We start from the raw sequence: 288,358 nt of genomic DNA, 5'->3' as shown, positions 1-288,358 counted from the left end.
CTTCTGACCCTAGGTTCAGTGAGAGAAAGCTTCCTGCTGGGCAGGACAGCAGAAGCAGATGGTGCTCTGATTTGTGACTGTCACCTACCCCGTACCTTCTCTTACCCCTAACAACAGAAACCTGAGTCACATCAACCCCGTACCAAGGCCTTAGAGACCCTTCCATTACAAGTTATAAAAGTCAGGAATTTCTGTTGTTTTGGAAACTTCTTTTATTAAACTGATAATCTCCCACCTCAGAAAGGACAGTTTTAATAAAAGAATTCCGCCTAAGTCACCTCTTTGGTGAAAGGAAGGGAGATAGGTTTGGAGAGATGGAAGGAGGGACAAAAGGAGAAAAAAGGAAAAAAATACAACAAAGAAAACATTAAAAAGAGAGGGGAGGGAAAGAAAGTGGAAACAGGCAGGAGCTCTGCTGAGCACAGGATGATCTCATCACACTGTCCTACCAAGGCTACGCATCACTAAAATACTGCCCAACTGATCTTAGCCTGAGTGCCAGTAAGGACTGAGACCTTACTTCTTGGACCTGCAGAGAGGCAGTCTGCTCCATCACCGAGTTTCTGGCTCTTTTACTCCAATAGTCGTCCACAAGAAAGACTCAGCTGTGGCCAAGATGGCAAAAGGCCTGTTCCAGAGTATATGCTCCTAAACATGTGGGAGGGCTCTGATTTTGTTTGTTTCTTTTTTGTGGCAGGATCGCATGTAGCCCAGATTAGCCTGGATGTCACTATATAGCCAAGGATGACCTTCAACTTCTGATGCTCCTGCCTCCACCTCCTTAGTACTGGGGTGTATGTGTGCACAACCTCTGAGTTATGAGGTGCTAAGGATCCAACTCCTGGCTCCTAGCATGCTAGGCAAGCGCTGTACAACCTGAGCTGTGTCACCAACCCCTTAGTGGGTCTGATCTTGCTACTGAAGAATCAAGGGCTGAGAAGGAAGGCGTGGTGGGGACTGTGGCATGATCCTGTTTCTAGTCTCATGGTGGTGGTAGAAGGGGATGCAGGGTTTGCTGCCCAAGCTCAGGCAGTCCCGGGGCTCTGGATCCAATAGGGCTGCTGTACCATCAGCTGTGCAGGGGCTTTCTCAGGAGGAGAGGCCTCCGCAGCCTTGCCTTGTTCAGGCTCCACACTGTCTTCAAGGCTCACCTCTCGAAGATCTGTGGGGACAGGGCAGGGACAGTGCTGTATGGGTCATGCCAACCCTGCGCTGTGTATGTCCAGCCCCATGCCAGCACTCCTGTGGGCATGTCTATCCCCTGCTGACTCCTACCCAAGGTTGTACTTACTACCATGTTGGTCAGGAGTGCTGCCATCCTGGGGGCCTGGGGGCCCTGGAGTGGGCTGATTAGCAGGATTCAGGAGGGACCCAAAGAACTTCCTCCAACCCTTCTTTCCCTGTCTTAGTCCGAGCTCCTGCCGCTCCGACAACTTGATCTGGAGAGAGAGGTGCTCAGTGCCAGCCCTGACGTGCCCAGCCCACACACGTGCCAGGGTCCTACCTCCATCTCCTGCTTCTCCTGCCTCAGTTCACTAATGCAGTTCTCTTTTTCTAGGAGCTGTACCTTCATCGATGCCCTCTGGTGCTGATAGATGGCAATGTAATCGCCTGTGTGGATGGCACGCAGATGCACAGGCTCAGACCCTGTGACGCCTGTGGCCCATCCCATGTGCAGCCCCCTGACATGGGCCTGGCTCTGCTCACCAATGCTGTCGGACTCTGCAGAGAGCAGCACACACTTATGGTGGACTTCCTCCATGAGCTCCTTGAGCTCCAGGACGCATGCTTCGAGCATCATGATTTGAGTCTGGGGCCAAAATAGGAATTCCAAGTGTCAGTGGGATCCTGTTCTGGTCCTACTTTCGCAGACCCTTGCAGGGACCAGGAAGGAGTGAGAAGGAACAGGAGTGGCACATCCTCCCACTCGGGCCTAGCCTCACCAAAGTCTCACCTGCGCCTCCTGCAGTTCCTGGTGGGCTTTCTGGGCCTCCATCTTGGCCTGGGCCTTGCTGTGCTGCAGCAGGACCACGTGCTGGCTCTGCAGCACCAACTGCCTGTGCAGCGCCTCCTGCTCACCTCTGAGGTGCTCGTAGGCAGCCTGGAGCTGCGGGTGGCACCCTTCATAGCGCTGCAGGTGGGTCAGGCACTGGTGCAGCTGCTCCTCCAGATCACGAGCCTCGTGGCTCTTCTGCTCCACCTGCAGGAAGGGCATGAGGTCAGGGGGGACACAGGGGGACACAGGGAGGAGAGGAGGGGTAGGGGAGAGCCAGCTCACCCTGGTGTCTCCACTATGTAGGGTGTCTGTGACAATCAGATCAGTCTTAGTAACATCCTCAGCATGACTCTCCTTGGCCAGGTCTTGTCCTCCTGGGCACAGATAGCAGGTTATCTCTATCCTCTGACAATCCCACCAGGCAGGTTGAATTACTCTGAGGAAAAGAGTTCAGGGCCCCTAGATGGTGCCTACCCTTATACTATAGTTGTGGTAGCCAACGCATGGAGAATAACCAGCCATTCTCAAAGCCTCTTCACACTTGTCTCTCCTACCAGGGTCCCTCGGGCTGTCCCTCTCCTCTCCTCTCCTCTCCTCTCCTCTCCTCTCCTCTCCTCTCCTCTCCTCTCCTCTCCTCTCCTCTCCTCTGCTCTCCTCTGTGTGTTCTCACTCACCTTCCCCAGGTTCATCCTGGAGGCTCAGCTGTGCCCACAGCTGTGGGTTCTCATGCACACTAGATGTTACCATGTGCTCCTAAAGTACCAAGAAAGAGTGAGAAGGACAGGGCTGGCCAGGTCCTCCCCCTTGAGTCTAGCCTCAAAAGCTCCCTCACCCGGGGCATCACCTGGGTGGCCATCTCAGCTGCCACCCTGGTTTGGGCCTCCATATGCTGCAGCTGGTCCCCAATCAGGCCCTGAGGTGCAAACTGCTCATGCAGGGTGTAGTTTTCACACTTGAGCTGGTGACAGGCCACCCGGAACTGCTGAAAGGCCGCTGCATATCTGTGCTTGAGGGCCAGGCACTGCTCCCTCTGCTGCTGCAGATCCTGAACCTCTTGGCTCTTCTGACGGACCTGCAGGAAGACCTGGGCGTGAGGGCTGATGGTGGCCAGCTCCACACTCTCCGTGGATAAATGGGAGCTCACAGAGCCATGTCTCCCACACATGGCCTCACACCTCATCATCTTCCGTGACATTTAGACCCCACCTGGGGACGAGCACAGGCAGGCAATCCATGCTTCCGTGCAGTTCGCTAATGTCCAACAGTTTCCACAACTTTTCTCATTGAATCCCCAGCAGGTCTATGAGGAAGCTGCTAATCTTGACGTTCAGGGAACTGCCGTAGTCACGTGAAGCATTTCAACAGTGACTAGAGCAGCTCAGTTCTGAATCCAACCCGAACCTTGTGTCACTACTGTTCACCCCTAAAGTGGAGACTCCAGGCTTCTGCAGGGTCAAGGAGGAGCCAGGGATCCCACCTCTAACAGTCAGAGAAATACTCACAGGCTGGTATTCAGGACTCTGGGGTCGCTCATTTCCTAGGGTACAGCTGACCTGTGGTGGGCTCTACACTGTCTATCCAGAGCCTCCAACTGTCTCCTGGCCCATTTCTTAGCCAGAAAAGACTGGTGAGGCAATTGCATGAGGAAAATAAACAGTTGCAATTTGGGGAGCCCAGACTATTATTCAGAATCCCCTAAAAGGGTGTAAACTATCATCAGTTACAACTCAAGGCCATGGCCATGTAAGAAAAGTATATGGAGAGAATAATTATATGGCCTGGGCTGGACAATAAATGAAATGTATAAAAGGTGGCCTTTCCACCAGACTTAGTGGATCTGTAATCTCAACACTTGGAAAAATGAGGCAAGAGGATTTCCACAAATTCAAGGCCAGCCTCAGCTATATATGTGTTCCAAATCCCCCTGGGCTAGATTGACACCTTGTCTCAAAAAATACAAACTAGGGCTGGAGAGATGGCTTAGCAGTTAAGGTACTTGCCTGAAAAGCCTAAGGACCCAAGTTCAACTCCCCAGAACCCATGTAAGACAGTTGCATCTGGAGTTCATTTGCAGTGATGCACCCATTCTTCCTCCCTCCCTCTCTCTGTCTCTCAGATAAAAATAAAATTCTTTAAAAACAAGTCCTGGGGCTGGAGAGATGGCTTAGCGGTTAAGCGTTCGCCTATGGACCCTGGTTCGAGGCTCGGTTCCCCAGGTCCCACGTTAGCCAGATGCACAAGGGGGCGCACGCGTCTGGAGTTCGTTTGCAGAGGCTGGAAGCCCTGGCGCGCCCATTCTCTCTCTCTCTCCCTCTATCTATCTTTCTTTCTGTGTCTGTCACTCTCAAATAAATAAATAAATAAATAAATAATTAAAAAAAAAAAAAAAAAACAAGTCCTGTTAAGCTGGTGTGGTGGCACATGCCTTTAATCCAAACACTTGGGAGGCAGAGGTAGGAGGAATGCCATGAGTTCGAGGCCACTCTGAGACTGCATAGTTAATTCCAGGTCAGCCTGGACCAGAGTGAGACCCTACCCAATGGCCCCCTGCTCCTCATTCGATTAAAAAAAAAATACAGACTACACAATGATAGCTTTCAGTGAGTATACTTTAAAAACAAAAAGTGTGGGGCTGGAGAAATGGCTTAGCAGGAAAGGCACATGCCTGTGAAGCCTAAGGACCCAGGTTTGATTACCAAGGTCACACATAAGCCATATGCACAAGGAGGCACATGTGTCTGGAGTTTGTTTACAGTGGCTAGAGCCTTGGTGTGCTCTCTCTCTCTCATCTCTCTTTCTCTCCCTCTCTCTGTTGCAAAAAAAAAGAAAAAAGAATATTTAAAAAATTGTGGGCTAGAGAGATAACTTAGCAGTTAAAGTGCTTGCCTGCATAGACTAAGGACTCATGTTTGACTCTCCAGTTCCCATGGAAGCCAGACACACAAGGTGATGCAAGCATGCAAGATCACACATGTGCACAAGTTGACATATACACATCTGGAGTTTGATTGCAGTGGCTCAAGGCCCAGGCACACCAATTATCTGTATCTCTCATTCATAAGAAAAAGTACAAAAATAAATAAATAATATGTCATTGATATTTTGTGGTCAGGGTTCCATTGTTTCAAAAAAATCCTTTCTGGAGAATTCTATGCCAGGACCAGAATGAGGATCCAATTCACCCAGCTCTTGGCACGAGGCTACCCTCAACGATGCTGCAGACGGTGTGGACATGCTGGGGCTCAGAGGCAAGGACCCCCTCCTCACCTGCTGCCGCAGCTCCTCCACCTCAAATACCACAGCAGCTTTCTCCGCTGTCAGATCTTCACATTTCCTCTCCAGATCACATTTGGCCTGGTTCAGCTTGTTGTTAATTTTTCTGTGGCCAGAGACAAAGCAGAAAGGAAGGAACGGAGAACACTCAGAACCACTCTTGGGACTGAAGCGTGAGCCTTGCCACACACCCCACAGGACAGTGGCATCAGGAGATCCAAAGGTGACTGGGCGCTGTGGCACACACCTTAAATCCCAGCACCCAGGAGGCAGAGAGGCCACCATGAGACTACATAGTAATTTCCAGGTCAGCCTGGGGTACAGTGAAACTCTACCTTGAGAACCAAAAACAGAAAGAAAAAAAGTAAAAAGTAAAAGAAAAAAGATCCTTGGGCTGGAGAGATGGCTTAGCGGTTAAGCGCTTGCCTGTGAAGCCTAAGGACCCCGGTTCGAGGCTCGGTTCCCCAGGTCCCACGTTAGCCAGATGCACAAGGGGGTGCACGCGTCTGGAGTTTGTTTGCAGAGGTTGGAAGCCCTGGCACGCCCATTCTCTCTCTCTCGCCCTCTATCTGTCTTTCTCTCTGTGTCTGTCGCTCTCAAATAAATAAATAAAAATTAAAAAAAAAAAAAAAGATCCAAAGGTACACCAGCGCTGCTGATTGACCAGGGACAGTTCCAGAGAGGACACTCGGGACCGTAGACCACCCGTGAGTCAGGAGCACGGCTGGGACCACAACTCGGCTCTACACAGGGCCAAGCCTGTCCCCCTGGGCTTCCCGCCATCCCCTCCTAGAAACCCCCAGGCCCCCTCCCATCCCTCCTTACTTCATCTCGTCCAGCTCCAGCTTGAGGGCGTCTCTCTCTCTACTGCCCTCGGGACACTGCAAGTACAGAAAGGTCACTCAGGAGCGGGCAAGCGCGGGAGCGAGCTGACGCACCACTGGCCGTCCAGTAAGTGTCCAGTGACGCGCCCGCAGCTGCGGTCATGCTGGACATTTCCCACGGCATCTGGAGCCCATGGCCTCATTTCTCGTGGGCTTTGTTTTCAGATGAGGGTCTCCCTATCTTGCCCAGGCTGTTCTCAAACTCCTGGCCTCAAAGAATCCTCTTGTCTCAGCCTTCCCAGTAACTGGGAGTGTCGATCTGAACCGCCTTGCCCAGCCTGCAGGGTGATTTTCTATAGACTTGGCATCAAACTGAAGTCCTTGCACACGCCAGGCCACTGGTCAACAGTCCCAGTGCTCTGCTGTTGATTGTTACGTTTTGTTGAGACGGTGTCTCACTTTTAAATCCAGGCATAGAATTTATTATGTACCGGAGTCTGGCCTTGAACTTACAACCATCCTGCCTCAGTCTCCCCAATACTGGTCTTTCAGGCACATCCAGCTCTCCTTATTGGTTCTGGTGTTATGAGGCAGGGTCCACGTAGATGGGGTGTCCATGACTCCAGCTGTCACGGTGAGGTTTATCCCATGATGCCTAGAGTCAGGGTGCCAAAGCTATGAAGCTCTGTGTGAAAAGTCAACAAGGCTGAGAGAAAGGGAAGAAATTCACCATAGGGGACATGGGGACACCACACCATCCACTTACTCACAATTGTTCTCTTTGTTTAAGTGGATTTCTTTTAATTTTTAATTATTATTATTATTTTTATTAACAACTTCCATGATTATAAACAATTTCCCATGGTAATGCCCTCCCTCTCCCCCACACACACTTTCCCCTTTGAAACTCCATTCTCCATCATATCCCCTCCCCCTCTCAATCAGTCTCTTTTTTATTTTGATGTCATCATCTTTTCCTCCTATTATGATGATCATGTGTAGGTAGTGTCAGGCACTGTGAGGTCATGGATATCCAGGCCATTTTGTGTCTGGAGGAGCACAGTAAGGAGTCCTACCCTTCCTTTGGCTCTTACATTCTTTCTGCCACCTCTTGTACAACAGACCCTGAGCCTTGGAAGGTGTGATAGAGATATTGCAGTGCTGAGCACTCCTGTCACTTCTTCTTAGGACCATGATGCCTTCTGAGTCATCCCAAGGTAACTGCCCTCTGAAAAGAGAAGGCTCTTAACCAAAAGTGAGAGTAGCATTAATCAATTGATGAGAGGGGGGTGTTGAAGTCACCCACTACTAGTGTGTTTGGTGTTATCTGTGACCTTAGTTCTAATAGCGTTTGTTTGATGAAGTTGGGAGCCCCCATGTTAGGTGCATATATGTTTAGGATCGTAGCGTCCTCCTGTTGGAATGTGCCTTTAATCAATATAAAATGACCTTCCTTATCTTTCCTAACTAATGTTGGACTGACGTCTACCTTGTCAGATATTAGGATAGCAACCCCTGCTTGTTTTCTAGGCCCATTTGCTTGAAACACCGTTTTCCAACCTTTCACCCTGAGATAGTGTCCATCCTTTGTAGAAAGGTGAGTTTCTTGGAGGCAACAAATTGAAGGATCCTGCCATTTAACCAAAGTCTGCAAACCTATGTCTTTTGGTTGGGGGCATTGAGGCCATTGATATTAAGAGATATTATTGAAAGGTATGTATTTATTTTTGCCATTTTTTTTTGTAGTTCTTTTGGTTTTACCTTTGCTTTTTTGTATTAACTAGTATTTGAGTATGGTTTGATTTTCCAGGTTCCTTATATTTGTGCTTTTCTTTTTCTTCAGCATGGAGGATTCTTTCAAGTATTTTCTGTAGAGCTGGTTTTATCTTCAAATATTCCTTTAGCCTGCTTTTGTTTCTTATTTCTTCATCTATTTGAATGAATAACTTTGCAGGTTAAAATAACCTTGGTTGACAGTTGATATCTTTCAGAACTTGAAATACATCACTCCAAGCCCTTCTAGCTTTTAAAGTTTGTGTTGAGTAATCTTCTGTGATCCTGATGGGCTTGCCTTTGTAGGTAACTTGATTTTTTAAAATATTGTTAATTTTTTTGTTTATTATTTATTTATTTATTTGACAGCAACAGAGAGAGAGAGAGAGAGAGAGAGAGAGAGAGAGAGAGAGAGAGAGAGAGAGAGAAAGGAAGGGAGGGAGAGAATGGGTGCATCAGAGCTTCCAGCCACTGCAAACGAACTCCGGACATGTGTGCCCCTTTATACATCTGGCTAACGTGGGTCCTTGGGAATCAAGCCTCAAACCGGGGTCCGTAGGCTTTACAGGCAAGCGCTTAACCACTAAGCCATCTCTCCAGCCCTTGATTTTTCTCCCTAACTGCTTTCAATATTTTTTCTTTGGTTTGTATGTTTGATAGCTTAATTATAATATGGTGAGGAGAAGTGCTTTCCAGGTTTTTTATGGTTATTGTTCTAAAGGATTCCTGTATCTGCATTGGCATCTTTTTCCCAACTTGAGGGAAGTTTTCTTCTATGATTTTGTTGAAAATGCCTACTATGCCTTTGGAGTGAAGTTCTTCTCTTTCTACTATACCCTGAATTGTTATGTTTGAGCTTTTCATAGTGTCCCAAATATCTCAAAATTCCCATTCATACTTTCCTATTAGTTTGTCTTTCTGTTTGTTGGACTGTATTCGATCTGCTACCTTGTCTTCTACTTTAGATATTCTGTCCTCTCCTTCATCCATTCTACTGGTGAGATTTTCTGCAGAGTTGTTTTTGTTTTAAATTTCATTGACTGTATTCTTCATTGCTAGTAATTCTGACTGGTTTTTCTTTATTATTTCTATTTCCTTACTTATGTCTTGTATTGACCTCTTGATTTCATTAAATTGATTTCCTGTGTCTTCTTTGATTCCTTTGATCTCCTCTTTGATTCCTTTGATTTCCTATTTGACTTCTTTGAGCATATTTATAATCATTCTTTTGAAATCTTTCTCAGGCATTTCCTCTAACTCATTCTCACTGGAGGTCATTTCTGATGCATTAATACTTTTAGTGAATTTATATTGTCTTGATTTTTAATGTTTCTTGTGTTATAATGTACATATTTTTGCATCTTGGATTAACTTAATGCTTGGAGTTTCTAGTTAGCTGCAGCATTATTAGATGTATCAATCAATCTGATATTATATGTCTTCAGGGTAGGAGCTTAATGTGCTAGGTGTGGCTCTCAAGACTCTCAGAGTATCTACAAAAATGACCCTAGGTGTTGGGTTTGCCTGCTATGAGAATATTCAAGTAGGCTGAGTGGAACAAAATACAGGCAGACTCTAAAATTTAACTAAACAATGTATGCATTTAATGAAAACAGCACAGACTATTTATGCAAGAGTAGGTATTATGACAACCAGATCTTCTGACAAAGTTTCAGTCCCTGAGGGTGTGTGTTGCCCCACACCCTTAATCCTGTCACCTAGGAGGTTAAGATTTCTGGTCTGTTGAGGGTTCCAAGTCAGCTTGTGACCAAGTGAGACCCTTTCTTAATGAACAACAGAAGAGGAAACAAAGCCGCTATAAATCAGGAAGCAACAAATAACAAGCCCGAAATACAGTTTATTTAAGAATGGCAAATCTGACCATCCATCAGATTTAACAGATAATTTATCCTGATATGGAAGGTGCAATTAGCACTTCCAGTTCAATACTTATTTGGTGGATACTGACCTGGTGTGATCCCAGTTACCTTTTGGGATGATTTTGGTCTCAGTTATGCTGTGCTCCTGCTTGGATCCCTCTTTGGTGCACTGTGGGTTCAAGTAGGCTGGCTGGGTCGCTGGATTGCTGCTCTGGTCGCTGGTGCTTGTGCTGGTGGTGGGGGAGGGGAGGCTGTGGATGGTGGTTCTAGTTCTCCTGCTGGTCCACGTGATCCTCTACCTTGTGATCTGGTCCTCTATTGGTCACTGCGGTCCTACCCTCACATTTCTTGAGTTTGTGAGGAGCTCCAGTGTGAGTGGAAAATCCCCCCACCTGGCTTTTCTTGTGCCTCAAGCTGAGCCTTGCAGCTGTGGCCCCATGGACCTGGTGTGCCTCTGCTGGAGCTGCTTCTGCCTGCCTATGTGGTCTGTAGATGCTCTGGATCTCTCCTACTTCTCTGCTGCTGTTGGTAATTTCTTATACCCCTCACTTTTTAGTAGAAGAGTGTATTTTGCTATTTTTTTTTTTCTTTTTCTCCCCAAGGCTGCTTTGGTGTGGTTCCTACACCACCATCTTAACCGGAAGTCACAACTGTTCTCTTAAAGCTCCCTGTTCCCTTGCTAACTTCTTTGTGTTTGAGTGTGTGTGAACACTCACCAGTCAAGTATGTGTGGGGAAAGAGTGCACATGGGTGTGTGGAGGTCTGAGAAACAGCCTTGGGTTTGCTCCTCTGGACCATTGTTCATTTTTTTCCCCCAAATTTTTATTAACAACTTCTATGACTATAAAATATATCCGATAGTAATACCCTCCCTCCTCCCACTTTCCCCTTTGAAACTCCACTCTCCATCATATCCCCTCCCCTCTCAATCAGTCTCTCTTTTATTTTGATGTCATCATCTTTTCCTCCTCTTATGATGGTCTTGTGTAGGTAGTATCATGCACTGTGAGGTCATGGATATCCAGGCCATTTTGTGTCTGGGGGGAGCACATTATAAGGAGTCCTACCCTTCCTTTGGCTCTTACATTCTTTCTCACCTCTTCCACATTAGACCCTGAGCCTTGGAAGGCATGATCGAAATATTGCAGTGCTAAGCACTCCTGTCACTTCTTTCCAGCCCCACACTTTTTTTTTCTTTTACTGAGAGTCTATCCTGGCCTAGAGCTCACTAAGTAGGCTAGGCTAGACTGACCAGTGAGCTCCAGGGACCCTCCTGTCTCCAGCTGCCCAGCTCTGGAATGACAAATGGGCATCACCATGCCGAAATTTTGACATGGGTGTTAGGGAGTGACCTCAGGTCCTCATTCTTGAGGTAAGTGCTTTACTCACTGAGCATCTCCCCGCCCTCCTTTGCCAATTCTGACCCTCCATGGTCTCCTGTGTGCACAAGGCAGGAACAGCTCCTACTGGGGAGGCAGAGATGGTACACCAAAGGACATGTCACCAGAAAGCCACAGGTGGCACAGGACAGTCCCACCAAGGAGACACAATTATCAAGGCCCTGCAGGGGACAGGGCTAGAATGTGTGGTGTGAGCCTTCTTCAGACCAGAAGCTGGGCACAAGGCCAGGCTCTCCACCTCTGATGTCTCCCCAGCACCACCAGCCTTGAAAGAAACAGAGATGTCATGTCACTTTTCCCAGTTGATCAGAAAAGCCTTTGTTCTGTTGTATACTTACAGAAAGTCAAAGGAAGGTGTCTGGGGCTGTCCCCTTATGTGCCAACCCCAGAACCACACAGACAGGATGCAAGGCCAGGGATGGGTGTGAAGGAAGGACTCTATCCCATGGGGACATGAACCATAGAGTCCTTGAGCTCCCAAGAAAGACATTCGGGGTCTTGGCTGCTTTTCCCTCACCACTCTGCAATGGTAGGTCTGAATCTGCTCCTCTTTAAAGGACAATGACAGGGACCTCTAGGAAAAGAGATGGAGAGCTGCGAGCTGTCTACAGCTTGGGACATAGAAGGGCCATTCAGTCAACACTGAGAACACCCAGCGGACACAGCAAGGACACAGGAATGACAGAGAAGCTCCCTTCCCTGATGTGGACAGTCCAGTGAGTCTTGAAACCCTTGCCTCCTAGAATGGAAAGATATCTGACCCCTGTAATTCTGCTTCCACAGGAACCCAAGCCCAGGGAAGGTGCCTTGACTGAAGGCAAAGAGAACCAAGTAGGACCTGTGAGCTGACACTGGGCTCCCGACAACCAGCAGGCATGAGTTCGGTCCTACGGGAGGCACCCACACTGGGCACACACGTGAGGACCCGGGAGGTGCCTGCGGACAGAGCAGAGGCGGAGCGCAGGGAGAGGAGGAGCCATGCTGCGAACTCTGGGTCCGTGCAGCAGAGACGAAGCTCCTCTCCTCCCTCACCCCCAGTGCAGGGTCCCAGCCCCTTTCTCCACAGCCCCAAGGGGAAACTGAGACCCAGGACTGGCAGAGGGGATCTGGGGAACTGACTAAATTCTTAGCAATTCCTTTACATTGCTACTTGAGGCCTTGACATTGTGTGACTCTGAGGACAAAGCCAGCAGAAGAGAGAATGCAGAGAGGACCCAGCCAGGCATGGTGCTGAATGTCTTTAATCCCAGCACCCAAAGCTACAGAGTAAGTCCCAGGTCAGCGTGGGCTATGGTGAGACCCTGCCTTGAAAATAATCCAAGAGAGATAAAGAGAGTAGCGGTGGTGGGGGGGAGGGAGATTCTGTCCTTAGTGATGGAGGATGGGGTGAGCAGACAGGGGCTGCGGGAAAGAGGAAAAGGCACAAACCTGAGCCGAGGCCACATTACAGAGATCACCCTGGGGACCAGGAACACCACCAGGACACGCAGGATCATCAGTGGCTGCTGCAGGAGCAGTGTGGTCTCTGGGCGGCTGTCAGAGAACAGAGCACAGGGTTAGAGGACTATGTGACAGAGAGGCGCCTCACTGCCATAGACAGCAGAGGAGGGACAAGCAGGATAGAGCTGTTCTTGTGCAGGGACGATCCCACCACTGGGAGCTGCTGTGAGAGTGGACACAGCTCGCTCAGCCTCAGGTCCACATGGCTTCTTGGAGTTTAGATCTCTCATCACGAGCTGTTCTAAGAGTTAGGCCTGAGCCCAGAGAGTGACTCCACTCAGCCGGTCAACAAATAGGTCCTTTGGCAAGAGGGAAAGACATGCCCGTGGCTGCATGTCCTTAATCCTGGCATGGTCCTGGTGGACTGCAAAGCCTCACAGCAGGACTGCAGAGCCTCTTTCCTGGCCACCCAGGAACCGTGCTCCTCCTGCTCTGACCTGTGGCCACAACAGGTGCAAGGAACTGCCCAGGTCAGGAGGGCAGCCAGCCAGCCTGTGTGCCCAAGCAACCTCCTCTATTGTCATGCTGATGGGATGGAGTATGTCCATGCTCCACATCACTACGTGTCCTCTCCTTCACCTTCCTGCCCCATTGACCCCAAGCACTGGCTGTTTTTTGATTCAGAATCAGCCTGGGAAGGCAAAGAGCAATGCCTGCCCTTGGGTCTGGACTATCTGGAGTTCCAGTGGCCACGTACCTAGGAACACCACCTAAGGACCATGCCAGGATTAAGGACGTGCAGCTATGTGCGTGTCTTTCCCTCTTGCCAAAGGACCTATTTGTTGACCGGCTGAGTGAAGTCACTCTCTGGGCTCAGGTCTAACTCTTAGAACAGCTTGTGAAGAGAAATCTAAACTCCAAGAAGCCATGTGGACCGAGATCAATAGGAGCCCAAGATGTCACAAGACACCCAGGTCCTGGGAAGGGCTCCTATTGATCTCTTGTGATTTCAATGTAAAATGTCCCCTGTACCTCATGTATTTTAAATACTTGATCCTCAGCTGGTGGCAGTTTGGGAAGGGCGTGGAGCCTTTGGGGGCTGGACCCTTGCTGCAGGAGTGAGGTCAGTGGGGAAGAACACTCAGGTTTATTAGTCCAGACCTACTGGGGTTCGTAGCTCAGCCTTCTTACTCGGCTATCTCCGTGTTGGTAAGTGGCAGTGTGAGTCCGTGTCCTGCTTGTGCTGTGCTTTTCCCACCATGAGGAAGCTTCCACTGCGGTCTCTGAGCTGACATGAACCCTGTCCTCTCACAAGCCGCTTTTGCTCAGGTGTTTTGTCCCAGCAACAAGAAGTAATTTCAACACAGAAGATGCCAGAATCCCAGACTGCCCAGGGAGACAGGTCTGGGGAGGAAGTGCTCTTCAGGAAGAGGGCTTCCTGCTTTCTGGACTCCCCACCCCCAGCTTCAGAACACCTCACAGACTTCCCTCCATTGAACAGGTGCCTTGAACCTGCCTTAGCCAACTAACGATGAGCTGGACATTGCAGGTTACTCTACCCATGGCCCGCAACTTGGCGGGGAGATTAGCCTTGAGTTGACCATAGGTGTTGCCTTGATAACATCCCCAGTGGAACCACTGGGTAAGACCAGGGACAGTAGGTGGTCAGGCATGAGGAACCAAAGGGAGTGTGACACACTTAGCCAAAGACCTTCCCAGGATCTGGGTGTCTTGTGACATCTTGGGCTCCTATTGATCTCTAGGACTGAACATGGTTCAGAGGGTAAAAACGTACTTTTTTGAGCACCTTATTGTTTTGTGTTTAGTTTGAGGTAGGTTTTCTCTTTCTTTCTCTCTTGCTTATCCAGGCCTTTGTCTTGCTATGTAGCCCAGGCAGGCCTCAAACTCAAGATCTCCTGCCTCCATTTCATAGTTGAGGGACTCTGGGAAGAGGCCTCCAAGTGCAGTCACAGTAGTTTACAGTTTACAGAACTATTTTGTGAGTGACTAAGTTACTCCGTAATGTTGTCTGGCAATGACGTACAGAGTTTGAAATAGTGCTCACTCCCTCCTAATGTCCCATCCTATCCCATCAGAAATTGTTTTCATCTCTCCATTACTCTACATTTCTGGGAATATCTTCAGATCAGCTCCACTCAGGAGATGGCAATCATAGTCCTATGTTCCTGGAGTAATGAGCATGCATGGGGAACAGTCACTGATGGACAGAATTTTAAACACAAAGTCTCACTTCCATAATAGAGGGACTGGGCTGCACACAGATCTTAGGGCATTAAAGCACACTCGTGTTTTTCCAGTGAGGAAACTGAGGCCCATGACCCCCTGCATGGCTGCCGCGTCAGCACAGCAAAGCTAAATGTATGTCTGTGAGATTCCTCCAGTCCTGCCTGCCCCTCCCCCACGTGACACCTGAGGCCCGACAAGTCACAGCACCTGAGAAGTCCAGTTCTCCTGGCCAGGTTCAGCCTTCACGTCAGTGAAAGAATGGGATTTCAGCTGGAAATCCATGGTCTGTTGCTTTCTCTGTTGGTTTCTCCACAACCAACTCCAGTGGCATTCAGGCCACATGGAAGACTGTTCCTTTCCATTGGCAAATGTCTCTTCAGGAATATGAACTATAAAATGAGTGCCAACATCACCTCCAAAGGAGGCCATCTCAGAGCCCTGTCGCCACAGGTCCTGTCCTATGTGGACTCCCTGTAGCTATGAAAGGTGCCAGCCTGTGAGCTCAGCTGTGAGGTCATAATGCTGCCGGTGACCTCACTGCTCCCATGGTCCCCTGCTATTCCTGTGGGGACCAGTGACTGCTGCTCGGTTCTGCTGCCTCCTCTTATCTTAGTAGCTTTGTTTGCTCAAAAGTGTTTACTATGGAGCCCAGAAGCCTTGAACTCGCCATCCTCCTGCCTCAGGAGTGCTGGAATTACAGCATGTGCCACCTCGCCAGATTGTTCCTTTATTTTGCCTCTGTTTCACTAAGTCCCTTGGCTACTAGGAGCCCAGTGAACATGAAGCAGTGCCCTCTGTTTTGTTAAGAGATGAAGCGCAGAGTAATTTTCACCCTTCTGTTTATCTCCACACTGTTTAGTAGTTCCTCAGGGGGAAAATAATAGCCTTAATTCCTAAATACAGAATCACTTTCTATTAACCTCAATTCCAACCAAAATAAATGGAAGTTTTCTTCAAATCACAAACTTCTATGGTCTAGTGATGTTTGTAGGACAGATATTTCAAAGTGAAAGACCTGAAAATTTTTTACTGTTTCATTTCCCCCTGTGTAATTATACTACAGAAGGCATCCAAAAACTCAAGTACCACCTTCCTGCTCTGACAGTCGTTCCCAAATTACCTTTTACCTTTGAAGTGTGTTTCAACATCTCTGATGTGATAAACAATGTGGAGAAGCTGACAGAAAGCTGGAAGAAGCCATTCTGCATGCAGTTCAATGGCAGAAAGAGAAATCACCAGTGAAGATACTCAATAGTGGACACTGCAAGACTTATATTTTGCCAGCCAGGCCAAATGAGCCAACTGGTGCAATAGTGGCACATCTCTCCCAGTGGAACCCAGCTGCCCTCTAATTGGACTGGAGGTCGGCTCCATGGGAGGGAATACGTCCCTGATACTGAAAACTTAACAGGGGTAGTCATGAGCCCTAGGGTTGTAACGTCTGTTGCTGTCTGGCTAAATGTGTATACTATGCTCATCAAACTACCCAGTAAGCACTTCTCTTAATGTTCATACCTACATATTAATATTACTCTCACTTTTGGTTGAGAAGCTTCTCTTTTCAGATGGCAGTGACCTTGGCATGTCTCAGAAGGCACCATAGTGCTAGGAAGAAGTGACAGGAATGCTCAGCACTGCAATATCTCTATCACACCTTCCAAGGCTCAGGGTCCATTGTGGAAGAGGTGGCAGAAAGAATGTAAGAGCCAAAGGAAGGGTAGGACTCCTTGCAACGTGGACCCCCCAGACACAAAATGGCCTGGATATCCATGACCTCACAGTGCCTGACACTACCTACACAAGACCATTATAATAGGAGGAAAAGATGATGACATCAAAACAAAAGAGAGACTGATTGAGAGGGGGAGGGGATATGATGGAGAATGGCGTTTCAAAGGGAAAGTGGGGGGGGGAGGGAGGGCATTACCATGGGATATTGTTTATAATCATTGAAGTTATTAATAAAAAAATTTTAAATAAATTTTTTTTAAAAAATGTGGAGAGCAAAAAGCCCATTCAAGGGGCTGGAGCGATGGCTCAGAGGTTAAAGGTACTTGTTTGCAAAGCTTGCCAGCCTAAGTTCAGTTCCCCAAAACTGCTGTAAAGATAGATGCACAAAGTGGCATATCATCTGATGTTCATTTGCAGCAGCAAAAGGTCTTGGCATACCCACAAGCCCATTCTCTCTTATAAACAAACAAACAAACAAACAAACAAACAAACAAATAAATAAATAAATAAGCTTTTTTAAAAAGCAGAAGCAGACACATATGGGCCAAGGGTTCGTGGCAGCAGCATAAACAAGGCAGCCCCAGAAGATCTGAGAGTGTAGTCATCTCGGAGAGCTGTGCAGCTGGGACAGAGCAAGCCAGGGAGGTCATGACCCTGCCTCACTTCCTCTTGTCCTTATTACTGAAGGAGGCACTGGAGAAGATAGCTTTTCATAGGCAGTCATCCATGGACAGAGGCCTCAAGAGAACACGATGTCCCCTTGGCTGTCCGGGCAGGACTAGAACCTGGTTCTGACCCAGTCTCATTCAAGATGGCTGCAAGCACCACTCCCCAGGAACTTCCAGCTTCTTCCTCAGCTTAGCACACCTGGGTGGGCTGGACTCAAGCCACCGCTTGAGTCTACCAACCAACCACTGTATCTGGTGATAAGGCTCATCCTAACTGGATGTTTATCCACACAGAGACACATAGCCACAGGTGCAGATCTCTCCTTGGTCCCCTCCATCTCTGGATCTTTCTGAATGCAAGTGTCTAAGTCTCTCTCCAGCTCCCAGCCTGGCCCGCAATGGGGAGATTTCCTCCATCAGGCCCTGTCCTGCCTTGTTCTGGTGCTGTCCTGCTTTGCTCCATGTGAGATCTCTTGAAGTCCTGAGTCCTTTACCATATACTAACCTTCTCCGATCTCCACCTCATACCTCACGCAAATCAGTTACAGCTGAAAAGACCTAACAGTGCGAAACACATCTTTCAAATGTTTGAAGGTTAGATGGCTAAGGCCTTAACTACACCAAACGTATAGTGGGAAAAGGCAAAAGAAAAGAGATAGGAGGAGAACACTTAGAAATCTAAGAATTAGAGTTTCATTGAAGCTAAGAAGTCAGGAAAAGCTGAAACTAATAAAAATAGTTTCTGAAGAGTAGAGGTACTAAATACATATTCCTTAAAAAAAAAAAAAAACCTTGAACAACTCGCTTACATGTAGATAATACACCATGATCATAATTCCCTCCCACCACCCTCCCTCTCTCCCCAGATGCCCTCTCCATTGAATACCTTCTTCTTTTTGATTTCTTTCCTTTTTTTAAAATTATTTATTTATTTATTTGAGAGCGACAGACACAGAGAGAAAGACAGATAGAGGGAGAGAGAGAGAATGGGCGCACCAGGGCTTCCAGCCTCTGCAAACAAACTCCAGACGCATGCGCCCCCTTGTGCATCTGGCTAACGTGGGACCTGGGGAACCGAGCCTCGAACTGGGTCCTTAGGCTTCGCAGGCAAGCACTTAACCACTAAGCCATCTCTCCAGCCCTGATTTCTTTTATTGACAACTTCCATGATTGTAAACAATAACCCATGGTAAATCCCTCTCTCCCCCCACTTTCCCCTTTGAAACTCCACTCTCCATCATATCCCCTCCCCCCTCAATCAGTCTCTCTTTTATTTTGATGTCATGATCTTTTCCTCCTATTATGATGGCCTTGTGTAGGTAGTGTCAGGCACTGTGAGGTCATGGATATCCAGGCCATTCTGTGTCTGGAGGAGCACGTTGTAAGGAGTCCTGCCCTTCCTTTGGCTCTTACATTCTTTCTGCCACCTCTTCCACAACAGACCCAGAGCCTTGGAAGGTGTGATAGAGATGTTTCAGTGCTGAACACTCTTCTGTCACTTCTCAGTACCATGGTGCCTTCTGAGTCATCCCAAGGTCACTGCCATCTGAAAAGAGAAGGTTCTCAACCAAAAATGATAGTAGCATTAATACATTGGTATGAACATTAGAAGTGCTTACTGGGCACTTTGGCTGCTTCTTCTTTCCAGCTAGTCTCTCTTCTATTTTTTTTTAATAGAAGCTCCCCCCTTTTTTTTCAGGGAGGTTCATCATTCTATGCCAGGCTGACCTAGAGTTCACTGTGCAGTCTCAGGGTAGTCTTGAACTCAGTCCTGAACAGCAGTCCTCCTAACTCTGCCTCCCAAGTGCTGGGATTAAAGGTGAGCGCCACCACACCAGCCCTCTTTTCAAAACTTTTATTTATTTATCTTGAGAGAGAGGGAGAAGATGGGAAGCTGGGAGAGAATGAAAGAATGGGTGTGTCTTGGCTTCTAGTCACTAAAAAGTTGAGGGACCCCAGGCAGAGCTTAAGCACTCTGCATACCTTTAGGCTGGAATTCAGATCTGCTGCTAGTAACACTTTAGAGCTGGACCCCAGGATCCTCCCACAGCGAGACCTCCTCCAGCCAGACAGCTGGAAATCTAATAAGTTATAAACTTGAATGAAACTCCTGAATCTATCTACCAAATCAATCTACCAAAATCAATCTACCAAAGAAAGGAAAGTAAGGAAGAAGGTAGTAAAAAAAAAAATGGTATTTTTTAAAAAGAAAACATATGGTTTAAAAAAAAAAGTATATTTGGGGCTGGAGAGATGGCTTAGTGGTTGAGCGCTTGATTGTGAAGCCTAAGGTGTTGTTTTGTTTGTTTGTTTGTTTGGTTTGGTTTTTTGAGATAGGGTCTCACTCTAGCCCAGGCTGACCTGGAATTCACTATGGAGTCTCAGGGTGGCCTCGAACTCATGGCGATCCTCCTACCTCTGCCTCCCGAGGGCTGGGATTAAAGGCGTGCACCACCACGCCCGGCTAGGTTTTTGTTTTTTGATAAAGGTCTGGCTGTGTAATGCTGACTAGCCTGATACTATTTAGCCCAGGCTGGCCTCAAATTTGGAGGCCTCTCAAGTGCTGGGATTATAGGCATGTGCTACCACACCTGGGTTTAATATTCCTGGATGTTGTGAGAGTTAAACAAGGTCATGGATGTAAGAATCTTGGATTCAAAAACTTCTAGCTATAATAATCTGCCATTAAAACACACCAATAGCTTATTTTTAAAAGTAATTTATACCCAGGAATAGTGGCTCTGCCTTTAATCCCAACACTCAGAAGGCAGAGGTGGGAGGATCACTGTTAGTGCAAGGCCAGCCTGGGACTACACAGTGAGTTCCAGGTCCGCCTGGGCTAGAGTGAAAGTGTGAACACAAGAACAAAAAAGAAAGAAAAGAAAAGAAAAAAGGAAGGAAGGAAGGGCTGGAGGGAGGGAGGGAGAGAGGGAGGGAAAGAAAGGAGCAGGCTGGTGATGTGGGCTCAGTGAGGAGAGTGCTTGCCTCTAGCATGCAGGCAGTACTGAGAATCAAAGTCAGCATGACAAACTGGCTGCGATGGCACACACCAGTGATCCCCCCAGCACTAGAGAAGCTGGAGGCGGGAGGATCAGAAGTTCAAAGTCATCTTCAGCTAGAGCAGAGCAAGTGTGAGAGATCAGCCTGGGCTTACTTGATACCTCCACTGAGAGAGAGAGTGGGGGGGAGGGAGAGAAAGTAGTGCCTTGGGCGGGGAGTATAGCCCAGTGGTAGGAGGCTAGCCTAGCATACAGAAGGCTCTGTGTTCCACCCCAGCGCCTCAACCACAACAATTGTAGTAACTTATTGTAGGACGAGTCCTATGTCATGTGGTTACAGCATGCTACCACTTGGTGGCAGCAGATCCCAACTACGGATTGCTTTGCTTGGCATGACACTCTTGAAACAATAACCCACAGAAAGACAACTACTATTATGTAATTCCCGATGGATGTGCACTACAGAACACCATACGTGAAGGAGCTCTTCCAGGAAAAAAAAAAAAAAAATCAAATCCAAGGGTTTGAGGATATGGCTCAGTGGCAAAGCACTCCCCCATTACGCACGAGACCCTGGGTTGAACACCCCCATCACCAACCACTACCACGAAAACAAAACAAAGCAACAACAACAACAAAAACCACTTGAATTTGATTAAGACACTGGATTCACCTTCTGCCCTTCTCATCTAGTTGCCTTCTCCCCTTGTCTAATCTTTTCTTCCCTTCCCGCCAACCCCCCCCCCAAAGCATCTGAGAGAGATTCTTCTCCCTGTCTCCTCTTTTCTGACTACAGCACTTTCCTGCTTTGCTTTCCCTCTTACTTAAACCCTCCCTAAAATAAAGCTCATAAATTATCCTTTAAAAAAGACTCTGGACTCAAATATCAACTTAAAAGAACTAGAGAAAGGGACATGCTAAATAACAACATTAGGAATGAGCTACAAAACCCAGAGTATGGAAAATGGAAAATGGAAAAAAAAGGGGCGGAAGGCTGAGGGAATAGTGCAGTTGGAAAATTGTTTACCTGGCATAAAGGGCTGGGTTTAGTCCCCAGCACAGAAATAAACCTGGTATGGTATCCATACCTGCGTTCCCAGCACTTGGAAAGTGGAGGCGTCATCATTGGTTAGGTAACAAGTTCGAGGCTGGCCTGGGCTGCATGAGACCTTCCCAGTCTCAAAAGAAAAATAAATATATACACAGAGGCTGAGGAGACGACTTAGCACTTAAGAGCCCTTGCTGCTTAAGCATAAAGGCTTGAGGGGTCCTGAGACTGCTCCAGTTATATTTTCCAGAACCCACATGAAACACTGGCTGCATCTATCTGTACCAGTCCACAAGTGGAGGTGGGGGCAGAGAAAGGAGAATCACTGGTGTTCCATGTTCAAAAACAGCAGTTCTGGGATGATAGAAAGACCCTGTTTTGGGGAAATACATGATGAACAAAAGAGAAGGGCCCCTGAAGTTCTATTCTGACCTCTGAATGCATGCATACAGACGTGCATACACCGTACATCATATACCACATCACACATAGACTATATGTGCACATAGCACAAAAAGAAAAAAATCAGGGCTGCAGAGATGGCTAAGTGGTTAAGGCGCTTGCCTGAAAATCCTAATGACCCAGGTTTAATTCCCCAGTTCCCATGTAAAAGCCAGATGTACAATGTGGTGCACGTATCTGGAGTTTGTTTGCAGTGGCTGGAGGCCCTGGTGCGCCCATTCTCTCTGTCTCTCTTCTTCTTCTTTTTTTTTTTTTTTCTTCTTCTTTTTTTTAAAAAATTATTTATTTATTTATTTGAGAGCGACAGACACAGAGAGAAAGACAGATAGAGGGAGAGAGAGAGAATGGGCGCGCCAGGGCTTCCAGCCTCTGCAAACAAACTCCAGACGTGTGCGCCCCTTTGTGCATCTGGCTAACGTGGGACCTGGGGAACCGAGCCTCGAACCGGGGTCCTTAGGCTTCACAGGCAAGCGCTTAACCACTAAGCCATCTCTCCAACTCTCTCTGTCTCTCTTCTATCTCTCTCTGCTTGCAAATAAGATTTAAAAAACATAGCTTTAGGGCTGGAGACATGGCTTAGCGGTTAAGGCATTTGTCTGCAAAACCAAAAGATCCCGGTTTGATTCTCCAGGACCCATGTAAGCCAGTTGCACAAGGGGGCACATGCATCTGGAATTCATTTGCAGTGGCTGGAGGCCCTGGTGTGCTCATTCTCTCTCTCCCTTTCACTCTCCCTCTTTCTCTCTCTCAAGTAAATTAATTAATTAATTAAATATACATATAATTTTTAAAAAATCAGGACTTCAAGCCGGGCATGGTGGCACACACCTCTAATCCCAGCACTTGGAGGTAGAGATAGGAGGATTGCCGTGAGTTTGAGGCCACCCTGAGACTACATAGTGAATTCCAGGTCAGCCTGGGCCAGAGTAAGACCCTACCTTGAAAAACAAACAAACAAACAAACAAACAAAAAAATCCGAACTTCCAACTCTAAAACCCATTCTTTTTCTGTCAGTGCACCAGATTTCTAGAAATTGAAGTATGTCCCAGGCATCTGTGGCTTGCTTTTATAGAATTTGGTTTTCTTTTTAGTTTTTTCCATGTCTATAATAGTTAATTCTTCTCCTTTCTTTTTGTAAGACAGAATCTCTCTACATACCCCTAGCTGCCCTAAGGCTCGCTTTGTAGATCACGCTGGCCTCAAACTTGCAGCCGCCTTCCTGCCTCTGCCTCCCCAGCGCGCACCCCCACCCCGCAGAGCGCAGTGTTACAGCCCTTCATGTTGATCGTGATCACTCTTCCTCCCACTTTGTAGTCTACTGACATTTGGCCAGGAAAGAAACACAGCTCTGGCTTTTAAGCATTACCTTTCAGGAGGTGATAATATCAGTGCTGGAATTCTGTTCACTTACATTGGGAGAGAGAATGAGTACACCAGGGCTTTTAGCCACTGCAAACAAACTCCATAGGCATGTGCCACTTTGTGCTTCTGGCTTTACATGGGTACTGAGCAATCGAGCCTGAGTCGTTAGGCTTTGCAGGCAAGCACTTTAACTGCTAAGCTATCTCTCCAGCCTCTGCTCTCTGGATCTGAGGCCTGCTCCAAGGGAGAAATTCATGCCAACTGAGAACCCACTTAAAAAGAAATGGCTAAACCCAGTGTGGTTGTTCACACCTTTAATCCCAGGACTTGGGAGGCTGAGATAGAAGGATAGCTGTGAGTTTGAGGCTAGCCTGAGACTACAGAGTGAATTCCAGGTGAGCCTGGGCCAAAGCGAGACCTTACTTTGAAAAAACAAACAAAAGCTATGGCTGGGGAACTCACAAGCCCTAGGGAAGGACACCACTTCTGTTATCTGGCTAAATGGATATACACCCACCAAACTGTCCTCTACTCATATTTATGCCCAAATATCAATGCTATTCTCACTTTTGCTTAGAGAAGCTTCTCTTTTCAGATGGCAGTGACCACTGGGGAGACTCAAACTCATCAAAGGGCTAAGAAGAAGTGACAGTGGAGTGTTCAGCACTGAGACATCTCTGTAACACGTCCAAGACTCAAAGACCATTGCAGAAAGAATGTAGGAACCAAAGGAAGGGGAAGAGTGCTCACAATACTGTCTTCCAGACGCAAGGTGATCACGGCATTAATGACCTCACAGTGGTTAACTACTATCTACACAAGACCTGCATAATATGAGGGGAAAAACAAGGGCAGCAAAATAGAGAGGGTAGGTGAAGGAATAAGAGACTCAGGTGGTGAGGGGTAGGGGCAGTAAACAGAAGGCCAGTAGGAGGGGGATTATGACTATGGTATATTATCTACATGTGTGGATGCTGTCAATATAAAGTTAAAGAAGAATGTCTGTGTTACTTTACAGCACTTTAAGCTTGAAACAAACCCCATAGGGGAGTAGATAAGCATACTGTGTTATATTCACACACAATCCAATACCACTGAGCAGTAAGAAGCAACTATGATTGTACACACCAGCACATATCAATCTCAAAACCATGTTGAGTAAAACAGCATGACACAGAATATATACTGTATCAAGTTGAAAGAGGCAAAATGGGTCAGAATTCAGAGCAATAGATGTTCTGGGAGGTGGGGAGGATAGATGCACAACTATTAACTAAAAAGGGCCCAGGGCAATGAGGGAACTGTTTTGGAGTGACGGAACTATTCCAGAGCTACGCTGGACTGGTAGGTCCAGGTGAATGTAATTATCAAAAACTTTTCTGTGAACGTTTCTCAATCAATAGAGCATGAGGACTTGAGTTAAATCTCCGGAACCCACACAAAAATTATAAACCTGGATCCGGGCATGGTGGCGCACGCCTTTAATCCCAGCACTTGGGAGGCAGAGGTAGGAGGGTCGCCATGAGTTTGAGGCCACCCTGAGACTACATAGTAAATTCCAGGTCAGCCTGGGCTAGAGTGAAACCCTACCTGGAAAAACAAAGCAAAACAAAAAAAATTATAAACCTGGTTGAAGAGATGGCTCAGTGGTTAAAGGCAGTTGCTTACAAAGTCTGCTTGGGATGGGTTCAATTCCCCAGTGCCTACCTAAGGCCACGTGCAAAAGGAGGCATGCATCTGGAGTCCCTGTGCAGTGACAAGAGGCTCTGGCACACCCATACTCTCCCTCCTTCTCTAACTCTCTCAAATAAATAAATAAATTTTTTAAAATATTTTATTTATTTGAGAGAGAGAGAGAGAGAGAGAGAGAGAGAGAGAAGAGGCAAATAGAAAAAGAGAGAATGGGTGTGCCAGGGTCTCTAGCCACTGCAAAAGAACAAACACATGCAGTGCCTAGTACACCCCGTGTTACATGGGTACTGGGGAATCAAACTCAGGTTCTCAGGCTTTTCAGGTAAGCACCTTAACCAATGAGCCAGTTCTCCAAACCAATAAATAATATATATATATTTTTATTTTTTCGAGGTAAGGGCTCATTCTAGCTCAGGCAGACCTGAAATTCATTATGTAGTCTCAGGGTGGCCTTGAACTCATGGTGATCCACCTACTTCTGCCTCCCAAGTGCTGGGATTAAAAGCATGTGCCATCACGCCAAGCTAAATAAAATATTATTTTAAAAAGTTAGCCTTGGGGCTGGAGAGATGGCTTAGCAGTTAAGCGCTTGCCTGTGAAGCCTAAGGACACCGGTTCGAGGCTCGATTCCCCAGGTCCCACGTTAGCCAGATGCACAAGGGGGCGCATGCGTCTGGAGTTCGTTTGCAGAGGCTGGAAGCCCTGGCGCACCCATTCTCTCTCTCTCCCTCTATCTGTCTTTCTCTCTGTGTCTGTCACTCTCAAATAAATAAATAATTAATTTAAAAAAATTAAAAAAAAAAAGTTAGCCTTGAAGGCTAGAGAGATGGCTTAGTGGTTAAGCACTTGCCTGTGAAGCCTAAGGACCCCGGTTCAAGGCTCGATTCCCCCAAACCCACATAAGCTAGATGCAAAAGGTGGCACATGCATCTGGAGTTTGTTTGCAGTGGCTGGAGGCCCCGGCACACCCATTTTCTCTCTCTCTCTCTGTCTGCCTCTTCCTCTCTCTGTCTGTCGCACTCAAATAAATAAATAAATAAAAATAAGCAAAAAAAATTTTTTTTTAATTAGCCTTGAGCCAGGTGTGGTGCCTTTAACCCCAGCACGCGGGAGGCAGAGGTAGGAGATCGCCATGAGTTCAAGGCCACCCTGAGACTACATAGTTAATTCCAGGTCAGCCTGAGCCAGAGTGAGACCCTACCTCCAAAAACAAAAACAAACAAAAATTATCCTTAAAAATAGATTGGAGAGGTGGTTTTGTGGTTAAAGGCTTGTGAGGGTGTGGGAGGTGGGTTAATCAAAATTTAGGAGGTCATTAATAAGGCATATGGAAACATTTCTTCACTACTGCTGTAGTCAGCTACTCACTGCTGAGGCAAACATCAAATCAGACACAGTCTATGAGAGGAAGGGGGTTTATCTCAGGCTTACAGAGTCCAGAGGAATGCCATCAATGCTGGAAGAAGCTGGCTCCCTTTCATAGAGCCAAGCAGAGAAACTACAGCAATCAAACACCAACATCAGCAAGCATGAACAGCCAGAACTCAACTTGTTCTCTCTACACCTTTGGGAGGAATTCAGGTCCACCCCCAAATACACCTTAGGACTGAACTCCACGATCTACCCCCCAGTGACATCTCTTTGGCAGTAGGGCTCCATCCATGGAGACTCAAACTTCAGGCCTGAGTCTATGGGATCATATATATTCAAAGCAAGCACCAATAGCTGGAGCTCAAACTGCTCTGAATACACCTAATAGGGCTGGATTCAGACCTGCCCCCAGTGACACACCTCCCGTAGCAGAGATCTTCCTGCTAGGAGCTCATGCAGGAACTTTAATAAAAACCTACTGAGTTGGGCTGGAGAGATGGTTTGGCAGTTAAGGCACTTGCCTGCAAAGCTGAAGGACCCAAGTTCAACTCCCCAGGACACACATAAGCCAGATGCACAAGGCAGTGCATGTGTCTGGAGTAGTTTGCAGTGGCTATAGGCTCTGGCATGCCAATTCTCTCCCTCTTAAATAAAATAAAAGCCAAAGGACCTGGTTCAATTCCCCAGGACCCATGTAAACCAGATGTACAAAGTGGCGCATGCATCTGGAGTACAATTGCAGTGGCTGGAGGCGCCCCCCCCCCCAAGAAAAACCAAAGGCTGGAGAGATGTCTTAGTAGTTAAGGTGTTTGCCTACAAAGCCTAAGGACCCATGTTAAACTCTCCAGATTCCACGTGAGCCAGACACACAAAAGGTGAAGCAAGAACAAGGTTACACAAACCCATTAGGTGGCCCAAGTGTCTGGAGTTTGACTTCAATGGCTGAGGCCCTGGCACAAAGTAAATATTTTTGCTGCAGAAAGGAATAACAAGATCCAGGCATGGTGGCACATGCCTTTAATCCCAATACTAGGGAGGCAGAGGTAGGAGGATTGCCATGAGCTCAAGGCCACCCTGAGATTACATAGTGAATTCCAGGACAGCCTGAGCTAAGAGAGACTTGACCAATACAAAATCAACCATCAGATACACATCAGACATCTGCAGTTCAAGCTAGGCATGGTGGTGAAAACCTTCCAGAACTTGGGAAGCAGAGATAGGAGGATTGTTAATTTGAAGCCAGCATAGACTACATAGTGAAGTCCAGGACAGCCTGGGGGTACAGTAAGAGCCTACCTCACCACCCCCCCAAAATTTTGTAGTTCAAGTTCAGCTTCCATAACCAATGACAACAGTCACTGGATTTTCTAATTCCACCTCTCCAACTGGGCTGAGTAGCCTGGGGAAAACTTTCATCCAGGGCCAACAGTGATCCATGATAGCCTTTAGCCTTTGCACAGTGATGATATATCCAAAGACAACTTCACAAATCCATACAACAACTGGTTTTTGGTCTTCAATGCAGGGATTTGATCCTGTTTCACTTGCCACAGCTCAGAAGCTGCTCCTGATAAGACTTCAGACAATGGTCTCTGCACAAGCACATCACTCTGCTTTCCATTGTCACATCTCAGCAGTGACTTTTGGAACCCTGTGCACTTAATGAACTGCTTCCCTGCATTTTTTATGCTTCTAAAATCATCACCAGGTGTCAGGCACAGCCAATTATTTTCTTTTTTTCAAGGTAGGGTTTTACTTAGCCCAGGCTGACCTGGAATTCACTATGTAGTCTCAGGGTGGCCTTGAACTCACAGTGATCCTCCTACCTCTGCCTCCCATGTGTTGGGATTAAAGGCAGGTACCACCATACCTGGCTTTGATTCTATGAATTTTTTTGATTTCTTTCTTGAAGAGCAACATACTTTATCAGAATTCTTCCTTCAAGTCACCTCCTTGTAAAAGAGTTTACATTCCTACTCATTCAGTCTTTCCTGGATGGATTCCATTCCTTGGCATCTTTTTATTGTTTCAATGGAAAAACAATTGGCCCACCTTTAATGGTGGTGTTCTGTTTAGCAATTCTAGCCTCACCAACCTAAAACCAGTCTCTGTTTCAGTAACTTTAAACTAGCTTAAATTTTTCTATTGTACACTGTACATCTTTCATATCTATACCTTTTACCAAGCACACCAGCACATTACTTGTAAATTCAACCTTGAATAAATTCCTAGGGCTTGGGCAGAAGTATGCAACCAGCCTTTATGCCAGTAGCTCAGTCCGAACTGCTGTCTCTTGTTCCCCTTTGAAAGTTCATAAGAAAACATTCACAGTCTATAATTCTATCTACATTTACCATTTTCAAAATCTCACCAGAATAGCCCATAAAATTTGGCTTACCACTTGGTAAGGCTTCTGCAGTCCCAAGTAACAATTATATCCACATTCCTCTAGTACACAAGTTCCAAGAGATCAAAATCCACATGGTTAGATTCATTGCAGAAACCACCCCACTCCAGGTACCAAATTACTGTTGCAGTCAGCTCCTCATTGCTGGGATAAACATTCAACCAGTCACAGCTTATGGGAGGACTGGGTTTATTTCAGGCATACAAATTCTAGGGGAATACCATCCATGGCAGAAGAAGCTCATTCACTGTCATAGATCCAAGCAGAGAAACAACACCAGCAAGCACCAACAGCCATAGCTCAAACTGCTCTAAACATACCTACTAGAGCTGGACTCAAATCCATCCCCAGTGACACTCCCCCTGTAGCAGAGATATGCTATTATAGGCTTATATAGGAAGCTTAATAAAAAATGACTGAGTCTATGTGGCCACATATTCAAACTACCACAACTAGCTAATAACATTTAGGCTAAAAGAGAGATTTTGGGGGGGTGGGGAGGGAGGGAATTACCATGGGATATATATATATTATATTTTTTTAAATTTTTATTAACATTTTCCATGATTATAAAATATAACATGGGATATATTTTATAATCATGGAAAATGTTAATAAAAATTAAAAAAAAAAAAAGAGAGAGATTCTGGGCAGAAGTATCCTGTGGAGGTGGATAATGTGCCCAGAAGCCATATATTGTTATTATAAAAAATTCCATGCAAGAGGTGAGATACCATCCAGCAAGTTGTTGGCCAGAGAGGCTCCTGATACCCCCAAAACATCCCAGGCTATTGCCAAGGCTCATGGTTGCCCACAAGAACTAAATAATAAAACACTATTGCTGAAGATTCCACATGCTTGGGTTGCAGGTCATTGAGAAATTACTTGGAGCTGAGCTGGAAGCCTCTGTCCTGTTGATTAGCTGTCAGAATGTTGTAAAGAGATATACAATCTGTTGGGGGAGTTAAGTCATCAGTGACCTTAATTAGCAGTGGACCCTGAAAGCTTATTTCTGGGCCTGTCTGTTATGAGTATGTAGATGAAGATATAAGTAAAGTATAAGTAAAGTATGTAGATGAAGATATGAGTAAGCTTAAACAGAAGGTTAAAGACAAAGTACTTAATCTGATTACAGACTTTTAGAAATATAAAATGACTATTAGCCTAGGGCTTACATCAGACTAACAAAGTATGGCCTTGGATGGTAGCAGGTTGCTATGGTATTCAGGTTGTAAACTTAACTTTAACTCATTGATGTTAATCTGGTCATAATAATGGTCATGAAAGACTGGATTTAGAGCACCCAACCAAATTAACTAGATTCCTCTATTTGTCAACCTTTTAACTAAACCTTCAGATTAAAATTGACTCATTAATATTTAATTCTCTCCTAAGGTTATTATACCTAAAATCCTGCCTCAAAAATAAAATCTCACAGAGGAACTACTTACTCTTTTGGTTCCCCTATTTTATAAGGTAAATAGACCACATTTGAAACATTAAACAGTATTTATCTGTCACACATTTGAAAACTACTTATGGTGAACAGTAGAAGAAGAAAATTCTAAACAAAATTATGTTGTAAATTAAGATGTAATTCCTCAATTCCTCCAACAATCAGTCTTAATACTTTAATTTTAACTTACATCATTACTGAACAAGTTTACCAAAGTATCACAGGCAGAATTAAAGAGTTGGTTAAGGTTCAAATACTTATAGATTGTGTCATAAAATTTTGTGTATGTTTGGAATTCAATGTAGTTCTATAAAATTGATTTGGAAGATATTAGAAACATTTCTTTTTGGCTTAGGGGTTAAAGGTGCTTATTTGCAAAGCTAGATGCAAATAGTGGAGCATACATCTGGAAACTGTTTGCAGTGACAAGTGCCCCTGGCATGCCCATTCCCTCTCGATTCCATGAGACTTGTCTCCTTTTTAATTAGATTATGGCACTTTAATCCAATTTAATTTAATTTAAAAGTGCTAAATCTCTCAATCTCTCTGTCTCTCTGTCTCTGTCTCTGTCTGTCTGTCTCCCTCTCTCTCTCTCTCTCTCTCTCTCTCTCTCTATATATATATATATATATATATATATATATATATATACACATAATTTAAAGGTATCTCACTTCTGATGAACTATAAAAATTATAAAATTATTCATGTCTTCATAATTGAGCCAAAAATATTACTATATAATATAGATTTCTTGTTTATTTTGAATTCTGTCAGCAGATCTTTTGTTCATAGTTTACTCTCTGTAGCCTCATGTGCCTTAAATATGTAAACTCTACTTGTGTTAATATCAGAATTTTCCAGATATCAGAACATTGTAATTTGGTTTATACAAAGTCCATGAAGTTTGGCTATCAATAATCATTCATCATCACGCCTGGCTAAAACTCTGTAATTTTAAGATGGTTCTTGTCTTGTTTATGCTGGTATTGCTGGGTGACTATCACTGAGGTTATAATCTAAGTCTTATAAAAACTAACTTATTGTGATTTTGTTCTTAGAGAAACTGAGGAAGCTCCCCATGACTTAGAGAAATCCACTGTATAGAAACAATGTTAGTATAGTTTGTCTAAGCTTCATGTAACAGCCATAAATATTTCTTTAGTTAAGGCTCAAAGTTGTTCCATAGTAATAGGTACTTATTTAAGAAATTACTTTATGTCTGTCATATTGTCTTTAATTAATGTTAAAATAGGGCTTGCTTAACTCATCAACAATGACCAGGTTTTATTTTATTCTTAAGCTATGTATAATCAGCCTCAGTCAAGGTTTCACTTAATTAATTGTCTCATTTCTGATATCTTAAGTTCATTGATACTTAAGACATGTTTCCTGCCCTAGAAAAAATAATCTTAAATTGCTCTTCTATATCCAGTTTGGGGGTAATTGGTCTTTGCATTGGTATACAGACTAGCCAAAGTTGTTTTCAAACACAGATGCTAAGTTTTTATACTGTCTTGTCTTTTCCTGGCATACAATTTCTAGATTAAACAATTGACTTAAAGTTATTGATAAAATAATTGACAAAATATTGTTTTCAGGGCTACTAAAATGTTCTGCCTATACTTGTAACTGACAGATACTTAAAAAATAGAATATGTAAGCTGGGCATGGTGGCACATGCCTTAAATCCCATCACTTGGGAGGCAGAGGTAGGAGGATTACCATGTGTTTGAGGCCACCCTGAGAGTACATAGTTAATTCCAGGTCAACCTGGACCAGAGTGAGACCCTACCTCGAAAAACAACAAAAAAATAGAATATATATGCTATGTCCCAGATATAGCTTACATTGTCACCTTACAACTAAACTTAATTTTTTTTTTTTTTTTTGATGTTTTGTGCTAGGGTCTCACTATGGCTCAGGCTGACCTGTAATTAACTATGTTGTCTCAGGGTGGCCTCAAGCTCTTGGCAATCCTTCTACCTCTGCCTCCCATGTGCTGGGATTAAAGGTATGTGCCACCACACCCAGCTTTGAAATTTAAATATTAACCAGAATGATTTTACACTATTGTGTCATTCTCTAACCAGATCTGCTTTGCTAACCAGATATGTTCTTCATCTCTTTTAAACTAATCTGTTTTCTTTTTTTTAAATTTTTTTGTTTATTTTTACTTATTTCTTTGAAAGTGACAGAGAGAAGGAGGGAGGGAGGGAGAGAGAGAGAGAGAGAGAGAGAGAGAGAGAGAATGGGCACACCAGGGCTTCCAGCCACTGTAAACGAACTCCAGACGTGTGCGCCCCCTTGTGCATCTGGCTAACATGGGACCTGGGGAATCGAGCCTCGAACCGGGGTCCTTAGGCTTCGTAGGCAAGCACTTAACCGCTAAGCCATCTCTCCAGCCCACGAATCTGTTTTCTTATTCAGATATGTACAGTCTCTCTGAGTGATTAATAACCATATGTAGAAGCCAAAATCAATTGGAAACATTGGACTTAAAAGGATAACCAATATTTTGGTTCCTGCTCCTGGGTCACAAGGCCACAGGAAATGATGGGACAGTACTAACTTCTAGCTTCTGGTAAGTTACCTGTCTTCTTCTTTTATTATTTATTTATTTATTTATTTGAGAGAAAGAAAGAGACAGAGAGGGGGGTGGGAAATGGGCATGTCAGGGCATCCAGTCACTGCAAACAAACTCCAGGTGCATGTGCCCCCTTGTGCATCTGATTTACATGGGTCCTGGATAATCAAACCAGGGAACTTTGGCTTTGCAGGCAAACACCTTAACCACCAAGTTACCTGTCTTTTTGATCCAAGAGGATATGGAGACCCAGAGATGTGTATCTGCAACAGGAGAGTCACATCTGAGGAAAATCGGTTCTCCAGGCTTCCCAAAAGAGGGAGGGCCACTTGGTCAGCACAGTCTTGGGCCTTGACTTATCCTAGTAGATGACAATGCTGAGAACCATAGAACTCCTCACAGGTTCCTAAAAGTCTCTCATATGCACCATTACTGACCTCCAAAATAAACGGTTCTGGCAGCCTAAATGGTCTTAATCACCCAATGAAAAAATATAACTACAAAATATAAGCTGGGTGTGGTGGTGCCTGCCTTCAATCCCAGCACTCACCTTCTGTCTTCTCATGGAGTGAACAGCCCATCTTCCTCACCTTCTGTATAACAGGTGTCTGCCAGCGACTGCCCTGAAGCCAGCTCGATACAGGGATGGTATGAGAGAAGTCTCTGCTTTGCTCAGGACCAAGTCATAACAATGTCCTACACTGGCGCTATTGATCTCAACACTCTGCCACCTCTAGCCACCAGGAAACTGCCTCCTCATCACCTGCCCTGAAGAGAAAGCCATTACTGCATTATCCAGCCTCTCCCATAAGAACTCATCACCCTTATGTGATGAAAAAAATAACCTTCATTTCATGATTAACAAAAGGCTGAATGGAATGTTAGGTCAGGACAGGCTCCCAAAAATGGAGTCACTGAGGACAGCAGGATGATGACAGAGACTTATCCACATTCCTCAAGAAACTGCCCAGCCATTATCTCTTCCTTGTCTAACAATGCCCACCCCCCCACGCCATGTCATGAAGTCACCTGGTCACTGCTCTGGTCTCACACCCTGGCTATTTGAAATGACTAATGTAAAGAACAAAGGAGTTCCTTTCCCTTCCTCACCTTCCCCCAACTGAAGAGCCCTGTAAAGCCCAGTATCTGGAATCTCAGGTTGCTGTGCTCCACTGTTGAGAGTCAGTCCTGGAAGCTTGTGTTTTTCCTGAATAAAAGCTTTCATCTTTGCCTCAGAATGGTTTGTGCGGTCTAGGTCACTCCCAAAGTTTACAATGAGGAAAACAACTGCTTTCTGACTGGACTTGAGGCCTGTTCCATGGGAAAAAAATCCCTGTCTAATACTGAAAACTTAGTCAAAAGCATATGGTTGGGGAAGTCATAAGACCTAAAGAGGAAGCTGCTATTGTTGTCTGGCTCAATGTATATATTATGGCTATCAAATTGGCCTCTAAACACTAATTTTTAAAAATATTTTTAAATTATTTCTTTAAATATTTATTTATCTTGCAAGCAAAGCAAAATAGAGAGGTTACAGAGAGACAGAGAATGGGCATGCCAGGGCCTCCAGCCACTATAAATGAACTCCAGATGCATGTGCCATTTTGTGTATCTGGCTTTACATGAGTACTGAGGAATCAAACCTGGGTCATTATGCTTTGCAGGTAAGTGTCTTAAACACCGAGCCAGCCCTCTAAACACTTATTTTAATGCCCATATATTAATGTACTCTCCTTTTTGATTAGTTAAGGTTCTCTCTCTTTTTAAAAATATTTTATTTCTTTATTTTTTATTGGAGAGGGAGAGACAGATAAAGAGAGAGAATCAGCATGCAAGGACATCCAGACATTGCAAATGAACTCCAGATGCATGTGCCACCTTGTATATCTGGATTATGAGGGAATTGAGGAATCAAACCTGGGTTCTTAGGCTTTGCAGGCAACTACCTTAACCACTAAGCAATCTCTCCAGCTCACTTCTCTCTCTTTTAAAGACTTATTTTATTTTATTTATTTGAAAGAGAGAAAAAGAGGGAGGGGGAGAGAGTGGGCATGCCAGGACCTCCAGCCACTGCAAACAAATTCCAGACACATGTGCCACCTTATGCATCTGGCTTATGTGGGTGCTGGAGAATTGAACCCGGATCCTTAGGCTTCACAGGCAAATGACTTAACCGCTAAACCATCCCTCCTTTCTCTTTCTCTTTGTAGATGGTGGCGATCACTAGGGTGACTCAAAACTCACCAAAGGGCTGGAGAGATGGCTTGGTTTAGTGGTTAGCTTGCAATCAATGAGTTAATGGCAATTAATGATTTCTGGGGCAGGGGAGACATTTTCTTCACTTGTAAGTAGTCAGTGCTCTGGTTAAAATAAACAAACAGAAGCCAGGCATAGTGGCACATGTCTTTAATCCCAGAACCCAGGAGGCAGCGGTATGGAACACACAGGAGCCATAGATTGTTGCTAGAAAATTTTTGGTGCCAGGGATGGGATATCTTCCAGTGAGCTGTTGGCTAGGGAGGTCCCTGATGCCCCCAAACATGACAGGCCATTGCTGAGGCCCTTGGTTTCTCACCAGGAATAAACAGTAAGACCCTATTTCTGAAGACTCCACATACTTGGGCTGCAAGGTCACTGAGAAATCCTGCTGGAGCTGAGCTGAAAACCTCCTCCATGTAGACCAGCTGACAGAAATCTGGAAAAAGCCAAATTGCATGCAGTTCAACATGAGAGAGAGAAATCACCAGTGAAGATACTCAACAGTGGACACTGCAAGCCTTATATTTGGCCAGCCAGGCCAAATGAGCCAATGGGTGCAACAGTGGTATGTCTGTTATGGGGGAAACCAACCACCCTCTAATTTGACTAGAGGCCTGTTCCATGGGAGGGAATACATCCCTGATACTGAAAACCTACAACAGGGGTAGTCATGAGCCCTAGGGGTATAATGTCTGCTGGTGTCTGGGTAAAAGTATATACTATGCTCACCAAACTGTCCAGTAAGTACTTCTCTTAATGTTCATACCCATATATTAATGCTACTCTCACTTTTGGTAGAGAACCCTCTCTTTTCAGATGGCAGTGGCCTTGGGGTGACTCAGAAGGCACCATGGTGCTGGGAAGAAGTGACCGAGCAATGCTCAGCACTGGAACATCTCTATCACACCTTCCAGGGCTCGGGGTCCATTGTGAAAGAGGTGATGGAAAGAATGTGAGAGTCAAAGGAAGGGTAGAACTCCTTACAATGTGCTCCTCCAGACACAAAATGGCCTGGATATCCATGACCTCATGGTGCCTGACACTACCTACACAAGACCATCATCATAAGAGGAGGAAAAGATGATGACATCAAAATAAAAGAAACTGATTGAGAGGGAGAGGGGTATGATGGATAATGGAGTTTCAAATGGGAAAGTGGGGGGAAGGAGGGCATTACCATGGGATATTGTTTACACTCATGGAAGTTGTCAATAAATAAATAAACAAACAAACAAACAAAATCCAGACATGGTGACACATATCTTTAATCCAAGCACCCTGGAAGCAGAGGTAGGAGGAACACTGTGAGTTTGAGGCCACCTTGAGACTACATAGTGAATTCTAGGTCAGCCTGGCCTAGAGTGAGACCCTACCTCCCAAAACAAAACAAAACAAAAAAACCAACAGGGATGGAGAGATGGCTTAGCAGTTAATGCGCTTGCCTGAAAAACCTAAGGACCCAGGTTTGATTCCCCAGTACCCATGTAAGCCAGCTGCACAAAGTGGCACATATGTATTTAGTTCATTTGCAGTGGCTAGAAGTCTTGGCATGTCCATTCTCTCTGTCCCTTTCTATCTCCCTCTCTCTCTCTCAAATAAATAAATATATAAAAATAAACAACCAAACACATGCTTATGCCAGAAACCCTAATTAAACTCAGTGGGTCACTAAAAAAAGAGATATCAGGGCTGGAGAGATTGTAATTGGAGACAAGGACAAGAAAAGGTATCGGGAGGTGAATATGAATAAAATACATCATATACGCATGTAGAAATTGTCAATAAATAAAGTAAATTAGACAATAACAAAATATATATATGCTTGAGCTGCCAAAGGAAGAATTTATACCAACTCCTAATTGACTCTTACTATATTGGCAATCAGCAAAACATATATCCAAGAGATGCTAAGATACACCTTTCCTGAGAATATCTGTAAAATGATGGCAGACATTACATTGCTAGCAGTTTTCCAAATCACAAGGCCTTCTGAATATTCTATTTAGCATAGGAAATTTGCATTACTGTACTCACTTTTCCATTATAACCCTTAGCCTTTCCTAAATTATCCTTTTTCCAAAGTTATTTTGAGATACTGAATTACTTTACTCAGCCTAATTATACATACATATATAAATATATATATATGTTGGTTTTTCAAAGTAAGGTCTTACTCTAGTCCATGCTGACCTGAAATTCACTATGTAGTCTCAGGGTGGCTTTGAACTGGTGATGATCCTCCTACCTCTGCCTCACGAGTGCTTGGATTAAAGGTGTGCGCCACCACACCTGGCTTGAAGATTGTTTGTTTTGCATTTTCTTTCTTTCTTTTTGAAATTTTCTTTTTATTAGAGACAGAGAGAGATTGAAAGAGAAAGAATGGATGCACCAGGGCCTCTAGCCACTGTAAACGAACCCCAGAAGCATTTGCCACCTTGTGCATCTGGCTTATGAGCTGTGGTGTGTGCACATGTGTATGCAGATGTGTGAGACCCCATGCACACATGCGGCAGCCAGAGGAGAGCGTCAGGTGTCCTCCATCACTTATCTGCACTTTTCCTTGAGACGATCTCTGACCCAGAGCTGCAGTTTTCAGTCAGACTGGGTGACCAGGGAGCCCCAGCAATTTTTTTGGTATTCACCCCACCCATGCCCCATTTATTTTTCTTTTCAAATTTTTATTAACAACTTCCACGATTATAAAAAATATCCCATAGTAATACTCTCCCTTCCCCCACTTTCCCCTTTGAAACTCCATTCCCCATCATATCCCCTCCCCATCTCAATCAGTCTCTCTTTTATTTTATGTCATGGTCTTTTCCTCCTCTTATGATGGTCTTGTGTAGGTAGTGTCAGGTACTGTGAGGTCATGGATATCCAGGCCATTTTGTGTCTGGGGGAGCACGTTGCAAGGAGCCCTACCCTTCCTTTGACTCTTAAATTCTTTCTGCCACCTCTTCCACCTTTGCCTCAGAGTGGTCTCCGTGGTATTGATCACTCCTGAACCTTACACTCATTTGTCTGTCTGCCTCTTTCTCTCTTAAATAAATAAATAAAATATTTCTTAAAAAATATTGAGTGTGGTGGCACATCCCAGCACTGAGGAGGTAGAGACAGGAAAATAAATCCCTTGGGTGCACTGGCCAGTCAGTCTAGCCATACATCACAAGCCTTCTAGAATAGAGATTCATTCAACCACAAGGAAACAATTTATGTCAGGACTTGGCATAGCAGGGTTATTTTTCTCACATCATACACGGTCTAGTGTTGCATGGCTCCTGGTGTTAGTCCAGAAGCTCAAGGATTCAAGGCTGATACAGCGGTTTGTACTGCATACAACATTACCCCTGCTTACTCTCAGGTGCCTGGGAAAGCAAGTATGGGTGGGGCAGGTGATAGGAAAGGAGGTTGGGATTGGGAATTGGACATCCAGTCCACCTTTGTTCCTGGACATGGAAACGTATCAGCTCCACCCGAGCCACAAGGCTGAAAGTAAGAAGAGATGTCTCTTCCATATCAAAGCTGGAGAACACCTACCTTAGGTTAGTGAGATAGTGAATAACAAGCATAAGAAACCCCACCCCAAAGTCTGTCCCTTTTAATTCTGCAGTAACAATTTCTTTCTGCAAGAAGCCAGGATTGAAACCCCGATATCTTCTCTTTTTTTCCTTTTTTAAAAATTTATTTTTTGGGGGGAGCTGGAGAGATGGCTTAGTGGTTAAGCACTCGCCTGTGAAGCCTATGGACCCCGGTTCGAGGCTCGGTTCCCCAGGTCCCACGTTAGCCAGATGCACAAGGGGGCGCACGTGTCTGGAGTTCGTTTGCAGAGGCTAGAAGCCCTGGCGCGCCCATTCTCTCTCTCTCCCTCTATCTGTCTTTCTCTCTGTGTCTGTCGCTCTCAAATAAAAAAAATTATTTTTTTATTGACAGCTTCCATAATTGTAGACAATAACTCATGATAAGTCCCTCCCTCCCCCCCAACTTTCCCCTTCACAACTCCACTCTCCATCATACCCCTTCCCCCTCTCAATCAGTCTCTCTCTTATTCTAATGTCATCATCTTTTCCTTCTATTATGAAAAAAAATGTATTTATTTATATCCAGCTGTGGTGGTGCACCCCTTTAGTACCAGCAGTCCGGAAGCAAAGGGAGGAGGAGCTTTAGGAGTTCAAGGCCACTCTGAGACTGCATAGTGAAGTTAAGGTCAACCTGGGCTATGGTGAGACTCTACCTCAAAAAGCCAAAAATAATTATTTATGAGAGAGAGAATGAGCACTCCGGGTCCTCCTGTAGCTACAATGAACTCTAGATGCATGTGCCACTTTGTGCATCTGGCTTTATGTGGGTACTGGGGAACTGAACCCCAGTCAGCCAGTTTTGCAAGCAAGCACCTTTAACCACTATACCCCTTACCCAGTATCTTCTCATGGGTCATTGCCAAGTTTTGTAGAAATTAAAATATTTTCTTTCCCTTTCCTTACTTTTCTCCCTTCCTTCCATCCTCCCAACTTCCTTCCCTCCCAGCCCCTCCTTCTCTCCTTCCCTCCTTCTCTCTCCCACTCCCTCCTCTTTCTCTCTCTCTGTGTTTCTTTCTTTTTGGACAAGCTCTTAGGTATCCAAGGCTGGCCTTGAGCTTCACCTCGAACTTCTGATCCTGCTACCTCCTCTAGCAAAGTGCTGGAATTAGAGGCGTGCACCACCATGCCTGGTCTATGTGGTGCTGAAGGTCAAAGTCAGAGCGGTGTGCATGTTAGGTAAGCACTCTTACCAACTGAGCTACTCCCTAGCACAGTGTACCACTCCTTTTTGGTGCATATCTAAATAAAGTTTGCTTTCATTGAATTTTCTTTGTAGTATGAACAATACATATTCTGCTTTCCGTTTGTTTGCACTTGCCTGTTGTTTTTCCTAAAGGTTATATTTAATGTTTCTGATCACTCATATGTTCCACACATTCTTGACAAAAACACACGCTTGACTTCCATGTACTGCACATATGGACCCTCTGGATTTGGTAAGTTTATCAGTTTAAATGCCAGTGACTACACACCCAGCAATTTATGAACTTGGGGCCCATTGCAGTCAGCAACTCATTGCTGGGACAAACATCCAACCAGACACACTTATGGGAGAAAGGGGGTTTATTTCAGGCTTCCAGAGTCCAGAGGAACACCCTCAATGGTGGAAGAAGCTGGCTCCCTTTCATTGAGCCAAGCAGAGACACTGCAGCAAACAAACACCAACACCAGCAAGCATGAACAGCCAGAGCTCAACGTGCTCTCTCCACACCTTTTGGATGAAATTCCCATCCACCCCCAAACACACCTTAGGGCTGAACTCCAAGATGCACCCCCAGTGACACCTCTTCCCCAGTACTGCTCTGCCCACTAGAGACTATAAATTCAAGCCTGGGGCTACGGAGCCATATATTCAAACTACCACATGGCCCATGACTGAAAGTACTTTAGATGCGCTTGATAGGCTTTATGGAAGAGATATTGAGAGACTGAACTATGACAACGGAGTCAGGCTGAAGTTCTGTTTTCAGGGACATGATGCCCTTGCAGGCCCATTCTCTCTCTCTTTCTCCCCTCTCAAATAAATAATAAATAAAATATTTTTAAAAGCAGCTAATGAAAGGAAAGTATTAATTTTAGCTTACCCAAATAAATCCGGAGGAAAACCTTCAAGACAGCAGAGGAAAGCATGATGAGGCTGGACATCACTTCTTTGCCACAGCAGGTGGCAAAATGTAGCAGGTCAGTGAGCCAGCTAACACTGGCAAGCTTAATAAACCTCAAGGTTCAAGAACTCCACTTCCCAAATTGCCATCAGGTGGGAACCAAGCATTCAAAACCCATGAGTTTATATGGAGGATACCTAATTCAAACCACCACATAGCTGAAGATGACTTTGAACATCAGACCCTACTGCCTCCAGCTCCCCTGGGCCGGGATTACAGGTGTCTACAAGTACCTCTGGTTTATAAGGTACCAGGGATCTAACTCAGGGATTTGTACATAATAGGCAAACATTCTGCCAACTGAGCTACATGCCTAACCCTTGCATTTTTTTTTAACTTGTGAAAATAGTGATAGACCACAGATCAAAGGATAGATTTAATGCTAGGTAGAGGCAAAGCACCAGGGCTGAGAGAGTTTTCATAAAAGGATAAATGTGGATACATGTATTTAGATACCTAACAATGTCTCCAGGGTTACTGTGGTCCTAGTGATTCTCCTCTTCTGCTGTTCATGAACTCTCCCTTTCACATGAATAGAGATGACCTGTAAAACCTATAGAAAACTATAATATTAGCTGGGCATGGTGGTGCATGTTTTAATCCCAGCACTCACGAAGCAGGGGTAGCAGGATTGCCATAAGTGTGAGGCCAGCCTGAAAACTACATAGTGAATTCCAGGTGAGCCTGGAATAGAGCAAGACCCTACAACAACAAAAAAAAGAAAATTAAAATATTGATGGGACATGTTAGTTTTTTTTGTTTTTTTTTGGTTTTTCGAGGTTAGGGTCTCACTCTAGCCCAGGCTGACCTGGAATTCACTATGGAGTCTCAGGGTGGCCTTGAACTCATGGCAATCCTCCTACATCTGCCTCCCGAGTGCTGGGATTAAAGGCGTGCGCCACCACGCCCGGCTTGTTAGTTAGTTTTTTGGTTGCTGTAACAAAATAACTTACAAAAACAATTTAAGAAAGGAAAGGTCTTCCAGTTAAGATGGCAGCATAGGAACCACGCCAAAGCAGCCAAAGGGAGAAAAAGCAAAAAAAAAAAAAAAAAAAAAAAAAAATCAAAATACACTCTTCTACTAAAAAGTAAGGGGTAGAAGAAATTACCAAGAGCAGCAGAGAAGCAGGAGAGATCCAGAGCGTCCAGAGCCCACACAGGCAGGCCAAAGCGGCTCCAGCAGCCGCGGCACCAGGTCTGCGAGGCCACAGCTGCAAGGCTTGGCTTGAGCCACAGGAAAAGCCAGGTGGGGGGATTTTCCACTCACACCAGAGCTCCTCACAAACTCAAGAAACGTGAAAGTAGGACCACAGTGATCAATAGAGGGCCAGATCACAAGGTAGAGGAACATGCGGACCAGCAGAGGACTAGAGCCACCATCCACAGCCTCCCCTCCCCCACCACCAGCACAAGCACCAGCAAGCACCACAGACCTGGGGAAGGGAGCTCACAGCACCCAACACTGGCAACCAGAACAGCAATCCAGCAACAGCCAGCCTACTTGGACCCACAGTGCACCAAAGAGGGACCCAAGCAGGAGCGCAGCATAACTGAGACCAAAGACATCCCAAAAGGTAACTGGGATTACACCAGGTCAGTACCCACCAAATAAGTATTGAATTGGAAGTGCTAATTGCACCTTCCATATCAGGATAAATTATATGTTATGATGGATGGTCAGATTTGCCATTCTTAAATAAACTGTATTTTGGGCTTGTTATTTGTTGCTTCCTAATTTATAGTGGCTTTGTTTCCTCTTCTGTTGTTCATTAAGAAAGGGTCTCAGTTGGTCACAAGCTGACTTGGAACCCTCAACAGACCAGAAATCTTAACCTCCTAGTTGACAGGATTAAGGGTGTGGGGCAACACACACCCTCAGGGACTGAAACTTTGTCAGAAGATCTGGTTGTCATAATACCTACTCTTGCATAAGTAATCTGTGCTGTTTTCATTGAATGTATACATTGTTTAGTTAAATTTTAGAGTCTGCCTATATTTTGTTCCACTCAGCCTACTTAAATACTCTCATAGCAGGCAAACCCAAAGGGTCACTTTTATAGATACTCTGGGGGTCTTGAGAGCCACACCTAGCACCTTAAGCTCCTACCCTGAAGATATATAACAACATATTGATTGATACATCTAATGATGCTGCAGCTAACTAGAAACTCCAAGCATTAAGTTAATCCAAGATGCAAAAATATGTACATTATAACACAAGAAACACTAAAAATCAAGACAATATAAATTCACCAAAAAGTATTAATGTATCAGAAATGACCTCCAGTGGGAATGAGTTAGAGAAAATGCCTGAGAAAGATTTCAAAAGAATGATTATAAATATGCTCAAAGAAGTCATCCCAAGTTCACTGCCATCTGAAAAGAAAAGGTTCTCAAACAAAAGTGAGGATAGCATTAATATATAGGTATGAACATTAAAAGAAGTGTTTACTGGGCAGTTTGATGACCATAGTATATATATTTAGCCAAACAGCAGCAGACATTACACCCCTAGGACACATGACTACCCCTGTTTTAAGTTTTCAGTATCAAGGATGTATTCCCTCCCATGGAGCGGGCCTCCAGTCAAATCAGAGAGTGGTTGGTTTCCCCCATGACAGATGCACCACTATTGCACTAGTTGGCTCATTTGGCCTGGCTGGAAAAATGTAGAGCTTACAGTGTCTTCACTGGTGATTTCTATCTCTCCCATTGAACTGCATGCAGAATGGCTTCTTCCAGCTTTCTGTCAGCTGGTCTACATGGAGGAGGTTATCAGCTCAGTTCCACCAGGATTTCTCAGTGGCCTTGCAGCCCAAGTATGTGAAGTCTTCAGCAATAGTGTCTTACCATCTACTCCTGGTGGGAAACCAAGGTCCATAGCCCATTTATTAATGGGGTTGTTTGATTTCTTATTATTTAATTTTTCCAGTTTTTTGTATATCCTGGATATTAATTGTCTATCAAATGTATAGCTGGCCAAAAAATTTTCCCATCCTGTAGGTTGACTCTGTGTTATTCATAATGCCCTTTGCCGTAAAAAATCTTTGTAATTTCATGATGTCCCAGCAGTTAATCTGTGGTTTTATTGCCTTTGATTTCCTCTTTGACTTCTTTGAGCATATTTATAATCATTCTTTGGAAATCTTTCTCAGGCATTTCCTCTAACTCATTCTCACTGGAGGTCATTTCTGATGCATTAATACTTTTTGGTGCATTTATATTGTCTTTATTTTTGGTGTTTCTTGTGTTATAATGTACATATTTTTGCATCTTGGATTAATTTAATGCTTGGAGTTGTGGTGTTTGCCTTTAATCCCAGCACTCGGGAGGCAGAGGTAGGAGGATCACTGTGAATTTGAGGCCACCCTGAGACTACATAGTGAATTCCAGGTCATCCTGGACTAGAGAGAAACCCTACCTCAAAAAAGAAAAAAATATTTTGAGATAGAGAGAAAGAGGCACAGAGAGAGAGAGAGAGAGAGAGAATGAGAGACAGAGAGAATGAGAGACAGAGAGAAAGAGAGTGTGTGTGCCAGGGATTTAGCTGCTGTGAACAAACTCCAGATGTGTGTGCCCCTTTGTGCGCATGTGTGACATTGCATGCTTGCATCATTGCAGCTGGTTATGTGGGACCTGGAGGTTCAAACGTGATTTCTTAGGCTTTGCAACAGGTGCCTTAACTGCGAAGCCATCTCTCCAGTCCTATTTTCTCTTTTTAATTGAGTCTATGACTGCAGCCTGTGAGGATGGCACGGACACATTCAGGGTAGGTCTCTCATCCTCAGTTGAACCTTTCTGGGAACACCTTCATTCTAAGTCTAGTCAACTTAACATGAATATTAACTGTCAGAGAAGGTGACTTCTGAGGTTAAGTCAATACAAATAATATGGCTTCCACCTTGCTCTTTCTTGGAGCACTCACTCTAGATGGAGCCAATTGCCATGTTGTGGAGATACTGAAGTAGCCCTAAGGAGTTGTCCACATGGTGAGAAACTAAAACCTGATAGAAAACTAAATAAATAGGAATAAGAAAAAGGTAGATTGATTGGCTAGGGAAATGGCTCAGTGGATAAAGCACTGGTGTGAGTACTTGAGCTCAGATCCCCAGAACCTACCTAAAGTCAGCTTACCTTAGAAGAAGGATCTCGAATCCCAGCATGCCTATAGCTAGAAGGTAGATGGAGAGAACTCCCTGGAAGCTCAAGTTGCCAGCTAGCCTGGTGTATCCAGAGGTGCGCAACAACAGACCTGCCTCAGACAAGGTGGAAGGTGAGGACTGACTCCTGAGGTTGTCCTCTGACCACCACACATGCTCTATTGCACATGCACACACACACACAAAACATGTACACGCCCATACACACCAATAAAAGATAGAGCCGGGTGTGGTGGTGCACACCTTTAATCCCAGCACTCGGGAGGCGGAGGTAGGAGGATTGCCGTGAGTTTGAGGCCACCCTAAGAATACAGAGTGAATTCCAGGTCAGCCTGGACTAGAGTGAGACCCTACCTCAAAAAACAAACCAAAACAACATAAAACAAAAAGATAGACTAGAAGAAAAGAGAGAGAAAAAGCTTGGGAGAGGGCTCAGTGGTTAATGGTTCTTGCTTACAAAACAAGTACCCACAGAAAAGCTGGAAGAGCTGGGCGTGGTGGTGCACACCTTTAATCCCAGCACTCGGGAGGCAGAGGGAGGAGGATCGTCACAAGTTCCACAATAGAGTGAGTTCCAGGTCAGCCTGGGCTACAGCAAGACCTACCTCAAAAAACCAAAATGGAAAAAAATTAAAAAAAAAAAGACATATGCTATCATGCCTTGAAAAAAAAAAAAGTTGGAAGAAACATGGTGCATGCATCTGTGATCTCAACAGTGCCTATGAATCCACATGCACATCATGGCATGGGTACACACACATGTAAATAAATAAATTTTAAAAAGATATATAGTTAGATACATACATAGATAAAATTTCCTGATCACAGCCCATCTTGGGAGTGGATCCCCCCCCCCAGAACAAAAGCGCAATAACTTCATGACCTTACTTCATTTGCAAGCTGATTTGATTACTCAGCTGCCTGTCTGCCTGGACTCTGAGCTCTAGCTTTGGGTTTGCTTATCTAATTCTGTCCCCAACACAGTAGGCAGAGTAGACTCAAAGGAAGCACATCAAATGGACCATAACTAGACTCTAAAAGTGAATAACTAAATGAGTACATGAATGAGTAAAGGCGTGAGGAAGATACTTCTAAAGTCCTTTGTAGGAAAAAGCACAGACTTCACTTATGAGGTTCTTTGAGGTTCTGGTAAGCTTCCCTCCTCTCTGCCTGTCTGGGCCTAGATGAGGGGAGCCCCTCCTTGACTCCCACAAAGCTTTCTACCCGCTCCTTGCCCTCCACATGGCAGGAGCTCTCGGTACTTTCTCTTCTTTTCTTTCTAAATCTCTTTTTACATTTCTTTTTTTTAAATTTAATTTTTATTAACATTTTCCATGATTATAAAAAAATATCCCATGGTAATATCCTCCCTCCCCCCCCCACACTTTCCCCTTTGAAATTCCATTCTCCATCATATTACCTCCCCATCTCAATCATTGTACTTACATATTACAATACCAACCTATTAAGTACCCTCCTCCCTTCCTTTTTCTTCCCTTTATGTCTCCTTTTTAACTTACTGGCCTCTGCTACTAAGTATTTTCCTTCACACGCAGAAGCCCAATCATCTATAGCTAGGATCCACATATGAGGGAGAACATGTGGCGCTTGGCTTTCTGGGCCATTTAGTGTAATCCTTTCCAGATCCATCTATCTTTCTGCAAATTTTGTACTTCATTTTTCTTTACCGCTGAGTAGAACTCCATTGTATAAATGTACCATATCTTCATTATCCACTCATCAGTTGAGGGACATCTAGGCTGGTTCCATTTCTCAGCTATTATAAATTGAGCAGCAATAAACATGGTTGAGCACGTACTTCTAAGGAAATTCTTTTTACATTTCTTAAAGGCCCACACAGGCTCTCAGACCACATGGGTGTATTCATTTTCCTTACCTTGGTTTTGTACTTTCTGAAATAAGTATAATAATAATAATAAAACTTGAAATTCCCACTTCAAACCTGGAAGTCACTACAATCACTGTAAAAATTGGGAAATGGTTTGGTGCAGGGGTGGGGAGAGTAAGTCAGAAGAAATGGGCATTGCTTAGATTTCACAACAATTTGCATCCATTTTGCCCCATCTCTACACCCCTGTATTCCTTTTAAACCTTTTTTTTTGAGGGGAATTGTACCTAGGGCCTCACATACTCCAGGTAAGCACTTTTCTACTGAGGTCTAAACCCAGCCCTCACCCTTTTTATTCATGTTGAGGCCTGGAGAGATGGCTAAGTAGTTAAAGACACTTGCTTGCAAAGCCTGACAGCCTGGATTCAATTCCCTAGCACACACATAAAGCCAGATGCACAAAGTGGTGCATGTATCTGGAGTTGGTTTGCAGTGGCAAGAGGTCTTGACACACCCATTCCTTCTCTCATTCTTTCTCTGTGCTTGCAAATAAATAAATAAAAATATTTTTAGAAGTAAATTTGAGTTGGGCGTGGTGGTGCATGCCTTTAATCCCAGCACTCAGGATGCAGGGGTAGAAGGATCGCCATGAGTTCGAGGCCAGCCTGAGACTACATAGTGAATTCCAGGTCAGCCTGGGCCAGAGTGAGACCCTACCTCGAAAAACCAAAATAAAAAAAAAATAAAAGATTGTTTTGAGACAGGCTCATTAATCTGTCCAGGCTGGCCCTGACCTGCTTCTGTCTCAGCTGGAACTATATGATACTATACCACCAGCCCTGCTTGCTTTGTTCCTCCATCTCTTCCTTCCTTCCTTTTTTTTTTTTTTTTTTTTTTTGATCAGGAACTCACTCTATAGTCCAGTCTGGCCTTGAACCTACCTTAGCCTCCTGAGTGCTTAGATTGCAGGTATGAGTCACCATGCTTGGCTCAGCCCAACTTTCTAGTCTCCTTAACCTCTTTCCTCCCTTCCTGCCTTCCTTTCTTTCCCCATTCCTTTTTTAAAATTTTTTATTTATTTATTAGAGACAGAGAGGAGAGGGAGAGAGAAAGAATGGACACTCCAGGGCCTCTAGCCACTGCAAACCATCTTCAGATGCATGTGCCACCTTGTGCATCTGGCTTACGTGGGACCTGGGGAATAAAATCTGGGTCCTTAGGCTTTGCAGGCATGTGCCTTAAACTGCTAAGCCATCTCTCCAGCCCCTCTCACTCCTTTTTTCCTTTTTCCTTTCCTTCCTTTCATCCTTCTTTTCTTTCTCTTGATCTCTTATTTAAAGTTTTATTTAGGGCTGGAGAGAGAGATTAGTGGTTAAGGCGCTTGCTTGCCTGCAAAGCCAAAAGATCCAGGCTCAACTCCCCAGGACCCACAGTAAACCAGATGCACAAGGTAATGCATGCATCTAGAGTTTGTTTGCAGTGGCTGAAGGCCCTGGCGTGTGCCCATTCTTCCCCTCTCCCTCTCTCTCTCTCTCTCTCTCTCTCTCTCTCTCTCTCTCTTCCTCTTTCTCTATCTCAAATAAATAAAAATTTAGAAAAAAAAAACCTGTAGTTGAGGAAGACCTAGAACTCCTGATCCTCCTGCTTGAGCCACTGAAGTAATGAGATTACAGATATGAGCTACCATACTTGACTGTCTGGCTTAATGTACTTTGCATAGAATTCTACCATGACCTTTATCAACCCACCCCAAATTATATGAACTCTCTTTTGGAGTATCTGACAATGAGTAAAGGATACCTGTATTTCTCAGAAACTATTCTGTGAATATTCATGATTGAGACAAGGATAAAAGAAGAGAACATTACCAGGTACGGTGACACACGCCTTTAGTTCCAGCACTCATGAGGCAGAGGTAGGAGGATTGCTGTGAGTTCAAGGCCAGCCTGAGACTACATAGTAAATTCCAGGTCAGCCTGGGCTAGAGTGAGACTGTACCTCAAAAATACAATAAAATAGGCTAAAGAATTGAAGATAAAATTAACCAAGCATGGAGGCACATGCCTATAGTTCTAGAACTGGAGAGGTAAGGGGCAGGATCAGGAGTTCAAGGCCAGCCTCTTCTACATACTGAGTTTAAGGCTCACCTGAGCTTAATGAGACCCTTTCTCAAAAAAAAAAAAAGGACAAAATTATAACATGAATATATTTGGTCAGAAAAATTTCACTTACTTTGCCTGTGAGAAATAAAGGAGACCAGAATCCAGAATGAGAACGTGGTTGGTGGCATAACTTTTATAGAAACTCGATTTCTACATTATTCAGTTTGCACACATTAAGTGTACATATCAAACTTGACTAATGGATTTTCCTTTTTAAGAAATTGGGTTTTGAAGCCAGGCATGGTGGCACATGTCTTTAATCCCAGCACTTGGGAGGCAGAGGTGGGGTATCACCATGAGTTTGAGGTCACCCTGAGACTCCATAGTGAATTACAGGTCAGCCTAGGCTAGAGTGAGACCCTACCTTAAAAAAACAAAACAAAAAAGTTGGGTTTGGGGCTAAAGAGATGGCTTAATGGTTAAGGCGCTTGCCTGCAAAGCCAACGGACACAGGTTCAACTCCCCAGGACCCATGTAAGCCAGGTGCACAAGGTGACACACGTGTATGGAGTTTATTTTTTGTGCCTGAAGGCCTTGGTGTGCCTATTCTCTCTGCCTCTCTCTCTCTCTATCAAATAAATAAATAATTTTTAAAAATTTAATTGGGTTTTGAAAGAGTACTTGCTTAGCATGCAAAAAGCCCTGAGTTTGATCCCCAACTCCTCATAAATTGGGTGTGGTGACATAAGCCTATAATCCCAGCACTTGGGGTGTAGAGGCAGGAGGTTCAGAAAGTCGAGCCCAAAGGACTAGGGAGAAGACTCAGTGGATAACGTGCTTGCTGCTCCAGCCTGAACACCAAGTGTGGATCCCCAGACTCCATGTAAAAGTTGGAGACTGTAGCAGGCTTCTGTAATTCCAAAACATTGTAGGCGAGATGGAGGTAGAGACAGGGAAATTTCCTGAAAGTTTGTAGATTAGCTAATCCGGTGAGCAAAACATGGGATAACAATGAGAATGAGAGACCCTGCTTCAAAATGAAGTGGAAGACAAGTTCTGACACCTGAAAGGTCCCCTCTAACCTCTTCACATGTGCCCTTGCATGCCCACACTCACACATAGGAACACTCACACACAGGAACACACACACACACACACACACACACACACACACACACACACAAGAAGTTCAAGGTCACTGGTGGCTACATAGCAAATTTGAGGACAACCTGGGGTATATGAGACTCAGTCTCAAAAAATAAAGTATTCTGCCCTGGAGAGATGGCTTAGTGGTTAAGTGCTTGCCTGTGAAGCCTAAGGACCCCGGTTCGAGGCTCGATTCCCCAGGACCCACATTAGCCAGATGCACAAGGGGGCGCATGCGTCTGGAGTTCGTTTGCAGTGGATGAAGGCCCTGGTGCACCCATTCTCTCTCTCTGTCTGCCTCTTTCTCTCTCTGTTGCTCTCAAATAAATAAATATGAACAAAAAATTAAAAAATTAAAGTATTGTGCGCTGAATGTGAAATTATAAGAATAATAGCTCAAATGAGCAGATAGTATAAGGTGTAATAAAGTGAGGTAATCTGATCTGATTTTCCTTCCCATTTCCAGCTCCAGCCACTTCTGGGGTTAATTCCTAGTAGAAAACCAGAGGAGACATGCATTTCTTATCATCTTTCCACCGAACACAGTGACTCTTGATGACATTTTACATCTTTTACATAGAGATAGGGAGAGGAAAGGAACGGGAGTAAAGAGAAATGGGGGACATTCACATTCTCTACCTGTCTCAAATGATATCAGAATAAGGAGGGACCTTAAAAATAGTCTTGTCCAGCTTTTAAAATACTTTCTTTCTTTTTCCCAGGTAGGGTCTCACTCTAGCCCAGGCTAACCTGGAATTCACTATATAGTCTCAGGGTGGCCTACCTCTGCCTCCGAAGTGCTGGGATTAAAGGTGTACGCCACCACGTCCAGCTTAAAATATTTTATTTCTGGGCTGGAGAGATGGCTTAGCGGTTAAGCGCTTGCCTGTGAAGCCTAAGGACCCCGGTTCGAGGCTCGGTTCCCCAGGTCCCACGTTAGCCAGATGCACAAGGGGGCGCACGTGTCTGGAGTTCGTTTGCAGAGGCTGGAAGCCCTGGCACGCCCATTCTCTCTCTCTTCCTCTATCTGTCTTTCTCTCTGTGTCTGTTGCTCTCAAATAAATACATAAATAAATAAATTTTAAAAAAATTAAAAAAAATATTTTATTTCTTTACAAAATTATGACAAACTTGTGGAAATAAATATCTATAAACAGAAAGTAGATATTCTAACTTTCCTGTCTTTATTGGCAGATAGAAAGACTTCCAAGGAAAATGGGGATGGTGGGAGGGAATTATGGTTTATTGTCTATATTTGTGGAAGTTGTCAATAAAAAGTTAAAAATTTATTTTTAGGGCTGGAGAGATGGCTTAGTGGTTAAGGTGCATGCCTGCGAAGCCTAAGGACCTAGGTTAGATTCTCCAAGTCCCATTTTAGCTAGATGCACAAGGGGGCGCATGTGTCTGGAGTTCATTTGCAGTGGTTGGAGGCCCTGGTGTGCCCATTCTTACTCTCTCTTTCTCTCCTTCTCTCTGTCTCTAATAAATAAATAAAAATAAAAATCTTTAAATAAATTTATTTTTATAAAAAAGTAAAAATGGCCAGGCATGGTGGCACACGCCTTTAATCCCAGCACTCAGGAGGCAGAGGTAGGAGGATCGCCATGAGTTCAAGGCCACCCTGAGACTACAGAGCTAATTCCAGGTCAGCCTGGACCAAAATGAGACCCTACCTCGAAAAACCAAAAAAAAAAAAAAAAAAAAAAAAAAAAGTAAAAATGTGTATGTATTTATCACATATGATGTTTTGAAATATGCATTGTGGAATGTCTAATGAAGTTAATGAACATATATATATTTTTTTTTCACATACTTATCTTGTGTGGAGAGAGCACTTAAACTACTCTCTTAGGAACCTGGTGTGGTGGTGAACAACTGTGATCTGGCACTTAGAAGGCTGAGGCAAGAGGAATGCCCTAAGCTTGAGGCTAGTTTCAGCTACAAAATGAGTTTGAGGTCAACCTGGGCTGCACAGCAAGACCCTGTGTTGGCGGGAGGAGGCAGGAGGATGAGAAGGTGAAGGCCATGGGCTCCCTAGTGAGTTTGAGACCCTGTGTCAAAACAAGTAAGGAAACAGGGGCTGGCAGATGGCTCAGTGGGTCAAGGTTTCCCATGCAGTGAGCACCTTGTTCAGGTCCCCAGCACTCACACAAAAGGCGGATCTACAATACCACCACGCCCGCCATGAGTTTTCTTATCTGCTAGAAGTGAGAAAGAAGTTCCTATACCACTGAACATATCCATGTAGACACTGTATGAATATCGCAAGTGTCCAAGAAGACTGTTAATTCCACCCAGGGAGTACGAAGAACTCATGGTGATGTGGGACTTTTGCCTCCCATGACCATGCATAAGTCCCTTTATCTTTGTGTTCACTCAAGGACTTTACCTCTTTCTGCCTTTTTTCTTGGCATTTCTCTAAGACATCCTGTTTGAGTGTTATGCTTCAGGAAAAAAAAATTTAAAAATATATTCATCTGCCACCTTAGAAATGTTTTCATAAGAAGAAAATCTAGCAGCTTGTGACAAGAATGACTATTTCAGCACATGAAGTCTGAAATAATTTCACCAACCCTATTCTTACAGTCCTTCCAATCTGGCTTCTTCTCTTTTGTCACTCTTTTTCTCCTCCTATCTTTCAACCTTTCACTTTATTTTAAAAGCATTTGAGCACCTCATAGTTATTCCTTACAACAAAATATTTTCATAAACTCAGAGGGGTTAAGTGATTTGAAAGAGGCCATAAACTAGTGGCCAGGCATGGTGGCGCACGCCTTTAATCCCAGTAATCCCAGCACTCGGGAGGCAGAGGTAGGAGGATCGCTGTGAGTTGGAAGCCACCCTGAGAATACATAGTGAATTCCAGATCAGCCTGGGCCAAAGTGAGACCCTACCTTGGAAAAAAACAAACAAACAAACAAAAAAAAACTAACAGACAGCAGTCACAGGTTTTCTACTTGACCCTTTGCTAATCCAAGAGTATTCATTTGGTTGCATAATAGTTTCCATCACATGCCCAAATGTAGCTCTATCTAGCCGCCTTCTACCCATACTGAATTAAGTAGCTACTCCTAACTGATTGAGCCCATGTCCGCTAAATATATGCAAGTCCAATTATTTAGTTATCACTTTCTCAATAAATAGTTTTCTCATGATGTTCTGAGTAGCTAAATTTGTCAAAGTCCTTTGTCTTGTTTTGGGAGAACGCAGTAGAGTAGAGGAAGCACAAAGGTTTCTGAGCTTCAATAATTCGCCTATCATTTTCATGATTGTCACTCCAGTTTTGTGCTTTTTGTGTTTTTTTTTTTAACTTAACTTTTTTTTGTGTTTTTGAGGCAGAGTCTCACTGTCTAGCCCAAGCTGACCTGGAATTCACTCTGTCGTCTCAGGGTAGCCTGGAACTCACAGCAATCCTCCTACCTCTGCCTCCTAAGTGCTGGGATTAAAAGTGTATGCCACCATGCCTGGCCATTCTTGTACTTTTTTTGTATTATTTTAAAAATATGTTAGTTATTTATTTTATAGAAAAAGATGTGTGTGTGTGGTGAGAGAGAGAGGGAGAGAATGAGTGCACCAGAGCCTCCAGCCACTGCAAACGAATTCCAGAAACATGAGCCACCTTTGGTTTATGTGGGTACTGATGATGTACATATATATATATATATATATATATACACACACACACACACACACACACACATATGGATGGATGGATAGATAGATAGATAGATAGATAGATAGATAGATAGATAGATAGAGAGGGAGGGAGGGAGGGAAGGAGGGAGGGAGGGAGGGAGGGAGGGAGGGAGGGAGGGAGGGAGGGAGAGAGAGAGAGAGAATGGGTGTACAAGATCCTCCAGCCATTGAAAATGAACCCCAGAAACATGAGCCACCTTGTGCACCTGGTTTACATGGGTACTGATGATTTGAACCTGGGTACTTAGGCTTTGCATGCAAATGCCTTAACCACTAAACCATCTCTCCATCCCTTGATTTTGTTTTTTGAAGTAGGGTCTCACTTTAGCCCAGGCTGATCTGGAACTCTGCAGTCCAAGGCTGTCCTTGAACTCACAGTGATCCTTCTACCTATGTCTCCTGAGAGCTAGTATTAAAGGTTCACAACACCATGCCCTGCTCATTCTTGTACTTTTTTCCCTTTTTGTTTTTTTTGAGGTAGGGTCTCACTCTAGCTCAGGCTGACCTGAAATTCACTCTGTGGTCTCAGGGTGGCTTCGAACTCACAGCAATACTCCTACTTCTGCCTCTGGGTGCTGGGAATAAAGGCATGTGCCACCACACTGTCTCTCTTTTTTATTAAATTTTTGTTTATTTTTATTTACTTATTTGAGAGCGACAGACAGAGAGAGAAAGAGGCAGAAAGAGAGAGAGAGAGAGAGAATGGATGCACCAGGGCCTCCAACCACTGCAAATGAACTCCAAATGCATGCGCCACCTTGTGCACCTGGCTATGTAGGTACAGGAGAATCAAGCCTTGAACCAAAGTTCTTAGCCTTCACAAGCAAGCACTTAGACGCTAAGCCATCACTCCAGCCCCCCTTTTGTAAAAAAATTATTTAATTTAATTTACTTATTTATTTGAGGGAGAGAGAGAGGAAGAGGCAGATAGAAAGAAAAAAATGGGGGTGCCAGGCTTCCAGTCACTGCAAACAAACTCCAGACGCATGTGCCTCCTTGTGCAACTGGCTTATGTGGGTCCTGGGGAATTGAACCCGGGTCCTTAGGCTTCACAGGCAAACGCCTTAACCGCTAAGCCATTTCCCCAGCCCTCATTCTTGTACTTTTTGTTTATTTACTTCTTTTTGTTTTTTGAGGTGGGGTCTCACTCTAGCCAAGGCTGACCTGGAATTCACTTTGTAGTGTCAGGCTGGTCTTGAACTCACAGCAATCCTCCTACCTCTGCCTCCTAAGTGCTGGGATTAAAGGTATAGATCTCAATATATAATAGCCTCTCTACAAAATTCAAATTTAGTATGTTTTCTTTGTTTCTTTTCTCTTCTTTCTTTTTTTCCTTTCTTTTCTTTCTGTTTTCTTTTCTTTTCTTTTTTTTTTTTTGAGGTAGCATCTTGCTATATCCCAGGCTGACCTGGAATTAGTCTCAGGGTGGCCTCAGACTTGCAGTGATTCTCCTACCTCTGCCTCCAAAGTGCTGGCATTAAAGGTGTGTACCACTACTCCGGTTTATATTTCTTAAACATTGAAACAAATGATAATAAAAAGTAACAATAACACTAAAAGTTCATGCTAGCTGTGTATGGTGGAGCATATCTATAATCTTAGCATTTAGGAGGTCAAGGTAGGAGTACTGCCATGAGTTTGGGACCAACCTGAGCTACACAGTGAGTACCAGGCCAGCCTGAGCTACATAGCAGGACTGTCTCAAAAAGAAGAAAGCTCCTCCTGGGCTGTTTAGAGCAATCTCAGAAAGCATGCATGAGGTCTGAGCAGCTGCTGGGAAGCACTCCTTCTGCGTCATCATGGAACTGTCAGAGTTGCTCGGCTCCTGGCCTGAGGGTCATGCTTGTCAGCACTGAATGAAACTTGGGAACTTTAAGAAATAAAAATAGGGGCTGGGGAGATGGCTTAGCAGTTAAGCGCTTGCCTGTGAAGCCTAAGGATCCCAGTTCAAGGCTCGATTCCCCAGGACCCACGTTAGCCAGATGCACAAGGGGGTGCATGTGTCTGGAGTTCGTTTGCAGTGGCTGGAAGCCCTGGCGTGCCCATTCTCTCTCTCTCTCTCTCTATCTGCCTCTTTCTCTCTGTCTCTCTCAAATAAATAAATAAAAAATAAACAAAAAAAATTTAAAGAAATAAAATAAAAATAGGGAAAATAGCTGGTAGGGGCTCTCACCAGCACTCTAGGCCCGGCATTGGCTCTGATTTGCTGTGTGGTGTAGACATGTCTTCCCACCTTTTTAGACTCTGGCTTCCAGATCCAGAAAATGACGCAGCTGGGATGGAGGCTCTGGAAAGTGCCTCCCGTTGTTGTAGTCCTCCTGCTAGTGGCTCTGGTCATCGTGAACATTATTTTACTGACCTCCACCCCTTTTTAGTTTGATTAATTTATTTACTCAGTTTTTAAAATTTTTATTTATTTATTTGCAAGCAGAGAGAGAGAGAGAGGAGACAGACAGAGAGAGAATGGGTGTGCCAGGGCCTCTAGCTACTGCAAATTAACTCCAGATGCATGTGCCTCCTTGTGGATCTGGCTTATGTGGGTACTAGGGAATTGAACCTGGGTCCTTTGGCTTCACAGGCAAGCATCTTAACTGCTATGCAATCTCTCAAGCCTTTTTTGTTTGTTTGTTTTTGAGATAGGTCTTACAGGCTGTGAGCCACCATGCCTGGCTTCCATTCTGTTAACTTAAAAAAAATACTTTTATTTGTTGATTTGCAAGGAGAGAGAGAAAAAGAAAGGAGCATTCCAGAGCTTCCAGCTGTTGCAAATGAACTGCAGATGCATGTATCACTTTGTGATCCAGCCTTATGTAGGTACTGAGAATTGAACCTTAGCCATTAAGCTTTGCAAGCAAGTGCCTTTAACCAATAAGATATGTCTCCAGCACACTTGCACACTTGTTTCCTTTTTTATTTATTTATTTTTTAATTTTTATTTATTTATTTGAAAGTGACAGACACAGAAAAAGGCAGATAGATAGAGAGACAATGGGTGTGCCAGGGCCTCCAACCACTGCAAACTCTAGACGCGTGTGCCCCCTTATTCATTCGGCTAATGTGGGTCCTGGGGAATCGAGCCTTAAACCAGCATCCTTAGGCTTCACAGGCAAGCGCTTAACCACTAAGCCATCTCTCCAGCCTTTTTCTTTTTTTTTCTTTTTTGAAGCAAGCCCAACAGACTGGTTTTGTTTGTTTGTTTGTTAGGTTTGGTTTTTCAAGGTAGGGTCTCACTCTAGTCCAGGCTTAATACTTTTTTTTTAAATGTGTGTGGGGGGGGGGATTGGCACACAAGGGCCTCCAGCCACTGTAATCTAACTCCAGACATCTGCACTGTGCATCTGGCTTATATGGGACCTGGAGAGTTGAACATGAGTCCTTAGGCTTCACAGGCAAGCGCCTTAACCACTAAGCCATCTCTCCAGCCCTCCATTTTTAATTTTAAAAGAAAAGCCTGTCATTACTGTAGTTTGTCAGATACAACAGATACTTGCTGACTGAGGGGAAAAGTTGTCATTGCTCCTTTCCTTAGGAAACAAAATCAGGCAAGTCTTCCCAAGATGAGGTTCTTGGTCGGCAAGAGGGCAGCTCAGAACAAACTGTGGGTTTGATACTATTGTAGAAAGTTATATATTATCACTGTGATTGTAGAGTACTTACCCTTCCCCCTCTTGGCTAAGGAATAAACTCTCTGGAGACAGAATCTGAAATCTTTATAGCTCATCAGCAAGGAGGGTCTCAGCAAATATTTGAAAATGGGAACAGAAGGAAAGGGAAAAAAAAATACAAAGAAGGAGCATAAGGAAGGAAAAGGAGACCAGAGAGCTTATCATGATAGTCCTCATGGAAAACTAAATTGGTTTGGCTCATCACTGGAGTGGTATCTAGCCATGAGGAGTGATTATCATAGTATTTCTTCTCCCTGTCTTGAGCTGCCCATGGTAGTGCACATCTGGAATCTCAGCCTTTGGGAGGCACAGCTGTAATTACAGACTCAGGGGCAGAAGCAACAGGATTGCTGCAAGCTTGAATCCAGCCTGGGCTGCATGGTGAGCATTCTCTCATATAATAGGCCTTGCATGTAGATTTTTCTAACCTTTTCACTAGTGTAAAGAGTATTTTACAATTTCCTTTATATTTCTTTGATCTATTATGCATCTGTTTCAATTATTTAAATGCAAAGCTAATTATTGTACATTTGCATTAATTGATTATTCCCAAATACTTCTGAGCCCTACTATGTGTCAGGAACCATACTAGGTATTGTTGAGAACATGATGATGAACAAGGTATGTTTGATGACTTCTAAATATTCAAGGGCTATTTTGGGAGACAGGTGAACCAGAATAGGCCCTTGACATTTATGAATTACTATTCATTGTTTCAGCTCTTCACAAACATCCATGACATGAATTATAATGAGAGCAATTATACTGATATTGTGGACTGTTGACAAGATTAACTGAAATAATGTACTTTTAAACGCCTAGTGTGAATCTGAAATCTACAGCAACATAAGAATCTTGTGCCAGAGGATACCACTTGGCCAGGCAAAGCTACCACAAAGTGAACTACCAGAATGGGTTGTAGGAAGGAAGTAAGAACAGTTGTTGTGGGAAACTTTTTCCTTGGGGAGACTTGAACATACACCTATTTACTCTAGGTAGGATTCAAACAACAGATTGATAGGAGTTAGTGAGACATGTGGGCGGGGGGACTAAGCCACCCTTCCCATGGTGTGACCACTCTTCCACCTTCATGCCTTTAACCCTGTTCATGGGGCAGACTTCCCACAGTGCACTGTGGCTAGGGGTGGGGGGGAGGGACATCCTAAAAAATGGCAAGGACCAACAAAGCCACCACAAAGGCCAAGGAATAAGGGTAATCAATAGCTGGAGAAGAAAAGTGCCCTTAGGTGTTCTTAAAAGGCCAGAAGTTCTACATCCCTGAAGGACATCCCTATTAACATGAGAGGAACCACGGAGATGAGGAGTAGGTCCTGTAAGAACCCTATCCCAAAGGCTGCTCAGATGGACCCCCAGCCCTGGAGCCCCTTTCATGCCGAAGGGAGCTTTCTGCTTACAATAGCCTGCTACTTCTGCTTTCAGTGTGCCTTTTATAAATGTATTTTTAAATTTTAAATATTTTATTTAATTTGAGAGAGAGAAAAAGAGGCAGACTGACAGAGAATGAGCATATCAGGGCCTCTAGCCACTGCAAATGAACATCAGATGCATGTGCCACCTTGTACATTTAGCTTACAAGGTACTGAAGAATTGAACCTGGGTCCTTAGGCTTCAGATGCAAGAGCTTTAACCACTAAGCCCTCTCTCCAGCTTTTTTTTTTTTTTTTTTTCTAGGCAGGGACCCGCTCTAGGCCAGGCTGACCTGGAGTTCACTATGTAGTCTCAGGGTGGCCTTGAACTCACAGTGTACCTTCCTACCTCTGCTTCTGGAGTGCTGGGATTAAAGGTGTGCTGAGTCTGTTCTTTTTCTTGAAGTGTCCAAATCTTTGTTTGTTTCTGGGAGCAGCCCCATTGTGTTTGGAGTGCCGATCTCTGGTGGCCCCTATGGGGACCTGAAGATCACTCCTCAAGGTCAGCACGCCTGACTGAAAATCACATCAGGGTGCTGGGGAGTGACTGTAATTGTCAGTCACTTGAGAAACATCACTAAGCAAGAAAATTCCCCAACCACAAGCAGCACAGCCGAATCCCTCTGCCAGCCTGCCTGTCCTTTCTCTGGGTAGTAGGAAGAGTCAGAGACCCTATCTAAGAGGAAGAATGACTCAGACTTCACAGGCTAAATGGAGATTTCTCCCTAGTGATAGGGGAGGACCAGTGCAGAGGGGGGTCATACCACCCCTCATAAATTGTAGTCCTCTCTAGTCTTGGCTTCTTTCCCCTATGCCCTCTAGCCCTTTTCACTGTACTAGGGCTGGTCAGCAGTCGCCCTCTTTTTCAAAGAAATTCCGTGATGTGGAGAAAGGAGGACACAGTCATTATGGTAGCCAGTGGATTTTTGCTGGGTGTGCACTGGCTGTGCTGAAAGCCCATTGTTCTTCACAGACCTTGCAAATGTGGGCTCTGCTTTTCCCATCTGGACCCACCTTGTGCTTCAGGTGTATCTCTTCCTGGCCAGAGTAGAGTCCCTGCCCCTTTGGGACTCCTTTGTTTCTGCACTACCAGAGCCTTTCCTGAGAGAAATCAAAAGGCAAGTTTTCTGTTTTGAAGAGTTGAATCAGGCTGTGCATTATGGCATGTGCCTTTAATCCCAGCACTGAAGAAGCAGAGGTAGGAGGATGACCGTAAGTTCGAGGCCACCCTGAATCTGGGCTAGAGTGAAACACTAACTCAAAAACAAAAACAAACAAAAAAAACCAGAGTGGGGAGAACAGATGTATCTGGGACACACAGAGGTCACAGGGAACCTGGACCCAGGCCACTGCAGGCAGGAGATGGGAAAAAAACACTGGCAAACACCCAAGAGAAGTGAAGGGAGAAGAAAGTTGCAGGCCATGAGTAAACATGGGACCCTCAGACCTGCCTTCTTCTGAGACATGCGTGGCCTATTCTGTGTGCATCTGCTTTTGTCTGCAGAGATGCTCATCCCCAGCTGGAAGATGCAGAACAGAACTGGGCTCACTGACCCAAGATTCCTCCATTTTCTCCCCCTTAATCTCATTTAGGATGGAACAAACTGCCTCCAAGATACCTCTGAAGTCGCCACTAGACTGCATCCTTAGAAATTTGGCTCAGTTAGACCTAAAGACCTTTAGGAGGAAAGTTTTAATCTTTTCTGCCATAAAGTCTGTCCTCAGTATTCTCTAGAAGATGGAGGGAAGTGGCTGCTACAGGGCAGTCTTAATTACAAAACAAGTCTTCAAATGGATCTTTTTTGTGGGGTGGGGGATGGACAGAGGTACCTTATGCACATTAGCTTTTATACATCTGTGATTATCCTGACTTGGCTTCCAACTGCCAGCTTGACCCAGCCACTTTGGCTACTGTTTGTGGCTCAGTATCTTCCAATCTACAGACTTCAACTGATATCCCTGGAGGTTTTCCCTCTAGAGTCTCCTGCCTTGATTCCTGAACCTCCTAAGTTGTTATGCCTGAAATTTTCCCCATTGACTCCCTCTGGAGCCTGTGCCCCATATTCAAAGCAATCTAACCATCAGGGAACTCAATAGCTCTAATGAGAGAGCCTCCCTCCCCCAGTTTATATCCTCTACAAGAGACCCATGGGGAGTTTGGGACTTCCTATGTCCACCAGATATAATGAGAGCTAGGCAATTTCACTCAAGACCCAAATCAGTACTTCCAGGTTTCCAACAGTTTCCCTGTCAATACGACCTGAGTTGGAGAGATATGTTGAAGCTGGGCATGGTGGTACATGGCTTTAATCCCAGCACTTGGGAGGCAGAGGTAGGATGATCACCATGAGTTCAAGACCACCCTGAGACTACATAGTGAATCCAGGTCAGCCTGAGTAAGAGCGAGACCCTCCTCGAAACCCACCCCCCCCAAAAAAAAAAGAGAGAGAGAGAGAGCGATCATGTTAATAACAGACCAGACTTTGACTTCAATTGAAAAACAGAGGGTGTTAGCTCAGGCCATAACAGTAGGAAATGAATACTATACAGTCCATTCCCAAATTCCTAACTCCAATGTTCCCACAGGGGCAGAGGCAGTCCCCTTAAATAACACCAGTTAGAATTAAGAAGATTCACAAGGGACATGGGACCACCAACATTTCATTTACTTGTATCCTAGAGGGGATTTGGAACGCCAGAGTAAAGTTACTAAACTATATCCAGCTGCCTACTATAATACAGGAAGAATAGCAGTAACCCCCTCCCCCATTACTTTTCTCCAGAGACTTAAAGAGGCAATTAGGAAATGTGCTAAGGAAACTCCAGAGACCATGGAGGAAGAAGTTCTCCTTAAGGATAAATTCCTAACCCAGTTGGCACCTGATTGGTATTCATAGAAAAACACAAAACTTGGTAGCTAAGCCAGGCAAAAATTTAGACCAGTTGGTCCAGGGTGCAACTTCTGTTTATTACAGTTGAGACTTAGAGAAGAAGAAAGATATCCAAAAAAGAGAGAAAGGATAAATGCCACCAAGAAAGCCTAGCAGTAATAAGAGTCACTCAAGGAGGAGCTCTCCCAAAAATCACCTCTAGGTCTAGTTGCCTCTGTGCTAGAGAGGACATTTTCATAAAGAATGTTCCCAGCCGGGCGTGGTAGTGGCGCACACCTTTAATCTCAGCACTTGGGAGACAGAGGTAGGAGGATCGCCGTGAGTTCAAGACCACCCTGAGACTCCATAGTGAATTCCAGGTCAGCCTGGGCTAGAGTGAAACCCTACCTCAAAAAAAAAAAAAAAAAAAAAAAAAAAAAAAAGAATGTTCCCAAAACAAGGCAGACTATTGAGAGATGCTTCCCAACTAGGATCCTGTCCTAACTGCCAAGGCAATCACTGAGGGTTTGATGTCTTCTGGGTCCAAGAGACCCTTGGTTGAACGCTGATGGGTTCCAGAGCCTTCTCTACGGCTCCTGTAATCCCAATCCAACTTGAAGAGCCCTGGTGACTATGTGAGTGGCACCATCTACTCTAGATCTTCTATCTGACACAGAAGTTTGACTTTCTGTGCCGCCCTTCTCCCCAGGACCCTGATCAAATTTCACAACTATCTGTAGGGGTATATCGGGCCAGCTCCAAGGTAAGTTTATTTTTATTTTATGTTTTCGTTTTTATTTTTATTATTTATTTATTTGGGAGAAATAAGCAAAAAGAGGCAGAGAGAGAGAAAGAGAATGAGTGCATCAGGGTCTCCAGCTACTGCAAATGAATTCTAGACACATGTGCCACCCTGTACATCTGGCTTACATGGGTCCTGGGGAATCAAGCCTCAAACCAGGGTCCTTTGGCTTCATAGGCAAGCACTTAACTGCTAAGCCATATTTCCAGCCCCTATTTTTTTTAGTTTTTATGTATTTATTAGAAACAGAGAGAGAGAATGAATGGGTATGCCAGGGCCTCTAGCCACTGCAAACTCTAGATGCATGTGCCAATATGTGCATCTGGCTTACATGGGATCTGGAGAATTGAAGCTGAGCCCTTAGGTTTCACAGGCAAGTGCCTTAACTGCTAAGCCATCTCTCCAGCCCAAGGTAAGTTCTTTATATAGCTTCTTGAGAAAGGCTTGGAGAGATTGCCCCTTCTAACACTGCTGCCTTTTAGTCACAGAAACACCAGCACCTTTGTTAGGGAGAGAGATAGTCTTTTTAAATGCCAGGTAGAGACAATTTTATCCCCAAGGGAAATGTGTGTCTTCCTTTGTTAGAGGAGAAATTAGATCCTTCAGCCTGGACAGGTAGGGATACCATAGGCTGAGCTGCCACCACTATTCCTGTCCAGATACACCCTGTCCAGATACACTTTGAGGAACCCACTTACTTCCCCCATCAAATACAATACCTGGGCTGGAGAAATGGCTTAGCAGTTAAGGCACTTGCCTATGAGACCTAAGGACTCAGGTTTGATTTCTCAGGACCCACATAAGCCAGACTCAACAAGGTGGCACATGTTTCTGGAGTTCATTTCAGTGGCTGGAGGCCCTGATGTGCCCCTTCTCTCTCTCTCTGTCTGACCCCTCTCTATAGCTCTCTTAAATATAAAAAATAGTGTACAAAACAATATCCACTGAAACCAGAGACAGTTGATGGCTTAAATCCATAAGTACAGTCTTGAAAAAAACTAAGGACTCTTAAAAGAATGTTCTAAAATAAAGGGGGGGGCGGGGCTGGAGAGATTGCTTAGTGGTTAAGCACTCGCCTGTGAAGCCTAAGGACCCCGGTACTAGGCTCGATTCTCCAGGACCCACGTTAGCCAGATGCACAAGGGGGCGCACGCGTCTGGAGTTCCTTTGCAGTGGCTGGAAGCCCTGGCACGCCCATTCTCTCTCTCTCTCAGCCTCTCTTGCTTGCTCTCAAATAAATGAAAATAAACAAAAAAAATTTTTTTAAAAAGCATGTTCTACTTCATATAATTCTCCAATTCTTGGAATCCAGAAGGGCCCAATAAATGAAGACTAAGTCAGGCAAGCACTCTGCCAACTGAGCTATATTCTCAACCTTATGTTATTGCTTTAAATTTATTGTTGGGCAAGTGCATCTGGTTTATGTGGGACCTGGAGAACTGAACCTGAATCCTTTGGCTTCTCAGGCAAATGCCTTAACTCCTAAGCCATCTCTCCAGCCCTTCAAATGTTTTTAAATTACTACTATGTTTGTACTGGTTACAAGAAGAATTTCCTGCTGGGCATTGTGGTGCATGCCTTTAATCCCAGCACTTGAGATGAAGAGTTAGAAGGATCAACATTAGTTTGAGGCCACATGGTAAATTCCAGGTTAGCCTGGGCTAGAGTGAGACCCTACCTCAAAAAAAAAAAAAATACAAACAGAAAAAGTATTTCACTCTCTGAAATCTGGAGAATGGGATGTTTTTGTATAGTGAATTTCTCCTAAGATTCCCCTATGGAGGAAGAAGGGAGCCAACAAGTCTGGGAGAACTAAAATGTAAAATATAACCAAAGAAGGGCTGGAGAGATTGCTTAGTGGTTAAGGTGCTTACCTGTAAAGTCTAAGGACCCAGGTTTGATTCCCCAGAGCCCACATAAGCCAGATGCACAAGGTGGCACATGCATTTGGAGTTCATTTGCAGTGGCTAGAAACCCTGGTGTGCCTGTTCTCTCTCTCTCATAAATAAATAAAATATTTTTAAAAAGGAAGTTGATCAAGAGGTCTCTTTAGCTCTACAAATCCCTGAATCCAAATTCTTCAAAAATCCATGACTCCTAGGAAAAAGCTCAGTTGTTTTGCAGTCTGAAGTAGGGGGTAGGCTAGAATAGACTGAATCCGAATCCATTCAGAATGCACATTGCGTTTTTCACCTTCTAGTATCATTTCCAAATAAGTGACCTTAGAGTGGCATAACTAAGACTATCCCCATGAGACCTCATATCACTGCTTAGCCAAGAAATTGAGAAGGGCTTCAGTTTCTCAAGGGAGCTTTTCTTCAGACGCCCCCCAAAACAGAAGATCATCTGTAATAGGGTGGTGTCTGGACTACTCCAGTCCATGAGGTCCTGAGCTAGGGCCAGGCCAAACAGATGGGGACTAGCTATAAGACCTCGGGGTAAAACTGTCCAGGTGACTTGACCTGTCCTCCAGTCAGGTCCTCAAAGGAAACACAGGCTGAGTGTGTGGGTGGAGGGGAAGACAGAAAACAGCATCTTTCAGGTCCAGGACTGACAACAGCAGTCCCAGAGGGAATCTGAGTTACGAGGGTGGAGGGTGTGAAGATTGGGTATTACATGATGAAGGAGGACCACCACCTCATTAGTCAAGCTGAGGGCCTGACCTAGGCTTCATTTATTGGGCCCCTTCTGGATTCCAAGAATTGGAGAATTATATGAAGTAGAACACTCTTTTAAGAGTTTGAGGCCACCTTGAGACTACATAGTGAATTCCAGGTCAGCCTGAGCTAGAGTGAAACCCTACCTTGGAAAACAAATATATATTTGAAAATCCAGATGCCTTTAATCCCAGAATTTGAGAGGCTAAGGTTGGAGTATCCCTATGAGTTTGAGGCCAGCCTGGACTATAAAGTGAGTTCCAGGTCAGTCCGGGAGAGAGTGAAATCCTACCTAAAAACAAACAAACAAAATAATAATAATAGTAAGTTTAAGAGGACAGCATAGTAGCCACTCCAAAACAGCCTATGGGGGAAAAGACAAAAAAAAGCACAATATACTCTTCTACTGAAAAGTGAAGGTATGTAAGGAATTATTAACCCCAGCAGAGAAACAGGAGCGACACAGACTTTCTAGCAATCACCCAACCAGTCAGAACTGGCTTCCTGCAGTTCGCCAGGAAGAGCTGCTTGCCTGGCCCTGCCTGAGCTGCAGGAGCAGAATCATGGTGAAAGGATTCTCCATGACACCAGCCTGGCAAAGTCAAGACACCTGAAGGAGAAGACAATAGGGACCAGCTGAACAGCTCCGGAACAACTTCAGGCACTCTCCACAGCCTCCCGTCCCTCAAAAGCCAGTACTGGGAACCACTGGAGCTCTCAGGACCCCAAGGGACCTCAACCACATTTCAGCCACACAGCACCTAGGACAAGTCATCTGAACAGCAGATCCAGCAACCCAACCAGCCTCAGAGGGTGTGATAGAGATGTTTCAGTGCTGGACACTCCTCTGTCACTTCCTCTCAACACTATGTTGCTTTTGGGGTCATCCCAGTGGTCATTGCCAGCAATGAGAGTAGCATTAATATGTGAATATGAACATTAAATGTTGTGCTTTCAGGGAAATTTGGTGAGAATTATATATACATTTAGCCAGACAGGAGTAGGCTTTATATCTCTAGGGCTCATGACCTCCCTTGACATAGGCTTTTGATTCGGTTTTCAGTACCAGGTACGTGTTCCCTCCCTTAAAGTGGGCCTCCAGTCCAATTAGAGAGCAGTTGGTTTCCCCCAGAGCAGACATGCCACTATTGCACTCATTTGGTCATTTGGCCTGTCTAGCCAAACTTGAGGCTTCCAGTGTCCACTGTCTACTGTTTTCACTGCTGATGACTTCTGTCTCCCATAGGGCTGCATACAGTGCAGTTTTTTCCAACTTTCAGTTGGCTGGTCTATAGGGAGGTTTTCAGCTCAGCACCTGCTTGATTTCTCTCAGTGACCTTGCCGAGCAGGCAAGTGAAGTCTTCAGCAATAGTGTCATACCATCTGTTACTCATGGAAAACCAAGGGCCTTAGCAATAGCCTGCAATGTTTTAGAGGCCTAAATGTTTTAGGACCTCTCTAGCCAACAACTCACTGGAAGGTATCCCATCCCTGGCACTGAAAATTTTCTAGTAGCAATCTCTGGCTTCTGGATGTGCCATTATATATTTTTGAAAAGTAGGCTTTTATATGTCTTATCCAGAATATCTTTTTGAATGACCCTTCCCCTACCCTTCTCTTACTCAATCTTTTCTCTTGGCCTCACTAAGGCCATTCCACTCCCTATAATCTGTTCTTCTACTTATTCTACTATATACAATATCATCCCCTAAAGTCCTGCCCTCTCCTTCCTTATAGCCTTTTTGTAGCTTATTGGCCTCTGCTACCAATTTTTGGTCCCAGATCACAAACAAGTCTAAACATTTGTAGCTAGAATCCTCATATGAGAGAAAACATGCAATGTTTGGCTTTCTGGGCCTGGATTAGACGTCACTTAGTATAATCCTTTCCAGATTCATCCATTTCCATGCAAATTTCATTTTTCTTTACCTCTGAATAGAACTCCATTGTGTAAACGTACCACATCTTTATATCCATTCATCCATTGAGGGACATCTAGGCCAGCTCCATTTCCTAGCTATTATGAATACAGCAGCAATAAACATGGTTGTGCAAGTATCTCTAAAGTAGTAAGACAAGCCATTAGGATATATGCCTACAAATGCTATAGCTGGATCATATGGTAAATCTATTTTTAGCTGTCTGAGGAAACTCCACACTGATTTCCACAATAGCTGTACCACATTACATTCCCACCAACAGTGTATTTTGGGTTCCCCTTTTTCTGCATCCTTGCCAACATTTATTGTCATTTGTTTTCTTGATGCTAGCCATTCTGACAGGAGTGAGATGGTATCACAAAGTAGTTTTAATTTGCATTTTCCTGATGGCTGAGGATGTAGAACACTTTTTTAGATATTTATATACCATCTGTATTTTTTCCTTTGAGAAGTCTCTATTTAGTTCCATAGCCCATTTTTTTAAAACAAAGATTTGTGGTATTTTTTTGTTTATTTTTATTTATTTATCTGAAAGTGACAGAGAAAGAGAGAGAGAGAATGGGCGTGCCAGGGCCTCCAGCCACTGCAAACGAACTCCAGATGCATGTGCTCCCTTGTGCATCTGGCTGACGTGGGTTCTGGGGAATCAAGCCTTGAACCAGGGTCCTTAGGCTTTACAGGCAAGCACTTAACCACTAAGCCATCTCTCCAGCCCCCATAGCCCATTTTTAATTGGGTTGTTTGATTTCTTATTGTTTTGTTTTTTGAGTCTTTGTATATTCTGGATATTAATCCTCTGTCAGATGTGTAGATGTCAAAGATTTTCTCTCATTCTGTAGGTTGTATCTTTGCTCTATTGACAGTGACCATTGCTGTACAAAAGCTTTGTAATTTCGTGAGATCCCAGTGGTTGATTAGTGGTTTTATTTCATGAGAAACTGGGGTTATATTCAGAAAGTCATTGCCTATGCCAATATGTTGGAGGGTTTTTACTACCTTTTCATCTAGCAGTTTCTGACATTAAGGTCCCTGATACATTTGGACTTGATTCTTTTTTTTTTTTTTTTAAATATTTTTGCTTATTTATTTATTTGAGAGAGAGGAAGAGGCAGAGAGAAAGACAGAATGGGGCACACCAGGCCCTCCAGCCACTGCAAACGAACTCCAGACGCGTGCGCCCCCTGGTGCAGCTGGCTTATGTGGGTCCTGGGGAATCGAACCTGGGTCGTTAGGCTTCGCCTTAACCGCTAAGCCATTTCCCCAGCCCTGGACTTGATTCTTATGCATGGAGAAAGACAAGGATCTATTTTCATCCTTCTATATATTGATATCCAATTTTCCCAGCACCACTTGTTGAAGAGGCTTTCTTTTTTTTTTTTTTTCTTTTCTTCAATGAATATTTTTGGCATTTTTGTCAAAAATCAGATAGCTGTAGCTGCATGGCTTAACATATGGGTCCTCTATTCTGTTTCACTGATCTATGTGTCTGTCTTTGTGCCAGTACCATGCTGTTTTTGTTACTATGGCTTTGTAATATAGATTAAAATTGCTTATGGTGATACCACCAGCCTTATTTTTGTTGCTCAAAAAGTTGTTTTGGCTATTAAAGGTTTTTTGTGCCTGGCATGGTGGTGCACACCTTTAATCCCAACACTCAGGAGGCAGAGGTAGGAGGATTGCCGTGAGTTTGAGGCCACCCTGAGACTCCATAGTGAATTCCAGGTCAGCCTGAGCCAGAGTGAGACCCTACCTCGAAACACCCCCCCAAAAAAAGGATTTTTTTTTTAATTTATGTAAAGAATGCCATTAGAATTTTGCTGGGGATTACGTTAAGTGTGTAGATTGCTTTTGGTAATAACATTTTCACAATATTGATTCTTCCAATCCAAGAACATGGAATATCTCTCAATTTCCTAGTGTCTTCTGCAATTTCTTGCTTGAGTGTTTTGAAGTCCTCATTGTAGGGATGGAGGAATGGCTTAGCAGTTAAGGTGTATGCCTGCAAAGCCAAAGGACCCAGGTTCAATTCCCTAGGACACATTAGCCAGATGCACAAGGGGGCACATGCACTGGATTTTGTTTGCAGTGGCTGGAGACCCTGGCATGCCCATTCTCCCTCTCTCTCTCTCTCTCCTTCCCTATCTCCCTCCCCCTTTCTCTGTAAAATAAATAAAAAGTAAAATATTAAAAAATATTAAAGTTCTCCTTGTAGAGATCCTTCACTTCTTTGGTTAGGTTTATTCCAAGGTTGGTTTTTTTTTTTTTTTTTTTTTTTTGCAATTGTGAATGGTTAATCTCCACTCTTGTATATGACTCCATGCTGATTTTGATTGAGTGTGTATATTGCTTATTTAGATTTTATAATTTGCCCATTTTTTTTGAGGCAAGTTCAACAGACTGCCCCCCCCCTTTTTGGTTTTTCAAGGGAGGGTCTGGCACTAACTCAGGCTGACCTATGTGTCTGAAGGTGGCCTGAACTCACAGCAATCTTCCTACCTCTGCCTCCCAAGTGCTGGGATTAAAGGTGTGTGCCACCATGCTCGGCCAGACTGCCTTTTTTATGTGACAATGGGAGGGAAAGAGAGAAAGAGAATTGGCATACCATGGCCTCCAGCCACAAATCAAACTCCAGATGTGTGTACCCCCTGTGCACATGTGCGACCTTGCATGCTTGCATTACTGTGCATCTGGCTTATGTGGGATCTTGAGAGTCCAACATGAGTTCTTAGGCATTGCAGGCTAGTACCTTAACCACTAAGCCATCTCTCCAGCCCAGCTCACCTATATTTTGCTACACTAGCTTACTAGCATATTTGCATAGCAGGCCAATATAATACCTTGGGTCACTTCTGTTGTTACTCTGGGAGTAATATAAGAGTCACACCTGGCACCTTAGACTCCTACTCTGAAGATATATAATGTCTGATTTGCACATCTAAGCATATAGCAGATAATCAGAAAACCCAAGCATCAAATTGAGTCAAGATGCAAAAATATCTACATTATAATACAAAAAAACACAAAAAAATCAAGATACTATAATTCTTCCAAAAAATTATAAATCCATCAGAAATAACCTCCAATGATACTGATTTAGATGAAATGCCTGACAAAGAATTAAAAAACATGATTATAACTAGGTTAAAGAAATCAAAGGAACCAAAGAAGAAAACAAACTCATGAAGGAAATCCCAAGAGAACACAGGAAACCAATTTAATGAGCTAAGGAGGTCAATACAAGACATGAGTAAGGAAATACAAATACTGAAGTTATACTAATCAGAAATACTAGAAATAAAAAACACAGTAAGTCAAGTAAAAATATCTGAGAAAGAGTCACCAATAGATTGTAACAGAGGACAGGGTATCTAAACTAGAAGACAAGGTGGCAGATCTGGAAAAGTCCAACAAAGAGAAAGACAAACTAATCAGAAAATATGAATGGGAATTTCAAGATATTCTGGATACTATGAAGAGATCAAACATAAGAATTCAGGGAATAAGCCAGGCATGCTGGCGCATGCCTTTAATCCCAACACTCACTTAGTATAATCCTTTCCAGATATACTTATACTAAGGAGGCAGAGGTAGGAGGATCGCCACAAGTTTAAGGCCACCCTGAGACTACATAGTGAAATCCAGGTCAGCCTGAGCTAGAGAGAGACCCTACCTTGGAAAAAAAAAAAAAAAGCAGAAGAATTCAGGGAATAGTAGGAAAAAATTTCACTCCAAAGGCATAGTAGGTGTTTAAAAAAAAATCATAGAAGAAAATTTCCCCTGAATAGGGAAAGAGATGCCAGTACAGATACAGGAAGTGTGGGGTTCCCCGGAGGGGTCCCCGCTCAGGGCTGTCTACGGGACCCCAAGAACACTCACGCAGGACGCTCTCAATGCAAACCGCACGAGGTTTATTGATTCCGATGCATCGGGGCTCAACACAGATTCCTCTCGCAGGAGGAAAGGTGAAGAGCCCCTAGCCACGTGTTTGGTCAGCTTATAAAGGCTGAAAACTATAGGTATGCAGAGTCATAGGGGCTTTTCAGCCGTGGGTTCCCCTGATTGGGTGGGGCCCACGAGGCGGGCTCGTGAGGGTCCCTCTGATTGGGTAGGGCGTACAAAGGGCCAGGTCCTTATGGTATACTTTTTACAAAATGGAGGTAGTTGCATACTTTTTACAAAATGGAGGCAGTTGCAAAATGGCAGTTCTGTGATTCAGTGCAATAGCAAGCAAGCCATATTACAGAAGCTTAAAAAGGCAAGTTAGCAAAGCAGCTAGAAAACAGAGCAGCAGAAATATGGCAACTTTTATCCTTTCATTTCCCCCTTTTCTTTGTCATAATTCCAATCATGGAATTTCAGTTTCTGCAAGAGACTGGTACTGTTGTTTAAGTATCATGACTTGGACAGTGCTGATCCTTTCTCTAATAAAGGTAACTAATCTATTTATTATTCATGGACCAAAGGTGAAGAGGAGAATTAAGATGATAAGTGGCCCTAGCAAGGTGGAGATCAAAGTAGTCATCCAGGGGGACCTGGTGAACCAAGATTCATACCAAAACTGGTTCTGTTGTCTCTCCCGTTTGCGTTGTTCTAGGCTTCCTCGTACTTTCTGCAAGCTGTTTTCTACTAATCCAGTCTTGTCTGCATAGAAGCAGCACTCTTCTTTTAGAGCTGCACAGAGTCCCCCCTGTTGTAAAAATAATAAATCTAGGCCTCTTCTATTCTGTAACACAACCTCTGAAAGTGAAGAAACCGAGTCCTTTAGGTTCTGCATTCCTGACTGTAACTCTTGTAGATCCTTGTCTATTGCTAAGCTGAGTGGTTGGAGGTGACAAGGGAAGCTATGCCGGTGCCTGCTCCTGCAACACCCAACCCCATTATTAAGGGTCGAGATGGGGGGTTGTCTTGTTCTTTTGGCAGGTCAGCGGCAGATGTTTCTTCTGTGCGAGGCGATGGTAGTAACCAGCTTGATTGCAGAATCTACCTGACTCTTAATGAAACTGGTTAGTCATCTGAAGTCCCAGGGGCCAAAGGAGATAAGCAAAAGGAATCCAACAAAAGGGCATAAAAGACTGGGAAGCAAAGTAGTTAGCCAGGGAGATGTGGAAAACCAATTTTTCCTCTAGATTTTTTTTTTTTAACTTTATCAAGGCTATTTTGTATTAGCCCAGTCTTATCTAAGTAAAACAACATTCTTCTTTGAGGGCTACACAGAGTCCCCCTTCCTTTAAGAATACCAAATCTAGCCCTCTCCGGTTTTGAAGTACAACCTCAGAGAGCGAGGCCAAAGAATCTTTGAGATCTTGTATCCCCTCATGTATGAGGTTAAGATCTCTGTCCACTAAGGCACTGAGTTGTGAAAAATGCTGTTGGGAGGTGGTACCAGTGAGGCAATGCCTGTTCTTGCTCCCATAACACCAAGTCCCAGGAGCACAGTCAGGGTGAGGGCAGTTAAAGGCTCTCTATTTGGTTTAATGGCAATGCCTTAATCTATAGTAGATGTAAAACTTTCAGAATCATGAATGAAAAATCGTGGCAAAACTATAACTACAACACAATAGTCCTTAGTCTGTAAAAAGTCCTTGTTGACAATAAAGGGAGTCAGCCCCATGGAACAAGAAAGATAGGAGTTACTAGGGGCTTTAGTATATATAAAGGAGTCATTGATAATAGCAGTTTGGTTGCATACCGGTTCAAGAGTCAGAGGAGGGAGCATATCAGGGCCTAATAGACACAGTCCGAGGCCGGAAATGGATGCAAGAGTAATACCCCCCTCTGGGGCAGAGTGCCAGAATAATCCCTCTGCACTGTTAGTAGACACAGGAGATGTAAGGATGGCAATTCCCTCATAAAAGGGAGGTCCTAATCTGTATGGCATTTCAACCAAGCTCTATAATTTTATTTGAGGAACTTTAAATAAACTTATTTTAAGTAAACTTTATCTATGACAACAGGAACGTATGGTATAGACAGTCTATTTCCCTTTTATTTCTCCCTCTCATGAGAAGACACTCTAACTGCTTTAGGGGACTGGGTCGAAGACATCAGATCATTTACTACTTCCTGCTGAACGGGACACGAAGTGGAGACTTGTTGCAGTTAGAGAATCTCTCCTAGAGAGGGGAACTATTTTAATGTACCCCAGAGTGTAGGAAGATAATCTTGAAAGATAACTTTGGAAAGAATAAAAGTAAGGAGTTACTGAGAAGTGAACACACAGCAAACTGGTCTTTTTGCAGGTCGAGGGAATCCAGGTAGACAGGCTTGGATCATCTCAGGACCATCTGAGGATGAGCTGGCTGAGATCTTCTTTCAGGACTGTTCATTAAATGGCACAGTAGTATTTAACATGGCTTGTAAAACAGATGAGATGCTAGCAGAGTTATCAGAAACATATACATAACATTTAATCTTAATAATAAAGAGCTATTTTTTTTTAATCTTTGGTTATACATTTCTCTCTGAGTGTTTAAGACCTTGTAGATAGCCAAAAGTTAATTAAGGATTAATTTTGGAGGTCATTAATGGCTCTCCAAAGAGACTTTAGGGACACAGGAGTAGCCCCGTAGCTTACTGGTGTCTTTTGCCTGTTAGGATGAGTCAGGGCCATGCTGGCCAGGTAGTTTTCCCTTCTTTGGGAAGTCAGGAGGACTGATTGCTCCTCAATTGTGACTCTCCTGTTTTACATTGTACACCACTTTTGTTTGGGTCTCCATATCCTCCCTGCTCAGGAAGACAGGTGACTTACCAGGGGGCCAGTGTAGAAGTGTCCCATCATCTCCAGTGGCCTCATGACATGGGAGCACAGGCCAAAATATTGACACTTTTTACTCCGATGATTCCAATTGGCTTTGGCTTCTACATAGGTGATTAACACACTTAGAAAGGAAGTTACACCAGCTTGGATGTACATACATATAGAGCACATTTAATTACTGAAATAGACTTAACTAAAGAATGGCACAGGGCTTCTAAAATCATTTTGTCCTATCTTTAAAATTTTTGTTGTACTGTGGTAGCATAAGTCATATATATATCTGAGGTATAGAAAGTAGGCACATCTCCCATTTTAAATATCCAACATTTATAAGTATAGGCAGAACCTGTTACCAGTCTTGAAAACAGTACCAGTTGATTTACAAACTTAATTCATTTAACGTAGAAAACAAGTAAGACAATATAACATCTTAGCACCTGTGTGAAAACATCTTTGATTAGTTTAGATACCTGTGTGGGTACAAATTACCCAGAGAACATTGGAAACAGAACCGTGGAGTTTGATTTTTTTTTTTTTTTTTCATATGAGGACCATTGTTTGAGCATGAGGCTGTGCCCTAAAGTAGGGAATATGTCTTAAGGGTTAATTTTGTTATAAGCACTGGACTTAAGATGCCAAAATTGAGATAGTTACTTTACATACAACAAAGTAGAATCTGGTCTTTTCTGAGCCCAAACAGCTAGCTAAATATTAATATAACCCTTGATAAATCTTTTTGAAAGAAAAAAACCATTATTTGACAACCAATGATTTTGGCTTAAACTTGATAACTATTGATTTCATGCACCACAGAAATTTTTATTAACATAAAACAATTTTATGTTTTACCCATGACTTAAATTTGATAAAGCTCAAGCAAACTATCCCAACATACTTCAGCCTGAAAATATATTTTTTATATCCACATATATATATATTTTTTTATATCCACACATCTTTATTTACATACTTTAACATTCTGATCTAAGTACCACTCAAAAGACATTTTTAACAAGCACTCTATGTCCCAACATTGAAAAATTCCTTCCCAGTTTCTTTCCTTTTGGGGCATTCGCGAACCCAACATCCTCTTTCCTTGCAATACGTACATTGATCCTTCTCAAGGGGCTTCCTAAAGCCCTCGGGTTTTTTTTTTTTCTTTTTTTTTAATCACTGTAGCCAATATCCTATCTAAGTTCCTTTCTTGTCTTGCTTTTAATGTCTGGAGCGGACTGCCTTATCTATGTCATTGTTATCACTGCCTGTTGACCGGGAGAAGTAAGGTCAAAAGGAGGATATCTCTGGGAAGCCTCCATCAAGCATTCTAAAAAGATAGAGGGAGGTTACTTTAGCCAGATTCATGGGGTGGCGAGCAGCCCCCCCTGAGACCTGCCATCAGAGCCTGGTGGTAGACTGTCAGTTGCTCCCTACCTTCTGCTGAGTTGTAATTCCATTCAGGTCGGGTGAGAGGGAATCCCACATCAATCTCATTTGGGAGCTAGGTAGGCTGCTCATTTGGGCCTGAGACATGCTAGGTCAGGGGGAGGACCAAAGGCTCATACGGTAGAATCAGGTCCTTCAGTTTCTAGTCCCTGCAGTGGGCCCATCTCCTCCTCCCTCAGCCAAAGCTGGAGCGGGGAGAGCAGGGGGCTAAGGTGGGGGAGATGGAATCGGGGCAGAGGGCCACTCGGGAGGGTCCTCTATTTCAGGATATATTTTGGGCTGAGCCGAGGGGTCTGTGGCCATTCGGCTTGGTTTTCTTGTGGCTTGTTGGGCCACTGCCAGGACTTGGGAGCCTGACCGTGGCGGGGGTGGATCCAGGGCTTGACCCATGCCGGGGGATCCATCATTAGGCTCTCCCAGACCAGGATGTATGGCTGTTGATCTGGGTGAGAATGGGTCCCTTCTGAAAAACAATATTCTTAACAGCAGAAATAATGGTTAGATCAAATGCTCCCTCTGGCAGCCACTCAAAGGAGCAGAAAGTCTGTTATTTACCTTTTTTAATTTTTACAGATAAGTTATGAGCCTTACTTCTAACTTCAGAGAAATGAGATACCGTCAGAGTCAGGGGGGTCGTCACAGTCTGTACCATAACTAGAAACAAGAGTCCACAAACAAACACAAAATAGATACTGACAAAAAGAAACAAAAAACCGTGACACCTCCGATGCGTCCAGAACAGAAAACCAAATGCAGTTTCAGATGGAAGATGCCTCCGTGGTTTCTCCTGAAGGAGAAATACACAATCTTCCTTTACCAGATAGGAGACTGTCAGCCACCCTGACTCTCCTCAGATCCTGGGGCGTCCCCCAGGATTGCAGCCTGTGGTCCTGCCAACCACCATTGTCAGGTCCTCACGGTCCTGAACAACAGCTGCCCAAACCGAAATTAAAACAGATCAGAGCAACAGAAATCACTCAAACACTCAGACAAACACTCAGACAAGCAGCGCTGCAGACATTTACATTGTTTACCTCCAAGGGGGTCTCCGGAGTCCTGGGTGGACGTGCAAATCCCTGGACGAGTCCTCAATTGAAAGACCCCCAGAGGGAGACCTTCACTCAAGTCTCGAGATAGCATGCACCCAAAGACACACAGGAGACCCAACTTGCTGCAAAAGCATGAGGCTTTATTCAGGAAACCAGAGCTCTGGGGTCGACACATATCTCACACAGGAGACAGAGGTGTTGACTCTTTGCCATTTTTTTCAGTAGTAAGTTTTTGATTTAATTCTTTACTAACCCTTTGTCATTTCTTGGGATGAATGTTAGGTCCATCAATCATAAACCATGGACATGTCTTATCAACAAAAATAAAAAACTGTATAAGATCCTTTTTCTTTACCCGTATTCCTCGCTCTCTGAGAGAGGCTTTTAAATCCTTTATGAAAGAAGCCTCTTTAGACAATGAATGGCCCATCTTGATGGGACGGAATGAAGAGGGAAAACTTACCAGGTCTTGCCGTCTTCTTGGGCGGAGAAGCGGTGACCCCGGAGCTCATGTGCTGGGGGCTTTCCGTCCAGCAGGGGTCCGTGCCTCGAGCCGCCACGTTGGGCGCCCGTCGTCACCAGGGACGTTCTTTCTGGCTTCCAACAGGATACGTTCCCTCTCCTCGGTCGTGAAGAGGGTCTGGAGTAACTGCTGGCAATCGTCCCATGTGGGCTGGTGGGAGAAAACTAGGGATTCCATGAGTGCAGTTAATTTTGAGGAGTCCTCCGAGAAGGGAGGGTGGTTGGCCTTCCAATTATAAAGGTCTGCGGAGGAGAAAGGCCAATATTGTAGGGGTGGCAGAGGTCTCTGAGTTGGATCATCCCCTGGTAAGATCTGGGTTAAAGGTCCCTCCTCGGGGCCATCCAACATTAAACATAGTCCCTTCTCCCTCACATAGAGTTTGCCATTTTCCTTTCTTTATTTCAACAGATAAATTATGAGCTCAGCTCTTAACGTCAGTCCAGTGAGCTAAAGTCAAGTCCAAAGGGGTTGAGATAGTCTGTCCCATGTTGGAAGGGGAATAAAAGAGATAGGAGAACAAAAGGATCTGGAGAACACCGAGAACAAAGAGACAAAGGCGGCCCGATCGCTGCTCGAGTAAAAACGAAACTGAAGCAGATGGCGGCGAGCGGGACCCAGATGATGCTTCCCGACAGAGGCGAACTCGATCCGAGTTCTTCAGATAGGAGACAGAAAAACCTGTCTCCTGGGGGCAATCAGGAGCGTCCTCCAGATTGCTGGGTGGTGGTTCTCAGGCCCGTCAGCCCCAACTCAGAGCACCCAAAGGGAAGGCATCCAGATACTGAAACCGGTTGAAATCGAGAATTTTTCCAGAGGACAGATATAAAAGTACAGACATACACAGACAAGACGGGAGGCGCCTCTTACCTCTGAGGGGTCCTAGATGAGGTCTGGGGTCCTGTAGAGACTCCTGGCTGGCTCGCCAAATGTGGGGTTCCCCGGAGGGGTCCCCGCTCAGGGCTGTCTACGGGACCCCAAGAACACTCACGCAGGACGCTCTCAATGCAAACTGCACGAGGTTTATTGATTCCGATGCATCGGGGCTCAACACAGATTCCTCTCGCAGGAGGAAAGGTGAAGAGCCCCTAGCCACGTGTTTGGTCAGCTTATAAAGGCTGAAAACTATAGGTATGCAGAGTCATAGGGGCTTTTCAGCCGTGGGTTCCCCTGATTGGGTGGGGCCCACGAGGCGGGCTCGTGAGGGTCCCTCTGATTGGGTAGGGCGTACAAAGGGCCAGGTCCTTATGGTATACTTTTTACAAAATGGAGGTAGTTGCATACTTTTTACAAAATGGAGGCAGTTGCAAAATGGCAGTTCTGTGATTCAGTGCAATAGCAAGCAAGCCATATTACAGAAGCTTAAAAAGGTAAGTTAGCAAAGCAGCTAGAAAACAGAGCAGCAGAAATATGGCAACTTTTATCCTTTCAGAAGCTTTTAGAACACCAAACAGATAAAACCAGCAAAGGTCCTCTTTTTGACATATTATATTTAACATACTTAAACACATAAACCAAAGAAAAATATATTGAAAGCAGTAGGAGAGAAATATCAAGCCACCTGTAAAGTAGCAGTGCATGACTCAGCACAAACTTTAAACCAGAAAGGCTAGGAAAGATAATAACTGTTAACCAAGATTATCCAGAAAAGTTATCCATCACACACAAAAAAACAGGCTAGGGTTGAAGAGATGACTTGGCGGTTAAGATACTTGCCTACAAAACCTAAGGACCCAGGTTTGACTCCCCAGTACCCATGTAAGCCAGATGTATCAGGTGGTGTGTGCATCTGGAGCTTGTTTGCAGTGGATAGAGGGGCCCTGGCACACCCATTCTCTCTCTCTCCCTTTGTTCCTCTCTTTAAAATAAGTAAATAAAATAATAAAAAATATTTTTTAAAAAACAGGCTAAAGGAATATACGACCACTAAGCCAACTCTACAGAAAGAGATCCTTCAAGCTGAAGAGAAAGAAAAGCAGATACATGAGAAAACAGGAAAAAATAAACCATATTCAAATAATAGTTAATATAAGAGAGTAAAGGAAAATCAGGAAGCAAGATGAATGGCAAGAATAAATATATACCTTTAATAATAACAACTCTTAATATCAATGGCCTCAATATTCCCAAAGAAAAGACACAGTCTTGTAGACTGAATTAAAAGGCAGGAAGAATCCTTCTGTTTGTTGCTGCCAAGAAACTCACCTCTCCCTAAAAGATAGACAATGAAAACTTTAAAACACTCAAGATAGAAATTGCAGAAGACACTAGGAAATGGAAAGGCATCACAGGTTCTTGGATTAGAAGAATCAATATTGTGAAAATGACAATCTTACAAAAAGCAATCTGCACATTTAATGCAATTCCCATCAAAATTCCGATGGAATTATTCATAGAAATAGAAAAAAAATCCTAAAATTCATTTGGAAACACACACATGAACACACTAAATAAATAAATAAATAAATAAATAAAACCTCGAATAGCCAAAACAATTCTGAGCAAAATATAAGGCTAGCAGTATCACTATTCCTGAGTTTAAAATATATTACAGAGCCACAGTAACAAAAACAAAATGGTACTGGCACAAAAACAGATGCATAGATAAATAGAACAGAATAAAGGACCCAGATATAAACCTAGCTAGTTACAGCCATCTGATTTTTGACAAAAATATTTATTAGCAAAATGACAGCCTCTTTAACAAGTGGTGCTGGGAAAACTGGATATCTATACATAGAAGGATTAATATAGGTCCTTATCTCTCTCCATGCACAAGAATCAAGTCCAAATATATCAAAGACCTTAATATCAGACCTGACACTCTGAAACTGCTAGAGGAAAAAGTAGGGGAAACACTTCAATTTGTTGGCATAGGCAATGACTTTCTGAATATAACTCCAATAGCTCAGGAAGTAAAACCACTATCAATCACTGGAACCTCATGAAATGACAAAGCTTTTGTATAGCAAAGAACATTATCAATAGAGCAAAGAGGCAACCTACAGAATGGGAGAAAAAATTTGCCATCTAACAGAGGATTAATATCCAGGATATACAAACAACTCAAAAAAATTAAATAATAAGATATCAATCAAACAACACAATCAAAAAATAGGCTAGCCAGGCATGATGGCTCATGCCTTTAATCCCAGCATTCAGGAGGCAGAGGTAGGAGAATTGCTTTGAGTTTAAGGCCATCACGAGACTTCATAGTGAATTCCATGTCAGCCTGGGGTAGAGTGAGACCCTACCTCATAACAAAACAAAACAAAAACCAAAAAGGCCATGGAACTAAATAAAGAGTTCTCAAAAGAAGAAATACATATGGCCAATAACATCTAAAAACATGTTGTGGGCTAGAGGGATGGCTTAGTGGTTAAGGTATTTGCCTGCAAAGCTAAAGGACCAAAGTTTGATTCCCCAGGACCCACGTTAGCCAGGTGCACAATGGAGAGATGCATCTGGAGTTCGTTTGTAGTGGCTGGAGGCCCTGGTGCACCCATTCTCTCTCTCTCTCTCCCTGTCTTTCTCTGTCAAATAAATAAATTTAAAAAAATAATAAAACATTAAGCCAGGCATGGTGGTGCACACCTTTAATCCCAGCACTCGGGAGACAGAGGTAGGAGGATCGCTGAGAGTTTGAGGCAATCCTGAGACTACACAATGAATTCCAGGTCAGCCTGAGCTAGAGTGATACACTACCTTGAAAAACCAAAAAAAAAAAAAAATGTTGTACAACCTTAGCCATAAAGGAAATGCAAATTACTTTGGGATTCCATTTCACTCCTGTTAGAATGTCTACCTTCATGAAAACAAATGATAATAAATGCTGCCAAGGATGTGGGAAAAGAGGGAGGAACCCTTTTATATGGTTCATGGGAATGTAAACTGGTACAGCCATTGTAGAACTCAGTGTGGAGGTTCCTGAGACAGCTAAAAATAGATTTATCACTTACCCATCCATAGCACTCCTAGGCATATATCCTAAGGACTGGTGTGGTGGTTTGATTCAGGTGTCCCCATAAACTTAGGTGTTCTGGATGCTAGGTTCCCCAGCTGATGGCAATTGGAAATTGAAGCTTCCTGGAGGCAGTGTATTGTTGGGGGTGGGCTTATGGATATTATAGCCAGTTTCCCCATGGCAGTGTTTGGCACACTCTTGCTCCTGTGGTCCACCTTATGTGGGCCAGGGAGTGATGTCCACCCTCTGCTCATGCCATTGTTTTCCCCTGCCATCAGAGCTTCCCCTCGAAGTCTGTAAGCCAAAATAAACCTCTTTTCCTCTTGGTTGGGTGATTTCTACCAGCAATGCGAACCTGACTGCAACAACTGGTTACATTACCTTAGAGATACTTGCCTATCAATGTTTATTGCAGCTCTCTTCACAATAGCTAGGAGATGGAACAAGCCTAGATGTCTCTCAACTGATGAATGGATAATGAAGGTGTGGTATATTTATACAATGGAGTTCTATTCAGCAGCAAAAAAATGAAATTTGCAGGGAAATGGATGGATCTGGAAAGGATTATACTAAGTGAGTTAACCCACACCCAGAAAGCCAGACACCACATGTTCTCTCTCATATGTGGATTCTAGTTATAAATGTTTAGATTTATATGTGAGTTGGAATAAAAGTCAATAGCCAATGCCAGTAAGCTAGAAAGGGGATATAGGGAGGGAGGAGAGGGGAGGACTTAATGGGAGGGTATTGTATATATATGTAAGTAGATGAACAGATTACTGGGGATGCGATAGATTTGAGTAAAGGAAGGGTGGGAGAAGGGTTAAGCAAAATTTAAGATATTATGAATGAGCTACATGAAATCCTACTTCTTTGGATAATGGTACACCCAGAAGCCATAGATTGCTACTAAAAATATCTCAGTGCCTGGGATGGATACCTTCCAGTGAGTTGTTGCCAGGGAGGTCCCTGGTGCCCCCAAAACATTACAGGCCATTGCCAAGGCTCTTGGTGTCCCACCAGACATAGAAATAGATGGTAAGACCCTATTGCTGAAGACTCCACATTCCTGGGCTGCAAGGTCACTGAGGAATCAAGCTGGAGCTGGGCTGAAAACCTCCTCCCTATGGACCAGCAGGCAGAAAGCTGGAAAAAGTGATAGCGAATTCCAGGTCAGCCTGGGCTAGAGTGAGGACCTACCTCAAAAAATATATACTATATATTTATAAATATGTGTTTGTGTATAAAATTTTCAAAAAACTTACAGGTGACCTAGAGAGAGGGCTTAGCAGTTAAGTCGCTTGCCTGGGAAGCCTATGGAACAAGGTTCAATTCTCCAGAACCCATGTAAGCCAGATGCACAAGGTGGCACATTCATTTGGAGTTCTTTTGCAGTGGCTAGAGGCCCTGGCAGCCTCCATCTCATAAGTAAATAAATAAAGTACTTTTTAAAAAATTATGAATGTTAGATTTCTGGGCCAGGCGTGGTGGCCCATGCTTTTAATCCCAGCACAAGGCAGGCAAGGGTATGAGGATCACTGAGTTTGAGGTCACCCTGAGACCACATAGTGAATTTCAGGTCAGCCTGGGTGTGGGGAGCCCCTCAGCCCGCATGGCCAAGGCCTATGGGGAGAGTACCCCTGGCCAAGCCCTAAAGATGGCGCCTGACGGAAGTTCAGTGCTTGGGACAAACAAGTCCATATTTGGAGGAGTTTGCCATCTCTGCCGCTCATTGGTTTCTGATGCTCGTCTGGAGGGGTTGCGTGGCCTGGAGTGATTGGGCGGAGTGAGTGCGCGAGTGAGTGCGCTTATAAGGAATCCCCGCCCGAGGCTCGGGGGAGATGAAGCTTGAAGTTGCCTGAATAAACTGCTGTAAGAAGAACTGGTGGTTGTGGCTTCCTTGCTGGTCGAGGCAGATGCAACACCTGGGCTGTTGTGAGACCTTACCTTGAAAAACAAAAACAAAACAAAACAAGAAGAAGAGGAGGAGAAGGAGGAGGAAAAAGGAGAAGAAGAAGAAAAAAAGGAAGCAAGCAAGAAATCTGGGAAAAGCTATGTTGCATGCAGCCCTATGGGAGACAGAAGTCATCAGTGGTGGTACATAGCAGTGGACACTGCAAGCCTTAAGGCTGGCCAGCAAGGCCAAATGTGCCAACTGTTGGCATGTCTGTTATGGGGAAACCAATTACTCCCTAACTGGACTGAAGGCCCGCTCCACAGGAGGGAATACATGCCCAGTACTGAAAATCTAGTCAAAAGCCTATTGTGGGCGAGGTCATGAACCCCAGGGGAGTAAGAACTACTGTTGTCTGTATAAATGCATATAATATGCTCACCAAAATGCTCTGTAAGCACTTTTCTTTTTCTTTCTTCCCTTCCTTCCTTCCTTCCTTCCTTCCTTCCTTCCTTCCTTCCTTCCTTTCTTTCTTTCTTTCTTTCTTTCTTTCTTTCTTTCTTTTTTTTTCTTTTTTGGTTTTTTGAGGCAGGGTTTCACTATAGCTCAGGCTGACTTGAAATCCACTAGATAGTCTCAAGGTGGCCTTAAACTCATGATGATCCTCCTACCTCTGCCTCCCAAATGCTGAGTTTAAAGATATGCACCATTACACCCAGCTTTGTAAGCACTTTTCTTAATGTTTATACTCAGATATTAATGCTACTCTCACTATTGGCTAGAGAAGCTTCTCTTTTCAGATAGCATGACCACTGGAAAGACTCAAAAGTCACCATAATGTGGAGAAGAAGTGACAGTGGAGTGTTCAGCACTGAGATATCTCTATCACACCCTCCAAGACACAAGGTCCATTTTGTCAGAAAAAAAAGTAAAAGCCAAAGAAAGGGTAGGGCTGCTTACAATGCACTCTTCCAGACACAAAATAGCCTGGGTACCCAGTGCCTGACACTACCTACACAAGACCCTCACAATAGGAGGAAAAGAGGATGGTATCAACATAAAAGAGAGACTAATTGATAGGAGGAGGGGATATGATGGAGGGTAGATTTGTGTGGGAGAATGTGGGGATAGGGAGGAAAGTATCATGGTTTATTGTCTACAATTATGGAAGCTGTCTATTAATAAGTGTCAAAAAACCCACATTGATGGAAACATCAAGTAGGTGGGTTACAACTAAGCAGGAGAATCTCTGCTATAGATCTCATATGCCACCTGATAAAATTCTTAACTTTCAGGTTGGTGGAAGCTAGTAGTCTATTAAGTTAATACTTTTCAAAAAGTTTTACCTGGGCTGGAGAGATGGCTTAGCAGTTAAAGCACTTGCCTACAATGCCAAAAGACCCAGGTTTGATTCCCCAGGACCCACATAAGCAAGATATACAAGGTACATCTGGATTTCCTTTGCAGTGGCTGGAGACCCTGTCATGTCCATTCATATTCTCTCTCTCTCTCCCTCTCTCTCTCTCTCTCTCTCTCTCTATCTATCTATCTCTATCTCCCTCATTCAAACAAACAAATACAATTAAAAAAAATTTTTCCTGATAGTCACAAGGCTGCCAGGTCAGACACAGAAGTAGGCAATGAATCTCTATTAAAGCCAAAGATAGCTCAAAATAATTTGGTCCTGGATCTGTAACATTACAATTTTCACATTCATAAAGTTCCAGTTCATCAGCCCTGGAGAATCTTTAACACAGGTGGCCCACTTTTTTTTCTGGATACTTCAGTTCACATGTCCCTCTGACTCCTTTTTAAAAAAAATTTTTTTGAGACAAGGTCTGATGTAGTCCAATGAATATATCACCATGTCTAGCTAGATGTCCACCTTTCTTAACTGGGAACATTCTTTTAAAAACTTTTTATTTATTTGCAAGTAGAGAGAAACAAGAGAGAATGGGTGTGCCATGTCCTCCAACCACTGCAAACAACTTTGTGCATCTGGCTTTACGTGGTACTGGGGAATTGAACCCATCATTAGGCTTTGCAGGCAAGTACCTTAACTGCTAAGTCATCTGTCCAGCCCTATTTCTCTCTGTCTCTCTCTCTCTTTAATGTTTCTTCCCTGGCCTCCTCTCCAGGACTCTGCTCTGTGCAGTCTCTTCCCTATCTGTCTCTCTCTCTTTTTGACCCTGACTCTTCTTCCTCTATGTTTGCCTCGTCAGAAGTCTTGAGTGATGTTGGCTGTGATCAGAGTCTAAGAGAGAAAACATCTGTCCTAATGAGCTTTTGAAATTCAGGACCGAGGACAGCGACACCGTGTCTTCTCCAGGTGCTTTGCCTGTGACTACACAGTAATCATAAAGGTGGGTCAGAGAGCTGGCATAAAACTCAATTCCAAAAGTGTTGTCCTGGTAGAACAAGCAAAGTGCTGTTGGAGAACCAAGAAAGGATAAGTTGAATCTTCTTAAACAATGTGGAGAAGTTTCCTACAAATGATATCACCTAGGAGAATGATAGCCAGAGTATTCAGGTATTTGAAACAGAGGTCTCAGTTGTCATTTTATACATTTTATTTATTTATTATTTCTTTTTGGTTTTCCGAGGTAGGGTCTCACTCTAGCTCAGGCTGACCTGGGATTCACTATATAGTTTCAGGGTGGCCTCGAACTCTTGGCGATCCTCCTACCTCAGCCTCCTGAGTGCTAGAATTAAAGGTGTGCACCACCATGTCCAGCTATTTTATACATTTTAGCTAAAAATGTTTTCATATCAAATTAAAAGATCCAGTTGTGGGCTGGGGAGATGGCTTAGCAGTTAAGCGCTTGCCTGTGAAGCCTAAGGACCCTAGTTCAAGGCTTGATTCCCCAGGACCCACGTAAGCCAGATACACAAGGTGGCACATGCATCTGGAGTTCGTTTGCAGTGGTTGGAAGCCCTAGTGTGCCCATTCTCTCTCTCTCTCTCTCTCTTTCCGTCTCTTTCTCTGTCTGTCACTCTCAAATAAACAAAAAATTTAAAAGATCCAGTTGTAAAAGAAAGGGTCATGTGAAAGGAAAATGGGGGACAAAAAATAATGGGAGGGCTAGAGAGATGGCACAGTTGTTAAGGTGCTTGCCTGTAAAGCCTAACAACCTGGGTTTGATTCCTCAGAACCCACATATAGTCAGTGGATCATTGACACATACATGTGAATTTCAGGTCAGCCGGGCCAGAGTGAACCCCTACCTCGAAAACCCCCCCAAAATTTTTTCAAAAATTATACTATAAAAATAAGAGGGGTCTGGAGAAATTGCTTATTGGTTAAGGCACTTGCCTGCAAAGCCTAAGGGCCCATGTTTGCCTCCAAATCGCACATAAGCCAGACACACAAAGTGATGCAAGCATGCAGGGTCGCACATATGCACAATGTAGCAACAGGTCTGGGGTTCGACTGCACTGTCTGGAGGCCCTAGCACAATGCCAATTTTCTCTCTCTCTCTCTCTCTCTCTCTCTGTCACTCTCCCATTTAAAAAAAGCTTTTTTTTTTTTTTTTACTTCTTATTTTCTTTTTTATTAACAACTTCTATGATTATAAAAAATACCCCATGGTAATACCTTTCCTCCCCCAACTTATCCCTTTGAAACTCCACTCTCCATCATAACCCCCTCCCCATCTCAATCAGTCTCTCTTTTACTTTTGATGTCTTGATCTTTTCCTCCTCTTATGATGGTCTTATGCAGGTAATGTCAGGCGCTGTGAGGCCATGGATATCCAGGCCATTTTGTGTCTGGGGGGAGCATGTTGTATGGAGTTCTGCCCTTCCTTTGGCTCTTACATTCTTTTTGCCACCTCTTCCACATTAGACCCTGAGTCTTGGAAGGTGTGTTACAGATATTGCAGTACTGAGCACTGCGGTCATTTCTTTCCATCACCATGATACCTTCTGAGTTGTCCCAAGGTCACTGCTATCTGAAAAGAGAAGATTCTCTATCAAAAGTGAGAGTAGCCCCCCCCCCAAAAAAGAGAAGCTTGAGCCGGGCGTGGTGGCGCACGCCTTTAATCCCAGCACTCAGGAGGCAGAGGTAGGAGGATTGCTGTGAGTTCAAGGCCACCCTGAAACTACAGAGTTAATTCCACGTCAGCCTGGACCAGAGTGAGACCCTACCTCAAAAAAAAAAAAAAAGTGAGAGTAGCATTAATATAAGGGTGTGAACATTAACAAAAGTGCTTACTGGGCAGTTTGGTAAGCATATTATATACATTTGGCCAGACAACAGCAGACGTTATACCCCTAGGGCTCATGACTACCCCTGTTTTAAGTTTTCAGTATCAGGGATCTATTCCCTTCCCATGGAGTGGGCCTCCAGTCCAATTAGAGGGCAGTTGATTTCCCCCATAACAGACATGCCACTATTGCACCCGTTGGCTCATCTGGCCTGGCTGGCCAACTATAAAGCTGGCAGTGTCCACTGATGAGTATGTATCTTCACTGGCGATTTCTCTTTCTCCCATTGAACTGCATGCAGAATGGCTCCTTCCAGCTTTCTGTCAGCTGGTCTACATGGAGGAGGTTATCAGCTCAGATCCGGAAAGATTTTTCAGTGGCCTTGCAGCCCAAGTATATGGGTCTTCAGCAATAGGGTCTTACCGTCTATTCCTGGTGGGAAACCAAGGGCCTCGGCAATGGCCTATAATGTTTGGGGGGCATCAGGGATCTCCCTGGTCAACAACTCACTGGAACATATCCCATCCCTGGCACTGAAAATTTTCTAGCAACAATCTACAGCTCCTGAGTGTTCCATTGTCCAAAACAGCAGGATTACATATGCTTTATTTATATCCTCTTAGATTTTGATTAGCCCTCCCTCTGCCTTTCCTTTACTCAATCTCTTCCCCAGACCTCATTTTGGGCCTTTTCACCCCCATTAATCTATTCTTCTACTTACATATACTTACAATACCATCCTATTAAGTACCCCCCTCCCTTCCTTTCTCTTCCCTTTCTATCTCTTTTCTAGCTTACTGGCCTCATTAAAAAAAAAAAAAAAAGCTTTAAAAAAGAAAAAATAAGGGGGCCTGGAGAGATGGCTTAGCAGTTAAGGCACTTGCCTGCAAAGCCTAAGGACCCAGATTTGATTCCCCAGTATCCATGCAATCCAGATGCCAAGGTGATGCATGTGTCTGGAGTTCATTTGCAGTGGCTGGAAGCCCTGGTACACCCATTCTCTCCCTCTCTCTCTCTCTCTCTCTGCCTATTCCTCTCTCTCAAATAAATAAATAAAATATTTTTAATTAAAACTTTTTTTACATTTATTTATTTATTTGTCAGAGAGAAAGAGGGGGAGAGAGAGAGAGAGAGAGAAGGGGTGTGCCAGGGCCTCCAGCCACTGCAAACAAGCTCCAGATGCATGTGCTCCCTTGTGCATCTGACTAACGTGGGTCCTGGGGAATCGAACCTGAGTCCTTTGGCTTTTTCAGGCAAACATCTTAACTGCTAAGCCATCCCTCCAGCCCAAAATAAAATATTTTTAAAAATTAGGTGGCCAGGTGTGGTGGCTCATGCCTTTAATCCCAGTAGTTGGAAGACTGAGGTTGGATGATTGCTGTGAGTTTGCAGCCACCCTGACACTACACGGTGAATTTCAGGTCAGCCAGGGCTACAGTGAGATTCTACCTTGAAAAAAAATAAGGGGCCTGGGCATAGTGGTGCACACCTTTAATATCAACACTCAGGAGGCAGAGGTAGGAGGATGGCCATGAGTTCAAGGCTAGCCTGGGACTACAGTAAGTTCCAATCAGGCTAGACTAGAGTGATACTCTACCTCAAAAAAAAAAAAAAAAAAAAGGTGAGGTGGGGGGATGCTGGTGAGATGTCTCAATGGTTAATGGTACTTGGTTGCAAAGCCTGCCATCCTGGGCTTGATTTCTCTGTACCCATGTAAAGCCAAATGTAAAGAGACCCAGACAACCCTCTCTCTATCTCTCACACACACACGTAAATAAAACAGAAAAATAAATAAGCAATAAATGCTGCCAGGCATAGCAGTACATGCCTTTAGTCCCAGCACAAAGGAGGCTGAGGTAAGAGGATCATATGAATTCCAGGTCAGCCAGACACATGTAAACCAGATACACAAGGTGATGCAAGCACTTTGGGCTAAAGTTAGACCCTGCCTCAAAAAAAAAAAAAACCTAAATAAGTAAATAAATATTCATTGAAAATATAAAAACTGAGCCAGTATGGTGGCACACACCTTTAATCCCAGCACCTGGGAGGCAGAGGTAGGAGGATTGCCATGAGTTCGAGGTCACCCTGAGACATATAGTGAATTCCAGGTCAGCCTGAGCTAGAGTGAAACCCTACCTAAGAAAACCAAAAACAAACAAAAAAAAAAGAAAATATAAAAAATGTTTTCTTAGTTAAAAAATAAAACATATTAAGACTGGAGCTGAAGTTGGGCAGGGTGGTGCACGCCTTTAATCTCAGCACTTGGGAGGCAGAGGTAGGAGGATTGCCGTGAGTTCAAGGCCACCCTGAAACTCCATAGTAAAGACCAGGTCAGCCTGGGCTAGACTGAGACCCTACCTTGAAAAAAAAATACTGGAGCTGGAGAGATGGCTCAGCAGTTAAGGTGCTTGCCTGCAAAGCCTAACTATACAAGTTCAATTCCCTAATACCCAGGTGAAGCCAAATGCTCAGAGTGGTGCATGTATCTGGAATTCATCTGCAGCAGCTAGAGACTAGTATTCTCTTTCTATCTCTCTCTCTCTCCTTGAAAATAAAGTATAAACGTTATTTATTTATTTATTTATTTATTTATTTTCGAGGTAGGGTCTCACTGTAGCCCAGGCTGACCTGGAATTCACTATGGAATCTCAGGGTGGCCTTGAACTAACGGCAATCCTCCTACCTCTGTCTCCCAAGTGCTGGGATTAAAGGCGTGCGCCACCACACCCAGCTAAAAGCTATTTATTTATAAAAGGTTTAAGACTGATTGCAAAAAGCAGAAGTGACAAAAATAAGGCAAAAGATTGCTTCTTTAAAGTAAAAGAAGGGCTGGAGAGATGGCTTAGCAGTTAAGCACTTGCCTGTGAAGCCTAAGGACCCCGGTTCGAGGCTCTGTTCCCCAGGTCCCACGTTAGCCAGATGCACAAGAGGGCGCACGTGTCTGGAGTTCATTTGCAGAGGCTGGAAGCCCTGGCGTGCCCATTCTCTCTCCCTCTATCTGTTTTTCTCTCTGTGTCTGTCGCTCTCAAATAAATAAATAAATAAAATTAAAGTAAAAGAAGTCTACAGATGGAGCCATTCTACAGCAGCATCCTGGGAGTGAACAAACCAGAGGAAGTGGAGGAGAACTAAGGTCCACTGATGAGATAAAATAGCCTGACTACATGCCACTCTACCACACCGGCTGGGGCTCAGGAGAAACTGCAGAAGTGGCAACATAAATACTGCTTTTACTACTAGCCTGACAACCGGCTCCCAGGCAATGGTGACAGACACAGTGTTGCAATCAGGTTCACATTGCTGGTAGAAATCACCCAACCAAGAGCAGCTTGTGAGAAAAAGAGGATTTATTTTGTCTCACAGGCTCAAGGGGAAGCTCCATGATGGCAGGGGAAAACAATGGCATGAGCAGAGGGTGCAGTATTTGTTATTTTTCATTGCTGTGCCTAGTGTGGCAAGTGATTCAACACTGTTTCAATGTAGGGCCTAGCTTGAGAACCGTGCCACTAGCATCAGACAAACAGGGTTAGAATCCAGTGTTTGAAACCACTTGCCTAGCTGGGCGTGGTGGCACACGTCTTTAATCCCAGCATTTGGGAGGCAGAGGTAGAAGGATCACTATGAGTTTGAGGCCAGCCTGAGACTATAGAGTGAATTCCAGGTCAGCCTGGCCTAGAGTGAGACCCTACCTCAGAAGAAAAAAAACAAACAAACAAGAAAACACCTGACTAGGATTTGCCTGTGAAATGTCCACTATCTCCTGGTCTGTGGATTCTATTAGGCCTTTAATCTCACCCAAATATCATCAGAATGATTTGGCATCATAAGAAGCACCATTGCTGACAGAAAGCTGGATTAAGCCATTCTACATGTAGTTCAATGGGAGAAAGAGATACCACCAGTGAAGATACTCAACAGTGGACACTGCAAGCCTTATAATTGGCCAGCCAGCCCAAATGAGCACATCTGTCATGGTGGAAACCAACTGCCTTCCAAATGGACTGGAGGCCCGCTCCATGGGGGGAAACACATCCCTGATACTGAAAACTTAAAATGGGGTAGTCATGAGCCCTAGGGGTGTAACATCTGCTGATGTCTGGAAAAATGTATACTTTGATATACTTTGATACTATGCATATCAAACTGCCCAGTAAGCTCTTCTCTTAATATTTATACCCTTATATAAATGCTACTCTCACTTTGGGTACAGAATCTTCTCTTTTCAGATGGCAGTGACCTTGGGATGACTCAGAAGGTATCATAGAGCTGGGAAGAAGTGACTGGAGTACTGAGTAACATCTCAATCACACCTTCCAAGGCTCAAGGTCTAATGCAGAAGAGGTGGCGGAAAGAATGTAAGAGCCAAAGGAAGGGTAGAACTTTGTACAATGTGCTCCCTCCGGACATAAAATGGCCTGGATATCCATGACCTCACAGTGCCTGACACTACCTGCACAAGACCATCATAAGAGGAGGAAAAGACCATGACATAAAAATAAAAGAGAGCCATATTGAGAAGGGGAGGGGATATGATGAAGAATGGAATTTCGAAGGGGAAAATGGGGGGAGAGGCTATTACCATGGGATACTTTTTATAATCATGGAAAATGTTAACGTTAGCCAGATGCACAAGGGGGCGCACGCGTCTGGAGTTCGTTTGCAGAGGCTGGAAGCCCTGGTGCGCCCATTCTCTCTCTCTCCCTCTATCTGTCTTTCTCTCTGTGTCTGTCGCTCTCAGATAAAAAAAATTGAGAAAAAAAAAGAAACACCATGCCAATGGGACAGATCCATCTAGTGACTGAGTTCTGAAGGGGTACTTAGAGTAATCCAGCGATTGGGCTTCCTTGGCACCCCTAGGTGACTGTTCAGGGACAAGGAGATAAAATCATATCAGTAGATATGATAACAACCTTAATCTGGAAATGTCATATTCTAAATAGAAATTAAAACCTTATGTCTCCCAAAGTGGCCATGGCATTCATGACCTCACATGGCTGTTACTACCTACACAGGACCTGCATAATAGGAGGGAAAAATGATGACATCAAAGTAGAACAGAAACTAGTTGGAGAGAAGAAATGCTTTGGTAGAGGGGGGATAGGGAAGGAGGGGAAAAGGGAGGGGAGTGGGAGGGGATTATGGGCATGGTATATTGTGTATATGCACATAGGTTGTCAATAAAGAGTTAAAAATAAGCCAGATGTGGTAGCGCACACCTTTAATCCCAGCACTCGGGAGGCAGAGGTAGGAAAATCACCATGAGTTCGAGGCCACCCTGAGACTACATAGTGAGTTCCAGGTCAGCCAGGACTACAGTGAAACTCTACCTCAAAAAAAAAAAAAAAAAAAAAAAAGGTAAAAATAAAGCCATGTGTGGTGGTGCATGCCTTCAATCTCAGCACGTGGGAGGCAGAGGTAGGTGGATCACCATGAGTTGGAGGCTACCCTGAGATTACATAGTGAATTCCAGGTCAGCCTGGAGTAGAGTAAGACCTTACCTTGGGAAAAAATAAAAGTTAAAAATAAAATCTGTGTCCTGTGGGCAGAAGGTAGTGCATCAGAGATGAGCCTAGTTCCATGAGTCACTGGACAGCTAGGGACGCGGCTCGGTAGTTAGAACACTTGCCTTGCGCACTTAAGGCCCCAGGTTCAATCTCTAGCACCACAGAACAAAAACCAGAGTCTGCAAATTAGGGAGGCTGAAAGCCTTGGTTTCCCCAGATACTTAATATATCCTTGGTCCAGAGGCAGTTGACCAGTCAGGAGTTATTTTTTCCATAAGTAATGCTGCCTATTGTGGTTTGAATCTGAAGGGTCTCCCACAGGATCATGTTTTGAACACTTGTTCCTCAGATGGTGGTGCTATTTTCAGAAGCTATGGAAGAACCTTTAGGAGGTAGGATAGGGCCTGGAAGGCAGGAGGAGATCAGGGGCCAGGCTCAGAAAGTGACAGTCCAGCCCCAGGTTCCTGCCACATAACACCTGCCAGGTCTCGCCAGTCCTGTCCTTCCACGATGGACTAAAACCCTCTGAAACCATGAGCCAAAATACAACTTTCCTCCCATAACTTGTTTCTGTCAGCAACACAAAAGTAACCAATTTTCCGCTTAACATCATAGCTGACACTGGCTGTGTTAGGTTTGCAGGACAAAGGTAGACAGTCAACCCAAGAATGTCCTAAGAGACGGTGACAGGGAAAACCGTTTATTCACAACCTCTTCAACAGACATACTGACCACTATAGACTGGTTAACCAATGATATTATTTCTGAGTAATCGCTGCTATTTGAGCTAAAAATAGTATTTGGTATCTAAAGACAGACTGTGAAGATGTTCAAAATAAACCTCAAAAGGGAAATCAGTGAAAATTAACATTAAAGGGTAACATTCACTGAAAACCAAACTAAACAAAATGAAACTATGTGATTACTGTGTTACCTTTTTTTTTTTTTCTTTTTTGGTTTTTTTGAGGTTAGGGTTTCACTCTGGCCCAGGCTGACCTGGAAATCCCTATGTAGTCTCAGGGTGGCCTCGAACTCATGGCAATTCTCCTACCTCTGCCTCCTGAGTGCTGGGATTAAAGGTGTGCACCACCATGCCCGGCTACTGTGTTACCTCTGATAAGTCTTTTTTTGGGGTATGTGTATGTGCCCTGTGTATGTGTGCACATGTGCTATTACATGTTTGAGCAGATGCACATGTATGTGTGTGTGTATATGTAGAGGCCAGAAGTTGATCTTGGACTCAATGTCTTCCTCAATGGTTCCTTTCCTTTCACTGAGGTCTCTCACATCAAAATTGATATAGTCTAGCTAGCTAACCTAGCTCTCTGTCTCTGCCTCCTGTATGTTGGGATTACATAAAGCTACTACAAGCATCTGGCATTTTAATAGCTGCTGGCCATCTGAACTCTGGTCCCCAGACTTGCTCAGCAAGTGCTTTACCAATTGAGCCATTTCTCCAGCCCCTCTTGGACAAGTCTTAATCTGTCTAAATCCCTGCCTATTCTTATGCAAAAGTGCAAAAAGACTTCCCATATCACTGGGCTCATCATAAAGATCAAATGAGGCCAGACATTGTGGTGCATACCTTTAGTCCCAGCATTCAGGAGGCTGAGGTAGGAGGATCACAATGAGTCTGAGGCCAGCTTGAGCTACAGAGTAAACTTTTGGTCAACCTTGGCTAGAGTGAGAACTTGCCTCAAAGAAAAAACTAAGAACAAATGAGGAGCTGTAGCTTGGCTGGATAGCACAATGCTTGCCCAGTATGACAAAGCTGGGTTAATACTCAGTAGACATAAACCAAGAAAGGTGACATATCCCTGTAATCCCAGCACCCTCAAGGTGGAGGCAGGAGGATTATGTTTTAAGGTCACCTTCGCTACATAGCAAGTTTGAGACCAGCCTGTGAAACATGAGACCGCATCTCAAAAGAAAAGGATAAAATAGCCAGCCAGGTGTGATGATGCATGCCTTTAATCCCAGCACTCAGGAGGCAGAGATAGGAGGATAGCTGTGAGTTCGAGACCAGCCTGGGTGTTGATTAGCAGACAGGGCAAACAGAACCTCTAAGTATTCCTTCTGGAAGGCTCTGAATCCTTTTATCTTATACACAGCAATATGACCAGAATTTAGTGTTGAGGCAAATCTCACTGAGAGTCAAATATCATTTGTGTGTGTTTGTGTAGGAGAGTGTGGAACCATGTGTGCATACACATGCATGTGCACATGGAGGTCAGAGGTCAAGGTTGAGTGCTCCTCATTTACTTTCTACTTTATTTATTTATTTTGTTTGTTTTTTTGAGGTAAGGTCTCACTCTAGCTCAGACTGACCTGGAATTTACTGTGTAGTCTCAGGGTAGTCATGGCAATCCTCCTGTCTCTGCCTCCGGAGTACTGGGATTAAAGGCGTGCACCACCACGCCCGGCTTAGACTTTATTTTTTTTTATTTTTTTATTTTTTTTTTTAATTTTTTGTTTATTTATTTGAGAGCGACAGACACAGAGAGAAAGACAGATAGAGGGAGAGAGAGAGAATGGGCGCTCCAGGGCTTCCAGCCTCTGCAAACAAACTCCAGACGCGTGCGCCCCCTTGTGCATCTGGCTAATGTGGGACCTGGGGAACCGAGCCTCGAACCGGGGTCCTTAGGCTTCACAGGCAAGCGCTTAACCACTAAGCCATCTCTCCAGCCCAAGACTTTATTTTTTTGAGACAAGTTTTCTCATCAAACTTGGAGCCGAGCCCACTTATTCAGCTACATTGGCTGACCAGGGATAGAATTCTGGGGGTCCTGCTGTTTTGGGGATTGCAGACATGCACTCTATGTCCAACTTCTGTGTGGGTGCTGTGAGGATCTGAACTCCGATCCTCATGTTTGAATATATAGCACTATACTGACTGAGCCATCTCCCCAGCCTCTCAAATACCATTGTTAAAAAAAAAAAAATTCGGGCTGGAGAGATGGCTTAGCGGTTAAGTGCTTGCCTGTGAAGCCTAAGGACCCCGGTTCGAGGCTCGGTTCCCCAGGTCCCACGTTAGCCAGATGCACAAGGGGACGCACGCGTCTGGAGTTCGTTTGCAGAGGCTGGAAGCCCTGGCGCGCCCATTCTCTCGCCCATTCTCTCTCTCTCCCTCTATCTGTCTTTCTCTCTGTGTCTGTCGCTCTCAAATAAATAAATAATTTTAAAAAAAATAAAAAAATAAAAAAAAAAATTCCAGGTCAGCCTGGGCTAGATCAAGACCCTACCTCAAAAAAACTGAGAAAACAAAAAAAAGTAAGGCACCATGGGCAAAAGCTCAAAACTCAGAGGCTTCCCCCAGTGTTCTTTAGATCTATTTTCCAAGCTGTTGAAAACACCCTTAAAATAAACCTGCCATCTTGTGAGGACAGGAGGAAGGTTACTTGTCTTTCCACTGCCATCTGTAGGACTAGCTTAGTTTTAGGCTCCCTAGAGACACACACACACACACACACCTCCACTTCCACCCCCAGCCTGTTCTTTATTACTTACCATGGTGAGATTGATTGTAGTTTCTTTCACCAACTTAGAAAAACTAAATCAAAACTAAAATCTACACCATGGAAACACTACTGAGATAGTGGTTTGCTTTACAATATATTTTATTAATGTAATTTCATGTTTTCTAATAATTTTGGGCACTGTGTGTGTGTGTGTGTGTCCATCCCTTTTTTGTTTACCAGACTGAGTTTGGATTAGTTCTGTTAAAACCTCCATCTAGAATCAGAGCTCAATCTTTTCTGAAGTCATGGTTCAGAATGTGGCTGTCGTCAGGGGTCATCTTGCAAGCTGTAATAGGGCACATAGTATGTGCTGGTCTACAGGCACAAACCGGGATTAGGCCTGGAATCTGTCAGTGCTTCACATTAAGGCTTAGTCTGTGCTGGAAACAGGTTAAACCTGAAGCACCAATCAGATTTGTTTGTGGTGGCACCAAGATTCAACCAGGGCCAAAAAAAAAAAAGCCTGGCATGGTGGTGCACGCCTTTAATCCCAGAGCTTGGGAGGCAGAGGTAGGAGGATCGCCATGAGTTCGAGGCCACCCTGAGACAACATAGTGAGTTCCAGGTCAGCCTGGGCTAGAGTGAGACCCTACCTTGAAGAAACCAAAAATAAAAAAATAATAATAAAAAGAGATTCAATCGGGGGCTGAGGTCAGGGAAAAATAGGGTTCCAATATAGGAGAAAAGGGGGAGCAGGAAGAATAATTAAGCCTTTAAAGAGGTCATTGTAGGGCTGTGAGACCACAAGACTGTGTATATGAGGACCATAAAAATAAGAGGGACTCAGAATAGAGTTGGCAAGCTCCACCAAAATAGACAAAAGGAAAAAGATGGACAGTCCCAAGTGTTTGAGCGGGGGGGAAACAACTGGCCCTCTCTTACACTGCTGCAAGAATGTAAGCTGGACAACTGCTCGACAGAGTATACAAAGCCAAGCTTGAGATTCTGTAGGACTTCACGCTTTCAGTCCTGGAAAGATCAAACAATTGCTAAGCCCCACCACATGGGCAGCTCTCACAGAACTGTGCTAAGCAAAAGAGCACAGACACCAAAGAGGAGATACAGCTCTCAAACAGGCAAAAATTCATCGTTGATGATGGGATAGTGGTTACATTCAGATAGTGGAATGGAATAGAGAAGGCATGAAAGAGCCGTTGTAAGAGACAGTACCTTCTGACCTGCTGATAGTTGCACAGGTAGGAGACAGCTAACACTTCATTGCAGAATAGCTGGCAGTGATAGCTTACGACTGCAATTCCAGCAGTTGGTAGGCTGAGGCAGGAGGACTGCTCAAGTTCAAGGCCAGCCTGGGCTTCATATGGTGTTTCCAGTCTATCTTTGTTTATGCCTTTAATCCCAGCACTCGGGAGGTAGAGGTTGGAGGATCGCCATGAGTTCAAGGCCACCCTGAGATTACATAGTGAATTCCAGGTCAGCCTGAGCTAGAGTGAGACCCTACCTCGAAAAAAAAAAAAAAAAAAGAAAAAAAATTCCCTGAGCTTAACATTTATTATTTGTGTATTTTATCCCATGTAAATTATATTTTAAAGCAAAAGGGCAGAAGGTGAAACAATACAGAATGTGAAAACATGTATACTAAGTAGATGTAGCAATAGAATATTTCCATAAATAGTAAACCTGCCATCTGACTTTTATTTGAAGTAGAGTCTGACTGTAGGCCAGGCTGACCTGGAATTCACTCTGTAGTCTCAGGCTGGCCATGAACTCACAGCAATCCTCTTTCCTCTGCCTCCCATGTACTGGCTGGGATCATAGGTGTGCACCCACATACCCTGCTCATATGACTTATTTTTACCTCCATGTGAGTGTGTGTGTGTGTGTGCACATGCATGATTGTGCACAAATAAATGCCACAGTGTAGATGTGGAAGTTGGAAAAGGCCTTAGGGTGTTGGTGCTTTCCTTCCACCTGTTTTTTTCTTCTTCTTGAGTCTGTCTTTATTAATTCTTTTTTTCCCCTTCTTCATTCCATCTTTATTAATTGTTTTTTTTTAATTAATAGCTTCCATGATTGTAAACAATATTCCATGGTAATGCCCTCCCTCCCACCACTTTCCCCTTTGAAACTCCATTCTCCATCATATCCCCTCAACCTCTCAGTCAGTCTCTGTTTTGTTTTGATGTCATGGTCTTTTCCCCCTCTTATGATGGTCTTCTGTAGGTAGTGTCAGGCACTACGAGGTCATAGATATCCAGGCCATTTTGTGTCTTGGGGGAGCATGTTGTAAAGAGTCCTACCCTTCCTTTGGCTCTTACATTGGGATTTCTGCCACCTCTTCTGCAATAGATCCTGAGCCTTGGAGGGTGTGATAGAGATATTGCAGTAACTGATCACTCCTGTCACTTTTTTCTAGCACTATGATGCCTTCGGAGTCACCCCAAAGTCACTGCCATCTGAAAAGAGAAGGTTCTCTACCAAAAATGAGAGTAGCATTAATATATAGGTATGAACATTAAGAGAAGTGCTTACTGGGCAGTTTGATAAGCATAGTATATACATGTAGCTAGACAGCAGCAGACGTTATACCCCTAGGTCTCATGACTACCCCTGTTTTAAGTTTTCAGTATCAGGGATGTATTCCCTCCCATGGAGCAGGCTTCCAGTCTAATTAGAGGACAGTTGTTTTCCCCCACAACAGATGTGCCACTATTGCACCCATTGGCTCATTTGGCCTGGCTGGCCAATTATAAAACTTGCAGTGTCCACTGCTGAGTATCTTCACTGGTGATTTCTCTCTCTCCCATTGAATTGCATGCAGAATGCTTCTTCCAGCTTTCTGTCAGCTGGTTTACGTGGAGAAGGTTATCAGCTAGCTCAGTTCCAGCAGGATTTCTCAGTGGCCTTGCAACCCAAGTATGACCTTTCACCTTCTTTGAGACAGGGTTTCGCTTGCTGTTTTGTGGCTGCGAAGGCCAGTGTAGCTGGCCTGTGAGCTTTGGGATTCTTCTGGTTCCACCTCATGTTGCCGTAGACACTTTGGGATTATGAGGAGTGTAGATCTATGTGGGTGATGAGAATTGAACTCAGGTTGGCAGGCATGTAGAGGAAAGTCTTTGACCACTAAGCCATCTCCCCAGCCCACCATCTGAATTTTTTTATGCAATTAAAAAGGTGATGGGGGCGGGGGTTGCTGGAGAGATGGCTTAGCAGTTAAGGTGCTTGCCTGCAAAGCCAAAGGACCCAGATTCGATTCCCCAGCACCCATGTAAGCCAGATGCACAAGGTGGTACATGCTTCTAGCATTCATTTATACTGGCCAAATGTCCTGGTGTGTCCATTTTTTTCTCTCTCTCTTTCCCCCCTCTCTCACTGCCTCTTCCTCCTTTCTCAAATAAATAAATAAAAATAAAATAGTTTTTAAAAAGTCATAAATGATGTGATGGAGAATGGAATTTCAAATGGGAAAGTGTGGGGGTGGGGAGGGAGGGAATTACCATGGGATATATTTTATAATCATGGAAAATGTTAATAAAAATAAAAATTAAAAAAAAAATTTGCAAAGCCAAAAATAAAAAAATTTAAAAAAAGTCATAAATGGCTGGGTGTGATGGCTTGTACCTATAATCTCAAGGGACTAAGGTAGGAGGATTGCCTTGAGTTTGAGGCCAGCCTGAACTACAGAGTGAGTTCCAGGTCAGCCTGACTAGGGTGAGACCTTGTCTCAAACAAAAAGCCATAAACTTGGAGTGAGAAGCCGTGAACTTGAATGTGAGTACTCTATGTAGTACCCAATCCAGTAACCAGTTATAAGGTAAGTTACAAATGATTCACTGGTAATTATAAACCACTGAAGCTTTTAATGATATTCTTTTAATGTGCTTAAATTTATAATATGGACACTTGATTGAAAACAAATTAAGTCTTATAAAAGAGTAGCACTGCGAAAAGCCCATTTTCTTCCCATCCCTGGCTACAAACAATAGTCCCCCAGACTTCCTCTCTAGAGGCAACTATTGTCATCAGCTTCTTAAATATCTTTCCAGAGATAGTCTATACATATTCATGAAAATTTTCCTTGAAGAAAAATCAGAGCAGCTTCAAGGCCTATCTATAATGTTGCTTGAATACCAAATGCTTATTTTTTTTTTCAAAATAGAATGAAGTTTTCCTTATAAAAATAATACATGCTTCTTTAAAAAAATTGTGTGAAGTGAAAAAGCAAACCCTGTTTCTCTAGTCTACTGCATTCTCTTTTCAGTTTCAGAGTTTACCACTGTCGATGGGCTCCTATCTGGCCTTTTTGACAACCTTATGCATATGTAAATAGACATGTGGTAAATAGACATAGTAATAAAAGGTTACTATAAATAGCACATTGCAATCTGATCTCTTTCTATCCACAATACGTCAGAGACATCTTCCCACACCAATTACGTATAAGTCCTGTTACCTTTATGAGTGGCTGCGTAACATGAAATACTTCCCAGTGGGGGAGAAAAGATGACGATATGGAAGGAATTGCAGATGGGAACGTTTCCTCTTGAAAGCATCATCTGTCATATTTGTCCCAGAAGAAAAGTTGAGAGCAGCTGATTGAACCCATCTGGGTCTTGGTTTCTTGTCTGGAAAACAGAGCCAACAATGACAGCCCTCAGTATCTCGTAAGACTGTCATGAAGATACATCAATAGGAGGAGAATGGATGCGAGAGGACTTGTGGGGGACAGAGATGTACTTCAGGCATAGAATGCTTGCTGCTTAGCATGCATAAGGCCTCGGGTTTAATCCTTAGCAAATATACACGTGAGAGAAAAACGGGGAGCGGGAGAGAGAACTTGGAAAGCTGAAAATTACTGTGCAGATGTGAGATTGTTAATCGTGAAAGGGAGAGGGGCAGTGGTTTCAGGGTCTAAAGTGTAATAATCCGCACTAATAATTGCTTCTCTTGTCTACCACAATCAGATGAACTGTTCACCTTTTTGGGCATTTTCTTGTTGATTTTCATTTCTGTATGTTGCTTGTTTTGAGACAGGGTCTTGCTCTGGGTGGCCCAGGCTGACCTGGGACTCTTGATCTGCCTGCCTCAGCCTCCTGCTAGGATTACAGGCATGTACCAACACAACCAGCTTGCTGTCTCTCCCCCTCACCCCACCCTTTCTTTCTCTTTTCTTTATTTCTTCCTTTTTTCTCTTTCTCTCTTGTCCATTGCCTTAACCACTAGGCACGGCTATTGTTTTCTTTCCCTTCCCCCCTCCCTCCCTTTTCTTTCTTCCTTCCTTCTTTCTTCAGAGGACAGCTTCAAGGTGTCTGCGCTCCCCCTTCTTTGAGACAGTCTGTTGCTGCTGCATGCGAAACGCCCGACTGCAAAGCACGAACATACTAGCTCCCTGCATGCTTCAGCTTTTCCCCCCGGCATTGTGTGGATGCCGGGGATTGAACCTGGGCCAGCAGGCTTTGTATGCAAGCATCTTTAACTATTGAGCCATCTCCTCCACCCACGCTTAGCTTCTTTGTCAGATACACACACGCTCTCTCTCATACATACACATACCAGCTTAGTCCCTCCGACAACACAAGATACTCTCTTTATCCTTATTTGACTGATGAAACAACTAAAGCTAACACAGCTGAGAGGTGACAGACTCGATTCTGAACTATGCCGAACCCTGGGCTGTTCATTTCAGAGGTCTCCCCACCCCTTGCCAGGCTTTAACTATGCGGTTGGGATGTGCCTTAAAGAAGAAGCAGCAGGGGGCTACGCAGCGGAAAAAGACTTCATTCCAGCAGCACTTAAAAAAAAAAGGAAAAAAAAAAACACCTGAGTCTCACAGTTGTGACACTGATGTCCACCCCAGGACCTTCCATGGGTCCCCTTTACTAAATAAAAGCCAAAGCCAGTTGTACCTGGAGTCTTAGCACTTGTGGAGGCAGGCGGATCAGAAGTTCAAGGTCATCCCTGACTACACAGTGAGTCCCAGAAGAGCTGGGGCTACGTGAGGCTGTGTCCCCCCAAAAGAATAAAAGGCTAGGGGTGGTGGTGTCCGCCTTTAATTCCAGCACTCGGGAAGCAGAGGCAAGAGGATCACTGTGAGTTTGAGGCCAGCCTAGGACTACACAGTAAATTCCAGGTCACTCTGGATTAGAGTGAGACACTACCTTGAAAAAAAAAGAAAAAAGAAAGGCCAGATCATCATCCATCATCATCCTAACATTCTAACATTTCAGGACTTTCTTAGTCTAGCTAATTAGCCTTTCTAGGGCTTGGTCTTATACAACAGGAACTTCTAAAGTCATTTTTTCCAAGTGTGCTAGGAGGTAGAGGTAGTAAGATCATCATGAGTTCAAGGCCAGCCTGGAGCTACACACTGAGTTTCTGGTCAGCATGAACTACAGTGAAACCCTGCATCAAAAAAAAAAAAAAAAAAAAAAGTGAAGGGGGCAGCTGAAGAGATGTCTCAGTGGTTAAGGCACTTCCCTGCAAAGCCTAATGACCCACGTTTGATTCCCCAGCACCCACATAAAGACAGATGCACAATGTGGCACATGTATCTGGAGTTCGTTTGCAGTGGATAGATCCTGGTGTGTGTATTCTTATTGTCTGTCTCTCCTCTCACCCTCTCCCTCTCTCTCTCTCTACTTGAAAAGAAAGAAAAAGAAATATTTAAAAACAATCAAACAAAAAAGGTAAGTGCGACCTCAACCCCCAGGATCTCAGAAAGTGGCCTATTTAGAAATAGGACTGTTACAGCCGTAACTAGTTCAGAGGAGCTTAATTGGTACAGTGTGTGCCTGGCATGGGAGAGGCCTTGGGTTCAACCCACAGTAGTGGAAGAAAGGAAGGAAGGAAGGAAGGAGGGAAGGAAGGAAGGAAGGAAGGAAGGAAGGAAGGAAGGAAGGAAGGAAGGAAGGAAGGGAGGGAGGGAGGGAGGGCGAAAGAAAGAAAGAAAGAAAGAGAGAGAAAGTAAAAAAAAAAAAAAAGGCTGGGGAGATGTTTCAGGGGATAAAGTGCTTGACGTGCAATCAAGAGGACTCATTTAGATTCCCAGTGCTCATGGAAAATGCTGGGTGTAGTGGTCTATAGCTATAATCCCAATGCTGGGGAAGAAGACACAGGAGGATCCCCGGAGTTTGCTGTTTTACTTGTCTAGCCCAAACCAGTGAATTCTGGATTTACTGAGAGACTTTGTCCCAATAAATAAATAAATAAATAGGGCTGGAGAGATAGCTTGGTGGTTAAGGTACTTGCCTACAAAGGCAGAGGACCCAGGTTCAATTCCCCAGGATCCATGTAAGCCAGATGTACGAGGTGGTACATGTGTCTAGAGTTTGTTTGCAGCAGCTGAAGGCCCTGGCACACCCATTCTCTCTGTAATTGCCCCTTTTTCTCTCTCCTTCTCTGTCAAGTAAATAATAAAAAACATTAAAAAACCAAAATTTTCAAAAAAGATTTCACTTTCAAAATAAATAAATTATGAAGTGACAGAGGAGAACACCTGATGTTAATCTCTGGCCTCCACAAAACACACATATACCACATGCAAATACATATGCAGAAAAAAAAGGTTTAGTTCTGGAGAGATGGCCCAGTAGTTAAGGTACTTGCCTGCAAAGCCCAACAACCCAGGTTCAATTCCCTCGTACCTACATAAAGCCAAATGCACAAAGTAGTGCATGCATCTGAAGCTCGATTGCAGTGGCTAGAGGCCCTGGCATGCCTATTCTCTCTCTCTCTGCTTGCAAACAAACCAATAAATAAATAAGTGTTTTAATTTTTTTTATTCTTTTTATTTGAGAGAGAGAGAAAAAAAGGCAGGGAGAATAAGTGTGCCAGGGCTTCCACCCACTGCAAATGAACTCCAGACATATGTGCCACCTTGTGCATCTGACTTACATGGGTATTAGGGAATTGAACCTGGGTCCTTTGGCTTTGCTAGCAAGCACCTTAACCACTAAGCCATCTCTCCAGCCCCCAAATATTGTTTTTTAATTATTTTAAAGGTTTAAAAAGAAAGAAGAAAGAAAAGAGAGAAAACCTGATCTGGAGGGTGGGTGCAGGTAGTAAGATCAGGAGTTCAATACATAGCCAAGGCTACAAAAGACACTCTCTCAAAAGTACAAAAGAAGTGGCCTGTGTGTCAACACATCTTAAATCCCAGCACTTGGGAGGCTGAAGTAGCAGGATTGCCCTAAATTTGAGACCAGCCTGGGACTATAGAGTTCCAGGTCAGCCTGTGATAGACTGAGACCATACCTTGGGAAAAAAAAAAAAAAAACACATAAAATGATAATGATGATGATAAATACCAAACAAAAAATGATGAAGATATACTGGATGAAGGGTGGGCCACATGACTGTGAAAATAATAACAGAATTTAAGCCAGGCATGGTGGCACATGCCATTAATCCCAGCACTCCAGAGGCAGAGGTAGGAGGATCACCATGAATTCAAGGCCACCCTGGGACTACATAGTGAATTCCAGGTCAGTAACAGCTAGAGGGAGACTCTCCCTCCAAAACCCAAAATAATAATAATAACAACAACAATACACGTTACAAAGCAGGAAGCATAAGAATGCCAAAGATTGCCAGCAAGCCACCAGAAGCTGGGAAGAGGCCAGGAAGAATACCATTAGAGGTTTCAGAGAAAGAATAGCCTTGACTTTGGACCTCTATACCCCAGAACTTAGACAATGAATTTCCGTTCTTCTCAGCCAGCCAGTTTGTGGTAGCTTCTTAGGACAGCCCTAGAAACCAAAGCCGAGGCTCAGCTACAATCCCCAGCCTGCAGCTACGTGCCTAACATGAACAGGAGGGCCTTCTCTCTCCTGGCCCGTTTCTATTCTCTTCGTTGGCAGAGGTGCCCTTGGCCATTTGCTTCCTCAACACGCGGACTATCACTCCCGTGACATTCTCTGCGTCTGATGGCAGGCAGCACACCAGAAGTCTGCTTACTTCCCCACATGCTCGGCTCAGGGCCGTAAGGTCCCCTGCCCCCAGCTTCTTCCTGGCACTGGGCCAGCCCAGCTCCTCTGGGGAGACTGGAGATTGAAGCCCCCTTCTGGGTTGCCTAGGCGACAGTACCGACTGAGTGCCCCAGAGCCAGGCAGCTGTGGCTGCTGGGGAAGTGAGGGGCCAGGGGAAGCAAAGTTCAAGGAGGATTAGGGGAAAGGCCTTAGGAGGATCCTTATAAATGGCTCTAATACAAACCTGAAAGGAGAAATTAAATCTCAGTGTCTTCCTACCCCATATTACAAAGCAATCTCAAGATCAATACATTCCTTGGGGAATTCCATAAGGAACGCAGCTGTATGCGTCTTTGAATCCAAGCCCTGGCCAAACCTATGCTTTAAGGCCTCTTAACTCGCAAAAGGTCAAAACATGACAAAATTCAGGCACATGAGGACTGACTTTTGTTCAGCCAGGACAAGTCTTCAATAAAAGGCAGTGAGGTGCACAGCGAATGGAAAGGAAAATGCTTTCAAGTTTCTGGTTTACACTAAGCCCAAGCAATGCCTGCTCCCTACAGGGAAAGAGGCTGGAATGGGTTAGACAGAGTATGGGAAAAGACAAGAACACTATCCCGCCCTCCAGCAGGAGATGGTCCTGCCTCTCCTTCAGTCATTACCTCAAAACTGGACTTGTATCATAGCATGCTGGAGAGTTCCAAGGCAATTCTTCACAGTCCACTGAGTTAGGTAAAGTTTTGGAGAGGGAGGGGACTTGTTCCCAAGCCAAACCTTATCTCATTCCTCAGATCGTGGTGAGCATAGACCCAATCTGAGCCAAGAAGCAGTGGTGAGAACGTGGCTGAGATCACCGAGAGGGACACTTGTTCTCTCTTCTGTGCAGCAGCTGCCGCTACGTTCTTGTAATAGTGGGGAATCTAAGAAGGCAATGTGTGGCAGGAGAAGAATGGGAAGCCGGGCGTGGTGGCGCACGCCTTTAATCCCAGCACTCGGGAGGCAGAGGTAGGAGGATCGCCAAGAGTTCGAGGAGGCTACCCTGAGACTCCATAGTGAGTTCCAGGTCAGCCTGGACCAGAGTGGGACCCTACCCAGAAAAACCAAAAAAAAAAAAAAAAAAAAAAGAAGAAGGAGAAGAATGGGAACACACATCATTCACCCCCAGAGTTTGCATTATATGAGCCAATACATTTTTTAAATTTTTTGTTATTTATTTATTTATTTGAGAGGGACAGACAGAGAGAGAAAGAGGCAGATAGATAGATAGAGAATGGGTACGCCAGGGCCTCTAACCACCGCAAAAGACCTCCAGACGCGTGCACCCCTTGTGCATCTGGCTAACGTGGGTCCTGAGGAATTGAGCCTTGAACCAGGATCCTTAGGCTTGACAGGCAAGCGCTTAACCACTAAGCCATCTCTCCAGCCCAGCCAATACATTTTCTTAAGGAAGGAAAGTTTCATTTTGACTCACAGTTTGAGTACAGTCCATTACGTCAGGGAAGGCATAGTACCAGGAGCTTCAGGCAGTTGGCCACTTTGCATCTGCAGTCAGAAAGCAGAGAGAAGAGAGAAAATGACTATTGTTCTGAGTCATTCATTTTTTTTTTCGAGGTAAGGTCTTAGCTCTAGCCCAGGCTGACCTGTAATTCACTATGTAGTCTCAGGCTGGGCTCTAACTCATGGTGACCTCCTACCTCTGCCTCCTGAGTGCTTGGATTAAAGGTGTGCACCACCATGCCCTGGCAAATTATGTTCCTTAAGGTGGTTTATATTCCAATCAAAAAAAGCCAGGCATGGTGGCACACACCTTTAATCCCAGCACAGGGCAGAGGTAGGAGGATGGCCCTGAGTTCAAGGCTACCCTGAGGATACAGAGTGAAATCCAGGTCAGACTAGACTCAGTGAAACCCTACCTTAAAAAACAAAAACAAAACAAAACAAACAAACAAAAAAGCATGGTTGTGGTGGCACACACCTTTAGTCCCAACTCTTAGGAGGCAGAGGCAGGAGGATCGATGTGAGTTTGAGGCCAGCCTGCGCTACTGAGTGAGTTCCAGGTCAGCCTGGATTAAAGTGAGACACTACTTCCAAAAAAAAAAAAAAAAATACACATACACATTCCAATCAAGAGAGTCAATAAAGTAGGGTTGGAGAGATGGATTAATGGTTAAATGCTTGCCTGTGTAGCCTAAGGACCCCGGTTCAAGGCTCGATTCCCCAGTACCCACAGCCAGATGCACAAGATGGCATTTGCATCTGGAGTTCCTTTTGTCACTTTCAAATAAATAGTAAATAATAAATTAAAAAATTTAAAAAAAAAGATTCAAGAAAATAATATATATATTTAAAAAAAAAACAGACAGACTAGGAACTTTTAACTGGTGCTGGGGAGCTAAGACAGGAAGATGTCAAGTTCCAGGGTACCGTGACACAACAGATCTCATCTCAGAGGCAGAGAAAGGGAGGGGAGAGGAGGAGAAGAAGAAAGGAAACCTTTCTAACTTCCTAACCAGATTAACCAGTTATCTCCATTCCTATATAAAATACACTAATACCCATGTATACTGAACACTCACAACCAACAGACTACTTTTGGTATATACTGATCCAATCAGTCGAGAGAGATTTTAAACTTGTGGTATATTTGTTACTGAAATTATACTAGTTAATTAATTCTTCAGTAAATTGCAAAAACACAATGCAAGAGAAAGTAGTTTCCAAAACTGTTTTGAATAACTGGATGGAAGTATCTCAAAATTGCTTTTGGAGCTGAGCATGGTGGCGCACACCTTTAATCCCAGCACTTGGGAGGCAGAGGTAGGAGGATCACCGAGAGTTCGAGGCCACTCTGAGACTACATAGTTAATTCCAGGTCAGCCTGTACAAGAGTGAGACCCTACCTCAAAAAACCTAAAAAAAGTTTTTTTTAAATTTTTCTTTTGGGTTTAAATGTGGTTAAATATATTAGCACATATGTGAAAAATAGTTCAACTTGAGGAAATAAATGAACAAATGCAAAATGAAAAAAAAAAAGTTAGTGCTGAGCCAGATGAGGTGACACACACCTTGAATCCCAGCACTTGGGAGGCAGAGGTAGGGGGATTGCCGTGAGTTCTAGGCCACCCTGAGACTATGTAGTGAATTCCAGGTCAGCCTGGGCTAGTGTGATACCCTACCTTGAAAAAACAAAATAAATAAATAAATTGGTGCTGGGAAGATTGCTCAGTGGCTAAAGGCACCTGATTTGTGTGGTAGCTTTGGTGTAAAATGGCCCCCACAGCCTCATGTGTTTCAAATACTAGGTTCCCAGTTGGTGGCATTTTAGGAAACTGGTTGAGTCTTTGGAAAGTGGAGCCTTGCTGGATGAAGCATGTTGCTGGAGGCTAGTTTTTTGAAATATACTCCAGCTTCTAGCCCTGTGCTCAGACTGCTGCTGTGGAGATGTGATTCCCAGCTAGTCACTCTTGCTGCTGCTTCCCTGCTGCTTTGACAAGATGTGATGTACTGGTGGCTGTTCTCTGCTATGCTTTCCTTGGTAGGAAGAAACTTCCCCTCAGAACTGTAAGCCAAAACAAACCCTTTCCTCCTTAAAAAAAAAATAATAATAACAATAACTAAGCTGGTACATGCCTTAAATCCCAGCAGAGGCAGGAGGATCACTGCGATTTCTAAGCTATCTTGGGACTACAGAGTGAGCTCCTCATAAGCCTGGGCTAGAGTGAGACCCTGCCTGCAAGAAAGCAAAAGGAAAACACTGGGCAACAGTCAGGCTGGGGAGATGGCTCCATGGCTAAAGGCACTTGCTTGGTATGTTTAAAGCCCTGGGTTTCATTCCAAATAGTGGGAATGAGGGCAATGGAAAAAGAAGACAAGCAAGCAAGAAAGGCATGAATGGCAGCCAAGCCTCAGTGCCAGCGCATGAGACTGAGGGAGGAGAACCACTTGAAACAGCTGTTCAAGATCAATCTGGTCAACGTATTGAGAGCCTGTCTCAGAACATGGGTGGATTTTTCACTTAGCTTTGGGAAAGGTCTTTAGGCTTTTTTCGTAGCTGTTTACCAAGCCTTTGGGAGGAAGAAGAACAAGAGTATCAGGATTTCAAGGCCAGCCTTATCTATATGGTGAGTTTGATTACAGCCGGTACTTCATGAAAACTTGTCTCAAAAAAAGAAAGGAGGGCTACAGAGATGGCTTAATGGTTAAGCGCTTGCCTGTCAGGCCTAAGGGCCCCGGTTCGAGGCCCGATTACCCAGGACCCACGTTAGCCAGATGCACAAGGGGCGCACATGTCTGGAGTTCCTTTGCAGTGGCTAGAGGCCCTGGCGTGCCCATTCTCTATCTATCTATCTGCTTCTTTCTCTCTCTGTTGGTCATTCTCAAATAAATAAATAAATAAACAAAAAAAATTTTAAAAAGAAGAAAGAAAAAAGAGAGAAAAGTAAAGAAAAAGGAAAGGAAAGGAAAGGACCCACAAGAAACTGGAGAAAGGACTCAGTGGGTAAGAGCGTTTCCTGCGCAAGTTTGAGGGCTGGACTGGGGCTGGAAGCGCTGGTTTCCATTCCCCAGAACCTGCATAAACAGCTGGGCATGTTTACACCTGTCTGTAACCTCAATCTTGCGGGAAGCAAAGACTAGAAAGTCACCAGGCTTGCTAAACCATCAAAGTTTCAGCATCAGTGAAAAGACTGTCACAAGAAAATAAGTGGAAGAGCAATAGAGGGGACACCCAAAATTCTCCTCTGGCCTCTGCATATACATACAGGGCACTGTATCTGCACGAATGTGTGCACGCCATACACACACACACACACACACACACAAAAAAAAAAAAAAAAAAAAAAGTGTTGTGTGGACAGACATGGTGGCTCACACCTTTCCTCTCAACACCCAGGAAGGTGAGGGAGGGAGGTAGACATGAGTTTGGGGTCAGCCTGGGCTACAGAGTACATTCTAGGTCAACCTTGGCTAGAGTGAGACCCTACCTCAAAAAAATGGAGGGCTGGCCGGGCGTGGTGGCACACGCCTTTAATCCCAGCACTTGGGAGGCAGAGGTAGGAGGATCGCCGTGTGTTCGAGGCCACCCTGAGACTACATAGTGAATTCCAGGTCAGCCTAGGCTAGAGTGAGACCCTACCTCAAAAAACCAAAAAAAAAAAAAAAAAAAAAAAAAGGAGGGCTGGAGAGATGGCATAGTGGTTATAGCACTTGCCTGGGAAGCCTAATAAGTATCAAGGTTTGATTCCCCAGTACCCACATGAGCCAGGTGCACATGGTGGCACATGAGTTTGGGATTCATTTGCAGTGGCTAGAGGCCCTGATGTGGCCATATTCTCTCTATCTGCCTCTCTCTCTCTCTCTCTCTCAAATAAATAAGTAAATAATTTAAAAAATGGAATCAATGCTAGAATTAGTCAATGATATATATTGAGTAAAAAAAATTATCTCAAGTGAAATCTTTTGTCTTCTTCCCCTAGGGGAAGCTAAGTACTAAATAAGATAGTATACCTACCCAATACTCTCATGCTGTGAGAACACCCATGCCAACTATGTGGGCAGAGAGACGCCCTGCCAACAACAGGCTTGTTCCGCCATCCTAGCTGAGCAAGCAAAGAAGCCACGTTTGATGGGGCGCTTTCCTCTAAGTCCATCTCTTGCTGCCACATTCATACAACCTCTTCAGTGATTACAAGTGAGAACCTTTCGAGAGAGCTTGATCTACTTGGAGAATCATAAGGAAAAATAAAATGGTGAGCTGGGTATGGTGGCATACTCCTTGATCCTAGCACTTGGGAGGCAGAGGTAGGAGGATTACTGTGAGTTCAAGGCCAGCCTGGGACTACAGAGTGAGTTCCAGATTAGCCTGGGCTAGAATGAGACCGTACCTCAAAAAAGAAAATGTTTAAGCAACTAAATATTAGACTGGTTTGTTATACAGCATGAATCACCAGAGTTTTGTGTTTGAAGAGAAAAAGCTACAAGAAGAGGAAGTTTCTGCAAGCTTTACAGCTGGCCAGAGGCCAAGTAGTGCAATAGTGGCATGTCTGTTACTAGGGAAGCCAACTGCTCTCTGATTGGACTCCAGGCCTGCTCCACAGGAGGGAGTTCCTGCCTGGTACTGAAAACCTAATGAAGAGCCTATGGCTTGTGATATCATAAGCGCTAGGAGGAAAACTACTATTGTTTGGCTAAATGAATACACTATGCCCACCAAACTGCCCTCTAAATATTTATGTTTATGCCCATATATTAATGCTATTCTCACTTTTGGTTAGAGAGGTTTCTCTTTTCAGATAGTGGTGACCGCTGGGGTGACTCAAAACTCACCGAAAGTTCTGAGAAGTGACAGAGGAGAATTCAGTGCTAAGCGAGACATCTCTATCTCAGCCCCCAGGGCTCAGGGACCACTGTAGAAGAGGTGCTAGAAAGAATGTAAGAGCCAAACGAAGGGGAGAAGTAGAGTACTTATAAAACTGTCTTCCACATACAAAGTGGCCTTGATATTCATAACCTCACAGCGGCTGATGCTACCTGCATAATAGGAGAAAAAATGGTGACATTAAAATAGAAGTTGTCCAGGCGTGGTGGTACATGCCAGAGGTAATTGGGAGGCAGAGGCAGGAAGATCACTGTGAGTTCAAGGCCAGCCTGAGACTACATAGTGAATTCCAGGTAAGCTTAGCCTAGAGTGAGACCCTACCTCGAACCCCCCCCCACACACACACACAAATGTCCTGTAATGTCAAATCCTATGAAGAGATCATGAGGATGAGAACTGAGAAAAGGCCATTGTTTAGCCATTAAGAAATCACCATTGTCCTTCAAGTGTGAAGTTCATTAGAATGAAGGGAGCGAAAGGAAAATTGGAAATGTCTGTAAAGAAAGTAAAAGATGGGAAATTGACACAATAGCAAGTTGGTCTTCTTTCTTTCTTTTAAAATAGTTTAACATTTATTGATGATCCTTGCCTGAATCAATTATCTGTCTCATTGGAGACTACAAAATGGTGATTTTCTAAATTTATCAGTCCTACTACATTTAGTAGCTGGCATTCTACTGCAACTTCATCAAATGTAGAACATAATTTCTTCCTAAAATGGCAGGTTAAATGCTTAATTCATTCTCTTTAAATATCAATTTCAGACAAAGGAGTTGATATCATCGTATTTCTCATGGTGGCAAATGAGTTTTTTCCTCCTTTCTCACTCTCTCTTTTGCTGAGTATTATTATAAATTAATTCATGTAGTAAATTTATTCAATGTATTATACAATGAATTAAAGATTAAATTGGGGGCTGGAGGGATGTCATAGCAGTTAAGGCATTTGCCTACAAAGCCAAAGGACCCAGGTTCGATTCCCCAGGACCCACATAAGCCAGATGCTCAAGGGCTGCACGCATCTGGAGTTCGTTTGCAGTGGCTGGAGACCCTGGAACACCCATTCTCTCTCTCTCCCAAATAGATAAATAAATAAAAATAAAAATGTTTTAAAGACCAAGTTGGTCTTTAAAGAAGCAATGAAATGAAGGATGCGATCAGAAAATTCCTAGGCTAACACACACACAGTTCTTCTTCCTCCTCTTCTTCTTTTTCTTCTCCCTCTCCTCCTCCTCCTTCTTTTTTATGGGAGAAGAGAGTTTATTCCAGGCTTACAAATTCCAGGGAAATACCATCAGTGGTAAAAGAAGCTGCCTCAGTTTCATAGATCCAAGCAGAGATAGCACCAACAGACAGCAAACTTCAAAACTAGCAGCATAACTTCCCAGAACTCCAAAGCTGCTCTCCCCATACCTAGTAGGGCTGGATTCAGGTCCACCCCCCAGTGGCATGCCTCCTGTAGCAGGGATCTGCCTTCTAGGGGCTCAAGTTACAAGCTCAATTTTATTAAAATACCTGAGTCTATGTAGCCTTACCATAAAACTATAACATTCATATGACCACAGTAGTTCAATTGTGCATATAATACTCAAGGCCACATTAAAGCGACAATCTGGAGGAAGACAAGAATGTGGTCAACTGTTCCTTATCTGGATTCTAAGTACAATTCTTTTTTTTTTTTTCACCTAATTTAAAAAATTTAAGCAACATTTATGTTATTAGATATGGACATATTTTGTATGTAAACAACACATGTTGGTACTATCCTTTCTCCCTGCCCTTTTCTGAAGAGGCCTTCCTCATTGGGGATGCAGGTCAACCCTGCAGGGATTGTGGATCATGCATTGTGAGGGGGGAGGCGGGGGGAAGCACACACAGTTATTCTTATCTCCATCTCTCCAGCCTGGTTTTCATTTTGTGATTACTGATAAGAATAACTGTGTGTGTGTGTGCATGTCCATGTAAAGTGAGATGCACAAAGCAGTACATGCATCTGGAGTTCTTTTGCAGTGGATAGAGGCCCTGGCATGCCTGTCCTCTCTCTCTTTCTGTATGTATATGTATATATATGAACAAGGCTGGCCTTGAATTCTCATTGATTTTCCTGCAAGTGGAAATTTGACTGTATGTGCCCTGTAGACACAGGTGTTTTATTAAAACTTATAACTTAGATCTCCAACTACCTGGCTGGAGGAGGTATTACTAGGGGTGGATACTGGGGTCCAGCCATAAGGTGTGTTTGGCAGGGGGTGGGGTGGGGGTCAGATCTGACTTCCAGCCTAAAGGTATACAGAGCAATCTGAGCTCTGAGCAGCGGGGATGGAGAGAGGTCCCAACTGCTTGCTGCCAGTTCTCTGCTGCTGATTTTTTTTTGTCTGGCTGTTTTGTTATTTTTCTCTCCTTGCATGTATAGAAGCAGCTTCTTCCACCACTGATGGGACTCCCCCTGGACCTGTAAGCTTGAAATAAACCCCTTCCTCCTATAAGCTGTGTCCAGTTTGGATGTTCATCCCAGCAACGTGAAGCTGACGACAACACTGCCTTTGCTTCTTTGTTAAAAGACTATTTTATTTTTTATTGTTTATTCACAAACAGAGAGGGAGATAGATATGAAGAGCGAGAGAGAGAGGGAGGGAGAGAGACAGAGAAAGAGAATACGAATGGGCACACCAAGGTCTTCTGCCTACTGCAAATGAACTCCAGATGCATGCATCACTTTGGGCATTTGCTTTACTTAGGTACTAGGGATTTGAACCCAAGCTATAAGGCTTTGCAAGTAAGTGCCTTTAACCACTGAGCCAGCCCTCTGCCTTTACTTCTTGAGTGTTGGAATTATAGGTGTGTGCCACCATGCCTGGCCTACAGCTTTTGCTTTTTGGGAATTGAAGCCATTAGGGTGTCCTTAAAAGAATCCTTGGGCAAAAATGTAATGGGTGGAATATTATGTTATGAAGTTATCAGAAGCAATAGAGCAGATCTTTACTTTCTGGTATAGCCTAGGCAGGCCTTGAATGCCCAATTTTCCTGCTTCTATTTCTGAAGTGCTAGGTTTACAGGAGGGCACCACCATGCCTGGATAACACAGCAATTCTTTTTTTTTTATTTTTTTATTTTTTATCAGTAGTGTGGATTAAACTCAGGCCCTACTGCATGCCTGCATGCTGGGCAAGCAGCACTTTACTGCTGAGTCACGCACTCAGTCCTAATACAGCAATTCTTTTTTTTTGTTGTTGTTCTTTTGACGTAGGGTCTCACTCTGGCCCAGGCTGGCCTGGAATTCATTATGTAGTTTCAGGGTGGCCTCGAACTCACAGTGATTCTCCTACCTCTGCCTCCTGAGTGCTGGGATTAAAGGTGTGTACCACCATGCCCGGCTTAATACAGTAATTCTTAAAAATGTGTTGAGGGCTGGAGAGATTGCTCAGTGGTTAAAGGCACCTGCTTCCAATGCCTGATAGCCTGTGTTTGATTCCTCAGTACCCACATAAAGTCAGATACACAAAGTAGCACATGTGACTAAAATTCTTTTGCAGTGGCTAGAGGCCCCGGCACATCCATACTATCTCTCTCTCTCTTTGCCTCTTTCTCTTTCTTGAGTAAATAAATAAATGTTGAAGCTACGGTACCATATTTTTAAAGAAAATATGTTATAGTGAGGAAGAAAAACTAAAGAAGGAAAACTTTGGAATACTATTTATTTAAGTAAAAAATACATGTACTTCAAACAATAATGTGTATTTTAAATAAACATATATATAATTGCCATCCTATTAAGTCCCCCTGTAGACCAGCTGACAGAAAGCTGGAAGAAGCCATTCTACATGTAGTTCAATGGGAGAAAGAGATACTACCAGTGAAGATACTCAACAGTGGACACTGCAAGCCTTATAATTGGCCAGCCAGCCCAAATGAGCCAACAGGTGCAATAGTGGCACGTCTGTCATGGTGGAAACCAACTGCCCTCCAATTGGACTGGAGGCCTGCTCCATGGGGGGAAACACATCCCTGATACTGAAAACTTAAAACAGGGGTAGTCATGAGCCCTATGGGTATAACATCTGCTGATGTCTGGAAAAATGTACATACTATGCTTATCAAACTACCCAGTAAGCACTTCCCTTAATATTTATACCCTTATATTAATGCTACCTTCACTTTAGGTAGAGATTCTTCTCTTTTCAGATGGCAGTGACTTTGGGATGACTCAGAAGGTATCACAGTGCTGGAAAGAAGTGACTAGAGTACTGAGTAACATCTCGATCACACCTTCCAAGGCTCAGGGTCTAATGTGGAAGAGATGGCAGAAAGAATGTAAGAGCCAAAGGAAGGGTAGGACTCCTTACAATGTGCTCCCTCCAGACATAAAATAGTCTGGATATCCATGACCTCATAGTGCCTGATACTACCTACACAAGACCATCATAAGAGGAGGAAAAGACCATGACATCAAAATAAAAGAGAGACTGATTGAGATGGGGAGGGGATATGATGGAGAATGGAATTTCAAAGGGAAAAGTGGGGGGGGGGAGGAAGGGTATTACCATGGGATACTTTTTATAATCATGGAAAATGTTAATACAATTTGAGGAAAAAAAAATATAACCAAAAGCCCAAAACTAAAATACTTCATCATCTCCTATTCCAATGTCTTCATTTAACATTTCTATTTCTACTGCTTTGCTAGGTGTGGCAATAACTTCTATTGTGCCATATTACCTGAAGTTTTTCCGTTGTTGAGGCTGCAAAGTACTGTTTGTAGTACTCAGGTAACTATTGTTGCAGGCAGGTTCACATTGCTGGCAGAAAACACCTGACCAAGAGCAGCTTGTGGGAAAGAAAGGTTTATTTTGGGTTACAGACTGGAAGGGACGCTCCTTGATGACAGGGCAAAATGATTGCATGAGCAAAGGGTGGACATCACCTCCTGGACAACAGCAGCAGGAGAGTGTACTAACACTTGCAATAGGAAGCTGGCTATAACACCCATAAGCCCAACCCCAACAATACATCACCTCCAGGAGGCTTTGATTCCCAAATCACCATCAGCTGGGAACCTAGCATTCAAAATACCTAAGTTTTGGGGGGACACTTGAATCAAACCACCACAACTATGTTGCTCTTTGTTTGTTGCTGTTGGTCTTTCATAATACTACAGGTCATTATTGCTCTACACTTTTTCTTGAAATAGCTCTTTCAGGGGCCGGGGGTATGGCTAAGTGGTAGAACATGTGCTTAGCAAGCCAGGCATGGCGGTGCTTGCCTTTAATCCCAGCACTTGGGAGGCAGAGGTAGGAGGATCACCATGAGTTTGAGGCCACCCTGAGACTACATAGTGAATTCCAGGTCAGCCTGGGCTAGAGCAAGATCTTACCTTGAAAAACCAAAATAAACCAATAAAGAAATAAATAAAAAGAACATGTGCTAGCACCAGCAACATACAGAAAAGAAATAATTCTTTCAGTGTTCTCTTGGAATTTCTGCTCCCTCCTCCTGGCAACTCTCCCATAATAAAATAATGATTTTATTGTAAGTCATCCATGGAGACAGAAGTAACAGACCATGTGCTAGACATGCCAGTGAACTGCAAATGTGAATCAAAATCATAAGAGATGCTACTTCATTCCCATTAGGATGTCTATCATGAAGGGAAAATAACAAGTGTTGGTAAGGCTGAGGAGAAATTGGAACTCCTGTGCATTATTGGTGAAATTAAAATGGTTTAGTTCTTGTAGAAAGCAGCTCCATTAAAACAAACAACCAACCAAACCAAAAGCCAGGTGTGGTGGTGCATGCCTTTAATCCCAGCACTCAAGAGGCAGAGGTAGGAGGATGGCTGTGAGTTCAAGGCCAGCCTGAGACTATATAATGAATTTCAGGTGAGCCTGGGCTACAGGAAGATCCTACTTTGAAAAACAAAAACAAGCAAGCAGAGAAAGAGACAAAATGAATAGGTACACCAGGGCCTTTTGCCATTGCAAACAAGCTCCAGACACATGTGCCACTTTGTGTATCTGGCTTTCCTGTGTATCTGGTTACTGGGGAATTGAACCCAGGCCATTTACTCTTTGTCAGCAAGCATTTTTAACTTCTGAGCCATCTCTCTAGCCCTAATTTTTTTTTATGCATTTATGTGCATGTGTGTATGTTTGCATGCATGCATAAAAGTTAGAGGAATTGGGCTGGAGAGATGGCTTAGTGGTTAAGTGCTTGCCTGTGAAGCCTAAGGACTCCGGTTCGAGGCTCGGTTCCCCAGGTCCCATGTTAGCCAGATGCACAAGGGGGCGCACGCATCTGGAGTTTGTTTGCAGAGGCTGGAAGCCCTGGCGCGCCCATTCTCTCTCCCTCCTTCTATCTGTCTTTCTTTCTGTGTCTGTCGCTCTCAAATAAATAAATAAATAAATAAATAAATAAATAAATAAATAAATAAATAAATAGATAAGTTAGAGGAATTGTCTGTGTGCCACCTTCTTTGAGATAGGATCTGTTGCCACTGCAAAGGATTCTGGCGCATGAATGGCTTTAGGTAAGTTCTGGGAAATTGAACTTGGTCTGGTAAGCTTTGCAAACAAGCACCTTTAACCACTGAGCCATTTCCCCAGCCCAATTTTTATTTTTATTTTTTATTTTTTGAGGTAGGGTTTCATTCTAGCCTAGGCTGACCTGTAAATCACTCTACAGTCCCAAGATGGCCTTGAACTCACAGTGATACTCCTACCTCTGCCTCCCATGTGCTGGGATTAAAGGCATGTACCACCATGCCTGGCCCAATGTTTTTTTGAGGCAATTTCTCATGTAACCCAGGCTAGCCTCAAACTCCTCATGTAGCCAAAGGTGATCTTGAAATTCTGATGCTCCTACTTCCAGTCTTCCAGTCCCTGAGTGCTGGAATTGCGGCCATGCCCATTTTTAAATATTTTTAAAAATATTTTTGTTTGGGGCTGGAGAGATGGCTTAGCGGTTAAGCGCTTGCCTGTGAAGCCTAAGGACCCCGGTTCGAGGCTCGGTTCCCCAGGTCCCACGTTAGCCAGATGCACAAGGGGGCGCACGCCTCTGGAGTTCATTTGCAGAGGCTGGAAGCCCTGGCGCGCCCATTCTCTCTCTCTCCCCCTCTATCTGTCTTTCTCTCTGTGTCTGTCGCTCTCAAATAAATAAATAAATAATTAAAAAAATATTTTTGTTTGCCAGGCGTGGTGGTGCATGCCTTTAATCCCAGCGCTCGGGAGGCAGAGGTAGAAGGACTGCCGTGAGTTCGAGGCCACCCTGGGACTACATAGCGAATTCCAGGTCAGCCTGGGCTAGAGTGAGACCCTACCTTGAAAAACCAAAAAGAAAAAAAAAATGTAGAAAAGATGTGCCAAGGCAGGGATAAGGAGGTAACCAGGCTTTCTTTTATTTATTTATTTATTTATTTATTTATTTATTTATTTATTTGAGAGCGACAGACAGAGAGAAAGACAGATATAGGGAGAGACAGAGAATGGGTGCACCAGGGCTTCCAGCCACTGCAAACGAACTCCAGACGCGTGTGCTCCCTTGTGCATCTGGCTAACGTGGGACCTGGGGAACCGAGCCTCGAACCGGGGTCCTTAGGCTTCACAGGCAAGCGCTTAACCGCTAAGCCATCTCTCCAGCCCCCAGGCTTTCATTTAATGAGTAGAGAGTTCCTATGTGGGATAATGAAAACGAAAATGCATTATTATAAAAGTTGTAGACTGTTGTGAACCTAGTTACTATCACTTTAAATGACAACTGCATACCTGAAAATGTAACCAAATGTACAAATGTACCAAATTTTACATTGCATACATTTTACCACAATAAAAAATGAAAATATGAAATGGGTAATTCTGCTAGTTTGCTTCTCTTTTACATACCTTTGGATCACAATCTCAGAGGAGTATCAGTATATTTTATAGTGGTAACTCTAGTCCAACTACCTCAGTCCTTCTCTCTTAGGTGGACTGTAAAGAATAAATTGACTTAACTAGTCACCATTTCCAGCTATTCCTAGTTCTCTGTACTGTATTACCACCACCTTGTTGCTCAGGCCAAAAATCTTTATTATCCTAAACTCTCATCTGCCTCAACAGTTATATCTGTTTGACTTTAATGTCTCTATTCCTATCATCTCTGCTTCAGTTTGTGTTTTTTCTCACCCATTGCCTAAGATCCTTTTACTCAATTGTCTTGCCTTTCCTTTCCTGTCTTTTTTTTTTTTTTTTTTTTTGAAGCAGGGTCTCACTCTTAGCCCAGGGTAGCCTGGAACTCATTCTGTAGCTCAGGTTGGCCTTTGATCTCCTGAGTGCTGGTATTAAAGGCATGTGCCACCGCGTCTGACTTTGCCTTTCTTTTTGTTTCCTTCCACTACAGTTTCTACACAGCAGCCAAAGTGTTTTCTAGGCACATTCTTTAAATTTTTATTTATTTTTTTTAATTTAGGGCTGGAGGGATGACTTACAGGCGTTTGCCTGCAAAGTCAAAGAACCCTGGTTCAATTCCCCAGGACCCACATAAACCAGATGCAGAAGGGGGTGCATGTGTCTGGAGTTTGTTTGCAGTGGTGGGAGGCCCTAGCATGCCCATTCTCTCTCTCTCTCTCTCTCTCTCTCTCTCTCCCTCTTTCTCTGTCAAATAAATAAAAATAAAATATTAAAATTTTTAAACTTATTTATTTGAGAAGCAGACAGAGAAAGAATGGGCATGCCAGATTCTCTAGCTACTGCAAATGAACTCCAGATGCATGTGCCACCTTGTGCATCTGGCTTACATGGATTTTGGGGAATTGAACCTGGATCCTTTGGTTTTGCAAACAAGTGCCTTAACTGATAAGCCATCTTTCCAGTCCCTTCTAAGCACATTCTAATTACATTGTTCTCTCACTGAATCCACCAATGAATGAATCCACCCTTTAGTTACTCAAGTTAAGTTCAAATGTCTCATTGAATACAGCATTCAACTCTTCATAATCTGGCCTTTTTTTCTTTTTTCTGTTTTGTTTCTTTTTCTTTTTTAAAGGTAGGGTCTCACTCTAGCCCAGGCTGACCTGAAAATCACTATGTAGTCTCAGGCTGGCCTTGAACTCACAGTGATCCTCTTACCTGTGCTGGGATTAAAGGTGTGCGCCACCACACCCAACCTGATTTTCTTATTAACACATGTAAACCGTACACATTGCAGATTAGTGTGATATTGCTACGTATGCATACAAGTATGCACTGATCAAACTCAACCACCGTTTCCCACCCTCTCTCCACCACCCTTCCTAATTTCCAGGAACTTTCAGGTGGTTTTATTTGTGTGTTAGCACAAGTTCTATTTAGCTGAGGCTGGTTTCACATTTGCAATCCTCTTGCCTCAGCCTACCCCGTCCTAGGATTATACAGGTGCTAGGACGCCCACCTGTCAGGACTACTGTTTTTAGTTTTCATATATAAAAGGGAACATGCAGTATTTGTTTCATGTTTTTCACTTCTTCCAGTTAGCTGAAAATGATAGGACTTCTATTACTATTGTTATTATTTATTTGCAAGGAGAAAGTAAGTATGGGTCTGCACAGGGCCTCTAGCCACTACAAACAAACTCCAGCCACATGTGCCACCATGGGTACTGAAAAATCAAACCAGGCTGTCAGGCTTTGCAAGCAAGGACATTTAACCCTTTAAATGCCAAACCTTCTCTCCAGCCCAAATGACAGGGGTTTCATTGTTCTTTCTGGCTGAACAATACATACATTGTATATATATATTTATTTAAATTTCCCAGTTTGACCTTTTCATCATCTAGCCCGTGCTCCAGGGTTGCTAAACCTGTGGTTTTCTCACTCCAATAATGTTCATCTCTTTCTGATTATCACTGAACGAAGGGAAATTAAAGACAGAAGGGCCACTGCAGACAGAACATGACCCCCACTTTTTTTTTTTTGCTCTCAGTAGGTGGCAAGGTGAGGTGCTGGCTCAGGGCTTAGCTGGCCCTTTAACCTTATTTTTTTCTTAGTCTCAAATCATCCTGTGGTATGCAATTTGCGTTAACTAGATTAAACTGCTAGCTGGATCCTTCTCTTCAAGGGCTGGTGCTCATACTGTTTACTCAAATTGGAGTTAAGATTGAAACTAGAGTTTGGGCCTTGGTGATAGGAATAAACCAGGTTTTGCTCAAGGATGCTGAGACCCTCAAAGAAGAGCTACCTCCATGTAGTAGTTACAGGCGTTCTTCACAGGGTGTTGGGGCAGAAGCCTTCCTAGTCAACACATTACTTGTCTCCTCTGTGAACAGAAAGTCAAGGATGGGATTAGATCCCTTGGCCAAGGTCACCTCATTGTCTTCCCAGTTGGCCTTTCCGTGAACTACTTACTCCTAATTAAGGTATTTTTTTCTTGGGGGAGGAGGAGATAAGTTCTTATGTAGCCCAAGCTGACCACCACTCTTTTCAGCAGAAAATTATCTTGAACTCTCTCTTTTTTTTTTTTTAAGCAGTAGAGTCTCAGTGTATTTGGGGAGATGCCTCACTCTATCTAATGTAGAGTGACTTAAATATATATACATTTTTCTTGTTTTTTTGAGGTAGGGTCTCACTCTAGCCGAGGCTGACCTGGAATTCACTATGTAGTCTCAGGGTGGCCTCGAACTCACGGCAATCCTCCTACCTCTGCCTCCCGAGCGCTGGGATTAACGGCGTGTGCCACCATGCCCGGTAAAAAAATTTTTTATTTTTATTTATTTGACAGAGAAAGAGGGAGAGAGAAAGAGAAAGAATGGGTGCACCAGGGCCTCCAGCCCCTGCAAATGAACTTCAGACACATGCACCATGCCACCTTGTGCATCTGGCTTACGTAGGTTCTGGGGAATTGAACCAGGGTCCTTTGGCTTTGCAGGCAAACGCCTTAACCGCTATGATCTTTAACTCTTTTTTTAAAAAAAATTTTATTTATTTATTTGAGAGCGACAGACACAGAGAGAAAGACAGATAGAGGGGAGAGAGAGAATGGGCGCGCCAGGGCTTCCAGCCTCTGCAAACGAACTCCAGACGCGTGCGCCCTCTTGTGCATCTGGCTAACGTGGGACCTGGGGAACCGAGCCTCGAACCGGGGTCCTTAGGCTTCACAGGCAAGCGCTTAACCGCTAAGCCATCTCTCCAGCCCTTTAACTCTTAATCCTCCTGGTTCCACTTCCCAAATGCTGGATTCCAGGGCATATTCCACCATGCTGAGCTCTCATCCTTAAATTCTTAACGTCTAAGCAGATCTCCAAGAAGACTGTAAAATCTTCGAAGGCCTAGACTCCATCTTCACTATCATTTTACCCTCCAGTGCCTAGTGCACTGATGAAACTGCAAATGTAGGTTTCCAGAGAACCCCTTTCCCTCTCTCCTCAAGCTTGCCTTGCACGATGTGGGGAAAGGCTGAGGATAACAAATGCAATGACCTATCCTCACGGCGGTACTTAGAAGCGCCTCTCCCGCACGGTCGAGTTTAGTTTGCTCTTCCGCGGCTTCTCACACGAGCCAGAGCAAAGACGGGACGTACAACAGGCCCAGCGGTCGTCGGCGCAGCAGAACGCTTCCCCTGGTCCTAATCGCCCGCACAGCTCCAAGCCTTTCCTCGCCTCGCAGCGTCCCCCGCTATGGAGATGGGACTTCGCCGGGCTGGACGGCTTCCTCTCCAGCGTTTCGGCGACAGGGGCATCGAACAAGCGAAGAAGGGAGATTGAGAGAGGAGGGGGTGGCGCGCGAGGAGCTGAGCATCCAAGATGGGTGCGCAGAGGACCCAGGGAGGGCCGCTCGGCTCCGTCTCTTCCGTGTCCGCCTCGGCTGCTCCCCCTCGAGGTCCGCGGGGACTGACTCATCACGGAAAACACAGCCCCGGGAAGCCACGGGAAGAGTTTCTCTTGCTAAGTGTCCGAAAGACAAAAACTCGGAAGCAAACAGCCGAGAGCGCGAGAACGGGACTGTGCGAGGCCGACGCGGTGCCACCGGTGGACGCGAGGCCCGCGGGACGGCGGACGGACGCACGGGTGGACGGGCGGGCCGAGGCGACCTCCGGGAGAGCCGGCCGCCGTCCCGCCCGCGGGGCAGACACCCGCGCCGCAGGCAGCCGGGGACTCCGAGGCCTGGCCCCGAGGCCGGCGACCCCGCCCTTGGGGGGCGGGCCCGGCCGGGCTCGGCGTCGCCGTCGGCGGGCTACGGCTCCGACTTCTCCCGGGCCGGGGTGTGGGGGGGGGGGGGAGAGAAGGGGAGGGCGGCGCGGAGAGCGCCCCCCAGCCCCGCCCGCGCCGAGCCGCAGCCGGGAGCCCGGCGCTCATTGGCGGCCCGGCCCGAGGCCCCGCCCCCTTCCGCGGCCCCGCCCCCGCCGCCGCCGCCGCTTCCCGGCTCCGCCTCCCAGCCCCGTGGGAGCCGCCTCCGTCGCCGTCGCCACTGCCTCCGCCGCTGCCGCCGCCGCCGCCGCCGCCGGCCCAGGGCCCAGCCAGTGCCTGGCGCGCCGGAGTCCAGTCGCCGGGGGAGCCGCTGCCCGCGGCCCGGCCATGAGCGGAAGCGCTGCCGCCGCGGTCGCCGCCGCCGCCGCCTCGGCCGCCGCCGCCGCCGCCGCCGCGCACTTCCACCAGGCTCAGTCGTCCTCTCCCAGGCCGGGCCCCGCCGAGCTCGGGCCGCTGCGCCGCCCGCGCCCCCCTCCGCCGCCGCCCCGGCCCGAGCCCGCCGCCGCCGCCGCAGACCGCCTGAGCCCGCCGAGCCACGGGCCTCATCGGACGGGTGCGCAGGCTGGCGGCGGCGGCGGCTGCGGCCGAGTGCCCGGAGCAGGTACGGGGGGTCCGGGCGTGGGTCGGTCCCGGGGGTTGGCGCGGCGGGGGCCCGGGGGGAGGACCTGAAAGCGTGTGGTCCTGCCGTCCGACCCCGCCGAGGGGGAGGAGCGTCGTCCGCCTCAGCTTTGTCCGGCCGCCGAGCCCCTGGGAGCCCCGCTCCGCCGCCGGCCGCGCCGAGCGGCTCACAAAGCGTTCCCACCTCCCCCCCCAACCATCGGGGTGCTAGCCGGACCCCTCCCTCAGCCTGGGCCGGGCAGGACTTTGGGAGGAGGAAACTGAGGCTGTGAAAGAGGGGTGGGGGTGGGGGAAGTGACTTGCCCAAGGTCACCAAACCAGGGAGAGTCATATCCTGGCTGGGACCCAGGGCCACCCTGGGACTGGCACTGGCCTGGAGCTAGGGGTGGGGAAGGGGGCAGGGAGGAGGCCGAGCCCGCAGCCCCTGCGAACCGGGAGAAAGTGATCAAAGAGGGGGCTCTGGGCTGGTCCCTGGCATCCCCACCCCCTCACCTAGGTAGTTTTTTTTTTTTTTTTCCTTCTTTTAGCTGACTAGGAGGGGGAAAATCTTTTTACCGAGTGGGACTTAGGAGCAAGGGCTGCTTTGGGAGCTTTGGTTCCCTGGGGAGCCGGAGGGGACAGGCTTCTAGGATGGCTGTGCCGTGGCGGACAGGGCTTTCCTGAGTGAGTAGGGCAGAGCTTCGGAAACTTACTATCGCAGGGACAGTTTGATCTCTTCCAAACCATCCTCCCTACTACTTTATGGACTAAACTGGTCCAGTTGGAATTAACGGGGAGGAGGCCTGCTTGCTTTTGTGAAAGTGGCCTGTGGTGTCTTTTTCAGGAAACTGCCTGAGTTTTGTTTATGCCCAAAGCAGAAATACATGACATGGTCAAGGCATTCCTGCCACAAGTTTCTTTCTTTTATTTCCTCCATGATCTGGACCTACCACACTTGGAGAACTCCCCAAAGAAGATCCCAGGCCTGAAGAGGGAAGGAAGTTGGGAGGGTTGGGACCAGTCACTCTACTGCCAGATGTGCAGTGCATGAGAAATCCGTTTTGATTGCGGGTGGGTGATTAAGTTGGTTGTTTTTACTCAGGGTGCATCTTGGAAAAGGAAGGAGAGGGAAAAAAGGCTGCTGTCACAGGCAGTGTAGAAAGCCCTACACATAACCGGCGTGGTGGTGCACGCCTTTAATCCCAGCCCTTGGGAGGATTGCCTTGAGTTCGAGGCCACCTTGAGACCACGTAGTGACTTCCAGTTTTCGCCTGAGCTAGAGTGAGATGCTACCTTGAAAAACCAACCAAACAAACAAAAAAATCCAACACTTGGTGTGGATTGGGGCAAAAGAGAGTGTGGCAGTCCTCGTGGGGGAAGGGAGATGAAAGAATTGCGGAAGGGGAGGGAGCATCTAGCCCCTAGAGGCAAGCCCTAAGGGATTAATTTGAGAGGAGTCTCTCAGAGCTGGAGGGTGGTCCCCAGCCGGGTTCCACCTTCGAACTTTAGCACCACCTTCCTTCACTCTCCTCTGGATGGCCGGCACTAAAGGGCCTAGAGAGTATTATTGTCTTGGAAGTAAGGCTTGACAAAAGAGGGAAGGGAAAGACTAATTAATAAATGCATTAATTAAGGCCCATTGTCCAGAATGAGTCCCTGAGTCAGCTGTTTTCTTGCTGACCTCCACCCTCGCTCTCCAGCTGTGGTGGGATTCGGAGGGTGCTTTAGGGCTGTAATTCTAGCACTAGGGAGACTGAGGCGGTCGGACCCAGAATTCCAGGCCAACTTTGTACTACATACAGCAAGTTGGAATTCTGGTCACCTTAGCAAGATCCTATTTTGAAATGTAATAAAAAGAGCCAAGGTCTGTCTCAGTGGAGAGTCCTTGTCCAAGATGTTCTCCACCCTAGGTTCAATCCTCAGTACCACAAATGTAAAAACATTTAACAGATATATACACATATATGTACAAGAAAATTTACTTGTCTAAGACATGTAAATAGGGAAATGCAAATTGAACAGTAGTGGATACCATTCACGCTTACTGCTTGGGCAAAATGTACATACTGTCATAATTATCACTAAGACTGGGGAAACACTTTTATTTGCTGTTAGAAGGAATGTAAGTGGATTGTTATAGTACACTGACAGCTGGTTGATAGCACCCATCTACTGAAAGTGAGCAAGAACATGAACATAAGTACAAAAGAAGTACAAGAATACTTATTCTGGCCTTAATGGCCACTGTCAAGATCATATATAAATTTTCAGAAAGACCACCACACAAAAGAATGTTATAGGAAGGTATTAAAATAGAAAAAAATCAGGCTGGTGGCACATGGCTGTAAATCCTCTCACTAGGGAGGTAGAGGTGGGAGGATCAGAAGTTCAAGCCAGCCCCCCCTCCCCAAAAGGCAGTATATTAAAATGGATGTATTTCAAAATAATTGGTGTTGAGGAGATGGCTTAGTGGTTAAAGGCACTTCCTTGCAAAGCCTGCTGACCCTGGTTCAATTCCCCAGCTGCTCACTTAAGCCTGAAGCAAAAAGTGGCACATGTCTGGCATCACTTGCAGTGAGGAGACTGGCATGCCCATACACATAACGCATGCATGCACGCGAGCAAATAAATCATGATACTGGTTAGAAAAGGAGGATTTTTCCATTTGTGTAAGACCTGAAAGCATGTAAGTAATGCTGTTTGTGGTTAAATACATAGGTAGTGATGTAAAAACACGCATGGGAATCACTAACATCAAATTCACAAACAGTGCTTCTCTGGATAGAAAAGATGGAAAATAGAAGGAATATTAAGAGGACTTTATCCTAATGTTATAGAAATCTGAATCAAGCAATTGCACATTAAGATTGGCTAATGTAGGGTGTGGGATAGACATACTAACTATGTTCTAAATATTTTTCAAATGTTTGAAATATTTCTCATGAAAAGCATTTTCTTGTTTATAGAACACGGAGTTTTTCTCCCATGCTAATGGAACCGTAACTACAGTGTCTAGCTGGGCACACACAGTCTGTTAGGCTTGCAGGCTTGTGTTCCTTTCTCACCCCTGCTGATCTGCTAACCCTAACTTGCTGTGGATAAACTACTACTTTAGAGCTGCCAGTACTTGTGGAGTATGTCCCAAGTCCTTCTGAACTTTCTAGTGGATGTAGGGTCCGAGTTTAGAAAAACTGCTTCTCTTTTCCCCTCTCCACACCTGTAGTGCAGCACCCCCAGAGTGAGTGGTCTTGCATTTTGGAACCCCTGCTGTTGTGGAACTTGAGGAAATCTCACTTGGCCCCTGGACTGTTGGGGAATGCTACTTCCTCCCAGCCACTACCCCACTTTAAGTCCCTTACTTCCCATGCAAAGCCTTTCCCTTGCAGTGTAATTTCCCCCCCCCCCACCCCCCAGGTAGAGTCTCACTCTAGCCCAGGCTGACCTGGAATTCACTATGGTGTCTCAGGGTGGCCTCGAACTCACGGCAATCCTCCTACCTCTGCCTCCTGAGTGCTGGGATTAAAGGTGTGCGCCACCACACCTGGCACCCTACCTCCCTCTTAAAAGTCTGAAAACCGCCTCCCTAGCTTTAGACAAAATCTTGAGTCCAAAACAGTTTGTCTCTTTTCCTCTGTTCTTGGGTCCAAAGGGAACTTCACAGTAGGTCAGGAGTTGGAGCTCTGTCAGAATAGAAATGCTTCAGCACATTCTGACTTAATTGGATGGACCCAGACATCTGATTCTGATGTTCACTAAAGTTTGAGGACCCCTGTTTTGGCTTTGTCTAGCCCCAGACTTCCCCAGGAGTGTTTTATTCCTGCCGGATGACTTTACATAATTTGAACTCATTATTACTTTATTTGTCTTTGAGCCAGGGTTTCTCTGCAGCCCAAGCTGGCTTCTGTCTCCATACCCTTTCTCCTGACTGCTGGGATTGCAGGCATGATGCTTTGGGGGAGTGTGAAAGAATGATAAGGATAAGATTATATACCCATACCCATCTTTTTGTTTATTTTTTTATTTATTAATTTGAGAGCGACAGACAGAATAAAGCAGATAGAGAGAGAATGGGTGCACCAGGGCCTCCAGACAGTGCAAACGAACTCCAGATGTGTGCGCCCCTTTGTGCATCTGGCTAACATGGGTCCTGGGGAATTGAGCCTCCAACTGGGGTTCTTAGGCTTCACAGGCAAACGCTTAACCATTAAGCCATCTCTCCAGCCCCCTCCCTTTTTTTAGAGAGAAAGAGAATTTGTGAGCCAGGGCCTCAGCCACTGAAATTGAACTCCAGATGCCTCTGCTATTGAGTGGGCATATGCGACCTTGCACTTGCCTCATCTTTGTCTGTCTGGCTTACATGGGATCTGAAGAATCAGAAATGGGTTTTTAGGCTTAGCAGGCAAATCCCTTAACCACTAAGCCATCTCTCCAGCCCCATTCCCATCTCTTTTGACGACAGGGTCTCAAGTATGCCAAGCTACCTCAAGCTTGCTTATAGTCCAGCATGACCTTAAACTTCTGATGCTTTTACCTTCCTACTGTGTGTGTCAGTGGACATTTTAGGGGGTGCTGGGTATCACAGAGCTCTTGTATGCTAAGCAAGGATTCCACCAACTGAGTCATATTCCCAGGATGTTACTTGAATTAGCTTTGAACTTTACCTGACTTCAAGATGAGAGCAGGGCCTCATGCACTCCAAGTGCAGTTTCTCTTGTCCCTCCCTGTGCTCTGACCCACAGTTTCTCCATGATAAGAGAGGTAAGTTCATAACAACTTTGAGCACCTCAATGGTCCTTTGTGAAGATACACCACCAATCCACTGGGTGAGACTCCTATCTCTTTAAATTCATTTGATTTTTACTTTGAGACAGAAAACTCCCAACTTATGTGATCATGTCTTTTTGTTGGAAGGGAGGAGCTGTGGATTGAACAAAGGGCTCATAAAAACATGCTCCACTACTGAACTACACTCCCACACCCCTCATGGTTTTCTTAACATAAAGGTGGTAGTGATACAGTATTTTGGTTAATGACCTACATTTGAGATTCAGCTACTTGAAACTGATAGAAGCATTGGGGTTTTAAAAATTACTTTATTTATTTATTGGGGAGAGAGAATGGGCACACCACTGCAAATGAACTCCAGATGCATGTACCACCTTGTGCATCGGGCTTACGTGGGTCCTGGGGAATTGAACCTGGGTCCTTAGGCTTAGCATGCAAGTGCCTTAAAATTCTTAAGTCATTTCTCCAGCCCAGAAGCTTTGAGTTTTTAGGAAATAACTGATTATCCCTCAGGGTTGAAGAGTTTCCTTTCTTTCCCATTTGCTAGTTTTTCTTTGTTGAGTTTGTTGTAGTCGGAATGCATTTAGAATGAATTTGTATCAAAGATGACACATTCTGACTAAGAACTTTGTGAGATACTTGTTTTTGTTGAAATTCTTTCTGTGAAGTGATGGAAATGCAACATGATTACAGGTCCTCTTTTTGTGCCCCCCCACCTCCCCGCAGGGATCTCACTCAAGCTCCAGGCTGACCTCTCACTCAGAGGGTTTAAAGGCGAGTGCTGGTATTAAAGGTGTGCGCCTACATGCCCAGCTTCTTTTTTTCCTTCTTTTCTTAATTTATTCCCCCCCCCCCCCGCCTTTTTTTCCCAAGGTAGGGTTTCACCCTAGCCTAGGTTGTACTGGGATTAAAGATGTGTGCCACTACACCCAACTCTTTTTTTTTTTTTTTTTTTTTTAAGTAGGACTGTCAGGTGACAAGTGAGGGTAGAATTCTGTTAGGATGAGCACTTAGTGTGGACCTGCGTGCTCTCAAAAGAGGCACCTTTCCTCATTCTGAAAAGACGCTGTCAACTAGAACTGTCCACTTGTTTTGGGTTTTTTATTTATTTTATTTTTAATTTTTAAAAAAAATTTTAGAGAGAAATAGATAATGGGTATGCCAGAGCCTCCAGCCATTGCAGACAAATTCCAGACATGTGTGCCACCTAGTGCATCTGTCTTATGTGGGTACTGGGGAATCAAATCTGGGTCCTTAGGCTTCACAGACAAACTCCATGACCACTAAGCCACCTTTCCAGCTCTTGCTTAATTTTTTTTAGGCAGATATTCATGTATCCTAGCCTGGTCTTGAACTTGCTGTGTAGCCTAGGCTAGCCTTGAATGCCAGATCCTCCTGCTTCTACCTTCTGAGTGCTGTGCCACATCTGGATTTATGTGGTCCTTGGAATCAAACCTGGGGCTTCTTGCATTTACCTCAACTCTTTTTTTTCTTTTTTGGTACTAAGGATTGAACCTGGGCCTCAACATATACTAGGCAAGCCCTCTTCCCCTCAGCTATATTTTCAGACCTCCATATGAATTTTTGATGGGAGGGGGTCCAACTCTGGTCTTTTCATATCATGCTACCTGAACCAAAGAGCTCAGCTTAACACAGTAAACTATTGTGAAGCCAGAGAAAAATGTACAGAATAAGCAAGAAAATACCTTTGCTTATAGAAACACAAAATGCAAAGAATAATTAAAAAATATGAGCTAGGTGAAAGAAAGTAGCTGCATGCTGCATTTGCTCTTAGGTTTATTCTGTGATCACTTTGAGGGGGATTTTTTTTTAAGTTTATTTATTTGCAAGCAGAGAGCGATGGAGAGAGGAGAGATAATGGGCACACCAGGGCCTCCAGCCACTGCAAACAAACTCCAGATCGATACATGAACTACTTGTGCATCTGGCTTACGTGGGTCCTGGGGAATCAAACCCAGGATGTTAGGCTTTACAGGCAAGTGCCTTAACTGCTAAGCCATCTTTCCAGGCTGGAATTTATTTTTAGCTGCACATGAATACAATTCTGTGTGTTTGTGCACATGGTCACCAGTGTGCTTCATACCACAGAGGAGAGGAGCGAGTAGTGTCAGGCTCCACATAGGGTGAGGAATTGAACCTGGGCCCACAGGTTTTGCAAGCAAACATCTTTAACTACTTAGCCATCTTCTTAGTTTATCCCTTGCCTTCCCCATATCTTTCTCCCTGCACTAGCATTCCTAAATTTACTAAGACCAGAGGCTTTTTAGCCAATTTTGAAAATATTTACCTATTTGTATTTTCCATTAAGTGATTGTTTATGCTTCTTGCTATTTTGTTTTCTTCTTGGAGGGAGAGGTAAAAGTGTATTCCAAGGACAAGAATGGGCTTGCTACTGCTTTTGCAAATATGGAAGCATGTTTTTCAGAACACTTGCCATGGACAAGCGATATTTTGATGGCTCAAGGGAGAGAGATTTTTTAAAGTGGGTTCCATGGTCTTTTTTATTATTTTTAAACTTGATTGAGGGGGCTAGATAGAGAATTTTATTTGTCCTTGCTGATATCTTTAAGGATTTTTTTTTTTTTTTCGAGGTAGGGTCTCACTCTGGTCCAGGCTGACCTGGAATTAACTATGTAGTCTTCAGGTGGCCTTGAACTCATGGCGATTCTTCTACCTTTAGCCTCCCGAGTGCTGGGATTAAAGATGTGCACCATCATGCCCTGCTTTAAGGATTTCTTTTAAGAAATAAAACTAAAAATGTTTAATAGAAACAACCTTATGCTCACATAAGGAGAATAGAATAAACAAATCTTAACCTACAGTCCTTATCCAAAGTGGTCTGAATTTTTCTTTCCTGTTTTGCTTAAATGGACATTAGTGCTGTTCTTGGGTAGAAAAGCAGCTGAAGTGGGCAGGTCTAGAATGATGGGATTAGACTACTGTTGTCTATAAGAAGCCATGATATAGAAAGCTGTTACTGCAGTTTCTGCTTTTGTGGTAAAATGTGTGTAGAAACTAGGGAGTGAGACATTGTAGTTGTATGTATGTGTGCAATAATTTAATTTTGTTGAGAAAAATGAAGGAAGAAGTGAGAAGAGGAAGAAATGTATACATGGAGGAGTTGCTGCAAGGTCAGGACATTCTGCATGGTGTTTTGGGGATGTTCCTTGGGTTGAAGAGAAGGTCCCTGTCTCATTTTGCTTTAGCACCTTTTGGTGGTCTTGCTTAGCTTCTGTTAAGCTCTGTTTTGTTGCTGTAACTAAAAAGTGAGCAATGTCTTAGACTAAAGTAGTAGGATAGGCTGAAACTAAAATATATAATAATTTCATAATCACTTTAGCAAATTGGAGTTGGCATTCATATTTAGTAAAATGTATTTTCATTTAACTTTTGAGTTTTCTTGTGTAAAATAAAAGCGAGATTTGTCTTCTCTTTTAGGTTGTTTTGTGTTTTTCAAGGTAAGGTCTCACTCTGGTGCAGACTGACCTGGGATTCTAGTGAATTGGTGTAGTCTCAGGGTGGCCTCCAACTCACAGCGATCGTGAGAGCTGGTTCCTCATGGATTTTTACTGTCTTCTCAACACATACTTGAGCATCTACCTATACTGACAGTGATGCCCGTACGAAGCCCAGATCAAAGGCGTGAAGGCCCTCAGTGTTACACTTTGCAACGTGGGGCTCTGAGGGCAGCACAGAGGGCGCGCTTCAGGGCAGTACTGCCTGCTTTTCCTCTGTTCTTGCTGCTTTCTGCTTCCTGGCCTTCTGGGCTTGGTAATTGCATCCATCTGTCAGGATGGGTTCTGCTCCTCTCTTGATGGGAAGGGGGTGCAGAAGGTAAGCAGGACCCTTAAGCTGTCATGAGAAAAACCTCACAAGCTGGGTGTGGCTGAAGCAAGAGGATTGCTGTGAGTTTGAGGCCAGTCTAGACTCCATAGAGAATGCCAGGCCAGCCAGAGCTACATAACAAGAACATGTCTCAAAAAAAAAAAAAAGAAAAGAAAAGAAAAGAAAAGAAAAGAAAGAAAAGCCGCATCAGAACTGAGGGCTACCGTAAGAGACCCAGCTCAGCTCCGGTTCCTCTTTGCTGCCACTCATCTTTTCTGTGGTCCTGGAAGGCATCCCCTCCTGCAGTCATACAAAGAGGCTTTGTGCTTTGAGGATATTCTAAAAGGCGGGGTCACTGTAATTATAATTCTCCAAGCACAACCAAGTAATGGGGCAGGCAGGGTGAAGATGGTATCCAAGTACTTGTTGGTAGGGAAAAATCAGGCAGGGATTAAAAATTATCTGGAGACAGCATCAAAAAGTGGATAATAGAATGGTGTTGGTAATGCTGACAGCAGTGTGTTTAAGTGAATACATTTCAATTTCAAATCTAGTACTTGGATGATACTTGAAGCTTTAAAAAGCACAAGACAGCACCTGACACTGTTTTCCCCTAGTTCTAAGTGGTAGCTGAAAAGTACTTTTGAAGAAGGTATGTATAAATATGCATCTACATTCTTTTATGTTGGTATTGTTAAAGTGGTTGACTGATTAGAGAGCCAAATACGCATCTGACTTTTGGTTATGCTTTCACTAATCTGGAGGGGGTTTTGTTTTATTTTGTTGAGACAGGATCTCACTTTGTAGTCAAGGCAGGCCTTGAACTTGCGATCTTCTTTGGCTCAGCCACCTAAGTGCTGGGATTATATAGGCCTCCACCACCAAGCCTAGCTTTCATTTCTTTCTTTCCCTTTTGTGGGTGTGTGGTATATGTGTATATGAGTGTTTGTGTATGTGTAGGCCAGAGGCCAATTGAGTCTTCCTCAATTGCTGTCCACTTTACTTTTTGAGACAGGGGTTCTCATTGAACCTGGAGCTTACTGATTTGGCTAGAGTACTGAACTAGTAAGACCTTTTGTCTCTGCCTCTCCAGTGTTGGGATTACTGGTTTGAGGATTGTAACTTTGGCCCTACTGAAAGCATTAACTGACTCAGCCATCTCCCCAGTCACCGTTGTTACCACCACCCTATCATCATAATTATTTTTTTTAATATTATATTTATTTATTTATTTATTAGAGAGAGAGGGAGAGGGAAAGAGAGGGAGATAGAGTGGGCACGACAGGACCTCCAGCCACTGAAAACAAATTCCAGACATATGTGCCACCTCGTGTAGCTGGCTTATGTTGGTACTGGGGAATCAAACCTAGGTCCTTCGGCTTTAGCAGGCAAGTGCCTTAACTGCTAAGCCATCACTCCAGCCCCTTTTTTGTTTTTGTTTTGGAGGGTCTCACTCTAGCCCAGGCTACTCTTGAACATACTATATAGTTTCAGGCTGGTCTTGAACTCAGTGATCCTCCTGTCTCTGCCTCCTGAGTGCCTGGGATGAAAGGCAATGTGCACCCACTATGCTTGCCAATCTTGTATCTTTTATACGTTTCTTTTCTTTTTTTGGTTTTTTGAGGTAGGGTTTCACTCTAGTTCAGGCTGACCTGGAATTCACTAGGTAGTCTTAGGGTGACCTCGAACTCATGACGATCCTCCCGCTTCTGCCTCCCGAGTGCTGGGATTAAAGGCATGCTGGGATTAAAGCTGTGAGCCATCACGCCAGGTTTATAGGTTTTATTGTAAGCAGTTTGACATCACCTTGGATCTTTTATATTATTGGTTGGCTACAGGTTTCTAAGGCAGCATAAAGGGGCTGTTAGGACTGTCCCTGAATATGTAAAAGTTTAAGAACGCTGGTCAGTTGTCCTTGGGGTGACTGCTATAATTCAAATTTATCTTTAGTTTATGACTACCCCCCTCCCCCAGTCCTGATGACTCTAGCCTGTGTGTGCTCTGTCTTGTCTGTAGTTAACCCTACAGTTCCCAGGAACAGGGGAAGGTCTTCAGTCTCCCTTTCTGTTGAAGCTCTGTTTTCCCGGACTGCTCAGTACTCTAGGGAGAGGGTCTTAGAGAAGCTGTTTGATTGAGGCTTTCCCTCTGCATGTTCACATCTCCCCAGGGGGAAAGCTTCCTGCAACAAGTCCATTATCCTACAGTGTGAAGATCACCTTTACAAACAATGGCTTGGTGCATTTCTTTCACACTGTTTTCTTTTGTGTAGTGTGTACCGTATGGTGTGCAGGCACATCTGTGTGCAACCCATGAGCACACGTGTAGAGACCAGTTGAAATGCCTCTTTGGTTCTCACCCTTTATTGTCTTGAGACAGAGTCACTTAACTGAACCCAGAGCTGCTGTTTTTTGTTTTTTTAATTTTTAAAATTTTTATTAGCATTTTCCGTGATTATAAAAAAAAATCCCATGGTAATTCCCTCCCTCCCCGCCCCCCACACTTTCCCCTTTGAAATTCCATCATATTACCTCCCCATCACAATCATTGTACTTACATATATACAATATCAACCTATTAAGTACCTTCCTCCCCTTTTTGTTTTTGTTTTTAAATCAGACTGACCAGAAATCCCCAGAAACTCTCTGGTCTCTGCTTCCCTCCAATAGGATTGATGTTACACAGATAAATAGCCATGCTCAGCTTTTTACATGGGTACAGGGAATTGAACTCAGAAGGCCTTAAGCCCTCATCCTTGCATGGCAATTGCAAGTAAGATTCTGTCCAAATAATCATTTGAAAAGATCAGTACTGGCACATCCATGCTTCAGCTCACCAGATGACTCTGCCAGCAAGAAGGCAAATACAGCTCCTCGATCTTTGACCTCCAGAAACATCAGCTAAAATACAATTCTTTTAAAATAAAGGAAAATGGACAACTAATTTGACAGCTAAATTATATGAGATTTAAAAATATGCAAGATGGGGCTGGAGAGATGGTTTAGCAGTTAAGGCATTTGCCTCCAAAGCCAAAGGACCCAGGTTTGATTCCCCAGGACCACATAAGCCAGATGTACAAGGTGGCATATGTATCTAGAGTTCATTTGCAGTGGCTGGATTCCCTGGTACGCCCATGCTTGCTCGCTATCCCTCTCTCTTTCTCTGCCCTCTCTGCCTCTTTCTGTCACACACAAATAAATAAAAATACAATATATATTTTTAAAAATACAAGGTACTGTGTATGGTGGCACACTACTTTAATCCCAGCACTCTGAAGGCTGAGGTAGGAGGATTGCCATGAGTTTGAAGCCAGCTTGGACTATAGCATAAGTTTCAGGTCACCCTGGGCTACATTAAAAAAAAAAAAAATTGCACAAGGATCTATTTTTATCATTTAAATATTTGATTTATACTTTATTAGTTACTTTAATATATGAGTGTATTGCAAATTGGTTGTATTCTTTTCAGGTTACTTTAAATTCATTTTCTTAAAGATTTAAAGAGACTTTATAATATAATATTAAGAAAAGGCTAGCCAGGCATGGTGAGGCATATCTTTAATCCCAGCACTTGGGAGGCAGAGGTAGGAGGATCGCTTGAGTTCGAAGCCACCTTGAGACTACAGTGAATTCCAGGTCAGCCTTGGTTAGAGTGAGACCCTACCTTGAAAAAACAAGAAAAAAATAAAAGAGAACCTGGGTTTTTTTTCTTTGCAGCTCCCCTAATTTTTTAATTAGTTTATTCTTTGGTTTTTGAGGTAGGGTCTCACTCTAGCTCAGGCTTACCTGGAATTCACTACGTAATGTCCAGGTTGCCTCATACTCAGGGCAATCCTTCTACCTCTGCTGGGATTAAAGGCATCAGCCACCATGCCCAGCTCCCTAATTTTTTTATTTTGACATAGGGTCTCATGTAGCCCAGGCTGGCCTCAGACTCAAGATGTAGCTAGGGTGTGACCTTGAGTTTATGATCCTCTGCTTCCACATCCTGGATGATGGGATTACAAGTGAGTGCTGCCATGCCTGGCTTATGTTGTGCTAGGCAGGCACTTTACCAACTGAGTGCCATCTCTAGCCCTGATAATGTCGTCATCTATTTTTTTATTTATTGGTGTATGTGTGCAGATGCACATGTGTGCATGGATGTACATGCAAGTATGTGCAAAGACCAGAGGACAACTTCAGGTGTCATTCCTCAGGAATGCCATGTACCTTTCTTTGAGACATTGTCCCTCACTGGCCCGGAGCTCACCTAAGTACACTAGACTGGCACACCCGGCAGCCTCTGGGCCCAGGGACATCCACCCATGTGTCTCTACCTCCCCGGCACTGGGATTGTAAGCACTCATTGTCACACCTAGATTTTTGTATGGGTTCGGGCACTGAGCTCAGATCCTCATGCTTGCAAACAAAGCACTTTACTCACTGAGCCATCTCCCTAGCTCACTTAGCCAATTTGCTATTCTAAAAACATATTTTATTAGAGAGAGAGAAAGAGGCAGATAGAAAACGGGCATGCCAAGAGCTTCTAGCCACTGCAGACGAACTCCAGATGCATGTACTACTTTGTACATCTGGCGTTACTTGGGTACTGGGGAATCGAACTCAGGTTCATAGGCTTTGCAGACAAGCACCTTAACTCCTGAGCCATCTCTCCAGCCCTCCAATTTGCTTTTTTAAAAATATTTTTATTTATTTGAGAGAGAGAGAGAGAGAATGGGTGCTCCAGGGCCTTTGGCTGCTGCAAACAAACTCCAGATGTGTGCATCCCCTTGTGCATATGGCTTACATGGGTCCTGGGGAATAGAACCTGGGTCCTTCAGCTTTGCAGGCAAGCACCTTAACTGCTAAACCATCTCTTCAGATCCCATGTTTTAAATGTTTTAAAAACATTTCTAGGTGATATTGAGTGGGATGGCTTAGTAGCTGGGATTGCAGCTCTGGCTTTGAGATTTTCTTTTTCTCTCAGTGTCTGTATATAGGCCGTATGTTGCTATGGGTGTGGATGTAGTTCCGTGTGTGCACAGATGCTTACACCCTGCATGTATGTAGTCCAGAAGAGAACATTAGGTTCTCTTAGGCTTCTTTGTTGTGCTTCAGAGTTGTTTCCTTGAGATGGAGTCTCTTACTGAGCCAACAGCTGATTTTTTTTTTTCATTCAAGCCTGGCTGACCTGTGAGCTCTAGCAATTCTGGAGTCTCCAGTTCCCCATCTACAGAAGTGAACCCACTTAGGTTAAGGCATGCATGGCCATACTTGGCTTCTTATGTATGTGGTGGGGCTTGAATTCAGGCGCACTTAGACCCTCACATTTGTGCATCATGTGCTCTTATCTGCTAGCCTGTTGAGCACTATTTTCTAACTAGATAAAATGGTGCAGGAACAACAACAACAAAAAAAAAAAATCAAAATCACTGATTGGGGATGGGGAGATGGCTTAGTGGCTAAAGGAGCTTGCTTGCAAAGCCTGCCTTCCCAGGTTCTGTTGTCCAGTACCTATGTAAAGCTAGATGCAAAACGTAGCACATGCATCTGGAATTTGTTTGTAGTGGCTGGAGGCCCTGGTGCACTGATATATTCTCTCTCTCTCTCTCTCTCTCTCTCCCCTTGCAAATAAATAAAATAATTTAAAAATGATTGAAAAAAGATGAAGATTAATACCATTTATGTTAAATAAATAATAGCATCCTATGAAACATTTTTACATATGTTGTTGTGGGCTGTATATGTCTCTTCATGTATTTTGGAAAAGGTCAACAGTTAACCCCATCAGACTGATTATAACAAAGATAAATATGTTTTTGCCTGGAGAAGGATGTTTAGAAAGAGTGTCACACACTGAAGCTCACACTGGCCTCAAATGTGAGCCTCCTGTCTCAGTCTCCCCAGCCCAAACATGGTTACTTCTAGAGAAAGTAACAGAGCCAGGATTATGGAAAGTGGTACCTTAGCTTTCTGTGTAAGGTTTTACTTTTGCTCATTTGCTTGTTTTTGTTGTGTGTCCCCCACCTGTAGTCAAATCCCTAGCATGCATGAGGCCCTCTATCACAGAGCTATCCCCAGCCCTGTATATTTTACTTATTTGTAAATTTTTATTTATTTGAGAGAAAGAGAGAGAGAGTGGTCATACCAGGTGTTAGAGTCAGGTTCACATTGCTGGTAGAAATCACCCAACCAAGAGCAGCTTGTGGGAAAAAAGAGGTTTATTTTAGCTTATAGGCTCAATGGGGAAGCTCCACGATGGCAGGGGAAAACGATGGCATGAACAGAGGGTGGACATCACCCTGTGGCCAACATAAGATGGACAATAGCAACAGGAGAATGTGCCAAACACTGTCAAGGGGACACTGGCTATAAAACTCATAAGCTCGCCCCCAACAATACACTGCCTCCAGGAAGCATTAATTCCCATATCTCCATCAGCTGGGAACCTAGCATTCAGAACACCTGTTTATGGGGGACACCTGAATCAAACCACCACACCAGGGCCTCGAGCCACTGCAAACAAATTCCAAACGCATGTGCCACCTTGTGCATCTGGCTTATGTGGGTCCTGGGCCCTTAGGCTTCGCTGGCAAGCTCCATAACTGCTAAGGCATCTGTCCAGCCTGTTGTGCTTATTTTTTGTATGTAACATGTGTGCTCATGGTGGTGGTGGGCATGAGTGCTCTAGAAGAGAACATCGAGTGTCGTCCTCTGTGGAGTCACTGAACTTGGAGCTGTAATTTTCACAAGCCCTGTGCTCCCCCAGGCTCTGCTCTCCACAGACCTGTTGTAGACATGCTGTACGGCCATAACCCGCTGTGTTTATGTGAGTCCTGGGGAACTGAACTCAGGCAGGCTGAGGCCCTCCTCAAGCTTTTATGCGTGGGGCCAGCACTCTTACTCACTGAACCCTCCCTAGCCCTTAATTTTACTTTTTGTGTGTTTCCAAGGCAGGGTCTTCAGGCTAGCACAGTCTGGCCCTGAACTTGTAGTGATCCTCCTGCCTTAGCCTCTCAAGTGCTGGTATTAAAGGCATGCGCCACCATGACTGGCTGTAATTTTACTTTTTTTTTTTTTCAAATTTATTTGAGAGAGAGAGAGGTGCAGTGGGAGAGAAAGAGAGACTGGGTGCATCAGGGCCTCCAGCCACAGCAAACAAACTCCAGACACATACGCCACCTCTTGCATCTGGTTTACTGGGGAATCAAACCTGGGTCCTTAGGCTTTGCCAGCAAGTGCCTTAACCAGCCCCCCCTCTTTTTTTTTTCGAGGTAGGGTTTTGCTCTAGCCCATGCTGACCTGGAATTCACTATGTAGTCTTAGGGTGGCCTCAAACTGATGGTAATCTTCCTACCTCTACCTCCTGAGTGCTGGGATAAAAGGCGTGTGGTACCACGCCTGGCTGTAATTTTACTTTTTAATGAGGGGATTATATTTTTACATTTGTAGGAGTTTGGGCTGGATATCTTCCTTTAGCCTCTTCAAATTTATCCCCTCTCTTGAAAAAAGATATTATTTTGCATTTATTTGTGAGCTGAAAGAGAAAGAGAGGTAGAGACAGGGGCGGGGGGAGATAATATTCACATCAAGGCCTCTTGCCATGGCCGATGAACTCCAGATGCATGTGCTACTTTGTGTGTCTGGCTTGACATAGGTCCTGGGAAATTGAGCCTATGCTTGCAGGCTTTGCAGCAAGTGCCTTTAAACACTGAGCCATCTTCCCAGCCTGTTCTTTGTCTTTTAAATTTTTTCCTTTTATTTGTTTATTATTTACTTACTTATTTTGGTTTTTTGAGATAAGGTCTCACTCTAGCCCTAGGCTGACCTGGAATTTACAATGTAGTCTCAGGGTGGCCTTGAACTCAAGGCGATCCTCCTACCTCTGCCTCCCGAGTGCTGGGATTAAAGATGTGTCCCACCACACCTGGCTGTTTATTTTATTTTATTTGAGGGGGAGAGTGTATGTATGTGTGTACCAGGGTCTCCTGCCACCGCAAACAAACTCCAGACACATGCTCCACTTGGTGCTTTTTGTGATACTAGAGAGTCAAACCCAAACCCTTAGGCTTTGTGTTAGTACTTTTAACCTCCGAACTATCTCTCCAGTTCCTCTTCTGTATTTTCCTTCTCTCTCTCTCTTTGGCTTTTCCAGGTAGGGTCTAGCCCAGACAGACATGGAATTCACTTTTTTTTTTGTTTTTTGTTTTTGTTTTTGTTTTTGAGATAGGGTCTCTCTGGTCCAGACTGACCTGGAATTAACTATATATGAAGTATATATGTAGTCTCAGGGTGGCCTCATACTCATGGAGATCCACCTACTCCTGCCTCCCGAATGCTGAAATTAAAGGTGTGCACCACCACGCCCAGCTGAAATTCACTTTTTAAAAAAATTAATTTGGGCCTGGAGAGATGGCTTAGCAGTTAAGGCTTATGCTTGCAAAGCCTAAGGACTCAGGTTTGATTCTTCAGGTCCTATGTAAGCCAGCTGCACATCGTGGTGCATGTGTCTGGAGTTTGTTTGCAGTGGCTAGAGGCCCTGGTGTGCCCATTCTCGCTCTCTATCTTTATTTACCTCTCTAATAAATAAATCTTTTTTAAAAAATTAAAAATTTAATTTATTTGTAAGCAGAGAGAGAGAGAAAGAAAGAAGAGAGACAGGCAGATTGGCCATGCTGGGGGCTCCAGATGCATGTGTCACTTTACGCATCTGGTATTTGGGTACTGGGGAATCAAACTTGGGCTTGTTAGGCTTTGTAAAGCAAGCACCTTAACTGCTGAGCCATCTCTTTCCTCAAGATAAAGGACTTTAGATTTAAAAGACTGGAGAGGGAGTTTAAAATATTTATCATCTTAGCTGTCAGGATAGAATGTATTCTGTTAATTTGGATCTTGTCTCTGTCTCCTATCTTTTTTTAGACTTCTAGGAGCAATTGCCTAGTTTTAGTTCTGGTTTTTCTTCCATTTCATGTGGTTTCTGTAGGCTCTAGCTCCCAACTTTATAAATATTACCATTATAAATATTCTAATAAATATTCAGATTACCCTAATTTGTGTTTTGTCTTTTTTTTCCCCCCTTGAGGTATCGTTTTACTCTAGCTCAGGATGACTTGGAAATCACTTTGTATTCCTAGGTTGTCTCAAACAGCCTCCTGAGTGCTAGGATTAAAGCCGTGTGCCACCATACCAACCTAAACGTCATCATGTATATCTCTATGTATCTGGCCTAATGTGGCTACTGGGAAATCAAACCCACACCAGCAGGTTTTGCAATCAAGCACCTTTAACCTCTGAGCCATCTCTCCAGCTCCATTTAAAATATTTTATAAGAAAATATTTTACTTGCAGTATGGAGAGATGGCTTAGTGGTTAAGGTGCTTGTCTGTAAAGTCAAAGGACCTGGGTATTCATGTAAACCAGATGCACAAGGTGGCACATGCATCTGGAGTTTGCAGTGGCTGGAAGCCCTGGCATGCCCACTCTCTCTCTCTCCTCTCTGTGCCCCTCCCTTCCTCCGTCCCTCCCTCTCTCTCTCCCTCTGTCTGTCACATAAAAGCCCTGACATGCCCTCTCTCCTCTCTGTGCTCCTCCCTTCCTCCGTCTCTCCCTCTCTCTCTCCCTCTGTCTGTCATATAAAAGCCCTGACATGCCCACTCTCTCTCTCTCTCTCTCCTCTCTGTGCTCCTCCCTTCCTCCGTCCCTCCCTCTCTCTCACACACACACATAAAAAGAAAAAAAAAATATTTTACTTGGGCTGTAAAGAAGGTCCAGTTGTTAAGGCACTTGCCTGCAAAGCCTAATTACCTGGGTTGCATTCCCCAGTACCCACATAAAGCCAGATGCACAAGTGGTGATACATCTGTAGTTCCTTTGTAGCAAATAGCCAGAGACCCTGGTGCTCCCATTCATTCTCATTCTCTCTCTCTCACTTTCTCTCCTTGAAAATAAACGGAAACATTTTAAAAATATTTTAGGGCTGGGGAGATGGCTTAGCGGTTAAGGCATTTGCCTACAAAGGCAAAGGACCTTGGTTCAATTCCCCAAGACCCACGTAAGCCAGATGCACAAGGGAGGGTCGCATGCATCTGGAGTCAGTTTGCCGTGGCTGGAGGCCCTGGCACGCCCATTCCCTCTCTCCCTCTCTTTGCCTCTTTCTTCCTCTCTCTCTCAAATAAATAAATAATAAATAAAGTTTAAAAAAATTTATGCCATGCATGATGTGATATACACCTTTAAAAATACATAGTATTTTTTATTTATTTGTGAAGAGAGAAAATAAATGGGTGTGCCAGGACCTCTTGCCACTATCAATGAACTCCATGTGCATGCATCACTTTGTGCATGTGGCTTTACATGGGTGTTGAGGAATTGAATCTGGGTGGCATGCTTTATAAGCAAGCACCCTTAACTGCTGAGCCATCTTCACAGTGTGTGTGTGTGTGTGTGTGTGTGTTTGTTTGTGTTTTATCTTTTTGCTTTTTCAAGGTAGCGTCTCACTGTAGCCCCTGCTGACCTGGGCTTTACTATGTAGTCTCAGTCTGGCCTCAAATTCATAGTGATCCTCTTACTTCTGCCTCTGAAGTGTTGAGATCAAAGGTATGTGCCACCATGCCCAGCTTTTTTGTTGTTGGTTTTGTTCTTTAGCCTTGATTGGCCTGAAGTGCTAAATATAGTCAAAGATTACCATGAACTCCTGATCCTCCTACCCTCACCCCCAAATTCTAGAATAATAGGCTTCTGCTACCATGACACATGCTGTTCTGGACATTGAAGCCAAGGCCTCAAGCATGCTAAGCAGACACTCTACCAACTGCAATACATCCACAGACTGGAAGCTCATTAAATTAGGATTAAAGAGTAACATTTGCACATTATGGAATCTTTTCTCTATTTCCATGATTTCTTTCCACCTCACATAGTGTGTGCATTAGTGAAGTTTTGTAGTTTTAACTCACATTTATTCTATAATTGATCATCTTGCTTTTTTGCTGCTTTTCTTTTTCTTTTTTTCCTTTTTCTTTTCTCGAGGTAAGGTCTCACTGAATTCAGGCTGACCGAATGTGCTATGTAGTTCCAGGCTGGCCTGGAACTCAGTGGTGATCCTCCTACTGGGATGAAAGGCTTGCACCACTACTCCTGCTGGTGTGTGACTTTAATATGTGGCGTGTGTTTGGTGTATGAGTATATGTGTGCACGTCTTCAGGCATCCTTTTAAAAAAATATATATTTTATTTATTTAAGAGAGAGAATGGGCACACCAGGGCTTCCAGCTACTGCATACCAACTCCAGATGCATGCACCCCTTTGTGCACCTGGGTTAAATGGATCCTGGAGAGTCGAACCGGAATCCTTTGGCTTTGCAGGCAAATGCCTTCACCACTAAGCCATCTCTCCAGCCTAGGCATCCTTCTTTATCACACTTGTGCCTTATTTGGATAGTCTCTCACCAGACCTGGAGTTCCCCATTTTCCCATTAGACTGGCTGACTAGGTAACGCTTGTGATCTTCCTGTCTCTGCCCCATTCAGAGCTAGGATTGCAGGCTTGTGTGCAAAGCTGGGCTTTTTATGTAGGTGCTGAGGATTGAACTCAGGTCCTCATGCCTGTACAGTAAGTATTCTTACCTACTTAACCATCTCCCCAGCCCTTCTTGCTTTTTATAAAAGCTTTTATTTACTTACTTGAGAGGGAGAGAGAATCAGAACATGTCAGGGCATTCAGCCACTGTAAACAAACTCCAGACATGAGCCACCTTGTGCATCTGGCTTACCTGAGTACTGGGGAATCGAACCTGGGTCCTTAGGCTTCACAGGCAAATGCCTTAACCACTAAGCCATCCCTTCGTGCTTTTGACAGTTTTTTGTCATGTTCTGTGTTTTGTTGATGATAGAGAAAGATACTGGATTTTGTAAATTAATTAATTTTTTTTTGAGATTGGGTCATGTTATGTTGCCCAAGCTGGCTTCAAACCTGTGATATTCCTGTTTCATTTCCTCAGTGCTAGGACTAAGCATGCACTGTCACTCCCAGTTATCAGTTTAGAATATGACTTTGCTGAGTCCTTTTTTTTTCCATAGGTTTTCTTGAGTTTTCCAGTTGGACAACTTTATTATTCCTTTTGAATGTTATACATTTTTCTTTCCTACTGTTGTGTTTAGACTGTAACGTTAGTCTTTATTTGTAGCATGAATGTGTTCCACTGTGTTTGCGCCAGAAGCCAATGGTGGGTGCCTTCCCCAGTCACTCTGTATTTTATTTTTGAGACTAGGTCTCTCACTGAACCCATTGCTTACTGATTTGGATAGACTCACTAATCAGCAAGACCCAGGGATCCAAATTGAAGTGTTTGTACCTGTTGCATAGCAGGTACTCTGTGGACTGAGCCATCTCTGCAGCCCAACTTTAATCTTTTGAGGCTGTTAATTATCAGGTTGACTGTGGGGTTAAGGACCTGAAAAGTAAAGAAAATTTACTTCTAAATAGATTTGATCAGAGTGTGTGCCATAGGCTTTTCAGTTCACCTACTCCTTATAAATTCTTTTGTCCCTTTGACCTATTGTATGCTCTATGGCATTGTCCTGAATTTCTCACAATTTTGGATTGATTTATTGTTATTTAGGGATTTTGTATATATATGAGAGAGAATACTTTTTATTTTTGTTACTGTTTCATATCATTATTGATACTCAAGATAGGATGAAAAAAATATTTGATAGTGGGAGGCAGTACCCATTTCTATTCTCTCTTTTTTTCCAAGGTGGGGGTCTCTCTAGCCCAGGCTGACCTGGAATTCACTAAGTAGTCTCAGGGTGGCCTCTCACTCTTGGTGATCCTCCTACCTCTGCCTCCCCAGTGCTGGAATTAAAGGCATGTACCACCATGCCTGGCTTAAATATTTTATTTTTATTTATTTGAGAGAGAAAAAGAGGTAGGTAGTGTAGATGACAGCTGATAGATGGGGCGAAGATGGGCATGCCAGGGCCTCCTTCCACTGCAAATGAACTCTAGATGCGTGCACCACCTTGGGCATCTGGCTTACATGGATCCTGGGAAATTGAACTTGGGTCCTTATTAAATTTCTTCAGTTTAATTTTTTTTAATTTATTTATTTGAGAGCGACAGACAGAGAGAAAGACAGATAGAGGGAGAGAGAGAGAATGGGCGCACCAGGGCTTCCAGCCTCTGCAAACGAACTCCAGACGCATGCGCCCCCTTGTGCATCTGGCTAACGTGGGACCTGGGGAACCGAGCCTCGAACCGGGGTCCTTAGGCTTCACAGGCAAGCGCTTAACCGCTAAGCCATCTCTCCAGCCTCTTCAGTTTATTTGCTGAAAAACTTTGACAATTAATGAGTGCTGTAGGTGGAGGAAACTTTTTTCTGGTTTTCCGAGGTAGGGTCTCACACTAGCCCAGGCTAACTTGGAATTCAGTATGTAGTCTCAGGATGGCCTCGAACTCATGGCAATCCTTCTACCTCTGCCTCCTGAGTGCTGGGATTAGAGGCATGTGCCATCGTGCCTGGAAAAACTATTTTTTTTTTAAAGTATTGTAGTCACTGGCAAGTTGCTCATATTCAAGTTAATAGCCCCCACCCCATGCTCATAAAAGCAACCATAATGAAACATGTGCGCGCGCGCACACACACACACACACAAAGGGGAGCCTAGAAAGATGGATTAGTGGTTAAAGGTGCTTTCTTTCAAAGCCTGATGGCCTGGGCTCAGTTTTCCAGTACCCAAGGCTAACCTGGACTACAGTGAAACCCTGACTCAAAGCCAGATGCATAAAAGTGGCTCATATATCTGGAGTTAGTGGCAAGAGGCCTTGGTACACTCAGACTCTCTCATGCTGTCTTTTTTTTAAAAAAGTATTTTTTAATATTTTATTTTTATTTATTTGAGAGGGAAAGAGGCAGAGAGAGAGAGAGAGAGAGAGAGAGAATGGGCGTGCCAGGGCTTCCAGCCACTGCTGACGAACTCTAGATGCATATGTCACCTTTTGTATCTGGCTTACATGGGTACTGGGGAATCGAACCGAAGTCCTTTGGCTTTTCAGGCAAGTGTTTTAACCACTAAGCCATCTCTCCAGCCCTCTCATACTCTTTCTGTCTGCCTCTTTTTCTCTATCTCAGATAAATAAATAAAAATATTTTAAAAAGAATATAATTCAGTGTTTTTTTTATATTCATAACTGTATAACTGTATTACCATCACACTCATCCTAATTTCAGAACAGCTTTTTCACTCTGAAGAAACTCCTTTCCCATTTGCAGTCACACCCTATTTCTTTTGTAGTCTAGGCAGTAACTATTTACTATCTATTCTTAAATTTGCCTGTTCTGTGCATTTTATGTAAATGGAATTATAAAATATGTATTGTGGGCTGGGAAGATGGCTCAGTAGTTAAGGTGTTACTCCTTCTAAAATATGTATTCTTTTAATAAACAACATTGACTTTTTTCACTTAGCTTGCTTTCAATTCATCTGGATTATAACATCAGTACTTCAATCTTTTTATTCATTTTATGTGTATATCACATTTATCTAGCCCCCATCAAGTAATTTCAGTTAGTTCAATTAATGAACATAGAGGCTGCAGACACTTTTGGATTTTAGGAAAAATGCAAACAAGCATGTGTGCATAAATTTTTACAGACATGTTTTTGCTTCTCTTGCATAGTATACAGCCTATGTATGAATGAAATTTACTGGGTCAAATGAAACTATGTTTAACCTCTCGAGGACCTGCCAAACTTTTTTCCAAAGTGGTTGCGTCATCTTATACCACTAGCAATGTGCGAAGATTCTCTACACACCATATCCTCATGAGTTTCTTTATTTATTGGTTTTTCGAGGTAGGGTCTAGCTCTAGCCCTGGCTGACCTGGAATTCACTGTGTAGCCTCACTGTCATGGCATTCGTCCTACATTTGCCTCCCGTGTGCTGGGATTAAAGGCATGTGCCACTATGGCTATCATCAGTATTTATTACTATTGATCTTTTAGTGGAGACAAAATGGTGTGTGTTTGTGGTTTTGAATGCATTTCCTAATGTCTAATGAGGATTTCTTCATGTGGTCTTAGTTTGTATAGCACAAGCATTTTCACGTTTTTTAAATTGTTGGGGAAGGCTAGGTAGTATCTTTTAAATCCTCATAATTAAAAAAGTTTATACTTGGGAGCCGGGTGTGGTGGTGCACACCTTTAATCCCAGCACTCTGGAGGCATAAGTAGGTGGATTGCCATGAGTTCAAGGCCACTCTGAGAATACAGAGTGAATTCCAGGTCAGCCTGGGCTAGAATGAGACTTTACCTTGAAAAACCACACACACAAAAGAAAGTTTGTAGTTACCTACTCTCTATTAGAATTTATTCTTATTTTGTTTTTGCATATTAGATATTGTTTTGAAAAAAATTTTTGAGGTAGGCCAACCATGAACTCATGACAGTCTTTTTTTTTTTTAATATTTTTAAATGTTTATTTATTTGTAAGCAGAGAGAGATAGAGAGAAGAGAGACAGGTAGAGTGGGTGCACCAGGGCCTCCAGCTGCTGCAAAGGAACTCCAGACACATCTGCCACTTTGTATCTGGCTTTACATGGGTACTGGGGAATTGAACTCAGGTCATTAGGCTTTGCAGGTAAATGCCTTAACCTCTCAGCCATCTCTCCAGCCCGACAGTCTTTTTTTTATTTGATAGAGAGATAGACAGACAGAGAGAGAGAATGGGCATACCAGGGATTATATGCATTTGGTTTATGTGGGTGCTGGGGTATCAAACCTGAGTTCTTAGGCTTCAAAGGAAAGTGCCTTAACTGCTAAGCCATCTCTCCAGCCCATTTTAGCTTATTTTGATCTTTCCTTCCATTCTTTTTTTTTTTTCTTTTTAAATTCATTTGCAAGCAGAGGGAGGGAGAGAATATGGGTGTTCCAGGGCCTCTAGCTGTTGCAAATGAACTCCAGATATATGTGCCACTTTGCATCCAGCTTTACATGACTACTGGGGAATTGAACCTGGGTTGTTAGGCTTTGAAGGAAGTGCCTTAACCATTTAGCCATCTCCCCAGCCTTTTCTCTCCATTGTTAATGATAAAATAAATGCATATTAGTCCATTGGGTAAGGACTATAGTTTCCATATTTGTGATTCCACAGAGTTTATTATTATAGCATTAAGTGAGTAGGTGATCTATGTGACTGATAATCTAATGCAAACAATCTCAAAGCTGTGATTAATATTTACATTTCATTTATATAACTATATCATCACAAGCTAATATTTTTGGACAGTTACCCTTTGAGGGAGAACAGTTTGAGCAAAGCAGTTTGCCGAGAATGATTTAGTCCGTTTCTTGGTTATGAGAAGTTTGTTATTCCAAAACTTTCCTAATCTCAGAGCATTATCACGCTTGCCTTTGTTCAAATGTAGTATGTACATATCTTCATATTTGTGTGATTCATCACTACCTCTACGTTGTCTTTGACTTTGTTTTGTCTAGTGTGCTTTGCTTTCCATAAAAGTAAACTTTTCAGGGGCTGGAGAGATGGCTTAGCGGTTAAGCGCTTGCCTGTGAAGCCTAAGGACCCCGGTTCGAGGCTCGGTTCCCCAGGTCCCACGTTAGCCAGATGCAGAAAGGGGCGCACGCATCTGGAGTTCGTTTGTAGAGGCTGGAAGCCCTGGTGCGCCCATTCTCTCTCTCTCCCTCTATCTGTCTTTCTCTCTGTGTCTGTCGCTCTTAAATAAATAAATAAATAAATAGTAAACTTTTCATATTGAAATTTGGATAAAGGGCTAAGAATGGACCTTGATGGTGGAGTGGTTTTTTTTTTTTTTTTTTTTTTTTTTGTTTTGTTTTTCGAGGTAGGGTCTTACTCTAGCCCAGGGTGACCAGGAATTCACTCTGTATTGTCAGAGTGGTCTTGAGCTCTCAGCAATCCTCCTACCTCTGCCTCCCGAGTGCTGGGATTAAAGGCATGTCACCACGCCCGGCTATGGTAGAGTTCTTATCCAGCATGCACAAGGCACTGGGTTTGATCCTCAACATTAGGGGAAAAAAAAGAAACGAATGTAATTGTTCTTTGAGTAGTCTATAGGGATGGCTTCAGGAGTGTGACTGTGAGTTTTCTATCCTTTAAGTTTAGGGGCTATTACTCAATTACATGGGCCCAGAAATCAGGCCTTTCCCTCATTGCTATACATTCTAAGTAGCAGAAGGTTTATATCCAAAGTACTCACTTATTAATTTATAATGCCAAAGGACCTTTCTAATTACTTACATGCAACAAATAAAGATGAGTATCTACTGTGAGGGTCATATTGGCTAGTCTTTAGTTTTAGCAGTTAACCACCCATCCCAATCAGAGGCACCTTACAGAAGGAAAGGGTTTATTTTGGCTTACAGGGGATCTTCATCATGGCTGGGCAGACATAGCAGAGGCATACAGCTGAGTATCACATCTTGTTACCTCAGCAGGGAGGAAACATCAAGAGTGGCAAGGTGGGGCTGGATTATAAAATACCAAGACACACTCCCTTTACACATCTCCAGCAAGGTCTCACCTCCCAAAAGACTCTACCAGCTGAGGATCAAGTATGAGGCTTAAAATCACAAACACCTGAGGCTATCCGAGACGTCTACCTTCAGACTACCACAGTAGTGAATAAAAATAGGTAAGTTTTGGGGAGCTTAAACTGGTAGTGGGAGACAGAAAATAACCAAGCATGAAGTACCACATGGATGAGTAGTACAAAAAAACAGAATAGGATAAGGAATGAAAAGAACGGGCGCTACCTGAATTAGTTGGCCTGTCTGATTTGGCATATGCTTGTAGTTTCATCACTCAGAAGGTTGAGTAGAATTACTGGAGTTGGAATTTGAGAGCAGCCTGGGCTACATAATGAGATTCCATCTCTCAAAACCAGAAAGGTGATGATGTAGTTTAGTTGGTAGAGTGTCAGGTCAGTCTTCCTTCAGGCCTTGTCACCTTGACCCTTTCTTCCTCTTCCTTGAAATTGCTTTTTCTGCCATCATCAATGTTCCAGGGACATCTGTGACTGGGGTTACTAAACCAATGGACATTAGGACATGTTTTACTGAATTTGCCACAGAATTTATCTTTTTAGTTTATTCCAGTGTCACTTGGCTTTTGTGATCTCTAAATCCTGGTTTTTCCTCTTATTCTTACTTTTTGGAGACAGAATCTTGCTATGGAATCTAGACTAGCAGACTCGATCTGCCTCAGCACATGCTGGGCATGTACCACCACACCCAGCTTCCCCCTAACCCCCCCCCCTTTTTTTTTAAAGCAGGATCTCACTCTAGTTCAGGCTGACCTTGAACTCATGGTAATCTTCCTAATTTAGCCTCCTTAGAGCCTTGTAGGCATTAAGCCACCACATCCAGCTTCTCTCACTTTGTTGAGATAGTGTCTCTTGTATCCTAGGCTAGTCTTGAACTTGTGTTGGCAATGATAACCTTAAACTTTTGATCCTCCTGTCTGTTTTCTGAGAGCATCCTGTAATCTGGGATTATAGATGTGTGTATCACCATGCTTAGTTTATTCTCTCACTTTTGTATGGACTTACTGATTTCTCTATTTCCTACCTGATTTCTCTATTTCCTACCTGATTTCTCTATTTCCTGATTTCTCTATTACCTGATTTCTCTATTTCCTACCACTGCTTGTCTTTTTTTTCCCTGTAAGATAGAATTTGTTTCCAAGGATATAAACATTACTTATATACTGAACATTCTCAAATTTGTATTTTTCAGAGAGTTGATACTTTTTATATGTCTCAAACTATTATTATCTAGCCAAATTATCTCCCCTCAAGTGCTTTCAAGCAAAAAGTAGCACTAAATCACTTAAATAAACTACTAGACTTGGGAATCATTTTTACAATACATTTCTCCACACCACAACCGCATCACACTTCCAAAATGTATCTTGTATCCTTCCATTTCGTTCTATTCAAACCATCTTACCTCGCCCCTGAACTATATAGTAGCCTTTTAGCTGGTCTTCATACCACACTGACCTCTTCCCATTCTCTCTTAGCACAATAGCGAGTGTGCTTTTAAAAGAATGGGACACATAGCTACTTAAAACCATTCAGTGTCTCCCTATTGCACTTGACCTTACTCAGTTTTTCTTGTAGAATACTGTAGAATACATTTTCTGCCCTTTGAGACCTCAGCTCCTACTCATCCGTGAGCTCTTAGCCTTCCTGAGTCTTTCCTTGACTGTCTAGTCTAAAGAAAGTTCAACTTCTTTTTCTTTCCCTCTCTTCTCTCTCCTCCCTCCTCCCTCCCCCTCTTCTCTTCCCCCTTTTCCCTACCTCCTCTCATGCCCCATTCCTTCTCCCCTCCTGTTTTGCTCCATCTCACGGTACCGGGAATTGAATCCAGAGCCTTGTTGCCTTCTAGGTAGTGCCGTATTTATCATTGAATTATATCCTCAGCCCTCTTTTTATCTGAGACAGGTTCTCACATTGTAGCCAAGGCTGGCCTTGAGCTCATTATGTGTAACCCTCCTGCTTCAGCCTCCCAGGTAATTAGGATTACTGCCCTGCACTATCAGGCCCAGCTGTTGCTCTCTACCTTAAGAAAACTTCTTTATAGTGCTTAGCCATAATTTACCATTGCTCATTCATGTATTTTCATATTTGGTCCAGATATTTGACCCTCTAGCATAGATGAGCTTTTAGCTGAAAAGATTGATCTTGTTTTATTTTGGAACAAAGTCTCAGTATGCAGACCAAGCTGGCCCTGGAATATCTAACCTCATGCCTCACTCTCCTGGTACTAAAATTACCAGCTTGTGCCAATACATCTGGTTAAGAGTTTGGTGTGTGTGTGTGTGTTTAATATTTATTTATTTATTTATTTGAGGAAGGAGAGAGAGAGAATTGGTGTTCCAGGGCCGTTAGCCACTGAAAACAAACTCCAAATGCATGTGCCATCTTGTGCATCTGGCTTTCCTGGGTCCTTAGGCTTCTCAGGCAAGTGTCTTTACCACTTAGCCATCTCTCCAGCTCAGGAATTTGGTTTTGACTGTAGTTAATTTGAAAACAAGTAAATTCAGAAGAGACTGGAACTAACTTTTCACTTTGCCTTGGGTGAGTTTCCATAAGCCCACTTTCTGTTCCTTTTTTCTGTTTTTCTTTCTCTTCTTTTCCCATGTGTAACAGCCTCAGGTTCGCTGAGATGAGCTTCTAGACCAGGCACAGTTACGGAAGAAAGGATATTTCTTGAAGCTTACAGATTCAGAGGAAGTTCCATAATGGCAGAAGAAGTTGGTCCCCTCTTTCAGGACTAGACTGAGATAGAGAAGCACAAGCCAACAGCTAAAAAACACACAGCACAGCACACTTCAGGAACTCCAGCTAGGCACACTTTGCATATCTTTAGATTGAAATCTCAAACCCACCACCACACCTTAAGATCTGCCCAGAGACACCACAATTGTCTCCAGCCAGGTGGCTGTAGATGCAAACTACAAACTAATAAAAAACTAAATAGGGCTGGAGAGATGGCTTAGCGGTTAAGTGCTTGCCTGTGAAGCCTAAGGACCCCGGTTCGAGGCTTGGTTCCCTAGGTCCCACGTTAGCCAGATGCACAAGGGGGCGCACGCGTCTGGAGTTCGTTTGCAGAGGCTGGAAGCCCTGGGGCGCCCATTCTCTCTCTCTCTCTCCCTCTATCTGTCTTTCTCTCTGTGTCTGTCACTCTCAAATAAATAAAAATAAAAATTTTTTTTTAAAAAAGTATCTATCTTTAAAAAAAAAACAACTAAATATACTGGGGACCATCTATTCAAACTACCACACCATGTATGTTTAGTATGGCTCTGCAGTGTATGCATGTATACATGTTGTGAATACTTGAGTGTGGAGGCCAGAGGAAAATGGGATGTGCTCCTCATCTGCTTGTTCTTTGAGATGGGATCTCTCATTGAACCTGGAACTTTTGTTTTTTTCAGTCAGATGGCTGACCATGGATCCCCAGTCATTCCCAGTCTCTACAGAACTAGGGTTATAGGCATACATGGTCACACCTGTCTTTTTTACATGAGTGCTGGAAATTGGACTCAGGGCAAAGTATGTTCTCGCAGGTCCTTATGCTCTTAATGCTTATGTGGTAAGACCTCTTACCTTCTGGGCCATCTCTTCAGCTGTGCCCCCCCCCCCACACACACTGGTGATGTTTTTGAGGCAGAGTCTCACTCTGTAGCCAAGGTTAGCCTCGAACGCACAATAAGCCTCTCCAGTGCTGAGATTGTAGGTGTGAGCTACCACATCTGGCTTCTTTTTCTTTTTTTTTAAATTTTTACTTATTTATGTGCATGTGTGTGCCTAGGGTCACTAGGGTCTCTTACTGCCTCAGATGAGTGCCTGCCTAGCTTTACATGGGTGGCTGACTTTGCAAGTGAGTGCCTCTAACTGCCGAGCTATCTCCCCTGTTTATTTATTAAAGAGAGAGGGAGAGAGAATGGGTGTGCCAGAGCCTCTCAGCACTGTGTATGAACTCAACACATGCTCCACCTTGTGCATCTGGCTTTTATATGGGTATTAGGGAATCAAACGTGGGTCCGTAGGCTTTGCAGGCAAGTGCTTTAAATGCTGAGCCATCTCTGTAGCCCTAGGGTTTTTTTAAAAAAAATATTTTTGTTCATTTTTATTTGAGAGAGAGAGAGAGGCAAATAGGGAGAATGGGCATGCCAGGGCTTCCTGCCACTGCATATGAATTCTAGATGCTTGCGCCCCCTTGTGCATCTGGCTAACTTGAGTCCTGGGGAATTGAGCCTCGAACCAGGGTTCTTAGGCTTCACAGGCAAGCACTTAACCACTAAGCCATCTCTCCAGCCCTTTTTTTTTTTTTTTTTGGAGACAGGGTCTCACTCTAGTCTAGGCTGACTTGGAATTCACTATGTAGTCTCAAGGTGGCCTTGAACTCAGGCAATTCTCCTACCTTTGCCTCCTGAGTGCTGGGATTAAAGGTGTGCACCACCACACCCAGCTTGTTTCTTTTTCTTTTTTCTTTCTTTTCTTTTTTTGTATCCCCTAGTTTTAATTGTCTATATCTCCTGCTTTCCCACTACCATTTGTTAAAGAGGCTGTCTTTTCTCCAAGGTTTTTTTTTCCCCCTGTTGGAATTATTTCTTGATCCTCTATTTTTCATTTCATTAGTCTTGTGTGTTAGTTTTTGTATCAGTGCCATGATATGCATTGTATTTTCAAGGTTGGGTCTCCCTCTAGCCCAGACTGACCTGGAATTCACTTTGTAGTCTCAGAGTGACCTCAATCTCATGATGATGCTCCTACCTCTGCCTCCCAAAGTACTGGGATTAAAGGCGTTTTTGTTAATCAAGTATCAAGTATTGTGATACCTTTGGCATTGTTCTCAGGCTTGCTTGGCTATTTAGGGTCTTTTGCACTAACATATAAACTTACTGACAAAATCTTTAAATATTTATGAAACAGCTGGATAAAGATTTTTTTGCTTAGAAAATAGTTTGGAGCTGGAAATGATGGCTATTATCTCAGTCTTTGGGAGGCTGAGGCAGGGGAGTGTTGAGTTCGAGATCAGTATGGGCTACGTAGCAACACTGTCTCAAACAAAACAAAACTAGTATGGTTATGTACTCCTGTAATTTCCAGTACTGCAATGAGGGAACTAGGAAGATGGTGAGTTCAAGGCCAGCCTGGGCCACATGAAGCCCTTTCTCAAAAAAAAAAAAAAAAAAAAGTCAAGTCTTGTGGCACATGCCGTTAATCCTAGCACTCAGGAGGCAGAGGTAGGAGGAATGCTTTGAGTTTGAGGCCAGCCTGAGACTACAGATTGAGTTCCAAGTCAGCCTGGGCTAGTGTGAGACCTTACCTTGAAAAAACAAAACAAAACACACACGAAGGCAATGGGCATGGATTATGATCAAAATACATTAAGTATGTTACAAAAATTTTCATAAAAAGTTAAAAAGTACAGAAAAAGGTAAGCGGTACTGGTGATACAATTCATTGTACCTTGCTTGCCTAGCAAGGATAAGCCCGAGTTTGATCTCCAGCACTCCTCCCCCCAAAGAGGAGCATCATAGTTATAAATGGAAGTGTTTTTGATCCCAGAATAAAACTCTTAATTTTGAAACTTGCAAAGGTATACTGATATATAGTCACTAGTTTATTGCTATTCTTTTTATTTACTTTTAAAAGTTTTCCTTTATTTAAAGTTTGCATATGTTTAGTTTTGTAGTTTTCTTTTAATGATAGTATTAGGGGTTGAACCCAGGGCCTTGTACATGCTAGACAAGAAGTGTACTACTGATCTGCACCCTGCCCCCAAAGTTATTGCAGACTTTTGAGGGTGAAATGAAAGGTACATTATGGTCATACATATCTAGTTCTCTTCTTAATTAAAAGCACAAGAATTATCTGCTACAAGTAGTTATCCCAAACTTGGGCAGCCATGACATATTCTTGCCACCTGGTGGCAGCATATCATAGCTTGAAAGTTATTAAATATTTTGAGACCATGGTTATATAAAGAAGGGTCAGATAGGGAGAGAAAAGTTACTGTGTGATTATAGGTTTTCCACTTGGGGTAATGAAAACATTTTAGAAGTCCATAGTGATGAGCTGGAGAAATAGTCCAGTGGTTAAGGCACTTGCCTGCACAAAGCTTAACCAGGTGCAGTTCCCAGTACCCACGCAAAGCTGCATGCAAAAAGTGGCACAGGCATCTGGAGTTACTTGTAGTGGATAAGAGGCCATGGCACACCCATTCTCTCCTTCCCTTCTTAACCCCCTCTACTCTTTGCAAATAAATAATAAAAGTATTTTTTTAGAAGAATATGTAGTGGTGATGATCATGTAGCATTGTGGGTAGTTACAATGTTAACGTTTGTGTTACGCTTAACCACAGTTAAACGCTAAAGAGACAACACCATGACTGTATATAATTATATATAAATACCCGAGAGGATTCATTAGTATGGCTGAGTGAAAAGAACTAACCTGTGTCTGAGACTAACTATTGCCTGGGGATGAAGGCTTAAACTAGAGTTCTGACCTCCACATATGCCATTGTGTGCCTGTATGTGTGTATGTATGTTCATATGTGTGGGTACAGGTGTGCCACTGCGTGTGGAGGTCAGAGAACAGTCTTCCACTGTTGGTCCTCACTGTCCACCTCATTTGAGTCAAGGTCTTTTGTTAATCATTATGCTGCCCCACAGACTTCTAAGACATTCTGTCTTTTCCTACCACCTCTGTTAGCTTACTGGGGTTATGAGCTCAGGCACTGTTGCAGTCAGGTTCACATTGTTGGTAGAAATCACCCAACGAAGAACAGCTTGTGGGGAAAAAGAGGTTTATTTTGACTTATAGTCTCAAGGGGGAGCTCCACAATGGCAGGGAAAACAATGGCATGAGCAGAGGATGGACATCGCCCCCTGGCCAACATAGGGTGGACAATAGCAACAGGAGAGTGTGTCAAACACTGGCAAGGGGAAACTGGCTGTAACACCCATAAGCCCGCCCCCAACAATGCACTGCCTCTAGGAGGCTTTAATTTCCAATTGTCATCAGCTGGGGAACTTAGCATTCAGAACACTTAAGTTTATGGGGGACACCTGAACCAAACCACCACATTCCATCCTGGCCCCCTCCATAAACTATATCAGTTTATGGATATCCCATACATGATGTAAAATATAATGCATTCAGTCCAACTTACAAGTCCCCATAGTTTTTATCAATCCCAATGATGTTCAAATATCCCCATAGTCCAAGATCTTTTAATTGAACCATAATACCAAAAAAAAAAAGTCCATAATGGCACAGAATACATACTCACACTGCAAAAGATGACAATAGCAAAGAAATATTCAACCTATACAGGATTTAAAACAACCAGGGTAATCATCAAAATCTGTAGCTTCAAGTCCAACAACTCTAGCCAGTGACAAATCTCCAAGTACAATAATTCTAACCAGCAACAAGTCTCTGGCATTCCAATTCTGCCCCTCTAACTAGGCTACTCACGGTCCTGGAAAACTTCATGGGGGCTGGCAGCTTTCCTTAGCAGCCATCTCATGGTCCTGGCAGCTCCACTTGGTCTCCACTGCAATTCATGTTTCATCCTCATGGCCCCATGGTTTTCCGAGGTAGGGTCTCATTCTAGCCCAGGCTGACCTGGAATTGACTATGTAGTCTCAGGGTGGCCTCGAACTCATGGCGATCCTCCTACCTTTCCCTCCCAATTGCTGGGGTTAAAGGCGTGTGACACCACGCCTGGCTAGTCTTTTGATATAATTACCATGATGAACACAAATGTGTAGCAGCTACAGGGAGATGATTTGTGGTAATAGGCCATGTGCAGGCCTTAAGATTAGCTCTTTTTTGAGGTAGTGTTTCACTCTAGCTCAGGCTGACCTGAGTTCACTGTATAGTCTCATGATGGCTTTGAATTCACTGCAATCCTCCTACCTCAGCCTCCCGAGTGCTAGGCTTAAAGGCATGCACCACCATGCCTGGCTAGATATATTTTTATATTTTCTGATGTCCTTGACATGCATGTTCATTGCTACTTATTTGGAATGCTCAGATTTAGAATTTTGTATGGATTTTCTAGCTATGTTTAATCGCAAGAGCTTAACTTAAATCAGTCTAACTATAGATGTATTTCCAATTGGTAAACAGCTTTTTAGATTTGTTTTAATTTTTAAATATTTTATATATTTAAGAGAGAAAAAAGGCAGATATTGGGAGAGAGAATGGGCATGCCAGGGCCTCTAGCCACTGCAAATGAATTCCAGGTACATTGCACATCTTGCCTTACGTGGGTATTGAGGAATCGAACCTGGGTCCTTTGGTTTTGCAGCAAGCACCTTAACCACTAAGCCATCCCTCAAGCCCAAGATTTTTCTATTGTTTAAATAAAATTTCATTTATTTGTATGTGTGTTTTTTTAATTAGTTTTGTATACATGTTTTTTTTTTTCCACGCACACATTAGTGTGTAGTGTGTATGTATGGGGGAGTGCTCCAGGGTCTTCTGCCTCTGTAAGTGAATGCCAGACACTTGTGTCTCTTTGTGTCCAGCTTTACATGGGTGCTTGGGAGTTGAATCTAGGCTGGCAGGTTTTGCAAGCAAGTGCTTTTTAACTGCTTAGTCATATTCCTGGCCCTCTTTTTTTTTTTTTTTAAAGGTATGATCATATAGCTCAGGCTGGTCTTGAAGCCACATGTAGCTACAGCTAGTCATGAACTTCCGATTCTCTTGCTTCTACCTAAGTACTGGGATTATAGGATGTTCCACCACACCTGGCTTTAATTTAATTAAATTTTTCGTGTGTGTAAATGTAGGTACTCACGTGCCATAGCATGCATGTGAAGGTCAGAGGACCCCCTTGGTTGTCAGTCCTCTTCTACCTTAATGAGGCAGGCTCTCCTTTTTTTATTTATTTTTTTTTTGGTTTTTCGAGGTAGGGTCTCACTCGAGCCCAGGCTGATCTGGAATTCACTATGGAGTCTCAGGGTGGCCTTGAACTCATGGTGATCCTCCTACCTCTGCCTTCTGAGTGCTGGGATTAAAGGCGTGTGCCACCATGCCCAGCAGAGGCAGGATCTCTTGTTGACCGCTACATTTGCCAGGCGAGTTGGCCCACAAGTTTCTTGGGAATTCTGTTTTGTCTGCCTCCCCTGTTTCTCTGGAGTTACAGATACCCACTATAGCATCAGGGTTTACTTATTTTAGCATGGACTATCTGGTTACAATGAGCATCCTCATCCCAACTCTGAAATGTATTCAAAGCATCTTTACCAGTGCTGTTTCCATTGCCTTCATTTACCTATGGTGACCCATTAGTCAAATTCAGATAGTTTATAAGATCTGATGGAGGAATTTATTTGGAAAATTGTTAATATGGAAAATAATAGAACAAATGAAAAAAAATGTCCATTTATTTACATTATTTAACAAGTAACCATTATTGAAAAGAAAAACATTACAGGAAATTCTGTTGTCTCAAGATTGGAGGCACATGGCTACAAAAAGATTGGGGGCACATGGCTACAAAACTTATTTTTGTATATCTCTTAGCTGTTAGTTACCCTGCCATACTCAATTCTGTACCATGTTCAAATTTTTCAAATAATGTCATAATTAACTTCAATCCATGTAGATTTTTGCCTCTTTGGAGGTATAATAATTCTTGCTCAATTGTCTTTAAGTACCCTGTCATCTTAGGGCAGAATAACATGCTCTCTACTGATAAGGCAGTCTTTTCTCCACCCCCAGTACTTGGAATGAAGCCCAGGGCTTGTGTGTGCTAGGCAGAGGCTCTACCACTTAGTTGTACCCCCAGCTTACAGATTGTGAACTTTGGTGAGACCGTTTATGTTGTGGGTGAATAATATAGTCTGGGAGGGGTTATTTACTTTCTCTCTCTTTTTTCCCCCTCTTTTGGCAATGCTGACAATCAAACCCAGGACTTGCTACATGCTATGCACATGCTGTACCACTGAGTTATATTCCCAGCCCTAGTCTAGGATATCAGAGCCTTTGTGTTTGAACAGGAAAATTGTTTGGCCCCGGGGTAACGGCTGTGCATCATCAGTGGCCTAGAGATGGCTGTGAAGAGAAAGCTGTATGAAATGATGCCACATTTCAGATTAGCCAAGAGCACTTAAAGCAAGGAGGAAGAGGGTAGGATTCCCTTGGTAATTCAGACTTGACTTCATAAACTTCTTAAACTTTTTTTCTTCTGAAAATCTAGTATTTCTAATTTTTTTTTGTTTATTTTTACTTATTTGAGAGCAACAGAAAGAGAAAGAGGCAGATAGAGAGAGAGAGAGAGAATGGGCGCGCCAGGGCCTCCAGCCACTGCAAACCGAACTCCAGACACATGCGCCCCCTTGTGCATCTGGCTAACGTGGGTCCTGGAGAATCGAGCCTCGAACCGGGGTCCTCAGGCTTCACAGGCAAGCGTTTAACCGCTAAGCCATCTCTCCAGCCCAAAATCTAGTATTTCTAAATGGTGAGTTGCTAGATTTTTTTTAATTGTATTTTTAAAAAATGTTTATTTATGCAAGAGAGAGGAGAGAAGAGGGAGAGAGTATGGGCATATCTGGGCTTTATGTGGGTATTAGGGATTGAACCCAGGTTGGTATACTTTGCAAGCAGTCACCTTTAACTGTGAGCTATCTCTCCTGCTCTGAGCTAGATGTTTTAAACTAGGGTATTACATACAGAGCAAGATTTTCTGAACCACACGTTTTGGAAGTTCCCCAAAATGACAGTTTATCTGAATATTTTGTTGTAGAGTAGCTTCCTGCTTACTATTTCTTATTAGGCCTTTTATTTATCGGTCTTGCTTGTTAGCCAGAGTCACTGTTGTTTTACTTTTTCTGAGGTAGTGTCTCACTTTAGCTCAAGGGAGCTTTGAACTCACGGTGATCCTCCTACCTCTGACTGGGATTAAAAGGGTGCACCACCACGCCTAGCAAGAGTCTCTGTTTTTTTGTGGGGTTTGTTTAGTAGCTATCTTTGTTTGTTTGTTTAGAGGCAGGATCTCACTCTAGCTCATGCTTACCTAGAACTTACTCTGTAGCCCAGGCTGGACTTGAATTTATGGCAATCCTCTTACCTCACCCTTCCAACACATGCCATTGCGTCTGGCTTCCCTTTTCTCTTTGAAGTTACTCTTTCTTCTTCCTTAGCTTCAGGGAACCGCTCTCTACTGACCATTGAGTAGCCTCCTGTGTGTTTTGTTGCCCTTTCTTTGTTCATATGTCAAATCAGCAGTGTCAACTGACAATCTCATTTACAGACATGTTTTATTTTCAGGGGTTAGAAAATGTTTAGGGTAATTTCCAGTACTAAAAATATATACATTTTAATAAATTTATCTGAATGTGTTGTGGGAAAATGACTTGGATGCACTGATGGCAGTGATTATCATAGCTGTTCTTGGGAGGACGTATACTTGCTCTAGTTTGCTTGGCTTCATTTGTTAACCAAAGTTAATTGGTTAGTTTGTCTTTGCACATTTCAGTTTATACTCCCGTCTTCCTTGTCACATCTAGGTTCCAATTTCTCTACACCTACCATATTTCATAGAAGCCAGATGGTTGAGTATGGTTGGCCTTTTGTGTGTGTGTGTATTTATTATTTTTTGAGACAGGGTCTCTTATAGCTCAGGTTGGCCTGCTATTAGTTTAATAAATAGACTGATAGTTTCAATAATAATGAGTATAGTAATTAAGGGAATTGGTGTGCCTTGTGGCAGGGAATGAGATAATGAAGCTTTTGTTTTATGTCAATCCTATTATTACAACTCTGGCTCATTAGAGGAGTAGTTATAACAAAGTTGAGAGGTGATTATGTCGTAGGATGACCCTGAACTCCTGATCTTCTGGCTTCCACCCCTAACTGCTGGGAATACAGATGTATACCACCACACCCAGCTCTGATTGCTTTGGAGATGGTTTTTTTGTTTTATTTTTTATAGTTCAATGATTATGCCTGACCTTTAGTGTTTGAGTTCATTTCTTCTTTGTATTTTGTTTTTAAAGATTTACTTATTTATTAGAGACAGCAGGGGGGTGGAGAGAGAGAGTCTTATATTTCTCAAAAACTGAGTGGTAGTTGTACATATAAATGATAGAAATAGGCCCGGAGGGATGGGATAGTGGTTAAGATGCTTGCCTGCAAAGGCAAAGGACCCAGGTTCAGTTCCCCAGGACCTACGTTCCCCTGATGCACAAGGGGATGCACACATCTGGTATTGGTTTGCAGTGGCCGTAAGCCCTGGCCTGCCCATTCTCTCTCTCTGATGCTAGTAAGTAAGTAAATAAGTAAATAAATAAATGATAGAAATAGAACTTAATGTGAATACATGGCAGCGTTGGTGTTTTCTCATACTTGCAACTTTCTTATTGCTTTCACATCTGTTTTATGGGAGTGGACAAAACGATCATGGGCGGTTCATGCAACTGCGTCATCTAATCAAACTCGGCGAACAAACGTTTTGTCGTTCTCCTCTCTTGTTCCGTTCTGCTGCCCTTTCCCAACCTGCTGCCTTTGTGCTTATGGACAACCACTCCATACACTGCCCTCTAGGAGCTCAAAGTCCACTTGGATTTAACAAACAGCCCTTAAAGACAGTCAAAACTTCAACAAAAAACAGAACAAACAAACAAAAAACACAATTTAAGGCATCCATAGACACCCATCTTTTAAAAATAGCTAATCAAATTATATAAGCTGTCATTGGCAGTGTGGACACAGTTTTTCTCCTAGGATCATGATTCCTTGTAGAGGGACATCGCTTGTTAAAATTCCCTTGGCCTTTCTTTGCTCTGGAGTAGAGTGACTAATCTTAAAGAATTTGAGTGAGGACTGGACAGAGCCTACCAGTGCTTTTCCTGGGGAGCTAGCTCAGCTCCTTATACACTTCCTTCCAAGCTGCAAATTTTCCAGAAACAGACAGACATCTGTGTGGGAAAGCTTCTGGTTTTCCAATTGTGACTGACATTGGGTGGGTGAGTTGGCTCAATTCTTCAGTGTAATTTTAGGAAACCCATTTTTGCTGTGCATTTAATCTACATTTAAAAATATGGAATTTGAGCCGGGAGTGGTGGCGCATGCCTTTATTTCCAGCACTTGGGATGCAGTGGTAGGAGGATTGCCGTGAGTTCGAGGCCACCCTGAGACTGCATAGTGACTTCCAGGTCAGTCTGGGCCAGTGTGAGACCCTACCTCGAAAAGAAAAAAAAAAAAGGAATTTACTTATCTGAAATCTGACAGTGATCAGCATCTATGTGGGGTTTTTTTTTTTTTTTTTTTGACACAGGGTTTCATTGTGCAGTCTTGGCTAGCTTAGAGCTTTCTGTGTATTACAGGCTGGCTCAAACTTGAAGCAGTTCTCCTGGTTTGGCCTCCTGAATGCTGAGATTACAGGCACTGCCACATTTGGTTTTATTTTTTTATTTTTTATTTTATTTATTTTTTGTTTGTTTGTTTTCCAAGGTAGGGTCTCACTTGAGCCCAGGCTGACCTGGAATTTATTATGTAGTCTCAGGTTGGCCTTGAACTCACAGTGATCCTTCTGCCTCAGACTTTCCAGTGCTGGAATTAAAGTTGTGTGCCACCATGCCTAGCTCACACTTGGCTTTGTTTTTTTTCCTTCTTTTAATATTTATTTATTTATTTATTTGAGAGAGAAGGAGAAGAAGAGTGAAAGAGGCAGAGAGAGAATGGGCACACCGGGGCCTTTAGCCACTGCAAATGAACATCAGACACATGTGCCACCTTGTGCATCTGGTTTATGTGGGTACTGGGGAATTGAACTTGGGTGCTTAGGCTTTGCAGACAAGCACCTTAACTGCTGAGCCATCTCTCCAGCCCACACTTAGGTCTTTTTTTTTTTTTTCCCCCCGAGGTAGGATTTCACTCTAGCCCAGGCTAACCTGGAATTCACTGTGTAGTGTCAGGGTGACCTTGAACTCATGGCAGTCTTCCTGCCTCTGCCTGGAATTAATGTGCTGGAATTAATGGCATGCACCACCACGCCTGGCTCCATACTTAGTGTTGTGATAATATTTCTCATTCAACAAACAGGTGGTTGTGTGGATAGGAAGGAAAGAATTTTATTTAATGATCCCCTAAGCCCTCACAATAATTATTGCTAAAAGGTAGATGATCCCTTCTGTTTTTTTTTTTTTTTGTTTGTTTGTTGTGTTTTTCAAGGTAGGGTCTCACTCTAACCCAAACTGACCTTGAATTCACTATGTAATCTCAGGGTGGCCTCAAACCCATGGCGATCCTCCTACCTCTGCCTCCTGAGTGCACCATCATGCATGCCTAGGAGAGAGAAAAAGTGGAGAGAAAATAAGTATACCAGCGCCTTCAGCCACTGCAAATGAACTCCAGACACATGTGCTCCCTTGTGCACTGGGCTTACGTGGGTTCTGGGGAATCAAACCAGGGTCCTTTGGCTTTGTAGGCCTTAGCCACTAACCCATCTCTTCAGCCCTTAAATTGTTTTTTAATTTCCCTACTTTTCTTTTTAAAAAAATATTTCTTTATTCAAGAGAGGGAGAGAGAGAGAGAGAGAGAGAGAAGGGGCATGCCAGGGCCTGTATCTGCTGCAAATGAACTCTAGATACATGTGCCATCTTGTACATGTGGCTTACTTGGGTACTGGGGAATCAAACTTAGGGCCTTAGACTTCACAGGCAACTTGCCTTAAGCACTAAGCCATCTCTCCAGCCCCAAAATTAAAAAAAAAAAAAAATTACCTCTGCTACCGAGGTATACCCCTAACCATTTAGGGTTCTAAAGGTGTATTGAATCAGATGAGAAAATGTGTACAGGTAAAAAGGAATTTGGAAAACTGGAAGTCATTACCTGGGTTAGCAGACTTTAGTAATATGATGATTATCTCTGGGAGGTATACCCCTAACCATTTAGGGTTCTAAAGGTGTATTGAATCAGATGAGAAAATGTGTACAGGTAAAAAGGAATTTGGAAAACTGGAAGTCATTACCTGGGTGAGCAGACTTTAGTAATATGATGATTATCTCTGTGTGTGGGGGGGGGGGTTGTGGCAGGGTCTTACTCTAACCCAGGCTAACCTGGAGCTCACTCTATAGCCCCAGGCTGGCCTCCAACTCATGGCAATCCTCCTCCTTCAGATCTGGGATTAAAAGGGTGCACCACCCCACTTGATACATATGTATGCATGCACATAGGAATATGACTACACGCATGCCACGCTTGGGTAGAGGTAGAGAACAACCTCAGGGTGTGTGTGCTCTTCAACCTTCTAAATGCTCGGATTGCAGATGTGAGCTGCCTGCCACAGCTCATTTAGCTTCTTGTTAATACTTAAAAAGAATCAGTCAGGGCTGGAGAGATGGCTTAGCAGTTAAGTGCTTGCCTGTGAAGCGTAAGGACTCTGCTTTGAGGCTCGATTCCCCAGGACCCACGTTAGTCAGATGCACAAGGGGGCGCACGTGTCTGGAGTTCGTTCACGGTGGCTGGAAGCCCTGGTGTGCCCATTCTCCCCCCCCCCCTCTCTCTCTCTCTGTGTGTGTGTGTGTGTGTGTGTGTCTGTCTCTCTCAAATAGATAAATAAAAAAATGAACAAAAAAAATTTTAGAAAGGAAGAAGTGTAATTTTGGCTTACAGGTTTGAGGGAAAGTCTGTCATGATGGGGAAAGCATAGCAGGAGCAGTAAATGGTGTCACATCATCACATCAGCTGAGAGGAAGTAGAGAGCACAGAATTGCATCATATCATCAGGCAGGATATAGTAGAAAGGGAGAATAGGAAGCCACACTGTACTACGTAACCTCAAGGTCTGCCCACAGTGACATACTTCTTCCCACATGAGCTTTTTCATATCTTTAGTCTTAATCCTCAGAGGTACTCAATTAAGTCCACATAAGGTGTTAATAGTATTCCTGTTTTACAATGAGAAAGGTATATGATTTGTTGGATAACTTTACTACGATCACATAATCTGTAAATGCATAAACTGTATTTAGGTTAGATTCCAAATTTGATTACACTTAAGAAACAATTAAAAATACCCTTGTATATGTTGTGGTATTGTAAAAATTACTTCATTGCTTTGGAAAATACTCTTGGAATTCTTCAGAAAAGTGCTATATGACTTGGATAAAGAAGTGTAAACAGGGCTGGGCATAGGGACTCATGCCTTTCATCTCAGCACTCAGGAGACAGAAGTAGGAGGATCCCTTATGAGTTCAAGTCCAATCTGGGACTACAAAATGAGTTCCAGGGCAGGATGGGCTATGGTGAGACTACCTCAAAAAAATAAAAAATAAAACAGGGCTGGAGAGATGGCTTAGCGGTTAAGGTGCTTGCCTGCAAAGCCAAAGGACCCAGGTTCGATTCCCCAGGACCCACGTTATCCAGATGTACAATGGAGCGCATGTGTCTAGAGTTCGTCTACAGTGGCTGGAGGCCCTGACATGGCCATTCTTTCTCTCTTTTTCTCTCAAATAAATAAATAAATAATAAAATATTTAAAAAAAGCAGAAAGATGGGTATGTGGTGCACACCTTTAATCAAAAATAAAATAATAATTAAAAAAACAGAGATGGTTACACTAAAATCTTACAAATCAATATCAAAAAGATATAACTGAGCTGGGTGGTGGCACATACCCTTAATCCCAGCACTCTAGAGGCAGAGGTAGAAGGATGGCCAAGAGATCAAAGCCACCTGAGACTACATAGTGAATTCCCAGGTCAGCCTGAGCTAGAGTGAGATCCTCCCTCAAAAAAAAAAAAAAAAAAAGACATGGGCTAGAGAGATGGCTTAGCAGTTAAGCGCTTGCATGTGAAGCCTAAGGACCCCAGTTCGAGGCTCGGTTCCCCAGGTCCCACGTTAGCCAGATGCACAAGGGGGCACATGCGTCTGGAGTTCATTTGCAGAGGCTGGAAGCCCTGGCACGCCCATTCTCTCTCTCCCTCTATCTGTCTTTCTCTCTGTGTCTGTCGCTCTCAAAAAAAAAAAAAAAAAAAAAAAAAGACATAATTGAAAGGGAAACTAGCATTTTTCTGTCTAGCCCTTATATTGCTGGAAATTCCTTTGGGAGCCTCTGAAGGACAGCACTCACCAATAGCATGAATAAGCAGGAGACTCTGCATTCTATGAAATTAACCAGCAGGACAAGAAATACACTCTTGTGCAGTAGTGGCACATAGCCTTTGTATATAACCAACTGTTCTCTGATTAGACATGAGGCCTAATAACTCATACCTCATACTGGAAACCAAGGCAGAATCCCATAGTCACAAAACTCATAGACGTCAGGGAGAAGCCCACTGTTCTCTGGAGACAAGTGGACTTGCATACCAAAAAGTCTGTCAAATAACTTGGCATACCTCCAGTGGTGGTTTGATTTCAAGTGTCCCCCATAAACTTAGGTGTTCTGAATGCTAGGTTCCCAGCTGATGGATATTTGGGAATTAATGCTTCCTGGAGGCAGTGTATTGTTGGGGGCAGGCTTATGGGTATTATAGCCAGTTTCCCCATAGCAGAGTTTAGCACACACTCTCCTGTTGCTATCGTCCACCTTATGTTGGCCAGAGGGTGATGTCCACCCTCTGCTCATGCCATCGTTTTCCTTGCCATCATGGAGCTTCCCCTCAAGCCAATAAGCCAAAACAAACCTCTTTTTCCCCACAAGTTGCTCTTAGTTGGGTGATTTCTACCAGCAATGCAAACCTGACTACAACACCTCCTTTAACACAAGCTGCCCTCAATCTCAGTTGTAGAATGTTTTCATTTCCAGATGGCAGAGAGAATGTAGGAAAACCAAGATTCATCAGTAAGACAAGAAGATAGCCAGCTGCCCACCATGAGATGTGCCACCTCTACCACATTTGCCAGTGACCAGGAGAAATTGCAGAGGGAGGGCAAACATGAACACTCTCTTACTGCTAGTCTGACAGTCAGCTCCAGGGTGATGGTGATAGACATGGTAACCAATCAAAACCCATTGAAGCAAAATCCAAAGGGTATAGAGAATTCAACACTAGTTCATCACCACCAAATCCGACTGCCAACAGGCCTGCCATGGCTCAGGGAACATTGCTAAAGAGGGGCCAGAAAGATAGTAACTGAGTCACTGAGTGGGTAGGCACAGTCCGTCCCCCACCCCCCATCATCCTATGGGGGCTGACTGAGGGCTTCATGACCCCACAGTGAATAAATAACTCCACTGAGAAGGACCCTAGGGTAATGGAAGCAGGAGTAGGATAAAAAACTATAATCTAGCTGGGCATGATGGTGCATACCTCTAAACCCAGTACTTGTTAGGCTGAGGTAGGAGTATCACTGTGACTTCAAGGCCAGCCTGAGATGATATAGTGAATTCCAGATCAGCCTGAGCTAGAGCCAGACCCTACCTCAAATCCCTCTCCTCCCAAAAGAGTATAACCTATTAAATAAAAACTAAAATTTAATAAAAGTATCATAACATTACCAATATCACTTACAGTATATTACCAAGATCAAAACATTCCGTTGTTGATCTGTTGAGCAGATTAGATATAATACAACCATTACTAGAACATTATTTATCTAGGAAAAAATTGATACATGCTATAATGTGCATGAACCTTGCAAATGTTATGCTGAAACAAAATACCTTGAGATTGTGAAATTGAATTTTCTTTTTTAAAATACTACATTTTATTTTATTTTATTATTTATTTTTATTTACTTATTTTTTTGGTTTTTCAAGGTAGGGTCTCACTCTGGTCCAGGCTGACCTGGAATTAACTCTGTCATCTCAGGATGGCCTTGAACTCATGGCAAACCTCCTACTTCTGCCTCTCGAGTGCTGGGATTAAAGGCGTGCGCCACCACACCCAGCTACTTTATTTATTTTTGAGGTAGGGTCTTGCTCTAGCCCAGGCTGACCTAGAGTGCACTATGTAGTCACAGGCTGGCTATGAACTTTAAGCGATCCTCTTACCTCTGCCTCCCAAGTGCTGGGTTTAAAGACGTGTGCCACCATGCCCAGCTATTTTATTTTTTATAAAAGTTTATACTCTTATATCCCCTGTCCCCCACTCACAGTCCACTGAGGCCCTCCTCAGTGGGATTATTAGTATTCCCTGTGGGGTTCTGAAGGCCTCAGTCACTCTGCGGGAGAAGAACCATGCCTAGGGTTAGTCCTACCAACTGTGGATCTTAGACTCTTTTCGCCCCTCTGCAGTGTCTCCTGCGTTGACAGGCGTGTTAGGAATCTGATTTAGTGTTGAATTCTCTGTAGCCTCTGGATTTTTGTTTTCATGAAACTTGAGTGAGTGCAGTGTCTGTTGCCATTGCCCTAGGGCTGATTTTCAGGCTAACAGTGAGAGCAGTACTTGCGTTACCATTTCCTCTGAAATGGCTCCTGGGCCCCAGCGTATGTGGTGGAGATGACTTGTCTCATGGTAGGCACCCAGCTGTCTTTTCTTGTATTGATGTATCCTGGATCTCCCCAGTATTCTCTGCCATCTGTAAAATAAAACAGATTCTCGGGCTGAAGAACTGGCTTAGTGGTTAAGGAATTTGCCTGCAAAGCCGAATGACCCAGGTTCAATTCCCCAGGACCCACATAAGCCAGATGCACAAGGTAGCACATGTGTTTGGAGTTCATTTATAGTGTGCCTAGTCCCTCTCCCCCGACCTCCTTGCCCCCCACATCTTTCTCTCCAAAATAAGTAAAATAATAAAATTTAAAAAAAAATAAGAGATTCTCCAACTAAAAGTGAGAGCAGCTTGGATAAAGGGGATAAGCATAGTTATATATTGGAGAGACTTTTTGATATGTATGCCTACTCCATAAAGTAGTAGAGATCTCTCTGGAGTCTGTGTGTTTGCTCTCCATGGGAATCTGACTTGTTTTCCATTAGCTGCTATGAGTTCTATCCCACATAAACTGTCTGCCACTGTTGCACAGGTGTGTACCTTTTGCCTGGCTGATTGTTTACATAACTTGCAGTATCTCCTCCTTATTCACACTGTTGGTAATCATGCTCCAGCAGCTCCCATAGCACTTTCCAGTGCAATGAGGGCTAGTCAGGAGGGAGCTGGTTTTCCTCTCAGTTCTTTTGTGGCCTGTTACTATGTGCAGTAACCCAATTCCAGCCCTGGGCTTTACCTGACAGAGTCCATGGTTTTAGGGTTAGGCTTGCTCCACCTTCTACTGGATCCTTCTGCCAGGGTTGAGGGTTATAGCTTGTAGAATGCTGTTCAGGAGGGAGGTTTCTATGGTACTGATATATATTATCATTAGTTTTGTGTAATTCTGCCCTCTTCCTTCTCCCTATTCCCTGAAAAGACCCTTCCACTTCCTGTGTTCTTTTTTTAATGTGATAGAGAGAGAGCATATGAGTGCATCAGGACCTCCTGTCACTGCAAACGAGCTCCAGACACATGCATCACTTTGTGCATCTGGTTTTACATATATACTAAGGAATCAAATCTGGGCCATCAGGCTTTGTAAGCAAGAGCCATCTCTCCAGCCCTCTTGGTTTTTCATTTTATCTCTGTCCCTCAACCTGTTTGTCAAGTAGCCCCTTCTCCCCCCCTTCCTCTTTTTCCTAGCTGCATTCTGTCAGTGCTTCTGATGCTCGTTACCATTTACAATCAACTCAAGATGTTCCAGGTTAGCAACTGCATATGACAGAGAAATGTGGCTTTGTCTTTCTGAGCCTTTGTGACTTCACTTAGTATGATTGTTTTCCTAAATTCATTTTCCTGCAAATTTCATTATTTCATTGTTCCTTACCACTGAGTAGAACTCTGTTGTGATGAGAGCAGCAATGAGTATGGTTGAGCAAGTGTATCTATAACAAAGAGCAGAGTCTTTAGGGCATGTGTCCAAAAGAAGTGTACCTGGATCAAATGGTAACTGCAGTTTCAGCTTTCTAAGGAGTCTCCATACTGATTTGAAATTAAATCTGCTGCCTTATATGGTTTGAAGCATCAAGATATTATATTAATAATAAATAATTAATTGTTTTTTTTAAGTTCATATGGAAAAAGTTTAACCATTGAGATTAGAAAAGTAAGTTTTTCAGCTAAGCAATCTTGAATTTCCAGAGCAGACTGGGATTTTTCAAACTTGGGTTACTTTTAGCACATTTCTTTGCAGTCATACCATAAACCCTAGTATTCCCAGTAGCAATCCTAGAGGCAGCTAGCCTTCAGGCCAAGTACTGACGAAGCTCAACATGCTTCCATGTGCTCCTATAAAATCAGGCACTTAAATTTCTACTAGACTTTCATGGTGTGATCTTTTATTATTATTATTTTGAGAGGGAGAGAATAGCTGTGTCAGGGCCTTCAGCCACTGCGTACAAACTCCAAATGCAGTGACCCTTGTGGCACATGTGCGACATTATGTGCTTGCATCATTGTCTGGTTGTGTGGAAGCTGGAAATTCGAACATGTGTTCTAAGGCTTCGCAGGCAAGTGCCTTAACTGCTAAGCCATCTGTTCAGCCCTTAAATTTCTACTAGAGTAAAAGGAAAATAATCCCATAAAACAGTAGATGGGTACTGTTATAGTCAGCTCTCCATTGCTGGGACAAACTTCCAAACAGACATAGTTTGTGGGAGAAAGAGATTTATTTGTTTATGTATGTATTATTTATTTTCTAAGATAGGGTCTCACTCTAGCCCAGGCTGACCTGGAATTCACTATGGAGTGTCAGGCTAATCTCACAGTGATCCTCTTACCTCTGCCTCCAGATAGCTGGGATTAAAGGAATATGCCACCACACTGGCTTAAAGAGATTTATTTAAATTTACAGATCCAATGGAAGTTCCATCAATGGCAAAAGAAGCCTGCCTGCCTTTCACAGATCCAAGCCAAGAGAAAAAACAACAACAAAAAAAAAAAAAAAAGAAAGAAAGAAAGAAAGAGCGAGCCAGCAAACAGGAACCCAGAGCGCAAACTCCTCTCCACACCTTTAGGCTGAAATCAGATCCACGCCCCTTCCAGCAGACTGCTGGAAACTTAAGCAGGAAGTTTAACCTTAGTCAAAAAATACCTGAGGCTGTGGGGGAACATACATTCATAGTCAAACCACCACAGGTGCAAAACCAAAAAATTAAATCTTAGACAGACTCTTCTGGCCAGTAGTGGCAGTGACAGACAGTTACAGTGTTGAGGCGTGGTTCCTAGGTCTGTATGTTCTATTAGTATAAGAATGGTAAAAACGTAGCTGGTAATTCTCTTAAAAATATGTTGATCTGAGCACGGCATGGTGCTGCATGTCTTTAATCCCAGCACTCAGGAGACAGAGGTAGGAGGATCACCGTGAGTTCGAGGCCACCCTGAGATTCCTGGGCTAGAGTGAGACCCTACCTCCAAAAACCAAAAGAAAAAAAAAAGTATTGATCATGGCCAAATACCACACTGGCAATCCCAGCAGAGGCAGGAGGATCATGAGTTCAGAGCCAGCTACGTTTTTACCAACATGCTAAGCAAGTGTTTTGCCAATCAAGTTAGATCCCTAGCCCTAGATTTTATTTTATTTTTTTATTTTTTTGGTTTTTTGAAGTAGGGTCTCACTCTGGTCCAGGCTGATCTGGAATTAACTCTGTCATCTCAGGGTGGCCTTGAACTCATGGCAATCCTCCTACCTCTGCCTCCCAAGTGCTGGGATTAAAGGCGTGCACCACCACACCCGGCTTAGATTTTATTTTTAAATAAATAATAATTTTTTTGTTTTATGTTTATTTATTTATTTGAAAGTGACAGAGAGAGAGGCAGAGAGAGAGAGAATGGGCACCCCAGGGCTTCCAGCCATTGCAAACGAACTCCAGATGCATGTGCCCCCTTGTGCATCTGACTAATGTGAGTCCTGGGGAATTGAGCCTTGAACCGGGGTCCTTAGGCTTCACCGGCAAGAGCTTAACCGCTAAGCCATCTCTCCAGCCCTAGATTTTATTTTTATATGATGAGGATTTATAGGGTCATTTTTTCCTTAAAGTATGTGTAGCCTGAAAAATAGTATAATTGTTTTCTTCACTAGTAAGAGTTTATTGAAGGTTGTGTTTATTTAGGTGGCTTTACTTTGAAAATAGAATTGTTTGTATGGTGAAAAGTGGTGACTTAGGAGTTTGAATAACAGAGTTTAGTTTCAGACCTACCTTTTCACTGGCTGCTACTTATTGTAAGTCAGTCTCTGTTTTATTTTCTATAAAAAGGCATGAATATGGCCAGGCGTGGTGGCGCACACCTTTAATCCCAGCACTCGGGAAGCAGAGGTTTTAGGATCGCTGTGAGTTTGAGGCTACCCTGAGACTACATAGTGAATTCCAGGTCATTCTGAACTAGAGTGAAACCCTACCTTGGAAAACAAAAAACAACAAAAAGGCATGAATGATCCATACCTTGCCTATTTACAATATTGTTGAGGATTAGATGGGGTAATTGATGTGAAAGTTATTTAAATCAGTAACCCAATTTGAATGTAAGGACTTCCTGCACCTTAACTTGTCCTCCCTTTTTCTTGTAGGTAGTGTTGGTGCTTCTTTTCAGTGCCAGTCCATCCATCACGACCACATTTGTTATGATGACAGTGACAAGGTGAGGTCCATGTTAATGCCTACCATGGTGAAACGCATGCCACCCTTATGAAATTGCTAGATTCACTTGCATAGCTCTGGGCCTGAGAGCCAGCTGAGTGACATGATGGGGATAATGTCAAGGTAAAGAGGGTGAACTGGTTTGTATATCAGATTATTAGATTGCTTCAGAAATCCTGAGACTAATTCCTCAGGTGGTAGTGGGCTGGATCTTACTTAGTCCTCCATTTTCTATTTATATCTCTGTGCTTCCTCTTTCCCTGAACAGTCTGGGTAGATTATCTCAATATATGAACATGTGCTCTCCAGACTGGTAGCAGTTCATGTTTGTTTCTACTTGCCAGTATATTATATGTTACAAATTTGTTTCACTTTTATAGTTGTTTATTCTGTTATTATTTAATTTACTTTTGTTTGTGTACATATGTTTGGTACGTGTATGTGTGAGCCCACACGGGGTATGATGTGTGTGTGGAAGTTAGAGGACAACCTTAGGGGTTCATCCTCGCCTCCCACTTGTGTAAGACAAGGTCTCTTGTTCACCACTGTGAATACTTACTGAGCTTCCAGGGGTTCTTGTCTGCATGACCTGTCTTTCCACAGGCGGACTAGGACTGTAGACACACACTACTGAATACAACCTCACGTGAGTTCTACAGCTCCACACTCAACATCATCATGTTAGCGCAGAAAGTGCGTTTACACTCTGCACCGTCTTCCTTAGCCCCCTCTCTGTTTTGTTGAGACAAGGGTTAGTTAACTCTGTAGCAACCCAGGCTGGCCTGGGTTTTACTTTGTAGACAAAGTTGGCCTGGAACTCATGGCAGTCTGATTCACTATGGTGAGGATTTGACATAACAGTTTTCCCCCATTTCAAAATCCTGTCCAAGCAAACTATTTATGGGTTTGTTTCATTGGGTTATTTTACTTTTATTCTTTTTCTCTCTAAAGAAACCTGTTATGTTCCAGGCATAGTGGTGGATACCTGTAATGTCAGCACTAGGGAGATGGAAACAGGAGCTAAGCTAACTTGCTCACGGGGCCTTTCTGGTGCTCCTCAACAACTTTGAAAGCCCCCCCCCCCCCCCCCCCGTTACAGTAGATACTCTGTGGCTTGGCCATTTGGAACATCTGGTGGCTGGTGTGGATGAGCATATGTTTAGCCATTACCTTCACTTTCCAGAGGCTTTCTTGAGCTCCTTGTGCTGCTGTGAAGGACCTATCACTCCCTCAGTGGTTTCTGGTACGGACACATCTGAGCGACCTTCTTTAATTTGATTAATTTATTTTTGGAAGCAGTATCTTACACTAGCACAAGTTCATTTAGAACTTACTTTGTAGCTGAGACTGGCCTAGAACTCTTGGCAATCCTCATGCCTCAGTCTTTCCAATGCTGGGATTAAAGGTATGTATCGCCATACTTGGCTTTAGCTCTCCTTATTATTATGATTATAATTTAAGCTTAAAAAAATTTTTAAGGAGGCAGTGAGAAAGAGAATAGGTGTGCCGGTGCCTTCTGCTGCAGACAAACTCCAGATGCGTGCGCTCCCTTGTGCGCATGTGCAACATTGGGTGCTTGTGTCACCATGCCTGGAAGTTTGAACTTGAATTATTAGGCTTTGCAGGCAAGCGCCTGAGCCACTAACTATATAATGTAACCACGCGCCGTAACCACTGAGCCCGCTCTCCAACTCCCTCCTTATTTTAAAATATTTTTATTTATTCATTTTTAAGTAGAGACAGAGAGGTGCACCAAGGCCTCTGGCCTCTGCAGACAAGCTCCAGATGCATGTGCCACTTTACATTTTGCATATTACCCTGAGGAATTGAACCTGGGTAGTGAGGCTTTGCAGGCAAGTGCCTTAATGGTTGAGCCATCTCTCCAGCCCAGCATTTTTTATTTTGATCAAGAACCTCCTCCTCATTCCGTCTGTCCTATCTAGACACTGATTGCTGGGCTTTTCCAAATGGCTTTTGTTTTGTTCTGTTTATGGGTCTCATTGTCTTTGTGAGTACTCCACTGATTCCACTCTGCTGATAGGAAGAGTGGAATACTCATAGCATTCCAGAGTCTATTATACTGTTACAGTTGTTCAGAGGCATGGGTTTCATTTTTAAACCTTTTCAGAAGCAATCCATTGTAAGAGATTTCAGAATGTATAGTTGCCTCACTAAAGTTTAGTATACCAGGGCTGGAGAGATGTCTTAGCATTTACTTAAGGCGTTTGCCTGCAAAGCCTATGAACACCTGTTCAAATCTACAGGTCCCACGTAGCCAGATGCACAAGAGGTGCATGCATCTGGAGTTCATTAGCAGTGGCTGGAGGCCCTGGCGCTCCCATTCTCTCTTTCTCCCCCTCTTCCCCTGCCTATTTCTCTCTCTCAAATAAATAAAGAAAAATAAAAAAATAAAATTTATATTCCAGAGTCTGAAAATGAAACTAATCACAATGATAGAGGGAAGAGGCAAACTCACTTTAGATTAGAATTTATCAGTGCTGTTGCTTCATAATTATGAAGATATTTGGAGTTTAACTTCTTTGTCTGCTCATTCATGACTTAGAAGCCAAAATGAGTCTCCTGGTCTTAGAATTTGGGGAAGCTGTTTCTACTCATCTATTAGGTATTTCCCATATCCCTCAAAATGGTTCTTCTCTGGACTAGAGAGATGGCTTAATGGTTAAGGTGCTTGCCTGCAAAGCCTAAGAGCCCATGTTCTACTCTTCAGATAGCATATAAGCCAGATGCACAAAGGCGAGGCAAGTGCAAGGTTGCATGTGCTCACAAGGTGGCACAAGCGTCTGGAGCTCGATTTCAGTGGCTGAGGCTTTGGTGCACCAATTCTCTCTCTCTATTAAAAGAAAAATGTGGTTCTTCTCTTTGTTTCTCCGTCTTTATATGACTGGCTATGTTTCGGGGGAATGAGATTATTTCCCCAAGAAAGATGGATAGATGAAAGGAGACAAGTTTAAGGGACAATATCACTTGATCAGAATGCCAACAAAACAGTCATGAGACTGCTCATCCTTCTCTCCTGCCTTCAGTGGATGTACTGATTGTTTCTCCTAGTGATTTGACAGAGTACGTTCTCTTAACTGTGTACTTAAAATTTATTCTGCTGATTGAACCAGCAAATAACATTTATTGATTGGTAGCTATATATTTAAGCATTTCAGAATTTATCGGGATAGGAGACAGAGATTGTAGTTTTTCCATGAGTTTGCAGTGTAATTGGGGGAGAAAAACAATAAATACGGCAAGTCAGCTGTATATAGTATGCTGCAATAAGTGAAATGGAAAGAAGGGGCAGATTATCATAAGTAGGATGATGGTACAGCTGGTAACTTTTCTGTTTTTACTTTTTTTTTTAATTTTTATTAGCATTTTCCATGATTATAAAAAAATATCCCATGTTAATTCCCTCAGCTGGTAACTTTTGAGATAGTGTCCCTCTAAGTTGCCTAGACTGGCCTTAAACTCATGGTTCTCCTGCCTCTTTCCTGGGCAACTGAAACTACAAGCCAGGCTACCTGCTAAGCCTGTCTTAGAATGCAGGTTTTAACTAGGTTACCAGGCCTCATTGGGATGGGGGAGATGATGGGTAACATACTTAAAAATCAAATTTCTATATTTGTAATATTTCCTATCTTTTTTATTATTTAAATGACTGCGTTTGTGTGTGTGTTCATATGTGTGAAGGCAGATGCAGCATGTAATGGTGTCCATGTGGAGATCAGAAGAAAGCTTTCCATTATCCATTTTTGCCTTTCGCCTCATTTGAGGCAGTGTGCCTTGTTCTCACTGTTGTTCACTGATGCATTTATCAGGGCTAATGGTCTATAAGCTTCTAAGAAATCATCCTGTCTCTGCCTCGCATTTCTCTGATGGCATAGTGGGATTACCAAGACCCCTAAGGTTTCCAGCATTTACAATAGGATCTGGAGATCCAAAGTCAGGTACTCTGGGTGAGCAACAAGCAGTTTATCCACTGAGCTATCTCTTTACCCTCATGTTTTCTTTCTTTGTATAACAAATGGATATTGAAAATTGCTCCATCGGACTTAACTCTGGCTGTCTTTGTTTCTGTCTGTTGTGCTCTCAAGTTTTTATTCTCTCTTTCTGTTTAATATTTTTATTTATTTATTTGCAAGAAGAGAGAATAGGAAGGGAGTGTGCCAGGGCCACTTGCTGCTACAAATGAGCTTTAGATGCATCCGCCACTTTGTTTATCTGTCTTTATGTAAGTACTGGAAAATTGAATCCAGGCTGCCAAGTTTTGCAAGCAAGCATCTTTAACCACTGAGGCATCTCCATAACCCTCTAAGTCTGTCGCTGTCACCTGTACTCCACAATTTACAGCAGCAGACAGCTTTTAAATTTATTATGTATTTGAGTACTTCATCATCAAGCACTTGTGGATATTGGGGCAGTTGATTGAACAAAACAGATTAAGAGGTCTTTATTTTTGTGAAGCATGTTTTCTGCAAAGGGAGAGATGAAGCAAGAAATGTATTACCAAATGGTTATTTGTGTTATAAATAATAATGGGGCTGGAGAGATGACTCAGTGGTTAAAGGAATTTGTTTGCTAAAAGCCTAAAAACCTAATGGCTTAGGTTTGATTCTCTAGCACCCATGTAAGGTCAGATATACAGAGCAGCTCATACATCTGGAGTTTGTTTGCAGAGGTTGGAGGCCCTGGCACACCCATATACACTCACTCATTTACTCCCTCTCTCCCTTCCTCCCTCTCTCCCCTCCCTCTTCCTCTCTTAAAGAAAATAAGAAAGGATAATGCAGGGAAGAGGTATAGGAGTATGGAGAAAAGGTTACCTCCTAAAGCAGGGTAGTCACTACACCCTTTTAAGTATATAAGGGAGTACATCGGATACAGATAAGAGTGAGTCTGGTTTTTGTTATGACTTGGCAGAGTAGCTGAGGAACACAGACCATAAAGGATAAAACATAAATGTATTATATAGTATGCTATAATAAGTGAAATAGATAAAGAGTAAGCTGTGATTAGTGGGGACTTTCATGTAGGCACTAACTTATGCCCATTTTGTAGGTAAAGAATATGAAACAAACTAAATAATTTGCCCAAGATCACACAGTAAGTAGCACAATTGGGATTCAAATCCATGTTACCTTGCTCAGGTCTGTACTGTACTGTTTGAAGAACACTGTTCTTATTAGTTTCTTTCATCATCTCTGATGTGCTGAAACATATCTGATAGTACTGGAGGACCTGGACTTTACATCAGTGAGATGTTAGTGGGTGACTTTTCATTCTTTTCTTGCCAAGGTTCTTTAGTCTCAATTCTGATTCATGACTATCTTTACTTATTCTAGGCTCCTTTTTAGCAACACCCTGACCCTGCTTCATGTTCAGAATTATGTGCTGCTTTGTGCTTTGTAAGATATCTCATACTGTACATTCATATATTGCATTGTTTAATTAGGATGGTCATATAAAATTACTTTAAAATATAATACAGGGATTTCCAGTTAAGATGGCGGCGTAGGTACCACGCCAAAGCAGCCTGGGGGGGAAACACCAAAAAAACTCAGCAAAATACACACTTTTACCAAAAAGTGAGGTGTATAGGAAATTGAAGCGGCAGCAGAGAAGTAGGAGAGATCCAGAGCATCCAGAGCCCGCACAGGCCGGCAAAAGCGGCCCCGGCAGCTCCGCCAACCGCAGCAGTGACGGCGGCAGCGCAACAGAAAGCCGCCAGACTCGGCTCCAGCCGCAGGAAAAACCATGTAAGGGGAGCTTTCACTCACACCGTTGCTCTCTGCAACTCAAGAAACATGAAGGGAGAGCGGCAGTGAGCAGCAGAGGAGCAGACCGCGAGGTAGAAGAACACGTGGAGCAGCGAGAGAACCAGAGCAGCTGCGGCTCCCTCCCCTCCCCCACCGCCTGAGCCCAGCTCCAGCGAACAGAGCAGCGTCCCGGGACCCGGCCACGCCAACTTGAGCCGACAGCGGGACCCAAGCAGGAGCAGACTCTGGCAGCAACATCAGCGGATCCGGCACCGGTAACAGTGGCCCCAGCAGCAGCAGACCCAGGAGTAGCAGCAGCAGCAGACCCAGCAGCAGCAGCAGCGGCGGACCCAGCAGCAGCAGCATTGGAGGCAGCAGCGGCAGCTTTAGCAGCAGCAGTTCCTGCAGCGGGGGTGATGATCTGCAGTGCCACAGTTGCCAGGCTTGGTTTGCCCCACAGGAAAAGCCAGTGCCCAGCTCCAGAAATCAGAACAGCAGCCCAATGACCCAGGCAGCAACTTGACTGAGATCAAAATCATCCAAGGTAACTGGGATTGCACCAGGGAAGGGTCTCACTTGGGCACAAGCTGACTTGGATTCCTCAACAGACCACAAATCTTAACCTCATTGTTGATAGAGGATCTGATTGCTAGAATAGCTACTCTTGCATACATACGTGGGGCTGTTTTTGATTGAATGTGTACAGTGTTTAGTTAACTTTTAGAATCTACCTGTATTTTATTCCACTCAGCCTGCTTGAATACTCCCATAGCAAGGAAACTCAACCCCTAGGAACACCTTTGTAGATACTCTGAGAGTCTTAAGAGCCACACCTAATACCTTAAGCTCCTACCCTGAAAATATATAACATCAAATCAATTGATACAGCTAAGAATACCCAGCTAGCTAGAAACCAAGCATTAACTTAATCCAAGATGCAAAAATATATACATTATAACACAAGAAACAATAAAAAGCAAGACGAAATAAATCCACCTAAAAGTATTAATGCATCAGAAATGTCCTGCAGTGAGAACAAGTTAGAGGAAATGCCTAAGAAAGAGTTCACAAGAATGATTGTAAATATATTCAAAGAGGTCAAAGAACAAATCAAAAGAATCAAAGAGGAAATCAAAGGAATCAAAGAAGACGCAGGACACCAATTTAATGAAATAAAGAAGGCAATACAAGACATAAATAAGGAAATAGAAATAATAAAGAAAAAACAGTCAGAATTACTAGCAATGAAGAACACAGTTAATGAAATAAAAAAACTCTATAGAAAATCTCACCAGTAGAATGGATGAGGGAGAGGACAGAATATCTAAGCTAGAAGACCAGGTGGCAGACCTAATGCAGTCCAACAAAGAGAAAGACAAACTTATAGAAAAGTATGAGTGGGAATTTCAAGATATTCAGGACACTATGGAAAGATCAAATATAAGCATTCAGGGCATAGTAGAAGTAGAATTCCACTCCAAAGGCTTAGTAGGTGTCTTCAACAAAATCATAGAAGAAAATTTCCCCCAAATTGGGAAAGAGGTGCCAATACAGATACAGGAAGCCTTTAGAACCCCAGCCAGACAAAACCTGGAAAGAACCTCTCCTTGCCATATTATAATCAAACTTCCAAACACACAAACCAAAGAAAAAAATATTGAAAGCACTTAGAGAGAAAAATCAAGTTACCTACAAAAGTAAGTCCATCGGGATTACAGCAGATTATTCAACACAAACTTTAAAAGCCAGAAGGGCTTGGAGTGATATATTCCAAGTTCTGAAAGATAACAACTCTCCACCAAGGTTACTTTATCCTGCAAAGCTATCCATTCAAATAGACAGAGAAATAAGGACATTCCATGACAAAAGCAGGTTAAAGGAGTATTTGAAGACAAAACCAGCTCTACAGAAAATACTTGATAGAATCCTCCATGCTGAAGAAAAGGAAAAGCACACATACAAGGAACCTAGAAAAAACAAGCAATACTCAAATACTAATTAACACAAGAGAGCACAGGTACAACTGGAACCCCCCCCAAAAAAGAATGGAAAACATAAATACACACCTTTCAATAATATCTCTTAATATCAACGGCCTCAATGCCCCAACCAAAAGACATAGGTTTGCAGACTGGGTTAAAAAGCAGGATCCTACAATTTGTTGTCTCCAAGAAACTCACCTTTCTACAAAGGATAGACATTATCTTAGGGTGAAAGGTTGGAAAATGGTGTTTCAAGCAAATGGGCCTAGAAAACAAGCAGGGGTTGCTATCCTAGTATCTGACAAGGTAGACTTCAGTCCAATGTTAGTCAAGAAAGATAAGGTAGGTCACTTTATATTGATTAAGGGCACACTCCAACAGGAGGACATTACAATCCTAAACATATATGCACCTAACATGGGGGCTCCCAAATTCGTCAAACAAACACTATTAGAACTAAGGTCACAGGTAACACCAAACACAGTGGTGGTGGGTGACTTTAACACCCCACTCTCAATTGACAGGTCATCCCGGGAAAAAATAAACAGAGAGGCATCTGGACTAAATGAGGTCATAGAAGGAATGGACCTAACAGATATATACAGGACATTTCATCCAAAGGCTGCAGAATGTACATTCTTTTCAGCAGCACATGGAACATTCTCTAAAATAGACCATATATTAGGACACAAAGCAAATCTTAACAAATTCAGGAAAATTGAAATAATTCCTTGCATTCTCTCTGACCACAAGGGAATTAAACTACAAATCAGTAGCAAGAAAGGCTATAGAGCATACACAAAATCATGGAAACTAAACAATACACTACTAAATGATGAATGGGCCAATGAAGAGATCAAGAAGGAAATCAAAAAATTTATATAGCCAAACAATAATGAGAACACAACATATCAAAATCTCTGGGACACAATGAAGGTAGTTCTAAGAGGTAAATTTATAGCCTTAAGTGCCTATATTAAGAAATTAGAAAGGTCACAAGTAAACGACCTAATGCTTCACCTTAAAGCCTTGGAAAAAGAACAAGGCAAACCAAAAATCGGTAGACGGGAAGAAATAATAAAGATTAGGGCAGAAATTAATGAAATGGAAACAAAAAAACAATCCAAAGAATTAATGAAACTACGAGTTGGTTCTTTGAAAGGATAAACAAGATTGATAAACCCTTAGCAAATCTGACCAAAAGAACGAGAGAAGAGACACAAATGAATAAAATCAGAGATGAACAAGGTAACATCACAACAGATTCCAGAGAAATTCAAAAAATCATAGGGACATACTATAAAAGCATATACTCCACAAAGTATGAAAATCTGAAAAAAATGGATGATTTCCTTGATTTATATGACCTACCTAAATTAAAATATAATACAAAAAATGTGGGCTGGAAAGGTAGCTTAACGGTTAAAGCACTTAAGGGCCCAGGTTTGATTCCGTAGTATCCACACCAAGTCAGATGCACAAGGTGGCACATATGTCTAAAGTTCTGTAGTAGTTGGAGGCCCTGGCACACCTATTCTCTTTCTGTCTGCCTCCCTACCCAAAAAAAGTAAATAAAATTTTTTTTTAATGTGATTGTTGCAACATCTCTATATTTTACCTTGATGTTGCAATTAACCTACCTAGGCAGTGTCAAATTGGCAATAAAGTGACATGTACACAATGAGAACATATTTGGCATAGGGAATGGGTCTAACCTGAGAATGAGATGTAATAACAAGGAAAAAAAGAAGCTCCTTAAATGAGATGCATTAACTTGAAGCCTCATTTATATACCTCCCAAGCGCTGTGGTATCTTGAGGAAGGCTAGTCCTTTGAGAGAAGGGAGTGGGAAAATTCTTTTTAAATTGCCTGTGAGTGGTGATTCAAAGCATAAGTCTTTTCTGAACAAAACTTCTTGAAGTAGAGTTAATCCATTTGACTCAGGATGAAGGCACCCATCCCACTTGTGTATGTACAGGTTAACACTACAGGTGGGAAATTTCTTCCATGATCACATACGTCCTTTTTTTTGTTGTTTTTATGGTTATAAGTTATATATTTTGTTTTGGTCTTTTTTGTTGTTGGTGGTGGTGGTTTTGGTCTTTTGAGGTTGGATCTTGTTATATAGTAATCCTGGCCAGCTTGGTATTGTACGTGGCTGAGGCTAGCCTCAAAAAACTTTCAACAGTCTTCCTCTATTAGTCTTCTGAATGCTGGAATCATAGTGTGCACTGCCACATCCAGATTTATAAAAACGTTAAATTTCCTTAAAATTGTAAACTCATGACCATCTCATGATACAAATGCATTTTGTCCAACTTTAAAAGTCCCCATAGTCTTTACCAATCCCAACATTGTCCAAAGTCTCACCTGAGAACCTCTTAACTATGAGCCCTGTAAAATCAAAAAATAGATTACATCCAACCCATAATGGCACAGAGTAAATATTTCCCCTCCAAAAAGGAGGAATGGGCTCATAGCAAGGAAAGGCTGGACCGGCGCAAGATCCAAATTAAGTAGGACGCACATTGACCACTACAGCTCCATGTCTGGCACCTGGACTCTGATGCAGTCCTCTAGGTCCCAAGGGGATTCAGCAGTTTTCCCCCTCCCGCTGCATTTATTGCTTGCTTCCCGAGCCAGCAGCTTTCCTTGGCAGTTATCTCATACTCTTGGCTATTCCCAATGTCCTGGGGTCTCCACTATTACCTGTGGTTCATCTTCACAGCACCCTGCCATGGCTCCACAGGACTTCCATGCAGAGACTACAGCCCTGCTTCTTAGAGGCACATCTTAATGACTGTATTTCCTGTATTTGTCATACTTCTACAACCAGTACCGGTGGGGACACGGCCAAATTTGTTAATTTAGGGGGTGGGGATGAAGTTCATCTTTGAGGAATAGGCAACTTCTTGAGCATTCTTTCAGGCCCTTCCCTTCAAAATAATTTGTGGGCTTTTTTTTTTTTTTAATTTTTAAAGACTTTTTATTTATTTGCAACAGAGAAAGAAAGAATGTGGGTACACCAAGGCTTCTCACTGCTGCAATCAAACTCCAGATGCATGTACCATTTTGTGCATCTGGCTTTACATGGGTACTGGGAAATTGAACCCAAGCCAGGAGGCTTTGCAAGCAAGTACCTTTAACCAATAAGCCCTCTTCCCTAGCCCAAAAGAATTTGTATTAGTAGTAGCTTGAGGGATCCCTCTATTGCCCAATTCAGAGCGACTGGTTTATCTTTAATCTCTTGAACAGTTGCTGAAGCAACAGCAATTCCTGTGCCTAGGGTTTATTTCCTTTTTCTCTGTATTAGGTCCCTACTAAACACACTAGTATATTACTCTGCTCAAGTTCTCAGGATATGAGCAGAATGCAGCTAGCCTTTCTGCCAGATCATTACACAAACTGCTTCTAGTCTACTCCTGACAATGTCTTCTTTCCCTACCTCATAAGTTCAGCCTTCACAGTACACACTTCTCTCAAATTTGAGACTTGCAAAACTCATCAGAATGGCCCATCAGGCTCTGCTTATAGCACTGCAAGATTTCTCCAGTCCAAATTCTTCCATATTCCTCTTGCAAACCAATTCCAAAAAAAAACAAAAACCAGGATTATCATAGAAATGACCCCAGCAGTGTCCTCACTCTTGAGCACCAGGTTTCTGTAATAGTTACCTTCTCATTGCTGGGTCAAAACACCTGACCAGGAGGAACTTAGAGAAGGAAAGAGCTTATTTCTTTTATTTTGAACAGACATTTTTTGAGAGTGAGTATGGGCATGCAAAGGCCTTCTGACACCACACATGCATACACTATTTTGTGCATCTGCCTCCATGTGGGTACTGGGGAATCAAACTCAGACCATTAGGCTTTTAGGCTTTGTAAGCAAGTGCCTTTAACCACTGAGCCATCTCCCTAGCCCACAGCTTTGAAGGGAAGTTTCATCGTGGTAGGGGTACCATGGCAAAGTAGACCACTGAGCACCATATCTTTTCACATCACCTGAAAGGAAGCAGCACTGGTAGGCTGGACTATAAAACTTCAAGGCCTGCTCCCAGCAACATACTTCCCAAAGGCTCTACAACTTTCCTAAATTGCTACCAGCTGAGGACCAAGTATACATTAACCTATGGGGACATTTCATTCAAATAATTGCAACTCCTTTCTTTCTTTTGAGACAGGCTAAATGAGCCCAGGCTAGATGAACTTACTATTTTGATTTTGTTATTTTTTTTTATTTGATTTTGTTATTTTTTGTTAGTTTTTGCTTTTCAAATTGTGTCACTCTTCTAAAAACCGTTAACTTTTCTAACTTACCTGGAAAACTAGGGTAGCACAATCATGTCTTCTAATGTAAGGTTTGCAGTTGTTTCTTTGGTCTAGATAATTCTCTTGAGTTTTGAATGACTTTTATGTTCATGGGTACAGGTAGTAGGTTAGAACAGCAGTAGTATATTTTTAGCATATGGGATTCTCTATTGCCCTTTCTTTTTAAATGTTTTATTTACTCATTTATTTGTTTGCAAGCAGAGAGAGAGAGAATTGGGCATTCAAGGGCCTGCAGCCACCACAGAGGAACTCCAGAGGCATGTGCCACTTTGTGCATCCATCTTTATGTGGACACTGGGAAATTGAAGCCAGGCTGTCAGGTGTTGTAGGCAACCACCTTAGCCACTAAGCCAACTCTCCAGCACCCCCACCTTCTGATCCCCCTAGCAGATAACCCTCATCCTGTTTATCTGTTTAAAAAGTGGTATGTAGTGGAGTACATCTTTAATGCTAGCACTTGGGAGGTAGAGGTAGGAGGATTGTCAATGAGTTTGAAGTTACCCTGAGACTGCATAGTGAATTCCAGGTCAGCGTGGGGTAGAGTGAAACCCTACCTAAAAAAAAAAAAATAAAAAATAAAATAAAAAAAAAAAATTGGTAGGAAGGCCATGCGTGGTGTTGCATGCCTTTAATTCCAGCGGGAGGCCAAAGTAGCAGTATCACCGTGAGTTTGAGGTCAGTCTGAGACTACATAATGAGCTCCAGGTCAATCTGGGCTAAAGCGAAATCCTACCTTGACCCCCCCCCCCAAGGGAAAAAAAACTATATAGTCTCAGGTTGACCTCGAGCTCACAGTGATCCTGGCTCCCGAGTGCTGGGATTAAAGGTGTGCATCACCATTGGGGAGTTGGGTGGGGAGAGAGAGAGAGACAGAATGGGCACTCCAGAGCCTCTAACCACTGCAAACAGATTCCAGGTACATGCACCACTTTGTGCATCTGGTTTTATGTGGGTGCTGAGGAAATCAAACTCCTGGTTTTTAGGATTTATGGGCAAGCACCTCAATTGCTGAGCCACCTAGGCCTTTGGGAAATGAGTAAGGATAAGCTACCTAAAATTATGTGGCAAGATTTATTGGCCATATAGATACAGTAAAAGTTGTTTGTTAACTAATAGATTGGTTTCAAAAGCAAAATTTAAGGGATATGCTATATGCAGGAGAAAAATAAAGCAAATGACAGAAAAATGAAAGTAAAGATAAGCAAAGAGCTAACCATAGTGCCACACACCTGTAATTCCAGCATTCAGGAGACTGAAGCAGGAGGAGTAGGAGTTACAGGACAGCCTGGGTTATGTTGTGAGAGCCTGTCTAACCAATGTGAAACAGAGTCTCATGTAGCCCATGTGGCTTTGAACTCCCGATCCTTCTGTCTCAACCTGAGATTGTAGGGATGTACCACCACATTCAGCTAGTAGAAGTGACATTTTTAGTAGAGTTCAAATCATAAGGGCTGGGGAAGATGGCTGAGCAGTTAAAGCACTTGCTTACAATTCCCTGGTTTTACATCATGCCAGACACAAATGTGCCCATGTGTCTGGAGTGTATTTGCAGCTGCAAGCAGCCCTGATATGCCCCCCTCCCCCCCAACACAGATTGAAAAATCACAAGTTGGTCTGTAGAGATGACTCAGCAGTTAAAGACCCTTGCAAAGCTTGATGGCCTGTGTTCAGTTCTGTAGTACCTACATAAAGCCAGATACACAAAAACTTACGAGCATCTATAGTCAGTTTGCAATGGCAAGAGGCCCTGGCACCTTCATTCTCTCATTCTCATCCTCCCTCCCTCTCTGTACAGCCACTGTGGAGTTGAATATGAAGATTACTGAAAAGGATGAATATAGAGCTGCCAATAGACCCAGTTATTCCCTTACTGGGTATTTACCATAAATGCTCCATGCTTCACCACAGAGATATTTGCTCAACCATGTTTATAGCTACTCAGTTCATAATAGCTAATAACTGGAATCAACCCTGCTTGTGGGAGGAAGAGGTTTATTTCAGGCTTAAAGTTTTGAGGGTAAGTTTCATCATAACTGGGGAAGGCATAGCAGAGCAAGAAACTGTCACATAGCTGTGTGAAAGTGAGCTTAGAGCTGGGCTAATAAACCACAAGCCCCCCACTTACCCACCCAGTGACACAACACTTCCAGCAAGGCTCCACCTCCCAAGTTGCCACCAGCTGAGGATCAAGTATAAAGTTTAATCACAAACATGCAAGGCTATGAAGGACACTACATTCGACCTACCACAGGTGGTATACCCAGAGAAATCAAGGAAGCTCCATGTCTCTTCCCTCATACATCAATCATCCTGGGTATCTCTTCATCCGTATCCTTTGTAATATCCTTTATAGTGACCAGGAAACACAAGTGTTTCTTTTGAGTTCTGTATAAGTTTATCCAGTGAATGACTGAAACCTGGGCTGGGTTCATGAGGCTGGCCGTTCAAACACACTGGTCACAAACGAGCTGTGACTGACATCTGAAGTGTGAGGAAGATGTCCTGGGGCTAGGCTCTAAGTTCTCCAGGTAGATCATGTCAGAACTGAACTGCAACACACCTAGTTGGTGTCCACTGCTGCAGTGTTGCTTACTGTTTGATGTGGAAAAGTCCCTCACCTTTTGAGAAATCTTCTGTGTTGGTTATTTAGGTGTGAGGGCAGAAGAAAAACTTTGTCTACTCAATCCCCAAATATTTAAGCCAAAACCATTAAAAGTATAAGAAATGGACACAATCATAAGTTCAGAGGTATACAGATGCTGTGGAAGAAGGAGTATCATTTAATGAAGTTATTGTGGGGGCTGGAGAGATTACTCAGTGGTTAAGGTACTTATCTGCAAAGGCTAACCGGGTTTGGTTCCCCAGTACCCATGTAATGCCAGATGCACAAAGTGGCTCATGCATCTAGAGTTTGTTTGTAGTGGCTGTTTCTTTTCTCTCTATCTTGCAAATAAATAAATACAAGTATTTTTTTTTAAAAAAGAAGCTAGTCTATTGAAAGTGGGTACATGTTCATTTTTTTCCTAAATAAATTACCAAACAGGCTATTTATAGCATATTTGTTATCTCATGCTTTCTATGGTTAGGCAGTCTAGGATGATGGTTGACCGGTTCTACTCAGATCTCACAAGGTAGCAAACAAGATAGTGGTCAGGATTGTATTCTTATTTGGAGCCTTGATTAAAGAAAGATCTGTTCAGGCTCATTCAGGCTGTTGGTAAAATTCATTTTTCTGTAGACATGTGGCTAAGGATATGAGGTCATACTAGAGTCTAGCAAGTCACAGGTCCTAGAGGCTGCCCACAGTTTTGTTATGTGATCCTCTCCTTGGGCAGTTCACCCCTGCCTATGGCTTCTTTTAAACCAGTAACAGACTCTCCTGCCGGTCAGCTGAGATGGAGTCTTAATATAATGAAACATAGTTGCAGAAATGACATCATCTATCTCTGTCATATTCTGGTTAGAAGTAAATAATGGGTTTCTCATATTCTCCAGCAGGAGAAGATTACAAAAGAACACTGACTTATTAATGTTCACCTGAGTGTAGGTCAAGTTTTAATACCAGCTTTATTAAAAGATAATTTATATGCCATAAGTTCATTACTAAAATATAATTTCAGTGATTTTTTAAATTTTCAAAGAATTGTACCACCTTCACCATCTTAGCACATTTATATCCTCTTATCAGAAACCCATTTGCTGGAGAGATGACTTTGTGGTTAAGGCTCTTGCCTGTGAAACCTAAGGACCCGGGTTTGATTCCCTAGATCCCACATAAGCCAGAAGCACATGGTGGCACATGCATCTGGAGTTCGTTTGTGGTGGTTAGAGGACTATTCTGTCCCTCTCTATCTGACTCCCTCTCATAATAAGTTTTAAAAACATATATTCTGGTCAGGCGTGGTGGCACACGCCTTTAATATCGGCACTTGGGAGGCAGAGGTAAGAGGATTGCTGTGAGTTCAAGGCCAGCCTGGGACTACTGGAGAGTTCCAGGTCAGCCTTGTCTAGAGTGAGACCCAGAGACTCCATAGTGAATTCCAGGTCAGTGTGGACTAGAGTGAGACCATATCCCTCGAAGCAAACAAGCAACCATAACAAAACCACGGGCTGGAGATACGGCACAGCTCAAGGGGCTTGCTTACAAAGCCTGACAGTCTGGGTTTGACTCCCTAGCACCCATGTAAAGCCAGGTGCACAAAGTAGTACATGTCTAGAGCTTGTTTCCTGTGACAGGAAGTCTAGGTGCGCACAAACTCACTCCCCCTGTGTCTGCCTCCTTCTGTCTCACTTCTCTCTCAAATAATAAATTCTTTTCTTTTTTTGGGGGGGTGGGTTTCGAGGTAGGGTCTCACTCTGGTCCAAGCTGACCTAGAATTAACTCTGTCATCTCAGGGTGGCCTTGAACTCATGGCAATCCTCCTACCTCTGCCTCCCGAGTGCTGGGATTAAAATAAATTCTTTTTTAAAAAATATGTTACTTACTTATTTATTTGAGAGAGAGAGAGAGACAGAGGAAGAGGCAAAGAGAAAGATAGAATGGGCTAGGGCCTCCAGCAACTGCAAACGAACTCCAGACATGTGCCTCCTTATGCATCTGGCTTATGTAGGTCCTGGGGAATCAAACTGGGGTTTTTAGGCTTTGTAGGCAAACACCTCAACTGCTAAGCCCTTTCCCCAGCTCCCATTTTTAAATTCTTTTTATTTATCTTTTTGGTTTAGAGAATGAGAGAGAATTGGTGTGCCAGGGCCTCAGCTACTGCAGTTGAACTCTAGATGCTTGCACCACCTAGTGGGCATGTGCGACCTTGCGCTTGCCTCACCTTTGTGTGTTTGGCTTATAGGGGATCTGGAGAGTTGAACACAGGTCCTTAGGCTTCACAGGCAAGCACCTTAACTGCTAAGCAATCTCCCCAGCCCAACATTTGCCATTTTAAAATTAGGGTTCCTCCTACCCACTTATTTGTTAGAGGAGTTCTTTAGCAATCTGCACACTAACCCTTTATTAGATATATGAATTGCACATTTTTGCTGTCTCTGCTTTTGGTGGTCAGAGCCAAGAAATAACTGACAATTCCAATACCAAAGCTTTTCACCAATCCCTCCCCCCAAAAGTTTTGTAGGTTTTGTTTTGAGTTCTTTGAGTCACTTTGAGTTGATTTTCATACATTGTATGATGTAAGGATCCAGCTTCATTCCTTCATTCCTTTCCTGTGGAGATCCAGGTTTCATACTTGTTGAAAAGACTGTTCTTGAATGGTTTGGCACTCTCTGGAAAATCACTTGACCATATTATGTGAGGGCTTATTTCTAAGCTGTCTAGTCTGTTCCTTTGTTTTGTTTTTTTGTTGTTGGTTTGTTTGTTTTCATTTCTTATTGAAACAAAGGCTCACTCTGTAACTCAGGCTCCTGGAACTCATGTGTACCTAGACTGGACAAGTAGTTACTATAGTTCTCCTGCTTTGAATTTCAGGAGTGAACCACTCAGACCTAGCTCACGGCACATGCTTTATGTCTAAGTCATGCTATCTTCTTTAATTTTTTTTTTTTATTATTGAGAACTTCCATAGTTTAGACAATAAGCCATGATAATTCCCTCTCATCCTCCACTTTCCCCTTCAAAACTCCACTTTCTATCATATCCCCTCCCCCTCTCAGTCTCTTATTTTGATGTCCTCATCTTTTCCCCCTATTATGATGGACTTATGTAGGTAGTGCCAGAGACAGTGAGGTTATGGATATATAGACCATTTTGTGTCTGGTAGAGAGCCCTCCCTTCCTTTGGCTCTTACATTCTTTCTGCCACCTTTTGTGCAATGGACCCTGAGCCTTGAAGGTGTGATAGAGATGTTTCAGTGCTGAGCACTCCTCTGTCACTTCTCAGCACCATGGTGCCTTCTGAGTCATTCCAAGGTCACCACCATCTGAAAGAGAAGCTTCTCTACTCAAAACTGAGAGTAGCATTAACACATGAATATGAACATTAAGAGAAGTGCTTACCTGCGAGTTTGGTGAGCATAATATATGCTTTTAGCCAGACACCAGCAGGCATTACACCCCTAGGGCTCATGACTTCCCCTGTCATAGGTTTTTTAGTATCAGGCATGTGTTCCCACTGGTGGAGCAGCCTTCCAGTTGGTTTCCCCCATAACAGACATGCTACTATTTCACCTGTTGGCTCATTTGACCTGGCTGTCCCAAGTTAAAGTTTTTGCAGTGTCCGCTGAGAACTCTTTCCCATGTAGCTGCATGTAGTGTATCTTTTTCTAGGTTTCTGTCAGCTGCTCTACAGGGAGGAGGTTTACAGTTCATCTCCAGGTTGATTTTTTTTTTAATATTTTTTTTATTTTTATTTATTTATTTATTTGAGAGTGACAGACACAGAGAGAAAGACAGATAAGAGGGAGAGAGAGAATGGGCGTGCCAGGGCTTCCAGCCTCTGCAAACGAACTCCAGACGCGTGCGCCCCCTTGTGCATCTGGCTAACGTGGGACCTGGGGAACCGAACCTTGAACCGGGGTCCTTAGGCTTCACAGGCAAGCGCTTAACCGCTAAGCCATCTCTCCAGCCCTCCAGGTTGATTTCTCAGTGACTTTGCAGCCCAAGCATGTGGAGTATTTAAAAGCAATAGGGTCTTACCATCTATTCCTGGAGAAAATCAAGATGGCAATGGTCTGTAATGTTTTAGGGGCATTAGGGACCTCCCTGGCCAACAACTCACTGGAAGGTATCCCATCCCTGGCACTGAATTTTCTAGTAACAATTTTCTAGTAACAATCCATGGTTTTCCATATGACTTATTCATACTCTCTTAGATTTTCAAGCCTTCTCCCCACCCTTCCTTACTCAGTCTCTTTTCCTGACCTTACTTAAGCCTTTCCAACCCCAGTCATCGGTGCTTCTACGTACATATATACAGTATCATCCTATTAAGTCCTTTCCTCTCCTCCCTCCTTTATAGCCCCTTTCTAGCTTACTGGCCTCTGCTGTTGAGTTTTATTCCTACTCACATAGAAGTCCAGTTGTTTGTAGCTTGGATCCACATACAAGAGAGAACATGTGACATTTGGCTTTCTGGGCCTGGATTACCTCACTTAGTATAATCCTTTCCAGGTCCATCCATTTTCCTGCAATTTTCATATTTCATTTTTATTTACTGCTGAGTAGAACTTCATTGTATAAATGTGCCACATTTTCATTATCTATTCATCAGTGAGGGATCTCTAGACTGGTTCCATTTCCTAGCTATTTTGAATAGAGCAACAATAAACATGGATGTGCAAGCATCTCTAAGGTAGTGAGATGAATCCTTAGGATATATGCCTAGGAGTAGTATAGCTGGGTCATATGGTAGGTCTATTTTTAGTTGTCTAGGAACATCTACACTGATTTCCACAATGGCTGTACTGGATTACATTCTTACATTTAATGGTTTATTTTCTGAGCAATTGGGGTTATATACTGAAAGTCTTTGCCTATGCCAATATGGTGAAGGGTTGTCCCTACTTTTCCTCTAGCAATTTCAGAGTAGGAAATCAAAAAATTTATAGAGCCAAACGATAATGAGAACACAACATACCAAAATCTCTGGGACACAATGAAGGCAGTTCTAAGAGGTAAATTTATAGCCTTAAGTGCCTATATTAAGAAATTAGAAAGGTCGCAAGTAAACAATCTAATGCTTCACATTAAAGCTTTGGAAAAAGAAGAATAAGGCAAACCAAAACTCAGTAGATGGGAAGAAATAATAAAGATGAGGGCAGAACTTAATGAAATAGAAACAACAACAAAAAAAAAAAAATACAAAGAATTAATGAAACTACGAGTTGGTTCTTTGAAAGGATAAACAAGATTGATAAACCCTTAGCAAATCTGACCAGATGGATTCACTGCTGAATTTTACCAGACCTTTAAGGAAGAGCTAACACCGTTGCTTCTTAAGCTTTTCCAGGAAATAGAAAAGAAGGAATTCTTCCAAACTCCTTCTATGTGGCCAGCATCACCCTGATACCAAAACCAGGCAAACATAGAACAGAAAAAGAAAATTACAGACCAATCTCCCTCATGAACTTAGATGCAAAAATGCTCAACAAAATATTGGCAAGCAGAATACAAGAGTATATCATAAGATCATTCACCCTGACCAAGTAGGCTTTATCCCAGAGATGCAGGGATGGTTCAACATACGCAAATCTATAAATGTAATACATTATATAAACAGGTTGAAGGACAAAAATCACATGATCATCTCATTAGATGCAAAGAAAGCATTTGACAAAATCCAACATCCCTTCATGATAAAAATCCTACAGAGACTGGGAATAGAAGGAACATATTTCAATATAATAAAGGCTATTTATGACAAGCCTACAGCCAATGTATTACTAAATGGAGAAAAACTGGAAGCTTTTCCCCTAAAATCAGGAACAAGACAAGGGTGTCCACTGTCCCCACTTTTATTTAATATAGTTGTGGAAGTCTTAGCCATAGCAATAAGGCAAGAGACTCACATAAAAGGGATACAAATAGGAAAGGATGAGATGAAGTTACCATTATTTGCAGATGACATGATTCTATACATAAAGGACCCTAAAGACTCTACTAGCAAACTGTTAGAGCTGATCAAAACCTACAGCCATGTAGCAGGATACAAAATAAATACACAGAAGTCAGTAGCCTTCATATATGCTAACAACAAACACACAGAGGATGAAATCAGAGAATCACTCCCATTCACAATTGCATCAAAAAAAAATAATAATAAAGTACCTTGGAATAAACCTAAGGAAGGAAGTAAAGAATCTCTACAATGAGAACTTTAAAACACTCTTGTGAGAAATTGCAGAAAACACTAGAAAGTGGAGAAACATCCCTTGTTCCTGGATTGGAAGAATCAATATTGTGAAAATGTCAATCTTACCTAAAGCAATCTATACATTTAATGCAATCCCTATCAAAATTCCAAAGGCATTCTTCATAGAAATAGAAAAAACAATCCAAAAATTAATTTGAATCAAAAAAACCCTCATATATCTAAAATAATACTAAGCAACAAAAATAAGGCTGGTGGTATTACCATACCTGATTTTAACCTATACAACAGAGCCATAGTAACAAAAACAGCGTGGTACTGGCACAAAAACAGACATGTAGATCAGTGGAAAAGAATAGAGGACCCAGATGTAAGCCCAAGTAGCTATAGCCACCTAATATTCGACAAAAATGCCCAAAATACTCATTGGAGAAAAGACAGCCTCTTCAGCAAATGGTGTTGGGAAAACTGGATATATATCTGCAGAAGGATGAAAATAGATTCTTCTCTCTCTCCATGCACAAGAATTAAGTCCAAATGGATTAAAGACCTTAATATCAGACCTGAAACTCTGAAACTGGTAGAGGAAAAAGTAGGGGAAACCCTTCAACATATTGGTCTTGGCAAAGACTTTCTGAATACAACCCCAATTGCTCAGGCAATAAAACCACAGATTAATCACTGGGACCTCATGAAATTACAAAGATTTTGCACTGCAAAGGACACAGTGAGAAAAGCAAAGAGGCAACCTACAGAATGGGAAAAAACCTTCGCCAGCTATATATCTGATAGAGGATTAATATCTAGGATATACAAAGAACTCAAAAAGTTAAATAATAAGGAATCAAACAAGCCAATCAAAAAATGGGTTATGGTGCTAAATAGAGCATTCTCAAAGGAAGAAATACGAATGGCATATGTGGTGGTTTGATTCAGGTGTCCCCCATAAACTTAGGTGTTCTGAATGCTAGGTTCCCAGCTGATGGATATTTGGGAATTAATGTCTCCTGGAGGGAGTGTATTGTTGGGGGCAGGCTTATGGGCTTTATAGCCAGTTTCCCCACGCCAGTGTTTGGCACACACTCCTGTTGCTGTGTCCCACCTTATGTTGGCCAGGGGGTGATGTCCACCCTTTGCTCATGCCATCGTTTTCCCCTGCCATCGTGGAGCTTCCCCTCGAGCCTGTAAGCCAAATAAATCTCTTTTTCCCAGAAGCTGCTTTTGGTTGGGTGATTTCTAACAGCAATGCAAACCGGACTGCAACAGCATATAAGCATCTAAAAAAATGTTCTATGTCACTAGTCATCAGGGAAATGCAGATTAAAGCTACTTTGAGATTCCATCTCACTCCTGTCAGATTGGCCACCATCATGAAAACAAATGATCATAAATGTTGGTGGGGATGTGGAAAAAGAGGAACCCTTCTACACTGCTGGTGGGAATGCAATCTGGTCCAGCCATTGTGGAAAACAGTGTGGAGGTTCCTAAAACAGCTAAAGACTGATCTACCATATGACCCAGCTATAGCACTCCTAGGCATATATCCTAAGGACTCATCTCATTTCCTTAGAAGTACGTGCTCAACCATGTTTATTGCTGCTCAATTTGTAATAGCTGGGAAATGGAACCAGCCTAGATGTCCCTCAACTGATGAGTGGATAATGAAGATGTTGCACATTTATATAATGGAGTTCTACTCAGCGGTAAAGAAAAATGAAGTTATGAAATTTGCAGAAAAATGGATGTTCCTGGAAAGGATTATAGTAAGTGAGGTAACCCAGGCCCAGAAAGCTAAGCGCCACATGTTCTCTCTCATATGTGGAACCTAGCTGCAAATGATTAGGCTTCTGCGTGAGAAGGGAAATACTTAGTAGCAGAGGTCAGTAAGTTAAAAAGGAGACATAAAGGGAAGAGAAAGGAAGGGAGGAGGGTACTTAATAGGTTGATATTGTATATATGTAAGTACAGTGATTGAGATGGGGAGGTAATATGATGGAGAAAGGAATTTCAAAGGGGAAAGTGTAAAGGGGGAGGGAGGGAATTACCATGGGATTTTTTTTTATAATCATGGAAAATGTTAATAAAAATTTAACAAAAAAAATAGACATTTTCACAATATTGATTCTTCCAATGCAAGAACATGGGATGTTTTTCTGATTCCTAGTATCTTCTGAAATTTCTGTCTTGAGTTTGCTAAAGTTTTCATTTTAGAGATCCTTCACTTTCTTGGTTAGGTTTATTCCAAGGTACTGTATTTTTTGGGGCAATTGTGAATGGAAGTGATTCCCTGATGTATATATGTTTGTTGCTAGTATATAGGATGGCTATTGATTTCTGTTTATTTTATATCCTGCTACATTGCTAAAAGTGTTTATCAGCTCTAACAGTTTGCTTGTAGAGTCTTTAGGGAACTTCATGTAAAGAATAACATCCTGGCAATCCTCATGTTGCTCTCCCACCGGGCAGTAGGGGCCGAGGCCTGCCATGCGTGTGGATCCACGCAGCTCTGTTGAGGCCACTGCCACCGTCTCTGGGATGCTGCGATGGCCAGCTGCCACGGGCTGTTGGGGCTACAGGGGCTGCCGGCTCCTTGCACTGCTGCTGCTGCCTGGAGATGACCTTCGAGCTGCCCGACAATGCCAAGCAGTGCTTCTGTGAGGACATCGCACAGGGCACAAGTGCACCCTCAAGTTCCAGGTGATTACAGGTGGTCACTATGATGTGGATTGTCGATTGGAAGATCCTGATGGTAAAGTGTTATACAACGAGATGAAGAAACAGTATGATAGTTTCACCTCCAAAAATGGGACATACAGATTTTGCTTCAGCAATGAGTTTTCTACTTTCACACATAAAACCGTATATTTTGATTTTCAAATTGGAGAAGATCCACCTTTGTTTCCCAGTGAAAACTGAGTCAGTGTTCTTACCCAGATGGAATCTGCCTGTGTTTCCATTCATGAAGTTCTGAAGTCTGTTATTGACTATCAGACTCATTTCCGACTGAGGGAAGCTCAAGGCCGAAGCCAAGCAGAAGATCTAAATACAAGAGTAGCCTATTGGTCAGTGGGAGAAGCCCTCATTCTTCTGGTGGTTAGCATAGGGCAGGTATTCCTTCTGAAAAGCTTTTTCTCAGATAAAAGAACCACCATAACTCCTGTAGGATCCTAACACGTTCTGAGACAGGATGCACCTTTGCCGCTGTAATATCGCTGTCCTCTAATTTTAGGTACTGAAGAGCTTGATATTGCCACCTTTTAAAACCCTGCTCATACACTTGTTGGGGAGAGATGTTTAATGCATATGCCCACACTGGAAAGGACACCTTTTTTTTTTAATTTGTGAAGGTGGAGAAACTTTGGGCTATTCATGTGAACTATTCAACACCAATGATCTACTTTTTTATTGGTTGTTTATATCTACTCTTCATACACTGAACTTTGCTATTCTGATTTGTTTTAACCATTTAAAAGTACTTTTCTTATAGGTTGTTGATACTTTTAAAACCTTATATTTAAAGTCTGTGTGTGTTATGGAGGATGAAAAATGCCTTTTAATGGTTTCTAGTGAATAAAGTTGTGTTTTTAAGAAAACCAAAGGTGATTAACTGTAGTCCAAGCCCTCTTCTGTGCTGCTTAATTTTGTGTGGGGTGGCGTCTACCATAGAAATGTTAGTTAATATTGATGTAATTTTAATTGATATATCATGATATAATTTATTTCTCACTAATTCGGAAAATGTATAATTTTGTGTTTATCCTGATTTATAACTAGCTAGCCATGTTATTTTTAATAGAAGTATTACTACAGAAAATAGCATAATAGAGTTTATGCAGACCTTGAAAATCAGAATGTTATAACTAATAGGATAACTAAAAAATAACCATTGACACTACAATAGGGATGAGTGAGATGGGAAAACACTTAGGGAGTCAGTCGCCTATACTCATTGCATTTCCAGTGCTTTTACAAAGGAAAAAGATGGTCTGTTTCATTTTAACATTTGATTGACTTGTTCCTGTTTGTATGTGATTTTCATGTCTACAAGTCGTTCCCATTTTAAATTGACAGTTATTTCTGTCACATCTGTGCCATACATTTTATCCTCATGGATATGATGCAATGAGAAGTTAGCTTTGTCTTTTATTGTTATTATTATTTATTATTTGTCTTGTTTTTATACTCTCTGGTTAGCAGCACTAAAATTACTTAAAAACTTACAATGGTATGTGTTTCCTATTTAATAAGATCATTGATTTGTAGTTCATCTGTTGAGTGCTAAAGTGTAGGGTTTATACTATTTGTGTCTTATACCTTGTGAGGTGAGAGTTTGTTCCATGTATTCCAGAACATAATACAAGATGATGGAAAATTGTATAGATACTTCATCTTTTTGGTTGTTTGAACAAAAAAAAGGGAGGCATGGCATTGCTTTTCTGCTGTGCCTTATTTCTTCTCCTAAAAGTGATTAGGACTAAATGGAGCATATTATAGAGCCTTTAGTATGTGATACTATGGGATACTGATTAAATAACAATTCTAGTCACTTAACTGTTACCAACTACAAGTTAGCTCTCAGTTCCAAGATGCCCTAAAATATACAATTAGTATGTTAGTATGTAAGAGCAAAATGTATTCCAGTTGTCTTGCTTGCTAATTTCAGATGTCATGGTGTAGCAAGGGGTGAGTGTACTTTGAACACTTTAGGACTCTTTAAGGCCAAATAGCTACTTCTTAAACAATGCTTACAGATTACAAAGAGAAGATTGAGATTTTTCAGGTTTACCTACTTAGATTTGTACTAAAGTCCTATAGCTTTCTAAGTGTCTCTTGAGTTTAGATGTGAATGTTTAAAGCACCAATATTAATGTGACTGCTAGGCATGGGCATATGTAAAATGTCTTTTTCTGGATGCCAGTGTATTCTGTTGTGTTCAAATACTTAACACCATAGATATTGACAAATTGGTATAACTAACACACTCATATAATCTGTGTGTCTCAAAACTTCATGATACTAAAATATTGCCATAAGTAAGCTAATGAAACCATTGAGATATAGTAAAACTTGAAATCACTACTTACTTGTCCATTGTCAGAAATAGTACATGCTTAATCTAGTCTTGGTGTAAGCTGGTTCCATTTTTGACAGCTAACCACTCAACTGGATATGAATACGTAAGAAAATACATATCCACACAAAAGCTAAATAATGTTTTTCTTTCTATTCCATCATTAGGAGCTTATGTTTTTTTCTAGATTCCTTTTGTAGCTTTTACAACAATTTGAATATTCCACATACTTATGTTTGCTCACACAACCCAGAACATATATTTGAATATTAAGTAGAGTGAATAATAGAAAGTTACTTGCTACACAAATTTATACTAAAATTTCAACTGGGTCAAGGTATGCTTTAAGATGTTACTTTCCTAATTGAAACATTTCTTTATTAAACATGGCTTATGGCTCACAACTTTTCATCTGGGCTTAATAATAAATCACTTTTGAACTGCAGGCTGAAAAGCAATTTTTTAATGGTTTCATTTTTATTGTTACTATTCATTTTTGGTTTCAATTTCTGAATGTAATATTTAGAGGTAAATAGGACAAGGCATATCCTATAACTTGTTTCAAAAATTAAATTAATTTATAATTCAAAGGGTTTTTCATTTACTTTTGAAAAAGAAAAATTGCTCTAACAGATGGTTCCACAGGACTGCACTGATCAACTTCTTGTAAAATAAAAAGAATTTTTTTTCAGCAAAAAAAGAATATCTGCAAATTATAATTTGATCTCTTCCTTTCTAATTTGTATCCCTTTTATGTATGTCTCTTGCCTTATTTCTGTACCTAAAACTTCCAGTACTATATTAAGTAATAGTGGAGACAGTGGACACCCTTGCCTTATTCCTGATTTTAGTGGAAAAGTTTCAAATTTTTCCCCACTTAGTATTATGTTGACTGAAGGTTTGTTATAAATAGCCTTCATTATGTTGAGATATGTTCCTTCTATAGGACTTTTACCATGAAGGGATGTTGGATTTTGTCAAATGCCTTTTCTGCATCTTTTGAGATGATCATGTAATTTTTGTCCTTCAGTCCATTTATATAGTATATTAACATTTATTGAATATTGTTCAACCATCCTTGCATTCCTGGGATAAAGCCTACTTGGTTGGGATGAATGATCTTTTTATACATTCTTGTATTCTGTTTGCCAGTGTTTTGTTGAGAATTTTTACATCTATGTTCATGAGGGAGATTGGTCTGTAATTTTATTTTCTTTTTTTCTTCTGTTTTTGTCTGGTCTTGGTCTTGGGGTGATCCTGGCTTCATAGAAGCAGTTTGTAGAATTCCTTCCTTTTCTACCTTATGGAAATGTTTAAGAAGCATTGGTGTTAGTTCTTCCATGAAAGTCTGGTAAATTCACTGGTAAATCCATCTGGACCTGAACATATTTTAGTTGGAAGATTTTTTTTTCTCAATTTTTTTTAAATTTTTATTTATTTATTTATTTGAGAGCAACAGACACAGAGAGAAAGACAGATAGAGGGAGAGAGAGAGAATGGGCGCACCAGGGCTTCCAGCCTCTGCAAACGAACTCCAGACATGTGCGCCCTCTTGTGCATCTGGCTAACGTGGGACCTGGGGAACTGAGCCTCGAACCGGGGTCCTTAGGCTTCACAGGCAAGCGCTTAACCCCTAAGCCATCTCTCCAGCCCTCTCAATTTTTATTAACATTTTCCATGATTATAAAAAGTATTCCATGGTAATACCCGCCCTTCCCCCCCCCCCTTTCCCCTCTGAAATTCCATTTTCCATCATATCCCCTCCACATCTCAATCAGTTTCTCTTTTATTTTGATGTCCTGATCTTTTCCTCCTCTTATGATGGTCTTATGAGGTCATGGCCATTTTATGTCTGGAGGGAGCACTTGTAATGAGTCCTACCCTTCCTTTGGCTCTTATATTCTTTCTGCCACCTCTTCCACATTAGACTCTGAGCCTTGGAAGGTGTGATTGAGATGTTACTCAGTACTCCAGTCATTTCTTTCCAGCACTATGATACCTTCTGAGTCATTCCAAGGTCACTGCCATCTGAAAAGAGAAGCTTCTCTAACCAAAAGTGAGAGTAGCATTAATACATGGGTATGAACATTAAGAGAAGTACTTACTGGGCAGTTTGGTGAGCATAGTATATATATTTAGTCAGACATCAGCAGATGTTACACCCCTAGGGCTCATGACTACCCCTGTTTTAAGTTTTCAGTATCAGGGATGTGTTTCCCCCCATGGAGTGGGCTTCCAGTCTAAGCGGAGAGCAGTTGGTTTCCACCATGACAGATGTGCCACTATTGCACCCATTGGCTCATTTGGGCTGGCTGGCCAATTATAAGGCTTGCAGTGTCCACTGTTGAGTATCTTCACTGGTGGTATCTCTTTCTCCCATTGAACTGCATGAAGAAGGTTTATCAGCTCAGTTCCAGTAGGATTTCTCAGTGGGCTTACAGGCCAAGTATGTGGAGTCTTCAGCAATAGGGTCTTACCATCTATTCCTGGTGGGAAACCAAGGGCCTCGGCAATGGCCTATAATGTTTTGGGGGCACCAGTGACCTCCCTGGCCAACAACTCACTGGAGGTATCCCATCCCTGGCACTGAAAATTTTCTAACAATGATCTATGGCTCCTGAGTGTTCCATTGTCCAAAACCAGAAGATTACATATGATTTGTTTGCATCCTCTTAGATTGTGATTAGTCCTCCCTCCACCTTTCCTTTACTCAATCTCTTCCCCTGACCTCACTTTGGGCTTCATATATATATGAAGGTCATATATATATATGAAGGTTTTTGTAGGTCATATAACTCAAGGAAATCATCTATTTCTTTCAGATTTTCAAACTTAATTGAGTATATATTCTTTAGTTTTTTTATTTTTTTTGGTTTTTCAAGGTAGGGTCTCACTACAGTCCAGGCTGATCTGGAATTCACTCAGTACTCTCAGAGTAGCCTTGAACTCATGGTAATTCTCCTGCCTCTGCCTCCCAAGTGCTGGGATTAAAGGCATGCGCCACCACACCTGGCTGAGTATATATTCTTAAAGTATGTCCTTAGGACTTTTCTGAATTTCTTTGATATCTGTTATAATGGTACCTTTTTCATCTCTAATTTTATTGATTTGTGTGTCTTCTCTATTTTGGTCAGATTTGCTAAGGGTTTATCAATCTTTCAAAGAACCAACTCTTTGTTTCATTGATTCTTTTTTTTTTTTCTTGTTTAACAATTTTTTAAAAATTTTTATTAGCATTTTCCATGATTATTTTAAAAAATCTCATGTTAAATCCTTCCCTCCACACTTTCTCCTTTGAAATTCCATTCTCTATCATATTATTAATTGTTTTTTGGTTTTCTGTTTCATTAATTTCTGCTCTAATCCGTATTACTTCTTTCCATCTACCGATTTTTTGTTTGCCTTGTTCTTTTTCCAAGGCTGTTAGGTTAAGCATTAAATTGTTTCCTTGCGACCTTTCTAATTTCTTAATGTAGGCACTTAAAACTATAAATTTTCCTCTTAGGACTCCCTTCATTGTGTCCCAAAGGTTTTGGTATTGTGTTCTCATTATCATTTGATTCTATGAATTTTTTTAATTTTTTTCATTGACCCATTCCTCATGTAGTAGTTCCATGATTTTGTGTATACTCTGTAATTTTTCTTGATTTTGTTTTGTAGTTTTGTCATATATATATCTATATATATATATACACATACATACATACACACATACACATACACACACACACACACACACACACACACACACACACACACACACAAAATCCCATTATGATCAGATAGTATGCAAGGAATTATTTCATTTTTCCTGTATTTGTTAAGGTTTGCTTTGTGTCCTTAATATATGGTCTGTTTACAGAATGTTCCATATGCTGCTGTAAAGAATGTGTATTCTGGAGATTTGGATGAAATGTCCTGTATATATCTGTTAGGTCCATTTGTTCTATGACCTCATTGCATCTCTGATGCTTCTCTGTTTATATTTTGCCAGGATGACCTGTCAGTTGATGAGAGTGGGGAGTTAAAGTCACCCAGTACAACTGTTTGGTGTTATCTGTGACCTTAACTCTAATAGTTTGTTTGATGAAATTGGCAGCCTCCAGATTAGGTGCATATATGTTTAGAATCATAATGTCCTCCTCTTGGAGTGTTCCTTTAATCAATATAAAGTGACTTCCTTATCTTTCCTAACTAATGTTGGCTTGAAATCTACCCTTTCAGATATTAGGATAGCAATACCTGCTTGTTTTCTAGGTCCATTTGCTCGAAATATTGTTTTCCAACCCTTTCCCCTAAGATAATGTTCATCTTTTATGGAAAGGTGAGTTTCTGTTAACTTAGTCTGTCTTCAAACATGTACATTTTAATTGGGGGATTGAGGCAATTGATATTAAGAGTTATTATTGAAAGGTGTATATTTATTCTTGCCATTTTTCTTGTTTTGTAGTTCTGGTTTTTCCTTTACGCTCTTGTATTAACTGTTATTTGGATATGGTTTATTTTTCCTTTTGTCTTCCTTTTCCCAGCATAAGTTTATTTTTTAATTTATTTTTTATTGACAACTCTCATAATTGTAGACAACCCATGGTAATTCCCTCCTTCCCCTCACATTTCCCTTCGAAACTCTACTGTTCATCATATCCCCTCCCCCTCTCAATCAGTCTCTCTTTCATTTTGATATCATCATCTTTTCCTCCTATTATAATGGTCGTGTGTAGGTAGTGTCAGGCACTGTGAGGTCATGGATATCCAGGTCATTTTTGTCTGGAGGAACACATTGTAAGGAGTCTTATCCTTCCTTTTGCTCTTATATTCTCTCCACTACTTCTTCCGCAATGGACTATGAGCCTTGGAAGGTGTGTTAGAGATGTTTCAGTGCTAAGCACTCCTCTGTCACTTCTCAGCACCATGGTGCCTTCTGAGTCACCTCAAGGTTACTGCTATCTTAAAATAGAAGCTTCTCTGTCCAAAAGTGAGAATAGCATTAATATATGGGTATGAACATTAAGAGAAGTGGTTACTGGGCAGTTTGGTGAGCATACTATATACATTTAGCCAGAGAGCAGCAGATGTTACACCCCTAGGGCTCATGACTACCTCTGTTGTAGGTTTTCAGTATCAGGGATGTATTCCCTCCCATGAAGTGGGCTTTCAGTCCAATTAGAGAGCAGTTGGTTCCCCCCCCCCCATAACAGATGTGCCACTATTGCACCCTTTGACTCATTTGGCCTGGCTGGCCGAATTTAAGGCTTGCAGTGTCTACTGTTAAGTATCTCCACTGGTGATTTCTCTCTTTCCCATTGAACTGCATGCAGCATAGCTTTTTCCAGCTTTCTGTCAGCTGGTCTACATGGAGGAGGTTTTCAGCTCAGCTCCAGCAGGATTTCTTAGTGACATTACAGTATGTAGTGTCTTCAGCAGTAGGGTCTTTGAATATGGTTTATTTTTTCCTGTTTCCTTATAAGTGTGCTTTTTTTTTCCTCCTCAGCATGGGGGATCCTTTCAAGTATTTTCTGTGAAGCTGGTTTAGTGTTCATATATTCCTTTAGCCTGCTTTTGTTGTGGAATATCCTTATTTTTCTATCAATTTCTATGGATCGCTTTGCTGGATAAAGTTGGTTGACAGTTGTTATCTTTTAAGACTTAGAATACATTATTCCAAGCCCTTCTGGCTTTTAAAGTTTGTGTTGAGTAATCTGCTATTACCCAGATGGGCTTCCCTTTATATGTAACTTGATTTTTCTCTCTGCTTTCAGTATATTTTCTTTGGCTTGTGTGTTTTTCAGTTTAATTATAATATGATGGTGTGAGGTTTTTTTGTTTGTTTGTTTTGCTGTTTTTGTTTGCATTCTGTAAGTTTCCTCTATTTGTATTGGCATCGCTTTCCCTGTTTAGAAGAATTTTTCTTCTGATTTTGTTGAAAATACCTGTTATGCCTTTAGAGTGAGTTTCTTCTTTTGCTATGCCCCAAATTCTTATGTTTGATCTCTTCATAGTGTCCTGAATGTGTTGATATTGCCATTCATACCTTCCTGTTAGTTTGTTCTTCTCTTTGTTGAACTGTATTAGATATGCCACCTGGTCTTCTAGTTTAGATAGACTATCCTCTCCTTCATCCATTCTACTGGTGAGACTTTCTATGGAGTTTTCTATTTCCTTTGCTCTGTTTTTCATGTTGGCATTTTTTCATTATTTTTGTTTCCTTACTCATATCTTATATTGACCTTATTATTTCATTAAGTTGGTTTCCTGCATTTTCTTGAGATTCCTTCAGGATTTTGTTTTCTTCTTTGATTTTTTTTTTTATGTCTTTGAGCATAGATACAATCATTATTTTTGAAATCTTTGTCAGGCATTTCATCCAAAACAGTCTAAGTGAAGGTATTTCTGGTGGATTTATAATTTTTTGTGGAATTGTATTGTCTTGATTTTTTTTTTTTTTGTATCTCTTCTATTATGTAGAAATTTTTGCATCTTGAATTAATTTGATGCTTGGGTTTTCTAATTATCTGAAGTGTTCTTAGCCATGTAAATCCAACTTTATGTATCTTCAGGGAAGGAGTTTAAGTTGCCAGGTGTAGCTGTTACACTCTAAGACAAACAGCAGAAGTGACTTCAGGTGTTGAGTTTGCCCTGCTGTCCAAATATTCTAGTATACTGGGTGGAACAATTTGCTGGCAAATTCTGAAATTCACCTGAACAGTGTACACATTCAGTTCAAACTAGGACAGAGTATTTCTGCAAGATTGGGATTAAAACTAACAGATACTCTTCTAAAAGCCAAAGTCCCTAAGGGTATGTGTTGCCCCGCACCCTTAATCCTGCTAACTGGAGGTTGTGATTTCTGGTCTGAAATGGGTTCTGTGTCAGCCTGGGGCCAAGTCAGACCCTGCCCCCAAAAATGACAGAAAAAAAAAAAAGAGGCCCTATATATCAGGAAAGATCTAAGGCAACAATTCTCAACACCAAAATACAGTTTATTTGAGAATGGTAAAGCCAACCAAGAAAATGAATAACCTGCTCTGACATGGAAAGAGAGATTAGGACTTCCAGTGCAGATCTATGTACCTGCCTTTGTGTAAGTAGGCCCTGTTACCTTGTGAGATGTCTTCCAACCTCATCCATGCTGAGTGCCCACCTCGAACCCTGTCTATTGTGTTGTGAATGTAGTTTTCTGATCAGCTGTGCTAGATGCCCTATGGGCGGGAACTGAATGAGCTCGCTGGTTGTTTGCGGCAGCATTGGTGCGGTTGGGGGATGGGAGACTGTACAGGATACCAGGAGTACTGGAGCTGCCCAGCTGGTCCATGCTGTGTCTTCTCCTTCAGGTTTCTTGGCTTTAAGAGGAGTCTGGTGTGAGTGGGAAATCCCTCCACCTGGTTTCTGCTCCTGCAGCTCTGTGCTGACCAACTGAGTGGGCATGCATGTGTGCAAGGGGCCACTGGCACCTTGGTGGGATTCTGGCTGGTTTCCTCCTTTCTAGAAGATTGAGTCTCAACTGGTTTTCTGCTGTGGTTGATAATAACTTACACACCTTCACCTTTTTTTTTTTTTCCCCCTCAAGGTAGGATCTCACTCTTGCTCAGACTGACCTGCCTGGAATTCACTCTGTATTCTCAGGCTGTCCTCGAACTCACAGCAATCCTCCTACCTCTGCCTTCCGAGTGCTGGGATTAAAGGCGTATGCCTCCATGCCTGGCCACCTTCACTTTTTGATAGAAGAGTGTATTTTGCTATTTTTTTGCTTTTCTCTCTCCCTAGGCTGCCTTGGCATGGCTACTATACCACTATCTTACCTGGAAGTCCTGAAAAGATTCCCATGCTTCCTGATTACTCTTGCTTTGTAATTAATTTTGGTAAATTATTTGGGGGAGGTCGCATTATAGGTGTGCATGGCCACACCTGGCTTTTTAGAGGGGTGTTGATCAAACTCAGCTGCTCTTGTACTGGACACACTGACCCAACTCCCCAACCCATATTATTACAGTTGAGTTAGTAAGTTCAAGGATATAAACGTTATTTAGTCTTCATCTCCAAATGTGTATTTTTTACACATTCACCTGATCCAATCCTGCTTCTACCATGAGATTATCTTCCTTTGACACCATCTATTATCCTTATTGTCATTTACATTGTATATATGAATACCTTCTTGTTTTGTTTTTATTTATTTTTGTTGCTTTTTACATATTTATTTAGCTGTTTGAGAGAGTGAGAATGGGCATGCCATGGCCTCTAGCCAGTGCAAACAAACTCCAGACACATGCATCGCTTTATGTGTCTGGCTTCTGTGGATCCTAGGGATTTGAATGTGGGTCCTTCGCCTTAACCACTAAGCCATATCTCCAGTCCCTGCTTTATTTTTTAAGGCAGTTTCTCACTTTAGCAAAGGCTGGCCTTGAAATCATGGCAGTCTTTCTACCTCACCCCTCCCTAGTGCTAGGATAAAAGCATGAGTCACCATTTGTGGCTTAATATGTTTTTGAAGCTAAGGTTGTATACCTTTTCATGTGTTCATTTGTCCAATAGTCACTTGCATCTTTTTGCAGATGTTTCTTTTTGTATGTTTTCCTTTTTGGGGTTAGTTCTCATGTATCTTTTGAGATAGTATCTGATATAGTCCATGCTGGCCTCCAGTTCAGATATGTAGCTAACAATGACCTTAAACTGCTGGCCCTATTGCCTCACTTCCTGGAAATCACATCCCTGGGCATACTAGACATTTTAACAACTGAGATACATAATCAGCTCTAATGTATCATGTTGTGTGGGGATATTAATTGTCTGTAGTACTTGCAAAGGATTTCTCATCTTGTCTTAATTTTTTTTGGAGGGGCAAGCCCAACAGACTGCTCTTTTTTTTTTTTTTTAAAAGAAAGAGAGAATGAGTATTGGTATGCCAGGGCCTCCAGCCACTGCAGTCAAATTCCAGATGCATGTACCACCTTGTGCGTCTGGCTTATGTGATATCTGGGGAGTTGAACATGGGTCCTTAGGCTCTACAGGCAAGTACCTTGTTATAGTCCGGTTCACATTGCTGGCAGAAATCACCTGGCCAAGAGCAGCTTGTGGGGGGCTACGGGAGAGGTTTATTTTGGCTTACAGGCTCAAGTAGAAAGCTCTATGATGGCAGGGGAAAACGATGGCATGAGACGAGGGTGGACATCAACCCCTGGCCAACATAAGGTGGACAACAGCAACAGGAGAATGTGCCAAACACTGGTATGGGAAACTGGCTATAACACCCATAAGCCAGCCCCCAACAATACACTGCCTCCAGGAGGCTGTAATTTCTAATTGCCATCACCTGCAGAATCTAGCATTCAGAAAACCTAAGTTTATTGGGGGACACCTGAATCAAACCACTACATGCCTTAACTGCTAAGCCATCTCTCCAGACCCTTGTCTTAATTTTCAATGATTTTCCCCCACTTATATTTAAAATTAGTTCAGGGAAGAAATTTGTTCGTAAATTCCTTTGAAATGTGTCTCGTTGCTTTTTATGTTTAGGAAATCTGTTTATATTCACATGCATACCTGTATTTTATATATTAGAGAGAGAGCCACTATGATTGATCCCAAGATGTTCTTCTCTAACTAGAAGAGAAAGAGCCAGAGCTCACTTCAATTGGTATACATGTAAAGGCAGGCCATACAGAAGAAGCCTGTCCATACTGCAAGTCCTAGAGATTGAATATGTTGTGGTATGCATTGATGTTTTACTTTCACCCTGGACTTGCCACTTCTTACATGACATAGTTCTCTGTTTTCTTGTTTTTGGTTCCACTTTCCTAGATGCTCACCTTTATTCACTTACATCTTGAATTATTTACTGATGCTTTTGTCACCTTGTATTTGCATTTACCACCCCTCCCACCTTCACTGCAACCAAAGCCTTCTCTCTGTCATCCCAGTTAACATGTTATCTCTGCAGTCTCACTCCTAACTACCATCTACTAGCCTGCTCCAAAGCTCAATCAGTAAATGGCTGTGTATTGAAGGCTTCCAGTAGACTTGGATTTGGATGAGCCATTGCTGGAATCTGCTGCTAACTTACCTTTTCCTGTTAGAAAGGTGTTATTTTCTGGATGAAACTGCTTAAGCTGATTGTTTTGCAGTAGATCAGGTCTTGCCCTGCATGTAGATAGTGCTAGCCTGAACACTGCCCAGCCAACACACCTATCCTGTGGTGGAGTTTCATCGGGTTCTTTTATCTGATTAGGGAGGGAAGACAGGAATGAGAATGGACAGAACAAGCTTTCGGGAAAATTTTTCAAATTTGTATTTTCTCTATTTCCCCCTTTACCTTGGTTTTTATGTCCTATTTCTCCTTAGAAATTTAAGAAAAGTGGAATTATCACTGAAATATTTACAAACCACTAATCGAACTATTTATTGAACACATGGCAAGTAGCCCAGGCCACCCTCAAACTCATTATGTAGCCAAGGATGACCTTCAACTTCTGTCTGATCCTCCTGCTTCTACCTCCTGAGTGCTGGGATTACAGGAATGTACCCTCACATCCATTTGTATGTGTTGCTAAGGATCAATCCTAGGGCTTAGTGCATTCTAGGCTAGCTTTCTACCAACTGAACTGTATTCCCCAGCCCATGATATGTAATTTTTTGATCCATTGCCAGACTTAGTGAAACTCAGTTCTTTGCATATGGAAGTTGATTATCTTGGGTAGAAGAATTAATAAACACATAATTGCAAGGCAGAGTGATTAATGCTGCATTAAAATACAGAAAAGGGGCTGGGGAGATGGCTTAGTGGTTAAGCGCTTGCCTGTGAAGCCTAAGGTCCTCGGTTCGAGGCTCGGTTCCCCAGGTCCCACGTTAGCCAGATGCACAAGGGGGCACACGCGTCTGGAGTTCATTTGCAGAGGCTGGAAGCCCTGGTGTGCCCATTCTCTCTCTCTCCCTCTATGTGTCTTTCTCTCTGTGTCTGTCGCTCTCAAATAAAAAAAAAAAATACAGAAAAGGCCACTAACTCAGGAATATTGGTTGAAGTTACTGGATTAGAGTTACATTTGGGGCATATGACAATGGATGTGATGGCAGAACAGCCCTGTTTCAAACAGTGTTACTGTTAATTGTTTTGTTTGTTTGTTTGTTTTTTGGTTTTTCGAGGTAGGGTCTCACTCTAGCCCAGCCTGACCTGGAATTCACTATGGAGTCTCAGGGTGGCCTCGAACTCATGGCAATCCTCCTACCTCTGCCTCCTGACTGCTGGGATTAAAGGTGTGTGCCACCACGCCCAGCTGTTTGTTTTTTAATGTCAACTGGGTTTTTTAAAAAATACTTATGTATTTGGGAGGGGCAGATAGAGAGGAAGAGAGAATGGACACTGCAGGGCCTCCAAGCACTGCAGATGAACTCCAGATGCATGAATCCTCTTGGACATCTGGCTTATTATGTAGGTCCTGGGAAATCGAACCAGGTTCCTTTGGCTTTGCAGGCAAATACCGTGACTGCTAAGCCATTTCCCCAGCCCTTAATTGTTGTTTTGTTTTGTTTTTTTATTATTAGTATCAAGAATTTCCATCGTAGATGTAGAAAAATTTTGACAAAATTAACACCCATTACACAAAGTTTGAGCATGTTACAAATAGAAGATACCTCATTTAATTTGCTCATAGGATTAAATGTTAAGTTTTTTAGGAAAGATTTGGGATAAGAAAAAGATAAATGGTCTCACCGTATCTCTTTAGCTTTATAGTAGAGGTCAGTTTAGTAAGACTAAAATGAATATGTATTGGAAAAATGTCAAATAGTTCTTACTTTCTGCTAAATACACAGTTTTATGCAGGATTATATATGCAGAAAACTAAAAAGACAACAAACTATTTTAACCGAATTAATGTAAAAAAAATTCCTACAATAAGCCTAATAACTAAAATATGCAAGACAACTACAGAATGTAATGAAGCATTTTTGAGAAAAAAAAAAAGAAATGAGTAAATAAGGTTTACTCAGATATTCGAAGATTCAATATTGTAAAGCTACCCCTTTACTCATCAGTGCAGTCCCAGTTAAAATTTCACCCAGTTAGCTTGTTCTTTTTTCTTTCCCTTTGTTCTTTTTCCTTCTTTAGAATTCAGATTTAAACATTTTTTATGGAAATTCAAAAGGCAGTGGTACTTTTGAGATGGAGGAAAGATGACTTGCTGTAACTTTAAAAGGGTTTTATAAAGCAATAATAATTATGAAATATGGAATCAGTACAAGAATGAAAAAAATCTGGAGCTACTGAACCCAGAAACTAACCTCATACAATATGTGGAACTTGACATTTGTGGTAGTTTTTCAGGTGTCCCCATAATCTTAGGTTTGGTTTATGAGGGTGAGAAACAACTTTGCCTGGACTGAGCTAGAAGCAGTTTGTGTGAGGGGTTTGTTGTCCATGCCCTGAGAACCTGTGCAGGGTTGCATTGCGTAGAAATGCACCTTTGGGAACAGAGGGATATGGCACGGAAATGAAATCTTTGGGCTGAAACTTCTGCCTATTCAGCTGCAATTTTATGAGAGATTACAACCATTGAGATTGGGCTATCTGACCTGCTTTGGGACAACAGAAAGAATGCAATGTTTTAAGGGGGTCTGAATGCTGAAGGGAGTGTCCTGTTCTTCAAAATCTTCTTTCTTCCCCCGTGGATTAACAAATTGGCACTCTACCTGGTATCGTGGAGTATAAGAAATGCAGAAGAAGGTCGTTGAATTTGCATCATGGTCTTATATTCTGGAAACTGCCACGGGCAGAGTAAAAGCCTGCATGGAGACCCAATGGAACTGTGAGAATGGACTGTAGGTTGCAGTGGAGACCCACTGGAGATGCTGGGACCACAGGATGGCTGCTAAGGACAGCTGCTGGCCCCAGATGAAGTTTTCCAGGATTGTGAGTAGCCTAGCTGGAGGGGCAGAATTGGAACTATAGAGACTTGTTGCTGGTTAAAATGATTGGACTTGGAGATTTGTCACTGACTAGAGTTGTTGGACTTGGAGTTAAAGAGTTTGATGTTTGCCCTGTTTAAATCTTATATTGGTTGAATGTTTCTTTGCTATGCCCAGTGCCATCTTTTGCAGTGTGTTTATTCTGTGTCATTATGGGTTTTTTTGGAGGGAATGTTTTGATATTATAGCTCAGTTAAAAAACCTTTGATAATGGGGATGTTTGAACATCATTAAGATTGATAAAACATATGGGGAAAATATTTTTAAAGTTGGACTGAATGTATTACATTTCATATCATGGATGGTTATCAGTTTATGGGGGCCAGGGTCGGAATGTGATAGTTTGATTCAGGTGTCCCTCCCCCATAAACAGGTATTCTGGGAATTAACACCTCCAAGAGGCAGTGTATTATTGGGGCAAGTTTATGGGTATTATAGCCAACTTCCCCTTGCCAGTGTTTCTTGTCCACCTGCTGTTGGGCAGGAGGTGATGTCCACCCTCATGCCATCGTTTCCCCCTGCCATCAAGGAGCTTTCCCTCAAGCCTGTAAGCCAAAATAAACCTTTTTTTTTTCCCACAAGCTGCTCTTGATTGGGTGATTTCTGTCAGCATTGTGAACCTGACTGCAACAGTGTTTAACAGAAGAATGGTTGGAAATAAGTCTTTTCTTTAAAAAAAAAAAAAAATTTTATCTTATAGAGAGCAAGAGAGGGGGACATGTTCTCAAATTCACCCAGTAGTTTTTTCAGTATATAATGATGTGTCAAATACCCACATGGGGGGTGGGGGGAGGAGAGAAACTTTTCTCACTACATAGTCAAGGCTGGCTTCAAATTCTTGATTCTTCTTCCTCACCCTCTCAAGTGTTGGGATTACAGGCATATGCAACAACCCTGACCAAGAAACCAACTTAACTACTGCCTTACCAAACCAAAAAGCAACTTGTCATATATAGATCTAATATAAAATCTTTAAGAAAGTAATATAGAAAGATACCTTTTTTTCTTTCTTTCTTTCTTTCTTTCTCTCTTTTTTTTTTTATTTGGTCTTTTTTCCGAAGCAGGGTCTCACTCTAGTTCATGCTGACCTGGAATTCACTATGTAGTCTCAGGGTGGCCTCAAACTCATGGCAGTCCTCCTACTTCTGCCTCCCCAGTGCTGGGATTAAAGGCATGCACCACCACGCCTGGTGTAAAAAGGTATCTTAATGACCAATCATATGGGAAAAGATGTATGTGTGCACGCATGTGTGTGTTTTGCTGGGGATCCACACCTGGCTTCAGTATGAGGATTAAAGTCATGAATCCTAGCACTCGGGAGGCAGAGGTAGGAGGATCACCATTAAGGCCACCCTGAGACTACGTAGGGAATTCCAGGTCAGCCTGAGCTAGAGTGAGACCCTATCTCAAAAGACCAAAAGAAAAGAGAGGAAAACATTTAGAGAAGAAACCATCTATGACATGTACCTTAAAGGCATGTTTGAGACTTTAACTCTTGAGTCATGAAATAAAACAAACAAAAAAACAAACTTAAGAGTTCTAATGGTCTCTTCAAACTGGTTGCTTTGGAAGACTGGTAGAGAGAGGCTTTTGAGGGAGACTCAACTAGGTAATGGTCTGCATAGTGAGAATAAAGAGGATATGTTCACAGGGGCCTGTTATCTCATTCCAGCTTCCCTTTGTCCTAGAATTATTACTGGAGCAATTCTGTTCAACCTCTGAGTACCTTGGAGTTGAGTCACTATAGAGCCCTTGGTGCTAAAGCCATACCTGGGACTAGCTGACACAAATGTTATGGCGATATTCACAAATAAAACGTACACAGTTCATTCAGAAACATTTTCATTTCGTTCCTCCATTTCTTACCTAACAGCTGAGAACTAGCTTACTCGACAGCCCAGGCTGGCCTCAAACTCTTTGCAGCCCTCCTGCCTCAGCCCCCGGGGGGGGGGGGGGGGTGAGCCACCACACTAGGCTGTCTTGGTTTTCTGCTCACCAATTCTTTGATTTTGCTCCGCCACCTTTTACTTTTAAAGAATTTTCTAATTTCTGCTTGCATGAGCCCATCTCTTCCATAATGTCCAGTGGCATGGGACAATCTTTTTTCATGTGTTTATTGTTCTGCTTTTATAGAAAGTCTTACTTCCTCGGTTGGGTCTTCTATGTGATCAACAACCCAGCTGGCTTCATTGTTAGAGCTTATCTCATTTCCACATCCCTCGGGAAGGTCAGAGTAACTGCCTGGCTGGGAGTCAGACGAGTTGGATACGAACCTGCTTCCCTCTTTGTAAGACTCTTCTGGCTACATCAATAAAAACTCCTCCTTGTGGAGCCATGCCGATAGCATGTTCTGTGTGAGCATAAAAGGAGGCTGCCCGCTTGCTGCCTAGCTTAGTCGGGAGGAGCAGGCACAGTGCGGCAGCTGCGCCGGCGGGTTACCCCACGGGCCGGAGGCGGGGCTGCGCGGCGGGGCTGCGCGCCGGCTCTGTTGCCGGAATTGCTCTCCGCGGCGCCGCAGGACGGGCGCAGCCCCGCCCCGCCCCGCGGGGTGGAAACAAAGGGGGCTGGCCGGCCGCGGGAAGGGGGCGGAGCGCTGGCCGGCCGGCGCTCGCCTGCTAGGTTAGTGCTGGCGAGGGGCGGACGGCGGGCGGCCGGGAAGCCCTCGTGTGGGAGGGCCTCGTGCGCGCGCTTCTCGCGGCCTAGCCGCGGAGGGCGACGCCTGTGCGTTCCGAGCCCGGTGGGCTAACGCCTAGGCGCGGCGGGCTGCGGCGGGCGCGGCGCGGCCCCTCGTGCGGCGGAGCTGGACGCGGCCGAGGCCCGGGCGGTTGGCGCGCTGGCTGTCAAGGATGGCGCCTCCGCGGCGTTAGCGGACTCCGTCAGCTCTGGGCGTTAGTCCTGGGTGATGGTGCCAGGACGAAGGAAGCGCCGTGACAGCGCCTCCGTCGGAGCGCAGGTTCCGGGGGCGAGGAGGCCCGGGGACGGCGGAGCTGGCGAGCCGGCTGCGGGCTGGGCGAGCGGTCACAATAGGAGGCGGCGGCCCCGGCGCGAGCGGCCCCGCAGGGCGGAGCCTCCCCTCGCAGGTACGGGCCGCGGGCCAGTGCGCAGTGTGGGCCGCGCCGGCGGCACCGAGAGCCTCGGCCTGGCAGCCCGCGCCCTTTGTTCCTGCGGCGGCGGCGAGGACGTTCGGCTCCGGGGCTCGCTCTCCTTCCGCCCTTGTTACCCAGGCGCAGGTGAAATGATGTCACCCTGGAGAACGCAGAACCCGGTCGGAAGGGTCCTCTGTCGCGGCCTTCTGTCCCCGCGGGTTTCTAGACAGGTTCCGTTTTGTTCTCAGTGGATGGAAGTTTCTTCCTTTCAGGGCTGAAGAATGAGAGAGGTTGGTTTTTGAAACGGGAGCTTTTCAGGTTATGGAAGGTCAAGGAGAAGTTTTGTTTTGTTTTTTTTTTCCCCCTGTGTATAGTTTGTAAGAGAAAGCGCGTTTCTTTGTGTTGTAAAAATGATGTGTGTTATTAATTAAAAGTTGGGTATGCTAATTTTTCTGCCGTGATTAGAAGTAAATACTTATATATAGCCATTGCTAGTTTCATAGGAGTTGGTATTTTTCATAAGTGGTGGACATTTAAATTAATTCAACGCTAATACACAATGGTTACTTAGACTGCTACTTCTGCTCGATACTGTTTTAGGTTGATTGTGTATACTGTTATAGTAAATGTTTACCATTAATTTCTTTAAATACAAAGGAGTTCTTTAAAACTAGGCTTAAAAAAATCTATTCCTACAGTTCTTGACTCAGTGAATTGAAATAAAATTGTACCTGTCTTGGAAACACTGTTTAATGGAAGAAATACAACTTTCTTAGGAATAAAACAAGTTAAAAATAAAGTGTCAGGTTGGGTGCAAGGAAAGTGCAACTCTTAAAAGATGTAAGTTTTAACTGGCAATACTATTACTGAATGTAACTTTTTCAGTAGTTCCTCCCCTCCCCCGTCTTGTAAATGGTAACATTGTATTTTACCTTTTGAGAACTTACTAATTTTAAATATGTTCATTGCAGGCTGTTTACAATTTATTTTTGAGGCAGGGTTTCACGGTAGCCCAGGTTGACCTGGAACTCACTCTGTAGGCAGTGTTGTCCTTGAATTCAAGGCAAACCACCTACCTCAGCATCCTGAGCCCTGAGATTACAGACGTGAACCACCATGAGAGTAACCTGATTTTGGATAAAGAATAAACAGGATGGCACAGTTACACTTGTTAATCTGAGCTTACTATGTAGAATAGAGCTGTTGTCTATCTCTGCCAACAACATTGGATAAGACTTTAGTTAACTACATTAAATTGCCAGGCTGTTTCTGTTTGTGCTTATTTTTTACTCTGTCTTGGGCCTAGTAGGGAATGTGGTTGAAATATGCTTACAGTTAAAATTCTGAAATGCCCATTGATAGAGATATTTGTCTTCAGGTTTATTCCATCAGAACCTCTGTATTTTGTGCTGCCCCTTAGGTTGTGTTAGGCTACCACTATTTATTTGCTCTTCCTGGAAAAGTAGTTCTTATATTATTGCATGGTTTGGGGGCTGCTTATTAATTTTCTGGTTGGTTTCCAATTTAAATGCAGATAAGTTTTCACTTTTCATCAACTGTGCTTAACTCATCGCTTGCTTTCTTTGGAGAGCACAAACATTGTAAATAAGGACTTGAATTATAGTTCTGGTCTAGTCCTTTTCTAGTTCATTCATTAGTAGACGTTATATACCTAATATGATAGTTTGTTTAGAGAAAATAAATGTTTGAACTTTGTATAGTGAATGGAGAAATTTAAACAGATGATGATGAAGAAAGGCTATATATACACGGTCTCATTTTTCTCCCAATTCACGACGTTTTATATTTCTTAGTTGTGTATGTCTCACTGCTTTATTCCTTTTATTCTTTCATAAAATTCTGGACAAGTAAGAATAAAGAACATATGTAGTCTAAGCTGTTCACCAACCTTGAGTTTGCTATGATCATCAAAAGTCTTAGGTCTACTTAATCTGTCTTAACTCAAGAATAGGAAATATAGGGCTGGAGAGTTGGCTCAGCAGTTAAGGTGCTTGCTTGCAAAGCCTAACGACCCAGGTTTGATTTCCCAGTACCCACATAGAGCCTGATGCACAAGGTGATGCATACATCTGGAGTTCTTTTGCAGTGGCAAGAGGCTCTAGTGCACCCATTTTCTCCCTCTCTCCTTCCCCCCAACTAAATTAAAAAAGAAAACCAATAACAAAAGAATAGAAGTATACTTTTTTTAATGTTAGACCATGCTGGGCAATAATGATCCTTCCTGAAGAGGTAGTACCAATTTTAGGATAGTTTTGCCTTAAATTGGTACCCAGTGACTTGTCAGAAATTAGTTTTCAGGGCTTGAGAGCGCTCAGCAGTTAAAGGCACTTGCTTGCAGAGTTTGATAGCCCTGGTTTGATTTCCCCAATACCCTTGTAAAGCCAGTCACATGAAGTAGCACTTACTTCTAGAGTTTGCTTGCAATGGCAGGAGGACCTAGCACGCATGTGCACACACACAACTCTCTCTCAAGTAAATAGAAATACTTTCAAAACAACTATAAAAATGAAGAATGAGTTTTATCTTTCGTATTTCTTTCATTTACATGCTGGGGGGCCACGAGGAAAGAGAATGAATAATAGAATCTTAGAAAAAAGTAGAAAAGACTTGTCTTGGACCTCAAAAGGGTAATGCAGCTGACATTCACCACTGTCCTGTTTGAACTTCAATGTCCACTTTTTAGAATCAAATCTTTGTGTTCTTTTCTTTTTTTTTTTTTTTTAAGTTTTTGAAATTGAATTTCTGTCTGCAGTCCCGCTGACCTACTCATGATTCTCTTGCCTCCTTAGTGCTGGGATTATTTGTGTCATCACACCACACCTTGATTTTTGTTGTGCTGGGGATGGAGTCCAGTCACGCACATGAGACCCCTGAGCAGCATCTACAGCCCAAACCCTGTTCTGAGGGGTGGGGGAAGGCTTCGCTCTATCTAGCCCAGGCTGACATGGAAATTACTCTTGTCTGGTTTGGCTTCAAACTTGTAACGATCCTGTTTCCTCTGCTTCTACAAGTGCTGGGATTACAGGTGTAGGTCACCATGTCTGGATAAAAGCCTGTTTTAAAAGTAGCTTTATTGAGTCGTTAATTATATACCATGAACTTTTCTCAGTAACTTAATTCAGAGATTGATAGAAATTATATCACAAGTCAGCTTTTTACGTTTCTTCCACTCTGCAAATGGGCACACATCCCTGTTTCCATACTATACTATGTAAGCAAAATCTTTTCAAGCTCTACTTCCAGAAAGTAAAAGCTAAGGAAACATTTGTTTTTTGCCCAGTGATAAAACGCTTCTCAAAGGCAGGGCAGCACATTTAGGTATATATACTTTCTCCGTATGGGAGATGGGAAGGAATAATTTAGTAAGAGCTACAACACATATTATCACAGTGATTCAGTTCTTTCATCTCATTTATGAATTCCACATATTAAAGTGCAGTTTCTGTTTTATAACCCGGGCTGGACTTGAACTCATTATTTAGCCAAAGATGACCTTCAGTGGTCTTCTGTCTCCACCTCCAAGTGCAAGTATGTGCTACAGTGCTTGGCTTCTGACCATAATATGTTTATTTTGTATTAATTTGCAAGCAGAGAGAAAATGGGTGTGATCAAAGTACAATGCATAGAAATGTTAGAAACCTATTTATTTGTATATTCAATGTCAATTACTAATGTAAAGAATAGATTTTTGTTGTTGTTGTTGTTTTTTCGAGGTAGGGTCTCACTCTAGCCCAGGCTGACCTGGAATTCACTATGTAGTCTCAGAGTGGCCTCGAACTCACGGCGATCCTCCTACCTCTGCCTCCCGAGCGCTGGGATTAAAGGCGTGCGCCACCACACCTGGCTAAGAATAGATTTTTTAAAAGAGTTTGTACATATGTATTACTATAAGCCATTTCCCTCTCTCCCTCTCCCTCTCTGTCTGTCTCTCTCCCTCCCTCCCTCCCCCCCCCCCCTCTCTCTCTCTCTCTCTCTCTCACACACACACACACACACACACACACAAATGTATGGCGAGCTGGAGAGATGGCTTAGTAGTTAAGGCACTTGGCTACAAAGCCTAAGGACCCAGGTTCGATATTACCTAGTACCTATGTAAGCCAGATGAGCAAGGTGGCACATGCATCTGAAGTTGCTTTGCAGTGGCTGGAGGCCCTGGTGTATCCACATTCTCCCTCTCTTCTCACTTCGCCTCTCTTTCTAAAGATAAATAAATAAAAGATACTGTGTGTGTGTGTTCCTGTTAATAACGTAATCTGCTTAATTGCTTTTGAGAGATTAATATTTTCATCATGGAAGAAGTGAGAATATTTGAATTGTTAGATTATTTGGATTTGATTCACTTTAGGTGCCAAGATTGGATCTAGAGGAGTAAATACTTGCCAAAGGCAACACACTGAACCTGATCTCTCCTCTAGTGTTTTGTTTTCTCCTTTTACTTAGGCTGTATTTTAAAGGCTTTTGACCAGCCCATATACCAGTAGTGAAAATGAATAGATCCAAGCTGGGTGAGGTGGTTTATGCCTGTAATCCCAACACTTAGGTGGCTGAGGTAGGAGATGATACTGAGTTTGAGGCCAGCCTAAGCTACAGAGAGGTTCCAGTTCAGTTCAGTCTGAGCTAGAGTGAGACCATGTTGCCTTAAACAAACAACCACATTCCTCACCCCAGAGTATAACCATTTGCATTTCATGTTCAGGTCTTCAAACAACTTAATTTGTAGAAACTACACCGTTTAATACTGGCCTAGCCTGGGTATGGTGGTATATGCCTTTAATCCCAGCACTTAGGAGGCTAAAGCAGGAGAAAAGTTTGACTCCAATTTGGAGTACGTTAGGCCCTGTCTTGAAAACCCTCCCTCTCCCCCGACCCAAGAAAGCTGGCTTTAGAAACCACTTACCTGCAGATCATCTACTTCACTTATGGGGAAAAAAAAAAGTAAATAAATTAAGAAGAAAGCTATTATCAGAAGCAGCTTTAGAAGGAACAAGTTCTAATAATGTCTCTATAAATCTACTTTTGCGTAATAACTAATGATGATGATAATCCCAATAAAAAGCTTATAAATTGTTGGTTATTAGTATTTTATTTGAGAGAGAAAGATGCAGATAGAGAAAGAACAGGCACACCAGGGCCTCCAGCCACTGCCAACAAACTCCAGACACATGCGCTTTGTGTATCTGGTTTACGTGGGTCCTGGGGAATCAAACCAAGGTCTTTTGGCTTTGCAGGCAAGCGCCTTAACTGCTATGCCATCTCTTCAGCTCCCTTTCCCCCTGCCCCCCTTTTTGAGGCAGAGTCCCAATCTAACCCAGGTTGAACTATCGTGGCCTGAGTTCTGGGATTGAAGGCTTGGTCTACCATGCCTTGCTACCTTCTCTTCCGATCTAGTCCAGGATGGCCTTAGATTTATGGCAATCCTCCTGCCTCAGCCTGAGTGCTGGATTATAAGCATATACCACCATACCTGGTAAGATGAACTTTTTTTTTCTTTTGCAGTATCAGGGGTCAAGTTCCAGCATTCTTTTTATCCTGAGATCAAATGAGATGTATTTTAACTTTTGTCTGTTTTATACCATGTGAACATTATAGTTGGCTGCTTGTATCTATTCGGTCGTTTTGTTTTGTTTTAGTTTTTGATGTTTTGACACAGGGTGTCATATACTCCAGCCTTGTCTCAAACTTGCTATGTAGCCAAGGGTGGCCTTGAGTGTGAATGAGTTAGTGTGAATGTACCAGGGCCTCTTGTCACTGCTAACAAACTCCAGATGCATATGCCATTTTGTGATCTGGCTTTATATGGGTACTGAAGAATTGAACCCAGGCCATTGGGTTTTGCAGGCACGAGCCTTTAACCACTGACCTATCTCCTCATATCTCCAGCCCTTTGTTTATATGTTCTTGATGGTTTATATTGTCAACTTGAAAGGGCCTAGAATCACCTATGAGGGATTATGTAAATTACATTAGCTTCTGGGCATTATTGCAAGTGGTTATCCAGATTAGGTTATGAGGTTTTAGAAAAGAACAGGAGTCTGTCAAGAACTAGGCTAAAAAAGAACTAGGCTGGAGGAAGTTCATGTTACATGATATCAAATAAACTGGCTGCATTCTGCCCATGTCCTAAGAACTTGAGTGATACTTAAACATAATGCACTGGGCTGGAGGGATGGCATAGCAGTTAAGGTGTTTGCCTGCAAAGCCAAAGGATCCAGGTTCAATTCCCTAGGACCCATGTTAGCCAGATGCACAATGGGACGCATGCATCTGGAGTTCATTTGTGGTGGCTGGAGGCCCTGGTGCACCCATTCTGTCTCATTCTCTCTCACTCTCATGCTTTCCTCCCCTTTCTGTCAAATAAATAAGTAAAAATATTTAAGCCAGGCGTGGTGGCCAGCGCCTTTAATCCCAGCACAGAGGCAGAGGTAGGAAAATTGCTGTGAGTTGAAGGCCACCCCGAGACTACATACTGAATTCCAGGTCAGCCTGAGCTAGAGTGAGATCCTACCTTGAAAAAAACAAAACAACAACAACAAAATATACATACATACATGTATGTATGTATATTTTCAAAAAAAATAATGCACTACTTTGGCAGAGGAAATGCCAATCAATGTAGCATCACTTCAGGTTGCTATGGAGAAAGCAGGTGTAATTGTTAAGGAAATCAGCACCAAAACCTGTGTTGGGACAATAACAAAGATGTGAGGACAGAACCCCACCCATCCATGTTGTGAAATTCCAAATTCACTTGAAAGAAGAAAGCATAAATTGTAGGGGGTTTCCTCAGGAACTGCTGCCTGGGGAAATATTTCTACAGAATGAGTTTGGAAGACATGCACAGACCTCTGTAGCTATGTCCCATGGGTACCAAGCTTCTTCCTAAAGCAGAACTGGACAGTATTGCCCATATGATAATTGGCTTTGGAAGAATGAACAGTACAAAATGGAGGGTGTTCATGGAATATTTTGCCACAGTTCCAGAGAATCACTGAAGGTAGGCAATGTGAGGCAGGGTCAGAGAGTCCTTGGAAGTAGACAGTGTAAAGCTGTGAAGGGAAATGTCGGCAATAAAAGAACCATAGAATGTCTGCTGAGGAAAGCTGCAGATTTGGGGTGATGCTGTCCAAGCCCTTTGGAGCTCAGATGGTCTCATCAGGAGTCCCATGTGCCAGACATGGAAGATTTGGAGTTTGCTCTGTTTGGTTATAGGTCCTTCTTTAGTCTGATCTTCCCCTGCTATGTCCCCATTCTCCTCCTCCTCCTTTTTGGTTTTGGTTTTGGTTTTTCGAGGTAGGGTCTTACTGTAGCCCAGGGCTGACCTGGAATTAACTATGTAGTCTCAGGGTGGCCTCGAACTCATGGTGATCCTCCTATCTCGGCCTCCTGAGTGCTGGGATTAAAGGCGTTTGCCACCATGCCCAGTTCCATTCTTCCTTTTTGGATTGGAAGTGTTTACTAAGTTTGATGCATGTTGGAAGTATATAACTTGTTTCTTGGTGTTATTGGAGCTCACAGTTACGAATTTGCCTGAGTCGCAGAAGATACTCTGCACTTGTACTTAATGTTAGTCTGAGGACTTTTTAAGTTGAACAGATGTATTTTGCATTGAGATGGCTATGAAGCTCTGGAGACAGTGGGGTGAGGGGATGACTTAAATGTGTGTTTGTGTGTCATGTTGACAAGGGGTGGACTTTAGAATATAAATTTATGGGAGCCAAGCCACACACCAGGTCAGCCTGGGCTAGAGTGAGACCCTACCTTGAAAAACTTAAATAAATAAATGCTACATTTACTTTTGGACTTATTTCTTAGGAAGGTCTCTAGGTGTTTTTCTGTTGTTGTTTTTAATTTATGTGTGTATGTGTGTGTGAGAAAGAGAATGGGTGCACTGGGGCTTCAGCCCCCTGCAAAGGAATTCCAGATGCATGCACCCCCTTGTGCATCTGGCTTGCGTGGGTCCTGGAAAATTGAACCAGGATCCCTTGGCTTTGCAGGCAAGTGCCTTAACTGCTAAGCCATCCCTCCAGCCCCAGTCTCTAGGTTTTTGTTGGTATTGTTTGGATTGTTTGTTTGACTTTGAGACAGAGTCAATATGTACTGCAAACTGGCTCAGAACTTGTGATTCTCCTGCCTCAGCCTCTCCCTACTGTTCTGTGAATGTTGCTAGGTTTGTTGAGAAGAGTGATGTCCCCAGTTAAATATAAGCTGCACAATCTGTCCGAGTAGAAGTTGTACCACAAATACTGAGGGAAAAAAAAATAATATGGTCCTGACAAATTCTAACCATTCTGTACTTTAAGATAGGTGACTTTATCTCAGATTTTTTTTCTTTTTCTTTTTCTTTTTTTTTGAGGTAGGGTTTCACTCTGGCCCAGGCTGACCAGAATTCACTATGAAGTCTCAGGGTGGCCTTGAACTCATGGCAGTCCTACCTCTGCCTTCCGAGTGCTAGGATTAAAAGTGTGTGCCACCACTCCCGGTTTTACATCAGATTTTCTTAGCATGATGTCTGGCCTTTAGAATTTTAGAGTTAGCACCAACAAAAAAGGTATCAGTAGATACTTGGGAAAGCAAGAACTTGGTTTTCTTATGCTGTGATGTTTTGCTTCAAAATGTGGTGTGAGTGGGAGAGAGCCAGAGACTGATTTTTTATTGCCAAAGCCCTATCTGCTTCCTGATGTTGTGATGTTTAAACTTTTGGTGTTTTTCCCCCCAGTCTCTGCTAACAGAATCTGTCAGATACTTTTGAAAACCCAGACTGTCCTTCATAGGCTTGATTCTCCATATTGGTGTGGCTAGCCATGAACTATCCTTTTCTTCTCCCTCTTTTTCCCAGATATCTCCCGGGGCCAATTCAACACCTCTACCTGGCCATCCTAACAAGGTGATTTGTGAGAGGGTGAGACTACAGAGCCTGTTCCCTCTTCTCCCAAGTGATCAGAACACTACCGTTCAAGAGGATGTTCACTTCAAAGCTTTCTTCCAGGTTCTTATATATTTACCCTTTCCCTACACAGGACTGAAAGTCACAGACACATTCTAGCTTGTTTCTAGGAAGGCTTTAAACAAAATTCTCAGTATCTTCTTATTTTCTGTTTTATGGGAGAGTAAGTATTCTTCTTAGAGGACTTCTTCAGTATCTTCAGCCAGCTCTTCTGAAGAACGGGTGTCTCTCTGTCTTGAGCTATTACTATTTGACCACTTTTATTTGTCTTTGGGTCTTAACCATTTTTCACAATCATTCAAGTTCTGTAGCAAAGTAGAAGATTCTCGAATATTTGAAGTGTGTAGAAAGGGGAAAATGAAAGGATTTTTTTTTCAAACCATTACTACTTACTTGCTGAGTCCCAGAGTTTTATAATAATATATGTTGTGAAAGAAAATATGATTATTTACTTTCTGTATCTTTTGGTAGTTACAATTAAATATGATTTAAAATTTTTTAAGAATTTAAGATAAAAACAAAATAAGGTATAGCTAGATTTAAACCATGACTTAGGGTATTAACAGGATCATAGGAATCTGTTCATATGAACCATTGGCTACTAAACTTGATTTGATATTATTAGAGAAACATGTTTTAGTAATGGATATCAGTGTTGTTACTACTACAGAATAAACCAAATCATAGAATTGTTTTTGGGTGATAAGTTTGGTGGCCACGGCATGCATTTGTACATATAAAACCTGAGATACTGTCAGTTTATAACTAAGGGTGGATCTTTCAGGTGGTAGATCATTTTTTGTTTGTATAGGAATGACCGGTTGGGTTCTAGAGCTAGTTTGAAAGCAAAATGCTTAGGACAAATTAAATTTGGTCTGTTATGTCTGGGAAAAGCTGTGTAGGTGATCAAGAACTCTTCATGTCATATTACTTTTGAGATTTGTGCTGAATTGGGTGTTTGTTTTTAGCCCTCTAAGTAAACCTCCCTGTAGGTGAGAAAAACAGGCTCTAAAATGCTTGCTTACCTTGTTACATCCAATTATTGGTACAGCAGGGACTGAAATCTTAACTTCAGTTGTATTGTATTTATTATATCATACTCCCTTTAGATAGTAACCTGTATTTCTGGCTTTTCATTTTGATTTTTGAGACAGGGTCTCACTGTGTTCTCTTACCTGGCCTGAAACTTGTCATGTAAACCAAGCTAGCCGAGAACTCATGATTGATCCAACTGTTTCTGCCTCTCAAAGTGCTGTGAGTGTAGGCTTGAGCTATAATGTCTGGTTCCTTTTGGAAGCAATCCATTTTAAACAGACTCACCTACCTTTCTTCCATTGTTCGTTCGTTCATTCCCCCCCCCCCGTGTGTGTGTGTGTGTGTGTGTGTGTGTGTGTGTGTGTGTGTGTGTGCGCGCGCACGCGTGCACATGTGTTTTACTGGATACTGATAGGGCCTTGCACATGCTAGGCAAACATTCTCCCTCTTTTTCTTTTAATTTAGAAAGGGTCAAACTTGGGCTGGGGCTAGCACTTAAAGGCTCTTGCTTGCAAAGACTACCAGCCTGAGTGCAGTTCCCCAGTATTCACAAAGCTATATGCAAAAGTAACACATGCATCTGTATTTTTTTTTTTAATTTTTTGTGTTAGGGTCTCACACTGGCCCAGGCTGACCTGGAATTCACTGTGTATTCTCAGGGTGGCCACAAACTCACAGCAGTCCTCCTCCTCCTGCCTCCCAAGTGCTGAGATTAATGGCATGTGACACCACACCCGGCTTTTTAATTTGTTTGGTTTTTTTGAGGGTAGGGTCTTTCTGTAGCCCAGGCTGACCTGGAATTCACTATATAGTCTTAGGCTGTCCTCACAGCCATCTTTCTACCTCAACCCCCTGAGTTACTGAGATTAAAGGCATATGCCACTGTTTCTGGGCAAACTTGGTTTTTTCCCCCAAGGTAGGGTCTCACTCTAGCCCAGGCTGGCCTTGGAAGCACAGTGATCCTTTGTCTGGGTTCAAAGGCATGGATGACCACACCTGGCTTTTTAAAACTTTATTAACAACCTCTACATATAGCCAATATACAATTAACATAATCCTCTCCCACCACCCTTCCTTTTCCCCGTCTACTGAATTCCTTTTAAACAAGTCTATTTTGATGTCAACAAAAATATTTTTAATATTTATTGGGGGTGGGGAGAGGCAGATAGAGAGAATGGGTGCACTAGGGCCTCCAGCCACTGCAAATGAACTCCAGAGGCATGTGCCACCTTGTGCATCTGGCTTACATGGGTACTAGGGAATCACACCTGAGTCCTTAGGCTTCACAGGCAAGTGCCTTAACTGTGAAGCCATCTCTCCAGCCCAACAAAACTATTTTTAAGAAAGAAAAGAGCCAGGCATAGTGGCACAGGCCCTTTAATCCCAGCACTTGAGAGACAGAAGTAGGAGGATCACCAGGAGTTCAAGGCCACCATGAGACTACACAGTGAATTCCAAGTCAGCCTGGGCAAGAGCAAGACTCTACCTTGGTGGTGGGTGGGGGGCCCCATTAATCTCACTCTGTAGCCTAGGCTGGCCTTGAATTTAGGATCTTCCAACCTCAGCTTCTCCAACAGCTAGGTTTATAGTGTATCCATTTGAGAGGTGGGGAGAGAGGTAAAAAGAAAGAATGGATGCACCAGGGAGGGCCTCTTGCCACTGCAAACACAGTCCATACATACACATCACTCTGTGCATCTGTGGGCACTAAGAAATGGAACACCAGTCATCTGGCTTTGCAAGCAAGTGCCCTCAACCTCTGAGCTCTCTCTCCAACACCAAGAATCTGTTTTTTTTTTTTAATTTTAAAATATCTTATATACATAAGGTCTAAAATGTAGAACAGAAATATATTTAATAATAAAATGCAGTCCAACTTCAGAAGTTTTTTGAGATAGGGTCTCACTAGCTCAGGCTGGCCTGGAATTCATTATGTAGTCTCAGGATGGCCTTAACTCATGGCGATCTTTACCTCTGCCTCCCGAGTGCTGGGATTAAAGGCGTGCACCACCACGCCCAGCTTCATTACTAATAACTTTTGAAGTTTCACATGCATTCCATGCTATATCCATCTGCTGTCCCACACCTATGCTTCAGGTAAACCAGACTCCATGTTTAATGTCCCTTTGTATGGTTTTACCATATAAAATATACCACATAATATACTTTATTTCTGAACTCACATAAATCAGTCAATCTCTCTGTCCCTCCCTCTCTCTCTCTCTCTCACTCACACACACAGTGCTTCTGAGGTTCATTCACCTTAATGGTAGCTATGTACTTGATGGATTTCACTGCTATTCCATTATATGAGTATAAATAGCTTTAGCTCTTTTGGGGCTAGTTTTTCTGTTTATCACTATTAGTCTGTTATTACAAACCATACTCTAAGAATATTGTTCCTGTTGTATATTTGTGTGTTTCTGGGGGTTGAATCAAGACTTTATTCTTGCTGGATAAGCACTACCACCAAGCTATAGCCACAGTTATATTTCTTGATATATTTTAAATTTTTATGTAAAAGTAATGGCTTTTTGTGTTCTTTGTTCATGGAAGAAGTATAGCTATAGATGCATTTGTATCTCTTTAAAAAAAATCACTTAAGGGCTGGAGAGATGGCTTCACAGTTAAGTGCTTGCCTATAAAGTCTAAGGACCCCTGTTCAAGGCTCGATTTCCTAGGACCCACGTTAGCCAGATGCACAATGGGGTGCACACATCTGGAGTTCATTTGCAGTGGCTGGAAGCCCTGGCATGCCCATTCTCTTTTTCTCCCTCTGCCTCTTTCTCACTCTCAAATAAATAAAGAAAAAAAATTTAAGAAAAAAACACTTAAAATTACATACTAGACTGGGTGTGATAGAACTTGTATTCCTAGTACTTTAAAGACTGGGGAGGAGGATCACCTTGAATTAAGGCAGCTTGGAATGTGTAGTGAATTCTAGGCCAGCCCCTGCTACAAGGTGAGATCCTATCTCAAAAAATTAAAAAATAAATTAGACTCTAGGGGCTGGAGAGATGGATTGGTGATTAAGGCACTTGCCTGCGAAGCTTAAGGACCCATGTTCGATTCCCCAGATCCCACATAAGCCAGACAGACACACAAAGTGGCACACACATCTGGAGTTCAGTTGCAGTAGCTAGGGCCAATTCTCTTCCCCCATTCATTAAAAAGAAATTAGATTCTAAAATGCCTGCTACAGTATTTTTTAAGAATTTTAATGTTGCTGACTTCCCTTCTGTTTTGAAGGAATCAATAAATTGTGATGAACCTGAAATCAATTAAACCAATCAGCTGATTTCAAAAAAAAAATTTTAAATTAAAGTCTAATTAACATACCATAATTAACATTTAGCTTTTTATTGTGTAGGTCTGTGAGTTTTATAAATGTATACAAGGTTAAGAATCACCACTATGTTTCATTAACCCCTTCCCCATTACATTATGTATCTGTGCTTCAACCCCGCCTTAAAATTTTTAAATTAGGGTTTTTATTTTACTTTATGTATTTATTTTTGAGGTAGGGTCTCATTCTAACCCAGGCTGACCTGGAATTTACTATGTAGTCTCAGGCTGCCCTTGAACTCATGGCATTCCTACCTCTGCCTGCAGCAGTCCTACCTCTGCCTGAGGAGTTCTGGGAATAAAGGTGTCTACCACCATGGCTGGCTCAGCAGGATTTTTTGTTTTGTTACATCTTTTTCCCCAAGGTAGGGTCTCTGGCTCAGGCTGACGTGGAATTTACTATGTAGTCGCAAGCTGGCTTTGAATTCATGGCAATCCTCCTACCTCTGCCTCCTAAAAGCTGGGATTAAAGGCATGCACCACCATGCCCACTGGTTTGTTTGTTTGTTTTATGTTTTATTTTCTGATTTTTCGAGGTAGGGTCTCACTCTAGCCCAGGTTGACCTGGAATTCACTATGGAGTCTCAGGGTGGCCTCGAACTCACAGCAATCCTTCTACCTCCGCCTCACGAGTGCTGGGATTAAAGGCGTGCGCCATCACTCCCGGCTTGGTTTTGTTTTTTAAATCAATTCAGTGGTTATGTCTAAAGATAATTTTCTCTTGTAAAATGTAGAGATCTTGAATTTCATAACTGGCATAGTCATTGATTTCTCAGATATTTACTGTATCTGTATTGTTTTGTTTGCTTGGGGTTTTGTTGTTGACCTTTTTTGTTTGGCTTTTTGGGGGATAGGGTCTCTCTAGCCCAGGCCAACATGAAATTCAGTATGTAACCCATGCTGGCCTGGATCTCACAATCATCCTACCTTCACCTTCCATAGTACTGCAACTAAAGGCATGTGACACAATTACTGACTTGCTTGTTTTTTTTGTTTTTTTTTTACACAAGATTATATGTAGTTCAAACTGGCCTTGAGCTTACCCTATTACTGAGGCTGGCATAAAACTCCTTCCTAGGTGGGTGGTAGTGGCACACGCCTTTAATCCCAGCACTTGAGAGACAGAGGTAGGAGGATCGCTGAGAGTTTGAGACCACCCTGAGAGTACATAGTGTATTCCAGGTCAGCCTGGGCTACAGCAAGACCTTACCTCGAAAAACCAAAAACAACAACAAAAACTTCTTTCCTTGTACCTCCACCGCCCCAGTGCAGGGATTGTAGATGTGTGCCAACAATACACTACTCTTAGAGGAAGAACTTTTTTTTTCTCTCCAAAGAAATTCTTGATTTCAAGTTACTCCCTTTTTTACCCCCACTGATTTCATGCTTATACTTCAGTTTCTTTTAATTTTAATTATTTACCTATGATTGGATATAGCTTTAAAATACCATGATAACAGTGACTAGAATCTAGTGCTCTGGGGCTGTGGAGATGGCTCAGAGAGTTAAAGACGTTTCCTTGCAAAGGTGCTGGCACAGGTTCAGTTCCCTAGTTCCCATGTAGTCAGATGCACAAAGCAGAGCAAGTACCTGGAGTTTGTTTGCAGTGGCTAGTGGCTCTGCTACGTCCATTTCTCCCTCCCTGCTTTCAAATAAAAAAATAACTGAAAACGTAAGGATTTGGGAAATGCCCAGTGGGTAAAGTGTTTGCTATACAAACATGGAACTGAATTTGAATCTGATTCACATAAAAAATAGCCAGGCAGAGGGCTGCAGAAATGGCTCAGTGGTTAAAAGCTTATAAAGGCTAATAGCCCATGTTCAATTTCCCAGTGCCCACATAAAGCCAGATACTCCAGAGGCAAAGTGGCACATGTATCTGTACTTTTTTGTGTGTCGGGGGGTTCGAGGTAGGGTCTCTTTCTAGCCCAAGATGACCTGGAATTCACTATGGAGTCTCAGGGTGGTCTTGAACTCACAGTGATCCTCCTACCTCTGCTTTCTGAGTGCTGGGATTAAAGGCGTGCACCACTGCGCCTGGCTGGAAGCTTATTTTTAAAGGACCATTCCTGATGGTGGAGGACCTCTGTCCAGTCTTAGGGAGACCCAGGTTCTTGCCCCACTGGTGGACTGGGGTTGGGTCGAAAACGTCACACATGAATATGGCCTGGCCTGTGAGAGGCTTCCATAATTGTAAACAATATCTCATGATAATTTCCTCCCTCCCCCACTTTCTTTTTAGAAACTCCATTCTCCATCATATCCCCTCCCCCTCTCAATCAGTCCCTCTTTTATTTTGATGTCATCATCTTTTCCTCCTATTACGATGGTCTTATATAGGTAGTGTCAGGCACTGTGAGGTCATGGATATCCAGGCCATTTTGTGTCTGGAGGATCACATTGTAAGGAGTCTTACCCTTCCTTTGGCTCTTATATTCTTTCTGCCACCTCTTCTGCAATGGATCCTGAGCCATGGAAGGTGTGATAGAGGTATTTCAGTGCTGAGCACTCCCTCTGTCACTTCTCAGCATCAGGGTGCCTTCTCAGTCATTCCAAGGTCAGTGCCATCTGAAAAGAGAAGCTGCTCTTACCAAAAGTGAGAGTAGAATTAATATATGGGTATGAACTTTAAGAGAAGTGCTTACTAGGCACTTTGTTGAGTATAGTATATACATTTAGCCAGACAGTAGCAGATGTTACAACCCTAGGGCTCATGACTCCCTGTTTTAGGTTTTCAGTATCAGGGATGTATTCCCTCCCATGGAGCAGGCCTCCAGTCAAATTAGAGAGTGGTTGGTTTCCCCCATGACAGGCATGCCACTATTGCACCCCTTGGCTCATTTGGCCTAGCTGGCCAAATATAAGGCTTGCAGTGTCACTGTTGAGTATCTTCACTGTTGATTTCTCCCATTGAACTGCATGCAGCATGGCTTCTTCCAGCTTTCTGTCAGCTGTTCTACATGGGGGAGGTTTTTAGCTCAGCTCCAACAGGACTTCTCAGTGACTTTGCAGCCTAAGTATGTGGAGTCTTCAGCAATAGGGTCTTATGATCTATTCTAATTGGGAAACCAAGGGCCTTGGCAGTGGCCTGTTATGTTTTGGGGTCCTCAGGTTCCTCCCTGGCCAACAACTCACTGGAAAGTATCTCATTCCTGACACTGAAAGTTTTCTAGTAACATCTGTAATTTTATTGTGCCAGTAACAGTGAGAAGTGGAATCAGGTGAATACAGAAGCTCAAGGGCAGCTAGTGTTGTATTCCCAGCGACAAAACAATGTAGACCTGATGACAAGGTGGAAGACTAGGACCAATGCCAGAGGTGGTCCTCCAACCTCTCCACATAATGCTGTGGCATATGCACACACATTATGCATCCACATACATGCACACACGCACAATAAAAATGTAAAAAGAACTTCAAAACAGAGGAAACCCTGTATATAACATCACTAACTGGTATTGGCCCCCAACTAGACCTTAGAAAACCATTTTATAGCTTATACATTCTGAAGGACTAGCAGTGGTAGACAATAATAGTGAAACAGTATTGTCACACAATATTAGATACCATTTATTATGATGGGATTATTTGTTTCCTTAGGCTTTCATTAAGGAAAAAAGTGTGGGCCATATCAAAAACTGTAAAATTACGGGCTAGAGAGATGTCTCAGTAGTTAAGGTGCTTACCTGCAAAACTTAATTACCTGGTTTTGATTCCCCACTATCCACATAAAGTCAGATGCACAAGGTGGTGTATGTGTCTGAAGCTCATTTTCAGTGGCAGGAAGCCCTGGCACACTCATACTTTCTCTAAAATAAATATGTTAGAAAGACAATTAATTAAAATTGGCTGGGTATGGTGGCTCACACTTTTAATCCCAGCACTTCAGGAGGCCAGAGGTGGCATTGCTATGAGCTGAGTTCGAGGGCAGCCTGGAAGTACATAGTGAACTCCAGGTCAGCCTGGGCTAGAGTGAGACCCTGCCTTAAACCCCCTCCCCCGACCTCTCCCTAAAAATAAAATTATACTGGCTATGGTTATATGTATTTTCTATTATTACTAGTTTGTTTGTTTGTTTGAGGTAGGCTCTCACTGTAGCCCAGGCTGACCAGGAATTCGCATGCAGTCTCAGGGTGGCCTTGAACTCACAGCAACCCTCTTATTACCTCAGCCTCCCAAATGCTATGATTAAAGGTATGTGCCACTATACCTGGCAGTTGGGTATACTTTTAATCACCACTTGAGGCTAAAGCAGGAAGATAAAAATTTGAGACCAGCTTTGGCTACATAGCAAGACCCTGTCTCAAAAAACAAGCAAATGTTTAAGTTTGTTTCTGCTTATATATGGTAACTTTTTAAAATTTTTATTTACTTACTTGCATAGGGGGGTGGCACACCACAGGGTTTTTTTTTCCTGCAAGTGAACTTCGGGTGCATGTACCACTTTGTATCTTGCTTTACGGGTGCTGGGGAATTGAATCAAAACCACTAGGCTTTGCAAGTAAGCTTCTTTAACCACTGAGCCATCTCCCCAACCCTGCTTATGGCAACTTTTGAAGCCATATTTAAAGCTTCTTTTCCACTTCTCATCTACAAAGTAAAAAAAAAAAAAAAAAAAAAAAAAAAATTATAGGAGAAAGTATTATTTTATTTGGCTGAGAGAATGTGTATTGTATAGTGTTCTCTGGGGAACATCAGAGCTCTACCTCAAAAATGAGTCTTGTGGACACTGGACAGTTAAGTTAGCTCAAGTGGCAAAATAAATTGCCTTTAGAAACATGAGGACCTCTATTCAATCCCTGGAACCTACATTAAAAATAGCTAGGCATGGGCTGGAGAGATGGCTTAGTGGGTAAGGCACTTGCCTGCAAAGCCTAAGAACCCAGGTTTGATTCTCTGGGTCCCACGTAAGCCAGATGTACATGGTGGCATATGTGTCTGGAGTTCATTTGCAGCAACTGAAGGTCCTGGTATGCCCACCCATTCTCTCTATATATCTGCCTCCTCTTCTCTTACTCGCTCAAATAAATAAAAAAAAATTTTTTTGACAGCTTCCATAGTTATAGACAATAAACTATGGTAATTCCCTCTCCCCCACTTAGCATTCACAACTCCACTCTCCATCATATCCCCTCCCCCTCTCAATCAGTCTCTTTTATTTTGATGTCATCATCTTTTCCTCCTATTATGATGGTCCTGTGTAGGTAATGTCAGGCACTGCAAGGTCATGGATATTCAGGCCATTTTGTTTCTGGAAGAGCACGTTGTAAAGAGTCCTACCCTTCGTTTGGCTCTTACATTCTTTGTGCCACCTCTTCCACAATGGACTGTAAGCCTTAGAAGGTGTGGTATAAATATTTCGGTGCTGAGCACTCCTCTGTCACTTCATCTCAACACTGTGGTGCCTTCTGAGTCATCCCTAGGTCACCATCATCTGAAAAGAGAAGCTTCTCTAATCAAAATTGAGAGTAGCATTAATACATGGGTATGAACATTACGAGAAGTGTTCACCAGGCAGTTTGGTGAGCATAATATAAACATTTAGCCAAACACCAACAGATGTCATACCCCTAGGACTCATGACTTCCCCTGTCATAGGTTTTCTGTATCAGGCATTTATTCCCTCCTGTGGAGCAGGCCGCCATTCCAGAGAGCAGTTGGTTTCCCCCATAACAGACATGCCACCATTGTACCAGTTGGCTCATTTGGCCTGGCCAAATAGAAGGCTTGTAGTATCCACTGTTGGTTATATTCCTTGGTGATTTCTCTCTCCCATGGAGCTGCATGCAGCATAGCTTTTTCCAGCTTTCTTTCAGCTGATTTACACACAGGTTTTCAGCTCAGCTCCAGCAGGATTTCTAAGTCAGCACAAGTATGTGAAGTCTTCAGCAGTAGGGTCTTACCATCTATTCCTGGAGGGAAAATAAAAAAATAGCTAGGCAGGCTGGAGAGATGGCTTGGTGGTTAAGGCACTTGCCAGCGAAGCCTAAGGACCCATGTTCAGATCTTTCATAAGCCAGATAAAGGTTAGGCAAGCAGGTTGCATATGCCCACTAGGTGGTGCAAGCGTCTGGAGTTCAATTGTAGTGGCTAAGGCCTTGGGGCACCAATTCTCTCATCTTCCTCCCCTTCCCCCCCAAAAAATAAAATTGAAAAATAAACAATAGCTAGGCATGTTAACACACACTTGTAGTTTCATTGCTGGGGAGGAGGACGAGGCTGGCAGATCCTTGGCACTCAGAGTTGTCCCCTGGCTTCCACACACATGCACACAGTCCCATATATGAACATAGACACAAAAGTGAAGATGATGTGCAATAGGACAGTAACTAAGGGCAATATATTCTCCAAGCTTTCATTTAGTTTCAAACATACCATGTATATCTGCATATAGCTTAAGACTTCACCTTGTTGAATACTGAACAAAGTAATGTGTAGAGGTTGTTTTATAAACTATATTGTGATCCCAGTAGGAAATTTCTTACTTTCCTATACTTTGGTTCTTATGTCACAAAATGTAAAAGGGTCTGTCTTGGTTGTCCTTTACTAGCAGATTGTGTTAGGTTTCTAAATGCTTTGACATTTATTTAAGATGGATGACATTCAGTGAGAGTTTGCTATCATTGGGCCATATGCAGTTAATTGTTTTTTTCTTATAGAATAGGAAATAATCCTGTTAATAATTGTTAAGACTTGTAGAGAGTCTAGGAGTTTAAAAGACAGTTGGGGTTCTTAGATTTGCTATGTTTGTTTGTAAGTGTAGGTGAAAGAGCTGAACAACAACTACAGAGAAATTCAGGTTACTAAAAGGACATTATTTAACACCCCCCCCCCATTCTTGCTGCTTCCTTGTTTCATTGGGAAGGAAATCCTTGAGGATGGTTGCAGTCAGAGGCACACTATAGTCATCAGTTTCTTTAACCTACTTCTGTTTGAAGTAAAGTTTGTCTGGTATATATCCCATTTTCAGAGAGAGAGAGGAAGAGAGAGTGTGTGTATGTGTGTAATATTTGTTTTCTTCAGTATTTAATGACTTTACGTAACTTGGTAGAATCAAAGAATATATTACGTTTGCTGCCAAGTTTGTTTTCAGTTCTAATAATATTTTGGTTATAAAATAGTTTAATGTTAATATATTTATAATTTTATACTCATTTTTTCAGATGTCTAATGCTAATTGTAAAACCTACATATCTTCTTGCCTTTTCCTCCTTTTTTTCTTGTTTTTCCTTTTTTTTTGTTTTTGTTTTTGTTTTTTTCAAGGTAGGGTCTCACTCTAGCTCAGGCTGACCTGGAATTCACTATAGAGTCTCAAGGTGGCCTCGAACACATGACGATCCTCCTACTTCTGCCTCCCGAGGGCTGGGATTAAAGGTGTGCACCAGCACGCCCAGCTCTTTTTCTTAATATTTAATAATATTTCAACTCCCTAGGACCCACATAAACCAGATTCACAAGGTGGTGCATACGTCTGGAGTTTGCCATAGCTGGAGGCCCTGGTGCACGTGCTTTTTCTCCCTCACTCTCTTTGTCTCACTCTCAAATAAATGAATAAAAATAAGATTTTTGGGGGCTGGAGAGATGGCTTAGCGGTTAAGCGCTTGCCTGTGAAGCCTAAGGACCCCGGTTCGAGGCTCGGTTCCCCAGGTCCCACGTTAGCCAGATGCACAGGGGGCGCACGCGTCTGGAGTTCGTTTGCAGAGGCTGGAAGCCCTGGCGCGCCCATTCTCTCTCTCTCCCTCTATCTATCTTTCTCTCTGTGTCTGTCTCTCTCAAATAAATAAATAAAAAATAAAAATTTAAAACAATAATAAGTTTTTTTTTGTTTTTTTGTTTTTTTGAGGTAGGGTCTCACTCTGGTCCAGGCTGACCTAGAATTAACTCTGTCATCTCAGGGTGGCCTTGAACTCATGGCAATCCTCCTACCTCTGCCTCCCGAGTGCTGGGATTAAAGGCGTGCGCCACCACGCCTGGCAATAAGATATTTTTTGAAAAAGAAATAGCCATTCTTGGGCCTTCAGGGTTTTTGGAAGACTAGAGAATACAGCTAGCATCTGTGTTTACTTATTTATTTGAGAGAGCAAGAATAAGCACACCAAGGGCTCTTCCCACTAAAGACAAACTCCAGACACATGAGCCATTTTATGCATTTGTTTTACATGGTACTAGGGAATTGAACTTTTTTCAAGCAACTGCTTTTGAACTGCCAAGCCATGCCCTGCGCCTGATGTTTCCAATGTTACAAAAGTTTAAGAATTAGTGACCTCTAGGTAACGAGAGTAGCCCTGCAGTTCAACTCTGCTAACTTCTATGAGTCTTAGTGGTATTTTATATTGATTTAATCTTAGCTTAGATGTTCACAGAGAGCATGAGGTGTAAAACTGAGGAAATGAACCTAGATTTGAATTGTCAGTGGAAAAATCCCTCCTCCAAGTCAAACCAGACCAGAGCAGACCTGTTTCCTTGATGACTTTCTATTCTTCTTCCCTTTTTAAAAATAGTGTTTGAAAGTTTTTCTTTCTTGTGAAAGATCTTAGCCGTGCTTTATCCTTCCTGAGAACATCAGAAAAAAAGCAAATCTTATTTTCTGATTTTCTCCCTATTTCTGAATTCTTGATTTCTTCCATCACCCCAACCAAGTTCAATAAAGCATTTAAAAAATATGTTGTGCATTATTTTTACTTTATTTTTAAATTTTTTTATTATTTATTTATTTATTTGAGAGAGAGAGGAAGAGGCAGATATATATAGAGAATGGATGTGCCAGGGCTGCTGGCCACTGTACTCAAACTCCAGACCCATGTGCCACCCTTGCACTTGGCTTATGTGGGTCCTGGGGAATCGAACCTGGGTCCTTTGACTTTGCATGCAAGTACCTTAACTGCTAAGCCATCTCTCCAGCCCTATTTTTATTTTATATAATGATATTCCTACTTAGTATATCGTTTTTATGAGAACAAATCTTTAAAATTACTTTACCAAAGTTTACAAATAGCTTTATTCACTTTAAAAAGTCATTGTCAGGGGCTGGTGAGATGGCTCAAAGGTTAAAGGCCTGGCGGACTGGGCTCAATTTCCCTATACCCAGACAAAGCCAGATGCACAAAGCGGTGCATGCCATGCTCATTATCAGTAGCAAAATGCTCTGGCAGGCTCGTATATTGAGATTCATTTTTGCTGTTCTTTGCTTATGGAAGGAAGGAGGGAGGGAAGACATCCATGTTAGCCTGGCATGATGGCTCACACCTCTAATCCCAGCCCTTGGAAGGCTGAGGTAGAGGAGGATCACCATGAGTTTGAGGCCAGCCTGAGAAATATGGTATAGACAGGGTGGGTCCAGAACTCCTACTCCAGCCTCTGTAACTTAAGTCTTTGTGGTTGTTTTGTTTCTTTTTAAACCTTGGGATTATAAAGTAATTCCAGGTATAATATATAAATATGTAAAAGCTCATTTTCTAAAAACAAATATTTTTGCTAATACTATTAAGAGAAAATAGAGCCAGTGGTAGAGAGAACATGCTTTCATAGATAGATCAAAATTGTGTTATTTGGTTTTTCCTTCAGACAGGGTCTCATGTATCCTAAGCTACCCTTGAACTTACTGCGTAGTTCCCAAAGACCTGATCCTCTTTGGATTTCAGCATAAGTCCAGGTCCATGTAGCAGTTTGCTTTGTTCCTACCAGTTTAAATACAATCAGTTGCTTTCTTTTCTGAAACATCTTAACACTGTAGTATGTAGCAGTATATACTCATTTGTTAATATTTTGATGTGTTTGTGTTTGCACATACCAGTGCCTTTGCAACTAAAAATACTCTAATGTCCATGTATTTTGAAATTGTGGAACTAGATTGAAGGTGGGAAAGCCTTTTTAGTAAACATGGCCCTATCAGATTTTTTAGTTAATTTGCAATTTGGACAGTTTTGGCGAAACTAATTGGGAAATTTATTTAAATGAGTAATCTTGGAAACTTCATAATGTAATTGAGTTATAATATTAATTTTATTGCTACTAATACCATACTGTGATCTTTGGACATTCGACAGTAATCCCATATTGCTCTTGTACTCTGATTTAGAACTGTTGATCTGGATCAGTTGACTCGATTTACATAAGTTTATTCTGTCCATGTAACTCATTTAAAGAAAAATAAATGCAATAGCCCCAACAGTAGGATGATAAGGAGAGGAGTATGATTTAAAATCAAGTTGAAAACCTACCCAGGAAGAGAACCTACTCCTAAACAAATGGAGTGAGTTCCCAATCAACCTGGGCTAGATTAAGACTCTACTTTAAAATAAAAAAATAAGGGGCTAGGCATGGTGGCATAAGCTTGTAAGGCAGAGGTAGGAGAATTGCTGTGTGTTCAAGGCTAGCATGAAATTACATAGTGAATTCCAGGTCAAACTAGGCTAGAGTGAGGCCCTATCTCAAATAAATAAATAAAATAAATAAAAAGGGCTGGGGAGATGGTTCAGCAGTTAAAGACGCTTGCAAAGCCTGCCAGCCCAGGTTCAGTTCCCCAGTACCCACATAAAGCCAGATGCACAAAGTGGCACATGTGTCCAGAGTACCCATTCTCCCTCCCTCTTGGCAAATAAATAAATAAAAGAAAAATAATAAATATGTTTAAAAGGTGATGAGAGATCGAGGATGATAGTTGATGGCAACCTCTATCCTCCTCATAAACATACATACATGTACACTACACATACACATGCAACAAAAACAAGAACCATTGTATGCCTTATTGTTGCTATCTGACTTCTTATGGTGGTTTTTAAAAATAGTTCATTTTTGCTGGGCGTGTTGGCACACACCTTTAATCCCAGCACTTGGGAGGCAGAAGTAGGAGGATTGCTGTGAGTTTTGAGGCCACTCTGAGACTACAGAGTGAATTCCAGGTCAGCCTGGGCTAGAGGGAGACCCTACCTCAAAAAACTAAACCAAAAAAAAAAATCATGTTTTACTTGATAGCATTTAGTGTGCATTTCACTTGCTCTCCACTCCCACACCTACATTTTTTAATTTAGGATTTTTACATGGGGTTCAGAGTGCATGTATGTCCTCCTTTGTGTTTTTATGGCACATTTTTAAAAGTACCTATTGCATATGAAGCAATGTGAAAGTCTTAGAAGGACTTACTCAGCTGATCAATTTTCTTTTAATTGGCAGAGTGAAGATAGTCCAAGTCCTAAGAGACAGCGCCTCTCTCATTCAGTCTTTGATTATACATCAGCATCACCAGCTCCCTCACCACCAATGCGACCATGGGAGATGACATCAAATAGGCAGCCCCCTTCAGTTCGACCAAACCAACATCACTTCTCAGGGGAACGATGCAACACACCTGCACGCAACAGAAGAAGGTTAGTTGATTACAATTTCTTTCTTTGACTTTTCTTCCATTGGTATAGATTTGTGAGTTTTTAAGACATCAGATCGCATATTTCTTTTTTATTTAAAGCTTAAAAGAAGGAATTAAGGCAAAACTCCAGTGACCTAGAGCTCAAAAGAAGGCAAAGCTGCTGTAAAACAAAAGGGTTGTAAGCAGATAATTCCAGAAGGTGTATTTCTGTTTCATAAACACATCAATACATGTGGACATAAAAATACTAAATTTGGGGGCTGGAGAGATGGCTTAGTGGTTAAGGTGCTTGCCTGCAAAACCTAAGGACCCAGGTTCAGTTCCCCAGTACCCATGTAAGCCAGATGCACAAGGTGACGCATGTATCTGGATTGTTTGCAGTGTTTAAAGGCCTGGCATGCACACCCATTCTTCCTCTCACACTGTGTGCCTCCCTTTCTCTCAAATAAGTATATATGTTTAAAAATATTTTTAAAATACTGTTAACTTATGCTCCTACATTTCAGCTAGAGGAGTTCATTGAGCTCACAGTTACTAGGAAGAGAAATTGAAAGAGGCTAAAGTGATACCTACTTAAGTCAACCAGGCCATTCTATGTAAGTTCAACTATCTTATGCTTTAGGACTAATTGTGAGACTGTGGATGAAGTTCAGAGGTAACTTACTTGCCTAGTACGTGCAAGTCCCTGGGTTCAACTGCCAACATCACAAAGGGGTAGAGAAAGACCTTTTGAGCTAATCTACAATCCTGATTAGTTTAAAAAAAAAAAAAAAGTCCTACTATTCCCAACTAAAAGAAAACTACAAAGATGTGCGTGGTGTCGCACACCTTTAATCCCAGCACTTGGAAGATAGAGGTAAGAGGATCACTGGGAGTTCAAGGCCAGCCTGAGACTACATAGTGAAATCCAGGGCAGCCTGAGCTAGAGTGAGACCCTGCCTCAAAAAAACAAAAACCAAAAATGCAGAGATCTTAAAAGTGAGTTAACTCTTTACTCCATTCATGCTTGTTTTTTTCTTCTAAAGCAGTTAGTAGTTTAATAATGTCACTTACAAAATAAGTATGGGGCTTGATCCTTGCATTTCCTCCTTTAGTTGCCTGAAATCATATTTATCTTATCCCAAGGAAATGTGTGTCTAATCGGAGTGAGAGTGAGGTGCCTGTTTCCATATCCAGGATATTGACAATTGAAAGAATAATAATCGTAAGTTAGAATTATAGAACTAGATGATTTTATACCCCCCAGAACTCATGTGTGAAAGCCATAATCCTCAGTATACAACCAATTTGGAAAGGTGGTCTGTAAAGTCAAGTTGAATGAGGTCATGAGGTGGGGGTCTTTATCTAATGGGATCAGTATCCTTGTAAGTAGTGACATCAGCAAGCTCTCTTTGTGCCATGTACAGATAAAGAGAAGGTGGGTGTCGTCTGTAAACTAGTAAGAGCCCTCACCCGAAACTGATCGATGACTCTCAGTCTAAGACTTGGAGCCCCAGAACTTGGAGAGAGTCGGATCCATGTTGTTTTGTTATGACACCCTAAGCAGATTAAATTCACAAAAAATCTTAAAACCACAATTATGTATTCCAAAGAAGACAAAATGAACATGTCTTAACTATGTTAACAGGAAGACTTAAATACCCCAGTACTTCCTGGCATGGTGGCCCATGCCTTTAATACCAGCACTCAGGAGGCAGAGGTAGGATCGCCATTGAGTTTGAGGCCACCCTCAGACTACATAGTGAATTCCAAGTTAGCCTGGGCTAGAGTGAGACCCTACTTTGAAAAACCAGTACTGTATTATCAAGCAATTTTATGGAAATATTTAAGTAAAATGATACATAGCTACCAGGCAAATTATTGTATAGTTGTTAAATTTTACAATAAAGTATTATCACTCCCTAATAAGTGGTTCTTACTCCTATGCTGCCATTCACTTCCTCCTTCCTTCCTAGAAGGAAAACTGGGAGCTCATTATTGGTTTTTGTTGCTGTTGTTGTTCATCATAGGTAATACCTATGAATGTGTTAAACAGCATACACCTTTTTCTTCTTTCTCTTTCTGGTATTTTCAAGGTAGGATCTCTCACTAGCTCAGGCTAACCTAGAGCTTACTCTGTAGCCCAGGCTGACCTCAAACTCACAACATTCTTCTTCTCTTGCTTCCTGAATGCGAGGATTGAGCTGTCACGTCTGGCTCTTAAGCAATATGGTTTGGGATTTTGTTTTCATATAAATGTATTTTTCTTTGACTTCGTTTATTAAATGTTGGGGTTTTGGTTTTGGTTTTTCGAGGTACAGTCTCACTCTGGTCCAGACTGACCTGGAATTCACTATGTAGTCTCAAGGTGGCCTCAAACTCATGGCGATCCTCCTACCTCTGCCTCCCAAATGCTGGGATTAAAGGTGTGCACCACCACTCCCCGCTAAACATTGTTTTTAATGTTGGTGAAGTAGTATGTTTTCTTTTATTGTGATATATTGTGATACTATTACATTAAGGTAATATAGTTTTTGTATCTATTTACTGTTGATTAGTAGTTGTGTACAGAGCATTGCTATCATGAAATAGAGTACTATTGGAAACCTTTATGTATACATCTTATGTAAATGTGCAAAAGTTATACCAAGATATATGCCTAAATGTAGGAAATGCCCTGGGTTAGAAAAGGCATGTGTCAAGAGTGTGTTTCCAAATGAGATAGTAATTAACTCATGGTTTAAAATTGCCAAAAAAGAATCTAGAATTGAGGATAACACAAAATCACCATTATCCTAGGCTACAAACGAGGGATTGTTCCTTAGCTTCTACCTTGGAGGAATATCCTTGAGCATATATGCACATAGACTTTCCCTGCTCCTTACTAGTTGGCATGCCAAAGAGCTGTCAGCAACGGATGAGCCAAGCAAGCAACACAAAAGAAAATCACACAATAGTGATTCCTGCAGATTCATTCATGGAAGTTAAACATTAATCAAATGTATGTAAATTTTAAATTTTTATTTATTTAATATTTTTATTTATTTTTGGGGGGGGTGTTGAGGGGCTACGAGCATACCAAGGTCTCTTGCCACTACAGTCAATTTCCAGGCATATGTGTACTTTGTTCATCAGGCTTTATGTGGGCACTGGGGAATTGAACTGGAGCCAGCAGGCTTTGCAGGCAAGCACCTTTTACTGCTAAGCCATTTTCCTAGCCCATAGAATTTTATAGCTGATTTGAAATTATAGCAAGTGCTTATTACCTAAGCTAACCTTAGCATGTATTATTCATAAGTAACTAAGAGAGATAATACAGAATACTACTGGATCACGCTATTAGTAAACATTATAGTAATGACTACCTTTGTGACATTTACTGTATTACAGTCCTCCTGTCAGGCGCCAGAGAGGAAGAAGGGATCGCCTGTCTCGACATAATTCCATTAGTCAAGATGAAAACTATCACCATCTCCCTTATGCACAGCAGCAAGCAATAGAGGAACCCCGAGCCTTTCACCCTCCGAATGTATCTCCCCGTCTGTTACATCCAGCTGCTCATCCACCCCAGCAGAATGCAGTTATGGTTGACATACATGATCAGGTACAGTAACAGACTATCCTGAAAATACCAGTGGTAAAAGTTAGTGGCAGCTTATTGAATTGTATGGTTTTGTTGTTTGAGGTTTCTTTAATTTTACCTGAAATTTAGCTATTTAAGTTCTTCATTTCTTTCAAGATGTGAAATTTAACTTCTACACAAGATACTCAAATAAGTACCACTAAAAAAGTAATACAGCCAGGCATGGTGGCACACGCCTTTAATCCCAGCACTCAGGAGGGAGAAGCAGATGGATTGCCGTGAGTTTGAGGCCACCCTAAGACTACATAGTGAATTCCAGGTCAGCCTGGGCTAGATTGAGATCCTACCTTGAAAAACCAAAAAGAAGAAAAAAAGTAATATGAAGAAAGTTAAGATTCAGACTTAAGAAAAATGATTTAAAGCCAAGCATGGTGGCACACACCATTAATCCCAGCACTTGGAAGACAGCTAGGGAGGATCACCATGAGTTCAAGGCCACCCTGAGACTTGGGACTAGGGAGAAGTCTCAGTGATTAAAAGTATTTGGTTGCAAAGCCTGATGATTCCCCAGTAACTTCATAAAGTCTGATGCACAAAGCTGTGCATGTGGTCTGGAGTTTGTTTGCATTGACAAGAGACTCTGGCACACCTGTCTGTACTTACTCCCCCCCCCCCACTTTCCATCTCCCTCTCCCCCTCCTCCCTTCTCTTTCCCCCTCATTTATTTATTTGCGAGAGAATGGATATAACAGGGCCTCCAGCCACTGCAAACAAACTCCAGATACATACACCATCTTGCATCTGGCTTATGTGGGTCCTGGGGAATTGAACCTGGCTTCTTTGGCTTTGCAGGCAAGCGCCTCACCCACTAAGCCATCCCTCCAGCCCAGTAAATAACTTTTTTAAAAAAGGAGAATATTTGTTAAACTGCATCAGTAAAGGAAACTTAGAAGCTGTACTCTTGACTACATTTTAAAAATTAAAAGATAGCTGGGTGTGGTGGCATACGCCTTTAATCCCAGCACTTGGGAGGCAGAGGTAGGAGGATTGCCATGAATTGGAGGCCACCCCGAGATCACATAGTGAATTCCAGATCAGCTTGAGCCTACAGTGAGACCTTATCTTGGAAAACCAAAACAATTAAAAGATCATGAAAGAGCTGGTCAGTTAAGGTTCTTACCCGCAAGACTAAGGACAGAGGTTCGATTCCCCAGCACCCATGTAAGCCAGATGCACAAGGTGGCACATGCATCTGGAGTTCATTTGCACTGGCTAGGAAGCCCTGGTGTGCCCATTTTCTTTCTCTCTTCATCTCTCTCTCAAATAAATAAATGAATAAAGTATTTTTTAAGATTTTATTGATTTATTAGAGACAGAAGGAGGCAGAGAGAGAATGGGCGCACCAGGGCCTCCAAGCACTGCAAACTCCAGGCGCATGCACCATGTACATCAGGCTTATGTGGGATCCGGAGAATCGAACCTGGGTCCCTAGGCTTTGTAGGCATGTGCCTTAACCGCTAAGCCATCTCTCCAGCCCCGATAAAATATTTTTGAAAACATAAAATATAAACTTTAAATTGGGCATGGTGGCTCATGCCTTTAATCTCAGCACTTGGGAGGCAGAGATTGAAGGATTGCCCTGAGTTTAAGGCCAGCCTGGGACTACAGATTTAGGGCCAGACCATCCTGGACTACTGTGGGAGCCTACCTTGAAAATCCAAATATATGTATACTTTAATTTTTACAAGATTCCTTTTTAGGGGATTTCTTCTCTACAAGGCAGGCTAGAAGAGTTACTATACCATAAGTTTATTCTCCTGGGAGTTTTCAGTAAAGAATGTAGCCCTAATTCTATGGAGGTCATATCTAATTCTTTTTGGCATGTGTGTTTGTGGGTGCACATGTCTAGGGAGGCCAGAGGTTGACATCAGATGTCTTCCTTAGTGTCCACCTTATTTTTTGAGACAGTGTCTCACTGAAACTGGAACTCAATGGTTCCTCTAGATTAGCTATCCAATAAGTATTTTACTGATGGATCCATCTCCCCGGCCCCTTCCTCATAAATAATATTTATTTATTTATTCATTTGCTTGCTTGTGTGAACACATGTAGATTTTGGGCACACCAGGGTCTCTTGTCACTGTAAACATGTGACCATCTGACTTTACATGAGTGGCTGGGGAATTGAACTTGGGCCAGCAGGCTTGGGAGTAATTACCTCTACTAATCACTGAGCAGTATCCCTAGCCCCATAAATAATTTTGATATGGTCAAAATTATAACAATATAAACAATAAATATTCTGATTAAAATAATGTAGAGCTTGGCGTGGTGGTGCACACCTTTAATCCCAGCACTCAGGAGGCAGAGGTAGGAGGATCACCGTGAGTTCAAGGCCACCTGAGATTACATAGTGAATTCCAGGTCAGCCTGGGATAGAATTGAGACCCTACCTTAAAAAAAAAAAAAAAAAAAAATTAATGTAGGAAACCAGGTGTTATGGTACAGACCAGTAATTTTAGCTGTTATGAGCTAAAGGCAGGAAAATCAGATATTCAGAGCTAGCCTCAGCTACATAGTGAGTTAGCAGCTAGCTTGGACTACTTGAGACCTTAGAGGGAAGTACATTTCGGAAATATGTGTAGCTGAGAGGTAAATCAAAATAAATGTTCAAATGTGAGGTGGTGAGATGGTGAAAGAGAGAGGGGCAGATAGACAGAGAATGGGTGTACCAGGGCCTTCAGCCACTGCAAATGAACTTCAGACACCTGTGCCGCTATGTGCATCTGGCTTTACGTAGGTCCTGGTGAATCGAACCTGGGTCCTTTAGCTTTGCAAGCAAGCACCTTCCCATGGGGCTGTTGTTTAAAAAGGAGAAAGTGTGGCTGGAGAGATGGCTTAGTGGTTAAAGGGTTTGTAAAGTCTAATGACCCGAGTTCATTTCCAAGTACCCACATAAAGCCAGGTACACAAAGCAGTGCATGCATCTGGAGTTATTTGCAGTGGCTGGAGGCCCTGTTATGCCCATTCTCTCCTTTCTCTGCTTGTAAATAATTTTTTTTTTTTTTTTTGAAAACAAGGAGATAGTGAGCTGAGCATCAGCATTCATTACTTACTACCTGCTTCCTGGCTGTGGGTTGAATGTGACCAGCTATTTCATGCTTCTGCCTCCTCTGTGCCTTCCCCATCATGATAGTCCTCAAAACTATAAGCCAAGCCAGGCATGGTGACATACTCCTTGAATCCTAGCACTCAGGAGGCGGAGGTATAGGAGTGTGGCTGTGAGTTCAAAGTCAGTCTGAGACTATGTAGTGAATTCTAGGTCAGCCTGGGCTAGAGTGAGACTCTACCTTGAAAAATTCAAAATAAATAAGTAAATAAATACTATAAGCCAAAATAAACCCTGAGCTTGAGCGAGACCCTACCTCAAAAAAACAAACCTTTAAGTTGCTTGTTGTCAGATATTCAGTCATAGCAGCAAATAATACATTAAGATTTTATCTAAACAGCTGAATTTCCATGTTTCTTTCCAATAGCTCCATCAAGGAACAGTCCCTGTTTCCTATACAGTAACAACAGTGGCGCCACATGGAATTCCACTTTGCACAGGCCAGCACATCCCTGCTTGCAGTACCCAGCAGGTCCCAGGGTGTTCTGTGGTTTTCAGTGGACAGCATCTCCCTGTCTGTAGTGTGCCTCCTCCCGTAAGTCTGCCTTCGTTTTCATTGTATCTTATGTTAAGCTTAACAACCTGGCCTGGTTTTATAATTTACAATTCAGGAAATCCCTTTAAGAATGACTAACAAACAAAACTTTAAGAAACTAATTTGTAGCTTCACTTGAAAGAAAGTGAATTTTATTGTAACAGAACTCTCAGTAGCATGATTATAGTGACCATTTAACAAAATTGGCTTCAAAATGTGATAGTTTTACATTAAATTATGTACATTTGAGTGTCTCATGAAACCATGTGCTTTCCTATGTAAGCAGTTTGTATTTAAAGCTTAATAGAATTTGGTTTGTGTCTCAGAGACCATAATGTCTTGGCTTTAATAGACTCTTTGAATGCCAGTCCTCGTCTTCACTGTGAAAAGCCTGTGATGAAAATGGTATCATTCCCATTTTCTAAATAGAGTCTGGGAAGTGAAATGACTTTTTAATGTCATAACGCCAGTTAGTTTGAGAGAACAGAGATGTGTACCTACTTACTTATTTTTTTTGGAGGGGGGGGTTGTTCAAGGTAGGATCTCACTGTGGTCCAGGCTGACCTGGAATTAACTCTGTCATCTCAGGGTGGCCTTGAACTCATGGCAATCCTCCTACCTCTGCTTCCCGAGTGCTGGGATTAAAGGCGTGCACCACCACTCCCGGCTACTTACTTATTTTTGACTCTGAAGCTGTGCTTTATGTTTAACTTTCTCACCCATAGTCCAGCTTCCTAATTTCACAAAGAGGGTGCCGAAATCCAGAGGGTTTGAGTGGTCTAAGAGCAATAAAGTCTTCAAAGGGAAGCAATTATAAACCAAAATGTAATTTTAATATCCAGGTCTATGTGTGAGATTAAAGCAAACACACATTTACCAGATGTTTGTTTGATAATTTAACAAGTTAAGTTATGCAACCTTAGTTTCTCAGGAACAGAACCATAGTGTTAAATTCACCAACTGAATAGAGAGCAAAACGGAACTAATTGTGAGATGTGTTCTTAAGTTATACTTTTTCTAACTTTTTATAAAAAGAGAGAGAAAGGATGTACCAGGGCCTCTAGCCCTGCAGACAAACTCCAGATGCATGCATCACCTTGTACATCTGGCTTACCGTGGGTACTGAGAAATAGAATCCAGGTCCTTGGGCTTTGCAGGCAAAATGCCTTAACTGCTGATCACTCTCTCCAGCCCTTACATTACATTTCTTTAAAGTCCTAGAAAGAAAAAAAATCTCTACAAGGTTGAAAAGCCAATTTCTTAGAATAGTAATAGTATCTGCCATATTGTAAACTAATTAGAAAAACATTCCTGTGTTGTTGTATCCCCTTACACTTCATTGCATTTATGTTAAAAATATTAAAAGGAAGAATTATAAACTAAGCTAGTTACAGCTTTTACTGGTTGATGCAAAAATACACTTATATTTATTGTAAATTATTAAGACAGCTTTGTATAAGCTTTTGGAGATATGGCAGTAAGTTTAATCTTACTTTTTAAAAGAAAAAGTAATTTTATGTTCTGAAATTTTTAACCAAAAATAATAATTTCTCTTACAGATGCTTCAGGCGTGTTCAGTTCAGCACTTACCAGTACCATATGCTGCATTCCCACCCCTAATTTCTAGTGATCCGTTTCTTATACATCCTCCTCACCTTTCTCCCCATCATCCTCCTCATTTGCCACCACCAGGCCAGTTTGTTCCTTTCCAAACACAGCAGTCACGATCGGTAGGTATTTCTACTCTTATCTTAGTTTTCCCAGAATGTTTTAGCTAGGTTGATTAATTTAGTAAATTTAAAAACTATTTAAAAACTGTAACTATAGTGTTCTTGTGGTTGTTAAAAGAATTAAAGGAATCTGCAGACATACAAATTAGTTTAAGCATATTTCCTTTGAGTTAGTCTGGTTTCTTGATTTTTTTTTTCCTAGTTATTTTAATGTCACTTATCTAATTGAATTTTTATTATTCCTTTATATCTGCGGTCCTTTGGGCAGTTAAGAGTTGAAGAATTCTTACATAGTCATACTGACTTTTCCCTTTTGTTTGTTAGGTTTGGAGAACTCATTCTATAGCCCCAGGCTACTTAGCCTCCCAAGTGTTAGGGTTAAAGCTGTGTGCCACCTTGCCTGACTTAGAAAAGGTTTAAAGCTTTTGAATCTCAATTATTAAGTCCTACTTTTTTTTTTTCATGATGTTCTGATGAAAAACAAATGATATAGTCTGTTAACATAGTCATTTTTGTGCTGGGAATGGAATAGACCTGAGAGAAATACTGTTTGGGGCGGCTGTTACAGTTGAATACTGCATAAATAAAAAGAATGGCACAAGAAAATAGATCCAGCATCAGAGTTATAAGGCACTAAGAGAAACAGAAGAAATGGCCTATGGAAATTATTGAAGACTTCAGCTCTGTGGAAGAAATTTTCTATTTTATTATAGCAGAGACTAAAATTTGTTTGCTAAGAATTATGCACCATTCTGTATAACAAAGAAGAGGTGTCTACTTGGCTTTTCTTCTTAAAACTACAGAAGCTGTTTATTTATCTGTTTGTTTATTATCTCATTCTGTAACCCAGGCTTGCTTCAAACTCTTGGCAATCCTACCTCAGCCTCCCAAGTGCTGTTATTATAGGCATACCATCATACCCAGCTTTAAAAAAAATTTTTTTAGGGTTGGAGAGGGATTCAGTGGTTAAAGGTGCTTGCAAAATTTGATGCCTTGGGCTTAATTATCCATTACTCATGTTAAGCCAGATGTACAAAGTGTCTCATGCCTCTGGAGTTCATTTGCAATGGCAAGAGGCCCTGGTGTGCTCATGCCCATATTCCACCCCTTCTCCTTCCTTCCCTCCTCTCTTTGCTTATAAATAAACTTTTGTTTATTTTATTTCTTTGTGTGAGAGAGAGAAAGGTCGATTAGAGAGGAAGAGAATGGTTGTGCCAGGGCCTTTAGCCGCTGCAAACAAACTCCAGAGGCATGTTTTACCTTGTGCATCTGGCTTATGTTGGTCCTTGGAAAGTGAACCTGGGTCCTTCTGCTTTGCAGGCAAGAGCCTTAACTGCTAAGCCATCTCTCCAGCCCTAAATAAACTTTTTTTTAAGGTAGGATTTGTCCTTTTCAGTGTCCTATATCTGGGAATGAAAGCTTAAGCAAAATTTAGTTATCCATTGTATCTGGCTTTATAGTTCTAGTCAGAGTATAACTCAGTGGTAGACATATTTGAGTCCCTGTAGTTAATCCCTAATGCCACAAAAGGCAGAGAAGAGGTAGGGGAAGAATGAGAAGAGAAAAGGGAAGGAAAACAGCAATAAGTAAAACATGAGTTGATCTGGGTTTGGTGACCTATATACCTTTAATATTAGAATTTGGTTGACTAAATCAGAAAGATCATGAGTTGGAGACCAAACTGGACTATGTAGTGAAGCCTTATGTCTCACCCCATTCCCTCCCCATCCCCTCAACACACACTCTCAAATTGTCATGTAGGCAAATTAGTACTTAGGTTCCCTGGTATTGTCATAGTATGAACAATTTGGATTTCTCCTAATCATAAGTAAGCTTCCAAATTAAAGTATTAGTAGTTACTTATATTTAAATAAGGTGTTTCCATTCTGTAACAGAGGAAATGCCTCTCAAGTGCTGGAACTAAAGGCATACACCAGCATGCCTTCATCTGTGTGAATTTTAGATTGCTATGAATGAACACTGAGTGGTATTAAAAATGTTCTTTTTTTGTTGTTTTTAATATTTACTTAGAAGCAGAGAGAGAATAGGGATAGAAGAGAGAATGGGCACTCCAGATGCATGCACCATTTTGTGCATCTAGCTTTACATGGGTACTGAGGAATCAAACATGGGTCGTTAGGTCTTGCAGGCAAGAACTTTAACCATTCCACCATTCCAGCTCATTTTTTAAAATTTTTTTGTTTATTTTTATTTATTTGAGAGCAACAGAGAGAGAAAGAGGGAGATAGAGAGAGAATAGGCACGCCAGGGCTTCTAGCCACTGCAAATGAACTCCAGACACATGCACTCCCTTGTGCATCTGGATAACATGGGTCCTGGGAAATCGAACCTCAAACTGGGGTCCTTAGGCTTCACAGGCAAACACTTATCCACTAAGCCATCTCTCCAGCCCCCAGCTCATATTTTTAATAATAAAGGAAAATCTATTAAGCTTTGAAAATTTATCAATGTCTTCTTTCTTTCCACAGCCTCTGCAAAGGATAGAAAATGAAGTGGAACTCTTAGGAGAACATCTTCAAGTAGGAAGTTTTACATACCCCCCATCAGCCCATCCCCCAACATTACCTCCATCAGCTCCTTTGCAGTTCTTGACACATGATCCTTTGCACCAGGAGGTGTCCTTTGGAGTAGTAAGTTTTCACAAAGTGTTAAATTAATTTGTTTCTTGCTGTGACAGTTCTCAACATGTTCAATATTTAAACATATCCTTGAAAGCACCTTGGGTATACACAGGTTGTGTCTCTATTAACATACTTAAAACCACGTGAGGACCAGAGAGATGGTTTAGTGATTAAGGCGCTTGCCTGTGAAACCTAAGGACCCATGTTCAATTCTCCAGATCCCACGTAAGCCAGACACACAGGGTGATGCAAGTGCACAAGGTCGCACATGTGCACAAAATGGCACACAAGTCTAGAGTTTGACTGCAGCGTCTGGAAGCCCTGATGTGCCAATTCTCTTATTTAAAAAAGAAAAAAGAAATTTTTTAAAACCTTGCAAGCTTTTTTTTTTTTACTTACTGGGCCAGACGTGGTTGCGCATGCTTTTAATCCCAGCACTCGGGAGGCAGAGGTAGGGAGGATCCCTGTGAGTTCAAGGCCAGGCTGAGGTGACATAGTGAACTCCAGGTCAGCCTGGGCTAAAGCGAGATCCTACCTCGAAAAGAAAATTAAAAAAACAAAAAAAGTGCTGGTTGTAGTGTTGCATGCCTTTAATTCCAGTACATGAGAAGTAAGATTGCCACAAGTTGGAGAGTTAGCTTGTTCTGTGTAAAAAGTAAGTTCCGGGCCAGTCAGGACTACATAATGAGACACCCTGTCTTTAAAAACAAATAAAGCCAGGTGTGGTGGCACACATCTTTAATCCTAGCATTTGGGAGGCAGAGGTAGGAGGATCCCCGTGAGTTTGAGGTCACCCTGAGACTACATAGTGAATTCCAGGTCAGCCTGAGCTACAGTGAGACCCTACCTTGAGAAAAGAAAAGGGTGGGGGGGGGGGAGCCAGGCGAGGTAGCACATGCCTTTTAGCACTTGGGAGGCTAAGGTAGCAGAGAGTTTGAGGCCAGCCTGAAACTACATAGTGAATTCTAAGTCAGCCTAAAGAACAACATAAGAAGATAACTTTATTTGACAGATTATGTATAATAATAGAATGATCTTAAATTCTTTTCTCTTCCACAGCCTTATCCTCCATTTATGCCTCGGAGGCTCACAGGACGTAGTAGATACCGATCCCAGCAGCCGATACCACCTCCCCCTTATCATCCCAGCTTACTACCATATGTGTTGTAAGTTCCTTTGTGTTCTTATAGTTTAAATTTTGAAAACCCTGTGTTTCTTTTCCTTTATGCCTTCTAACTTAGTGTTTGTTACATGCTGTTTTTACTTGATGCTAAGTAATTAGGGTGAGAAGACGAGGAAAGAAAGAAAAGTGAAAAAGAAAAGAAAGATGTGGTGGCTCTCACCTTTAATCCTAGTACTCAGGATACAGAGGTAGGAGGATTACTGTGAGTTCCAGGTCAGCCTGGGCTAGAGTTGAGGCTCTACCCCAGAACTCCCCTGCCCTCCCAAAAAATGAAAAGGAGAAGCTGGGCTTGTTGGGTGATACGTACATGTAATTTCAGTACTCAGGAAGCTAATGCAAAAAGATTGTAATAATTGAGGTCAGTCTACATACAGATTACCAAACCAGCCAGGATCATGTAACAAGACCCTGTCTTAAAAACCCAAAGGGAAGCCAGATGTTGTACACTCCTTTAATCCCAGCACTCGGGAGGCAGAGGTAGGAGGATCACCATGAGTTCAAGGCCACCCTGAGACATTCCCTTGAAAAACCAAACCAAAAAAAAAAAAAAAAAAAAAATCCTGAAGAAAAACAAAAACAAGGGGCAGGGGAAAAAACCCAATGGATAAAGTGCTTACCCTACAAACATGAGGACTAGAGTTCAGATCCCCAGCATCCTCATAAATGCCAGGCAGAAGTGGTAGCCTATCTATAAATCCAGCACTCTGGAGGTGCGAACGGGATCCTTGAAGCAAGCTGGCTACCTAGACTGTTTGAATCAGTAAGCTTGAAGTTTATGAGAACCCTGCCTCAGTAAACAAAGGAGAGAAATTGAGGAAGGTGCCCCACACCATCCTCACCTTCACGTGCATGCATTGCACAAGCATCTACACATATGTGGACACACATATTAGTACATCCATACCATATGTGAAAAATGGTAGAGAGAGCCTGATGCAAAAAGTGGTACCAAGCAATCGTGATGCAGGATTTGGGGGTTCAGGAGGAGTCCCCCAGTGCATGTACCCTACATTTAGGTTCTGTCCTGCCCTTAACAAAGAATTGATAAACACGGACTCAAGAAGGATAACTTATGAATTATGAAGTTTACTTAGGGAAAAATCATAAATTGTGGGGTTTAGGAAACATGCTATCATGTGGAGACACTGCTTAGTTTATAAAAGGTCGTTTAAGAGAAATAGAGGTTTGGGAAAAAAGATGGAGTAGAGCTGCAAAGCACATGGAAGGGAATTAAACTGAGGCTTTCAGGGAAAGACTAAGGTAGAATTGCCAGCCCAAGGAGGGGAACTTAACTGAAGCTTTCAAGGGAAGATGACAAAGTAGAAACCAAGAAATTCAGAGGAGAAATGAGTAATGGAGAGAGCTGGTGGTTACCTCAAGCTTATGGAAACTACACAGGTAGCAGTTCTAGAGTAAGAAAAAAGTATCTACATAGTAAATCAAATATCAGAGGGAAAGTATGCATGTAAGTAAAGTAGAGGTTACCGCAAACTATAAGCAGAGGCAAGCAGAAAAATCATCCAAAACAAATAACGGTTTTGTTTTGTTTTGGCTTGGTTTTTCGAGGTAGAGTCTCACTCTAGCCTAGGCTGACCTGGCATTCACTATGTAGTCTCAGGGTGGCCTTGAACTCACAGAAATCCTCCTATCTCTGCTTCCTGAGAGCTGGGATCAAAAGTGTGCGCCACCACACCTGGCCCAAATGACAGTTTTATGCTCTCCCTCACCACCCAGCAGGCTGCCTGAGGGTGAAGCTGGACTCACTTGTATCCCTGTGGCCCTAGCCAAGAAGAGGCAGGGCGACAGGCAGAGTTAGGTGGAGTTGGTAGAAGGCAGTAGCCTTTATAGATCCTGTTGGCTGGTAGATTTGAAGGATAGGTTCCAGAGCCATTCCACCTGCACCATATGTCTAGGTAGCATGCTGGACTGTAGGCAGACCATAGGGGCCACTGTATATCAGTCTAGATCAGACACTAGTCTGTTCTTGTGTCAGGGCAAGGTGGCATGTGGGGTGGTGTCTCCTGGTTCTCTTTGGACCTCAATCTCTTAACTAAAACTGCTCTAAAAACTAGCTTTCTCCTATCCTCCTTCAGTGGCACAAGTGTCTGGTATTCCATTTGCAGTAGCAAGATGCTCTGGTGTACGCATACATGTGCATGTACACATATGGCAAATAAAGTTTTTAAGTAGAAGAGAAAGAAAAAGGGAATGAGGTTCCTCTGCCTGCTTGCTTCTATTTCTTTGAATGACATTACTCCACTCTTTAATTCTGTATGTCATTGATTGGAACTAAGCCACATCTGTAATTACCTTCTTAGAAAGGCACTCTTTATATGTAGAAGGCTGTGTGTGCCTTTATCACATTTTTCTGATAACTAGCATCCTTTCCTCTTTCCCCTGTTTCTTTGTCCGTGTTAAAATTACCTCCCAACTTTGTTCCTACGATGTTTCTGTCTAAGGTCTTGCATTTCCATGTAAAATTTCAAATCAACATATTAGTTTTTACTAAAAGACATGAAAAGTTTAGCGGGAGTTTTATAAGGAGTGTATGAAGTCTATAGGTCATTTTGGAGGAACATTACTAACTTAATGATATTAAGTCTATTTATGTGACATATTACTGTTTGTCCTAACAGTATTTTTGTAGTTTTTACTAAACAAGCCTTAAGTATGTTTTATTAAATGTATCCATACATTTATTTTAGTTTCTCACTCGTGTGTGCACGTGTGTGGTGGTGTGGTGTGGTGTGGTGTATGCATGTGCATGTACCCTTGCAGTGTCTAGCCACCCACATGGGGTGGGAGTCATTTGTCTGCAGAGGTCAGAGTGGAACATTGAGTGAACCACCCCATTGCTCTTCTGCCTGATCTTATTTTGAACTGAAGTCTCCTTTTACTGATTCTGGAGCTTGCAGGGCTCTGAGATTCTCAGGTCTCTGCTCCCTGCTGTGCTGGTGTTACTGGTATACATGACCACATCCAGCCGGTTTCCTCAGGATCTGGAAATTTGAACCCAGGGACCCTCACACCCTCACGTTTGTGCAGGAAACACACTTAACTACTGAGCCGTTTCTCCATCCCCTACATATTTTTGGACAGGGTTGGGGGTGTTGAGGAAGGGTCTCACTCTGGTCCAAGCTGACCAGGAGCTTACTCTATAACTCCAGGCTGGCCTCAAACTCAGCCCTTTGGAGTGCTGGGATTAAAGATGTGCACCACCATGCATGACCATCCCCTACATATTTTTTTTATGCTGTTGTGAATGGTATGTTTTTACTGTCAGTTTTTTTTTTTTTTTTTTGGTTTTTCGAGGTAGGGTCTCACTCTGGTCCAGGCTGACCTGGAATTAACTCTGTAGTCTCAGGGTGGCCTTGAACTCACGGCGATCCTCCTACCTCTGCCTCCCGAGTGCTGGGATTAAAGGCGTGCGCCACCACGCCCGGCCTTACTGTCAGTTTTTGTTTTTGTTTTTTTTTTATAATTTTTTTTGATTTTTTTTATTTATTTATTTGAGAGCGACAGACACAGAGAGAAAGACAGGTAGAGGGAGAGAGAGAGAATGGGCGCACCAGGGTTTCCAGCCTCTGCAAACGAGCTCCAGACGCGTGCGCCCCCTTGTGCATCTGGCTAACGTGGGACCTGGGGAACCGAGCCTCGAACCGGGGTCCTTAGGCTTCACAGGCAAGCGCTTAACCGCTAAGCCATCTCTCCAGCCCAAGTCACTGTCTTTAAAAGGTTGCTACTAACACCAACCATTCTTCATCAGTGTAATAACTGGCCTTTGTCTCCCTGACCTGACATGATTACTGCATTAATATACTATTATATCAGTGCTGCCATGTTTTTCTCTGCAGATCAATGCTTCCAGTGCCACCTGCAGTGGGCCCAACTTTCAGCTTTGAATTGGATGTGGAAGATGGAGAAGTAGAAAATTACGAGGTTAGTAAATGAACTGTGAATATATGAGTATTGTTCCACACTTCCATAATTAAGTATCTATCAGGTAAACTCTGTACATTTTAAGATAAAAAAAAAACATGTCATAAAATTGTTCAGCTTCCTTAGGATATTTGAATATGTGCCATGTCTATGATAACAAGTAGGTATACTTTGATACTCAGTTCCAGGGAGAGAATGCTAATGAAAACAATAAAAAATTCTGATTAGAGCCAGTCTTGGTGGCAAACAGATATTTGAGTTGGATCTTAAAGGAAGAAAGTGTTGGACATTGTTGAATCTGCATATAGTCTTTGGCTCAAGCAAAAGGGAGAAAATGGACCTTGGTATGTTGGCACACACCTGTGATGCCAGGATATAGGAGGCAGTGAAGACAAAATAGTGAGTCTAAGGCAGACTGGGTTACTTGTCACACAAAGCAGAAAAGAGAGAGAAGAAAACTTGAAAAAGATTTGGTTGGAAAATTCAAATGGATGTCCTTGAATGTTGTGTTAAATGTGTTTGGTGTTCTTATGGCATTAGATCTCCACCTTTGTCATAGCTTTTCTAGTACTGTAAAGCAGTATATTGGTATGTAGCTGGGAGTGGTCTCAACAGAAGGAAAGGAAATCTGTAGGTTGGGAGAAAATACAGTATATCTGAAAAAGAGTTAATATCCAAAACATGCGGAGAGTTCACAGCTTGGTAGGGCTAGCTGAATAAGGAGATCAAAATACCCTAAGAGACATTTCTCAAAAGAAGAACAAAAAATGGCCAGTGAGTAGATGAAACATCATTAACATTACTGTTCATCAGGGAAATGTAAATTACATGGTGAGGGAGCCAAGCATGGTGACTTGAACATTTGGGATGTAAAGCATGAGAATCTTAAGTTTGATGCCAGCCTGGGTTGCACAGTGAGACCTTGTCTGAGAAAGCTGGGCAGAGAGCGAGTAGGGATCACCACAGTTAAGTGTGGTGAGAGTACAAAGAAAACCTTTACACACTGTTAGTAGAATTGTAAAGTGGTACAGCCATTATGGAAAATGCAAACAAGAAAAATGACCGGCAATATGAACTAGCTAGCAGTAAGGAGAGTAAGGCAGGAGGATTGTGAGTTCAAGGCTGGCTTGAAGTAGACTCGGTAGGGATTTTTGATCATTGAACATAATCATACTACATTGTTCTTTAAATGCTGTTTTAAAAATAATAATTTCCTGGTTTTGTTCCTATACTAGTAATCTTGAACATGACAGTAAAATGAATTAAAACAATCTGGCATTTGAGCATTAAGTGGATGTTTGATGTTAAACATTTTTGGTTTTTCAAAGTAGGGTCTCACTATAGCTCAGGCTGGCCTGGAATTCACTCTGTATTCTCAGGGTGGCCTCAAGATCTCAGCAATCCTCCTACTTCTGCCTCCTGAGCGCTGGGATTAAAGGCATGCACCAACATTTTTAGGTGTGATGGTGTCATTGTGATTAAGCCCTTTTGAAAAGTCAGAAATTGATTATTGATTCTGCTCAATCTCCCTGAGACTCAGTTTTCAGATGTTAAGATAGTCCATGCAGTTTTCAGTCATATCTTAACTAGTCTTGATGGCTGGAACATCTGGTCCAGTTGTATATTCACATCTGTACAGTATTGGAAATGGATCTCTCTTTGAAAAAGAAGAGCCTATAATGCTTGTGCTGGTTATTGCTCTCATGATGGCTGTCCTGGATGGTGTCCTAATGAATCCCCTGAAAGATGTCACGACAGCATGTAAAGAGGAGAAATTGCCTTCAAATACTATGTGATTGTCCTTGTCAGCTCCATGCCATCAAGGGAAGGCATGGAGAAGAAACATCTACTGAAAGTAAAAGTGAAAATCTTCAAAATCCAGAGTGCAGCCTCAGAAAAATATGCCAAGAAGTCAATTTAAGGTTATCATCCTAGGAAAGTACGACTGCCTGCCATTTCCAGGTTGACTCATACATTCCCAGGGAGAACTTCTGTTGCTTGATCTGTTTGGATCACTGCTAATGCAATAAAGACTGTCATCTGGAGAAACTAATCTTCAACTCATATCCAGATGTCAACGATACCAAGTTGAAATTGCAAAGAAAGGAAATTGGTATTACTGAAGCTATGAGAGATGACACCTGACTCAAAAGGAGGTGCCGGACTTTGCTACTGTCCAGGCTGAAAAACTGTCCAATGTAATCTGTTCTGTGAAAGTCATCTCAGCAGTTACTGTGGTATTTTAACTGCAAAATAATTGGCAGACAAAAAGGAAATTGCTTTTTAATTTTTGTCCTTTGCTTAACTAGGCAGCCATTTTGATGTTTAGCCCCACAACTGAACACTAAACTTGTTAGCGTTTCATTCTTTTTTTTTTTTTTAATATTTTTATTTATTTGAGAGCGACAGACACAGAGAGAAAGACAGATAGAGGGAGAGAGAGAGAATGGGCGCGCCAGGGCTTCCAGCCTCTGCAAACGAACTCAGACGCGTGCGCCCCCTTGTGCATCTGGCTAACGTGGGACCTGGGGAACCAAGCCTGGAACCAGGGTCCTTAGGCTTCACAGGCAAGCGCTTAACCGCTAAGCCATCTCTCCAGCCCAGTGTTTCATTCTTAAAAGTAGCTAGCTGTGTGTGGTGGTGCACTCTTTAATCTTGGTACTAGGGAAGCAAAGGTGGGAGTATCATTGTGAGCTCCAGATCACCCTGGGCTGGAGAGATGGCTTAGTGGTTAAGTCGCTTGCCTGTGAAGCTTAAGAATTCCTGTTCATTATTCCAAATCCCACATAGAGCCAGACGCAAGTGTGCAGTACCACACATGGACACAAGGGGGTGCACACAACTGACATTAGTTCACAGTGGCTAAAAAGCCCTTGGTGCATCCATTCTCTCTCTGCTTCCTTCTCCCCAAACCCGCCCCCCTCCCCGTGTGTGTGTGTGTGTGTGTGTGTGTGTGTGTGTGTGTGTGTGTGTCTGTCTGTCTGCCTGCCTGCCTGCCTGCCTGCCTGCCTGCCTGTCGAAAAAAAGCCAGGCATGGCAGCACACGCCTTTAATACCAACACCCAGAAGGCAGAGGTGGGAGGATCGTTGGGAGTTTGAGGCCACCCTGAGACTACAAAGTGAATTCCAGGTCAGCCTGGGCTAGCGTGAGGCCCTACCTCGAAAAAACAAACAAACAAAAAAAAAAATTAAAAAGAAAGAAGTAAAAGTACATATACATATATATACATATTCAGATTTTCTTAAGTCTTTTAGAGTAGGGCTCTTGTCTTTGGGACAGTTTATCCCTCAGGAAATACTAGCATTGTCTGGCCAAACTGGGGAGTGGTATTGACATTGAGTGGGTACCCTGGCATGATGCTGACATCTTACAGTTCCTCAGGGAACCCCCACAGAAAAGAAATTACCCAGCCCAAAATGTCAAAGGTGTTTAGAAAAGTTGAGTATAATGCCTCACACCTATAGTCCCAGCACTTGGGAGGCTGAGGTGGAAGGATTGCAGTGAGTTTGAGGCCATCCTGCACTACAGAGTGAGTGCTAGGTCAATCTGGACTAGAGTGAGAACCTGCCCCACAAAAAAGGGTTATTTTAGTTCTAGATATGCATAACTATAGAACTGTGTTACCAGCAAAATAATACATCTATTAGTTTTGTTTCAGAATAATCTGGGGTGTAGAATAATAATGATAAATGAAATAGCATTTATTAAGCCTGGGTAATAATAGATATTTAGGGATTCTTTACCTGTGTCTCTGTCTTTGTATGTAAAGTTTTCTATGTCAAAAGATGTAAGACAGCTGTGTTAGCTCATACTTAATTCCAGCATTTGGGAGTTTGAAAGAAAGTTACCACAAGTCTGAGGCCAGCCTGGGCTATATCTTGGTTTCCAGGCCAGTATAGGATGATAAAGTGAGAGCATCTTAAAAAACAATTAAAGAAAAATAAAAACATATCTCCTTTTCCCTCTACAGGCCCTGTTAAACCTGGCAGAGCGACTAGGAGAAGCTAAGCCTCGAGGACTGACTAAAGCAGACATTGAGCAACTTCCTTCTTATCGATTCAATCCTAACAACCATCAGTCAGAACAGACTTTGTGAGTATATTTTTCTGACACTACTGTTAAATTTGCCTTTCTAACCTTTATGAAATAAAAGTTAGGACTTAGAGATGATGTTGATAAACATCAGTTTCTGTTTCATTTACATATATACTGACCAATAATGTAGCCACTAGTCACATACAACTTTAAATTTTGTATACTGCTAGTAATTATTATTGTATTAGGCAGTATATATATAGAATGTGAGATAAAATTCATAAGCCATAAATTCACGTATTGAAAGTGTACAGTTCAGTGATCCTTAGTATATTCACAGTTATACATCATCATCACAAATTTATACCTTAACTCCTAAACAAGCCACTTAACCTGATAGCAATCACTTCCCACAACTTTCCTACGTTAATGCCTCCCCACAGCACCATCTACTGTGTTTGCACAGAAAGTGAACTTTGCATAACTTTTCAAAGGTTCAGCTGTGCATGCATAGAGCCCTGAGTTCAATCCCCAGCACTGTATAAAACTGGGAATAATGGCCGGGCATGGTGACTCATGGTGACGCCTTTAATCCTAGCACTTGGGAGGCAGAGGTAGGATTGTTGTGAGTTCAAGGCCATTATTAATTCCAGGTCAGCTTGGGCTCAAGCAAGACCCTATTGGGTGGGGGGAGACATAGCGGGGAGACTGGGAATAATGGCCACAGGCACCTCAATTCTAGTATTTAGGAGACTAAAATGGATCTGCAGTTCAAAGTCATCCTCTGCTATTTGTAGAGCTGCAAGTCAGCCAGAGAGCTGCATAAACCAGTCTCCAACAACAAAAAAGGATCATTGTTGCAACTTATATGTAACTCAGTCATTCCTTTTTATGGCCAAATAATATTTCACAGTATTATATACCATATATTGTTTATCTTTTCTTCAGTTGATGGACATTTGGTGTTCACTTTTAGGGCTACTTGGACTATTTGTACCCAAAACATTTGTGGATATGTGTTTTCATTTCTCTTGGTTATATACTTAGAAGTAAGTTGCTGGGCCGGGTGTGGTGGTTCACGCCTTTAATCCCAGCACTCAGGAGGCAGAGGTGGGAGGATCGCCATGAGTTTGAGGCCACCCTGAGACTACATAGTGAATTCCAGGTCAGCTTGGGCTAGAGTGAAACCCTACCTTGGAAAACTAAAAACAAAAAGAGAAGTTGTTGGGTTGTATCATAACCTTATAAAAGCTACCACACTTTTTTTCTTCAAAGTTGCTACACCATTTTATATTCCTGAGAGCAGTGTGCTAAGACGTTTGTTCTCTGAATTTCCAGCACAAATTATTTATACCCATCCTAGTGTGTTTGAAGTGGTAGCTCACTAGGGTTTTTATTTTCATTTCCCTGGTGGCTGCTTATGTTAAGTACTTTTTCTTGTGAACATTGGCCTTTGCATATTCTCTTTGAAAAAATGCTTGTCAAATCTTTGTCCATTTTTAAGTTGGGTTGTCTTTCTTTCTATTACTAACCTGAAGTTCTTTATTGTGGATACAAATTCCTTGTCAGAGCAGTGATTCTCAATAATGTCTCCCATTGTGTAAGTTGCCCTTGCAGTTTATTGTCGTGCTGCTACAGACCAAAACCAGGGCCTTGCACATGCTAGGTGACCTCTCTGGTAACATATCCTCAGCCCCCCCCCCCTTTTTTTTTGGAAGTCCCTCCTCCCTTTGAGGCAGGGTTTTATTCTAGCCCAGGCTGGCCTAGAACTCAAGGAGATCCTTCTACCTCAGCCTCTGAGTGCTGTGATCATAGGCATAAGCCATTTCACCTGGCTTTTTTTGTTTGTTTGTTGATGGTATCCTTCAAGGAAAAAATACTAACCTTGATGAGTTTTGTTTTGTTTTGTTTGAAGTGCTGGGAGTCAAACCAGGGCTTTTTTACCCATGTTAGGGAAGCATTCTACCATTGAGCTATATCCCCAGCTAATTTTGATGAATTTCATTTCAGTCCTGCGGGGCAGGGTGGAGTTAGTTTTCTGTTGTCTTCCTCATCTCCAAAAACCCTTTGCCTACACCCAAATCAAGATTTCCTCTTCTCAGAGTTTAATAGTTCAGTTCTTAATCTATGTTTTTGATCCTCTTTTTTTTTTTTTTTTTTTTTTTTTGGTTAATTTTATATATGGTGTAAAATTTAGGGATCCACATTCATTCTTTTTCATGTGGATATCCCAATTATTCTAGTACTTACTTTTAGTAATATAGTATCTTAAATTTTCAGATCAACTTGGATGTTAACCAAATATTTTCTGATAAACTGTCAGTAAAGCAAAAAGTTAGTTTTATGGCTCATTGATCTTTTTGCTTTTTTCAGGTGTGTAGTATGCATGTGTGATTTTGAGTCAAGGCAGCTACTTAGAGTCTTACCCTGTAACCATGAGTTCCATGCCAAGTGTGTTGACAAATGGCTTAAGGTAAAGTAATGACATCTGTAAAGAAAGTAACAGTGAGGATTTTTTATTTTATTGACTATAGGTTCAATATAATAATCCCATGGCTTAGTGGAAGGTGGGTACAGCAGACAAAATTGAAGCTTAGCTTTTATAGAATGGACTCTTGAGATAAAAATCAAAGGCCGATAAAAAGTAACTGCAGAGGGCTGGAGAGATGGCTCAGCTAGTTGTTCATTGGACTTCTGTGTAAGCATGAAGGTTTCAGGGGCAGGGTGCTGAGACTGGTCCAAGTTTGAATCCCGTCTCCCACATTAAACAGTGGGGCATGGCCACACAAACCTGTAACCTCAGTCCTATAGGGAAGCAGAGGCCCGGGAATTGCTGGAGCTTGTGAAGAAAACAGCAAGCTCCAGCATCAGTTAAGATGGCTCAAGTAAGAACAGTGGAAGAGAGATGGAGTGTGACACCCAATGTTCTGCTCTGGCCATCACAGGCAAGCACATGGGGTGCTGCAAGGGCACATATGCACGTCCTACGCGTGCACGCACACGCACACACATGAGCATGCACATACACGCAAGCAAGCAAAAAAAATAATAACTGGAGAGTGAAGTCTTAGTGGTAGGTGCAATAAGTATATACTTAGCATGCATGAGGTCCTTGTTTCAGTCCCCAACACTGCAAAAAAAATTAGGATAAAATAATAAAATAACAGTAGTAGAGCTGAGAAGTGTGGTGCATGCCTTTAATCCCAGAACTTGGGAGGCAGAGGTAAGAGGATCAAGGCCACCGTGAGACTACATAGTGAATTCCAGGTCAGCCTGTGCTGGAGCGAGACTGTTATCTCAAAAAAACAAAAACAAACAAACAAAAATAATAATAATCGTCACCAACATGGTGATGGTTTTGCAGAAACTGGAAATGTGGTGTTTGTTCTTAATTATCAATATGATTTTCTGGTGGTACATAGTAACAGTACCTAAACTTGTTTGTTTGACCACAGTTATTTTACAAGTTTAAATGGGGATTTTTATTTTGTTCTGTTTCGTTCTGTTTTTTCGAAGTATGATCTCACTCTAGCCCAGACTGACCTGGAATTCCCTATGTAATCTTGAACTCATGGTGATCCTCTTACCTCTGCCTCCCTCCATTAAAGTGCACCACCAACACCCAGTGAGGTTTTGTTTGTTTTTTCTTTTTTTCCAGTACGGTTTTTATTTAATTCTGTCCGATTCTCTTGCAAATATAAAAGAAGTCCAAAGATGACGAGTAACAGTGGCTCTGCCAGAATACTATCAGAGGAGTCTTCTTTCACTCCTTGTAAAACATTTTCTTTAGTCTCTATTAGTGTCACTCCTAATTGCATAGTAATAAAATATGAATAAGAAATTGAGCCAGGCGTGGTGGCTTACGCATTTAATCCCAGAACTTGGGAGGCAGAGGTAGGAGGATCACCATGAATTCAAGGCACCCTGAGACTACATAGTGAATTTCAGGTCAGCCTGAGCTAGAGTGAGACCCTACCTCAAAAAAAAAAAAAATGATTACAGTAAAACTTTTAAGTAGCCAATCTTATTTTTAATAGAATTGCTGATTTAGAAAGCTTTCTAGTTTAATGAGGGGGAAATTATTTGAGAGAGTTGGTTGTGGTGGTACATGCCTGTAATCCCAGGAACAGAGAAAATGGACAGGAAGAGCTTCATTCAAGGACAGTATGAGCTATGCAGTGAGATTTATCTCAAAAGTAAAGCAAAGATTAAAGTAGAGGAAGAGGGATGGAATAGCCTTATTCATGGATCCCCAGCTTAATCTAAACTGAATCCTGAAAATGAAGTGTTTTGTCTTTTTTGTTTTGTTTTGTTGTTTTTGTTTTTCTTTTTTTTTTTAGAAGAACAAAAACATATTATGTGCGCACACACAAAAAAAATATTCAGAGGTATAAATCAGGCCATGTGTGGTGGTGCACTTGGGAGGCAAAAGTAGAAGAAGGATCACTGAGTTCAAGACCAGACTAGATCTACAGAGTGAGTTCCAGTTCCTGGCCAGTCAGGAGTCACAAGGATTAAAGAGTTCAGAGCCAGCAAATCTAGGCTTCAACAATAAGATTCATCCTTATTGTTTCTTTTCAAAAAAGGGCGGGGGAAGGGGAATGTTAGTATGTATGAAACCATGGGTTTAATGCCCGGCTCCACAAAAAAATAGGTTTTGATTGTTACCTACTAAATTTTTTCATACTGATGATAATCTCTTGTGTTTGAACATAATCGTCTAAAAACCAAAAACAAGCTGGGCATGGTGGTGCATGCCTTTAATCCTAGCACTGGGGAGGCAGAGGTAGGAGGATTGCCGTGAGTTCAAGGCCACCCTGAGACTTACGTAGTGAATTCCAGGTCAGACTGGGCCAAAGCGAGACCCTACCTCAAAAAAGACAAAAATAAATAAATAAATAAATAGCAAAAACAAAGTTTCTGTTTCTCCTTCGCTCTCTCAAATAAATTAATTAAATTAGTAAATAAATGGTTTTCAAAAAAAAGGCTGGAGGGATGGCTTAGTAGTTAAGAGACTTGCCTGCAAAGCCTAAGGACCCAGGTTTGATTCCCCAGAACCCATGTAAGCCAGATGCACAAAGGGGCGCATGTATCTGGAGTTCATTTGCAGTGGCCAGAGGCCCAGAGTGCCAATTTTATCTGTCTAACTCTCTCGCCAGTGAACAAATATTTAAAAGCATAAACAACGCATGGACTTTCTTGGATCTTTGAGACTTGTGCCTGCTGCCTACCACACACCACAGCCAGGGTGACCTTAAGCCAACTTCTGATCCTCCTACTTCAGCCTTCCAAGTGTTATTATAAGTATGTGCCACCAGGCCCATTTTAGGGTTTTTTGTTTTCAAGCAAATGATGATAGCTTTTTAAAGGATCAAAGTATTAAAAACTAATGGCAGTAAAAGTAATTCTATTGTTGATGATATATTTCACAATTCAGACAAGCTTCCTCTTGTTTTTTAGGGAAATCGTACTTGCCCAATTTGCCGAGCTGATGCTTCCGAAGTGCATCGGGATTCAGAATGACCAGCCTAAGAGCACAAACTTAGTTCCGGGTGTTCCTCCTCACGTGTATATATGGACTAGCCATTGAACTTAACCTGTGTGGCTTCCAGCCTCCCTTTACCAAAAGGGTCAATGGACCTTTCTTTGCACTGTGTGACTTAATCAACTATAAAAGCTTACAATTAGTCTTCACAATTATGGGATTGTTATACTAACCGTGTGATTGGAACTCCAAAGACTTTTTCTTTAGCTTAATTTTGTGTGTGCACTAACATTCCCTGGTTTTTGTGTGATCATTCCGAGTGTTGCTGCAAGATTACAGTGGACGTGATCTTTTAGCATGTGCTTTTATACAAAGTGGTAGCTCCAGATGATATAGCAATCTACCTTATATAGAGCCTTCAGAAACTGTGAGTGGAAGCGAGTGCAGCGTATGACTGTTGGTGGTAAGTGTATCTGTAGAGAGAATGGGTATACTTGTGTGAGGGCATGGTAGCTAATGTGTGTGTGAGATCCTATATACCAGCATGTACCAAGAATGTGTGTGTAGTTTTAATTATGCTGCAATGTATAATCTGGTGTGTTATTTAAACAGCACTAGTACTGTACACTGGTTTTTCCCTTGTGTTTGCTGTTGCACACTAATTGCTAAGGGTGCATCAATTATAAGCGTTGAATACTCCATCCCCTTCCCTCCTCAATGAATGGAATGAGAAAAGCCTTCTTCCTTTGCTTCAGGCAGCTGTCCCCTTCTCTTCATTGGTGGTCCTGAGTGGGTCACTTAAAAAGTATAACATTCTCACTCCATGACCTGATTTTTTTTTTAAATATTATTATACTGTTGTGAAAAAGAAACTTTTAAGTCTCCAACTTGCTGTTTGCTGTTTCCAAAAAGAAGGTGCAATATCATACATCATCAGTTAGCAATATTAGCATTTCAATCAATGATTTGAATGTTGACAACTTTATTTTTCCTTTACATTTCCAGTAAGCTTCTTAAAGAAAGTACCTGTGATTTTTTTTTTTAATGTTTAGATTTGTAGTGTACTCTGAAGATATTTGAGTAATATATTTCTAAGAATATCACTGGTCCCATGAAGCCTCAGCTCCTTGCCTTCCTTCCACCAGAACAAAATCTGTTGACTCATTCAGCTTGATTTCTGATACGTGTTCTTTGTTCAAGCTGAAATAGGCAACTAAATTGTTTAAGGAAATGATTTCTGTCCGTACTGCTTTACTTTCCGCACTCAGTTCTGGAAGTTTCCTTCCTGTTCCTCCCTCCCTCAATAGGTGCTGTCCTTGAAGCCCTTGTTTCAGGATGGATCAAGTGCTGTGACAGCTCATTTTCCTTAGGCCTGATTTGATGCTGTGACGTCTTCCTGCTTCTCTTGCTAATTTTTGTTTGAATGAGAAAGTTTTAATACAACAGGTGCCCAGAATACTTGTAGTATAAATGAAGATTTGATTTTTGTATAAAAAAATAATGCTGTCAAACAAGAATTGACCTTAATTGAATCTGAATTAATATGCAGCTGTGTGGGTTTTTTTTTTTTAATGATTGAGCCTAATTCAGATTGTTGTAAGTCATTTTTTCAACATGTACATGCCTTCCTTATTCTTACAGCATCATCTGCCTATTCCTGCAGTTTGTCATTGCTTTGTTTTCAGTAGCATGTGTTACATAATTCCATCGGGACAGTGATAACTTGCTGCCAGCTTCACTCAGCTCTCAGTTGGCTCTGGGTCAGATTTGTACTTGGTGTTAACTACTTTTACTGCCATACTGCTTGCCCTCCCTTGAAGTCTATAAGCTCAATACAGCCTAGAGTTCAGTAAAGTCAATTCACACAGAAGCACAATTTTGTCCTCTTCCAGACACTGTTGCCTCTAACTAGTCAAATGAATAGGATTTTACTTACCTTCTGTTTGCCCATAGATTTGTTAGTGTGTCAGAAATACACTCAAACAGTGGTAAGATGCACGTTACTTTTAAATCATTAGGATAATCCCCTTCCTGTTCCTGATGAATAAAAGGTATGTGAAAGACTAAAATTATTGGCATATAATAATCAGCTTCAGTACAAATCAGTTTAATCTTTATTTTTTTAATTAAAAAATCATGTTTAAAATGGTAAAAGCTGATCTTATACATAGACTCTTTTATATAGCTGCAAAAAATTTCTATCTGTACAGACCTTAACATACTACACTCAGTATTCATTTTATTGAAGCATGCAAGTAAAGCACTTTTCTAATTTAGAGATACCTAATCAACAAGGCACATTGTATGAATGATAGGAAAAGCTGCTTTTCCTTTCCTTCCTGACTATGAATTCTTGTCATAATGCCCCTTTTCTAGTAACTTTTTGAGAGGTAGTTGGCAGTTCAGGAGGCAGTAGGGTCTGGGTGAAGTCTTGTTTAATTAGTTGTGCAGTTATGACTGATCTCTTTGGGAATGTCTTCTCTATGATCCTGGTTTGCTTTTGAGGAGTTAGTGCACATCAAGAGCACGCATGGATGTGATCTCGGACTGCCACAGTGAGCGTCTTTGCAGCCAGCCGTCATCGTCTTGGGTGGTGCATTGAAGAAGCAGGCAGAGAGATGGTGGCTTGTTGCCTTCATCCTCTTTTCCTCCTGAAACAATACTGGCTTTACCATCTTAACTCAGCTGTGGGTTTTTTGGGGTTTTGGTTTGTTTTTGGCATGAATCATAAGTGTCACCTCTACAAAACAGCTCAAGGCCTCTGAGTATCAAAATCTCATATTAGGATTTTCTGTCCTGATTTTTTTAATTAAAATCTGGAAAATGTGAAAACATTAGATTTTATATTCTGAAAATGTAATTTGTTAAAATTCTTAAATTCTGGTCTCGTAATTTTGAATGAGATTACAACTTCTAAGAACAATTTTCATGTACCTCTAGGCCTTCAGTAGAAAGCTATTTCCCCCGTAGGTATATTTGGTTACCTCATTTTGCTGTTTGTTTCCGATTATGATAGCTCACAGGGGTGTGTGTTGGAATCATTTGCTGAGTCATTTCCTCAAATCATACTCCATTGTGTCAGTTAACATAGTTTTAAATGTATGTATTATAAATATCTAACCAAATCATTTGAAGGCTTGATAAATTTTTAACAAAGTTTGTACATTTTTTATGAAAGTTACTAGTAATGCTTTACTAAGTAGTGCAATGAATTTTTATTTTTAATCCCTGTGCCCAATTTTGGAGTTGAGAGGGTTGTTGGTAATAAATGTATGATGTACACTTAAAATCTCTATTGTGCACTTCATGTTAACCTAAAAGGAAAGGGGGAGGGTTGTGTGTGCAAGGGGGGGTGAAAGGTAGATGGGATTCTATCTAGCGGGATTATAGGGGCTGTGCTGAACTTATTAGTGGTCAGATTTATTTTACTTTTGTTTTTATTTTTTCCAAGGTAGGGTCTCTCTCTAGCTCAGGCTGACCTGGAATTCACTATGTAGTCTCAGGGTGGCCTCAAACTCTCAGTGATCCTCCTACCTCTGCCTTCTGAGTGCTGGGATTAAAGGCGTGTGCCACCACGCCTGGCTATAGATTGAATATTTTTTTACTTGAATTTCACTTTAGCATTAGTATATCCAACTTAGAATCACAAAAAATAACATAATGGGATATATACCTAATTTTTTAGAAAGGCCAAGAAGATAGCAGAGTGAGCCACACATAACAATGTATATATCAAACAGTAAGACTACTTATGTGAGTAAATAATTAAATTTCTGTGAAAGGACTGGAGAGATGGCTTAGCAGTCAAGGCACATGCCTGCGAAGCCTAAGGACCCAAGTTCAGTTCACCAGGACCCATGTAAGCCAGATGCACATGGTGGTGCATGTGTCTGGAGTTTGCTTGCAGTAGCTACAAGCCCTGGTGTGCCCATTTTCTCTTTCCGTCTCTCTCCCTCTTGTCTCTAATAAATAAATTAATAAAAATCTTTAAAATAACGTTTTAAATTTCTGTGAAAATTAAACACAAGGTGCAGGAAACAAGGTTCCTTCCATTAGATAACTGAGCAAATTTGTCACCATTGGGTATAGCTTACATCCAATCTACTACTAAGGGAAGAAGAGCCTCTACTTGTTTTCCATACATGCTTCTGTATATAGCTCTCCTTTGGCTTTAAAAAAAAAAAAAAAAAAAAAGCTGGGTGTGGTGGCGCATGCCTTTAATCCCAGCACTGGGAGACAGAGGTAGGATCATTATGAGTTCAAGGCCACCCTGAGACTACATAGTGAATTCCAGCCTAGGCTAGAGCAAGACCCTACCTGGGTTTAAAAAAAAAAAAAAAAAAAAAGGGGGGGGGAGGGGAACTGGAGAGATGGCCTAGCAGTTAAGACCCTTGTCTGCAAAGCCAAAGGATCCCGGTTCGACTCGCCAGGACCCATGTAAGCTAGATGCACAGGGGGTCACATGCATCTGGAGTTCATTTGTAGTGGCTGGAGGCCCTGGTGCACCCATTCTCAATCTCTCTCCCTCCCTCCCTCCCTCCCTCCCTGAAATAAATAAAATATTTTTTTTTAAAGTGAATCAACCAGCTTACGTTACTTGAGTAGTGACTGGTCTGGTATTCATCCAGCCAGAAGCATTGGGAAAAGGAGCCAAGTCCTGACTTTTTGTTTTGTTTCTCCTTAATTTTCTAGCCCACTTGCAAGAGTATTTGTGTCAGACTTTGAGTATCTTATTAAACCCTAAACTCAGGGGGTTATGGATGTCATTTTTTTGAAGTGCTGAGAATTTTGAATCCAATGTCTTAAATATAATAGGCAACAGTTCTACCACTGAGCTCCATCCCCCAGCCCATATAAGGCACGGAGGACGGGGTGGCTGGTTCTATGAGAGGATTCAAAAACTAGTGTTGTTCTACCATGGTAATGACAACCCTACATCACACCTGGGAAAGCATTGTACATGGCAGATAACTTTTTCTTTAGTGTCTTTAGTTATGTGCATGCCAGGGTCTCTTGCCATTGCAAATGGATGCCAGATGCTTGTGCCACTTTTTTTTTTTTTTCAAGGTAGAATCTCGCTGTGGCCCAGGCTGGTCTCAAACTCAAGAGTCCTAACTGCTGAAATTAAAGGTGTGTGTCACCATGCCTGGCTCTTTATGCCACTTTTTGCTTCTGATTTTTCATTACTTCACAAGTTCTGCAAGCAAGTCACTTTAACCACTGAACCATCTCACCAACCTCTTGCCAATATTTCTGTAAGAAACAAAAGTCCTAGCTAGGTATGGTGCATGCCTTTAGTCTCAGCACTTGGGAGGCAGTTAGGAGGAGGCTAGCCTGAGACTACGAAGTGAATTCCAGGTCAGCCTGGGCTGGAATGAGAGAAATCCTAACTTGAAAAAAAAATAAAAGTCCTTAAATTACAAGAAATGTTGACACTATCAGGACCCCATTCTTACCAACTTCCCAATTTACAAGGTGGTACACGCGTCTGGAGTTTGCAGTGACTAAGGGCCTGGCATACCATTTCTCTCTTACGCACACAAAAATAAGAAAATTAAAATTTAAAAAAAAAACTTTAGTAACCATATTAAAAGTATTTGGTGGTCATAGTGGTCCATACCTTAATCCCAGCACTTGGGAGGCAGAGAGAAAAGGATTGCCATGAGTTCAATGCCACTCTGAAACTACATAGTGAATTCCAGGTCACCTGGGACAAGAGTGAAACCCTACCTCAAAAAAAAGCCCCCCCCCAAAAAAAAAAAAGCACAGGAAATTAACCACTAATCAAAATGGCTGGGATCTCATGAAATTACAAAGCTTTTGTACAGCAAAGGACACTGAATAGAGCGAAGAGGCAGCCCATAAAATGTAAAATCTTTGCCAGCTATACATCTGACAGAGGATTAATATCCAGGATACACAGAACTCAAAAAACAAAATCAAACCCAATTTAAAAATGAGGGCTGGCAGTAAACATTTCTCTTAATGTTCATACCTATAAATGCTACTCTCACTTTTGGTAGAGAACCTTCTCTTTTCAGATGGCAGTGACCTTGGGAGGATTCAGAAGCCACCATGGTGCTGGAAAGAAGTGACAGGAATACTCAGCACTACAATATCTCTATATCACACCTTCCAAGGTTCAGGGTCCATTGCGGAAGAGGTGGCAGGAAGAATGTAAGAGCCAAAGGAAGGGCAGGACTCCTTACAATGTGCTCTTCCATACATAAAATGGCCTGGATATCCATGACCTCACAGTGCTTGACACTACCTACACAAGATCATCATAACAGGAGGAAGAGATGATGACATCAAAATTAAAGAGACTGAAACGGGGAGAGGATATAATGGAGAATGGAGTTTCAAAGGGGAAAATGGGGCGAGGGAAGGCATTATGGGATATTGTTTATAATCATGGAAGTTGTTAAAAAATAATAATGGGGCTGGAGAGCTGGGTGTGGTGGTGCATGCCTTTAATCCCAGCCGAGGTAGGAGGATCACCTTGAGTTTGAGGCCACCCTGAGACTACATAGTGAATTCCAGGTCAGCCTGAGCTAGAGTGAGACTCTGCCTCAAAAAAGGGGGGGCTGGAGAGAGATAGCTTAGCAGTTAAGGCATTAGCCTGCAAAGCCAAAGGACCCAAATTCAGTTCCTCAGGACCCATGTAAGCCAGATACACAAGGTTGTGCATGCGTCTGGAGTTCCTTTGCCTCTTGTCTGTGCTTCTTTCTCTCTCTCTCTCAAATAAATATAAAACATTTAAAAACTGGGTTATGGAAAGTCAGGTGTGGTGGTGCACGCCTTTAATCCCAGCACTCAGGAGCAAACATAGGAGGATCACCATGAGTTCAAGGCCACCCTGAGATTACCTAGTGATGAATTCCAGGTCAGTCTGGGCTAGAGTGAGACCCTACCTTGAAAAAAAAAGTAAGGGCTATGGAACTATAGAGTTATAAGAAGGAATACAGGTGGCATATAAAGATCTATAAAAATGTTCTAAGTTCCTAGCCTTCAGGGAAATGCAAATTAAAACTACTTCAAGATTCTATCTCACCCCTGTCAGAATGGCTACAATCATGAAAACAAATGACAATGAATGCTGGCGAGGATGTAGAAAAAGGAATCCTCCTACACTGTTGGGAATACAATCTGGTCCAGCCATTGTGGAAATCAGTGTGGAGGTTCCTGAGACAGCTAAAAATAGATTTGCCATATGACCCAGCTATATACCCCTAGGCATATATCCTAAGGACTCGGCTCACTGCCTTAGAGATACTTGCCCAACCATGTTTATTGCTGTTCTATTCACAGTAGCTAGGATATTAGCCTAGATGTCCCTTAACTGATGAGTGGATAATGAAGATGTGGCACATTTATACACTGGAGTTCTCAGTGGTAAAGGAAAATGAAATTATGGAATTTGCAAGAAAATTGATGGATCTGGAAAGGATTATACTTTAGGTAACCCAGGCACAGAAAGCCAAATGTCACATGTTCTCTCTCATATGTGGATCCTAGCTACAAATGATTGGACTTCTCTGTGTATAGGAATAAAACTCAGTAGCAGAGGCCAATAAGCTTGAAAGGGGAAAGAAAGGAAATAGAAAGGGAAGGAGGGGGAAACTTAATAGGATGGTATTGCATATATGTAAATAGAAGAACAGATTAATGGGGGTGGAAAGGCCTAAGTGAGGTCAGGGGAAGAGATTGAGTAAAGGAAAGGTGGAAGGAGGGCTAATCAAAATCTAAGAGGGTATGAATGAGTCATTTGGAAATCTACTTTTTTGAACAATGAAACACCCAGAAGCCATATATTGTTATTAGAAAATTTTCAGTGCCAGGGATGGGATACCTTCCAGTGTGTTGTTGGGCATGGAGGTCCCTGTGCCCCCAAAACATTACAGGCTATTGCCAAGGCTCTTAGTTTTCCACCAGGAACAGATGGTAAGACCCTATTGCTGAAGACTGCACATACTTGGGCTGCAAGGTCACTGAGAAATCCTGCTGGAACTGAGCTGAAAACCTCTGTGTAGACCACCTGCCAGCTGGAAAAAGCTATGCTGCATGCAGTTCAATGGGAGAGAGAGTTACCAGTGGAGATACTCAACAGTGGACACTGCATGCCTTAAATTTGGCCAGCCAGTCCAAATGAGCCAATGAGTGCAATAGTGGCATGTCTGTTATGGAGAAAACCAATCACTCTAATTGGACTGGAGGCCCACTCCATGGGAGGGAATACATGCCTGATAGTGAAAACCTATGACAGGAGAAGTCATGAGCCCTAGGGGTGTAATGTCTGCTGCTATCTAGCTAAATGTATATACTGTGCTCACCAAACTGCCCAGTAAGCACTTCTCTTAATGGCCATACCCATATATTAATGCTACTCTCACTTTTGGTTAAAAAAGCTTCTCTTTTCAGATGGCAGTGACCTTGGGATGACTCAGAAGATACCATAGTGCTGAGAAGAAGTGACAGGGGAGTGCTCAACACTGAAACGTCTCTATCACACCTGAGATTCAGGGACCATTGAGAAGAGGTGACAGGAAAGAATGTAAGAGCCCCCCCCCAAAAAAAAAAAGGCTGGACGTGGTGGTGCACGCCTTTAATCCCAGCACTTGGGAGGCAGAGATAGGTGGATCACCTTGAGTTTGAGGCCACCGTGAGACTACATGGTGAATTCCAGATCAGCCTGAACTAGCATGAAACCCTACCTTGAAGAAGAAGATGAGGAGGAAAAGGAAGAAGAGGAGGAGGAGGAGGTAAGAGCCAAAGGAAGGGTAGGACTCCTTACACTGTACTCCTCCAGACACAAGACCATCATAACAAGAGGGAAAGATGATGTCATCAAAATAAAAGAGAGACTGAGAGGGGAAAATGTATGATGGAGAGTGGAGTTGCAAAGGGGAAAGTGGGGGGGGGGAGGAGAGAATTACCATGGGTTATTGTCTATAATTATAGAAGTTGTCTATAAAAAATAAATTTAAAAATTGGTTGTGGGCCGGGCATGGTGGCGCATGCCTTTAATCCCAGCACTCGGGAGGCAGAGGTAGGAGAGTCACCCTGAGTTCAAGGCCACCCTGAGACTACATAGTGAATTCCAGGTCAGCCTGAGCTAGACTAAGACCCTACCTCAAAAAAACAAAAAAGGAAAAATAATAAATGACAGGCTAGTAGAAGTGTTAGCACATGCCTATAATCCTAGCAACAAGGAGGCTGATGCAGTAGGATCATTAGAAGGCAACCTGAGCCTCACACTGAGACCTTGTGTCAAAACCAATAAAACATCAGTGCCGCTCTGGTGTAGAAGCATAGCATATGATGAACTAGGCTGAGAAACGTTTATCATCTAAGCCACAAGATACATTGCTACCACTAGCACTGCATTGCATGAAGCAAGCCCCAAATAAATACCACTTCCCGCCTCCACCCCCATTGCAGCCAGGTTCACGTTGCTGGCAGAAATCACCCAACCAAGAGCAGCTTGTGGGAAAAAAAAGGTTTATTTCAGATTACAGACTTGAGGGAAAGCTCCGTGATGGCAAGGGAAAATGACAGCATGAGCAGAAGGTGGATAACACCTCCTGGCCAACATCAGGTGGGCAATAGGAACAGGAGTGTGCCAAACACTGGCAAGGGGGAAGCAGCTATAACACCCATAAGCCCGCCCTCAACAATGCACCCACTCCAGGAGGCATTAATTCCCAAGTCTCCATCGGCTGGGGATCTAGCATTCAGAACACCTAAGTTTATGGGGGACACCTGAATTAAACCACTACAGTTTGCCCCTGGCCCCCATAAACTGATAACCATACATGACATAAACTACAGTGGAGTTGGAGGGTTGGCTCAACGGTTAAGGCGTTTGCCTGCAAAGCCAAAGGAACCAGGTTTGATTCCCCAGGACCCACGTTAGCCAGATGTACAAGGGGGAGCACACGTCTGGAGTTGGTTTGCAGTGGCTGGAGGCCCTGGCATGCCCATTTTCTCTCTCACACTCTCTCCCCCTTTTCCCTGTCAAATAAATAAATAAAAATAAAATATTTACAAAAGATAATGCATTCAGTCCAACTTTAAAAGCCCCCATAGTTTTTTAATTTTTAATTTATTTATTTTTTCTAGGTAGGGTTTCACTCTAAGAGGCTCAGACTGACCGGGAATTCACTATGTAGTCTCAGGGTAGCCTTGAATTCATGGCAATCCTCCTACCTCTGCCTCCTGAGTGCTGGGATTAAAGGTGTGTGCCACCACACCCGGATCCCCATAGGTTTTATCAATCCCAATGATGTTCAAACATCCATAGTCCAAGATCTTTTAACTGAGCCATAATACCCCCCGCCAAAAAAAAAAAAAAAAAAAAACATGACAGAATAAACATTCACACTGCAAAAGATGGCATTGGGCATAGCAAAGAAATAATCAACCAATAAAAGATTTAAACAGGGCAAACATCAAACTCTGTATCTCCAAGTCCAACAACTCTAGTCAATGACAAATCTCCAAGTCCTTTAATTCTAATCAGCAACAAGTTTCTGGAGTTCAAATTCCACCCCTCCAGCTAGGCTACTCACAGTCCTGGAAAACTTCATTCAGGGCCAGCAGCTCTCCTTAGCAGCCATCATATGGTCTCAGTATCTCCACTTGGTCTCCACTGCAACCCACAGTTCATCCGCACAGCTCCATCAGGTCTCCATGCAGGCATCCAGCAAACCTGCTTCACATTGCCCATGGCCATTTCCAAAACACAAGACTATGATGCAAATTCAGGGACCCTCTCTTTCCTGCATTTCTTATAATCCACAATACCAGGTAAGGTGCCATTTTGTTAATCCAGGAGGGAATAAAGCAGACTTGAAGAACAGGACACTCCTTGAGCACTCAGGCCCCTTCCAAAGACTGCATTCTCTGTTGTCCCAATGCAGGTCAGCTGGCCCAATCTCAATGGTTGTAATGTCTCAATTTCAGCTGAACAGTCAGCAGTTCCACCCAAAGATTTCATTTTTGTTCTTGTGTCACATCCCTGCACAAATTCTCAGGATTCAGGTGTAACAGAAGCCCCTCACACAAAACTTTCTATCTCAGTCCAGGCAGAGCTCTTTCTCACCCTCACAAGCCAAACCTCACAGTCCATAGTTCTCACTGCATTCAGGTCTTTCAACTCTGAACAGAATAGTCCATCAAGCTGTACTTACAGCACTGTAAGGCATCTGTTAGGCCAAGGTTTCAAATCCTTCCACATTCCTCTTAAAAGTCAGCTCCAAAAGGCCAAAACCACACAGTCAGGTGTCTAGCAGCAATTCCACTCCTCTGGTACCAACTTTACTGTTGCAGTCAGGTTCGCATTGCTGGCAGAGATCACTTGACCAAGAGCAGCTTGTGGGGAAAAAGGGTTTATTTTGGCTTACAGGCTCAAGGGGAAGCTCCACGTGACAGGGGAAATGATGGCATGAGCAGAAGGTGGATATCACTTCCTGGCCAACATCAGGTAGACAACAACAGCAGGAAAGTGTGCCAAACACTGCCAAGGGAAACTGGCTATAACACCCATAAGCCCACCCCCAACAATATGCTGTCTCCAGAGGTGTTAATTCCCAAATCTCCATCAGCTGGGAACCTAGCATTCAGAACACTTAAGTTTATGGGAGACACCTTAATCAAACCCAACACATACCCCCATTCCAAATCATCTGTCTTGAACTTGCCTTTTTGAGTTGAAACTGACAACAGCAATATTTCTATAATGTCCATGCTAACAAGCACATTTTTTTCACGAAATTTACACTAGGGGGTGCTGTCATACAAAATATCTGTCAATGTAAGCCTTCCAGAGTACAGGTAAGGACTGATGTGGTTATGAAAGCCTGAAAGGACCCAGCATTGATGCCGACCTGTAATACCAACACTCCGGAATTAAAGGCAGGAAAATCATGAGTTTGAGACCAGACTGGGCTATATAATGTGAATTAAAGTTCCCAGAAAAAAAAAAAAAAGCCACACCTGACAAAGATTCTAAAGGAGGACTGGAGAGATGGCTTAGCTGTTAAGGCATTCGTGGGCAAAGACAAAGGAGCCAAGTTCGATTCCCCAGTACCCACGTAAAGCCAGATGCACACGGTGGTACATCTGGAGTTCATTTTTAGTGGCTGGAGGCCCTGGTGTGCCTGTTCTCTCTGTGTATCTGCCTCACTCTCTCTCTCTTTCTCATAAATAAATAATTTTTAAAAAGATTCTAGGGGAAATAAAAAGATTCTAGGGAAGCTGGGCATGGTGGCCCATGCCTTTAATCCCAGCACTTCGTAGGTAGAGGTAGGAGGATTGCTGTGAGTTCAAGGCCACCCTGAGATGACATACTGAATTCCAAGTTAGCCTGAGCTAAAAAGAGAGATATAATTGAGGCAGGAGAGATGGCTTAGAGGTTAAGGCACTTACCTGCAAAGTCAAAGGACCCAGGTTTGATTCCCCAGTATCCACATAAGCCAGATTCACAAGGTGATACATTTGTCTGGAGTTTGTTTGCAGTGTCTAGAGGCCATGGCACACCTATTCTTGTTCTCTATCTGCCTCTCTCTCTCTCTCTCTCTCTTTCAGTTACACAAAATATTGGGGGGGGGGGAATAAAGATTCTAAAGGGGACTGGGGAGATTGCTCAGTGGTTAAAGGCACTAGTTTGCAAAACCTGCCAAACTGGGTTCAATTCCCCAGTACCTATATATAGCCAAATCCACAAAGTGGCACATGTGTCTTGAGTTTGCAGCAACAAGAGGCCCTTGTGCCCTATTGCAGTCAGGTTCACATTGCTGGCAGAGATCATCCAACTGAGAGCAGGTTTATGGGGGAAGAAAAGGGTTATTTAGGTTTACAGACTCGAGGGAAAGAAGTTCTATGATAGCAGGGAAAAACGACAGCATGAGCAGAAGGTGGACATCGCCCTCTGGCCAACATCAGGTGGACAATAGGAACATGAGAGTGCCAAACATTGGCTATAACACCCACAAGCCCGACCCCAACAATACACCACCTCCAGCAGACGTTAATTCCCAAATCTCCACCAGCTGGGAACCCAGCATTTAGAAAACCTAAGTTTATGGGGGACAACTGAATAAAACCACCACACCCCAATATTCTTTCTATCAAATAACTACAGTTCTACAAGGCTAACTAATTAGAACTTATGATTATAAAGAGTTAGAAAGTTGCTGGGCATGGTGGTGCACATCTTTAATCCCCACACTCAGGAGGCAGAGGTAGGAGGATTGCTGTGAGTTCAAGGCCACCCTGAGACTACATAGCGAATTCAGGTCAACCTGGGCTAGAGTGAAACCCTACCTTGAAAAAAACAAAAAGAGGGCTGGAGGTATGGCTTAGCGTTAAGGCATTTGCCTGCAAAGCCAAAGGACCCATGTTCAATTCCCCAGGACCCACGTTAGCCAGGTGCACAAGGTGACGCATGCATTTGGAGTTCATTTGTAGTGGCCAGAGGTCTTAGCACACCCATTCTTTCTCTGTCTCCCCTTTCTCTCTCTGTCAAATAAATAAACATAAATTATTAAAAAAGAGAGAGAGAGAATGTTGCAGATCCAGTGAGCTATCCTTAGTCCCCTTAGTAGTCATTTGTGGCCCGCCCCTGTGACCTAACATCCTTGTGTGGATCAGGTAGAATGTTTTAGAATGTATTAACTTAGCATACTAGTAGCTTCTACCTATCCAAATGCTAAGCATGTCATCAGATGAAACCCATGAAACCCATAGCAGATATTTCCCCACTTTGCTGTAAACTGGTGTGGCCACCAATATACTTAGAAATGCCTTGATTTATGACTTTCTTAAAAAAAAAAAAAAAACTTAATGAAACCATTTTCTCTTACAGTACGTTATTTAGGGCAACTTGAATTTGTATTCCTAGGCCATGGCCACTCATATTTGTTTCATTCTTTCTGAGGTGAGAGCTGTGCTTTGTGTGAACAATACAAAGACTGTCAAAACACCAGAGAGAGAACCAGGCGTGGTGGCGCACACCTTTAATTGTAGCACTTGGGAGGCAGAGGTAGGAGGATCACGGTGAGTTAGAGACCACCCTGAGACTCCATAGTGAATTCCAGGACAGCCTTAGCTAGAGTGAGACCCTACCTCGAAAAACCAGAAAAATAAAAAATAAAAATAAACAACAACACCAGAACTTCCTGAGCTTCTGGGTTCTCAGCTTCCACGAGTGGCCTATGAACCAGGTACCCAGCCAGAGACAGAATCATCTTTGGCTTGCACATTGCCTGGAAACTCACTGTGTAGCCCAACTTGGCCACAAACAAACAGTGATCCTCCTGCCTCAGCCTCCTGAGTGCTGGCACTACAGGCATGTGCCACCACACCCAGTTCATTGCCTATACTGGGAGAATGGTCTTTCTGCATCCTCTTTCTGCACAGCCCAATTCGGGTTCCACCCTTTGTGCTGGTGACCTCACTCCCAGCTCTCCTCCTCCTCCTATTTTTACAGTCAAGCCTTTGCTCTGCCTGCAAAAAGAGCCATTCAAATACAAATAGGACTGTGCCTTCCTTTCACCGCCCACTCTAACCTGTGTCCCAAACCCTTACCTGGCTCTCCAGTCCCTATCAGACTGTCTCCCCATCAACTCCTAAATTACATCCCAGTCCCAACTCTCCAGACTGCTTTGTCCTGCAGCCTCGGCCTGCTCACAGTTCCCCAACGTTATGCCAAGGCACCTTTCTGCCCACAGGGCATCTCCTCCAGAAAATCTTTCCTGAGCTCTGCCTGCCAGCCACTGAGCCACATTATCCTCTCCTGCTGAAAAGACTTGACTAAGCTCATTACCTCCCTCCTCCGCAGGCTGTGAACATGTGCGCTTGGATGTTTTTCTTAGTCTCTTGAGTTTGTTCATGTCTTTACTGCTAGGGCCCACCCAAGGCAAGGATTGGCTAGGTGGTTCTTGAATAAAGGGATATAGCTTGAGCAGTTAAGTTAGGGACCCAGGGTATGGGGTGTATGCTGGAGGAGGGGAGAGGAGAGCATGTGAATAAGGACTTCTGAGGTAATGGGGGGTCATGCAGGGCAAATGTCCAATGGATAATTTGGGTGTTTTTAAATTTATTTTTATTTTCTTATTTCAAAGTGACAGACAGAGAAAGAGGCAGGTAGAGAGAGAGAGAGAGAAAGAGAATGGGTGCACCAGGGCCTCCAGCCACTGCAAACGAAGTCCAGACGTGTGCGTCCCCTTGTGCATCTGGCTAACCTGGGTCCTGGGGAATTGAGCCTCAAATGTGGTCCTTAGGCTTCACAGGCAAACGCTTAACCACTAAGCCATCTCTCCAGCCCTGTTTTTTTTTTTTTTTTTAACTGATTTCCTTTTTTCCTTTTTTTTTAAATTTTTTTTCAAGGTAGGGTCTCACTCTAGCCCAGGTTGACCTAGCATTCATTCTGTAGTCCCAGACTGGCCTCAAATTCACCAGGATCTCCCTACATTGGCCTCCCAAGTGCTGAGATTAAAGGCGACTTTTTCTTCCTTTTAAAACAAGAGGATCTCACTAGGTGGCCCAAACTTGGCCTCAAATTTACAATCCTGCTTTGGTCTCCCCATGCTGGGATTATAGGAATGCACCTATAGCATGTCCAGTTTGTGGTTTGGTATTGTTTTTGTGACAGGGTCTCACTATATAGTCTAAACTGTTCTGAAACTTGCTATGTAGCCCAAGCTAGCCGTCACCTTGTGGTCTTCCTGTCTCAGCCTTCTGAGCACCAGGATAAATCGGGGATTGGGGTAGAGTTAGGGTGACTGGACCCCTGAAGGTGTAGAAAGGGCAGGAAAGTTTCTCTTATCTCTTGCCAAGTTCCAAAGAACTGTTTTTCCAGCCAGGACTCCTCCTAGGATTTCATAGGATTTAAACATTGTGATTGGTCAAGTTCAGTCCCTGAACTCCTAACCTCTTCCTAAAACAGCCCACCTGAGGTTATAAATACCTTTGTAAGGGGAGAGCAGGCTCTCACTCTCTCTGATCACTTGGGAACTTTTAGCTGTAGGTGAGGTTTTTCCTTAGCTGGGCCTGGGCTGGGCAGAGGTAGGAGGATCACCATGAGTTCAAGGCCACCCTGAGAATATACAGTGAATTCCAGCCTGGACTACAGTGAAACTCTACCTCAAAAAAAAGAGAAAGAAGGTAGTCAGGCGTGGTGGCACACGCCTTTAATCCCAGCACTTGGGAGGCAGAGGTAGGAGGATTGCTGTGAGTTCGAGGCCACCCTGAGACTACATAGTGAATTCCAGGTCAGCCTGGGCTAGAGTGAGACCCTACCTCAAAAAACCAAAAGAAAAAAAAAAAAGAAAGAAAGGAGGAAATCATTCTCTTGAATCTGAAATTGCCTTTTTGTTTTTGTTTTTGTTTTTGTTTTTCGAGGTAGGATCTCCCTGTAGCTCAGGCTGACCTGAAATTAGTCTCAGAATGGACTTGAACTCACAGCGATCCTCCTACCTCTGCCTCCCCAGTGCTGAGATTAAAGATGTGCACCACCACATCCAGCTTGAAATTGTAATTCTTTGGTTAGTTTACAGATATGAACTCAGGGCTTGGGGTTCCAGGAAGCACCCCAGAACCCCAATTTCCCCATTACAAGTCTCACACCACTATACTCAGCTTTCAGTAGACAATTTGGATGACCGTGTATGGCCCTTGTGCTGAAGGAGCTGCAACAAGATGAACTCAGAAGGAAGTCTCCTTTCGAACCACTGCTCCCTTCCCTGGGGAAGATTCCTCCCTGCAGCCTGGATCCCAGGTGACAGCTTCTTCATCTTCAGAGAGGCCTCCTGGAAGCAGGGGGTTGGCAGGGGGCCCGGGGCCAGTCTCGCCTTTCACAGGAACTGGAGCGTGCTGTTCTGGACAAGTGGTGCATGGCTCTGAACGATGACATGCCTGGAAGGAAGTGAACACCTGCTGCTGAGATGCGCTGGAGGGAGGCTCGGCCGCCGCAGCTCTCCCAGCTCTGGGCGATGCACTGGCTTAGGTTCAGGTCAGTATTAACCCAGGTGAGGCAAGAGCCACTCCCTCATACCACAAACAGCACAAATACCACCTGCTGCTCCATGGCCCAGGCTGTTGCGGTGGGGCGGGGGGGGGGGGTCCACTGTTCGGAGAGACCTTGTCTGTCCTACACAGGAACTGGCTCCAGGAACCATGCTAGAGGAAAATGCCCTAGAATTTCAGCTCACAAGGATGTGGAGGGAAAGGTCTAAGGTCTCAAGGCACAGTGGATGGCCTCAGACGCTGCCTGGACAAATGTCCTGGGAGAGCCAGCCAGCAGCAGGAGGTGCCACCTCAGAGGACCTATCTGCACAGCCACGGCAGCCAGTCTGCAGGAGCACTGCTGTGTGCTGCTGCCGGCTCTGCCAAGTGCCACTGTGGTTATCCACTCAGCTCCCGACAACCAGATCCATCCAGCAGACACCCCCTCAAAATGACGCCAAGGCAGTAAGGCTTCTGTAATACACACACACACACACACACACACACACACACAGAGAGAGAGAGAGAGAGAGAGAGAGAGAGAGAGAGAGAGAGAGAGAGCAAAAAGACAACGACTTTAATGATCACTTTGTGCTGCCGCAAGGCCTGTAAGGAAAATGTCTGCAAAGAAAATGGTACAGAACAAGAGGGGTGAGACTAGGGAGTGGCTTATTAGAGCATTTAGCTGGAGTAAAGGAAGTGAGTTAAATCCCCAGTATTAAAAATAATAATAATAATAAACTGGGCATGGTGGTGCCTATCTTTAATCCCAGCACTTGAAAGGCAGAGGTAGAAGGATTGCCATGAGTTCAAGGTCACCCTGAGACTCCATAGTGAATTCCAGGTCAGTCTGAGCTAGAGTGAGACCCTACCTCGAAAAACCAAAATAATAATAATAATAATAATAATAAATAAAGCCAGGTATGGTAGTGCACGCCTTTAATCCCTTTAATCCCAGCACTCAGGAAGCAGAGGTAGGAGGATGTCTGTAAATTCAAGGTCACCCTGAGACTACATGGTAAATTCCAGGTCAGTCTGAGCTAGAGTGAGACCCTACTTCAAAAAACCAATAAATAAATAAATAAGTCATTAAAAGGCCTCTCTTGGGCTGGGGAGATGGCTTAGTGGTTAAGGCAGTTGCCTGCAAAGCCAAAGGACCCAAGTTCAATTCCCCAGAACCCACATAAGCCAGATGCACAAGACGGTGCATGTGTCTGGATTTCATTTGCAGTGCCTAGAGGCCCTGGTGTACTCATTCTCTCTCTCTCTCTACATACATACATACATACATACATATTCATTTATATATATATATTATATAATTATATATTATATATATATCATTCATATGTATATATATTCATTTCTCTCTCTCAAATAAATAAAATATTTTTTAAAATTAAAAAGGCCTCTCTTGCCAGTTGAAGTAGGGAGGCTGAGGTAAGAGGATCACCATGAGTTCAAGGCCAGCCTAAGACTACATAGTGAATCATAGGTAAGCCTGGGTTAAGGTGAGATTCTACCTCAAAATAAAAAACAAAATAAATAAATAAGCAACATTTTTCTATGATCTGGGTTCTTAGATTTGAAGACTGGAACTGAGTATCAACTTTCTGGTTTTCTCTTCCCAAAAGTTCAGGAGGAAGCTGATTCTATTCTTGGCACAATTGAGCCCCTGAAGCCAATGAGAGCATCCAGTTCCCCAGGGCATAGCCAGGGTTTTGAGGCAGCCATGTGACCTAAGCAGGGCCCATTGGAATGTTGGCTCAGGAATCCTCTGCTCTCTGGATATAACCATGATCCTGTGTACACAGGGACACTGATAGCCATCCTTCACAAGAGGCACTGACCTCAGGGTGACACTGACCCCTTGAAAGCACAGGAAAACTGGACAGAAACAGGCCCCAGTGATACTGTTGATCTGTGCAAATCCACTGCTGCATCTCACCTGGGCTGTGGGAGCAAAGCTCCTGTACAGCCCCAGCCTGTGCTATCTGCTCTTCTCTACTGGGCACAGTAAAGCATCAGGGCTGATTTAATCATGCAAATGTCTTTTGGGCCTTCTGCTTCCATAAACAGCATTGGTTTGGTTAGTGCTGTGTGGAGTTGCAAGCCTGTGATCCCAGCACTGAGGAGCCTGAAGCAGGAAGATGGAGTTGGAAACCAGTTTAGGTGACATCGTTAAATGATGTTTTAAAGCACCAATAAAAATAGTGTCAGGCCAGGTGTGGTGGTGCACTCCTTTAATCCCAGCACTTGGAGGCAGAGGGAGTAGGAACACTGAGTTCAGAGCCAGCCTGGGGTAACAGCATAAGTGCCAGGTCAGCCTGGGCTATAGTGAGACCCTACCTCGTAAAAAATGAAAAAAAAAAAAAAAAAAGGTTGGAGAGGTGGCTTAGTGGTTGAGGCACTTGCCTGTGAAGCCTGAGGACCCAGGTTCAACTCTCCAGAACCCACGTAAGCCAAATGCACAAGGTCGCACATGCACACAAGGTGGTGCACATGTCTGGAGTTCGATTGCAGTGGCTAAGGCCCTGGCTTGCCCATTCTCTCTCTCCTGAGTAAAAAATAAATAAAAATTTTTAAAAAATAGTGTTGGAAACAAGACAGATTTCTGTCAGAGCACTTGATTACCCACCAGAGATTAATGGTAAGACCCTACTGCTGAAGACACCATATGCTGTCAGCATGGACCATGGAGAGACCTGGTTAGAATCTGGAAGACAGCCAGGCCCCAGACAGCATGTCTAGTGCTGGAAGGCGTTACATGACCTACTGGGGGAAAGTGCCAACATCTGCCCAAGCAACTCAAAGACTAAGCTACTCAGAAGCAAACAACCTGGTATGCTGCTCACGCAAGTGCAATCATGGCACACAGCCATGGTGGGTAACCAGCTGCTCTTGGATTGGCTGATGGATCCATCTGCTCAGTGGAAAGGAAACCAAGTCTGGAACTGGGAAAAAAGTCAGAATCATAGCTAGATAACATTCTACTTTCCATTGTCAAGCCCCCACTAACCTTGGGCTACACCCTTTAAATTCTCTCTAAACTAATAAAGGTAATCCCATTTAACTGGTGCTGACTTCACTCTCTTGAGAATCTTGGAAGTTCTATTTATTTTGCAGACAGGAGCTGGACCTCAGGAGATAAATGACCCAGCACACTTCACTCTGGCCCCAGCTGAAACCACAGAGGAGTTGGGGAAATGAGCAAGAGTGCTCCTTTCTTAGTGAAACTGTTATCAGCACATGGTGAAGGAGATAGACACTGAGGACACTCAACACCTACTAAACCAGAGATCCAGAGGCTCCTAAGTGCCCATCACTGAAGTAGACTTAAAATGCACCCAACATGGCTCAGGGAATTTTTAAATATTTTTTTAATTAACAACTTCCATGATTATAAACAATATCCCACGATAATACCCTCCCTCCCTCCCACCACTTTCCCCTTTGAAACTCCATTCTCCATCATATCTCCTCCCTCTCTCAATCAGTCTCTCTTTTATTTGGATGTCATGATCTTTTCCTCCTATTATGATGCTCATGTGTAGGTAGTGTCAGGCACTGTGGAGCCCTACCCTTCCTTTGGCTCTTACATTTTTTCCGCCTCCTCTTCCACAATGGACCCTGAGCCTTGGAGGTGTGAAAGAGATATTGCAGTGCTGAGCACTCCTGTCACTTCTTTCCAGCACCATGGTGACTTCTGAGTCATCCCAAGGTCACTGCCATCTGAAAAGAGAAGCTTCTCTACCAAAAGTGAGAGTAGCATTAATAGAAGGGTATGAACATTAAGAGAAGTGTTTACTGGCAGTTGGATGAGCATAGTATATACATTTAGCCAGACAGCAGCAGATGTTACACCCCTAGGGCTCATGACTACCCCTGTTGTAGGTTTTCAGGGGATGTATTCCCTCCCATGAAGTGGGCCTCCAGTCCAGTTGGAGGTCATGAGCCCTAGGAGTGCCATGCCTGCTGATGTCTGGCTAAAGGCATATATTATGCTCACCAAACTGCAAGTAAGCACTTCTCTTAATGTTCATACCCATATATTAATGCTACTCTCACTTTTGGCTTGAGAACCTTCTCTTTTCAGATGGCAGTGACCTTGGGATGACTCAGAAGACACCATAGTGCCGAGAAGTGACAGAGGAGTGCTCAGCACTGAGACATCTCTATCACACCTTCCAAGGCTCAGGGTCCATTGCGGAAGAGGTGGCAGAAAGAATGTAAGAGCCAAAGGAGGGTTAGGAATGTTTACAATGCACTCTTCCAGACACAAAATGTTCTGGATACCCATAACCTTGTAGTGTCTGGCACTAACTACACAAAAAGCTCATAACAGGAGGAAAAGATGATGACATCAAAATAAAAGATTGATGGGGGGATATGATGGAGAGTGGAGTTGCAAAGGGGAAAGTAGGAGGGAATTATCATGGTTGATTGTCTATAATTATGGAAGTTGTCAATAAAATATTTTTAGAAAAGAAAGACAAACATTGCATTTTCTCATATATGGATCTTAGCTTATAATTTCTAATTTTGATGTATTTGGTTTTAGGTGAGAATCAATCTATATAGAGGCCAGGAAACTAGAAAGGGCCTTGGGAGGGGAGGAAAAATAAGCCTCAGGGGAGTAGGTATGAGAGTCAGAGAACATGTGGTTTGAAAGTGGAGGGAGAATCCGGGAGTCAGGGGATGGTGTAAGCAGAGATGGGGAGCAGGGATGGGAGAGATGGGGTGGGAGGA

At 42.8% G+C, this 288,358-nt stretch overlaps 1 protein-coding gene and 1 pseudogene across 6 annotated transcripts; both read left to right on the top strand.

Moving 5' to 3' along the window:
* Window positions 1-123,606: 123,606 nt before the first annotated feature.
* Window positions 123,607-269,891, top strand: Rnf38 (ring finger protein 38). Of its 6 annotated transcripts, none has more exons than XM_045153928.1 (13): window positions 123,607-123,880; window positions 173,535-173,605; window positions 224,466-224,615; window positions 240,129-240,322; window positions 243,691-243,904; window positions 247,420-247,587; window positions 249,147-249,317; window positions 251,807-251,968; window positions 253,019-253,125; window positions 256,997-257,081; window positions 261,053-261,174; window positions 263,491-263,590; window positions 266,578-269,891. In XM_045153928.1, exons 1-13 carry the CDS (start codon window positions 123,607-123,609, stop codon window positions 266,638-266,640), a joined length of 1,881 nt encoding a protein of 626 aa, XP_045009863.1. In that variant the 3' UTR covers window positions 266,641-269,891. The 6 variants fall into 6 exon arrangements, with proteins under 6 accessions (XP_045009863.1, XP_045009866.1, XP_045009889.1 ...); XM_045153954.1 differs by lacking the exons at window positions 123,607-123,880; window positions 173,535-173,605; window positions 224,466-224,615 and adding exons at window positions 215,345-215,705; window positions 219,779-219,784; window positions 231,048-231,063; XM_045153931.1 differs by lacking the exon at window positions 224,466-224,615.
* LOC101605802 lies at window positions 196,961-197,801 on the top strand (annotated as a pseudogene).
* Window positions 269,892-288,358: the final 18,467 nt, after the last annotated feature.

Source organism: Jaculus jaculus, chromosome 1 (assembly GCF_020740685.1).
Source record: "Jaculus jaculus isolate mJacJac1 chromosome 1, mJacJac1.mat.Y.cur, whole genome shotgun sequence".
NCBI classification, from domain to species: domain Eukaryota; kingdom Metazoa; phylum Chordata; class Mammalia; order Rodentia; family Dipodidae; genus Jaculus; species Jaculus jaculus.
This window is presented reverse-complemented; position numbering and strand designations above follow the sequence as displayed.

Bases quoted from the DNA above. Each gene is read 5' to 3' on its own strand.
- Rnf38 (XM_045153928.1), top strand. From the start codon at position 123,607: ATGAGCGGAAGCGCTGCCGCCGCGGTCGCCGCCGCCGCCGCCTCGGCC. The intron at 243,905-247,419 runs GTACAGTAACAG...TCTTTCCAATAG, and splicing joins TGGTTGACATACATGATCAG to CTCCATCAAGGAACAGTCCC. The intron at 249,318-251,806 runs GTAGGTATTTCT...TTCTTTCCACAG, and splicing joins AAACACAGCAGTCACGATCG to CCTCTGCAAAGGATAGAAAA.